The sequence below is a fragment of the Colias philodice genome, chromosome 12 (genome assembly GCF_061535455.1).
Source record: "Colias philodice isolate Cphi_HAF_F1 chromosome 12, ilColPhil1 Martin Lab GWU primary, whole genome shotgun sequence".
Classification (NCBI taxonomy): Eukaryota; Metazoa; Arthropoda; class Insecta; order Lepidoptera; family Pieridae; genus Colias; species Colias philodice.
In genome coordinates this window covers 7,375,498-7,587,853 of record NC_143097.1, presented here as the reverse complement: position 1 = coordinate 7,587,853, position 212,356 = coordinate 7,375,498, and the positions used below count along the sequence as shown (strand labels likewise).

Below are 212,356 nucleotides of genomic sequence, written 5' to 3'. Positions count from 1 at the left end.
GAATCTCCTCCTTTTTTTGAAGTCGGTTAATAAATATCTAATCGTAAAAGAATTATTGCAAACTTAGCTGTACTAGCATATTGAAAACTTACCCTGGGAAATAGTTTTTACATCTTAATATTTATAATCCATGTTTATTTATTTGTATGCAAATAAATATCAAACCACATCAAACGTTGCGTGTGAAAACAATTACCCGGGCTGGTACAATGTTCATATTTGTTCAGACCCTAATAAACCTCTAAACTTTATACATTTACATAAATTTTCCGACTAAAACATTTAAGGGTGATCTATTTGTTTTTGCGAGTGTTTTTGTGGATTGAATTGCGTTTAAAATGTAAAAGAATAAAAGCAATTGGGAGTATGAGCACAGATAATAATTATAATGTACTACATATACGTATGGGTTTTGTTTCAAAAATGATATTGTCGTCTATTCAAATCATGAGCGTACTTCATTATTATATTAATGTACCTCCGCAAATTAGGTACATACATTATGATGAGATACAAGTAGTTACCTACATCAATATTCAATTCAATATCTGATTTAAACATATTTTTTCCTATAGTATCAAACATAACATGTAAATTGTAAAAACACATGCAGAAATTAGAATTAAAATCACATTTACAATCAGTTCACATTTCGTGTTCCTTTTACATTAACTAAGTCTTTTCACACTTACATTAAAGTAATGGAAAGGAGCTTAAATATTTGTAATTAAAGTAAAAGTCGGTCGTAGTGTGATCCTATAGAGTCGTGTCCTTTGGGAAATTAACCACAGTAAAGCGTACACCACGGTACTGTTTGAGTTGAGTTGATATTTTCTCTTGCATTTGTTTATTCTACTATGTATCGTATACATATAAAACAAACAATTTGTGTGGCATATTTTTTATTAAAAATTAAACGCAGTTGTCCCATGTTTTATTTCGTTCAACATTTTATGAATTTCGTCAAAGTTAAGCGATACAACCAAGAGCTTATTTAAACTAGTTATATTGACAGCTAGAGATATTCAAAATACGTTAATTAAATTAACATCATAATTATCAACCCATTTCTAAAGAAAATAGAGCTCCTCTAAGATTTTATATCCATAATCTACCATGTTTGCAGATTTCACATCACTAAACTTTTGTTTAGGATAATATTATAATAGTCTACTAGTCCATTGAAATTTTATATTTTTTAGGCCTGACCTTGCGTTTTTTAGAGGACGCAATTTTATTTTTTTGATGTGTAGGGTGGGTCAGTGTGAAGCTATCACCAAATTTGTGGGGTCGCCACCCTTGTCCCACGGCCGCCATCTTTAAAATAGCGGTTGAAATGGTTTTTACGATATATCTCTTAAACTATTTATCTGATAATAAAACAATGTTAGCATTATTTGTTGCAAATTAAATTCTCTACAACTTAGGTTCAGTAACTTTTTGTCGACTACACATCAAAAAAATAAAATTGCGTCCTCTAAAAAACGCAACCCCAAATGTAACTTTTCAATGAACTAAACGGTTTTTAGGTGATGTTTTTTTACCGATTCGAGCAGTTGTGTTGTGATAATGTTCAGATAAATAGAAAATTTTCATAGTCAGTGGCGTGCATTCCATAAAGACATAAAGACACTGCCTACCCTACCATTTACCAAACTCTGATCAATATTTAATATGCATAAATGAAATTTACAGCGTCATTAAATTTTATTAATTGCGCAATGTAGTTATGAAATAAAAATATATTTCAAATATATTTTAGATCCATCTATCGGTATTTTGGTAGCATTATTATCTAATTTCTATAACACCGGCTCGGCTCAAGTCACTATTCATGCGCTGCACTAGCGCCGCCACAGGACCCAGTACGTCACGGGACGGCAAAGACACAAACTATCCGTGTCTAAGTTTTTATATGTGTGCTCTGCGTGTCTACGCATATTTTATATGTGTGCGTGCCTATAAACATGGCACACTGATGTAATAAAACCACGCACACAAACACACAAGGTAGGCAGTGTCTTTTTACGAAGATATACGAATTATAGTCCGTTCGCGTTAAGAAAATAGTGAGTCATCAGTGCAACTACAGGATGAGGGTCTATTCACAGTGGAGAAAAAGTACAAACATTTTTTTAAACATTAAATTATTATTAATGGAAAAAAAATGTCTTAAAATTACTTAAATCACTATTCAGTATCGCTAGATTCTTCAGTTACATTTATTATGAAATAATTTTGTTCTTTTTCGTTTTTTAGTTGCATTAAAATCACACAATTTAAAGTACTTATAAACATTGTAAATTATGCGTCTCTCTCCGCTATGGATTATTGATCCACTTTTATTCTTTCGAATTGGTGAAGTATTCATTTTCAAAATTTATTGTTGAACGAGTCACGCAAAATACACAACCGTTCTGTTCGAAGGTCAGATTTCAACTGGTCACTGTGAACTCGACTTTCTAATTTGGGGCGTGGCCAGGCCGGCGGACAACGATGACTCACTATTTTCTTAACGCGAACGGACTATAGGTACGAACCGAATTCGTACATCGAAAGTCGAAACTGAAGTTGAATATGCGACCAATTTAAGAAGTGTGATAATGTATACAATTTTGTAGCGGTAAAGACCATCTGCAAATAGTATCATTATTCGTTTGTTTTGTTTTGGAAATAACAAACGTTTACTTTGAGGTTAAATTTGTTTTTTGAGAAAATTAATAATGTTTACTACGACAATTTGCAAGTGAAGTGTTTTGAGAGTAACTAAATAGATTATGTATATCATCAGTGTATTTTGTAAGATAATAAGGCATACCTAATTTAACGAAAAATTCTTATTTTTGTTTTATGAATAAACTTTTATCAAACAGAGAGTGATAGGAAAAAGGCCGATCTATAAATGGATCTATACCGGAATTTGTGATACACAAAGGTAAAGTTAATCATTAATTACATAATAATATAGAATACTAGTTAGGATATCATACCTACTTTGACAATTATTTTATAGATAATACCTATGACCTATGTTCGTGGTATGTTTTCCATTATTTTGCGGAAATACTAGGTATGTATCTCCAATCAAATATCAGTACTGCAATATGAAATATTAGTTTTTATGACTTTATTTCTGCCTACCCTGTCCAAAAACTCTGTGCACGCCCCTGTTCATAGTAGGAGGCTAATTGAATATTATTTTAGTCTACAATAAATAAATTAAATTGAATGAAACTAGGTTCACCAAAAATAGAGAATTGGTTAAAACTTTTCGTTCTAATTTGAAAGTTTATAAAAGAATAGTACCGTGCTCGAAGACCTGACTTCTAATTCAAAAGATTTCAAGTTTCAATTAAGTTGTTCCAAGTTGACCGTAGAGTAAAGATAAAGCGTCGACTTAGTTGGAAAACCTTTGAAACTCACTAATGAATTAGTGAGTGACTTCATTGATGATTATCTGATACTTGGGAAATATATATTTTATAAAGAAAATTGTCTCATGCAATAATTGATACAGTTTGTTTACAATTACAATTGATTGTCGATCGTTATTGAAACTTAATTGTTGATATTCACTGATAACACTTAAGGCCGTTTTCTGAATTGAGAACTGATTTTATTAAGGTTTGAGAGAGTTTATGTCCCAAACAAGAAAATATTTAAACACCATTTAAGCATGGTTTGAGACGTTCTTACCGTTAAATACTCAATTCAGAAACCGGCGGCGGTTAGTACCTATATCTCGCCATTGACAAATCAAACCATTTCCATTTATTTATATGCAAGATAATAACAAAGGGGTAGGTATATTACTTCTATGACTAACATTATGAAATTATTTCATAATGAGTGTTGACTGTTAAACAATATTTTTATATCATAATAACATTATACAGAATGTGATTAAATGAATCATCGCGAACATTCACAGCGTTATCAATTTGATAAAAATAACACTTATTTAATATCAGGACAGAGTATTCCACGTTGTTTTATAGTATTTGCAAGAAACATATTATCACCAAAAAGTAATAGATCGAAAACAGATATAAATGTCTTTGTAGTTGTAGTGTTAATTACGAACGTATGAAATCACTTTCCACTATCTAAAAGATAATCTTTCGATTACGGATTTAACATTGCAATCAAATAAACGCTGATAGCCAAAAGATGTTCAGTCACAAATATCGTTGAACGTTGTAAGTCATATCCTTTCCATATCTAGGGACATCTGTAGTCTTCCATCCAATACGTAATAAAAGTAGATAGGCATCATAAATTCTTAGAGAGATGTCTCTATGCCGCGCGCAGGACCACGTCGACCTCCGATCAAATTGTGATCAGATATTCGTGAGCTGAATGTTTACAACGAATTTCGAAATAAAAGGGAATATTTAAAGGGAATATAAAATCTGTATTGGATATTGTTGTTTTTCTTTGCTTGGTGTTTTAAAGAGGGACGTTAAAATTATGAAATAATTAGATATTTCAAATAACAAACTGATCACAATTTAAGCATAATAACATGGAATATTTCTATAATTTTTCTTATTACTATAATATAATTACATAATCAAATTCAAGCAAATCGTATAATACTAACAAATAATTTACATGTATTAAAATAAGTTTTTCTACATTCTACCTAGTTCGCCCATTTAACAAGAGCATAATGTTGCTACACCAAAAACGAGGCGCAATTTCCAGCGAAGCTCATAATTTGCGGCTGACGTGACTAACCGTTGGGCTCCTTGCACACGACACCCATATATTCACCTGAACATTGATGCTCTGCTGCATTTGACTCTTTTTCCACCGCCATAAGCATTTTCTAACTTGCCGAGTCTCGTATGATGAATTCACCCGGAAAATTAATTTCAGCAATGCAGTTAAAATATTGTATATGGACACGACCTTAGTATGCAATTTCTTTTGTTAATTGTGGATATCTAAATATAGAATCATGCCACTTTTTAATTAATATCAGGTGGATTTTAGGTACGGAAATAATCCGCCACGCCTGAATATCAGGTACTTTTTATATTCGATCATTCATCAGAGATAAGATAAACTTGAAGATAAAGCGAATCCATATCCAACATATGACCAGTGTTCATTGTTAATATCGTAGTGCGTAACGATAATGTTAGTGTAAATAAATCGTTGAATTACGAAATGGAGAGTGATTCAGAAGACAGTAAACATAAAAAAGACAATTCAAATTCAATAACACGGAGACATATCGCTAGACTCCATGAAAGGGTTCAAATGAAGTATGGAGAAATGCAAAGAAAAATGCAGAAATCAAAATCTATTGATATTTTATCATCACTAAATGAAGATGATGTATTCAATAATTACACAAAACATGTTAGTACGAGTGATATTAGTACGCTTAGTGAAGAAAGTGAAAATTATGTTAATTATAATATTAAACGTGAAAGTATGGTGTTTGTTAGTGCTAAAAAAAATGATGCCGTATTCCATGAGGTCAAACATAAAGAACCTGAAACTGCTTCGATTATAAGCAATGATGGATTCAATCAGGAGAGCGAAGAAATGAAGGATAACAATTTATTTATGTTTGACGTTCCATTTAAAGGAAGTTTAGAATCGTAAGTATAATTTAGTCTCAATTTGTCATTTTTTACACTGAACATGAGTTCTGATAATAAAAACCAGCCAAGTGCTAGTCAGACTCACGTACTGAGGGTTCCGTATTTTTAGGAGGTTTTTTTTATACATAATAATATGTTGTAACTGTAAATAAAACTTTTCACAATTTTTCCTTCATCTGACTTATAAATTTTTTTTTCACAACTTCAAGGGACCGTAGACTTGAGTATTCAATATGAATTAAAAAAAATGAACTTACAGACAGACAGACGGATAACAAAGTAATCCTATAAGTAAAACTATCACGAAAATAAATTACAATATGAGTCACTTACCCTATAAATTATAGGAGATTTAGGAAATTTGCAGAATTTTTTATCATGTCTGACAAGATACATAGATAAAGCTTAAATTTCTACAAAATCATATAACTCAAGCAATTCATTGATAAGATATTATTTTTACAGACTAAATGAAGAAGCCAAAGACAGTGATGAGTCATTTGAACCTTCCATTCCCCACACCAAATCATTAAGAAGTCGGATTGGGTCAAAAATACGTGAAGCTGCGAGACGAAGAAAATTAGAAAGGGAAAAAAACGCCAAAATTAAAAAAGACGATCGCATGGAAAGGGTATGTTAAGTTTCTAGTCCAGATAAATTCCAAAATTATCGTCAAAATTGAATCATTGAAAACAAATAATCATTATCTATTATTTACTTAGACTAATGTCACAACTACTCTTATTAATATAATCCACTAATCCACCCAAATCAGACTTAGATAACTATTTTAAAAATAACGTTTTTCCTTCCTCCAGTTTATATTTTCAAATACAACAAGAGAAGATTCCTCAAAAGTGATATACAAGAAATCAAAAATAGCAACCGTAACTGTTGCTCTGATAGAAATTACAGGATTAGAAGAAATCGAAGAAGAGAAGCCACGATCTCTAAGTTGTCGTTTGAGGTAGGAAGATAATCGTAATTTGCCTTTAGTGCGTATTGACGGTTGTGATAAAATCCTAATAGACGTGAATTATGATAAAAACCTTATCTTAGAAACATTTCCATAGAATCTAATGTTTAGGTTTTTGAAATCAATATTCTTATCCAGTTAAAAAAAATAATTTCAATAGCAATTTTACTACGTAAGTTATCGCATTTGAACAATTGTATTAAACGAGCTTTATATTAAGGAAAGAGTTACATTTTACCGTCAAATTCGGCGCTTCGTAATTTAATCTAACATTAAGGATTAACTTAATTTTCCAGGCTTGGATCAGAGAAGCGGAAATCTAAATTAATAAAGAGCCACGCAACCTCGGCTAAATTTCAGGAGCTTCACAATTTTAATTTATACGATGATGATTACACTCTGGAAATTGTTGTATGGGATAAAGATATACATGTTGGAAGGTATTTGTAATTAAAATAAATATAATTAGAACAATTTTTGCAAAATTATGCTGATACATACTAATAATTATTAAAATCACGCCAATGTGACAGTAATAGAACAAAATCTATTTATTTTGAACTAGCTTTCCACCCGCGGCTTCGCCCGCGCTGTCAAAGAAAAACCCTATCCTATGTCCCGGGGCAAAAAGTAGCCTATGTCCTTTCTCGGGTATCAAAATATCTCTATACCAAATTTCATGCAAATTGTTTCAGTAGTTAAGGCGTGATTGAGTAACAGACAGACAGACAGAGTTACTTTCGCATTTATAATATTAGTATGGATTTATAGGTTTGAGATAAATGAATATTCATATTGAATAAATATTCATTCAAAATTAATTATTTTTAAAAGTGCTAATATTATTGCTGCTAACCCTGGGTACGGCGCGGGCGGGAGCAATATGAAAGATTTTAAAATTAATTTGCTATCCTAATCCTAGAAAAATTTCGTTACTCTGCACATTATTGAAATAGCGTCGTTGTTTTAGGAGTGTCCTAGATCTGAGTAAGATGGACAAGGAAAAAACACATAGATTGCAAGTTAGTTTAGAAGATGTTGATCAAGTTAAAGTATTTATTTTGCTTACTATAAGTGGTATTGCACTCACTGAAACCGTATTTAATATCAATGATAGTGAAGCGATACAGGAATCTGAAGACAAGAGAAAACAGTATGTAAGTCAGAATTTATAATAATTGTTATAAGTATAGTAAGTTTATCATTTAATCACATGAAGAAGCTGGTTTGTTTGGACTTTTTTTTTTCGTTGTAACATGTTCAAAGAGGACTGAAAATAGGTGCCAGTTCTGTTGGAATTTATTGTCTTAGGAATCTTTTCTTTCTTTCCCAGGCTTGGTACCGGATTTTCGACCAATTTTCGAACGTTGGATGGATGTCCATTATTGTATATGGTGCAAAGGGCTTAAGTGCACAAGACTGTTATTGTGTCCTCAGTTTAGACAATGAATGGAAACATACAGCAACCGACTATAAAAACAACTCACCTAATTGGATGAAAGTATACACATTGTAAGGTTTTACTTTTACACGCATAGTTCGAAACATTGTGAAAAATGCCACACAATATTCAAGGGGAATGATTAAGCAGTGTGTTTTAAAATCACCTTGGATTTAATGTATTTTTTTTAATTATAACAACGATGTGATGGCATGAAAACATCTGATTAACCATTAAGAATAATTACGAACGATTTCGTTAAAACGTTTAAGAATTTTTACGATTTATGTTTTGAGAACACCGTACAACGGTATTATCATAATATTGTAATGGCTTTAGCTAATTCCTTCCAGCGAAGTCACTGACATAACTTCAATCCTAGAAGTAAAAGTTTGTGACGAAAAAAAAGGGGAGGAAGTGGGGAAAATTTCTATACCATTATTGAGTATTGAGCCCGGGAAAAAGTGGTACGCATTGAAAGATAGCACGCAGCGTGAGAGAGCCAAGGGAAATAACCCTAGAATATTATTGGAGATGAAAGTGTTTTGGAATCTTGTGAGTATAATATTATTTATCCTTCATTATATATTACTTTCTTGAATTGTCCTATATGAACGTATAAATCAAGTTTTTTAAATTGAACCTTTTTCTATCGAAATTTACTTTAAAAACGTATTTCCAAAAATTAATCCATCAGTCGACCCAGTTTCTTGTCCGCTATATTTGTTCCTGCTATAACTTAGTAAAGCAGGAGACAGACGAGTATGTGAGAAGTAAAGAAAATTTTCTAGAAATCACTCTTCTTAGGTACATTAACAACATTATTTTTCATCCGTTAATTACAGGTTAAAGCTTCAGTTAAAGTGATAAATCCAAAAGAAGCGAATTTATTGCACACAGATGACAAATTAGACAGACATGTGCTGGTGAGAAATATATCGCGAGGTAAAGTGGTCACAATGTGGGTGGTTAATGCTTTTCAAGTTATAAAGTAAGTATCTTTGTAATACTACAGATTCTATAAAACTATATAATACTATGATATTATCTCATGAGATATTTAAAACATAATCTTATTTAAATTATACTGTCTGTGAAGTATTAGAATATGGACGAATAAATCGCACATAAAACCCATTGTAGAGTCCTTTTAGAATTTTTATTTTTACATAAATTGCTTTTTTTTTTGTTATTAAAAAGATGATTGTTTCAGAACATGCTTTGAATGGGAGTCAACAAAATGGAACGTAATTTCTCTTATAGGCTGGTTAATTTTGTGTTACATTTTTAAAATCTGGATGTTGCCGTTGGTTCTGATCGTACCATTTTTTATGTACCGACCTAAATCATATTGCTTGATTGATTGTAAGTAATTTGTGTAAATTAATGGTTGTAAAGTACTTAAATATATTATATCATACTATTTAAGTGATACAAAAAATAATTAATTTTACCTAAACTGTTCTAGGGAAGAAAATTATAACAGTTTCACCAAAAACAGAAACCGACACCGAACAAAAGGTAAGTTAATCTATTTATCGTTAATATACAATTCTTGGATTTATATAGATTATAAATAAAAGTATTATTATTTTTAGGAGGATAAATCTCTACGTCAAAAACTACAGGAATATCAAGAAACAATACTAGCTGTACAAAACTTTATAGGAAAGTTAGCCAGTCTCGGTGAAAGTATAAAAAAGTATGTATTTTGAATAAATGTAATTTTATTTTCCTTGAGTTTGACGAATTTTATTGTTAAATATTTATTAATAAATAAATGTTAATTTTATACTTAACTTATAGGAATAAAGTCAATAAATGAACTTCTTTAAAATAAGTTGAAAAAAAAATGTAAAATTTTCGCTTCGAAGTTTGATTAGTTTAATATACAGTGGTGGACGTTTAATTAGAAACTCGTAACACGATGAAGTAGTCATCAAATTCATTTAACATTTACGTATTAACGTATTAAAGATAAAGTATTATTTCGTATGTAATAGAACACCCGTTTATCTAGTTTTATAAGACAATGCTTAATTTTAATCAAACATTAGCTTAAATTAATAAAATTAAACAACTTTAAGTGAAACCTGATTTCCGAGTATTTTCAGTCTGGACAACAAATTAGAAACAGCATGCTTCGCGTGATCCAAAGTAAAAACCTGTTGAAATGCCGCCAATATTCTTTCTTCTACAAATATTTTCACCGTTTTTTAAACATTCTATCTAAAAGTTTCTGAAAATTAATTTGCTTTACAGTATAAATGGTTAAAAGTATAATTTGTGACCAATCAACAAGAAAAATAATTTTAAGTTTACATTTTGACAAAAACTAGAGTTACAGGAAAATTGCAAATCATTTAGAGTGTTCGATAAAAATATATTCAATGCTACAGTTTATTTAAAAGAGCATGGTACTTCCGAAAAAGTGCCTAGAAAAGCTCTATCATGAAAAACCACTGCACGCGAGGATAGGCAAATGATTCTTTTTGCAAAGATGGATCCATTTAAAAGTTCAAATTCTATTATAAAATTAGTTTTTTCCGAAGATGAACCTCGCAATGTGTCGATGAGATCGGTTCGCAGGCGGTAATTTGAGGCAAAATTTTTTGGAGAGACGCCAGGAAAGTACAGCTTCTTACAAGGAAGGGAACAACGTGTTTCATTTACTTAGAAATATTGCTAGTGGACAGTACGCCAGTGAAAAAGTTTTATTTTGGGATGAAACTAAAATTAATTAAATCAATTTTGATGGCAAATGATACACGCGTCGTTAAGTTAACCAGGCCTTAGATAATAAATAAACAGTTAAGCATGGCGGAGGAAACATGGTATGGGCATGTATGGGGTTGTTTTTAGACTGTTATAATCTTTATAGACAACAACGGCTTTACAACGTCGTGCCTTAGATTGTATGAGATTTTAACACGTTTGCAAAAACATATTTTCTAATAGAATTGGAACCTTTAAATGGATCCATCTTTGAGAAAAGAGTTATTTGCCTATGCTCGCGAGCAGTGGTTTTTCATGGTCGAGCTTTTTTAGGCACTTAATCAGAAGTACCATGCTCTTTTAAATAAACTGTAGCATTGAATATCTTTTTATCAAACACTCTACATGATTTTATTTTTTCCTGTAACTCCAGTTTTTGTCAAAATGTAAACTTAAAATTATTTTTCTTGTTGATGGGTCACAATTGTTACTTTTACCCATTTATACTGCAAAGCAAATTAATTTTCAGAAACTTTTATACGGAATGTTTAAAAAACGGTGCAAATATTTGTAGAAGAAAAAAATATTGTCGGCATTTCAACAGGTTTTGACTTTGGAACACTCGAAGCATGCTGTTTCTAATTTGTTGTCCAGACTGAAAATGCTTGGAAATCAGGTTTCACTTAAAGTTGTTTAATTTTATTAATTTAAGCTAACGTTTGATTAAAAATAAGCAATTTATTATAAAACTAGATTAACGGGTGTTCTATTACATATGAAATAATGCTTAATCACTAATACGTTAATACACAAAAGTAAATAAATTTGATGACTACTTCATCCTGTTACGTGTTTCTAATTAAACGTCCACCACTGTATATAGGTAATTAATTAATGAACAATTTCATATCATAATATGTACTTTCTGTAAAATTAAGTATGCACAATGCGTGTATGCATGAGTAAAAATTAATATATTATATTTCTTCTGTTTTAGCCTTTACAACTTTTCAGTGCCTTTTGTAAGTTTCTTGGCAATATTTCTAATTCTTGTTATTGCACTATTTATGTATTTAATACCTCTTCAATATATTTTAATGGTTTGGGGTGAGTGTGATAATTTTTCTTTTATATTATAATATTCATCTTTAAAGAATATATAAATTTAAAAATAATTATTTTCAGGTATTCATAAGTTTACAAGGAAAATATTGAAACCAAATAGAATACCTCATAGTGAAATACTGGATTTGCTCTCTAGGGTTCCTGATGATATTACCTTGGTAAAATTATTTGCGTCTTTTTTAATAGATATTAATTTCAGTGTGCAATTTTAATTATAGAGCAACATAATATACATAAAAAATGTCCGATTGAAAAATAACATTTTCATGCAATTAAAAAAAAAAGGGTTCAACAATATGGCCCGGGGTTGTCCCTTGTCAACATGCATTTATATCATAAATAGGACTATAATTTGAAGAGGAAAATGAGTCAGAAATCGTTTTCTATACGAACTCGTACTGCTCTATTATCACAAATTACATGAGTCAATATATTGTTTCTCTTTTGTTTTTCTTCAAATATTCGAATTGTATTTTATAATATTACTCAATATTATGTATACTTCATGTGTCTGTTTATCTTGATTAATCTTAATCCTTAACTGATCACATGATGAGTATCATTTCAATAATAATCATCGTCGCATTTTTATCAAATTTCATAATAATTTTATATTTTTTTCAGTATAACTATCAAGAAATACCACTGGAACATATATCAGATGATGAAATATAGTGATGGCTGAATGTGGAAGTACCTTTTAGGAAAATCTATTAGGTACGAGAAGAACTAGATGTGTTTGTTTGTAAATAAAATGATCTGATAATTTATAAATATAAAATATTCTTAAAAGCTTAGGTATAATATACAAAAATACAGCTTTATTAAAATGATTGTGTTTTATTTCACAGTAAAAACAAAAATGAAATAACGCTTATAATTGTTTTATTCGGTTCGACGTTATCATTTATTTTATTGCCTATTACAAATCTATCTACAAAACATAATTATTTATAAATTAAAATCACAGGTTACATGCATTGTGCAATATACAAGGTTGCACGTTACACTCGTTTTAGTTTATTATATATTTTAAACAATTAAATCGGCTCCGAGCCTCTCAAACTCATTAGCGAAGTAGACCATATCCTTGTGGTCTAAGGCCGAGTTTTGAAACACGATCCGGAAAAAGTTCACTAATTTACCTTGCGGCTGATACGTGACCATCATGGACCCTTCCTTGATCATTTTCTCCTTTATTTTCGGGGCGACCTTATGCAGTCTTTCGCTGTAATCTGGGTCATTCTCACACCCGCGAAGGCACCTTGGAATGTACCAGAACATAATATTGGTGCATTCCGGCTTTTCAATCACCAGCTGGAACCCGTCGCGATGTTTTATATGTTCCAGGAAATAATTCGCGTTGTCAAACAATTTGTCGATATGTTTCTCGAAGCCTTCGCTGCCTTTCGCCTTCCACATGAACCAAAATTTGAGGACGTCCGCTCTCCTTCCGCACTGTATGTGCTTATCGCCCGTGTCATATGCCGTGTCGTAGAATTTATCTTTCTGGAATAGGTATTGAGCGTTTGAAGAATGTCCCTCCGCTAGAAGGTTCTTTTGCTTTGTCAAAAATGTGGAGCATTGTTGCGGGGCCGCCAATAGTTTGTGAGGATTCCATGTTACCGAATCAGCTCTACAAAAAAATTTAAATAATTTAAGTATTGTGGACTTACCTAACCACAAAGAACGAGAAAGGGTTCCACAAAGGATTGTTTTTTACAACTAATTAATTATTAATGGAGGACTATAAATTCTTGCATTCATAAAATTATAGCAATTTCCTCTTTTATTGCCTACGTTGCGCAACCAAGTGTTAACATAAACCTTCGATTCGCTATAATGTCGCTCAATTATGGCAAATGTTAAAGAATTAATTAATATTGATTAACTCACAATTCGATTCCATTGAGAAGGTGTTTATGTTTCTTTGACATTAAAGCACCGCCTCCCCACGCGGCGTCCACGTGTAACCAAAGTTTGTATTTCTGGCATATTTTAGAAATAGATGGTAAAGGATCAAATGCCCCAAAGACCGTCGTCCCAGCGGTCGCTGTAACCATGAAAGGCGTAGATCCCTTCTCCAGAGCATTAATGATTTTGTCCTCTAAATCTAGCACGTCCATTTTCCCATATTTATCAGCTTTGACCATTATGCAATTATCGCTACCAATGCCCATGAACGAAGTCATTTTTTTAGTCGAATAGTGGGCCAACTCTGAAGTAAATAGGACTAAATTTGGTACGGCATACACTCCTTTCGTCTGAAAATAATATTAACATGGTAATTATGAAAATATGGGAAAAAATATTAATTGTGTCCTTGAAATTCATATTTTGATTTAATCATAATTTTTCTATAATCATCAGAATTGTAATTTCAAATACCTAAGTATTCAAGGACGAAGATATGAAATTTTAAATTTGAACAAGTTAGAGGGTAATACAGAGTGCAATTCAAATAGATCGTGTCGTGTGTGAAAAATATACTGAAAATATTTATTTATTTAATGCAATTTTAAATCATTTCCGATATAATTAGCATATTTATATTGCTAAGGATATTATGAATAAAAACATTTATTGCATAGCAGCAGTAATAAAAATTATTTACTATGGAAACAATCTGCATATTCTACATTAACATTATTACAGTCGGATGAACAATTAGTTTAAGTTATTAAGACTTTATTAAATCCTCTTTAAGTATTTGCAACATATACATACAGAAAATATTATTATTGTACATGTAAACAAAGGATTATTATTATCAAAATTATTTTTCTACGATTTATATTGTAATCATGTGGATATGTAAATAATAATTCTTCTGTATCCTGTCAGAGCGAGACAATGTTATTTAAGGTAGTGTCTACAGGAAATCGAACCTTTAAAGAATCCATAATTTGTCATTAAACTACAAATAATTTGAAATAAATTATTAGACATGGACTAATAAGACACTAGATTAATATATTTAATTACAAACGGAATCATCGAGATTATACTAAAGTAGTAGATATAATATGTATGGTTGAGTCAAATATAGACGACAATATATTTTGAAAAAATACGTAGGTATAATGGACCCATGAGTGGCAATGGTGTTTTAAAATGCTAATATGTATAGCCAATCGAAAAAATATCGAAGGTCCATCTAGGTATCACGGAAAATCATAACAATTGATATTTCCCTAAAAGATGATGAATATTTTTTACGAAGTCTTACGCGAAGTTTTATTTATAAATTCCTTTTTCATTTTATGGAACCCATTACTGACCATGGTTAACGTACTTAGTACTACGGCGCGGCGAGTCAATTAATTTTCATAACATGCGAACTCTCATCTTTATATTATAGCTTACCACCCTCGGCTTCGCGCGCTTTGGCTAAAACCTAATAAATGATATACTTAAACCTTCCTCTTGAATCACTCTATCTATTAAAAAAAACCGCATCAAAATCCGTTGCGTAGTTTTAAAGATTTAAGCATACAAACGGACATAGGCACAGAGAAAGCGACTTTGTTTTATACTATGTAGTGATTTCGATTTCTAAAGGCAATTTTATGATTGTTTGTTTTTAGCTATGTCCTTTATATCTATATCGTATATCTATACGATATTTTTATCTAAAAATCTACCTGTTATATTACCTATACAGTATTATGCATACTTATTGCTACGCTCTAAGGAGGTTAAGCTAAATATAAAATACTTCCTACGTAACCGGCAATTATATTCGGATGTACACGGCCAAGATCTTTGTATTATTTAAGATAATAATTTACCAAGAACAATTTATTTTGCTTGTAATGAAAATATAATTAGGGCCTGATGAATCTACGATTGGCCTTGACTTCAACAATATCCATTAAATCTTATAAATTTTATGCAATCGTCTACAAGATATTTTATATTAGACATTCTGTAGAGATTATTACTGTAAGCTATTGAAAATTGTTAAAAATGAATGAATGATATTTTTATGAGCTTATTTATAATAATAACATATAGCTGTGTATTAGGTAGGTATACGTGAATATATTAGAGGTACTTTTTATGTAGCAATAAAGAAATGTTTTATATATCGACGATGAAGTGTCAATATATGCTAACTACAAAAACTACATTTTTCAGTAGAAGAAAAAAACGTTTTATTTCTTTTTCGTTACTGTTTTTAATTATTATTTTAGCTTACGTTCATTATCAAAGGATATTAGATATCATGGAATCATTTATTAAATATAACTTCACAGCTTTTTAAAAAAACATGGAGATATTAGATATTGCTTGTAATTGTATTTAAACAGGAAGCCGTATTTTTTAGATACAATTTATTGCCAATATACTTAGAACAAATTGTTCTAAAGATTACAACATTTTTTTTATTTTAATATTAGATTTTTGTATCAATACTATAGTAAAATGTTGATTTAAAATCCTGTCACTACACGTGATTATGCTCGAAGATAGTGATTTGAATATGAAACATTATTTCAATTTGTTCAACTTCATATGGACGAGATTTTCTTGCTGCTTTGGTTATAGTGGCATAATCACTTGGAACGTAAATTTCTTTGTTCTTAAGTTGGCGTTCAAGTCAAGAAATATAAGATACGGCTACGTGAACACACGTCAGAGCACAACAGGGTCGAAAATTTACTCATCTTCACGGACGGGTCCAAGACTGAAAATGGCACGGGTGCGGGGGTCTTCTCTGAGTAATACAGTGTCTGACCCCGTAATACAGTCTTTCAGGCTGAATGCAGCTTCTTCTTGCAGCTTCAGCCATAATCAAAAGGAATGTAACAACGTTTCGATTCGGATCCTATCGGATAGCAAAGCAGCACTCATGGAAATCAAAAGCCATGAAATCACTGCAGGCTTAATTCTAGAGTGTCACCTAGCCCTAACTAGGGTATGTGATCTGGGAAATTCCCTAGTACTACAATGAATAAAAGGACACAGTAACTCACGAGGAAACGATGCTGCTGACATATTAGCCAGAAGGACATCTGAAACACCGGTCATGGGACCTTTTCCCATTATACCGCTACCTGCAAGCTGGATCCGGCGGATGATTACCCAGCTCACTAGCACTGCACAAAAAGCAGAATGTTCAAGCAGATCTGACTGCAAGCATGCCAGAGAAGCCCTACCAAACATTGACTCTAGACTTGCACGTCAGATTCTCAACCTACGCAGAGTGCAACTACGTGTAATAACAGGGACCCTCACAGGGCACGGCCCCTTCAACAAACATCTCTTTAATTTAGGGATCACAGACAGTCCGCTATGCAGAGCATGCATGGCGTCCGAGGAAAAGGCAGCCCACGTCATCATGGAATGTAGGGGGGTTGCGGAGTACAGGGCAAGACACCTGAGGTCTCCCGGGTCCCTCCCTGAAGCCTTCGGCAGCCCTTCCAAGCTGCTTGGCTTCATATGCTCGGGTGGTTTCAGTTTTAGCTGGTTTCCCCCACCTCCCTCTCTCACGCAAAATAGGCGCTTGACCTCGAGTTGCGGAGAAATGCCCGTATATTGTTATAAGTTGGCGTTCAATGGTGCTATGAACTGAATCGCATTCCATTTGCGTGTGACCGGGTTCTAAAAACTTTTGAGTTATGGTAATATTATACTTTTAACTAAAATATATGCGTTCGACTTAAGTAACTGCGTTGCGATTTTGGTAAGTGCATCCGTCAGAAAATATAATAATAGGCAGCTGTTGGCTAACACAATGCTTTTCCAGGTAATTAATTACAAACGAAACAAAAGTGCTAGACGTCAGGTCAGCAGCTGTTTCGTCAAACCAGTAACATGTACAATGCTTAGTCATTTAATTGACTCTACGAACAATTTGTTGGTATCTTTACGCGCATAATGCGATGGTAGTTTTGGAAAATCATCAAGAAACTCATCAAGAATGGCAATTTTTCGATGGTTTGTTGATTTTGATGGAGAAGCACGTGTTAGGATACTTTCTTCTTGGTTTGAAAGCATGCCAAACTCACCACTTTTAACCCAGGAATAAACTGTAAATGAGCCCAAGGAAAGCGTGCTTAAAAACATAGAGCGGACGCGTCAGGGTGTAGTTAGAATATATTGCCAGCAAAAATGACGCAACTTTTGTTATAAGGTATTGCTACACTTTAATATTTGCTCAAATTGACTATTTACAGAGAAATGACCTTTATGGGCCTATGTATTACTCTATTTTAAGTACGAAAATGCAATAAAACGAAAATCGCTAAAATGTTAGTTAGGAGGTATTGATACTTCATCGTCGATATATTATTTCCTCGTAACAATAACGGTAGATATCTAGATAATTAAAAATACTATAACGATAATTGTTCTCTATATACAAACAAAGAATGTTAGTGTATCCGACACTTAGCTACGACTTTACTCATAGAAAATAAAACATTTAATTTCGTAGATAACTTTTCCAACTTGCAATAACAACAATAGAAAAAAATCTTACCTTAACTTCAGGAAAGTGGTGGAATCGAGCGCAGCTTATGGCATAACCATTAGAAATAGAACCACCAGGACAAAATATTCCATCGCCATCCCCTTCAGGCCAGCCCACAATCTTTCTCATTTCTCTTAACACCTCTTCTTCCATCAATATGAAGACAGGAGCCACTTCGAAAGTATAAACGCTGGGATTAAGAGCATCGGTCAACCATTGACCAATGAGCCCATAAGGATCCACAGATGAGAAAAGTTGATTTACAAAGTATGGGTGCGCTGTATTCACAGAATATCGGGCAACCTAAAACATAGCCATATTTAGCTAATCACGAAAACTAAAATGAATATTACTTTACACCTATACTAAATTCAATTATGAGATAGAAGTAAAGGTACCCACGTCTGCCATAAACGTCAAAAGCTGCTCATGAGTCTCAGGTCCATCCCGAGGTTTCAAATCAATGATTTTCTTTATTTCTTCCGGAGGTGCCCATTCCACTACTTTCGTGCTTCTACTCGATCTGCCAAAAACGACCCTTTCGACCAAAAAATCCACCGCGCGCCGTAAAAAGTCTTCATGTTTCGACCTCTCTGTGAGGCTTTCAAACAAAATTTCGTTCCCTCTTTTATCCCCCGTCGCGATAATCGTTGAATCGGCCGGCATTTTTATGAATTAATTTAAAGTCTTTAACATTTGACTGAAGAAAAGCTTATGTTAAACTACTATTAAAATAATACAATACTACGAGCGACCACGGCCATTGGCGGTGCGATTTTGGCGCGCCATTCAACGCGTAGCCTTCTTAAATACATTCGAGATCAATTCACTTTATAAGGTTGAAATTGTTGTGCGTTCCATAAAATTACATACAAATTATGATCGACGATTGAAACAAGATATTTTGATATGAATAAACGCTAATTTTATTAAATAGCGCCTTCCTTTTCATATAAACATTGTGTAGCAAAATGCACAGAATTAACCAACATACAGGCAACGCCTGATATTATAAAATTTGAAATATTATAATTTTTCATTAACCTTGATAAGAACTAATCAGAGGCTTTTATGGTTCTATATTGGGGTCGAAATTAAATAACAACTTGTAACCGTACGACTTTGTCGAAGTAAATTAATAAAAAAATATAACATTTTCAATTTTTACCAAAATTAATATCTGACCTTCAAATATTTGCGACCCTAATTAAATTGTAGCATGGACCAAATCTGACCTTTGTTACATGGTTAATCAACTGCAAACGACCATCAGTGAGACCTAGGCAAATTGGTTACAGTTAAAGATACAATTTTAAGAAATCAGCATTTGCAAAATTAAAAATTGGTTTGAAAAGCCTCACATGCTACATTATTATGAACAATATCGTTGATACAAGTATTGTTATCTATGCTTTCAGCCGATTTTTTATACGTTTTATGCTAATGATGCCTATCCATTTATATGCTCGTAAATACAATATATATTATAGAAGCAAATTTTAAGATAAATCATTTTTCCTGAATTTTCCGCTAGGTGTAATGCTGTTATACAATAATTATTGCACTAAGTTTCTGTTATAGAGAGTTACATATTAATTTTTGAAGACTACCCTTAAAAATAAGAATGAACAAAATATGGTAATACAATTAAGGTTATCAAGTATGCACTTAAGAATTAAATATCTAATACATATCAACATAATATTATGTTATTATATAATATGGAAATAGAAAATATTATTTTCTATTTCCCAAACATGGTAACCTAAGATTGTCAAGACGTTATGATGTAGAGCTAAAACATTTATTGTGGGATCTCCCCTTTGAAAATATTTACTTAGAATTCTTATGAATCAGACTATAAGTTTTCCTTTTCGCAATAAATTTATTGTATGATATGGTTCAGAATTTTACAAAAACCAAGCAAATGACGGTTAGAACTTATTAATAATATTATTGATATTATCTTCTCATAACAAATACAAATAAAATGTCGTAGTTATTAGGAGAAATAAATTTTAAAACAGGTATGCTTAAAAAAATTATCAAGCGCGAGTCAGATTCGCGACGCTGAGGGTTCCGTACAAATAAACAGAGCAAGTGCAATAATATTTTTCTCTCATACATTTTTGATAGTGCCAACCTTTGCCACAGAATACATAATAGTAGCTAAACGCTACCTTTGCTTAAACTCGATTTTTATCAATAATTATTTCTTGTTATAGCGGCAACACACACCTACCTTCACCTACAGCATCCCTGTAAATTCTAATTAATTATTTACAATTATTTCATTATCAGCGCATTAGAAGTTTGATTATGTACAGAGGACAATACGGACAGACAAACAGACGGAATTTGAAGTACCTACATAATAACAAAAAATACAACTTTTAAAGAAAACATTGGTGACTAATAAAGACAACATTCCCATGCGAAATTTTAAATCCTTTAAGTCTATAATATCTAATCAGATGAAAAATACGACGTAAAAAAAGGCTAAGCAATTATTACTGTCACGGCGATTTGAACAATTGACATTGAATTGCTTGATTCCTCAATCAAGAACCCCTCCTAATATCCTACATTTATTTAATTAATTAATTTAAGTGCTTTTATCATTGAATTTATCAAGGGCATTTAGAACTTTTTATACCTATCTCAAGCGCTTTTTTTTTAATTCCTTCCGGTTGTTTTCAAAACAAATGTTAGAATAAGAAGATTAACTATGTTTATAATATTTATCTAAGGGTAATAAGGTGAATTCAATACAACTCAGAGTAAAAAATATACACGACTTTATCTTAATCCATACTAATATTATATACATAAATGCTTTCGCAATTACTTTCGTAACTCTGTCTGTCTGTTACTCAATCACGCCTAAACCACTGAACCAATTTTCATGAAATTTGGTTTATAGATATTTTGATAGAAAGGACTTAAGTAAGCTACTTTTTATCCCAGGAAAATGACGCAATCTCGGAAAGCCCACGGGAACGGGAATTAAGCGGGTTTTTCTTTAGCTGCGCGGGCGAAGCCGCGGGCGGAAACCTAGTAGGAAAATAATGACAAGAAATTGATTACAACGTACCTACATGGAAGAATGTACAATAAAAAAATCACTGTTATTTACTAATAGGTAAATACTGATTTAATACAGTATCCAAGGAAAAAAATATTGTGTGCTTTTTATATTAAGATGTGTTTAGGTACTTACTAATAAATAATAAATATAAACTTTATTGACGTAAAAAATAGGTACAGCTTTTAAATATTATGAATCCATAGGCTCCTGAATTAGTAAAATACTGTCTCATGAGCCAGTGGCTTCTCCTATTAATTTCTTATCAATATACGGTCTACTTTAAACAAAATAAAACTTGCAAAAATAACAAATAAAGGTAAGTGGAAAGCGCAACTTATATATACTATATATAAAGCACCTTATTCATTAATGAAACAATAAATGGTATATTTAATATTATTATATACCTGCACGGTACCTGCCTACTTTCAATGTAGCAAAACTGTAAGCATAGGTAGAAATACAGTGAAACTTGGTTAAGTGGGACCTGGATAAGTGAGAAACCTCCATAACTGGAACTCATGCTGAGGTCCCAACACTTTGGCACTGAATTACCTCTGTTAGTGGGACGAGGTAAACCTCTATATCTGGAATTTGTTCTTTCGATTTATCATCATAGTTACCTCTATAACTGAGGCAGCGAGTAAATTTTATATGCATAAACCTCTGTAACTGAGATAACATTGTTTGTTTACTTATTCTTATTCTACCCAAAAATTCCACACGTAATTCCAAGTACGTAAGTACAAATTTTGAGCTTCAATTACCTTCAGTTTTAGTTTCACTTTACTATCATACAGATTTTTATTTGAAAAATGTCAAATTATTATTGGAACCCTCTGTAAATGAGACAGATATTTATTTATACCTGTATATCTGAGACACTGGGTAAGTGGAATACCTCTATAAGTGAAACGAAATTGCAGGTCCCTTGATGTCTCACTTAACCAGGTTTCACTGTAATTTAATTCTCTTTTTAACGTGGAGACATTTTAAAATTTACACATTAGATAAAATGGAATAATTATTCGTTATTAAGTATTCGTATCATGAAGTAATTCTGTGCCTCCAGTGAATAAGGGAGTAAGACGAGTTATTCCCTTTGGTTTTTATTGCACCATTGGATTCAGCTCGTCAAAATACACAACATATCAAAAGGTCATATCTCTAGCTGCGTCCTAACCCATTTTTTCGAATGACCCAAACGGCATAAGTAGGGTGTGATTAACGGTATAAGTTACCTTATCCATCATTTTAGGCAATCGCAAAGGAACTATTCGTCTCGAGTCAAAAGTACCCACGAACACAAAGACGTATGTGTAGTTATACTTTTTGAATAAAGACTTAATTCATTTTGTTCCATCAGTCCTAACACTATTTTAGTATAAACGCATTTGTGTCATTTTTCTAACATGAGCATAAAGGAACAACTCTTTTAGTGCCATTGGTTCAAGTGACGATATGAGACAGTTTGGCATTAATGCCGTGTTGCTATTGGTCTATTTGAATACTGCACGGAAGCAACACACACTATTCCTTATTATTTTTAAATCGTTTTTTCAATAAATCTGCAACAACAAATCTTTATATTTTTTAAAAAAGGTATTTTAGTCCAGGAGGAATCGGCGCATGAGTACCGAAAACTATTCCACCTCAATTTTTTTACGTGATCCTCTTCAAATTGCCCTACTGATGATATAAATGCATGTTGCCATGGGGCAACCCGGTGCCATATTGTTTAAACCGAAATTGTTTAAACAATTGCAAGGAATTGTTATTTTTCAACCGGACAAATTTTTTTTATATTTTTTATCGAAATACCAATAAAAAAGGTCCAATTACTTTTCACGATAAAGTTAATATTTTCAAAGATATGAATTTTTTAAGGTTTGAAAAATCTCAAATTTGGGTACTTTCGACCCATGAAAAATATATTTAAAAAAAAAATAATATATAAGTAATATTTTTTTTTCAATTCTCTATACAATAGTTAATAATATTGTTAATAGAGATTTAAGAAAATTTCATTGTTTATATCTGTTTTTTAATTGTTAACTTCGCGCGCTCACAAGTACGCGCCGCTTACCTTTAAGTATCGCCGTCTCTCTCTTACTCATGCGCTGCATCGGCCTCTGTGTCTTGAATCATTATTTATCATTTATCTTAAAAACTATCAACTTTATCAAGATTTCTAAAGAGAGCAATCTTATTAATAATTAAATTGTCTACAATTTGTTTCTTATATATTTTTTTCTGAAATCAATTTTTTTAAAGTTATTTAAGCATAAATTGAAACATGTAATTAAAATTACTTTTTTGTCAGTTTATATTACTTTTTTGTTATTGAAACAGAAAGTAAGGTAAAAGACCCAGTTATTGACACTGGCCTAGTTGTTTGACACTCGCAATTTGATTTTAATTAAAAGAATGAAATGTTCTCAAAAAACCAAAGATCTTAAAATTTTTAATTCAAAAATTATATTTATTAATTTATTAGAATTGATTTGTTTTTTTTTTAACTAAAATAAAATTTAAAGTGTCAATAACTAGGTCTTTTACCTTATTAATTACATTGAATAACTTCTTCAAACGAAAGTTATAGATGGAGAAGTATGAAATAATAAAACAAGATTTAAAAATAAGTATTTATTTATTATCAATATTATTTTTATATATTATATTCTTACAGTCTTCTGAATCACAACCACATAGAAGTATGCAACTTATATTATTTTTTTTACAATAACAAGCTTTGGTTTTACAGGCTTTCTTACAATTACACGGTTTTTTAAGATTAGTTGGGAATGGGCTTTTATTCATAAATAAAGGTAGCAAAGTACCATTCTCTAATTTGTAGCCGAAATTCGTAAAATCTAATGTTTTATATAGGGGATAATTAAAGTTAAGCGCGCGAAGTTAACAATTAAAAAACAGATATAAACAATGAAATTTTCTTAAATCTCTATTAACAATATTATTAACTATTGTATAGAGAATTGAAAAAAAAATATTACTTATATATTATTTTTTTTTTAAATATATTTTTCATGGGTCGAAAGTACCCAAATTTGAGATTTTTCAAACCTTAAAAAATTCATATCTTTGAAAATATTAACTTTATCGTGAAAAGTAATTGGACCTTTTTTATTGGTATTTCGATAAAAAATATAAAAAAAATTTGTCCGGTTGAAAAATAACAATTCCTTGCAATTGTTTAAACAATTTCGGTTTAAACAATATGGCACCGGGTTGCCCCATGGCAACATGCATTTATATCATCAGTAGGGCAATTTGAAGAGGATCACGTAAAAAAATTGAGGTGGAATAGTTTTCGGTACTCATGCGCCGATTCCTCCTGGACTATTTATCAGTTAACTTGGGATACTAATATATTTCTATGGAAATTAACTATTTTTTGCAATAGATAGGTATTAAAAATACAGTTAACACATAATGATATTAAACTCTTTGTTTATATAAATACAGAACGATAATTGAATCATCTAAAAAAAGCCAACAAAAATGTTAAACTTATATTTTATTCTTATAATTGGGTAAGTTTTTAAAAAATACCTCGTTTTTAATCTTTTTTAAAAAAAATATGTAACTACAATAATCAAGACAATAATACTATAGTCTATAATAGTCGCATAAAAAAAAGTATTTATATAGCGTTTTAGCCACTGTGCTTTGGTAATTTGCCTTTTTTATAGGAAAAAATCCGCAATATCGATACTTCTTTGGTCCTGCATTTTCGTAAACATTTTATGGATAGGTACTCCGGTACCACATATTTTGAAAAAATTGGGCTATTGTCACGTAGAGTCTCTTCAAAGTGTGTGCCACAAGTCGTATTTGCATCCAAGGCACGTTCAAATCTGTGCTTAATTTTTTTCATAAAATCTTTGCGGCTCATTGTATTTTCTTTATTTATCTACATTATTTTGATATTATATGATATAGAAATTGTTAAAATTCTATATCATGCCGTAAAATATCGCAACTGACCAAGTATAACTTTTCCTGTATTAACTGAACATACAGGAATATGGTTTTCGGGCTTCTCTTATCTCTTTATAGTGCTTGTATCCTCAATGTATACCACCATGACATTGTGGCGTTGCCACTTTTATTATCTGTGGCGTTCCGAAACGGAACGCACTTGATCGAATTTTAAATTGATTCGACGATTAATTTTCACTAGGACAATAGTTAATACGCAAAACGCAATACGCAGTTGATACGTATTTAATACCAATACTCAATGATTGTCTCCTGCTAACCTGTACAGACTAGACTCATTGTGGTGACTGGTGAAACATTGTATAGCATTAACAACATAGTACTGTATTATTGAAAGATCGATTAAAGGTTTATTTTACAATCTACGACTTTCATTATACATGGCTTATAACAAAACCCCATAACATATTCGGTTTTACTCCGGACAACATCCCAATCCCCTTGCTTGAAGTCCAAATCCAGCGGAGGACAATAATCGTCATTTACTAAAATTGAAGGCTTTCGTCCTAGTATAAAAGTTGTCTGGATCCCATTTTATACTCAATCTATAGTATAATACTATAGTATAATACTCAATCTACAGTATAATACTAGTACAATCTATAGTACAATCTATAGTATAATACTATAGATATCATGTGAAACGTGACTTTGAAAAAAATTATTCAAATAAATCACAAAATAAAAATTTGAAACAATCTTAAAAGTTTCGAAAAACCCAATTATACGTCAAAATGACGCACAACATCCTCTTTACAACCAAATGGCGGAATTTACCGGGATGAGCCAACTATGTACTGCAAGGTCTCGACGGCTAATAAGTTGGTTCTGGATTTTGCAGCGATTCGATGGTAAATATAGAAGAGTTCATACGTCAAATTTACGTAGATTGGACTTCTAGGGTTAAATGCATAAATACCTAAATGTTGTTTTGTTTTTATTATCTAATAACGATAAAAAAAACCCGTTGATTTTCGTTTTTCAAGCTACGTGCATAGTTTTTCCACTAAAATGCCTCAATTGAGTCATAAAGTACACAAATTTCAAGCATAATAAGTCACATCATTTCTATAAAACCAAAACTGACAATAATATAAGTCGTGTTGTGCGATTATGAACATAGTGCATAAGGCCATAAGTCGTTATATTGCAAAGAGTAAAAAAAAATTATGTGAATACATTGAGTTATTCCATGAAGTACTCGTTCATAAGGCAACAACTACAAAAAAACACGAAAAAAGTATATTTATGGGGTTGTTACAATATGTGTTCATATGTAAAACTATAGTCTAACATCATATCTTACCCATACAAGCTTAAAATTTTGAATTAATAAAGATTTAGTATTGATATATAGTTTTTTGTCTCTCCTGAAAAGTGCTGTTTTTGAGTTATTCCCTTATTCACTGGAGGCACAGAATTATTACAATAAGAAGACGTGTTCTTGAAAATCCAACGCTAAGATCTCGATCGCACTCTTTTAATCTCAGAGCAATATAGGTTTATTCCTCTGAGCTTTTAATATTGCATTCTAGCAATATTAAAGTGATGTCAAATGTCTTATTAGTATGTCAAATGTTAGGCGTCAATTGTCATTTGTCAAATTCAAATGTCAAAAAATATAAATACATGTGGATATTCGATTATCGTGTGGTAAAAGTTTTTAAATATTGTTTTTTTTTTCTTTAATTCTATATCAAAATCTATTATTCTCCGAATAACTAGATAATAATAAGTTATTAGCAATGTCTGACGGCCAATTCAGTGATTACGAAGAAGATATATCTACAAAGGTTAAGTCAGTGCGGGTTAGTATTCAAAACCTTAGTTTTTGAATTATTTATGATTATCAGCGCATTAGAAGTTTGATTATGTATAATAAAAAACTTATTTGTAAATCCTTTCGTGTCTATGCTACCGAGATCCCGAACATTTCTTTTCTACACAGTTTAAACATAACTCAATGTATAGTTTGCAGATACTCCTACATATCGAGAAATAAGCAGTGACGATCTTGATTCAGATGACTACTTCTATGATTCGGACGATCAAACACAAGGCCCAAATAAAAAAAAAGAAAATGTTAATGCCCAAGCTCCTACACACAAAATAACATCATATCAACCTAGTGAAAAACTTTTTAAGAAGTATGTTAATCGAATTAACGTTGATAAGTATGAACCATCAATGAGCGAAAATACTCAGAAATTTATAGAGCGTAATGATCGTAAAATTGACAATGAAAGAATTAGGATTAAAGATAAGCATGACAGGGCTACAGCTGAGCAGGTTATGGATCCTCGAACTAAAATGATTCTATTTAAACTTCTCAATAGAGGAATCATAAATGAGATCAACGGATGCATATCTACGGGCAAGGAAGCTAATGTATACCATGCTACATCAAAAGACGGTAGAGATTTTGCTGTAAAGATATTCAAAACGTCAATATTGATTTTCAAAGACAGAGACAAGTATGTATCAGGAGAATATAGGTTTAGAAATGGCTACTGCAGATCAAACCCCAGGAAAATGGTCAAAACATGGGCTGAGAAAGAGATGAGAAACCTTGTAAGATTGTTCAATGCTAATTTAAATGTTCCTGAACCTATAATACTAAGAAGCCATGTGCTTGTGATGACTTTTATGGGAGAAAAAGGATGGCCGTCTCCAAAACTGAAGGATGTTGAAATATCTCAAACCGCAGCTCGATCACTATACAGAGATTGTATCACTATGATGTGGAAAATGTTCAACATATGTAAACTAGTACATGCCGACTTATCAGAATATAATCTTTTGTACCATAACGGAAACATAGTTATGATAGATGTCTCGCAGTCTGTGGAACACGACCACCCACATGCTTTCGAGTTTTTGAGAAAGGATTGCACTAATATATCTGACTTCTTCAGAAAGAGAGGTGTGGCTACATTAACAGTGAAAGAATTGTTTGATTTCATTACTGATACATCAATAAATGAAAGCAATTTAGAGGAATGTCTTGAGAAATTATCAGAAAAGGCAGCGTCAAGGAACTTTGACGAAATGAGCGCACAGGAACAGGTTGAAGAGGAAGCATTTAAAAATGTTTACATTCCCAAGAGATTGACTGAGGTAAGATTACTGTAGTCTTAAAGTCTTTATAACCACAAAAATTTCAAATACTTGATAGCCTTTGTGCCAAAATTTATTTTTAGTTCCAATACATGATGATATAAAGTAGCTACTGATATTTTTTATAGATCCCATACAATTTTTATTAGCAGTATTATAGAAAATTCAATTATTTGTCTAGTTTTGTAGACTTTCTTCTGTTATTTTCCAGTATCATCATACAGAGTAAACCTAATTGTAATAGTAGTGACTATAATTGTATGCAGCAGTTATTTCATGGTGTATCATTGTGGTTTAAATTGTTTATTTCTATGAGTTAAAATTATTTTACTATTACTTTAGGTTATCAACTATGAGCGAGATATAACAAAAGCTAAGAAAGGCGATACAACAGACCTAATCTACAAGAAAATAGCTGGTTTCAATAAAGATCTCACAGGAACAGTGGATAAACCGGACATTTTGCAAGAAGACGAGATATCGGAGAGCGGTTCAGATAGTGATTCTGAAAATGAGGAGGATGATGAAAGTAAGTTATTTTTAACATATTACAAAAATAATTTGGAAAATCCAAAAGTGCACGCCTCATAATTTTTTTTAATAATTATTTATTAATTATTATTTTTGTTTATTTAATAACAATTAAACCACATCGAATCAGACCCTGAAAAATGAAAGGGTTCTATTCCTGAGCATACTCAAGTGTAAGAGAAAAAAAAAGACTCGATTAGTAAAGTATTTCGGTCGCTATCGTGTTAACAAGAAAATCCTCCGCACATACAGACACACGGACGTCCAAGACAGAACTTTTTTAAACTGTTTTTTAACTAGTTTAAATAACAAAAATGACATCAAAAATATCATGAATGTTAAAAATAGTGTTTTTTCTTAATATGTGTGTGTATGTATTATCTTACAAGTGCAATGTATGATACATAAAGACATTTTAAGTTTGAAAAATCAGATGTTTTGCGCGAAGTGACAGTAGTACCCACCTCAACGCTTCGCTTATGAGGCGTGCAATAATAATATGCATATAGATTTCAGAATATGAAGGAAAGGAAATCTCTTTTATAGATTGTTAGGTATAAATTACATTTTGTTGGAAACTAGGCAAAGAATAGGAAAGGATATAATATGTTATTATTGTTTTACATAAGTTAAACAATGGTAAACTTATAAAAATCTTTTTTATCATTTTCAATACAATATAAATAATCTATGCATTAATTTTCTTTTTGAATTTTGAATATAATTTTAAAAAATTAACAAGAATTAAGAACCTATTAGTTCAGGATCCATCGCCCATTTTTGCACTTGATTACTATCAAGCAAATTTTCCGTGAGTAGCTTTATTTTGATGAGACGCCCAATAATTTCCTGTACGAAATTCTCGATTGTGGTAGCTTACAGAGGTAACAAGGATAAAATGTTTTGATTTGATGGTTCTCTCAATTTTTACTTTTATGGCTTTTCAGAAACAAAATTCAAAAACTCGGCTCGACCCAGAGACGAATCGCCAAACAGCAAGAAGGCAAGAAAGAAAGCTGTTAAAGAAGAAAAAGCGGAAAAACGTAAATCAAAAACAAAGAAACATGTTAAAAAACGCAGAGATAAAGGAACAGGCAAGAAGTAAATCCCTTTTTATGTATGTTGTAACTGTAAGGTAACATGAAATGTTTGTAAATAAGTGGTAAAAAATACACATATTATAAGTTATTTTTTTCCTTTATTAAAAAAGTAAAAAGTTCCTACATACCTGTTATATATTTTATAACTACATGCTTATTATAGTACATTCATTTACATAAAATGCTAAAACGAAATGTATATAATATCACTACCGTTAAATACCTCTTATACTATATATGTACATTTATTATATCTACAAATAAATATCTAAATATAGTTATGCAGTTAACTGGTAATTTGATGAGGACTATTAAATTGACAATGTTTGGAATTTAATCAATTTTCATAACAATATTCTTTGTTACATCGTAAATATCACAATATTAATTTTAAACAAGATACAATTTTTTATATTGAAAACAATGAATTCCGCATTATCATTTTGAACCAGAATAGTATAGAAAATAATACTCATTTATGGAATTTGTACTAAGTAAAAACATTTATTCCTGTCTTTCTTCCACGGAATTAGTCCTAGGTAAATATATTAACTTAGGTAAGTTTAATATTTCAAACTACCTTCACCAGTTAATTTATGACACAAAAAATAGAATACTGCATATTATTCCATTTTATGTTTGTAAAACTCAAAATAATAGAGAAAAAAGTAGACACCATAAATGAACGAGCTATGGCTTTAGTAATGTTTTTATTATATTTACTAATAAATAAAGTAAGTACACAAAACACAGTTTCAACACTGGGCAAGTACGAGCACACAAATATTGTATAAGATACGTTATACATTATTTGAAGGAGTGATAAGAGCCACCTATCAAGGAAACACAACCAATTACAATAAATGGTCGATTTAATTAGAAATATGGCTAAATCAATGTCTAAACTACAAATCAGTCATACGCCTATACATACAGGATTTCTTTGGCTACACAAATTCCTGTTTGAAAAAATGCATCTGATCACGACGTAACTATAAATAATTTGCATATAACGTTATCACATATCGTTGTACTAGCAGTACCGGGGAATATTGAATATCACATTGAATGTTTGTTTTTACATTGAATGTTCACGAATTAATTGACCAATCATGTCGCGAATCGCCATCTCAGTCCCATGAAGCAGAGAAATCTGACGGAGAGCATGATTATGACCATTATGAGGATTTCGAACCAGACTGAATTGTTTTCGATGTCTAGATATTTTAATAGGACATCTGGTTTGGCGAAATGGCAGTAGACATCGCTGCATTCTAGGGGTTGTCTTCCGAAGCCGAAAATAGTTAGGACCATAGCAACAACGCCGCAACGGATGAAGGATGTTTTCATAATGATGTTCATTAGAAGTGGGATGCGGTGTGCAAAGTCGAAGCCATAGATGGCCAGGCCGAGGAAAGGAGCAATGGCGGCTGGGCCGATTGCGCAGCCGTTCTGGAAAATAATATAATTATTGTAACAGGTAAAAATAAATTCTGCCAAATTATTTAATATTTTTAAGCGACTGAAAGCACAACTGGATGGATTTTCAAAAATTATTTTATTTTAAGGAAGTTTCATCTTTACTAGAGGGGGTAACTAAACCTTTTTGTTTTAATATAATGTTACGAGTACGAGAATACAAGCAGCAAGGTTTTTAAAGAGGTTTAATATGAATAATGTTATCTAAGGATTTTTAATTATTATCATGATCGTAAAAAAAATAACTTACTCGCACACTGAACACCGATCCAATAGCCATTCCCACGCCCTCTGACACCAGAGACACAATGTTGCCAGTGAGACAAAACGTCAGATATCTGTCATACGCGAACGGCACGCCGACCATAAAGTACACAATGGTACAGAAGATCACGTTCAGTGACACTTGTACTGGCAACTTCGATACTGTCAACGCTGCGTAGTATGGAACTAGGTTGTACCAGCCGTTGAAATGCTCCTTTTTAACTAGTTTTACTTCTTGCGGATCTGGAATATGAGAATTTTTATTATTAGTGTGAATTTAGGTAAAGTGTAGCTGGGGTATACCCCAGCCCCCCTATGCAAGTGGCTTTCTGTTAGCGTCAATCTCAATCGTTATATTTCAATCTCATACATTCGTAGTCTATTCTATTGAACGCTACGCTAACAGAAAGCCACTTGCATAGGGGGGCTGTATATAAAAGTACCCGCATAACTAATCACTATATATAGTGATTAGTTATGCGGGTACTTTTCACTATATATAGTGATTAGTTATGCGGGTACTTTTATATATGGATTGATATGGATGCATGATAGAGCCGATAACCAAGAACGGAAAAGTTTGGTACGTTGTATGTAGGTGTAACAATCCTAGGTATATGGGTGTAACAATTATTCTTTTAAAAAATACATGCTATAGCCTTGGACATAGATGTAGGACTTATAGTATCTATCTAGTATCTATATAACGTGTTTTTAATATTGTAAAATCTATATTTACATTCGACTACGTCTTTACGATGTTAATAAAGGCGTTTATATTCAATTGAAGTGTTATTACGACCATCAATAATTAATTATTATTGGTAATAAATAGAATTAATGGTGGTCATTAAAACTTAAAAGGTTTATTTTTAATGGTCATCAGGCATCGCATTACGTGTACTTGTAAAGTACCAAGTACTTATCTAATAAAGTAATTATTTTTTTGAAATTTAAATAAAATAAAAACAAAATATGCCATGGTACAATTTGTTACTGTTTTATATATTTTTATGATATATAAGTACATACATGCAAAACATTGTAGGTACATCTTACTTTTTACCTTATAGATATTTTCGAAGAAATTAAAAAAAAAAACAAATTAAGATCAGTTTTTTGCGACACAGTTTTTACTTACTAATTAAATACTTTAAGGTGATGAATTAATTTTTCTAACATTTACGGCCCTTTTTAAACCTTCGTAATTTTTATATTATTAAAGTTGTCGTGATGAAAATTCTTGACAAGAAAGTTCAATAGTAACACAATACGTCTACCGTTTTAGAAACATGATTCCATGATATTTTCTCGATAGAAAAAAAATACAAAGTTCTCATTGTTATTTTTTTTTAATCTCTGGCATCTTCAAAATAACAAACGTAAAGTTACGACTTTTTGGATATTAACTATAAAATATACAACCTATACGTCTACCGTGTTAGAATTTTGAAATATGCGATGGTTTTGAAATAAACAAGAAATGCTTGAAATTAGCGCCTGACCAGCCAATATAGCGAGAGCCGCCTTGTACCTTCCTACCCCGATCGCTGCACGAGTCATTCCCGCTACGGCCGTCACACGGGGAACTTGTGTCGCTTGCGCAATCGTAAAAAAGGGTGACAACACGATAAGACAAAATGAGACAAATGGGGACAATAAAGAAAATAAGAAGAAGAAACATAAAGGTTGGAGGAAAAAGAATGCTTACAATTGGAACAAATTAATGAAGTAAGTTGGTTTTATTTTAAATTTGATGATAATTGTATTATAGACGATGTTTGATATGTACCCCTGTTTTAAGTACATAACGAATGTGTAAGATTTTTTCATTTATAGCATAAATAATCTTTTCAGAAATCCGGAATCCAGAAGGAAAATAAACCCACTGATTGTTCACAATGTGAACCCACTCCTTCGTAAGTACCTTTATTCAGTCAAAAATGTATGTTATCAACGCTCTACTGGTTTTATCGCATGATTCCATTTTTAGCAAAAAGCAACAAAGTGCAAAGAAATAAAAAATCATGGTGAACTTAGTGGAAGTATGGTGGACGTAATATGGAATTATGGAACAGGAGCTCGTTGGAGTAGTATTATATTTAAAAAAAATACGAAAAAATTTCAAGAATTTCTTAGTAGGTGGTAGATAAGTATGTTGTATAAAGAATTTGATGTTGATATTTATTTCATTTATACTTACTACACCTGTGCGGGAAATTGCTTAGTACTAAAACAGGTTTATATTCATATTTACATAGTAATGTGAGTTTTCATTTCGAAAAATTTTGTGTAAGTATATTAAATTGAGTTCCTGGGTGATCTGGAAACACAATTGGGCCCGGAGGATGGCGCTGCAGTCACTCCTCCTAATCACATGAACTGATTTGGATGAATATTTGTGTGCACATTTCATTGTTGTGGGATGATTGGTTGATTCGTTTTCACATTAGCTAATATTATGTATTTTTGTTGTTAGAAAGTAAACTTAATTTAATGTTTATAATACATTATTATTGGTATAAATAAGCCAGTGTTCGTCTCACATTGCTGTACCTGCCTACCTATCCTACCAGGGCCTAACTTTGTTCTGGCTATTTTATTTTGATTATTTGTAATGAATAATTACTATTATAATAGAGTGCAAAAAATAAATACATAAGTCAATATATTTTGTGTTTTTTTTAAACAATTTTTTTATTTAAAAAAATATCATTCCGACCTCGGCTTTGCCCGCGTGGAATTAGGTTATATCGTGAATCCTGTTTTATCCCACAGAAGTGTTCAGTTCGGATAAAAAGTATCCTATGTGTAAATCCAGGCAATTAGCTATATTTTATCAAAATTGGTAATGTAGTCTTGACGTGATTAAGTAACAACTAACAAAAAAATATACAAATTAACATCCAAAGTTTCGCATCAGTTTTACTGTATTAGCGATATCTTCCACTCTTGACTTTGACTGAGAAGAATTAGGGTTTATAACTTCTTTCAGAAATAGTACCTTTCATTTCTGGGCATGATGTAATATCTACGTCAGCATCAAATTCTATCTATATATATCTATATAATTCAGTAGTCCGCGTAATTAGGTACCATTTCATTTTTTCAGAGTAACAATATTTTTTGTTATTTTAAAGATTATTTATAACCTGTATTATTTTGTAATAAAGTAAACATTACGAAATAATAATAATTAATAATTATTAATAATGTCTAAGTAGTTGTTAAAAAGAAGATAATTTTGTGAAATGAAATGAAATGAAATGAAATGAAATGATAATTTATTTGTGTGTTTGTGTTTATAAGCAAGAAAATAAAACCAATAAATCAACAATTAAATATATGTATAACAATATTATAACTGTATGACGACTCCATACATGTTTGTCCCGAGTCGGCCAGCGGCAGCGCGGCGAGTTTGCAAGAATGACTTCGCGCACACCCGCGTTCGCGATAGCGAACTATTAGACTCCGCCCGCCAAGCAGTGGATTTTTTTTTGTGTATCGTCTTAATCTTAAAACACAATACTTACACACTAACACAGGAACCATGATTTGCGTGTACACGAAGAAGATAACCAAACCCACACACATCTTCAAATGGTTGAACATTTGGGTGCCGTCGTTCGCCATGTTGAAGAAGCAGACGCCGACGAGCAAAGCGCATCCGATGTGGTGTATGCTTTGGATCCATAGTGCTGAAAATATATGAATGAATTATTAGTTATATTAGGTAAGTATATAATGAACCTAAGCTTAATCGAAATAACTCACGTGTAATAAGTATGTGTTATAATAAATAAAAAAAGACGTGTGGCACTCGGGGACTGACGCGGTAAAGCTATTGTATGCTATGCCTTCAAGCCACACCTCCACGCTCGTTGGAGTGGGAAGCGTGAGGTTTTTCGTTACTAAATTTCTGGATTCGGTCCCCGCGCTCAAGGCCCGCGATAGAAGCTATGCAATAGCTTAATAAATATTTCAGGACAATTTTTACACTCGGCACGATCTGATTCCATACCTACTTAGATTTTAGCTTGCGTTATGGAAGCCAAATGGTTGCAAAACTTAAATATATAATTTTAAATATATGCTTATATAGATTATTAACACCCAGACACAGAGTAAACATCGATGTTTATCACACAAATATTTACTATGGGTGGGAATCGAACCCACGACCTCTGGCTTCGAACTTCGAAGGCAGGGCCGCTACTAACTAAACCAACCGGTCAGTCTAATTATTACTAATGTAAGTACATATATAGATTTTGATTTTATTTAATTCCGGAAATTATTTAAAAATGTACTACCACATGCTGCATGTGTTTTACAATTAGGTACTCGTGCAGTTAAAAACATATTAATCAGTACAAAAATATCACTTTAATAAGCGTAAGTTAAAGTATTTTTAATTAAAAAGTTAAAAACCTAACACGTGTCTTTCAAACTTAGTTATAATCACCGTTTACGTATATTTTGAACAATGCTTCATGAATACAAATTACAATTCCATTGTTCCACATTAAAATACTTTAAATGTGGCAATAAATAATATAAACCATATTTGAGTTATCAGCGTGAGACTCAGCATTTATAAAGCATTAAATCTTGAGTAATTGGTCTTGTAATATAATTAAACATCCTTATAGGAAACAGCTGTTATGCAAATTCATTTTATAATATCAATATTATAACAATAGTAACCTGACACACAATAGTTAGTATGCTAATAAGTATGTTTTTGTTGATTTGAGTATTGTGTAAAACTCGTGTATGAAAGAACTAATAAGTAATAAGTAGGTTATTAAAAGGACGATCATTGTTACATTGCAAGAAGCGTATTAACTAGGGTACTATTTTTATTCTTAAACCGAAAGTAAAAAAAAAAAACAATCGTTATTAACATATTATTAACTATAAAGTACATAAATAGGTTAGAGAAAATTCTTTTATAACTTCCTATTATACCTTATTGATACTGTAATGGGTAGACTTGCCCATAATTTTGAACGAAACCTTTACAACGCGCGTTTAAACGTGATCTCTATGTTACACTTTGCGGTAACAATTTGAACTAAAATAGTTCCTGTTATAAAGTTCTAGGTACTTTCTAAGAGGAAGTATTGTGGACTTTCACTAATAGGAGAAACGAAAGGAAGGCTTATAGAAAATCTAATTATATCTACCTGTACTTCCTAGTTCCTACATTCGAAAGCAAATCCTCACGCCCCTTCTTGCAAAGGAAAATATTTGACAATAGGTAGGTACCTACTTATTAAGTGTAAAATGTTTTTTTTTATCGTAATTATCATTTCAAAAAAAAGCATTTTCTTCTGGCGAAGTCGGTTAACATCAACATCAATTAGTTACATCATATGCCTGTCATCATCGCCATCATCATAATGTATTTGTCGTGCGTTTATATGTTTATTAACAATAATATGATATTTAAAACAATGATATTTTAAGTATAGATACGTTATATACTCACAATATATCCAAAAAAAATGCTTCATATGCAGTGTCAGGCACACACAAATACAATTTTCATTTTACTTAATTTATTACATTGACAGACTGTATAAGAGAGATGGCTCTAATAAAATGATATAAACAAAAAAGACAAAGATAGTTTGTCACTTCCGCGCAGGTGTAAGCAAAAGTCATAAGAATTCGCCAATTAAATATAAATAAACAAATAGTTGCCATGGTAATTGGCATAGACTAACGACACAGAAGGTTCAATGTTATAGAATATAGATGTTAGGTTTCCTGCACAAGTAAATAAATGTGACAATTTCATTTACTATTATATGATTATTATGATGTCGTATTACAGTGAAACTTGGTTAAGTGGGACCTGGATAAGTGAGAAACCTGCATAACTGGAACTCATGCTGAGGTCCCAACACTTTGGCACTGAATTACCTCTGTTAGTGGGATGAGGTAAACCTCTATATCTGGGATTTGTTCTTTCGATTTAACATCATAGTTACCTCTATAACTGAGACAGCGAGTAAATTTTATATGCATAAACCTCTGTAACTGAGATAACATTGTTTGTTTACTCATTCTTATTCTACCCACAAATTCCATTTACATACATAACACGTTATTTTATTTAATGATCGCACCTGTATAACTGAAATAACCTGTATTCTCACCTCTATTAATGGAACCCTCTGTAAATGAGACAGATATTTATTTATACCTGTATATCTGAGACACTGGGTAAGTGGAATACCTCTATAAGTGAAACGACATTGCAGGTCCCTTGATGTCTCACTTAACCAGGTTTCACTGTACAATGAAAAAAAAAATTTTTTTTGGAGATATAACTGTATTAAGTATTTATTACTAGCTGTGGTGTTTGTTTTCGGTCATCATCATTTCACCCGATAAACACCCACTCCTGAGCATACTGTATAATCCTCCTTATAGAACTCCATAAGGACCGATCTTACGCTATTCGTTTCAAGGCAGTTCCCGAAACCCGTACAAGGTCATCACTCCAACTTGTAGGATAATTATAATAATAGTGGTGCCTAGATGAAAAAAAAGGATGAAATAAAAGAATTGATGAAGTATAAGTCTTTTTTATCTAAAACACAAATAAAATTTATGTTCAATAGCTATTTACAGAAAAGCAAATAGCATTTTTCGTCAGTAGCGATAATCTTTTCTTAAATGTTTACGTATATTCAACATCATTTTATTTTTATTTATCATTTTATTATTGCAAACAAACATTTTTGGCATCACGATTTAATAAATAGCTATATTTGTTAATTATATGCACTGGATGTAAACTGTGGATTTAAATATAAAAATAATCAAGTATTTACCCAAATCGAAATTAATAAAATAACCGTTCTATTTTCAATAATCGTATCTACATGATAATCTTTGAACACAGTGTACGCTAGCTTTGTCACACTAGTGATTGAAGCAATGTTTTATCCCTTTCATTATTTCAATACACGTGTCAAGCAAGTGTCATTCATAAAGAATTGTAAATTGTTATTTTTACTCTTAAACTGTAATAATTTAATATATTTTGCTGTGATATGATATTCCTTTATCTTTTTTTATTTTTTTGCACGAATACGTGCACTTTCTGAACACACAGGAAGGCATTTTCGACAACTATAATGTACCTATCGGCATATACGCTCACTGGGACCGGTGACAATCTGACTGATTGCATTGGTCCCAAATGGGACCAATTCACGGAATCAGTTTTGGTGCGTTGATGACGTATCTACCTCTTGTTTCTATATATAATATCATTGATTTAAAACACGAAGGATTGACACCAATGTGAATGTCATAAAATTACAATAATATAATATGTAACTTAATCAGAAATAAATAAACTCCCATAAGAGCTAGAAACTATTATAACCGCGTAACTATAAATGTCAATGCTGAACATCTTCAATGAATACCAATTTACATATAATTGTTTGTAATTAAAATTGTACTATTCAAGTTCATTCTTAGGTACTGTTGAAAAAAAATTTACTTCGAACAGTGAATTCAAATTTTTCCATAGCTCGGCCAAAGGTTTAAATAACAAATTACGAAGCATGAACAAACACTCTTCAGATCTTTGTTGAACCTCATTATGTTTGAAATATAATCAATTAATACGAAAAACAAGAACAGTGACGTCTAAATAAGGGTAATCAGTAATCAGTATTTTAATTGTTTTGTTGTGTTTTACTTACAATTTTCCACATGCAAATGACTAAAAATCAATATAACTACTGAAATTTATGATAAAACATAATATTTACCTTGTCGATTTCTTGATATTTGCAGCAACATTCTAGTAAGTAGTATCGTGAATTGTTCAAAATACGTAGTAGGGTAGCCTCTTGCCTCTGTTTTCTGCATTTTCATCCACGCTATCGACGAATCTTCCCTTGAAATTTTACTGGCTAAAGTCGTTGATGAAGAACTAACTGCTACTGCTGTGTATTCTTTCATATTAAACGAGCACTTTTCATTGGACACTACTAACTCTGTCTCCATTAAATTGTCGTCAGTCTGATAGCAAATCTTCAATTGCATGTTATTGACTGGTTCGTGGGTGGTACTATCTATTTTGGCTGATTTATACATTGTGCCATTGAGTATTTCTTCTGATAATACTTTAATATATTGCTGATGTTCCGTTATTTCTATTACTGAAAAGGGTTATTCATTTATTAATATCAATGTCAACTTAAATAGATTTTAATGATTTTTTACATACCTAATATACCTACGATTTTTCAAAGAATCTATTAGGTACATTAATTCGATTTAAAAATAGGTTAAATAGAGTTCGATTCATTGTTCCAATTATAATAACAATTTCCTGAAAGCTGATCCAAATACCTGCGTTTACATATTAATTTATTGAAATATAAATTTATGTCGACGGAATACGGAAGTTTCTGACCTATCTACTGCAAATAAGCATTACCTCAGCTTATCGACTTAATATTCCGAAAAAACATAACGATATAAACATAGTGAATTATCTGTGATAAAACTTTAACCGATTTACAATTAATTTATAGTTTAAATTAAAAAAAAAATACTTACTGAAATCTGCTGGATTATGGTGTCGTGGGCATACCAAACCCAGTGTTGAAAGGTGGGGAACCATAGCGTCCGTGTCACCTTGGTAGATGCAGAGACCATCTGCGATTATGTACGCCTGTAAAGAAAATTATACATTTAGTTATAAATAGAAAACCGGCCAAGTGCGAGTCAGACTCACGTATAAAGGGTTCCGTATAATTGAAAATCATTGATTGTATGGGGACGCCCATTCATATTTTTTTATTACTATTTCTTGTTATAGCGGCAACGGAAATACCTACATCATTTGTGAACATTTGCTTTTTAGCTATCTCCGTTTATGAAATACAGCCTGGAGACATATGGCCACAGACAGACAGCGGAGGCTTAGTAATAGGGTCCCGTACCCTTTGGATACGGAACTCTAAAAAGGTACAATATCCATACTATAATATTATAAATGCGAAAGTAAATCTGTCTGTCTGTCTGTTACTCAATCACGCCTAAACTACTGAACCAATTTTCATGAAATTTGGTATGGAGATATTTTGATACCCGAGAAGGGACATAGGCTACTTTTTATCCCGGGAAAATGACGCAATCCCGGAAATCCCACGGGAATGGGAACAATGCGGGTTTTTCTTTGACTGCGCGGGCGAAGCCGCGGGCGGAAACCTAGTATTATATAAATTGAATGCATAAGTCGTTATTTTTAATCCATTGAAATAACTTAATAATAAAAAAAGTTAATTGATAGCGATTTGACGCGGTAATCTCAGGAATTACTGGCCTGACTTGAAAAATTGTACCTACGGGACTTCTCTTCATACTAGGTAATTATTATTAGAAAAAGCAAGACATGTTAATAGGCATGACGACAGTATCCATAAATGATCGTATTAGTGTTTTTAAGGGAAAATGTATAATAAATAAATTAAATATAGCGACTTAGAAATCTTAAAAACATTAAGATTAATGAGATTATCAATAAAATAAAACATTGAAATTCTGAAGTTCGCCATTTTGACTAAAACACGCGTGACGTCACGCATAAGTAAACAACTCACGTCAGATGTATTTTGTTGTTATGAATATGTTGAGAATACGCATTTTTATTTATTTTCTATTGTTTCACGTATGCTTTATCGACTCAGAACAGAAATATAATTGCGAATTCACGAATACATGGTTCGGGATTCTCCGCGCCAACTTTATACAATAATTTCTTATTATTTTGTCGCTTGAAATAATTACTAACACATTTTTGAGCATTATTTTTACGTGGATTCACACTGCAATACTGCACACCACTTAAAAACTTTGTAATTCGTTTCTATAACACATATTAAATAAATACTTTTTTAATTTTCTTCGCAATGCGTACAAATAATTACGTATTTACCAAAGTTTGACGTCACGCCTACGCCATGACACCTGCGAGCTGTTTTGGCACAGATATTAAATATTTTTTGAAAAATGGCTTTAACACGTTCGCGGACAGTACTGGTTTACAGGTTGCAGCTACTGAGACACTACTTTTTTTCATACATTGCCCAGGGGCGTAGTGTTACAACACATGGTTAAAAAACCATATGATATGACAGAACGGATATAGGCGTAAACGTCGTAAGTACTCAGCGTCAGATTCATAGTCACCATCATCAGCAAATGGGTATGGACTCGATTCAGGGGTATGCGCTGCATCAAACAGGTCTTGAAGACGTTTTTGTTCCTTTTCGAACGAGTCTCGAGACGCCATTTGCTAAAATATTCGTAACAAATTTAGTTCAACAAAATCATGTTGACAACAAACAATAGCAACATAAATATGTTGTTTACATAAGCAACTAGACTTGAATTAGTACATCCAGTATGAGTAAAACAATTAAATTACGTTGGAAACAAAATACTCACTTTCTAAACAACAATTCACACGCGCCACGCGGGATCACCGCAGCGGCGCAGTACTCGACTAACCGTATGGCGTATGCAAACATGACGCCCACGGGCGTAGTGTGCGCGGAGAGAGGGGTAAAAAAATATGAATGTATGCGTGGAAGTACCTTCCTTTGACGAATTTTTGTAAATAATGCAGTGACAGTACAAAAGTCGTAATTATACCTGTGATGACAGTACAACATGCCGTTCTTTATGATAGTATGAAAAATCGCTCGTCGTTTGGCGTACTGATTTTATGCAAGTAAAAACTGATACGTCGACAGACGTACTGTCGTATCACTTTTAGCTGTCTAGACGCCTGTGGTCGTTACTGTCCGCGAACGTGTTAATCTTCGTTAAATTTAAGTATATTACCGAAATATAGGGTTTTTCTTGTATAGTAAACGTATACACACATTATGGAAGAGAATTTCAAAATCTTTCGTCATGCCTATTGTAAGCACTAAGCACGTGTAGAATAATTTGCATAGCGGTTGTAAATGTAATTTATTTAATTACAGCTATCTATAAAACAAGTACCTACTTAAAATCTTAGAGCATTAAACCAACTGAATGCTCTAAGAGTAAAATAATAAAATACATAGAATAAGTGAGTTACAGAAAAACTAGGTACCTATATATATCTATAGCATTCATTAGATTAGATACTTATTCTTTATTTCATAAATAACGATATTATAAATATTAGGTGTTTTTGTTAGGCTGTAGTGGTCGCATGAAACCAAAGAATGCTTAAAACGTTAAATATTTCATACCTCATAAATCATAATCAATAGAGTGGGCAAAACTTAAATTCAACAAAAAGACTTGTTCATTTTATGTAGGAGTGACAATTTAAAAAATATCTTTAATTGTATTTTATCACTAACATCGACTATCGTATAGATAGCCAAACTTAAATTTATCCATATAAATGGAGTTTTTTTGCAATGAATTTTAAATTAATTTACTAATTCTAGGATAGATAGGTAGGTAGGTATCCAAAGATCGTAAGAACTGTTTATATTCCAAAGTTTATTCATTTGCAATTGAGAAAATTATCGTCTTTTATTATTTTAACCTTCAGATAAAGCGATTTAATTAATCGGAATACAAGATACCTAATATAATTCGGCACATAGACTTTGAACTTATCATTTGAACTCATTTTAAACTATATAAATTTTAAAAGTTCTTGACATTGTTTTCTTAGTTCAAGTTCGATACAATAAAAAAATATTTTGACTAATTTAAGCAGAATAATTAGATATTAGTAGTTACATGCAGAACTAAAAATTAGTCTATTATTATTATCACTACAGAATTTTTACTAGACACTTTCTCTATGATAAGTGCTCAAACAAAGTGAGACAAACTGACAATATATTACATTTACATAGTAGGTACAGGTAGGTACTGGTAGGTACCTACTCCCGTACCCTACTTTTTAGAATAGTACCTATAAATTAAAAGGTTAGGTTATGAACCTATATTTTCTACTCGCACAGGTACCTACACTTACCATGTAACTGTTACAAATAAACAATTAAGTGTATAAGTGTGTAACTTATATTTATAACTACTTCCTACCCGACAAACAATAGTGGAATTATTGCGATAAATCACACATTAATTAGTAATCAATACTAGTCGCAATTACAGAATATTACGTAAACGTCGCGGGCACGTTACCTTTCGAGTCAATAGCTATTGTTTTTTGAATCTTTAATCGTTTGTTATTTATAACCACAAACCACGAAGTAAAGGGATAATTGATATTATAATAACTTAATTAAAGTCTATACTATACTATAGTCTACTGTCTAGTAACTACTATAATAGTCTACCTGTATATTTATACTTAATACTAGCGGTCCGCCCCGGCTTCGCCCGTGGTACATGTTTATGTTTTCTCTACGTATAAGAACCATCCTCGTACTTCAAGGAATATAGTAAAAAAAGAATTATCGAAATCGGTTCAGCCGTTCTCGAGTTATGCGCTTACCAACACATTTTGCGATTCATTTTTATATATAAGAAGATTATGAAACTGAAGAGATTGTTTGCTTGAACGCGCTAATCTCAGAAATCACGGATTCGACTAAAAAAATTACTGCACTTTTAGATAGTCCATTTATGGAGGAAGGCAGCTATATACCATCACGCTAACACCGATAGGAGCGGAGCAATGCCGGTAAAACCACAAGGCACAAATAGTTTTTTTTTTTTACTCTATATCTAGAGTAAAAATCCCCTCCCCTATCAGGATGCGCTTGACCACAATCTCGCCTGATGGAATGCTAAGATGCGGTCTAAGATGGTACGCGCTTCCCTAGTAGGTACCGGTTCACTCTTCGCTTGAAGACCCCCATATTGTACTCGTCGGGGAACACAGATTCAGGAAGCGCGTTCCAGTCCCTACAAGTCCTTCAGTTCCAGTTTAGAAATACCTACGTCGGGATTTACTGTTAAAATGTATTCATATTCTAACAAATGTGTAACAAAAATCAATACATATAGAACTATATTTATAACAGGACCGGGCAAGAAAATCGATGAGCATAACAATGAAAAACGCATCTGCGCCGTGCCGTGTTTCCTTTAGCTACAATAACATCAGAAGTCGTTTTTACAAAATTTTCCAAGACGTAAAAGGTTTATTAATAAGTTAATAACCATATAAACCTTATTTAGAATTCATGCCGAAAATAGTTATAACCCTGAACTTTATTAATTTAATATCGTTTTGCAGTATTCCCACGCTTTTTACTTAAATAATTTCAAATACCTAGGGTATAGTGCCAACTGCATAATATATATCATATAATAGATAACAGATAATCTACATTTCTATGAACCTGCTTTCAAAGAGATATTAATATACTGATATATTATTTAAAAACAGTATGTTATACGTTATACCATGGATTACCTAATACTAGTAATACTATACAACAAAGCAGTGGTATTATAGAAGTATAATAATTACAATAAATAACAAATCAATGCATAATATTGTTGTGAGGTAATTCAAATGAAATTATTACTTGAAGGCGTTGACGTGATTTCTAATATATTATGCTTAAGCTATAAATGTGAGAATAATTATATATTGTACATATAATTGTGTAATACCTACAATAATAATATGTAATAACAAATGGTATAAACAAAGGATAAAATTATTGCAACAACTTTTTTATTGCATACTAGCGGTCCGCCCCGGCTTCGCCCGTGGTACATATTTCGCAATAAAAGATAGCCTATGTTCTCACTCAGGGTCTAAAGATAATCTGTGCCAAATCGGTCCAGTAGTTGATGCGTGAAAACCATACATACATACATACAAACCTTTCCTCTTTATAATATTAGTATAGATCGGGATGTTCATTTCAAATTATGTTTCGTAGGTATCAAACAATTCTGAATAATCTATTCCAGTCTTAAATACATGCTATTCGAAACCTATTAAGTATTTAGAAATAAAAATAAATATTTTTGAAATATGAAATCGTCCAAGAGTTAAGTAAGCCTACCTACCACGACCTGTAGTAGGTATATCTTATGTAGACAACGATGAAAAGCCTCATTCTCACATAATTATGTTTGATAGGAAACTATGATAGTCATTCAAATTTTAGTGCATTTTCATTATAATGTAAAAGGATGAATGAGTACAAGCAAAACTCTACGTAACAACGTGGGAAACAACTATGTTTTTCATAAATTGCAAAACGGAAAATACTACGAATCATTAAAATGTCATTAGCTTGATACAGTGAAAAATCTGCAATTTTCTTCCACATAATTACAAAATATAACGAGTTCATATGTGATTTATGTATTGAGATAATCTCATGTAGATATCTGTGGCAGTATTAACACGATGTTATATTTAATAGCTTATTACTATGTCTTATATAATATATTGTACTCCGGCTTATGTAATCTACATAAGAAATAAATTATATTATGAAGCCCCATTGCAGTATTTTACACTGCTTCTCGTGACATATTCATAGATTGAAATAATGCGATTGTGTAGGTTTTTAATCACAGTAAAAACCACATCTTCAATGTCATTTAATCAAATAACCAGAAAGAAAGGATTTGATAAAAATTTAAATTTATATTCACCTTGACACACTTTTTTCGACCGATTTCAAACAATATTTATTACCTAGTGACAAAATTTTTATATTTACTAATGATGTTCATTGACTCCAAATGTGAATTATGTAAACAAAGGATATTTTTTGTTAAGATAGTAAAACAAAGGTAAAAACAATATACAAACATAATACAATTGTTTTCAAACTTACTTGATTTTAATTTCTAGAACTATCGAAAGTTTATTATTAAATTTATAATTCCATCACTTTCAAATGTGCGATTAGTAAATTAAGTTCGATCGTACTTGATAAAATTGTATTATTGTATTGTTTAATTGTTTCGTAGTAACTAAACGATTTGTTAATTATTTTTCAACTGATTTATATATTGTAAAAATATTTTATAAAGTTAGGTAGATAATATCAGTATTTTAAAATAAATATTGCGAAAAATCCACATGCAATGTTTTATATTATTTACATTTTTCATATACCACCATTCTACCCAACATTCTATAATGGGTACGTTTTCCTCTTTTTTGTATACCATGTCAAAAAATATATATATATACTAATTTTTTCCACTTTGTCATTGTTATAATTAATGTAAAACTACTGTCACATTAATTGTCTTATTATTGGTATTCATTTTTATTGGCGTATTGTTTTGTTAAAGTTAATTATAAATATTGTAATATGTACAAATAGCTGTAAGGAATATATGTATGTAAAAAATAAATAAAAAAATAAAATAAAAATAACTTTAGAATATTAATTTGGTGCAAAAAATAAACATTTTATTAAGGGTATGTTGTTATTGATTATACCAAATAAATTGGTGAGTATAGAAATAATATGCTGTTACATTTATTAAAATGTTATTGTTGGTGGTTGTAAATTCACTAAATTGACTTCTTTCCTATCTTATTTGTTTAAATATCTTAAGAAACTTTTGCATAATATGGCAAAAAAACTTCTTCAAAATCTCGACTTGGGCAAATCTGTTTGCTTAACGATTAAAATCAATATATCCAATCGGTATAAAAAACACATCGTTTACTAAAAATGCATTAAAATGTAGGCAAAAGTTATTAACATGATTATGTTAATAAACCTATTTATTGATGAACACATAAGATGTTTCAGAACTTGATTATTTTAGTAAAATTATTAAATTGAAGATTTGATAATTAGTATGTTACTTCGCGAGACAAGCGGCTGGTTTAAATATTAAATTAACAATCAAATAATTATGTGGAATTTTTTGGAAAAGGGAAATATATAATTACAATTACAATTTATTACATTATACAATTTATATTCATGTAAAAGTATATAAATATAACAAGGCTACTAAAACAATTTATACAAGCCAATTATTCCCTAGCTAAGTTACTGGGCAACCCGTGTTTAAGAGAAACAGCTTGCTTCTAAAATAAATTCACAAAAAGCCTCTTAACAAGTAGGTACTTAAGATTAACATATAATTCTCTCACTAATTGTGCAAATACCACACCATTACATGCTATAATAAATTACTTTCAGTTTAAAATGGTTTTAATTGATTCGATCTAACGTTCTATCTTGTCGCCAACAATTGATACAAAGTAGATAATTATTATTGAATACTTAGCTTCAGCAAGTGGGTCAAAGACGTTTAACTGCATGTCTTACTTGTTTCAATGAGAAACAATAAAACGAATTAGTTCATTTCACAATTAATCAAAACAGTTGCAAGTTGCGATATGAAATCTCAGAATCGGTATCAATTCTTGTAGTCACATTTTTATCATTGAAAATCCGTTTCCAGTTATTGTTTTATGCAATTTTATTTTATTACAATTTTGACTTTAATATAAATTTAGTTTTAATTAGTCTGGGATACATCGTCCATTTTTGCAAGTGATTACTATCAAGCTAATTTTTCGTGAGTAGCTTTATTTTGATGAGATGCCCAATAATTTCATGTACGAAACTCTCGATTGTGGTAGCTACCAGAGGAAACAAGGATAAAATATTTTGATTTTATGGTTCTCAAATATTAATTACCAACTGAATGTTTTTTTTTGTTCAATCTCAAGATAATTATCTAAATTATTCGAAAAAATATTTGTCCTACAAAATCTATGGTTTGATCAAAGAGTCCCCCTTTCCAATGTGTATCGATAACGAAGTCATCATAAATGATTACTAACCAGCTGATTTTTTTATTTTCACTTATTTAATACTTGTATAATTCAACGGACATATTGTCCTACAAATTGCGTAATAAATATTTGAGAACCGTCAAATCAAAAATTTTTATCCTTGTTACCTCTGTTGGCTACCACAATCGAGAGTTTCGTACATGAAATTATTGGGCATCTCATCAAAATAAAGCTACTAACGAAAAATTAGCTTGATAGTAATCACTTGCAAAAATGGGCGATGTATCCCGGACTAAATGGAATAAAGTTTTGTTTGCATGAGAGGTTTCAAGTTTGGAATAATCATTGTTGACTCAAAAGTCAAGGACCGAAAATAGCACCTTCTTATTTTTGGGCGGCCATTTATCAAACCTTGTTTTTAATACAAAATAGTGCAATAAACCAAACTTTTATGTGTACTTACTTATATGTATGTTAAACTAGTATTTAAAAACAAGGTTTGATCGATGGCCGCTCAAAAAAAATCGCCACTTCCCATACAAAATCTGGCTTAGGGACAAAAAGTACAGTGTCTCCATTCTAACGTAGTTGGCCGCTAGTTATCTCTTCAAGGAAGAACACTGGTGGGTAGTTCACCATTTCGACATCTATGACGTCAAAAATGACTCTGAATCGATCGCATATTATCTTTATATCTTACCTGGTCAAACAACTCAAAGAGAGACGCGGCGGGTTGATGAATAGTGCAGACCACAGTCCTTCCCTGCCTTGCCAGCTGCTTCAATAACTTCACACACTGCATGGTGGTGACATTATCCAAACCACTGGTTGGCTCGTCGAGGAAGAACACTGGTGGGTTGTTCACCAACTCCAGGGCTATTGATAACCTGGGAATATAATATGAATCATGAGAATTCTGTGTAGCAGGAATGTAAAGATGTGATGAAATGAAGATGACTGTTTCCTGGGTGCTTTTTATATGGCAATGCAGTGGAACAGCGGAAATTTTAGTTCTAAACTTCTTATAAGTGTATTATGTGGGATATTACCTATATCTATTCACTTTTGTATACTATATCTATTTTGTATACTACATTCGCGGGTAGATGTGTACACGTCAACACGTAAAAGTTGCGCTCTTATAAATTTTTATTAATTTAAATACATTTTAAACAAGTTAAGTTTGATTTAAATGATTAACTAGTGTGTAGTACATACCAGCAATATAAATACAACATTCACTCCCTACAATAACAGCATATTCAATAAATCACCACAATGGATTCTCTTCAACAGTCATTAGACAGCATGACAACTATGTTCACCACCCGGATGGCTGAATTTGAAAACACTTTGAAAGGAAACAAAGTGTCACCAGCTTGCAATGCAAACCCCAGCTTGGTATCAGAATTTTCCGAATTTCGGAATTTTGTTCTGTCTACCTTGAAACAACTTCATGCTCAAGTCAACCTTCTCTTCAAACTATATGATCATCAGGAAACTAGAAGTAGAAAGAAAATACTCCTAATTCATGGGTTGCCTGAAGACAATCAAGAGGATACATCTGAGTTACTGGTGCAGTTTGTTCGTTCAAATCTTAAAATAACTGACTTCAGCACAAATAACATAAACAGATGCCATCGCATTGGACGCACAAGTTTGGACAAACCAAGGCCTATTCTTGTAAAGCTAAGTGATTTATCTACTAAAAATAAACTCTGGTACGGTAAAACTGCATTAAAATCTACTGGAATTACAATCTCAGAATTCCTCACCAAGCAGCGGCATGAAGCATTCCTTGCTGCTCGTAAACAGTTTGGGATTAATAAATGCTGGACTAGAGATGGCCTTGTGATTGTGTTAGATTCCAAAGGTGTGAAGCGGCAAGTAACTTGTTTATCTGATCTGAATGCCATTCCTCAAACTAACTCGGAGTTGGAGTCTGATCTGACTTCACAAGCTAGTGGTGGTGTCAAAGAAGCCCATGTTTCACAGAATGCCAGGCCAAAGCGATGCACTAAGAAACAATAAGCGGTATATCTTGTATGTATTTATCTTTTTATTAACTATTTGTCCTCCGTCTGTGTTTAGTGTGTAATGAATTCTTGCTTTCTGTTATTACCTATATGTTTGTAACTGTGTTTGTAACAATTCACTGGTTCTTAAAATTAATTCATCTTTCCTACCTATGTGCCTTTTGTCTCCAATGTATGTTTTGTATGTTGTTATGTGATTATAATATTCATATTAAATCACTTTGTGGTTATTGGTTAACATATTTAGTAGTCACCCACGCTTAATATAATAAAAGTTAATGCCACTTGTGAGTACCGTCGTTTTGTAATTATTATGCATTTTTTGTAATATCAAGTTTCAAAAATATTGACAAAACTTTGTAGGTATTAGTTAGTTCTTTAAAGAAACGAATCTTCAATGGCGGCGCTTATCATTCCCTCTCGCTCACACACGGCCGTACGGTATGCAAAAAAAAAAATGGAAAAATAAAATTACTAAAATGTATTTGATTTTCCCTATAATAGTTTTTATCATAAATTTACAATGACAATTATGCATTTGCGAAAGTAAATAATGTTTTATTGGAATTTGACAAAATATGTTCTTTGGGAAAAGTTGTTCAGTTTTATGGGCTTATTACAAGTATTATGGGGATTTTATTACATTCTGTATACGTAAATATGATAATTCATATAAATACACAAATACAATAACAAAAAAGTTTGTTAACAAACAATTTGAAATAATTAATAAAATAATTATCAATTTACGTTATTTTTATTTTCTTTTTTGATGATCCTACCATCTGTCAAAGTCAGCTTTGGCCGCCATTGAAGATTCGTTTCTTTATTGAACTGACTAATAATGTAAACAATTATTATGACAGCTGTCGACACCTGTCATATTTTATGTCATTTTGACATTTGAGGTACATTGTTCGGCCTAGCTCCTTGGCATTCAGGTTTATTATACTTAAAAATTTGTTTAGGAAATTAGTTCTTAGTCCTTGTTACTTAAAAATATTTTGGATGTAATGATTATTTAAATCTATTTCTTTTCTTCTTTTTTTTCTCGTTGGCTTTGTATGTACCTCTAATGTATTTTTTTTTTTTTTTTTTATTCTTTGTTTTTTATTTGTTGTATTTGCTTATATTGCTGGTAGTATTGGTATTGGTATTACTGGTTTAGCTTATTTTGTGCTTATAACTATAAGTAACTGTAACTAGTTACTTTTTTATGTCTAACTGCAGTGCAAATAGTGATATCTTTTATTCGGCATCTTCAAATAGTAGTAGCGATGAAAATAGTTTTTGTAGTACTTCCTTTCCCTCCCTTGAAAAAACCCTTTTTTCCCATTTCCATGATTGTCTTAAAAATTTAAATATTGTGCATATTAATGCTCAAAGTATCCCAGCACATTTTCCTGACCTTCTTTCATCTTTTGATTCAAAAGTTATCAGCGCAATTCTGGTTTCAGAATCGTGGCTAAAACCTTGCCTATCATCATCCTCATATTCCTTGCCTGGGTATAATTTAATCCGCAACGATAGAGTGGGCCGTGGTGGGGGAGGTGTCGCCATTTATCTTTCTGACTGCATTCCCTTCTCTATAGTAAGTATGTCGCCACAACCCCCACCTGCGGACGCCGCTGAGCACCTCATCATAGAGATTAGCGTAAACTCAACTAAATTACTACTCGGAGTATTCTACAGTCCTTCTCTCAATGTAAATTATTTCTCGTCTTTAGAAACTATCCTAGAAAATGCATCTTCTATTTACAAGCACATAATCTGTATGGGAGATTTCAATACTTGCATGTTAAAAAATGATACTCGATCTAAAAAACTACAAACCTTGGTAGATGCTTGCAACCTCCACTTGCTCCCTCTTAATGCTACGCACATTATCCCAAATTGTATACCTTCCTTACTCGACCTCATCCTTACCTCTTCTCCTACATATGTTGTTAAGCATGGTCAGTGTGCTGCGGATGCTTTTTCAAACCATGACCTTCTTTACCTATCCTTTCGACTCCGCCTTCCTAAATTAAAGCATAAAATTCTGATGCAGCGTAATTTTGGTGGAATGGATATAAATTGTCTCCGCAATGATGCTTCAAAAATCGATTGGGATGTTTTACTGAAGGCTGAATCTGTTGAAGATAAAGTCTCAATATTTAACAATTTTATGGTTAATTTATATGATGTTCACGCTCCTATAAGACCAGTCAAAATTAAACACCTTCCTGCTCCCTGGCTCACTGACGATTTAAAAGCTCTTCTGCATAAGAAGAATATGTCCAAGGCTCGTTATAAGATGAAGCCGTCAGATAGCAATCGAGACAAATATAAAATAATCCGTAATAAATGTAACACAGCTTGTAGAGATGCACAAAGACGTCACATACACACCTCTGTTGAAAACGGTGATCCTGCCAGGCTCTGGAAGTTTCTGAAATCATTGGGAGTGGGTAAGGATAGTAATTGTAAGTTATCTAAAGATATTTCTCTAGAATCATTAAACCAGCACTTTACTTCAGTCTGTTCTTTGGATGTAAATATAAAAACTAAAACCTTAAGCTATTTATCTTCTTTGCCCCCTCCTAATTTCCCACCATTTAATTTTCGTTCTTTCTCTGTCACTGAAGTTGAGAAAACTGTATTGTCCATTACCTCAAACTCTGTCGGTGTGGATGGCATTAGTCGTAAAATGATCGTTCCAATCCTAGACATAGTCATTCCTATCATAACCCACATCCTTAATTCCTCTATCTCATCTAGTGTTTTTCCTCATATGTGGAAAAAGGCTAATGTTATCCCTCTTCCTAAAATAAATACTCCTAACTCCTTATCGGACTATCGGCCTATTTCTATCCTACCCTTTCTCTCCAAAATCCTAGAACGCCTTATCCAACAACAGCTCAGTCTCTTTCTTAATAAAAATTCCCTCCTCGATCCCTTTCAATCCGGTTTCCGCCCCGGTCATAGTACGACTACTGCTCTTCTTAAAATCACAGATGACATACGCTGGGGTATGGACAACAGGATGCTCACAGTCCTTATACTTTTAGATTTTAGTAATGCCTTCAATACAGTGGATTTTGATTTATTGTTAGGCATGCTTCGTTCCATAAACCTATCTCCCAATGTTCTTGGATGGTTTCAGAGTTACTTGGCTGGTCGCCAGCAACGTATTCTTGTTGATAATTCTTTTTCAACCTGGCGCAACATATCTGCTGGCGTGCCACAAGGTGGTGTGCTCTCTCCAATTCTGTTTGCTGTATTTATTAATTTTTTAACTCCTCACCTAACTTCCCTTTATCATCTTTATGCAGACGACCTTCAAATATATACACAGTCGCCTTTAGCTGATATTAACACTGCCATTAATGATATAAACAACAATCTAAATAAGGTGTATGATTGGAGTGTATCCCATGGTCTCAAATTAAACCCATTAAAATCACAAGCCATCATTATTGGTAGTCAGAGTCTGGTGGCTAGAATCAACTGGACTACCTTACCACCTATCTATATTGATGGCGTCGTCGTGCCTTACCGAAAATCGGTTAAAAACTTGGGCTTATATATGGACGAAACTCTGTCATGGTCAGTGCAGTTAAAAAACATCAGTAAAAAAATATTTTGGACAGCATCTAGTTTAAGAAGGCTGCGCAATTTTTTGCCTATTCCCACCAAAGTTATGCTTGCTCAGACCTTAATGCTGCCCATTCTGGACTATGCTGATGTGTGTTTTTCCAACCTAACCCAGGAGCAACTCGATAAAATCGAACGTTTGCAGAACCTTGCCCTGCGTTTCGTTTTTGGGTTGAGAAAATTTGACCATGTCTCAACATTTCGGAAGCAGCTTAAATGGCTACCCATCCGCCACCGCCGCAATGCTCATGTCCTCTCGCTCCTATACTGCATACTATTTGATCCTCGTATTCCTTGCTATTTAAAAGATAACTTTGAATTTTTATCTGCCAGGAGTTTGAACCTACGATCTAATGATAACCTAATGCTAAGTGTTCCTGTTCACTCAACTAAATTTTATAACGCTTCTTTTACTGTTAAAGCTGTGCAGCTTTGGAATGATCTACCCACCAGCATTAGGAAAGCTCAATCGCTTGAGTCTTTTAAAAATATGGTAAAGAATCATTATTTGCAAACCTGCTAATTTTCTGTGCTGTTTTTCTTTTTGTGTTTTATTTTTAGTGTTTTTGATATTGTTTGTTTTTTTTTTCTTTCGTTTATTTTGATTTGAATGTTTTTGTATTAATTTATTTGCTTTATGTGTACACTATCTTCCCATATTTGCAACTGTATATTTCATGCTTGGTACTGGTTGCTTGGAAGAAATTGCTGTTTAGCAATAAAGCCGCCAATTGCTTCTGATATCCTTGTATTGTAAAATTAAAAATTTGTGTGCAATAAAGAATATATAACTATAACTATATCTAATGATTGTTATTTCCTGTGTTGCAGTTCATTTAAATGTAAAATAATGTTTATCCTTTTATAGTTACTTCAATTTATACTGATACTTTTATTCATTTCTAGCAACCTTTGTACTAACTTGGTAATAGGTACTCAATAAATTCTTTCTATTCTTTATAAATTTATACAATAAATTCTGTTAATCAAATTAATGCCATCAATTTCTATGATACAGGCGGAGGTTCGTCCAAAAAAATATAAAAATTTGCCGATTACGTGAAGAAATAAGAGGTAAATAAGGTAAACTGACTGAAGTGGTAAATGATAAAACAGAAAACTATGTTTTGACGATTCAAAAGTCGAATTAAATAAATCTTGAAGAAGTACCTATAATTGAATAAATAAATGTTTTAGTTTCAGTTTGAATTCGAATCCATTAAAATTATAAAAGCTATATGTCATTGTATCCATATTCCTTGAAGGACTTACCATATTTTTTATTTCTTTATTTTACAGAGTTTCTTGACCAGTGGTCTACCTTTAAATAGCATTAAGGGTCGGAATTATTACACTTGCAATACAAGAAAAATGGATTTCGTTCAATTTGATATTTCCTTATCTTATTATTAACTCCAGAACTGTTTCTCGAAATAACTCGTATTAACATTACTTTCAGTTTTAATTATAAGTTCTACGTTAAATACTTCTCGAATGCCATTATTAACAGAACATTATTGTTAATTTACATATTTTTTGTTATTTAATATTCAATGAGTATAATCATTGCCATAAATTAGCGAATTAACTAGAAACTCGAATAATAATCGTATTGTTTTTGTTTTTATATGAGACCTCTCACCCTAATCCTAAATTATTTTAATGAACTTGAAATGTTCATATTATATAATAACACTTGTTATGAATACTAATTACGTGTTTGAGAATACTGGGATTTCATTTATTAATTGTATATTTCACAAACACCTAGTACTTCTCTAGAAATATATGATTCATCGAAACCAATTTACTCAGTGCTTATTTTAGACCTATAATCATGGTGTACACTATAATCATTTTGTCATCACCATGCCTCATAGCCGAAGATAAGAAGCCATATAGAAAACGTACTAAGTCTAACTTCTAAGAAATGTTCACTAAGGTACTCAACAATAATTACCTAATTCCATATTGCATGAACATTTTTTTCATCCAAGTGTCTTTAAATTTAAAACGTAGAGAACAGGGAACGCGCTACGGTAAAGCGAAAATCTACAATCAACGTGTATTACATTTGAACCATTTTTTGACGTGACAACGTCTTATAATTCGATGGAGCCGGCTGCACGCACGAAAAAACATGACTCATGCGGCGTTACCTCGCTCTGAGGCGTTCCATGTAAGGCTTGAAGTGCAAGCGAGAGCGCGGAACGAGCGACAAAGAACCACAACGGACGTTGTCACGTTCAACTATCGTCAGTAAACTGACTTTACAGACAACCAATTTTTTTTTTATTACATAAAAATTACCTCTTCTTCTGTCCACCAGACAGCATATCGGTCCTTGTATGCTGATGTTCCAACAGGCCTAGCTCTTGCAGTATCTCTTCTGATGGTGCCTTCGCGCCCTTCGGCAGTTTGAGGCTCGCGGCGACATCCATCGCTTCACGCACTGTTAGCAGCGGCTGCAATAGATCCTCTTGTGTTATGTAACATGAAGCCTTTTGGAACAGCTGCTCGTCTCGTAGTTCCCCATTCACTAGGAGCTCGCCTGTCACACCAGCTGACCTGTTCAGAGAATCGTAATAGATAGTTATAAGTATGTGTGTACCTGAGCGACATAATCATTTTGTGATTAAGCTTTTTAGTTTTTACACAAAGATTTAAAAAAAGTGTACGTAAAACGGGACGGGAAAATGTGTTATTGGGACTTACGAATTCTGTAGCCAATTTTAAGAATGTATGTTGAATTCAGTATGTTTTGCTGTACAGTTTAGTAGATTTTTTAAATATTTAATAAAATTGTTTTTTTGTAAAAATAAAACTAAAATTGAATTTTAGTTTAGTTACAATCAAGTAACTAGTTAATAATATGAAAATATATTTGTTAAATAGTGTAAAACACGAATTGGGAATTTATTATCATAACAGTTAAGAGGCAAAACCAAACTAAATCGATATTTTATTACCCCTAAATGAAAATTATCATTCTTGGGAAAACATTTGTTAATCTGAGAATAAATATTGAACCTTCAACAAGTTAATGGTTTGGTATTTCTCGTTTCTATAACGTTAATCGAAAACATAATAAAAACAATATCATTATGAGTTTGCGGTTGAAATCATTGCAATTACAAAAAGCATGAATTGTAGATGACGTCATAGTTAGGACGCCACCTATTACGATTAATTAAAGCCAGCAATATCGAGCTATAGAATTTGAGTACAGAAATAAACTCGTGCCAAATTCCTGATTTTCAAATAAGAAAATACGAAACAGGTAAAGGTATTTTTAAAACTTGGCTCAAAAACAAAAGCTAAAAAGAGGTTGTTTGCTTTATATTAAGACACTTTATGATAAAAGGAATGACAAAAACGCGTGAACCCAAACAAGGCTGGGGTAGGAATACAGTGAACCTTAAACTTTATAAACTAAGGGCATCGCACCTTAAATAAATAAAAACGTGTAAGGAAACATTTCATCCTAACACCAGTATATTTTGTTAATATCAAGAGTACCTCCCAAAAGTGTCAGTCTCGAAAGCAATGGCAAAAAAATTTCCACTTATCAAACAAATGGGTGAGGTAGGTACTTGCCTTTCCGATTAAAACTATAATATCTTTATAAGCTTCGCATATTATTTTCTTTTACACAGTACCTTTAAACAAAGTTGCATGCAAACTGGAAATCTGTCATACCTAGGTACTAGAAATTCTCCTTTAGGAGAGCCCTTTGTCTAGAGAATAGAACGTGTACCTCACCTAGTCACTAATTGTATTAGTTTATCGTATTTGATACATGTAATTGTGTAATTATTACAGGCATATGTGAATGTGACTGTGTGTGTTTGTGTGTGTCCCTTACCTGTAACCAGATATAGCGTTAAGGAGTGAACTTTTGCCGGCACCAGAGGGTCCCATGATCGCCACTAGCTGCCCAGACATAAATTTGCCATTTACGCCTTTGACAACTTGACGAGATGTGCCTGAAAAAAGTTATATTATAATACACAAAGACAATGTTTCAAAACAATTTCTAAAAATGAGAAGCTTCCGTCAATTTTGGGGAACGTCGAATATCGGTAAAAAATAAGTTAAGTAATCCTTATCCACGTAAACAATACGTGGTTACTAAAATAAAATCTAAAATTAAATACCTACCAAAGTATTCAAGTATTCAAAACAATTAATTATTGGCAAAATTTCAAAAAACATAATCAACAAAAACTGTTAATGTTCCTTGTGAGAAGATTTTACGTGTTACAACTTACAAGTTACATGAACCAAAATGCATTGCATGATAAAATAAAAATATATCTGTATTTGAAACTTTTTGTGTTTATAATCGTTTACATACGGTTCATTGCTTTAACCAATATTATCATTATTCATCATAAGAGACACCTTATTAAGATTTTATTCTTCGTTTATGATATACGAAACGATTATCCATTTATATATATATATATATATATATATATATATATATATAAATCTATCTCTACGAAACGATTATCCATTTATATATATATATATGTATTTTATTCTATTGCTATGAGCATATAAAAATGAGAAGTAATCAAGATAGCAGTAGCAATATGCAATTATTGACGTAGGACTATAATTTTAACTTGATTGCTGCAATCGATCAATTAGTAATGGTCAATTATGTAAAACATATAATATTATAATGTAACCAGTTTCGGCTTTACCCAACTACAAAAAATATTTACCCACGCATATCCGGGTATAAAAAATCACTTGTATTTTTTTTTCTATTTATGTATTTACTACACTTTATTATGCTGGCACATAAATGGATCCTTAAAATTAAAACTTATAATTTGTCCAGCATAGAAGGCCTTATCAAAAAATACATACATTATTAAGCCTTAAATACGTAGTGGGGAAGATAATTTTTTCGAAAAATTCAAATTTATATGTTTCCTTTCGAAGTTCTATATAATATCTATATGTGTAATCTAAACTCGATATTGGTAACTTATCATAAAATATATATATATATATATATATATATATATATATATATATATATATATATATATATATTTAACGATCATTAACCTGCGATCAAAACAAATAAAACGGAATCGCTATGGATGTTTTTAATTAATTTACATTAAAATCTAATTGAATTAACTAATGTGACACTTGTTTACAGAAACATATATTTATTTATTGTCTTAAAAAACGAAGCACGCGACAAAACAATATTTAAATGGTCGCATTTGTATTTTTTATTTATTTACGTGTAATATCATGAATGTCCACTAAATGTTAGTAAATTTGACTCCGTTCATGATTCATACATTTCTCTACAGATATTTTAGCACCTACTAATGTCTAATATTTCTTTCTGTTTCTGTCTAACATTTACTAAGTAAATATAGGCACGTGTAAATTACACCAAACTAGCCACTCACTACTCAGTCCAACATGGGTATGTTAATTATTAAAACTTCGTTTTTTGCGTGAATAGTTAGGTAGGTATATGTTTTTTATAACTTACTAGCCGCTCGTCCCGGCTCCGCCCGGGTTGACCCGGTAAAAAAACATCATCGTTGTCGTTCGTTGCAAACAAAACAATAATTAGTGTCCGACCGAAACTGGTTTCCAGGCCGAAACCGAAACCGAAACCGAATGTTCGGCCGTGGCTTCAGTTTCGGCCGAAACCGAAACCGAAACCGAAACTCACGTGGTCAAGTATGAAATTTCTAAAAATACTGAACTTTGGTGCATTTTACCTATTATTTTGCCTTAATCAGGGCATGAAATGAAAACACAGTATATTAAATTTGTTGTAATCATTTATTTAAAATATAAAATAAAAAAATAATATTGCACGCCTCATAAGCGAAGCGTTGAGGTGGGTACTACTGTCACTTCGCGCAAAACATCTGATTTTTCAAACTTAAAATGTCTTTATGTATCATACATTGCACTTGTAAGATAATACATACACACACATATTAAGAAAAAACACTATTTTTAACGTTCATGATATTTTTGATGTCATTTTTGTTATTTAAACTAGTTAAAAAACAGTTTAAAAAAGTTCTGTCTTGGACGTCCGTGTGTCTGTATGTGCGGATCCTTTTTCTTGTTAACACGATAGCGACCGAAATACTTTACTAATCGAGTCTTTTTTTTTCTCTTACGCTTGAGTATGCTCAGGAATAGAACCCTTTCATTTTTCAGGGTCTGATTCGATGTGGTTTAATTGTTATTAAATAAACAAAAATAATAATTAATAAATATTTATTTAAAAAAAATTATGAGGCGTGCACTTTTGGATTTTCCAAATTATTTAAATTTTTAAAATATTAATAATAACAATTTTAATTTTTATTATTTTTTCGAATTAAGTTCTCAGTAAAATCAGTCATCCAAATCAAATCAGTAATTATTACTGTTACTTTAAATACTAAGTTTTGGTATTTTGAGATCTTTCTCTTTATTAAAGAGTCTTTAATAGGTACTTTGGATTGGTATTTGTACTTAGAAGAATAATCAGTCTCTTTTAGGTACCTTTTATACAGGGTGTCCCACAATTGGTATACTAAGCGCGAAGGGACTTGTAGTTTTGCATACACTGATCACGTAAAAAATACTTAAACAACAAAATTACGTCAAAAATTGTTTGCTAAATTTTTCCTGATAATCCATGTTTTCTTCTCTAGCTTCGCGCAGTCAGCATATACCGCTTCGCTAATGTGAGCATTTTGTCTATGAAAACATAATCTTAAACAATAGCTCACGTGCTGGTGCCAAAGTTGGGCGGGTTGTTTATTACGGGTGTACACATAGAGTTTTTAGAATTCATCTATTTGAAAAAAAAATGTGTCTGGAATTTTATAAGTATTTTTTACGAACTCACCGTATGCAAAACTATAACCTCCTTTGAGCTTAGTATACCAACAGTGGGACACCCTGTATAAAAATAATAATTATTAATTACTATTACACCCAGTTCCAATCTCAACATAGATAATCAAAAATTGTTTCCACCAGCGTGGGTCAACTAACGCTTTGACAGCGTCCGTCACAGCGTTGCCGAGGAAAACGAAGTTAGGCGAGCGTGAACGTGTGTGAACTAAGTTCACTGAACTTGCGAAATAAGTTTCGGTTTCGGCAAAAGTTTCGGCCGATTTTGGCCGAAACCGAAACTGCGGCCGAAACTTGATTTTTGGCCGAAACTCGGCCGAAACCGAAACCGAAACCGAAAGTTCGGTCGGACACTAACAATAATACTTATTTCTCCTGTAAATGAATTTTGTGAAAAACAGAAACTCCTTCTTGTTATACAAACAAACAACTGCCATTCGACCAAAAAACTTATGCAAATAATATTAAAACTTATATTTACTCTGTGGCTTAATGTAGGTACAACTTTGATGAAAAACTATTCAACTGATTTAGGAAATTCTTACTTACACGGGGACAAAGGCAAAGACTATTTAGTACATATATTGTATTATATTATCTTAGACTATTGTATATTTTATTTCAGGATCGATTTAGCCAAGCATTTTCTAACTTCCATAGCATTCTAGAGAATCTATACATATAATAAATCTGTAGAAGGGTCAATTCTGTACATTGAAAATATTGAATAAATAATTAATAGCAGGGGGTGTTATAACTGGATCGATACCAAACCCAAATATTTGAAAAAAAAAATTTTTGTCTGTCTGTCTGTCTGTCTGTCTGTATGTGAAGACATCACGTGAAAACTAACGGTTTGATTTGGATGAAACTTGGTATAATTATACCTTATTATCCTGGGCGTAAAATAGGATACTTTTTATCCTGGAAAAATACGTAGAAAAAAAATAATCTTAATTTTTCAGTTTTATCCATAGACGTTGTTCTGTAGAACCGCGAACACACGTTGGGTATTATTAGCCTAGCCGTATTTGGGTCCAATAGATATTTATAAGATGTTATTGTCAGAGTTACTCAAAATGGAGAAATAAACCATCCACGCGAAGACCTACATCCGCGCGGACGGAGTCGCGGGCGGAAGCTAGTTTAGACTAAACATAAATAAAATAGTTATAATCCTATACCTCTACATGAATCAGTACACAGCTGCACTCTATCAACCCATATTATACAGATAAATAATTACGTTTTCCGTTGGCTCATCCGCACAATAGTCACAATATGATTCATAGAGATAATCAAACTGTAAAAACCATTCTGTGCTTTATATGAACACAATACATTGTATGTGAATCTGTATCTAATTACGATTTACATTTTATAGAATTGAATATGTCCACACATGTATTTAATGCAAACATTTGTATGTAATATTTTATCTTATTTCCTAAAAACCTATAAAATATAAAAGTAAATAGTTATGTTTGCTCTACATGATATAACAGATAATATACGTATGGTTAAAGTGTAATTTACATAAATGAATCAATAAATTCTCTCGAGTCCCTTTAGTACTTTCAATAATAAAAAAAATATCCATCCAGTGCTAACTGCTATAGTTTATTGATAAGCTTCCAAAGAAAAATATAAGTACATTACAAATTGTTCGCAATAACAATATATGTATTTACTTTCCTTATAATAAATAAAAATCATAAAGGCCCTTCTACATAGTTCTACACTGTAGAACACGAGATAAAACAACAGATTACACTAAAGTAAATATTAACTACGTAAAAACGCACGTCGCATGAAATTCAATATGACCTTTGACCCGTATCTAAGAATAATAATAAAAACAATATTTAACTATTGACTAAATCGCGATGTTAAACGTGTGTCGATAAGAAGGGCAAGTTCACTTGATATTTGAACTTGTTGCGCAAAATTTAGGTCACTGCCAGTTTCGTCTAGACGTTATCGATTATTATTAATGTTCGCGTATTAGTTTAACAACAAATTTATTTACACCTTTTAGATCGTCATTTACTTATCAATATTAGCATTCTATTTCAATATTTGAGCAACAAATTTTCATTTCCAAATCGAATTAAAAATTCAGCAACACAAATTAAAAACAAGGTCAATAACCAAATTTAGAAATCGAAAATGTGTTAGTGCTTTTTATATCGTAAGTTGAAATGCATCCAGAAAATTTAGAAGCTGAAAAGAGAGCTTTTATAGATATTTATCCGTAAGAATGTTTTAAAGCACAGATTCAAGTAATATAATGTACTGAATATTGTATTATAAACGACTTCTAGTATCAACTGCAATACTGAACAAATTGTAAGTAATAAAGTTGAGATCGTAATCCATTGCGACAGCCAAATAATGAACCTTTTATTTGCTATCTCGACATATAATTGCAAAACAAATTCCAATGAGTATGTAAATTTATCATTCGCAAACAAACCATTCACAGATTTAGATGTGTCTAGATAAATAACAAATGGACCTTCTATAACTACCTAATCAATAACGTAATTTGAAAACTATGTTTGATCTATTTTAAAACCAGATAGACATAGACAGATTATTAACATAGTTATTAATGGTATTTGGTATCTATTTTCGTCTGAAAAATAGGTTCAATCAGATTTCACAAAATATATAAGGTATTGTTGATTGTGCAAATTTTTTGCTCGTATTACACACATAACCTACCTATGTTAGATAAAAAAAATCGGAGGCTCTATTTCTATTTCTTCTGTACAAAATCAAGAATGATACAGAAAATATAATTTTATCATCAACCATTTTTAAGGACTTTTACAGCAAAAGTTGATTGTACATATTAGGTACGTAAGTATATTACATAAATATACGATCAGTTTGATAATAAATAATAATACAACAATGATACGAACTGATATTATGTACTGATCAACCTGACCCTAAAATTAACTTGTAGGTCGAAGTATTGTTACAATAAACAATGTACCTACGTGATATGTCCGTTATTAAAATGCGTAACATGTTTACCCCTTTTATATATGTTTTTTTTGTGTCTTTATCAATTAATTTCACCGAATTGTGAGCAATGCGGTGTTCCAGAGGACCCGCATGTATTGATGGAATGTTCCCGTAATGCAGCCTACCGATTATCCGAGTGTAGCAACTAAATAAAGATTTAAAAAAAAATGAAACTTTTTATTTGTTTTTGTAAAACTAAACAGTGAAATCAAAAGTGGAAATTATTTTGCTAATTACAAGAGAGAGACATAAATGACACTAAATTTCTTTCTTTCTTTAACGTTAATTTGGAATTTTTAAATACATATTATGAGAAGTAATACTAGTATACGTAGTACGTACTATATACGTAAAAAAATTACATAAAACAATAAATCAAGGTTGAGGATATCTCATATCACAATTAGAATAAAATAATAATAACAGTTGTGATAATTTCTAATTATCATTACCGTGTTTGACGGTCACTTGATAAAATAGTCAATTATTTGTTATTGGCGGATAATTATAGGAAAATTTTAGTTCACACATGTACAAGGAAAAATTTAAAATACCATTTAGTATAATTACTGAATAAATACTAGATTTGATTGATAAAAAGTTTCCTATCAGTAACCTGTAACCATCATTAGATTTTGATAAACGCGATTATCGAATTTATTTTGGATTATCTATAATCCCAACCAAATATTTGTTATCTAATAATTATTCTGTAATAGTATTTTGATTTATAACACTTTTCCAGATTTTTTAGTTTGGTCCCTTAACAAAATCATCTTCCAGTGTAGGCTTAGATCATTAGGTGATGTTCAAAAATTAAATAATATTTGACTAAACTACGAGATGCTTTTACCCTCCGATGAAGAAGATTCATAAGTCATAACTATTAAACTTATAAAAGTATAAATATAATAAGTATAAATATACAAGCTATTTATTTAAAACTCAAATTATCAAGTAAATTCCATAAATAGGCAATCATTGAGTTATATCCGGAGTGCATTTAAACATGCACCTAATGTTTGCTTTGTAAAATGTTTAATTTAATTTCGCTACTAAAACAAGACTTAGTTTATGGGTAATTTAGTAAGAGACAAAATTAAATTAGCACAATATATATAATAATGATTAGAACTAGTTTAAAACTGGTCGATGTACCGTTGTGTTTGATGAAACATTGAAACACCTAATGCATGTGTTTTGGATGCAATATGTTTAGAATAACGGTTAGTTGATTAATTAAAAATCTGTACTTATAATATTATAAAGCTGAAGTTTGTTTGTTTGAACTCGCTAATCTCGAAAACTACTGGTCCGATTTTAAAAATTATTTCGGTGTTAGATAGCACATTTATCGAGGAAGACTACAGGCTACAGCTATAGATCATCACGCTACGACCAACAGGAGTGAAGCCACGGGGGTGAAACCGCGGAGAGCCTGCCGTATTTATTTATTATAGCTAAATAAATAAATACGGCAAAAATAGGTATACCTTACTAATTCAATACATGGCATCTCACGCTTCAGCCATTTTTACCATCAAAATTGTGATAAAAAAAATATTCCCACAGCTAAATATTATGTTCATAAAAACAACCAATTTCAATTTATTATCTTTTATAAATATTATCATACTATGTATGTGGAAATAAGGCACTTTAAGTTATTAATCTACGGAAGTAGGCAATGAAAAAAAATTATACTAGAACAATATTCCCACATAAAGTTTTATTTGTTTCACTGTATAAGGTTGTAAATATTTCATCCGGTTCAAAAACTTACTAATTATAATATAAAGTAGATTATATAAAAATAATACAATTATATGAATTCCTTCATTTAAATGTACATATACTTGAGTAAACATATTTGAATTAAATGTCACAACTAATTGAATTTTATGGCATTTTATAAATACTAAGTACATATAATAAATCTTCAATAAATTATGGATAAATAAAAAGATTCCAGTTTGTTTCAATTATGCGACACAACCTTTGTAAATAAGGAATATTATACAGACTTGTTTATTATTGAATTAATTACAATAAAATACATACCCTATTGTAATTTATATACTTAAGTAACTAGCGGTCCGCCCCGGCTTCGCCTGTGGTACTTACGTTTTCTCTACATAAAAACCATCCTCGTACTTCAAGGAATATAATAAAAAAAGAATTATCGAAATCGGTTCAGCCGTTCTCGAGTTATGCGCTTACCAACACATTTTGCGATTCATTTATATATATACTAGCGGTCCGCCCCGGCTTCGCCCGTGGTACATATGAAAAATAGATGTTGGCCGATTCTCAGACTTACCCGATATGCACAGAAAATTTCATGAGAATCGGTCCACCCGTTTCGGAGGAGTATGCAGACTAACATTGTGACACGAGAATTTTATATATATATATATATAAGATTGTAGGTATCTCGCGAAGCAGATATCGCTTATTTAATAAAATATCTATGGAATATGGAATTCGATGCGAAAAGTAACTGTTTTAACAAATTGTTGTACCTATAAAATATTTGAAAGTATTTATGGGTGAATCCGCGGAGCACAACATAATTGAATTCAGGGTTTTTTTACATAGTTTTTAGGAGAAGTTCCATGTTCCTTCATTTACGAGTACCTAACTGTGATAAAATTTCCTTTGCGTGCTAGGTAGTTACTGATTATCCTATACAAATGAAGTCTTCGCATCTGTATGTCTGTCTTACTTTTTACCATAAGAATAAGGTGCATTAATGTAATTCCGGATGACGGGGTAAATGCATACGTAACTATATTGATTGATTAAACAAATATGAATAATATTGTTATCAAACCCTTTTATTTTGCGATGCCTTCACGATACCAAGTTATTATTTTGTGACGATATCACTACATAGTATAAAACAAAGTCGCTTTCTCTGTCCCTATGTCCCTTTGTATGCTTAAATCTTTAAAACTACGCAACGGATTTGTATGCGGTTTTTTTTAATAGATAAAGTGATTAAAGAGGAAAGTAGTTAGTATATAATTTATTAGGTTTTAGACAAAGCGGGCGAAGCCGCGGGCGGTAAGCTAGTTCACAATAAAACGATGCTCTGAAGTTGTATTCACAATTTTCCGAATTGCCCGACATCCGGAATTCCGCAATTGGAATAGGTATAGTGTAAAACCTTCATCACGAAGCTATTCCAGAAGAAGAAGAAATTTTTCCTTATCATAGCTGTATCTAAGCCTTAACAGCTTTTTAACCCACTTCAAAAAAAGGAGGAGGTTATATTATTACAACTACTAGTACAGTGTTATATTATTATCTGTGGACACAGAACAGTCCTTTGGGATATTATGATATATTATGTATTTAGATATAAGTTACATATTATGTAAAATTAAATTGTAATGTTGACATGATTTTAAAAGAGCAACTATGGAGTTTCTTGTTGGTTCTTGTTGGTCCACAGATACCTACTGCTTTCCGAATCGGTGGCAATTGTTAAAAATATGTAATGACGATTCGAAAGTGCTTCTAAAAGAAGTCTTCTAATTGAATAAATAAATGTTTGAGTTTGAGTATGAGTTTGAATTTTGTGTTACAACTAATAGCAGTTTCTAGTTCTCTAAAGATTAAAATCTCAATTACAATGACCTTCTTTACTGACTACATGATGGATCGGTCAAACAGTTCTGATTCAGCAGATTTTAAAGTCAGTCAATCAATGAAATAGATTCAAATCTATTCATTAATACGATAATAATTCAAATGAATATCTGAATCTATCTATCTATACATAATCCATCTATACAGTATAAAACGTAGTAAATTAAAAAATAATAATTGAGATTCGCACAACATAATAAGTAATAATAGGTACTTAATACAAATTCGTATTCTAATGCATATTAATTTATGTCTTTTACTGATTTAATTTTAACTAAGGCGGTCCCTAGATTTATTTCTAAACTATCTTCTATAAAAACTAATACGAGGATCTCAAATATTGATTAAATACATTGTTAAAAAAAATAACCACTATTTTAAAGAATTTCCTATACGTATGTCTATCGTTTTTCTAACTTGTCGGGGATTTCGTTTCATATACTTGTATCTCATAGAAAATGCAAGACACCAACATCTTAGTCATTTAGTTGTTTTCTAGAATTAATAAATATGCAATGAATGTATATAAAAAGCGTGTCATTCTTGATTTATTGTTAAATAATATCCATATGTATGTTTCCCGCTCACACCGGTCAAAACTGCATTTATATTTTCAATTTTACCATATTAAATCTCCGCGTATTGCACTTGATACAAAAATTAAAGCTGCAGGCCATAAATTAGGTACCTACTTCAAATTATCATAAGCAAAATATAAAAGTAACCTAAATATCTTAATTAGAGCAAAAACCGCTTAATTTACTTACAGATAGATAGAGATTACTTGTATTTTTTATCTTCTGAATAAAATATTATTATCAATTTAAGTATACATACAACATTTTAATTAGTATTATTATAATATTTAGGTATATAGTAAATCGCAACATAATATTAAAAAGTTCTTACCAAATTATGATATGAATTTAGGATCTAAATTAAATTTAAAAAACATGAATGCCTTAAATGTATCAACACATTAAAATTATTGGCCATTAAAGTAATCGTACCACATTTTTAAAAAGTGACATAATAAATTTTAATTCAATTAAAACTGTAAGATCATAGATAACTTCGTTTATAACTACGACTTAAATTTATATTATTCGCACATAATATGGAAATCTCAAAACGTTACAAAACTACATAATAATTTATGATGGAAATAAAAAGCTTAAACCTTTAAACCTGTTAATAAAGCCTAATTAATAATTAAATGATACAGTTACGTCGGTAGAAAAAATGTTGCACCTCATGTAGGTATATATGAATGAACGATTGTATTGTTTTTACAATATGTCTATTATAGTCTATGTATACACTAATAAGTACTTAACAAAAATAAAGCACATTTCAGAACCCTAAGGGTGCTTTTCCACCAATAATATGCGAGAATGTGTAGCGAGGAATGTGTTTGTAAATAACCAATCATAACACTTCAAACTAAATAACTGCGTTTTAAACAACCGACTTCAAACTTGCACTTGCAACATTTACAAATACAGACAAAAATGCTCATAAAATAAAAACTACTGGGCCTATCCGAATAAAATTTTTATGGGACCAATTCGACACCATCCCGCATCGAACAAAAAAAGAATCACGTAAATCGGTCCAGAAACCACGGAGTAATCGGTGTACATACATAAAAAAAAAAACATACCGGCCGAATTGATAACCTCCTCCTTTTTTTTGAAGTCGGTTAATGACGCGATTTGATTGGTTATTTACAAACACATTCCTCGCCACAAATCCTCGCACTTATTTGTGGAATTATTGGTGGAAATGCACCATAAAGCTCTGAACCGAAACGCTCTTGGATCCGTAAACTACGTCATTCATTACACAAAAGCCAAAGCCTTATTGGGCATGCCTTTCACTTTAAATATTTAATAACTCGTCATACTATTGATAAGTATTTGTTAAAGAGAATTAAAACCCGGACATTATTGAATAAGGATACCGATTCGCGGAAGTATCAGCTCATTCCTGAATATGGAGTTTAATATGAAAATTGGCAAAATATATTTAATTAACGCGTGATTAAAGGACCGGTTTACACTAGTAATGACCGTCAACTATTTTTGCATAAATGAATAATGAAATTTATAACTACATTAAAGTAACAACGTCAATAGTTATTAATAGGTATCAACTATCAAGTGAGTAATGTTGGATATCTAAATATGTAGATACGAATTGCCCTTTAGCAGCTGAAAGGTTTTTATCAATTTTCGAGAAGTTAAATTTTCTTTTATTTTCCCAGAAAATTTTTGTTGGGCCACACTACATTCGTAAATAATTTTTTCCTATGTTTTTTAGAATATCAAACAGAGGTTCCATAAAATGTATGTAAATGGTCGGAATTTATTTAAGTCTTTAACTTCAGTTAAATTAAACCTAAACTTTCATAAATCTGTAACAACATTAACTGTAATAACATAATCTGTTTGAACATTAATGGTGTCGAAATACATGTGACTTCATCTCACATTAAAAAGAAACTCATGATAACGGTGTTGCGACTTTTATAAGAACTTTTTTGCTTCACATTCAATTTGAGCAACATTTAATAACAGCTATTATACCTAGTTTGGTGTTCGTCACGACTATTCCATCATCCATCTTAATATAGTTACATAGAATTTTCAAAAACGCAAATTAAATTAACAATGTATATGAATACGCGAAAAACGCGCTATTCTTTTAAATTTATTTATTTTAATTATGGCACTATTTTTTGTCCCGACTTCGATATAATAGTATAATAATAGACATCCTTATATCAGATTTTAACCGTTTATTCGAAACTATGTTTTCCTGTTTCAAAATAGCATCATTTTATCTAAATATAGTATGGTGGGTTTTTAGTAATATTGGCTAAAAATAGATATATTTCTACAAAAAATAGTCTGTTGAACGTTTAATCGAATTTAAATATAAATCGCGAAGATGAATAGTTAAGCGGCTTTTTGTTAGTAATGGATTTATGACTTCTATTTTAAGATCATATAATATTATTTAAATACCTAGTTTCTATATGTAACTAAAAACTGACGTTAAACGACAAAACATTATATTAATAAAAGTATGTATCTAATAATAACCAAAAATTTTACACGAGTGTTATATATAATGTAATAGAAATAATAGTTAAGTAGGTACCACAGATTAGCAAAATAGCTGCAGTACGTTCAATTAAATTTCAAAGACGATTTCAGCGTTTCGTGATGACAATATTTTTTTTATAAATTTATAAATTTATATTTCAAAAAAATATACCCATTTTGGAAACGCTCTTGTTGTGTGAGTTCAAGTCAGTTTCTACAGTTCCTTACATAAAATATTAGAAAAATCAATCACGCTTATCTATCAATTTAAGTAGGTACTTATAGTAAAACGTGTATATTTACCAACGATAAAGAAGAACTTGATTACACACTTAAAAACCGACTTTCATCAAAATCGGCTTTCAGTACTTTATGTGAAAGTAGGTTACCTTGGTTTGTTGCAATTTTTTGCACTTTTTGTCGCCACTTCAAGCGGACTGATCATTGACCCAGCCTCTTTTGGTAAGAACCTTAGAAATCGAATATTTTATACCGACTTTATTTTTAAATCGTATTTTTTCTGTATGTCACAAGAAACCCTACCTACCTGTGTATATTATTAAATTATGGCCTAAAATACATCATAAATATAATACCAATAAAAAGAATTACCACCTTTTTATGTACAATACTTAGAAATAAAAATATTGGATAGAGAGTGGTAAATAAAAATAAAAAGATCGTCACTTGGCTTACGATTAGCAAGCTGCATAAGTTAATTCTCTTACTGTTAAAATTCATGATCATATAACTAAAATACCCACTTATGTGCTGAGAATGTAATTACCCAACGTCCTATTGTAGAAATAAAAATTCCAAGCTCAAACAAGATTATCCGAACCAATACAGTCATCAAGGAAATCCGGAGATGCTCAATATTTCTACGAAATTATATAAGATATATAACATAATAATAATATACTCCGCTTACACAAATTAAAATTTATAAGAAATTGGTCGCTCTAGCCACGAACCACAAACACAAATCTTCAAAACATTTAGCTATTTATAGAAAAGCTTTTTTAGAGTGGATTAAATTAATCGGCTCGTGATTGTGGCTCTATCGCTCGTTTCAAATAATCGCTTATATGGAATTATCGCTTGTTAGCGATCTCTGCCAGGCCACCTTTGGATAGTATTTGTCTTTTGAATATAGAATATAATTTCATAGGTGGCGCTTAAATTATAATAATGTAGTAATAAATTTTTTTTTCTTTTACTTTTTCTATTATGTTCACTGTGAGACGTAGAGGAAACAATTGTTAATGTAATTGATTATGTCATTAATTTATGTATACGCCTTTAATTGTTTCTGTAAGATAAGAGAAGAAGAAGAAATAATAAATAAATATGTAATATTGATTTTATTGAAAATTGGATTGGATGTTCATATTAGCATGCTAATTATTGTGGTTCAAATGACTGGCTCTAATTTGGTATGACAAATTCTGTAGTAGGTAGATATAATAGGTGTGATGCACATCTTATGATCTTTACATTAGCAAATATTGAATTTTATTTTTGATTTATTGTTTATTGCTCTGTAAAATAGAATGTAATGCTATTCCGCACTTGACCAGCTTGGTGGATTATAGACTGACCCCTCATAGGAGGCCCGTGTCCCAGCAGTGGGAACGTACATGGAGTTAATTCGGCTGATGATAATAATGATGATGATGATGAAAATAGAAATAGAAAGCGTTTATATGAATCAAACAAAGTTTATGTAGGTTATAGTAACAAAAAGTATGCCGTGAACAATAACAATAAAAATAACACCAATGTGCAAATTGCGTAAAACAAATAACACTTTTTCCAAAATTGTATTTTACCGTAACAATGACATACTTTTTCTTCTTTGGGTTTAAAATAATTTTGTTTATGTTTTGAATATTACAAATATGGAATTTAACTTAAGTATAACTTACAAGTACCTACACAGAATAAACGATGTAGTTAAATACCTTAGGAATTTCACGTTATCATAGTAGCATGTATTATGTAGGTGTATGTTATTATGTATATAATATGTAACTAGGTTTCCGCCCGCGGCTTCGCCCGCGCATGCACAGAAAAACCCGCATAGTTCCCGTTCCCGTGGGATTTCCGAAAACGTATTTTACCCGACCCCGATGTTCCCCAAAAGACGGAGGTTCTCTAAACATTAACAGTTTTATGGTAATAATAACAAATAATTTTCAATACAAAAAATGTCTTACCCCTCAAAATCCGGCTATGTACTGTGTACGTCAGATTTCTAAACTCCAGATCCATTTTTATCCGGCTGAAACAATGATAGAATAGATATTAATAATTTAATAACAATTTGTATTTCTTATTTTTAAATATTCACACAAGATTGCACCTTATATTTTATTTTATTTATATGACCAATGTAACACAAGTCTTAAATATTTTAAAAGTATGTTTTAAACGTCAGTTTTCAAAAAGTATTACTTTAAAAATAAATTATACTCGCACAAACCAAACGCAAGAAAACATTATTCACATTTTTTTGTAAAATTATTCAAAAAAAAATGAGTAACAAAGAACTTGAACAACCGCATCCTACAGAACAATGGACCGAACTCAAATGAAGAAATTTAAATAAATTATTAAATACAGTACATAATAATAACATAAATTGGTTGTTCTCAGTAAAATATCACATTTAAAAAGTAGTAAAGCCATAAGAGATGTCTTTATCGACAATAATTACACATACATATGTCATTCCGATGAAAAAGACCAATGAATAGCTGTTATTACAAATAAATTATAGCATACAGTTACAATAACCGACAACTTAAAAGGAATTGATTGGTTTTAACAAGAAAAGATGCAAAATATAATAATAGTACTGTGCAAATCTCATGAAATAGCATGAAAAATTCGGTAGATACTTATTCATATTGCAAGCATACTCATTAGATCTTTTATTAAATGATTATATTATTTTACAAACTATACCTACGTATGCGTATTTTAATAAAGATTCAAAATCAAACCAGTTTTCAGTGGACATTTCAAAATCTATTGCATTAAATTAAAAATAAAACAGTTCCGATAAAATAAAATGTGCTAACAAAATTCGATACGGAGATTATTAATAGATTTGAAATTATCGAAGCTTATAAGGAAATATAAAAATGCCACTTCATGCTAAGTATTAATTCTTTGGACTGCATGTTTTTATTATGATTAAAATTATCAAAGATTGAGTGTGGTAATAAAATTTTGCTCCACTGATTTTTTGTTAAGAATACACCTAATGTAAATATTTATATTTTGTTTTTTATTTTTTTTAGTACTTAGATATTTTTATGTTACAATAAGATTAATAGTGTGTACCTACTGTGTAGCCTGAAATACCTAAGAAATTTCTAACTTGTAAGTATTTACAATATTATGATACTGTAAGTAATATAGTTGTAGGATTATATGTGTTTTAAAATAATAATAATACGTATGTAATATGTTCTTACCTATGGTTCTTACTTCTTACTAATATCTGTGCTAAATGCTAATATCATCTTAACTCGCGAACATTCTCGATTGATCATAAATGAATTATTCATCTCTCAATTAAAATATCATTACTCGGATTATATTTTAAGGTAGGTTTTTAATCTCAACTCAAACCTTCATTAATTACCCTAAACTCAACGAACTTGACCGAAGAATATTCTGTGAACATATTTTTGCAGTGATGAATCATCGACGTATATTCATAATAAGTAATTTATTAGAGAAATAAACGCTGTTGTATAATTATAACATTAATTTTACAAATTATGTAATTACATGGTTCGTTGCGTTGTTGTTTCTCGATCTTTTCTTTTACATATATAAATGATAAAAATTAATGCAAATTTAAGACGTGTTAGTGGGCAACTACGATGCACTTTACGAAAAAGTTAACAATATAAAGTTAGTCTGCCCATACTTTCCCAGCATGCAAGTAGATAGCGCCCAAATCTCAACATAAGTCTACATCTCTACATTGAGAAATATACGCTTTAACTGATTTTGATCCAATTTCATGTACAGAAATAATATAATTTCCTATTTCCATATTAGAGAGGCAATTTTAATTTCGTTCAAAAAAACAAAACACGCAATAAATGTCCTTACAACAATCGTACGAACGTTTAATTTAGCGTGAAATAATTTAACAATCTGACCTTATTAATAAAACGCGTATAAACACCGCTTCGCGGTTCAATAGCGAACATTGCACTCATATTACTAAATATTTTATTGCATATTTATTAAATTTTAAACATTTTTGTGCGTAACAGAAAGTCAGAAAGCACGGTCGTTATTTTGCAACCGTATGTATAATATTGCCGACTGATTAATAAAGTAAAACTAGGTGAATGACATTTATATAATAGTAAGATAAGAAACGTCTATGAAAATAAAACAATGGTACAGTTGTTTACATGTTTCAGACAAAAAATGTAAATAATTATGAATACATTATGTACTCTACTTTGTTCTTGAAATATAATTCGATCGTCATAAGCAAGTTTTTATAATTGAATAAGATTGTAATGCTCTGTTTATGTACATTAAAATCTAACTTGGTTATTGAATGTTTAATATTGCAATATCCTAACAACATTGTGTTGAAAACTGTAGGGATGCAACCAAATAAAAGTGAAAATTATTTAACCTTTGAAATGTTGCAGATGGATTGAATAAGTACTTTACTATGTATCCTACCGTCAATTATACAATTTTTAAATTAATATTTTTAATACATATTAATGTAAAGACGGAAATAAGTATTATAATTGATACAAATACCACAGCAAAAGTAAACGAATATAAACATATAAGTACGTATCAAAAATAAATGAATGAATGAATGAATGAAAGCTTTATTGTACACACCAAAATAATGAAATAACAATAAGTAAAATATACATAAATTGCACAATAGGCGACCTTATGGCTAAAAATATCAAGTATGTCTAAACTCTAAACAAAGGAATGGCAGATAATATTTTATAGAGATTAGAAGCTGTACCTTGGTTAGTTTCTCTACCGTTTACTTTCACTTACTACGTACTATATTTACACTTTCCACTTTTACCAGATTTATAAAGAGCACTGAGACTTATCTACTCTCATATAAGAATAAGATATGGAACAACTCAAGAAAGTTACTATTTGTCCTTAATAAAAACAAAATAAAAATTTGGAAAATCCAAAAGTGCACGCCTCATAATTTTTTTTTAATAAATATTTATTAATTATTATTTTTGTTTATTTAATAACAATTAAACCACATCGAATCAGACCCTGAAAAATGAAAGGGTTCTATTCCTGAGCATACTCAAGCGTAAGAGAAAAAAAAAGACTCGATTAGTAAAGTATTTCGGTCGCTATCGTGTTAACAAGAAAAAGGATCCGCACATACAGACACACGGACGTCCAAGACAGAACTTTTTTAAACTGTTTTTTAACTAGTTTAAATAACAAAAATGACATCAAAAATATCATGAACGTTAAAAATAGTGTTTTTTCTTAATATGTGTGTGTATGTATTATCTTACAAGTGCAATGTATGATACATAAAGACATTTTAAGTTTGAAAAATCAGATGTTTTGCGCGAAGTGACAGTAGTACCCACCTCAACGCTTCGCTTATGAGGCGTGCAATATATCTACCTGAGTATAGACAGCATGGTGAACGAATATTTTTTGGGATACAAAATTAAGAAATAATCTATTATAATTAGGACTTCCTATATCTAACGTTTTTAAAGATATTTTGGATGTTTTTCATATAAAACGCATTGATTAAATTTTTTATTTACACTGAAATAACTCACGAGCAACTTATACGGCTAACCTGCGAACAAAACTAAGAGCTAACTCACTAAGTATAGATATAAACACGAATAAACATATTGCGAAAACAAATCGGTTTCAAGATTGCATTTCTAAATCTACAAGGTTACAACTAAGAACTCAAAAATCCACGCATTTTAAAAAAGTGAGTCAATAATTTAAATTTCATAATTTCGAATATTTATTTTTAAATGCGACTTGAGAATGGTAAAATAAACAATTAATCTATACTAATATTATAAAGCTGTAACTGAAGAGTTTGTTTTTTAGTTGAATCAGGCGCGGTCCCAGGAGGGTGGTCACGGGGGACATGACCCCCCCCCCCCCCAAAATCGTACTCGATAAAATAGAAAAAAATTCTTATACTGTACAAAATATAACAAAAACTGGTCAAGTGCGAATGGGAGTCACTCGCACACCGCACACCTATAAAAGTTCTGTTTAAAGCTGTTTTAAATCCCTTGTGATGTAGAAATTGGCATACTTTTACAGCCGCGTGACCCCCCCCAAAATATCAGGCTAGGACCGCGCCTGAGTTGAATGCGCTAATTTCAGGAACTAAGGGTCCGTTTTGAAAAAGCTCTTTCAATGTTCGAATTATAGATTATAGATGGAAGGCTTCTATATATTATAATCAAGCTAACAACAATAGAAGCCAATGCAAGTAAAACCGCGAGGCTCAGCTAGTTCTAATATAGTAACTCTGTACATTTCATTTGGCAATGACCTTGCTTTCTTTTTTTACTTGCTTTCTCTAGCCTCAAATACAATGCTTTTCTTTTGTCAATTTAACACAGACATAAAAACTATATTGCTTCCTAAATTTATATTATGTATAAAAATGAAACCCGTTTTCCTTGGTCACGGCATCACGCGTGAACGGGAGGACTGATATCGATAATTATTTTTTGAGTACGAGGATGGTTCTTATGTAGAGAAAACGTAAATATGTACCATGGGCGAAGCCGGGGCGGGGCTTTTACTTTTTGACAGTCCGACAAGCAGTACCTACATGTAGGATGTAGCCTGATAAAATCTGTCATTTCGGATTTTCCACCCAGTTAAGTTTGTTGGATTTTAGCATAATACATGTTTATACAATGAATATTTAGATTATATATTTCTATTCTTACTGTAGATATATAATAGATCTTATTCAAAATAGTAATAAAAAACCTTGTTCTCGATATAACACTTGTTAGGTTTTTGCACTAATCTCTTGTAGGTATATATTTATAGTCGATTTTAATACTGTATATGAAAAGAAAACTATAAAAATATTATTGGATGTTTTATACAAAATATTTAATGTATTTTTTTAAGATTGAAAAATATGTAAAGTACCTAATATGCAATTTTGAGAAAACTTATAGGCGGTATAGCTATTTAAAATTCACGCTTCGCGTTTCGTTCGCATGAAGACGGAACAATGTCTATCGAATGAGCTTTTAATTTTTAATTATACCAGCGTATAAAAATGTGATTATAATATCAGGAAAGAACACGTGTAGAATTAAGCTTGCGGAAACATTTGCAAAAATATTAATAAGATTTTGCGGTTGCATTATTATAATAAATGTCATCAATCTTGACTTTAATAATGTAATTTAAAACCGCTTGTCTTACAGCTATCTAATCTTAGATCACGATAAAAAACGTACCTATACCTAATTCTTAAACCATTTTTGCGCACCCAATTAATACTATTTAATATTGATTATATCTACCACTATATGATGTAAGAAAATTGTAACCGAATCGGTAAAATAATTCTATCAAATCGGAAAACCGACTTCCAGCGGGTCAGTGTCGACTTTTCTTATTAGAAACAACTTTCTGAACCGGTATGTAATAAAAAAATGCCTTGGGCGGATGTCCTTCGGTAAAATTATACTTACTGAAAGTAGCACTAGCACATAATAATTAATATGTATTGATTCCTATTTGCACCGGAATTTCTACATATCGACGATGGGTTAAAACTTAAAAGTAATAAGTATATATGTTTAAAAAGAAATAAATATTAAATTAGTATTTGTAAGCTAACTCTTCTCTCACTATGTCTATAGTAAATTAGTATTGAAATGCCTACAAAATATCCGAAACTCTTGCTTGCCAAAAATGTAGCACGAATCGCCTAGGGCGATATTGCGAGTTTTCACTCGTTTAAAGGTAGGTACTTTTGGAATTATGCTTTTGTACCTACAACTAGAAACAAAATAATATTTCAAAAATCACAAAAATTGAAGTTTTGAATTCCTTTAGAATTTATTAATAAAAGATACAAAATGAAACATGTTACACAAATGTTACAATAATTGATATAACATTCATACTTCGTGAACTAGACAATTAATTAGTCACGTCTATCAAATTAACAGGAAAAATTACAAATAATAAAATTATATTCATTATTTCTGACTATGGATAATAATTTATAGATTATGCTTCTGTATGGTTACTAAGCTATGATTAAAATAACTAAGTATCTACATATATTTACATGATCTCGTTATACGATAAATAATAATAACAATAAGGTGTTTGTTTTACAAATATAATTATAGCGCTCTTCTTATTTGTAAAGAAAAATATAACATTCGAACAAAGAATTTCCACAGACACGTAAAGAAACGTCTAGAAACTTAGCGCGTGTTTTATGGATATATTAATTACCCATTCTTGAGTAAAAAGCCAAGTATTTCTACAATGTTAAGTGAAACCATAATTGTTTTTACGCAGTCATTGTTTTACGCATTTATTGCATTGTTTCCAACTATTGTTTTAAGTTCAACATTGAAATGCAAATAAATGCATATTAATTAATAATTATTAAGTCTCAATAATAGAATTCGATATTCTGATTGGTTGTGGACAGATAGGTACAAGTGCGTATTGTTTATGATAAAATTAAATACATGGCATAGATGTGAAATACAGATCACAGAAACTATGGTGTGAAATAATGTACACGATAGAAATTGCATATTTTCCTAATAAGAAAAACAAGTTTGTATTATCAATCTGTAGTTTCATTGTTTATTCTGCTAAGTTAACGTGTATGGGTACAATGTAGGTACATACACTCATTATCACCAGAAGAAAATATAAATCAATAGCAATCAAGAACTACTTATAAAGTTATAACTATAACAACAAAATGTTACAAAACCAAATCATTCATTTGTTTTTTTTATAAACATCGCAATGATGCAACGTATTCCTTTAAATCTGTATATTTATATCCATTTTAAGCCATAATTCATTTTTAATTCATCAATCATTCAAAACCCTGAAGTATTTAACTTTTAACGAGTGCAGGCGAATAACGAACGTTCATTTCAACCTACATTTTTTGCGTCTTTTTCAATAAATTATTATGTATTTGGGCATAAAAACTAATAAGGCATTTGCCTTACTCATTTGAGTACGAGATTGGCGTATGATATACGTATTGGCTTGAGTTGGACACGCAGAAACATCGTCGTCAGTTAATTGCCAATAGTACAAACATTACGCTAGTAGGTTAATGTAAGACGAATCCACCTTGCCACACATTGCCCACAGATAATATAATACCAATAGCTTTCCACGCGCGGCAGCGCCCGCTTTGCCTAAATCCTAATAAATAATAATTATATCTAATAAAACCTTTCTCAAAAAACCACTCTATTAAAAAAGCCGCACCAAAATCCTTTGCGTAATTAAAAGATGAGATGTGAGATATTTAACCTTACGTAGGGACAAACAGACAACAAAAGCGACTTATTGTCTTATACTATGTAGTGATACTGTACGATCACGCAGTCTAAGTACATCGGTCACTCCCACAACCATGGATCTTTCTCGAATATAGCACTTTCACAATCTACGGCAACACGGCCACGAATGTTGGCAAAACTTGATTTCAAACTAATGAACGGCCTTGTGAACAATTTATGGATGATCATTATTATGTATTATGTAATAATGTGAATAAGCTTTCAAAGAAATGAGGACACTAAATTAATTCCGATATTAGTCACGAGCAATACATCCGATTTTGAATACAAAAATCTGTTAGTAAAGAAACAAATTGATTAATATTTTAATTAAATTCACCAACTCTAAAAAAGAGCATAAAACGTTTCACGAGAAAATAAAACAAATTCAATTATAATGTGATTATTTTCACATCTAATTGTATTCATTAAAATGGAATTACAAATTTCTGAAAATAGATAAATGATTAAATTGCATTTCCCACTAAAATATTACATTTACGTCGTCATCCCTAGACGAATAAACTTGGCCATCATCCATAATATTACTATCTATAATTATTACTATCACGAATAAATGAGGGAATTAAGGCTATTTATCTCTTCAAGGGTTCCTTTTGGCTTTGAATTACGACTCTTTTATTATTTGTTATCATCAAGTCCTCTTATTAAAGAACTATTTCATGTTCATAATTTATCAAATGTATAAAATTGTTCGCAACTCAAATTTAGTAAACCAATAATTGGTTTAAATACCACGAAGAAATTTATTAAAAAACGGCCTTAACACTTAAAGAGTACACTACACCGGCGTGAAGTTTTATCCTCTTAAAACGTTTCGCATAGGTCAGCGTGATAACCGGGCGCCCATCTCTCCCCCCCCCCCCCGTATAACTATGGCAGCGAAATTAAATAGATATATTATACCCCAGGAGGGTACCAGCACAGATTGTGCAGGAGAATCCCTCCCTGAGCTCTCAGGTTCAGGCTGCCCAGCGTATTCTGGGGTGGGCAAAATTTCGCTCAAATCTTCTTCCCGGGCCAATAAGAAGAAACGTCTTTCCACACCCCTCTCCACACTACAGGTGGACTTCTGTAACGTAAGGGGTCTGCACTCGAACATAAATTCCATTCACTATCACCTGGAATCCACGAAGCCGGCGTTGTTCTTCTTAACGGAAACACAAATCTCCTCCCCACTCGATACCTCGTATCTTCACTACCCCGGCTACAGTCTGGAACACAAGTTCCTGCCGCGTGCCGGTGTATGCGCGTACATCCGTCAGGACTTGTGTTTTCGTCGCCTTGGGAACCTTGAAGTCAAGGACCTTTCAATCTTCTGGCTGCGTATAGATTGCGACGACCACCCGCGCATCTATGCGTGCCTTTATAGGTCCCACAGTGGTAACACGGAGACAAACAAACTTGTGGAGCACATCGAATCCGTGACAGATCGCATACTCCGTGAGATCCCCTCTGCTGAAGTCGTGATACTGGGCGATTTCAATGCCCACCACACAGATTGGCTGAATTCTCGTACAACCGACCATGCAGGGAGATCTTTTTATGAGTTCGCCATTGCCTATGGTTTGACACAATTGGTGCCCTCACCTACAAGAGTGCCCGACGTGGAGAATCATTTGCCTTCCCTGTTAGACCTCATGCTGACTTCCCACCCTGAAGGCTATCAGGTTAGTGTCGATGCACCCATCGGCTCGTCAGACCATTGCCTAGTGCGGTGTGTAGTGCCAATAACGTTCTGTCACCGCCCACCTTGTGCGAGTTCTCGTCACTTATGGCACTTCAAGTCAGCAGACTGGGATGGGATGCGCACATTCTTTTCTTCGTATCCCTGGGGCAGGGTTTGCTTCTCAGACAATGATCCTAGCGCTTGTGCAGAATCTGTCTCTGATGTCTTGCTGCAGGGCATGGAACTCTTTGTTCCTAGCTCTAAGGTGCCCATCGGTGGCAAATCAAAGCCCTGGTTTGGTGGATCCTGTAAAGCGGCTGCTCGCTGGAAACAAGAATGCTACCAGGCCTGGGTTACAGGACTAGCGGCTAGAGATACAAACTCCAGAACCCTCAAAAAGAAGTTGAACTCTGCCTCAAGGTCATTCAAAAGAGCAATTGCAAAAGCGAAGTCGGAGTATATTGCCAAACTAGGCGATAAACTAGCCCACCTTCCTTCCGGAACAAAAGCTTTTTGGGCTCTCGCCAAAGCCGTTCAAGGCAATTTCTGTCGCCCATCTCTTCCATCTTTACACATGGGAAATGACCGGTTGGCACACACTGCAAAAGAGAAAGCCGATCTTCTGGGCTCTCTTTTTGCAGAAAATTCTACATTGGAGGATAAAGGAAAATTACCACCGCACATATCGCACTCTACATGCTCTATGCCGGAAATCCGTTTCACGCAAAAAGCTGTACGTAAAGCCCTTCTTTCTCTAAATGTGAATAAGTCATGTGGTCCCGACGGTATTCCCCCCATTGTGTTAAAGATGTGCGCCCCTGAACTGACTCCAGTGTTAACGCGTCTCTTTCGGTGCTCATACTCTTCAGGAATAGTCCCAAGCTCTTGGAAAACCTCTTTAGTGCATCCCATTCCCAAAAAAGGCGATCGCTCAGACCCGTCCAATTATAGACCTATTGCTATCACCTCTCTGCTCTCAAAGGTAATGGAATCCATTATCAATCGCCAGCTTCTAGAGTTTCTTGAGGAGCGCCAGCTGATTAGCGATTGCCAATACGGTTTCCGTAAGGGTCGCTCAGCTGGCGATCTTTTGGCGCTCTTGACTCACAAATGGGCGACTGCTATTGAGAGCAAGGGTGAAGCTTTAGCAGTTAGTCTGGACATAGCGAAAGCCTTTGACCGGGTCTGGCACAAGGCACTCCTTTCCAAGCTACCATCATACGGGATTCCCGAGAAATTGTGTCAGTGGGTCACCAGTTTCCTCACAGAGCGGAGTATCAAAGTCGTTGTCGACGGTTCGTGCTCCGAAACTAAGCCTGTGAATGCTGGGGTCCCACAAGGCTGCGTTCTTTCTCCAACTTTGTTTCTTCTGCATATCAATGACATGCTACTGCCTAGTGGCATTCATTGTTATGCAGACGACAGCACTGTTGACGCACATTATACCGGCCGATGCAATATTTCTCGGGATACCGTTACTGAGCACCGGAACGAGCTTGTGTCTCAAATCGAGAACTCTCTCGTGGAGATCTCCAATTGGGGAAAACATAACCTTGTTGAGTTCAACCCAAAAAAGACACAAGTTTGCGCGTTTACCACCAAAAAAACTCCCTTCGTCGTGTCTCCAGTTTTTCAGGGCATTCCCACCAGAGTCTCAGCCAGCATTAGTATACTTGGAGTCGAAATATCGAATGATGTCCAGTTTCGTTGTCATCTGGAAGGAAAGGCTAAGCTAGCCTCCCAAAAACTTGGTGTGCTCTGTAGAGCGGGACAGTATTTCACACCCGGCCAACGCCTACAACTTTACAAGGCTCAAGTCAGGCCGCACATGGAATACTGTTCCCATCTCTGGGCCGGGGCACCCAAGTATCAGCTCCTTCCTTTTGACCGAATCCAGCGACGAGCTGCTCGATTAGTGGACGACCCTCGTATTACTGATCGGCTGGACTCTTTGGCTCTCCGTAGAGATGTTGCTTCTCTCTGCGTATTTTACCGCATCTACCACGGCGAATGCTCTGACGAACTGTTCGGAACAATACCGGCTGCTGAATTTCACCATCGAACTGCTCGCCACAAGTTGAAATATCACCCACAACATCTGGATACTTGGCGCTCATCCACCGTGCGATTTAGGAGGAACTTTCTGCCTCGCACCACTCCTTTGTGGAACGACCTTCCGAGCTCAGCATTTCCGGACAGATACGACTTAGGGTACTTCAAAAAGAGAGCGTACTCTTCCCTAAAAGGCCGGCAACACACCTGCAACCGTACAGGTCTTGTGGGTGATTATGGGCGGCGCCAATCATCGTATTAATCCGATGACGCGCCAGCTCGTTTGCCCGCTAATATATAAAAAAAAAAAAAAAAAAAAAAAAAAAGTACACGAGTATGATTTATGGGTTCAATAAAGTTGACAGCCTGATTTACATAATTACACCCGCGGAATTAAAAAAAACAAGTTGAATTTAATATCACATTATCTTACACTTATCGAATAAATTGAAAGATAATCCTCGTAGTTACATATGTCTGAAATAAATCACTATTGGATAACTAAAAAATTATAACGGTGTCAAAATAACACTAAATTTGACGATATAAGTTTTCTGCACGCAGTTTTTTCCTCAGTAACGATTTAAAATAATGGGAGGCAGTTCGGAGAACTGTATAACCAATTTTATACTACGGTAAAACCAATTGCGGAATTTATATTAATTCCTATAAGATAAGAATATCATCAATTTGATTTACATCTGGCGTGAGCTACTCAAAAGTCCATCGTCTAAATTAGTCCGTAAATCCCAGGCGCTAAATGGGAAATCTCTACAAATTATAATGCCATTAGCTTATTAAACGCTTGTACGCCTGCCTTATAAACGTAGCATAAAAGCCTACATTGTATCTACGAGTATATAAACATAGTAATCAGTCGAATTCACTGGCCCAAGTACTTAACAATACATTCCTCGAAGGATCAAGATAATTTGCTCATATGTTTTTGATTACAAGGCAAATACCGTTTAATGCTCTTATCATACTATTAAGATGTCACGGTCGTATCATTATTGACATTTTCACGGTAATGAAACGGAGGTGAAGTGAATGTCGTCACTTGTCAAAATTTACCAAAACTTTACGATTTTTCCTCGGTCGTTTATATCCAATCGATAACGTACAAAATCCGCTAAATTTTTAATAAGGTCGGTCGAATATCGATTCAGGAAGTTATTTAAACTTAAGTTCAACACTTAATTAATTTTCAGTTTGAGTTCAAGTGGACTTTTGTAAATTGATTACTAAAATGTTAATAATTTTTAATTCTTAAGATGTAATACAATATTTGGTTAATTTGTTAACACTTCTATAATAATTTACGATAGTCATAAGTTTTATTACAATTTCATGTAAATAGACTGTTTGTTTATTAAAATCGACAATAAAATTATAACAATATATGTACTTTATACGTAGGAGTATAGAATATATTGTTGGGTATATAATATTGTGACGATTTTATGTGATATTCGTGTTAATAATAATATTATATTAATAGTTTTATTACTAACGTTACAGTCACTAGTGTAGTACAACAACTAATTTTATATGTGCGTGTCAAATAGTAGGGGAGCCCAGGATGCTAAATGTGGATTTACTCGAGCGTCACGGGAACCTATTAGAATTGGTAGATTAGACCATAGCGAGAAAAAAGGTCCTATAATGTTTTCACTTTTAGCGGTGGGGAAGGGTTTTTTGATTTTTTTTAATTTAAAAAAGAAAAAAATTGGCTTGGAAATACTCAAGCGCGTTAGATATTGATATATTGCATGCTCCAGGACGTCACTGAAAAAAAGTATACGTTAATCTGACGATTTAAGTGGCGATTTAATCGCTATGAAGAAAGGGTAAAAAATTAAAGTAATATTATTCGAGCGCGTCAGATTAATATATGGGGGGGGGGGGGGGTTAATTACAATATAAGAAGTCCCCATTTCGCTAATCTGACGATTCGAGCTCAACCTTAGAGAATTGTTTTGACTAACTATTCTCATAAATTTAATATTTCAGTACTTATTTTGGATTTAAACTATGAAGAAGATACATAAATAAAATCACACATGAAATAAGCAATTTACACTGAACACTAATAAAAGCTATCTTGAGTTAAACGAGTAACTGGCTATTGCCGTTATCCCTTCTATTCTATAACTGTACTCTAGTCCTGTATTCTATTTAAAGCGAACAACCAGGCTCAGAGGAATTCCGATTAGATTGTCAATGACAATTTCAGATAGTATTCATACAGTCAATTAAACAAAATCGCCTTATCATTGCTGAATGAGCCTAACCAGATTGGGTTACGTAACAACATTGCTTAAACTTTATTTGGTAATGTTCTAGCAAATAGCAATTGCAAATATCTACTCAGCTATTCGTTAACGGTATGTAAACTTTTTGAGAACCACTACGAATAATTAAGGACCATTATAATGTTTGGTAACTTGATATCTTCGCTTTTATTAGAAGGTCTTGTTTATTTTGAATATATTACGTTTTATCACTGTGTTTATTTATTGGTTAAGTATCTTCGTTATTCATTGAATGGTGGATTTACAATTTATTACTAGAATCCAGTGGTAGGTATCCTTTTTCTTGATAGTTATAGCATAATATAGATACCCAATTCTGATCCCCCAATATCTTTTCGCCTATTTATAGGTTAAATATCTAAAGGTCTATTCAATATTACATGTAAATTGCGATAGATACCCTTGTACCTATCGTAATTTACATGGTGCAAACCATACGTCTTACACCATTCTCCATAACATACTAAGATAACATACACACAAACAGCGGAAAATCGTGAAACGTCAGTATAACAGAATTACATGAAAATGTGAAACTTTCAGCCTTGTTGCTAATAACGAAGTGAATTTCGACACGGCTCATAAATTAATAACTAAAAAGTAGTGTAAGGGTAAAATACATATAAATATAATTATAAACAAGGTTAATTTGTACATAGTCGACAAAAATTCAGATGAATGATTCATTGACAATTTGAAGTGCAAACCGCACTTATGTTATAAAACATTTCATGTAATTTTAACAGAAAGAACATTGTTTTAAGAACCAATAATTTTTAAACAAAATTAATGAAAAGTTACAGCCGTTAGAAGATTCAATCGAAGTTTAAAGATTACCTACGTAAATATGTAGAGTTTTTGAAATAAAATCACGAATGAAATTAATTCGCGGAAGCCACAGTTCGCGGAACCATCTTTAGGAAACCCGAAACACTACTCTAATATGAACTACAGAATACATAATATTATGTATATCTAAATGTAGTAATTATATCGAGATCAATTAGGAAGAAAACCTGTTAAATTATAATTATTCAGCATAAATAAGTAAAGCCTACGAAAAGGAAATAGTTTAATTGCTGACTTATTATTTCCTTAATATACTCAAAGATTGTATCTTTTAATTTATTTCGCGGAATTGAGAAATTCGAATATGTAGTAGAATATCGTATATCTATAACATTTTAGTTCTATATTGTTTTTAATTGAAATATACATTAACATATTATAGGTATAAGAATATTAAATGAATTTAAACATTATATTAAATGAATGATTGGTTTTTATATTTTTATATTGTTAGCTGATGTTTATGAAATACTAGCTGTGCCTCGCGGTTTTACCCGCATTGCTTCGCTCCTGTTGGTCTTAGCGTGATGATTGCCTTCAGCCTTATAATATTACTATAGATTAATTATTTATAGGAAGCAGTGCAGTTTTTTGTTTATAGTTCATAGAGCTCAGAGCTACCGTCTATTTTCATCGACATTATTAAATATTCCTAATAAATAATATTTAAAACAATACTCAAAATTGGCCATTACGTAAAACATAATTTAAAAAATCTATTACATCACCCATACTGTTTCGAAAAGACACACCTGACTAATCTTTTGCAATCATATTAGATTTTTCTGAAATCACTTTAATTTTGCATACAAATTGAAGTTTCTCGAAGATTTTATGATTCAAGCAACCCTTTTCTTTACGGAATTGTGCACATCAACTTTTTTATCGACAATAAAATTATGTACATTTAGTTAGTATGTAAATAAATACCACCGCTTTGTAAAGCATTTTTTACTGAGAAGAGTCAGCAAAACTCTGAACGTAATTGCTCTTTTTAACGAATAAACGACACATTGCCAGATTACCGTAACAAATTAGGTATGTACCTTCAGTTTTTATTTGCAACTTGGTAAAAATTATTATTATTATAGCCAGCTATTTTAAGAACCATTGTTGTTGTTATCTTTAAGCAAAATTTCAATTCTTTATTTATAAACATTAACAAGTAAAACAAAAACGCTACGTTATTCTTATTTCAGGTTTTATACGAGGAAGTTTATCCTGTTCTTATAAAATATTTTAACTTTTGTAATCTAAATTCGCTTTTATATTTACATTTATTAGCATATATAAGTATGAGATCGATAGAACTGAGATGTAAACAATGAAATCTCTGATTTTCCTGATAAATTATAGTAACAAAGGCTATTAGGACACACTTTCGCCTATTATTTTAAAGTAAATGTATATTTTATGGCATAATATCTATAAAGTACCCATAAAGTCCATTAGCTACAGGGACATAATATGCCCATTAAGTCATTGACCTGAAACTTGATAGGCATCGTATATTCTTCAGATATACGTATATTGTGAAAAACTAGAACATATCCTGTCCCACCCATTAAAAGGTAGATTTACACACATTTCTGAACAAACAATTAGTGCTAATGAATCACTGACCATCTTCTTCTTATATATAAAAATGAATCGCAAAATGTGTTGGTAAGCGCATAACTCGAGAACGGCTGAACCGATTTCGATAATTCTTTTTTTATTATATTCCTGGAAGTACGAGGATGGTTCTTATGTAGAGAAAACGTAAACATGTACCACGGGCGAAGCCGGGGCGGACCGCTAGTTATATTATAAAGATAGGTTATCGACTTAAGGGGCCCTTGTTCAAAATGTATGTTTCTAAATCATGGTTTTTGGATATAAATCATCATATTTAAAATCCTAAAAAAATATATAGCACAGATAAACGTTTGATCTAGTGACTTTTTTGGATAAAAACACAATATTAAACATTTAACTCGATCAAAAAAAAATCAGAAGTAACATCGATTTTGAAAGCATAATCAGTTTTATGAGAATTAGGGGAACGCTATGTTTATGAAAATTTTACATTTCATTTACTAATCAGGTTTTACAGGGAAATTTTTGGATAGATTTATAATTTAGCCCTTATTTTTTTCTATATAAAATATAATACGTAAAATGCGACTCGCGCGCACCACGTCAGTGCCGCCAGAGTCCAGCCGGACGTCATCGAAGGAGGACCTGTGCTAGTTTTGCTCCCGACCACGTTGTAGTCGCCGCTCGCGTATTAGAACCGAGCGGCGAGTAAAACGGCGAGCACGTCACGGTATAAATAAATCAGTAGTTTGATTTTGTTTGTTATCCTAGGATTATTGTTGTAAATATAAATTAACTTCTTATTCTATTAAACGAGCAATATTTGCATATTAATATATTTGTTTGTAAATACAGTGTGGAAATTTTCGATGGGCCCTGGGTGAAAGTACTAGAAATACTGGAGATAGCAAATTTCCTTTATTTTTAAAAAGAAATAGAACTGCATTCAAAGATTTTCAAAAATTCATTTTCTTCGACCGGGAATCGAAAGAACTATAAAATCCGTTGCGTAGTTTCAAAGATTTAAGCGTACAAAGGGACATAGAGACATAGGGACAGTGAAACCGACTTTGTTTTATACTATGTAGTGATTTAAAAAAATTACCTTGTAAAATGTTTTAAAAATTACCTTGTTGTAAAATAGTCACACTTTTTTAAGTTGGTTGAATACACTAACATACTTATTACATACTTATATTCAATTACATATTATTTTGCCTTTTTTATTTGTTTTACTTTTAATTATTATTACCAATATTTTCAGAAGAAAATAAATTAATGTATCCAGAACGAGAGTTTAATTTTAAACTTTAAATGTATGTATAAAATAGACCAATAAACCAGAAGCGTTCTTTATGTTGAGATGATGTTGATTCTACAATAAAAATGTTAGATTCCATGATATTTTTATTTCTAAGAGCAAATATTTTTACGAGAAATTAACAATAAATTATCTTTTATATTGTTTCTATCGATTTGAATAATAAAGTAAAATTTGAAAAAGGAATGTTACCTTTCAGAAAAATTTGCTATCCCTGTATTTCAAGTACTTTCCATTCAGGGCACATCGAAAACTTCCACACTGTATATATACAAACAAATATATAAAAATGCAAATATTGCTCGTTTAATGGTATAGGATAAGTAGTAAATTTATTTATCAAATACATTCCTACGATAGCAAATAAAATCGAACTACTGATTTATTTATACTGTGGCGTATTCGCCCGCCTTCATAGGTCACCGGAGTTCATGCCGCGCCGGCTCCTGCGCAACGCGGGCGCGAGCCGTCTCGCAGTGCCTAAAATGCCTAAACTTTCAGTATAATGGGCTCTTAATAGTTTTTCATAAAATGATATACCTAGATAATATTTTGACATTTACAAAATCTTATAATGGAATGAAAACTTTGCGAATTTTCCATTGACTACGCGGGCTAAACCTCGGGCGGAGAGCTAATAATAAAATAATACTTGTATACCCACCTACAATCAGAAAATTACGATTACCATAAAATCTTTAACGAGGGACACGAGGCATAAAAAAATGTTTATAATAATTAAATCACTTTAAGACATACTCAATCATGTAGGTAGTTTAAACTGGTTAAAATAAAGGAACACCTACTTTCAAACCATGTATAAAACTAATTTGCACACTCGCTTGATAAAATTAAAAAAAAATGCTTTAGTTATCTATAATGTCTTGGTTAAGACGCCAAAGAAACCGGACTAAAGGGACCATGTTAATCCATTAGTCGTTATAATATTGTAGACGAAAATATATTGATCTCCATGTGACATTTTACACGCGTATCGTGAAAGTATATTAATTAATTAGCTTACAAAGTAGATATCAACACGTGCTAAATAAACTTTCAAACATTTATATTCCTTGCCAGATAATATCTCTCTTCCACGTGTCGGAAAATGCTTCGAAGCAGCCATTCATTTCTAAATTTTAAATTCATAATTAGTAATTACAAAATTATCAAGGTCGAATATTTTGAATTCGGATGCAAATAATGATGAAATTCATTTGTATAACTAACTAGCGACCCGCCCCGGCTTCGCACGGGTGCAATGCTGAATACTAAATACACTACAGAAAAATTGTGAACGTTGTATAGGTATAAAAATATAGCGGCCCGCTCCGGCCTCCGGCATCGCACGGGTATAAAATACATAGCCGGGCGGCCGCAAACGCTACGTCCTGCAATTTTGCACGCCTCATAAGCGAAGCGTTGAGGTGGGTACTACTGTCACTTCGCGCAAAACATCTGATTTTTCAAACTTAAAATGTCTTTATGTATCATACATTGCACTTGTAAGATAATACATACACACACATATTAAGAAAAAACACTATTTTTAACGTTCATGATATTTTTGATGTCATTTTTGTTATTTAAACTAGTTAAAAAACAGTTTAAAAAAGTTCTGTCTTGGACGTCCGTGTGTCTGTATGTGCGGATCCTTTTTCTTGTTAACACGATAGCGACCGAAATACTTTACTAATCGAGTCTTTTTTTTTCTCTTACGCTTGAGTATGCTCAGGAATAGAACCCTTTCATTTTTCAGGGTCTGATTCGATGTGGTTTAATTGTTATTAAATAAACAAAAATAATAATTAATAAAAAAAGGCTTAATGACTTTTATTAATTATGAGGCGTGCACTTTTGGATTTTCCAAATTTTTTTAAATCTGTAATATCTTCGAAAATATTCACTTAAATCATACGGTGTAAAGGGCCATATAGATCTATATTAAATGAACAATGTATCCATGGTATTTAATTGGTTAAGGATTAATGCTGTATTGGTTAAAATCGCTTCGAAAATTAGCCATTATTTGTCGTAAAAAGTAAATGACAAAAAAAAGTTATTGTGGGTTATCCATAAGAGATAGACATATACCATCGCGGACTTTTCTGTAGACCTTTTCAATGTGTATAATACTTAGTACATTATTTTGATAAAACTCGTAGGGTTCAGCCTGCGTTTGCAATGTAAGCGGAATAAATGTAATTTTTTACGACATCACATTAGAAACCTCAAAAATAACAGTACTTCTCCACTACATAATGGATCTTATTATACATATAAACCTTCCTCTTGAATCACTATATCTATTAAAAAAAACCGCATCAAAATCCGTTGCGTAGTTTCAAAGATTTAAGCGTACAAAGGGACATAGGGACATAGGGACATAGGGACATAGGGACAGGGAAAGCGACTTTGTTTTATACTATGTAGTGATGATATCTCTTAAGTCTTAATATAGCATGATTAAATGTAATATTTTCAGTATTAATCTTAGCTTGTACAATGTACATGTTGTATGAATAACATATTTTTTCTATTCCATCACGCTAGATATATTTTATTATATCGATTTTTAAATACAAAACCTTTAAATTGTTTAGCTCCTACATAAAATAACCTTTTCTTCCATAACAAAAGGCATAGGTACAGTAAACTGTAAAACGTTATACATACGTAATAAGTTGTAAAAATATTGTTTTATTGTTTAGAAACGATTGATAAAGCATTAACTGCAAGATAATCTCAGCAGATGAACGGGGCCTTGACCGCTACGTAAGAGGCAATGAACTTTCTATGCGGCTGCGCATGTACCATTGCCACAGTAAAAAGAGAGAAGTAGGCCAACTCCCGGCGTTTAAGAGAACACGGTACCCACCTAAACTCCCAAGGCTTATTACATTGATATTTTAAATAATTGTATATACAAACACCGACCGCTCACAGCAATGGCGCGGCGCGGCCCGCACGGGACCAGTGTACCTGAGTGGGAACCGAGCGGTGTTGGGTGCGTGCGTACGTACATGAACGGGGCGCGTGGCCAAGAGCTCTGGGTACATACAAACGGCGCGATGTACCTTTGTTCGAAGATAACATACTTCTCTCTTTTTACTATGCCTTCTACATCGCCTAGCGACGCTAAATTTCTGCTCTAATGCACTAGCCGATCGCGCATGCGTCGATCATTCGTTTACAATGCAATTGACACTTGGCCTACGTTGGGTAAATAGCAGATGGTCAAATAAAATCACTTGTTTGACACGTTGTGTTTCAATGAATGTTTTCAGAGATGTGTCATCATTTATAGATCGTTACAATTAGTTGCAGATGTTGTTGTAAATCACTAGGGAAATAAAATGTGTTACAACATAAACAAGTTGTATTATTTTGCGCTATTTATGACATACATAGTTGAAGACCCTTTAGGATAACTTGGTTATTCGCAAACCGCATTGTTCAAGTCCTTCCTGCTAATATTATAAATGCGAAAGTTTGTGTATATGTATGTTTGTTTCTCTTTCACGCAAATAATACAGAACCAATTACAATGAAATTTTGTACACATATAGAGAGTAAATAGGATTAACACATAGGATAGGTTTTATCCCGGGAATCCCGCGGGAACGGGAACTATGCGGGTTTTTCTTTGAAAACGCGGGAGAACCCGCGGGCGGAAAGCTAGTAGTGTTAATTGTTATAAAGATATAAATTCATCTAAACGTTTTTTGCGAACGGTTCCTGTCGATAACCCAATAAAAAGTGTTGAAATTGTATTTAAAGGGTGCAATCGTATCTTTATTAAGCAATAAAATTCAGCTGTCTTCGAAAATTACATCACACGATTAAGGCTAGGATTTTCCGGAGTATTAGGCATTTTTGCTATACCAGAACGCGCGAAATATAACTTTTTTTTTTTTTTTTTTTTTCATATATCTCGCGCGCACGCGTCTAAGATGAACTTGCGTGATACACAAAATTGTTTGTAATAAAATAATAATAACATTCATCAGTATTGTGAATTGTTTTATAAATATCGTTACTAGTCATTTGTTTGTATTATCGATTAATACCAAAGCATTAACTGAGTATAATATATTGAATATATTATATGATATATCTACAATATGTTTACAAAAACATTTTTGGAGACGTAAATGTATGAGGTTAGAGCAATGAAAATTATTTTACTTTCACATTTATTTTCGAAGCGGTGTCTCAATAATTATGACAGCATTTTGAATTGTTTGTTTCATTATATAAACTTCTTTTAATAAAAAACATGAAACGGTCTATATCTAATCATTATAATATTTATTTTACTTACCGTTATTGGAATAAGTCGCAATGTTATACAGTTGTAAATAGGCATATTAAGTACCTAATGTTTTTATCAAAACATTATTTTTGAAAAGCTTACTTATAGAAATATACTTATTATCGTATACCAATTATTTCTGTACTTTATACCAATCTTAGAAATGGTTTATTTACCATAATTTTTATCACTTATTTATTTATCTGGGGGCACGGTAGTGCCCCCGCCAAGACGAGCAAAGTGACTACGCGCACGGGCACTACCTACCTTTTCTCGAAGCGCTTCGACGTTTTTTTGAACCCTCATAACTTGGGTTTGGATTATGCTAGATCAACAAAATTTTCGGGATATATTGTCAATAGCGGACTTATTGAACATATTAAGTTTTAATTACATTAGCTTTTATACTTCAGATTTTATTTATATCTAAAAAACGCTAATTTCGTCACTGACTCACTGATGATCATCAAAATTCTTAAGGTATTTCCTAATGTCCTAGAAAGCTGAAATTGTGTATGTAAGCTAGTATTAGCACACAAACAACAAAAAAATTATAAAACTTGTAACTTTCATCCCCCAACCCCTTAAACTAGGGGATGGGAGTTTGTATGAGACCTGTAATTTTAAATTAAATTTTGATGACGCTAGAGGTCTAATCTAATAATCTAAAACTTGGTTCCCCTAGATATATATATGTATAATTGTATAGGTACTCCTTGTTAAAAAAAAATTAAAAATTTAATCGACATATATTGAGACATATACTTCAGATCAGATCATATAAATATGAATGAATAGAAGTGTTGCGAACGTCTCCTGCCTCTTACGTCCACACAGTAGCTAAAAATAAAAAAAAAATGTTACAAACAACTTACAAAAAGAAATGAAATCCCACCAAAAACATTTTCATGTAAAATGTTGCCAAGACGAGCTCATATGACTCGCACTGTCAAAAAGTTATCAGATCTCATGTAGAGCCAAGCTTCTAACACTACACGCCCTAACTCTACAAGGCCTAACTTCACAAACTCTACACTTTAGTCAAAATATGTGGCTTGGCCGTTCGTTACTACAAGAACTATTGTATAACACAAAAGTAATGAACATCGAATTAATTTTTCACCTTACGCCGATGTGAATGTAGCGAAATGGCCAAGCCACATATTTTGACTAAGGTGTAGAGTTTGTGAAGTTAGGCCTTGTAGAGTTAGGGCGTGTAGTGTTAGAAGCTTGGCTCTACATGAGATCTGATAACTTTTTGACAGTGCGAGTCATATGAGCTCGTCTTGGCAACATTTTACATGAAAATGTTTTTGGTGGGATACATATTACAACTTACATACAGCTGTCACTAATGATAAGACGTAAAACGTGACAATTTTCATAAATATTTTTGTTTGTTTTTATTACACATGTGTATGTTTTATTGATGAGAATGTATTATTGTTTTTATCCTCAATGGTTCGTTTTAATTATGGCACAAAATAAACGTATTGTCAACTATATTTCCGTGAATTGATAACACGAGTCACGTGTTGAGCCTAGGGAATGCAATCCCGATCCCGCGGGATCCCGATCTCGCGAGATCTCGTGTAATTTTTCGGGATCAATCCCGACGCATCATATGACGAGATCCCGTTCGAGATTGACGGGATTGGGCGGCAGTGGTCAGCGACGCAACACACAACCACTCGGGGCGCAAGCTTTTAAATTTTTCCTAATTCCCTTGAAATAAGCTTATTGTTTTGATTACCTAATTTACCTACGTTAATTTCCTTACAACCTGATTATTATTTAGTTGGTAAGATTAAATAATAAAGATTTTTATTTTCTTTCGAGTAACATGTTATTAAAGTGAAACTTTTATTACATCGTCTCAAACTTTTTGGTCTGTGTAGCGCATGTCGCGTGACGGTCGGCTGCCGAGTAGGTATAAAGCAGTGTTCGGAACCGTACAATAATTATCGTACAAATACGATAATTTTGTGCCTAAGTTTAATTTTTTCCGTGGTTTCATAAAACCACACAAAAATTTTTTTATTTAACCTCACTAGGGGCCATCCATAAATTACGTTAACAGGTGGGGAGGGTATCATCTTTATGTGACATAATGTGACAAGGGGCAGGGGGGATCAAAAGCTTTGTGACGTGACATAATAAGACGAAACGAAATTTGTACGTGAGCAAAAAACTTTAAACAGAAAAATTTTAATCTACCTACCTATATGTATTAATTATGAATAATTTCGCACTCTCGCTATAAGATTATCTCTTACGCAGCAACATTTAATTCCTAGAGTCATGTTGTAATGCAAGTGGGACACTTAAATTTACGATTTTTAAAATTTTCGATATGTATTTAAGATTATTTAATAATAACTAATAAGTAAAAAAATGAAAATAACTGTTTTCTTTTGATTATTTTTAGATACATGCATAGGTTTGAAAAATGTGTGACGTCACATTAGGGGGGACGGGGTACTAAAAATGTGACAACCTGTGACAAGGAGGGGGGGAGGGGTTGAAAAGTTCTAAAATTCGCGTGACGTAATTTATGGATGGCCTCCTATCACAAACAAGCAGTTATTAGCTTTTTCAGTCATCTGAATTCAACATTTTTTTTTAATTAGACGGGATCCCGAAAATTCCGGGATCCCGCGGGGTTGATATTTCTAATCCCGCGGGATCCCGAATTTGCAATCTCGAGTCGGGATTGCATTCCCTAGTTGAGCCTCGGTGTTGAGCACTCATACGCAAAATGCAAATATACAGAAAAATATAGGTCAACGAATAACGTTATCTCGGTAACTTGACATTGACTTAAATATTTTGACAAATTATTTGATTGTTATGGAAAATATTCAATGAAAAATTAGTTTTATATTTCGCATTATTTAAGAATAATATATCGTCTACTAGCTGTGCCCAGCGGTTATACCCGCAGGCCGCAGTGCTTCGCTCCTTTTAGTCTTTGCGTGATGATATATAGCCTATATAGCCTTCCTCGAAAATGGACTATCTAACACAGAAAGAATTTTTCAAATCGGACCATTAGTCCCTGAGATTAGCGCGTTCAAACAAACAAACTCTTCAGCTTTATTAGTATATAGAAGATAAAAAGGGTAAACGAATATGTTGTATATGAACAAAGATATTTAATTCACATGTTTTTCCTTTAAAACTAAAAATGTTATTAAAAAGTCCTCATATCATTTGCAGTGGCCTGTGACGTTTACATTTTTACTATTCTCACGATAAAGAAATAAAATACTATTTAATAGGTTATATACTTAAAATTAATATTTTTCCATGCACTTTTGTGTTAAATTTTAAAATTAATGTAATATGTATTTAGAGTGATTTTAATTGTTATTATCTTATGGTTCAGAATATAAGTAAATTAAATTTAAAGTTAGTTAAAAAAGTGACCTTGAATAGCTGTTGCTCTTTTTTATATTTAACTAGATTTCCGCCCGCGGGTTCGCCCGCGTTTTCATAGAAAAACTCGCATAGTTCCCGTTCCCGTGGGATTTCCGGGATAAAACCTATCCTATGTGTTAATCCAAGTTACCCTCTATATGTGTGCTAATTTTCATTGTAATCGGTTCAGTAGTATTTGCGTGAAAGAGTATAAACTTGCGAAGTATTTTAGACAACTGATAATTAAGTTTAGATCCTAGGTTATTTTAATTTTCTCAATGCTGACTATTCCTTTATTTCGTATGAATACTTGCCGTTAGTTTAATCCTCTTTTAATTCAAGATGTTCGTTAAAAAGTATTAAGTACTGTTACAGCAGGTAGAGCATGAAAAATCGACCAATGACCCACATAGAAATTTGTAGAGTGCATTGTGTCTTACAAAATATTTAATTATTGAAATAGTAATGCACAATATATTTATTTATTTATTTTACTAATAAGATCAAGGACATTTTACTGATATTCACATCCGTAATAATTTCTTTTTTTGTCGCAAAATTAAACATTCATAGATAATCGTAAGCAATAGTTACCTACATGATCATAAATTAAAGTTTACATGATAGGAAATCATAGAAATTTTCCGCTGATTTCAAAATGTAATCAGAAGTAGTCAATCAATCAATCAAAAAAAAGTAAAAAAGAATAATACAGCAGCATTACGCACGCATTCTCATTACGCAGCGAAAACAGAATAAATATCTACATTTATTCTGTTAAAAAGTGAGCATCAAAACACATACCCATAATTAATCATTCTTGAATACCTACATTCATTTATTTTTAAGTACATGTTTTAACAAAAAGTAATGGAAAATTAAATGTTTACAAAATCGTTAATCTACATCCGTGTAGGTATTGTATTGCCAATTAAAAATTCGTTTTTACGAAACTTCGATTGCTTTTGAGTTTGCCATTGCAAATATACCTATTGTAATATTGTTGTATGAAAAATAATAAAAATGCTGATTCATATTCCTTAGAGAGATTGAAATTACATTAGGAAACAAATGTCTGATACTTTATCATTACGAAAGTATAAATTAGATACGGACGGATTTAGAAGGAAAACTATTTACAAGAAACATCATCCTGAAGACGCGGTAAAATAAACGATACATAAATAAATTAATACATTACGTGCAATAAAACCTTCTTGCATGCAATAAACCAGTCCTACGCAGGACGGTTACAAACGAAAAAAAAAGAAACTACTTGAAGTAAACTAGTTCAGCGCACCTGGTGCGTTCATGACCTTATATTATAGAAATTGTTTTTGTAAAAATAGTGCACGTGAGTAGGTATGTATTCTTTTAATATATTCAGCACGCATTTAATACGGACAATGCTATGATAATTTATTTGTAGCACTTCGATCCAATTAAAATATAATGACCCTCTAACGTACACGTTAATTATACATCGATAATGAAACATAAGAAATTTAAAAATACTGTCATCGTAGCTACGTACAAATCTTCTTCTTCTTATATATAAAAACTAGCGACCCGCCCCGGCTTCGCACGGGTGCAATGCTGATACTAAATACACTACAGAAAAACTGTGAACGTTGTATATAAAAACATAGCGGCCCGCTCCGGCTTCGCACGGCCACGGGTATAAAATAAGTATATAGCCAGGCGGCCGGCCGGTACCGCAAACGCTACGTCCCGCAATTTTTAAATCTGTAATATCTTCGAAAATATTCACTTAAATCATACGGTGTAAAGGGCCATATAGATCTATATTAAATGAACAATGTATTGAAGGTATTTAATTGGTTAAGGATTAATGCTGTATTGGTTAAAATCGCTTCGAAAATTAGCCATTATTTGTCGTAAAAAGTAAATGACAAAAAAAAGTTATTGTGGGTTATCCATAAGAGATAGACATATACCATCGCGGACTTTTCTGTAGACCTTTTCAATGTGTATAATACTTAGTACATTATTTTGATAAAACTCGTAGGGTTCAGCCTGCGTTTGCAATGTAAGCGTAAAAAATGTAATTTTTTACGACATCACATTAGAAACCTCAAAAATAACAGTACTTCTCCACTATTTAATGGATGTTATTATACATATAAACCTTCCTCTTGAATCACTCTATCTATTAAAAAAACCGCATCAAAATCCGTTGCGTAGTTTGAAAGATTTAAGCGTACAAAGGGACATAAGGACAGAGAAAGCGACTTTGTTTTATACTATGTAGTGATGAATCGCAAAATGTTGGTAAGCGCATAACTCGAGAACGGCTGAACCGATTTCGATAATTCTTTTTTTATTATATTCCTTGAAGTACGAGGATGGTTTTTATGTAGAGAAAACGTAAATATGTACCACGGGCGAAGCTGGGGCGGACCGCTAGTAATAAATATATTTAAAATTTCGGACATTAGGAAACAGAATTTACGTCAATTACATTCACGAAATATGTTCTATACACGAAATATGTTGACCGTGAAGTCATAGAGAATCGATGCTGTTTTTTTACCTTTCAATAGATCATACTTTTCAGAATCACGTAACCCTTCTGTTTATCATTATTTATGACTAACATTATTTATTATTAACTACTTGTAAATATCGCAAAATATAAAAATATATTTCAAAGGATCTTTCATAGAGCAATTATTATTGTAGGAATTCCACATCTGCTAGAGATTAGATTAAATTCACCCTACATTTGTAGAGCTTCCAGTGTTAATTACGTAAAGGTAAAAATAATGCACAAAGGCATTTGCATGCTTTTATAATGTGGTCGCAAGTATTCTATCCATATTAGGTCTAATCCCTACAGTAAAATAAAAGTGCTATCGAGCCCTTAATTATTATTTATTAACCACTTCATAAAGTCTTTTCTTAAATGAAAATCATAAAATAAACGAACTAAGATGTTCGTGAAACTTTTCCTCAAATAATTATTAAAAAGAACATTAATTACAAAAAGAAAGACTTAAAAATATAAATTTATAAAGAATAGAAAAAATTCGATCACGAGGCGGGACTCGAACCCGCATCCTTCGCGCCATTCCGGGGCGGATGCCTCACCAACTCAGCCACTCGTGACCCGCCCGAGTGATCGAATTTATTCTATTCTTTCAGTTTTATGTGTCTGAAGGGACACACCGCGCGCCATCTATTGAGATGATTAACAACCATTTCAACCAATATGAAGCACTTTTCAGTGAATACAATATTGTAACGATGGAACACGACCTTTTTTTGTTGAATTTATATTTTTGGTTTTATGGCATTCAAATGCTTTATAAATATAAATTTATAAAGAATAGAAAAATAACACGAGTCCCGCCTCGTGATCGAATTTTTTCTATTCTTTATAAATTTATATTTATAAAGCATTTGAATGCCATAAAACCAAAAATATAAATTCAACAAGACTTAAAAAGTTTGTCAACTTGTAAGAATTTTCCTTCCTTTTGATATCTGGGACAATAAATAAATAAGGAATATGTAAATTGTAAATAGAATAATTTACTATAACAGTTCGCTTTGAAATAACGCACAAATCATACATTACTCATTGAATAAAAATAAATAAAATAATCAATTTGAAATCACAACAGGCAAGTAAGTACAATCGCATAAAATCAATGTTGCATAATTTCTAGGAAAAATTCCATTGGAACAATGCAATAATTATAAGCTCTTCTAAATGCTAATTAGATGTAATTTTAATTTCTTATGTCTTATAAATCTATGATTAAGTATAAAACCAATAATTCACGTAAACAGTAAACTATAATTCATTTATGTATCTGCAATTGATGAGAACACCTTAATACCTTATAAATAACTAGCTTTCTGCCCTCGGCTTCGCCCGCTTTGTCTAAAACCTAATAAATTATATATACTAAAACCTTCCTCGAGAACCACTCTATCTATTAAAAAAACCGCATCAAAATCCGTTGCGTAGTTTTAAAGATTTAAGCATACATAAGGACATAGAGGGACAGAAAAAGCGACTTTGTTTTATACTATGTAGTGATAAACTGTAATTTAAAGTTGACCTAAAGTCTATTATCATATTACAAACTATAATCAGTACATCGTCGATACAACAACAATAAAAATATATCAAAGTAGGTATGTAGGTACAATGATTTATTTTTCTATTCAAATAATACTTAATTAGTGCAAATTAAGATTAGTCAAATAATCATAAAAATTACTGTAAGAAGTAATTAAGTAGTTTAATTTCCAACAAAAGATATCTGATAGCACTCATGTGCGTTAATATTTTTGATGTGTTTTATAAAAGTAAAATATTTAAAAAATATAAATTGCTATGTACCTATGCAAATTTAAAAAACAATTATTATATTCCAAAGATAGAGCAATTCATAGTCCAAACAGTAACTTTATCCAGTATGCATTGCATTGCTCTATCATATTATATTTATTTAATTTTGCCGATATACTTGCATAAATATAATATACCTAAACCTACCTGATATAGTAGATAAAATAGGTACGTACATATATTTCGTACCTATCGCAACATTGTAGTAAACAAATTATTGAATAAAAAATCTCTTAACCGATAAGAGAGTTTTGAAATTTATAGATAATTTTTCAATTGATCGATTTTACTCGCTGGTAATATAATATTTAAAATTAATTTAGATTTTTTATTTTATATTTTAATTGTAGTTAGTTAGTTACTTTGTAGTTTGTAAGTAAATTTCTTTTAAATTTAAATAAATTATAATATAGTCTGAAGTCACCTTTGGAATAATTATTAATTATGTTAAATATGCATTATTCTGTTACAAACAGAACGTTCAAAAGATCAGCAAATTAATCGATTTAACTGTTCTCCAAACAAATTATTTTTAAATTTTACAAATTAGTTTATTTTTAAACTAAGGGACATTGTAGTTATTAAAATTTAACGAATTCACATAATAATACTTATATGAATTCGCTAAATAATTGCCAATTGCCAAAAGTACCTATTATTACCAATTTTTATAACATATTTTACAAAGTCATCAACTGCGTCTGTCTGTTCACGATAAACTCAAAAACTACTGCAGCGATTTATTCTATTTTCATCAACAGATAGCGCGGTTTTAGAAGAAGGTTTTAGTTTACATTCACATAACGTAATTTATATTTTTTTGAAAACGTGGCTGAATTTAGGTTTATAGTAAAATTATGAAAAAAAAAAAATATTCTTACCTTTATTTTCACTGACAATTTCACAAAAATTCAATAAGTACGCAAAGTACAAAAATGTGTCAACAAATCGTAACGAAAACGTAGCACAATATTGCACTTGTTCAATATTATTTATTACAATATCATATTTTTCAACTGCACGACGAAAAAAGCGATATCATTCGACTATGTTATTAAAATTCGAATGTTTACGCACAGCCAGCGCCGATTCGCGCGCAGTGGCACACTGAAGCGAATTCAGAATGTGCTGGGAGAGCTCGCCCCTGCCAAGAACTGAACCCTGTCAGCTGTCGACTGTCGGCTGTCGGCTGTCAGGCCTACGCAGTACGCACCCGCCGTTCGCGCGTCGCCGCGTCTGTACACGCATGCGCTCTATCGAAATGCATTGTTTGAATTCTTGGTTTGAATATAAACGCATGACGTATACAAGATACAACAACATTGGAATCACTAATGTGAATCCATCACTAATGCACTTTGAACTTAGAATTAATAAAAAAAATATCTAAAAAGTACATACGTTTAGTTATTATTTGCAGCTTACTCAATAATCGATACAAAGATACGTTATCAATTAAACGCAATGTCGACACCGGTAGATAAATGATTATTTATTATCTACTAGATTTCCGCCCGCGGCTTCGCCCGCGTTTGCAAAGGAAAACCCGCATAGTTCCCGTTCCCGTGGGATTTCCGGGATAAAAACTATCCTATGTGTTAATCCAAGTTACCCTCTATATGTGTGCTAAATTTTGTTGTAATCGGTTCAGTAGTTTTTACGTGAAAGAGTAACAAACATCCATACATCCATACATCCATACATCCATACATCCATACATCCTTACAAACTTTCGCCTTTATAATAGTATTAAGATTAAGATATTAAGATAAGATAAATTATTTTTATAATTATACATGTCTCAACACTCTCAACAATATTATGACGATGAAACCAAAAAAATCGGTCCAGTCCTTCTAGTCCATTACAGTACTCCAAAATTAATAATGCGCATGCAGATCTTCGCTAATTATCGTATTTCCAGAAACACCCGAATCACCCCGAATCATTGAATCGTAAGTGCCCTAAACAATGCACTTGCATCTTGCACCTTGTTCGAAATAAATAGGATTCAATTCAGAGTCATACACAATCGAAAACAATTCGGGTGGTAGGTGACGGTAGCCTGTCAGTCAAAAAATTTAAAAATCCGTCAGTCGTCTTTATAAATTGGCGGTGACCGCACGTATTATCTCTGTATGGAATTATATAGAGCTGCTGTTACCATACCCTTCTTAGTTTTGTTTCAAAGTTGAATTTTCCGATAAAATGATTATTTACACAGGTAGCAGATAGCAGTGAGGAAAGTGAAAATTAATAAGAGCATAATGAAAGTTCTGATCATTCTACGATATCAGAAATAGAGATAATCCCTGATTTTGTAAATCCTTTGGACTGAGATTTTAATGATTAGATTTCTACAATTTAAATTTAAACGAGTGTTTGAAAATAATTTTAAACTTTTTTTTTAATTTTTAACCTTCCATACATATCCATCATTACGCCAGCTTCAGTAAGACACTTTAATAGTTCTATGTATAGAATTTTCCAAGTAAATCAATACAACAATTATATATTCGCAATCGTGTGGCTTATCCTCGCTATTAACTTAACTTAAATTATCGAAACAAATTTCGTTACTTATCTCTTTTACCATAAAATCACAATAAAACTCATAATTCAAATAAACTATGCATGAAGAAAATACATTTAACCACTCTATATACATATCGTCTTCGGAGGCTCGGGGAATATGACAATTGCCGAACAGTAACGAATTTTTCTATGCGCATTATCAGTTTGGGAGTAGGTACTGTATTGTACTTTAAAAATATAAATATTATGTTTGGATATATTGTCCATTCTAAAGATTCAATGAAATGATTATCACAAAGATATCTTTTCAAATAATATTTTTTAACAAAAATCTAAATTCTAAACCACCTGCGAATGGTCAGAACTTGAATGAATGAACTTGAACAGAATCATGAAAATCTCCGAGAATTATTCTAAGGTAACAAACCCAAAAATAAAGAAAAAAATACAGTTGAATTGAGAACCGTCTCTTTTTGAAATCGGTTTTTAAATAATTTCAAAATTTCCATCCCTCATGATACTTTTTTTATTTTTCACACACTTTTATGGTATTGTAATATCATTATTGACTTAACAAATTAGTAAGTAGGTACCTCAAATAAATTGATGTTAATGGGACCGGTTTGTAAAAAATAATCATATAAATTATAAATTAAGTAAATATTACCCGTACTATAATCCGTATCAGTTCCGTAAGGAAGTTCAAATTTCAATATACATACAGTACTATTTTATATTGTAGGAAATGAATACCAATATTTAAAAATAAAAATGAAGCATGCGAAAATGTAAAAATATGTCAACATTTAATATATGTATTGAGTGTGCCTACACTTTGCTGAATATTAATTTAAATAGCTGTTTATTTAAATAATTATCGAACACATACTAATTAGGCAATGATTAATGACCTCCTATCATTCTCTTAACGATCGCATCTATAAAATAATAAATCTGTATAAAAAACAAGAATCACACAACCTCTATATCACCTATACTATATGTCATCGAATTTTGGTGACATATTTTAACAATAACAGTTATAGAAACAAAAAATGACAACACATTGTTTCGTTACACGAACATTTTTAAATGACAAGCTCCGTTCATTTTGTCCCAGTGACATTAAAAGGACTTTTTCAATGTCTTTGTTCATAACTTTATCATGTTATCTAATGGAAAACTAATAACGATGATAATAATAGTTTTAAAGTAACGGTCATATTAATCTCAGCGACTATCTTATCTCAATGAAAACCTAATCCAAAATTAATTATCACATGTTTACTCTAACTTTCTAGAACAATCTTCTTCGTGTCTATGATATGGAATAGACGCCTCAAAAATTACCTACTTCATGTTAACATATAAAATTAGAATTTTAAAGACCTGATTAAGTATATAACAAACGTGTTATATAAATATTAATTCTAATAATTAATGATCAATTTTCGAATCAATAAATCATAATAAATTAATGGTATTGTTGGTTTGACGTTATTTTTACATAATGTGTTAAGTGCTATAAAAAACAAACATTAAAAAACAATAGATGTGTCATATCAATCCATTAGTTATAATTGATTATGAAATTAGTATTAATTACCTTGTTCTTTATGGTACTTTTTGTTTAAGAGGTGCATAATTCTTTCTAACAGTTCATTATTAAATTTTACCATTATGTATGTCATGAATTTGAAAAAGAAACATACCGTGTTTTTATTTGTAAGAATTAATAAAATCTAATATGTGCGTATCGATGGCACAAAAATTAAAATAGTTGAACCATTATATTAATGGTGGAGTAGTGGCATTCCCAAAAAGATCTAATCCAGTTTAGAAACAAAGCGGTTTTTATGATCTCCGGTCCGTGTTAACGAGATGATTATTAATAAATGTTTGAACATTTGCATATTATAACACCCGGAACGGCGTAATTAACAGTTTTACTAGTATCAAAAATCAATAGAAACGGATATCAAAATTATTGGGATGTTTGTTTTAACTTTTAAATGTGTTTCAATTAAGTATGTCTATTTGTTTTTCTCTGATTACTAGTTTAAATAGAAAAAAAATACCTAGAGGAAATCATCGCTTGAATTAAAATTATAAATTTACCTACTTTTGAAATGTTTCTATCTTCTCAATTCAATATGGTCAATCATGGAGTCAAAATAATCTAAATTCTAGAAACAAATAAGGATAGTAGATACAAATACTATTCAAATGTAAAATAAATATTAAATACCTATTCTAATTTCTCTGTAAATTTTTCCCTATGATCAAACGCATGAGGAAAATGGGCACAGTCATAAATTCATCTAAAACAAGCTTTTTTCAATATTAATTATGTTTAAGTAATCAATATTTTATTTAATAACTAGCCGGCGCCCGCGACTCCTTCCACCCAAGATGATGTCACCTGTAGGTATTATAGCTCTATAATCTCCCATCAAGAAAGTTAAAATCGATTCAGCCATTCCAAAAATTACCCCAACCTAATAAAAATACGGACGGACAGATGAACAAAAGTTGATGATAACGTCTTGATATTATGTAGGTACATTACTAATAAAATTATAGGAATTTTCAAAAACGTTTGTTTGAATACATAATTAAATATGTAGATTTTACCAACTTATCGGAACTCTATGCGCCCTATTAGTTGAATTCTGACTCATATGATGATCTTTATTCTATTTCCACTGAGTAATGATTTTGTACGTGTTTTAGTTTATAAATATTAGGCTGGATACACGTGAAGCAAATGTGCGATGCGGCATCACTACATAGTATAAAAAAAAGTCGCTTTCTCTGTCCCTATGTCCCTATGCTTAAATCTTTAAAACTACGCAACGGATTTTGATGCGGTTTTTTTTAATAGAAAGAGTGATTCAAGAGGAAAGTTTTAGTATATAATTTATTATGTTTTAGACTAAGCGGGCGAAGCCGCGGGCGGAAAGCTAGTATATTATAAAAGATACTTGGTGTTAATTGTTACGACATTATTGATGGACTTTATAGGTACTTAATTTGGAGTTGTTTGTAAATTATTATCCTGCATAGAAAACAAACTGCGCCCCGTGGTTCCACGCACGTGAAAATGTAATGAGATGATAATAGATAATGATATTCATAGCTAAAGAATTTTTTAAATCCGTTTCATCGATTTGAAATTTTTAAAATAATTAAGTTTTTACAGCCGTCTAAAGTCTAAATTTATGTCAATTGTTATTTTTTAACTCATTCTTGATATACAAAGGGATTTCTGAACAACATAAACATACAAAATACTTGTAGCTTTCTATCTAAATAATAATGTCTGAAACTGCATGGACGTATTGTAAATTGTAATGTATGAACTGCTCCTAACAATACTCCGGAAGTGTCAACATACTTTTCCAATGCTACTACCTATATTATGCCGTGGGATATAAATTTATACTTAGCTTAAAAACAAGTGATTCTTAGCAAAATAATTATAGAAAAATCTCGATGACTTTTACATATTATTATAATGTGATTTATGTTTGTCTCTTTTTCATGTAATAAAAAGGAGACTGTAGGTAGGTACTTTTTTTAAATGTCATAAAAAAGAAGACTGTACTTGTTGTCTTTCTAAAAAGACAAAAAATCAGTGATGTTGGAATATTTATTGGACGAATAAAATCGTTTTGTGAGAATCGGCCGTAACTCTTTTAAAAACTCGTTACTGTTTTGATATTGACAAATTATAACAACTCAGTAGAAATGTAAATTTCATTTCGGTTCCTTATAAAAGAATATTTATTTTTATTTGTAAACATGGCTTTAAAATGCGTGTTCATGTGTACCTGCGTCCAAACTAATTTTACGCCGAAGTGTCTGTAAAGATTTTCGCTTGACAACTCTTGATTAATTTTCTTATAAAAGATATAGGTACGTATATGTTTATTTATAGACATATAAGCCTTTGAGAAAACACCAGGTATGTTTTGTCGCAAAAACAAAACGGAAAGGGGATGAAATATACATATCAGCAGAATTCTGGGGTATTTAATATTTTTAGACTAAAATCAATGACGAATTATAAAGTGTCCCCTGAATATGTTGATGTGTACAGAAGAGCAAAGCTGCTAAACATACACTAATTAGTACATAATATGGCAATGGTAGGTTTGCCTATGGATAAAAAGGCAGACATAGGTACATTGTTAGAGAAGATAACAAAAGATATTCACAGCGAAGGTCCATAAATAATAATAAAGGTATGTATATACTAAAGTGAAGCATTACCATATGTAATCTGGATGTTCATTCTATTGTTTTACATTCATTAACAAACAAATCACATAATATTGGACAAGATATAAACATATAAACCTCAATGTCAATGTATATATAGCCTATAAGTTATTATAAATCATATAAGGCAAATATATGTGATGTTATGATAATTTTTATCCTAACTTTTTCATCATTCATATGTAGGTACATAAATTTGTAGGTATAGGTATTGTGGAACATTAAGCAACTCCGTGATTTGCAAAAATGTTATATAAAAATTTAAATAATATTATAATATACTCGAGTGATCGTTTTATACCTACTATTTTTATCGACTAACTACTTAGATCATTAAGTAAAATGATCTAAGACTAACTATAGGTTCAAGTTCAACCGCCCTTAGTGAAGCCTGGAAATCTATTAATAGAATACTGGTTAATTACCTGTAGGTTGTAACTGAAATTCATATACAAATTACAATTGTTAATTCTTAGTAATAGGGTGATAACTAAAACTCGCAACTCTAATGTTTGAAATTGGCAAAAAGCTTATAGCTTTAAATTTTTATTGTTAATTAATTCTAGAGAATTATATCAGATATTAATTATATATATGAAATGTATTTAAGTGGAACTGTACCAATGTCATGACATAATTTTAAATGAATATGCTTAAAGTTCCGATGACCCGAAACTACAAACATTAGGTGGGTGAAAAGTGTAAGTAGAAAGGGAAACCTCAAACCACATTCAAAATATCGCGTGATACATTAAGTAGTATTTTTACTTTTCTTTCGGTTTCATCGGCAGACGTTGTTCTGCCCTATTAGACCGGGAGATATTGACACAAAATTTCGAGTCATTTGTAACAGGATGGCGGTTCTACAGGGTTCTTAGTACGCAATGACAAAAAGAAAAATGATGGTGTGAACGCTGGTACCGGCGGCTTAGTCGCGTGGGCGTTAGTCGAACTCGTCGGAAAAATAGCGAAAGTCAAACGATTTGTAACAGTATGGCACTTATTTTTCCTGTAAGTTTGAGGATCAACGAATATAAATACAAAATTTCAAAGATCTAAGTGTTGGAAATCTTCACTTATATAAATTAATAATAAATTAATTTTTCAAGTATGACAGCACTTTTTCCCCCTACTAGAAGTATGGCAAATATGTATAATAATGGTCACATTTTATCAAATACTCTCCAAAAATCCAAATGCAATACTGGTACAAAAAGTTTAGCGAAAACAAATTTTTTGCAGATTTTCGGCGGTATGGCGACCATTTGGAATCGTCCGAAAAGTATGGCATGGCGATTTTCGTAAATGGCTGCACGACGATGGTTACCTGTGCAAAAGTTAGCCTGGTACAAATGGTTGAATAATTGTTTTATTTAAATCAACACATTCGCGTCGGTATGGCGGGCTGTAAGTCACACCGGAAAAGTATGGCATGACACTACCGCCTACTTCTTTTTTATGGGCTATCGGTAAATTCTAAAATTTTTGTGTTACAAATCGTTTGACTTTCGCTATTTTTCCGACGAGTTCGACTAACGCCCACGCGACTAAGCCGCCGGTACCAGCGTTCACACCATCATTTTTCTTTTTGTCATTGCGAACTTAGACCCCTGTAGAACCGCCATCCTGTTACAAATGACTCGAAATTTTGTGTCAATATCTCCCGGTCTATATTGTCCTTTTTTCGGGTTTTTTTCTCCATAAGAACTGTCCTTTTTCCTAAAATTAACGTTAAACAAAAATTTGTCGAATTGGTCGAACCGCTCTCGAGTTAAGCAACACATCTGACATCTCGACGCTTAGCAACACATTCTGCGATTCATTTTTATTATACAGAGAGATGTACTAAATGTGCATCTTTGCCTCCATCGAAATACGAACATGAATTTATGGACAGTCATTAAAGTACAAAGCTACATGATTAGGTTCATCAATTATCACTTATAACATCTCTTGACCCTTACAAAGTTTAGCTTGGTAGTGATGCAAAAAATGCAAATCTAAATCGTAAATAATAATAAGTTTTGCATCAGGTGGTTGGACTGTAATAGAGGCCTTCAACCGCAGGGTTCCACGCACGGATCCAACCGGTTAATATTATTGAAAATTATTATTTGAATATGTTATTGGTTGTTGACTTTCGTGACGTTGATAATGCGTAAAACTTATTCTTATGTAATAGGTAAATATGCCTAATCTATCTCTATGCAGTAACTTTACTAAGGGTTGCTATAGTTACTGCACTGTAGTGTGCACATAAGAACTGGTAGAGCCCTAAAAATAGATACTTACTAAATTCTACCTTAGTAATTCTAAATTCTCAAAAAAATATTTATATTAAAAAAGTATTTGGAGACTTTCATTTAGTTGCTAAAGGATCATAATATCTGGGGCCCTGAGGCGTAGGCATGCTTATATGGTTATGGTATGGTATATTTTGTTCTAGAGCGCTAATATTTTGCACGCCTCATAAGCGAAGCGTTGAGGTGGGTACTACTGTCACTTCGCGCAAAACATCTGATTTTTCAAACTTAAAATGTCTTTATGTATCATACATTGCACTTGTAAGATAATACATACACACACATATTAAGAAAAAACACTATTTTTAACGTTCATGATATTTTTGATGTCATTTTTGTTATTTAAACTAGTTAAAAAACAGTTTAAAAAAGTTCTGTCTTGGACGTCCGTGTGTCTGTATGTGCGGATCCTTTTTCTTGTTAACACGATAGCGACCGAAATACTTTACTAATCGAGTCTTTTTTTTTCTCTTACGCTTGAGTATGCTCAGGAATAGAACCCTTTCATTTTTCAGGGTCTGATTCGATGTGGTTTAATTGTTATTAAATAAACAAAAATAATAATTAATAAATATTTATTAAAAAAAAATTATGAGTCGTGCACTTTTGGATTTTCCAAATTATTTTTTATTACTGTGAAATAATTTTCTCTTTACCTCCCAAAAATACAGCTAAACATCGGAATATTTATATACAACAATATTTAAATGTGTACAGTATTTATCCTATTCAATCAATCGGTATGCAATAGTGCGATACAGGAAAAAGTGTAAATTCTCCCGCGTTCAGGTTTTTTGAGCTATTTTCCTGTTATGAAAACTTCCTTATTAACAGAACCTATTTTATAAAACGACAAAATCAAATTAGTTAGTAATAATTATATATAAATATTAATTATTAATATTTTTTAAGCTTTTGTTTTTAATATTAGCATTTAACTGTAGATTGTAGGCATGATAAAGTATTCACAATTATTTTAAGTACCTACCTATACTTACTTACGCATGCAGCATGAACAAGTTTCCAAGTATCAAATAAAAATATTGAGAACGCAAAACCACAATTGCATATATTTAATATCAATAAGTATGTATTCAAACAAGTATGTATTATATATTTTCTTACTTTTGTTTACAAACATTTATCTCCATCGATAAATGTATTCTTCCAGCTTTTTCCAATATCACAGGTTGTCTGGTAGAAATCACTTGTAAGCTTACTTGTAAGTGATAAGACCGCCTTTTGTACATTGTTCCTATGTGCTGTTTTCTTCTCTGTAATTTTATTTGGTGTGCAATAAAGAATTTATTATTATTATGTTTCTCATCTCCATAATACTCGGGTGCCACCAGAAGGATGGTACCCGGTCTTTTGGAAGGCTTACGTAGGGACACGGATCCAACACGCAGATGCCCTTTTGAGAGTTTTAATGTGTTATGGGACACCAGCCGCAGCCTGCCCATGACTGCACTATATAGAGATGGGCTGTCCGCGGCCGATGTAGGACTATTACAGAAAATGTAAATAAAAAACTGGACTATGGAAAGGGGTGCTATGTGGACAGGTAACTGGGTCTATAGGAACTATGGCGTCTGCCTTTCTACAACAAAGTTTGTAAAAATAATATATTGGCAGACGGTGACTCGCCCTCTCACAGATGGGCTCTGTAAAAAGTCACTGTAACTTAGCAACAAGAGGGCAACATGTCGTGAGCAGCTAAGGGTGGAGAGGCGACCCTGGACTTTAAACGACGATCACGCGCTCCCTGAGGGTCCAGCATCACGTGCCCACTCGCCACTTACGATTCTACTACGGACTAATGTAAAAAATCAAGGTACACACAGCAAAAATTAAAACATTACTATGAAAGTTATCATATTAACAGACATGACATTAGGAACATTGTACAGATAATATTATACTATAGTATCATCATCACAATAATATCAGTATCACACATTTGCTAAAATTCTGGTATATACCAGTTGTGTTCTGTTAATATTGGTGGAATATTCCACCAATATTAACAGAACCAGGTATAAACATAACGCATATTGCGCGCGTGCTGTTTTTACGCCAAAAAGTTTTATGCCTCGATGATAAAAAAAACTAACCTGAGCCAACATACACTTCGTTGTCTACATTTTTATTCCACGCACAATATTCCAAGAGCCCTTACAGTTTGATATCTTATCACGATATTAACTGCGTAAGATTTACGTGTATGATAATAACGCTTCCTTGTCCCAAATATTTATATATATTTTAGCCATTATATATGTACTTGCAAATATTTATTGAATTTATTTTAAATGTGCATAAAAATTTGTATACACGCGATGAATATACAATTTTTGTTATAAGTATAATAAAATCAATCGCGATTGATTGATTTTCCTTAATACTCCTTCTCATTTTTTTGCAGGATATGCCTACAGCCAACAGAAAAAAGATTTGAAAGTATTTTTTCTACTTTGTCCTTCCGTGAAGCGGAGCATTGACACCGATTGAATGAATGATTGTATAATATGAACCAATTAGTCACATAGGTAGTTTAATATGAAAAAAAAATCTCACAAATACTTTTTTATTCAGGCATTACGCATTAGAATAGCCACGGCCTAAATCTAGTCCTATGGTATAAAATAGATCGTATATAAAACATCAATTAAAAATGGAAACAAATGAATATTGTTTTAATATGTTTATTTATTTGAAAGGAAGTGATTAAATGTCCAATTAATATTAAATTAAAATAAATGTCTACGTCATTTGAGTATTTTATTTTTCCACGGTAGAGTTTTTAATATCAAAAGCAAGTTTCGTGACACGGAAATATCACAAAGAGCTTGTATGTTTTTTTTTAGTTGTAAAATGCAATATGAGTACAATAGTAGGCGTATTAACTATAATTAAAATTAATGTTATGTAAAAATAACGTTCCCATGACACGATCTGATACATAATTATCATATTATGGTGAATTTATCGTTATTAATTTATTATTAACGTCCTCTTGACCGATATACTATATTTATCGGTCACCTTTTGTTAAACGTGGCGTTATTCAGGAAGACCGTACTAATTTAGATGCAACAGTAAAATTATCAATAAAAATGCTGTTAAAAATTAATTTTAAGATAATTTAATTAAACCAGCTGCCTCGATGGATGTTGTTCTCAGGCTCTATGTTTTATTAAATTAAAGGAAACAATCATTTTTATACATCTCATTTATTAAACGATAAAAAAATAAATCGCTGTTTCCCTTGATTTCTTTTTATACAATTTCAAAATCTTAAAAATCAATCGTTATTAGGTTATAAGGTTCAATTCGTAACTTTTTGAGTTCTTTATTTTTCTTTTGCAACCAGCCGTTAATTTGTGTCATTATTGATAAGCTTTTCATTAAAAAAATGACGTGATAGAGTTTCGTACTTTAATTAAATTTAGGGAAGTGACTGTTGAGTTATACTGTGGTTTTTGTTGAGTTATACCAAAGAACTGTAATTATTGTTATATATATGTTTTCAATAATTTTTAAACCTGTATTTTGAAAGCTAATATTCAAGTTTATTATAAAAAAAAAGTGTTAAAAATCTCATGGTATACAAATTAATGTTTTTTATCATGAATATTTAAGCTTAATTTCACTCTCGGTAGGTATTTGCTTAAGGACGTTCCCAATATTCAAACAAACGTTTACGTTTATAGGAACGGCCATTACTGGCTGACAGCTGTCAAAAAGTTATTGGGACGCTCAAATAGACAAATTCAAAGAGAAAAATATACCTCTAGCACAGAATAAATAATAGTAGTAATGGTGCATGTGGTGTTTACCTACCTTATATTGTACACTTAGTTTTAAGATTAATTTCATATATTATATACTTGTTTATTTTGTGTAACAATTACTGGTAAACCTAATAAATAAATAAATAAATAAATAAATAAGTAGCTAAACGCTACAGAACGGACACTCTCCGCCTCCCGCCAAAATTAAACTTACCTCACCCCGCGCGATCGTGATTAAAATGGGCCACATTTTTCTGCAAGGACGATACGCAACGAAGATTGACAACATTAATCAAATTGTCTTAAATTAATTTCATTATTTTGGATTTGTGATTATCGTTTTTCGTAGAAAATGGTTAGATATTGTGCTGTTTACGGATGTATTTCATCAGAAAAACGCAAATTTTTTTTTACGCTAGTCACAAATGTGCCAAGCATAAAGCGTTAACACACACATTTGCAGTCTCTACAGTGTGACTGTCAAAACGATAATTTTGTATGGAGTGTCCGGGGTGTGCCTCTAGTAAGCAGTTAGTCCTCCAGACGATAGATAGCGATCAGAGATAGGTTAGCTTATCGCTAGTAAGCTTATTGGAACGCCAAAACAAAAGATAGATAGCATTTTCTATCTTTAGTAGGGTCAAACCAAAGATAGATACGATATTGGGAACGGCCATTAGAAACTGATCCACGAACCTCAACCTAGATTCCAAGCATTATTTGTTTTTGGTACTGTAATGTAAATCAGGTACCTAAGTAGCCACTTTTTATTTTAATAAGTAAACGTGACTCAAAAGAAACGTGTCATTTCACGTGTTGTTAATTTATTAAACTAATTTTAAATTCTAATTAGGTAAACCGTACGTCACGATTGAGAAGTATGATATTTATCATTTTAAAATCTAATTATATTCGAGCAAATTTTTTGGAAACTATTTTGCTATGTTAAATGATGAAAAAATCTTGATTAAAGCAAACAATGCTCGATCTGTTACCGTTAATTTAGAAGGTTAATTAACCAGTAGTAAATTTAATTAATGAATAACTATGTTATACTTAGACGGGACATTTCCGATTCTTGTTTTGTGCAGATTTTTTATATACCTACTGTGTCAGCTTATCACTCAGGATATGGCTATCTAAAACTTATATAGCCTTCTAAAAGTTAAAGCTGAAATCAGTATTGTAGATTTGCTAAGTTCAAAAATGGCCAGCGTGGTGGATTATGGCCTGTACCCTCATAGTAGGCCCGTGTCCCAGCAGTGGGAACGTATATGGACTGATGATGATGATCATGAAGTAAACATTGAGTAATGATTGTTTATTTGAAGAATTTCATTTAATTATCCAGTATCTAAAATCCTACCCCTGAGCAAATTAATTAGGTACGTTAATTTCTATAAAATAAAAAGGATCTCAGGTTGCCGCCCGAAAATTGACGCCCTAGGCTACAACCTACTCAGTCTGCTGGTAAATCCGCCCCTGGATAAAATCTATTAAAAAATGTAGCCTACATGACTCTGTTATAATAATTGTATACAAATATAATGTATCTAGTATTTTACACCAAAAAAAATTTTCAAAACCGGTTTAGTACTTAGTTTTAAGTTTATTCAAAACACATAAAAACATGTCAAAAATGAAATCTTTCCTTTTTATAATTAACTAGGTTTCCGCCCGCGGCTTCGCCCGCGCAGTCAAAGAAAAACCCGCATAGTTCCCGTTCCCGTGGGATTTCCGGGATTGCGTCATTTTCCCGGGATAAAAAGTATCCTTTCTCGGGTATCAAAATATCTCCATACCAAATTTCATGAAAATTGGTTCAGTAGTTTAGGCGTGATTGAGTAACAGACAGACAGACAGAGTTACTTTCGCATTTATAATATTAGTATGGATTAGTGCAGATGACATCATAGGTACGACGATTCTTGAACGTATCACTATCAGCATGTGGTATCAGTTTACAATATCACCAAAACATGCAGTGATCAATTAATCATATTTCCTGTGATATATTATTATTTACATTTTTTATAATATTAATCAATAAATCTAATTAGTATTAGGTATCAAAAATTGTCTTGTATGAATATGAGTTACCTTTACCTAACAAGTAACTAAAAACGCTTTACTTATTTATATTTTTAAAACGCAAATTTGCATTATAATATTATCTTCCGTATTTTGTAACTAATCTATACAATAATAACCGCCTCAGAAGTCAGAAAAATATTATAAAACGGTAATCTTCAAATTGTATTATGATTACAAGATTAATGAAGGTCTCGAAACAGCCTACAGCACCATTATTTCTGTTCATTAATACGAAAAAGTCAATTCCGCTGCTTCTTTAACAATGTTAATGTCAGGAAATGCGGAAAACAAGAATTCAAAAAATAATTAATGGCGATTTTTTTCAATCAAATACACTGTATTTCTCTGACAATTGCACATATGAATTTTAATGCTTAAAGGTTATGACCATCTTTGGCACCGCCGAAACTTTTGTTATTGACACTAATTATGCGAAAAAATTTAGGGTCATTTTCAAAATATTTGTACGTCACGAAATTGTCAGTAAACTGTTTCGTTAGGAAATGTCAGGATGTTGTAAAAGTAAGGCTGTATTCAGAATAAGGTAATATTACATATAAAAAAGTAAGAAGTCACTAGTTAAAAAAAATATATAGGTATTTTTAGTTACAAAATAGTCAACAAACAATCAATTTTTATAATTCTCTGTTTGCTTTTCCTTTTCTTTTCTTCTATCATTAGCTTCTTTCCATTTTTGTCTTCGAGCTTCTTTTTCACTGTCATTAAGATCTGATATTTTTCTTTGTCTTTGTTTCACTTTCTCGAGGTGTTTTTTCCTTTTCTTTTCATATTTTTCAGGGTTTTGCTTTTTTAGTTTTTCAATGTATTTTTTTGCCGTTCGGCACCGGTTAGCGGCATTCTGAAACTAAAAAAAGCTGTTGGATATATGTATTTTGAATAAAAATAAAAACAAAAGTAAGCATCACTCGTGTGGGTGGAGAAGCGATCAACACTAAATGCAATAAGGCAAGCGTTATCCCATCAGAAACCACTTGTAAAATTGGAGGCCAAGACTCACTGATCCGCTTTCACTATAAAAAAAGTTATCAGATCCCAGGAAAAGTCAAGTCCCTAAGCCCGACTTTACTAACCCTACATCATGGTTTAAAAAAGTATGGCCTGTAGTTACAAAAAAATAATCTTGAGAGATTCATTGTTTTTCTCCTTTATTTTTATTCGTTACATTAATTTAACACACATTTTAATATCTTATTTTCATACTTTACACATGAGACCACAGCTTTACCGTCTACAATTTACTGACGTCAGTAAATGTCAAGAAATTGTTCGTCAGTAACATGTAAAAAATAACCTAAGAAATACTTTTACACAAAACATAATCACATTTACCATTAGATTGAAAGTGTAATCTATTACTCTAGTCATAATTTAAGTATATTACAATTGCGGTAGGTGAATTCTTCAAAATGTACTTACTTTTGTTGAGAATACGTCGTTAGGAAATTGTAACTAAATTTTTTGCACAGCACACTACTGGACTTCTTCCATGTCTGGACGACGAACAAAATGGCGGCGCGTTAATGTGACCTTACTTTTCGTGACATGACCAGTGTTGCCAATGATTAGAGTTAGATTCCTCTTCTTTGTGATACAAGAAGTTGGTTAATTATGTCAATAAATCAGTGTCACGAAATTGTAACGATTGATAGGGACATTTTTATAATATGTAATTCTTCGTTTATTTAAGGAATTTAAATAGTTTAATCTATCAGATATAACACTTTAAACATTGCTTTTTAATTATGATACAAAAAAAATAGGAACTTTCATACAAAAATTCTGATAAAAATATTGGTTTTCATTGTCGTCCACATAGGGGACAATAAAAAAATGTATGGAGCTTTTTTTGTTACTTTATTTTCACATTAAATTTATGTAAGAATTTGAATCGCAATTCATTGCTTTTTATCAGAAATGATATGCAGTATGCTTAAGTTTAGTCTGTAAAACGTTAACAATGATTTATTTCAGTCGTAACCATATTTTTTTCGAAGATTTTTTAGGGGGACAAACATTTTGTAGTAATGTACAATTATTTTGAAAACGACTCTTTACACTGATTTTCCTCTTCGGATGTGATTTAAAATGCGTGTCGCGTAAAGCTCATTTTTTAACAAAGGCCAGGGTTTTGGAAAGTATTCGTTATAGACCTATGACCTAACACTATTTGGCAGTGAGTGCTGACTCGTAACTCTTTGTACTTCACCTTTATTGTAAGCGACATTGATTTGGCACGTACAAAATAATAATTAAAATTGTACAAATTTTTACACGAACAATGAATTTTTCAGCAGAACCCAAATGCTTTAGTTTTATCATATTAAATTCATTGACACATATAAATCAAGTAATAGAATAAGTACACATAAAGCGCCTTTATTACAATATGAAATTCTATTTTACAAATACTAAAAAGTTAATAGGTAGGTACCTACAGAAGGACAAAAGCTTGAAGAAAAGTTTTAAATACAATACATAATTACTATATGACATAGCTACATCCTATTATGCATGAGTCGTGGCCCAGTTTGCACTAATGCATGTTAAAATGTTACGATTTAACGTCAATAATTATATTAGCACATATTAATTATCGATTTAATTATAGCAATTATAATTAGTGAGAATCAATATTGGTAATCTTCCCATGCCTTCGATATGGGCATAATAAAATGAACGGTTATACTTATGCAAATTTTAATGGTATGTACATAGTAGTAATTCGATTATTAGTTAATTATTAATTGATTTAGTTTTTACATCTGACACTGAAAGCATCCGGAGAAAATAATAAATTAAGCAAAAAAAAAATAGTAGAGCCTTGGCTTCAATTTACAATACCTAAACAATTTAAACAACAACTTGTTAAAATACGTAACTGCGTACCAATTACATTAGAATACTTATTACAAATTATGTTTTGAATATTAAATAATACATGATATTGTGTAGAAGTGTTTACAAATATTGAATAAAAAAGTAATTTGTAGTCGTAACAGCTGTACAGGAACAATCTTATAACATTTTTTATGAGAATATGTCATCGTAGTAATCACAGGTAGTAATGTGACTAAGTAGGTATTATGTTTTGATTATGTTTACTAGCATGGTAATAAATGACTTTAAAAATAAGTAGATACTTACTGTGTTCTAGTATACTAAACAAATTTATAAATACAAATTGAATGCATCAAATTGAATTTAAAACAGATTGTCAAATATGTGCAACTGTTGCGAGAATATTATCTTCAAATGTTTCATATAAAGGAGATTTAAAAGAAGCATACCTACCTACAGAGACAGAAGTAGTATAATAAAATAATCAGGTACGGTACTTTATGATTACGTATGAAATCTGCAAAGCAGAATTTAGATCCAATCACGATGTAATCGTTCTATAAGTTGCTTCTACGAATTCTATAGGCGTTATTATTTCATTAGTAAAGAGAAAATAATTCGTCGAACATCGTTTGATACATTCCTATCTTGATCACGGAAATTCATAAGCATAAGCATAAGTTCAGACCTCAGACACGGCAAATAACAGGTTTTAATTAACTACTGTTTTTCAGTAAATAGGTGTATGTATATAATGCACGGAAATAATAATTATAGATATAAAATAGCCAATAGGTACCTATACAATTTCGAGATACATTTTCTATGTTTTAGCGATAATTATATAACTTAAAATTAGGGCATTTTGTATACACGTTGTTACAACAAGAAGATTGAAAAACGACGTATAGGTAAATAAAACACAAAATGGCTGAAAGTACTTTATTATTACATAATATTAATAATTAATTAATACATCTATAGTCACCCCACCCAATTTACAAACTGATGTTTTTTTTTTTTTGCAAACTGCGGCAGCGCTCCAGAAAAATGGTATGTTAAAGTTCCTAGGCAGTGTAATAAAAGACACAATGACTAAAACCGCTTTATTATTATATACAATATAACTATAACAATCCTTCCATTTCTTTCATAAACTGCATATACGCGTCGTCTTTGCTGGGCGCTTGTTTCGGCACTTCGGGTCTATGGAGAGTTGTCTTAAGTTCCGGTTTGTTCTTCTTGTCTTCACGTTTAACTCGAAGAGCTGAAGGAACGAATCTCGTGACGTCAGCTGATAAGTTTCTTATCTGTGGCTTCGCGCTTATGGTCGCACCTGAAAAACAAACATAAATATCGACTCTGGTATTTTCTTAGCATGAAGAAAACTAATCACATCAATCTAACAATATTAGTCAGTTGTTTCGATTACTAATGGTATTAAGTATTAACATTCATTTGCTTTTCTAGAATAAAAATAATTTTAACTACATGCGAATAGCACTCAAAACATGATATAATACGGAGATACATTCAATCTTTATAACAAATAAACTATCAAAACATTGAAATGTCTTATTTAATAATTACATTAAATTATCCTTTACAAGTAGTAAGAAGAATTAGCTACACAAAAACATCTTAATATGTATATAATACACTAGCTGTGCCGCGCGGTTTCACCCGCATTACTCCGCTCCTGTTGGTCTTAGCATCATAATATATAGCCTATATTACTCGTGGATAATGTAGCTTTCGAATGGTGATAGAATTTTTAATATCGGTCCAGTAGTTTATGAGCCTATTCATTACAATCAAACAAACAAAGTTTTCCTCTTTATAATATTAGTGTAGATAACACTATATTTTTTCTTTCAAATTAAACAGTAACACGACTTACTTTGCGGCGCGTCCTTCTTCTGTATAAGCTGTGGAGCGGCGGTCAGCACCGACACGTGCGGTGGGGGCGGGGGCACCAGGGGCCTCAGCAGCCTCGGCGGGGCCCCGGGCGGGGGGCCCGGCGGCCGCAGGGGCCCTCTACCCGGCAGCCCGGGCGGGGGCCCCGGCGGCATCGTGCCCAGCGGCAGTGTCGGCACCCCCGGCGGGGCTCCCGGCGGGGCCCCCGGCGGACGCATCATCGGCGGCCGCAGACCTGCACCAAAGTCTCCATTAGCTACATGTAACATGTATACGCGTCCAATACGTATGCGATTATGCGAAGCGAGCAAAGCAAATTTTGAAGCCGGCGTGGAAGCTTCAAAATTTTTTCTCATGACAATTTTCCAAACTTGAACTGCAAAAGTTCCAAAAATTACCAGATTTTTTTTTTGTTGTTTTTGTTGTTGTAATTTTTCATAATTACCGTATCCAAAAAATAATCTAAAAAGCCGTGCACAGAATGCAAACTCTTTAAAACAGGGTGGTCTGGAACAAAAACCACCAGGTTGGCCACATGTTGAAGAAAAAAATATGGACATCATGCATTGAATGTGTGCGACTGAAATACTGAAGATCCTTCTGCTGCGCGTGCGTGAATACTTTCTGATGGTAATGGTTGTTAATGTGGAAAAATAAACTTGTTAAACTTACTGTTATTATTAGTTTATATATTAAAAGTTAGTTTCAAATCAACGGTATAATAGCGAAAAAAAATATAATGGCAATACAGCATATAAAAAAATATATTCTATGCAACATGTATCTCAGCCGACACATTTTACACGTTTCAACCAAACTTTATTAGATGTAATATGCACAAATGTTCCAGTGAGTAATTTGGCGGTAGACCACATAGAGGAACTCAGCAGCCATGCTTTTGTTTCCTGCACACTTAATATATATAAGAAAAAAGCTAAACCAAAATTTATCACTTTCAGGCCTATAGCGAACATTAACATAGATAATTTTAATCAGTCTCTGTATAATATCGATTGGTCATCTCTGTTCTCTCTTCATAACGTGGATGAAATGGTTAACATGCTGACTTCATATATCATATCTCTTTATGATATATTCGCTCCTAAGAAAAGGATTTTCGTCAAGACGAAACGGCCTCCCTGGATTACACAGAACATCAAAATAATGTTCCAATTACGCGATGAGGCTAGAAGTAGAGCGCGTCTTACTAAGGAGGATGCACACAAACATTATTACAAGGATTTAAAAAAATTCACCAGCTTAGCTTTAAATCGTGAAAAACAGGCTTACTTTAATTCATACATTAATTCTAATTCAAACAAACCTAAGATCATGTGGAAACATATAAAAGACAATGTTACCATCAATCCTAAAAAGGATTCATTGTTACCTTCTCATCTCAGTAATCCCAATGTGTTAAATAGCCACTTTCTAAATGTCCCTGGTAAAGACCAATTACATCTTTCCATATTAACATATTATGAATTTAATCGACACAGTGATGCTATTTTTAATTTTACGAACGTAAATGAGTCATTGGTGTTTAGCACTTTAAAGGAACTGAAGTCACAAGCCATTGGAATTGATGACATATCTTTGGACATGTTTAAATCCACATTACCATCTACCTTGCCAATACTGACGTATATTATTAATGAATCTCTGAACACTGGCATTTTCCCTGGTTTATGGAAAAGCGCTCTCGTTCATCCTGCACCGAAAATTAATAATCCACAAGACCTGAAGGACCTTCGGCCAATAAGTATACTGCCTTGCCTTTCCAAGGTCATTGAAAAAATAGTGTATAAGCAGTTAATGAAGTTCTTAGAGACCAATAATATACTTCCAGATCGTCAGTCTGGTTTTAGAAAAAACAAAAGTACTGCAACAGCCATAACGGACGTAGTAGACGATATATTATCGGCTCAAGATGAGGGCAAAGGTACGTTCCTGGTATTACTGGACTACACGCGAGCATTTGAAACCATAAACGTGCCTTTGCTACTATCTAAACTCACATATTACGGTCTAAGCTCATTGACCGTAAAGTGGTTCAATAGCTACCTATCGTCACGAACTCAGACTGTTTCAGTTGCAGAGGAGGATGGTAGAATTATGCTCTCTGAATGTAAAGTGGTAACACGAGGAGTTCCTCAAGGATCTATTTTGGGGCCTCTGTTATATATACTGTACAGTGCAGACATAGTGACGCGAATAAAATCGTGTCGGTACCACATCTATGCGGACGATGTGCAGTTATATATTTCATTCTGCCCACATGAGACGCAAATAGCAGAAGAAAAGCTAAATTCAGACTTGGATTCAATTCGAATGTGGTCGGAAAATAACTCTCTTGTTCTCAACCCCAATAAGACCAAATATATGATACTCGGGACCCCTTCTACTGTCAAAATAATAAAAAATAAGCTGCCATCCGTACTTTTACACATAGACGGGGTACCTATACAGCGTGTTGAGGAGGTTAGAAATCTTGGCATCGTTTTTGATGAGAATCTGAGATTTGAGAAGTACATTAGCACTACAGCAGCTAATTGTTTCTATAGACTTAAGGTTTTATATCGCATTAGACAATATATTGAACCCAGCCTCAGACTCAAATTATGTGATAGTCTAGTTCTATCAAAGTTCAATTATATGGATGTGATTTATGGACACCGGTTATTAGGTCGTACAAAACGGGTAATCCAGCGAGTGCAGAATGCATGTGCACGGTTCTGCTGGAATGTCCCTCCGAGGGAACACATCACGCCATATCTTAATAATGCGCGATGTCTAAACATGGAGCACCGCAGGCAACTGCACTTTGCGTCCCTTCTCTTTGGCGTTGTCAAGACAGAATCGCCTCGCTATCTGTTTGAAAAACTTAATTGGAGGAGTGAACAAAACACTCAATACAACACCAGGGACGCACACAAACTCCTCGTACCCAAACACCATTCCGCTTGTTTTAAGGGTAGTTTTAAATATAACGCCACTAAATGCTGGAACAATTTGCCACCACCGCTACGGAACTTACGAACACTATATACTTTTAAATCTAAATTTAAAAGTATATTATTAGCTCAACAAATCCAGGTTTAGTGGTAAATTAAACATACCTGAAAATTGTCCTAAAAATACTTATTATTTATGTATTTATTAATTATTATTTATATGTATTTAATATTTACCTTGGCCGTTAGTCGCGTTATATCGTCGTATGATCTATAAGTTTATTATAACTCCTTTATTTATTTATTTTTATATATTTATGTATATAATATGTAGTCATAAGTAACTCCTTTCGTCCCAACTCGAAGCCTTTATTATAAAGGGGGCACTGAAAAACAGCGCTGCCAATGTTCCTGGACGTTGCAGCATATGCTGAGCTGCCTCCTTTTTGTCAGGGTCGTAGGACACACCTTAATAAATGTAGTTATCATTCTATTCTTTTTTTTATACGTGTTTTTCATGTTAGTAATTTAAGTATTTGCTTCTTTTATTGTAACTATTTCTTATTGCGATGTTTTCTTATTTTACTTGTACGGTTTTATGTTTTATGTCTATGTATGTGTGTGTTGTGCTGTCTCTGATAAATAAATGTTTCTTTCTTTCTTTCTTTCTTTCTTTCTATGTTATGTCATGCAGAATGTTATTTATTTACATGCTAATTCTTACTGTCGAGATAAAACGTGCTGCCTAAAATGGAGATGCACGGTGGAGTGTTCTGTGGTAATACTAATGAATATAATCCAATCCAACCATCCTATAATTAACATACCTTACATGGAAGACTACGCAGTCAACCTATCGACAATTACTGCATGCATGCATGGCAGCTTTCACTTCACATCTCAGTTTATTAATCCATCAAAACCTACCTACCATACCTGAAAATTGACTCGAGCATCAAAATCGCAATTTATACCTCCTTTTATAAAGCATCATCTATCACGCGTGGTGCGCGTTTTCGTCTGTATCACTGTCAGAGTCAATATCGCTCAACTTTTGTTTATCATGTTATACATTACATACCCGGGGGTAACATAGCGTCGGGCGGTGCCCTTATCTCATTACTATCATAGATGCATGTTATAAGTTCTCACCATTCTCACCGAAGCGTCACCCATCTAAAACTTGCTTCAGAAATGTTCATCGTGTTATACAGGATGTCTCACTGTTAGTATACTAAGCTCAAAGGAGGTTATAGTTTTGCATACGCTGAGTTCGTAAAAAATACTTATAAAATTCCAGACGCATTTTTTTTTCAAATAGATGAATTTTTAAAACTCTATGTGTACACCCATAACAAGCAACCCGCCCAACTTTGCCACCAGCACGTGAGCTATCGTTTAAGATTATGTTTTCATAGACAAAATGCTCACATTAGCAAAGCGGTATATGCCGGCTGCGCGAAGCTAGAGAAGAAAACATGGATTTTCAGGAAAAATTAAGCAAAAAATTTTTGACGTAATTTTGTTGTTTAAGTATTTTCTACGTGATCAGTGTATGTAAAACTACAAGTCCCTTCGCGCTTAGTATACCAATAGTGGGACACCCTGTATATAACATACCCGGGGGTAACATAGGCGGCGGTACGTTCCGCTCGGCGCCGGGCGGCTCGAGCACCTCGTGCGCGTGGTGCGCGTGCGCGTGCGCGTCCGTGTCGCTGTCCGAGTCACTGTCGCGCCCGTGGCTCAGGTGCGGTGGCCGTTTTAGTGCCGATAACCTGGAAATATCAATTAATTATAATATATGTAATATCCTTACCAATCAGGGTTGCCTGGAAGAGATTGCTTTTATGTAATAAGGCCGCCTTTTAGTACGTATGTGCCGTGTGTTTTCATTGTATCTTAATTGTAATTATATTGTATTGTATATAGCTTATTTATGTTTGGTATATTATGTACAATAAAGAATAAATAAATAAATAAATATGTATGTATAGATTGTCTAATCTAAAAATGAACGCCCCTCCACTGTGTTTACGCTCACATTCAAAGTACGTGTATAGACGCAATACACACAAATTGGTCTGCCTCATTGGTCGTTCAGTCCTCCAGTCCTGTCCATGCCCGAACGACAGGACCAGTTGGCCAACTAGTGCATAAATGACGCGATGCACGACAGAACGGACGTGTCATTCCGTACATAGCGCACTCTCCCCGCCATACAATGCTAGGCACCTGAACTGATCGCCCGATTAGTTGACAAATCAGTGCGCGAAAGTCAAAGTTTGCAGTAGAATCGCCGCGCGCACACATATAAAAGTGGTTCAATAATTATTTGTCCTCACACATTGAAACAATTAAGTTTAGTGGAAGGGCGTTCATTTTTAGATTAGACAATCTATACATATTTGGTTTGTATTGGTAATACTATATTCAAATTATAGAAAAAATCCTGATTCAGAATAGATCAATCCTAGATATTCCCTCATCTGGTGGTAAATCAGCATTGATTGATGTAGGTCTCAGACCAAATTCTGTCTGTGGCCTGTGTATCAAGCTTTTAATTAATTTCTGTCAAATCAAATCAATTTAATTTCTGGTTGACTGTAATTCATATATATCGATGCAAACCCATAAAACGTCTGCAAGCTTAATACTGTGAATTCATTACTGATTCGATTTAATTAGAGGCAATAAATGTATATACAATACAGCAGTAAACAAAATCTTATTATTAAATGTTTCACATAGTGTGTTCTTTCATGACGCAACTGAGCGATTTTATGACATAACATTTGTGTATAGCAATAGTTAGATAGGTACGTATAGAAGCCGCAGAATCCATTAAAAAAATTAATTGTCTGTAAAGTCGGTTTAGTGACGATAGTTGAACGTGACAACGTCCGATTGTGCTTCTTTGTCGCTCGTTCCGCGCTCTCGCTTGCACTTCAAGCCTTACATGGAACGCCTCAGAGCGAGGTAACGCCGCATGAGTCATGTTTTTTCGTGCGTGCAGCCGGCTTTATCGAATTACTAGCTGTGCCCTGCGGTTTTACCCGCAGTGTTCCACTCCTGTTAGTCTTAGCGTGTTGATATAATATAGCCTATAGCCTTCCTCGATAAATGGGCTATCCAACACCGAAAAAATTTTTCAAATCAGACCAGTAGTTCTTGAGATTAGCGCGTTCAAACAAACAAACTTTAGCTTTATAATATTAGTATAGATAAGACGTTGTCACGTCAAAAACAAAACACAAACCGCGCATTCAAATCCGCCGCTCTATCCCGCTCCCGTTTCCTGTGCACCTCCTCCATTTCCTTCATGAAGTCGTCTATATTCTGTCCCGAGAGAGCCAACATCCTCTGCTGCAGGGAGGTCGGTTTGGGAGCCGGAGTCGCAGGTGTGGGGCTGGACGCTGCTTCAGTATCGTCTATCGCTTCTCCGTCTAGATCTTCTGCTCTTTGTGCGGTTGGTATCTGGAAGTTTTCGTTATTAGTATAATATTATTAACTAGGTTTCCGCCCGCGGCTTCGCCCGCGTTTTCAAAGAAACACCCGTTCCCGTGGGATTTCCGGGATAAAACCTATCCTATGTGTTAATCCAAGATACCCTCTATATGTGTGCTAAATTTCATTGTAATCGGTTCAGTAGTATTTGCGTGAAAGAGTAACAAACATCCATACATACAAACTTTCGCCTTTATAATAGTATTAGGATATTAGGATTAGGATTAATTGGTAAAATTTGAATTTAATCCTAATCACAAACTGAATTAATCATTTTTCTGTTCTGGCTCATTTCTGGACGAATTTGACATTTTTATACTTAATCAAAGATACACCATGATATAATATATAGATAGATATAGATAACGACAAACAACAAATTAAACTAATAAAATTATGTATGTTATTACTTATTAGTAACTGGATAAGTGGATTCATTTTTATATGTTCTGGTTAATGTCTGGATTGATATGCAAAGTTCAAATTAAATTCAGGATTCCTGAGAACCTAGGCAGCTCTCAATCTCAAAATCTCAATCTCAATTATTGCTAACTTTTATTAATAAAAACAGTTACTCTTCTTATAAATCAAATGACACAAGATTATAAATATATAATACTAGCTTTCCACCCGCGGCTTCGCCCGCGCAGTCAAAGAAAAACCCGCATAGTTCCCGTTCCCGTGGGATTTCCGGGATAAAACCTATCTTATGTCCCAGGGTAAAAAGGAGCCTATGTCCTTTCTCGGGTATCAAAATATCTCCATACCAAATTTCACGAACATTGGTTCAGTAGTTTAGACGTGATTGAGTAACAGACAGACAGACAGAGTTACTTTCGCATTTATAATATTAGTATGGATTTAAAAATACCCACATTCATTCCTGGAGGTCCTTCATCGGTGATATCTGAAAACCGCAGGGTCTTTTTCTCCACAATCTTCATATTAATGACTTCAGCTATAAGTGCACTGTAATCTGGAGGATGTCCAGGTGGCACTCCCGGGGGTTCTAAACCAGTAGGCCTTTCCTATGAAAATAACTCAATGATAAAATTGTTAGACGTAACTTTTGATTTAATATTTTTGTGGATGAATAGTTGTCAATATAGCTGTCACTGTCACCTGTCAGAACATGTTTAGCTGTCGAATACTATAAATTGCCGCTTTCCTTTGACTCGTGGCGCAATCGTACGGATCGTGCCTAGGGGCTCGGACGTTGTTTATACGACGTTCGACCCAACTACCTTCACTTTGCTAATAGTCGTTGACTAGCTGCGATTTGTTAATCAATTAGGTAGCTGTGTAGAATCGCAGTACATTCTAATTACATTTCAAACTAATATTTAACCCAGTCTCTCGTGTAATTTCTATTATCAGAATTGGGATAGAATTCAAGCCCACTATTTTTAAATGTGTTTAAGTTTAAGTACGTAGTTTTGTAACTGGCATTTGTGTTTTTTTTTTTTTTTTTTTCGTGCGTTGTGTAAAGTAAAAGTTTGTTACGTGGATTATTGTAACGGGAATGTAGTCCATCGAAGAAATTGTGTGTGCTATCTGGGCTGCGGTCCAGTGTTTGTAATAAAAACCTCTCAGTTCACAGGTAAATTAGATTCAGGGATGCGAGGGCCCTACGAAGTAGTGACCATCCTTTCTAGTGGTCGATACGAGTTGAAACTCGTTGTGGTGACTACGGAAAGAAGACTCAAGCCGCGGCACAGCATAATATGGTGCCCTGGCGTGGCGAGTGGTGTCGCGAAGCATCTGCCGAGTTTTTTTGACGATGAGTGTTATTGGCTCGTAGTGATTCAAATCGCTAGTCGAACCCTGGCGTTGAGGTATTGTCTAGTCGCTGACGTATCGTAGTGATGTATTTCACTAGTCGTACGAGCGTAGATATACCGTCAAGTCGCCGTCTGTATGTCCGTAGTGAGTTGTCTCGCTAGTCGGATTTGAGCGTTGAGGTATTGTCTAGTCGCTGACGTATCGTAGTGATGTATTTCACTAGTCGTACGAGCGTAGATATACCGTCAAGTCGCCGTCTGTATGTCCGTAGTGAGTTGTCTCGCTAGTCGGATTTGAGCGTTGAGGTATTGTCTAGTCGCTGACGTATCGTAGTGATGTATTTCACTAGTCGTACGAGCGTAGATATACCGTCAAGTCGCCGTCTGTATGTCCGTAGTGAGTTGACTCGCTAGTCGGAGTTGAGCGTTGAGGTATTGTCTAGTCGCTGTTTTACTAACGAGTGCGTAGAAAAGTATGGTCAGTGTGGCCGAGGCAGTGTGTTTTTGAAATCCCGAGATGAACTACCGTTGTATTGTAATACGAGAAAAGGCGTACGAGGACGTACGTTTGTCAGTATGGCCGTGTTAGACGTAACTTTTGATTTAATATTTTTGTGGATGAATAGTTGTCAATATAGCTGTCACTGTCACCTGTCAGAACATGTTTAGCTGTCGAATACTATAAATTGCCGCTTTCCTTTGACTCGTGGCGCAATCGTACGGATCGTGCCTAGGGGCTCGGACGTTGTTTATACGACGTTCGACCCAACTACCTTCACTTTGCTAATAGTCGTTGACTAGCTGCGATTTGTTAATCAATTAGGTAGCTGTGTAGAATCGCAGTACATTCTAATTACATTTCAAACTAATATTTAACCCAGTCTCTCGTGTAATTTCTATTATCAGAATTGGGATAGAATTCAAGCCCACTATTTTTAAATGTGTTTAAGTTTAAGTACGTAGTTTTGTAACTGGCATTTGTGTTTTTTTTTTTTTTTTTTTCGTGCGTTGTGTAAAGTAAAAGTTTGTTACGTGGATTATTGTAACGGGAATGTAGTCCATCGAAGAAATTGTGTGTGCTATCTGGGCTGCGGTCCAGTGTTTGTAATAAAAACCTCTCAGTTCACAGGTAAATTAGATTCAGGGATGCGAGGGCCCTACGAAGTAGTGACCATCCTTTCTAGTGGTCGATACGAGTTGAAACTCGTTGTGGTGACTACGGAAAGAAGACTCAAGCCGCGGCACAGCATAATATGGTGCCCTGGCGTGGCGAGTGGTGTCGCGAAGCATCTGCCGAGTTTTTTTGACGATGAGTGTTATTGGCTCGTAGTGATTCAAATCGCTAGTCGAACCCTGGCGTTGAGGTATTGTCTAGTCGCTGACGTATCGTAGTGATGTATTTCACTAGTCGTACGAGCGTAGATATACCGTCAAGTCGCCGTCTGTATGTCCGTAGTGAGTTGTCTCGCTAGTCGGATTTGAGCGTTGAGGTATTGTCTAGTCGCTGACGTATCGTAGTGATGTATTTCACTAGTCGTACGAGCGTAGATATACCGTCAAGTCGCCGTCTGTATGTCCGTAGTGAGTTGTCTCGCTAGTCGGATTTGAGCGTTGAGGTATTGTCTAGTCGCTGACGTATCGTAGTGATGTATTTCACTAGTCGTACGAGCGTAGATATACCGTCAAGTCGCCGTCTGTATGTCCGTAGTGAGTTGACTCGCTAGTCGGAGTTGAGCGTTGAGGTATTGTCTAGTCGCTGTTTTACTAACGAGTGCGTAGAAAAGTATGGTCAGTGTGGCCGAGGCAGTGTGTTTTTGAAATCCCGAGATGAACTACCGTTGTATTGTAATACGAGAAAAGGCGTACGAGGACGTACGTTTGTCAGTATGGCCGTGTTAGACGTAACTTTTGATTTAATATTTTTGTGGATGAATAGTTGTCAATATAGCTGTCACTGTCACCTGTCAGAACATGTTTAGCTGTCGAATACTATAAATTGCCGCTTTCCTTTGACTCGTGGCGCAATCGTACGGATCGTGCCTAGGGGCTCGGACGTTGTTTATACGACGTTCGACCCAACTACCTTCACTTTGCTAATAGTCGTTGACTAGCTGCGATTTGTTAATCAATTAGGTAGCTGTGTAGAATCGCAGTACATTCTAATTACATTTCAAACTAATTGTAACGGACAGTAATATGTATTATGTGTTCTGTGGTAACGGACGTGACGTCGCCTGTCACCCCCGTCAAGCCAAGCCGCCATGTTGACATCCCCTCCTGCCAGCCGCCATGCCACCGCCATGCCTACCAGCCAGCCACGCGGAGGGGATAAGCCTATATATTAGCTGGCCATTGTTAAACGTGAATCATTCTTGTTAGAACTTTCAAAATAAAGAAGTGTGTCGTTACGCTGCAATTTTATTTTCTCCATTGCTTCACAAATCAGAAGCGGGATGAAACGACGTCGACCACAAGTTTATCGACCTCCTGACGAATCAATGTCGGAGGAAGATGAGGGTACTTCTTCACCGCCTGCACGGAAGCTGCTCAAGAATAAGTAGTAAAAAGAAGTAGTAAAGGCTTTACGCAACCTGGAAGATGACCCCCAAACTCCAAATAAGTCAAAAGTCCATCGTGCTGCATCTTTAATCCCGGAATTTGACCCTGATAGTGAGGAATGCACGGTACAAGCATGGATTCGTAAAATTGACCAAATTGGGGAAATAAATGGATGGGACGATACAACTAAATCATTTTACCTACAAGATAAGCTGCGAGGTCAAGCAAAGAAGTGGTATAATCGGCTAGAGAACTACGATTACACGTGGGAACAATGGAAGGATATGCTATTGCGAGCATTTCCTCGATATCGCGATTATGGAAATATGCTTGAAGAATTACTACAAAGGAAGAAGCAACCTACAGAGACGATGACAAAATACTATCAAGATAAAATCGCCATGTGCTTCCGGTGCAAGTTATCCGATAGCGCCAGCGTTTCTTGTATCATTCGTGGTCTGCCACTATCGCTACAACCTAACGCTCGAGCCTTCCAATGCCACACGCCAGGAGAGCTTTACGAAGGATTTTTATGTGCACTTGACGACTACCGTACTTTACCTATCGACACAAGGTTTCATAAAAATTTGGTGAGTAGGCCATCTCACCTGGATAAAAAGTCAAAGCCACCCAATGTCGAAACAGACCCGTGTCCGAGATGCAATAAAACTGGTCATTTACTGCGTGATTGCTCCCTACCTGACACACGTACATGTTATAAATGTGGAAATAAGGGACACATTGCTTCACGTTGTTCTACAATTGCCACGGAAAATAGAAGATCTATCTCAACCGACAACATAAAAGAAGTAAATGTACTACGCCCTTATAATGAAATATACAAAAAGGTCGTTAAAGTCGATGGCATCCACGTGAAAGCATACATTGATACCGGCAGTCAAGTTAACGTTTTAAACGAACAAGTATCGAACGCATTGTCATTGGATGTCAAACCGACGAGTGTCATTTTAAAAGGATTCTCCGGTGGACTCTCAACGAGTCGTGGAGAAGTCGAATTTCAATTAGAAATTGACGGTATAACCATGAAATGCCACGCCTACTTGTCTAGCATCAAAATGGCCGATGTTAATCTTATAATCGGCCAGCCTGTCATCAACAGCGAAGGTATGACATTGACAGTTAACAAAGGCCTTGTCGAATTTAATCGTACTCAAGATCCCATGTGCGATATTGAGGCTATCGAAGACCATGATCGCTTTAAAGTCGTCACAGTCGACGAAGAGAGACTTCCACCTGGCTCTTCCATCATTCAAGTGCGGGTTCTCGGAAATAAGGTCGGCAACGATGTGGTTACACCGCCTCGGCATCATGAGCTGCAGGGAGTGGCCTACTCTCTTCCATCCACCCTGCTCACTGGTGAAGACGGGTACATCAAAGTCATCAACATGGGCTGCGAGGTTATCGTGTGGCCGCCGGGAGAGGTCCTAACCAGGGCTGAAAGCTGCCAGGAGTCTCCACTACAGCCAAATAGCCAGGTACTTACCCTTGCTTGCCATAGATTTGCCAATTATAATGCTAATAATAAAGCTTACTAGTGATCAGCCTATTTACCGCCAGCCTTATCGATTATCGCATAGCGAACTAGCAGTAGTTCAGTCTAAAGTGATTTATTAGATGCCGAGATTATCAAAGAGTCTGAATCTAGTTATGCATCTCCGGTCATTTTAGTCAAAAAGAAAAACGGGGACAGTAGGATGTGTGTTGATAACCGTGCCTTAAATGCTATTACCGTAAAAGATAGATTTCCATTGCCAAACATAGACGATCAGGTTTCGAAATTAGCGGGCCACAAATATTTTACGAGTTTAGATATGGTTCAAGGCCATCATCAATAATTACGTGTTAGTAATGAAGATACACACAACTGCATTCATAACACCTCAGGCCAGGGTCATTTCGAGTACACTCGTATTCCATTCGGTTTAGCGAAACGCGCCATCCGTTTTTATGCGGTTGATAAATAAAATAGTTGAATCTGTAGGTAGAACTGAAAATAATAATGTTATAGTCGAGCCAATTTAATAGGCAACATTTGACGTCTATCAATTTTATCTTCAAAGAGAGGTAACCTGCTTTAAAACATCGATTAAAGTGAATTAATCGATACGGATTTGAAACATTTGTCAATCGAATTTATTAATTTATGATGATTTTTATTCACAAGTAATCAATGCATTCGATTCTAGATGTCAGATTTCGATTTTTAGAGTAACGTCTCTGGTATTTAAAAAGAAAGAAGGTTTATTGACACAAAATTATAGCGACGTCAGTTCTTCAATTCAGAAATTGTTTATTATGTTTAGAATGGTTTATCAGTAAAATGGCTCTACTATAAAAACAAACATGGTAAACGTGAAATTTTGGCATTTCTGGACGATTTACTCTTACCCTCGAATGACGTTATGTCAGGCTTAGACATTTTGCAAGCGGTACTTGTCAAACTTGTAGTAGAAAATTTAAAATTAAACATGAGTAAGTTTTCGTTCTTGCAAAATGAAATAACGTATTTAGGTCATAAAATATCGGCTAAGGGTATTCAACCGGGCGATTCAAAGTTATTAGCGGTGTCTCGTTTTCCAACACCGACCAATGTTCATAGTGTGCGTCAATAATTATCGGGTTGTGTAGTTATTTTCGTAAGTTTATTTACAATTTTGCTATCATTGCCCGCCCTTTTACCGATTTAACTAAAAAGAAAGCTTCGTGGATATGGAGTAGTGATCAAAACAATAGTTTCGAACAATTAAAAAAAAGTGTTTGTGTTCCGAGCCTGTGTTAGCTTTGTACGATCCTGTGCTTTCTACGGAAATACATACTGACGCGTGTAAATTAGGAATAGCCGGTATACTTCTACAAAAACAGATTGATGGTACGTTGCGACCCGTTTTATATTTTAGTAGGGTGACAAGTAAAGAGGAAAGCATGTATCATAGTTATGAACTTGAAACTCTTGCCGTTGTAGAATCCTTGCGTCGTTTTCGCGTATATGTGTAGTAGAAAAAAAGGTTAAGATTGTTACTGATTGTACAGCAGTCCGCGCTACGCTTACTAAACGTGACATTATACCACGTATCGCAAGGTGGTGGCTTTCTATACAAGATTACGATATAAGCGTAGAGTATAGGCCGGGGGAACGAATGAAACATGTAGATGCGTTAAGTAGACATCCAGTAGACACTATGAACGTGAATCGTCTCGAAGTAGCGGATTGGTTTTATATGGTGCAATGTCAGGATACTAAAAGCGAGCGCTAGAATGAAACGTAACTTCGATAGGAAACGAAAATCCGCTCACATATATAAGAAGGGTGATTTATTGCTAACGCGTCAAGCACCTACTTGTTCAGCATCCAAAGTTAACACTAAACTTGACGACTTGCATTCCGGTCCTTATGTCGTAACGAAAGTATTGGGCAATGATAGGTACCAAATTAGAAGTATATAGGGTTTACGTGGGTATAAGAGTTTTAGTAGGTTAGTAGCTGCAGATTCGTTGAGACCCTATAAAAGTATTGTTACAGTTTCTGATAGTGCTAGCAGTTCGGATGAGCAAATGGAAACCGAAGATCTTATTGATTTATTAGAGAGCTAATTATTTTTGTTGTTCCTGTGGGAACAACTGTTTCAGGATGGCCGAGTGTAACGGACAGTAATATGTATTATGTGTTCTGTGGTAACGGACGTGACGTCGCCTGTCACCCCCGTCAAGCCAAGCCGCCATGTTGACATCCCCTCCTGCCAGCCGCCATGCCACCGCCATGCCTACCAGCCAGCCACGCGGAGGGGATAAGCCTATATATTAGCTGGCCATTGTTAAACGTGAATCATTCTTGTTAGAACTTTCAAAATAAAGAAGTGTGTCGTTACGCTGCAATTTTATTTTCTCCATTGCTTCACATAATATTTAACCCAGTCTCTCGTGTAATTTCTATTAAAATTTATAAATTAAAATTAGTATGATGTATATAAAAATACATAAAATATTTTACATTTAAGCTTGTATGTTTTTTTATATTTCACACCATAACCACTTGGATACTTGGCAGTAATGTAGCAAATGTACTAGAGTAAGGGCCGATTTTTCAACGCTTGGATAAAACTTATCCGTCCAATAAAGTATTACACGATAATATTAAAATGTCACGTAAACTGTCAAATATGGGCAATTAGAATATGTTTTTAAAATGGTAGTTTTATACATTATTCGACGAATAAGTTTTAACCAAGGATTGTAAAATCAGCCCTTAAACAAAGATATACTTATTTTGGCCCTGGTTGAAACATAGTAAAGCTATTATTTTAATTTGAGGAATGAAATTTATAACAGTGGTAATTATTAAAAATATGTATTGACGATTCAAAAGTGCTTCTAAAAGAAGTCTAATTGAATAAATAAATGTTTGAGTTTGAGTTTAACAAAAACATGTCTTTCATTATCACAATAACAATCTATACTGATATGCTAGAAATAACTTACTTTATAAGCAGAATCCTTCTTTAATATTGGTTTGACAGGTGCGTTTGGATGCAATGAATCTGCTGGCAGGGGAATTTGCAGAGGAAGATTTCCAAACAATATATTATCAGGAATCTGAAAAATTATTTATATTACACATCACCAAATAAAGCAAAATTATATTTTTATTTTTGACTCATACTTTAACTCTAATTTTAAACATTTTTAGATGGTTAGACACCAAATCTAAATACATTTATTGAAGTGAAATTTCTTTAGGCCCGTTGAGAGTAAAATTTCAAGGTTGCGTCATGCAACACTTCATGGAAGAAGTCGTTGATTTTTGTATCTTTGATTCCTACCGAAGAAGTATCACTTCTGACACATGTGCTCGACACACACACTTTTTTTATTAGTTATAGGGTATATTTGTAATGTTGTTACCTGTAAAGTTGGTAGAGGAATATCGTCCACTTGCACAGATTGTGCATGCTTCACAGATTCATAATATGATATTAAATGTGCTCTTCTTTTTTCATAATCCGTTTCTTGCCTTTTTAATTCAATCCATTTTTCTGGGTCGTCTTTATCCTAGAAAATGAAAGGTCACTTCAAAGCACATTTTGACTTATAAAGTATAATGTATTAATCCATCAGTCCTCGGAATCACAGACACAATAGAAAATCTATTGTGTCGCGCCCCGATCGGGGCTTACGGTGGTCAATGGGTTAATGGTAATGTTGTTGTATCTATAAGCCTGTATAACACTTTTATTTAAAGAAAGGTTATTGTTATGATTATATGGAAGAGAAATATAGTGAACATACCAGGAACAAATACTTACATACATCTTGAGCACTCTATCAAATGTTTCTTTTAACTTTTTTCGCTTTTCCTTTAACACCTTCTCGTTTAGTGGTGATGGTTGTAACACATTATATTCTGTAAAAATGCATTTAATATAGGTACCTAAGGTTATATTTAAAACTAAACTACATTTTTAATATATTATTCAATAATCAATATACCCATTTCATCTATCTTTTGCAATTCTTCCAAAATTTGTGTGGGGTCTTTCATCTTCAAAACTGCAGCTCTTACCATTTGACGTTGCCTCTTATTTTTCTTTAGTTCTTTCTTTCTGGCTTCCTTACCTATAAATTAAAGTGATTTAAGCATTTAATAAAGTTATATTAATTGAATAGCTTGAAGTAATGAAACAAATTATAGACTTACGTGCTTGATCCGTAGGATTCATGTATTTACCACTCTTGGTGGTATTTATTGAACGTCGCCCCATCTTCAGTACTTATTTAACATAAACTTTCCTGAAAATGTCTAGAAGGTGTTAATAATAACAGATTTAGATTTTCTTCCGCTATCTATCAACAAGACAAAACTGAAAAGTGCAAACGCCAAACACCATTGAACATATTTTTATTGATGACAGCTTGCTTTAATGTTGCCAGTGTCATGAAAGCAAGTTAATATCGTTTTCAAAATGTATATAAGTATATCTTTACAAAATATTTCAAAGATTTTTTTTCGAGTTCAAAACACAAATATTTTTTACATTTTTCAAGCAAACTTACCAAAAAATGCGACACAATTGAAGAAGTTTTCATTCAAAAAATTAAGTTAATTTCTAGAATGGATCATGAAATTAATTTAATGATCATTGTCAAATTAGATGTAGGTACATATTAAAAAAAAATGTTGTATGGTTTTATGAAACCACGGTAAAAGTGAAACTGTTCGAACGGTTCCGAACACTGCTTTGTGTAGCGCATGTCGCGTGACGGTCGGCTGCCGAGTAGGTATACGGTCTACTCGGCAGCCGCGATACACGCGACATGCGCTACACAGACCAAAAAGTTTGAGACGATGTAATAAAAGTTTCACTTTAAAAATAGAGAATACATATTATGTTACGAAATAAATATGGGTTATAAAAAAATCTGGCAATACTGGGCAATACATTTATTATTCCTCTGAGATTTATCCACTAACAGTTCTTGATACTCTGTGCTTGTCAACTTATTTTTCTTTTTTCAAATACATATTAATAGACATGATTCAGGGATTTTGGTTTAGATTTTTATCTAAATTTTATTATTATATTTTAAAAGTAGAGAACTAACACGACTGTCTTTTATTTATGTAGTTATAAAAATACAAGGTGGCACGTAACACTTGAAAAGTCGAATATATTTGTCTAAATCACAATTTTTCTAAGTACAAAATATAATTGTAGAAAACGAATTTTATGTTATATTGGTAATTTGGTAGACCAATAAAATTTAATAACTAATTACGAAGGAGACATTTATTTACATCCTATTTTTTTTTCCTTCACGAGCAATTTATCAATATTTTATAGCAATATTATAATAAAATTTACTTAACTAGTTAATTCAAGGTGACTGACATGAACGATCCATCATCGGCGAGCGGGTGGCGTGAGGTCGTGTACAGCTTGCGCCGCGGCCGCCCCGGGGTGGGCATTTGGTGGAGGGCCTGGAAACGTGCAACTGCTGGGCGGGACATGCGGAAGATTGCGAATGTGTACCCGCATCCCGTCTAAAGCAGCGCGTTGGTACACGGTGGGGTTTTGGTCGGTAGGAATCCGACATAACCCACGGCTCCTTCCCCGGGAGCCGTGGGTATCTTAGGCAAGATTTCCCCACTTGAAAAAAAAAAAAGGTGACTGACATAATGATCTATCAACGCACAGCCCATATCATTGGAATCGAGCTGAAATTTGGCATCCAGGTAGATGGATGTAGGCATGCATCCACTAAAAAGGATTTTGATCAATTCTACCCCCAAATGGATAAAATAGGGGATGAAAGTTTGTACCATGAAAATTTATCTTTTCCGCACAGGAGAAGCTGAGGGCAACAGCTATTTGGGTGATAAATGATAATATTGTAAATAATAAAGAAATAAATTCCAAAACAAGACATACCTAACATAATTACCAGAGGCTTATTTACTTATTATTATGTACATTTTCAATGATTTATGTTTTATTTTTAAAAACAAGTTTTTAATTGTCTTTTAGAACTTTTATGCAACTTATTGCATACTATATCTACTATACTATACTTATATAGTAATCTATACTTATATTATAAAGCTGGAGAGTCCGATTTGAAAAATTCTTTCGGTGTTAGATAGCCCATTTATCGAGGAAGGCCAAAGGCTATATATCATCACGCTAAGACCAACAGGAGCGGAACACTGCGGGTAAAATCGCAGAGCACAGCTATTTATGCAATAAGTATGGTAATTAAGACTTAAATAAAATGAGATAAAATATTGTGAATACCTTCCTATTTTTAATCGACTTCAAAAAAAGGAGGAGGTCAATTCGGCCGGTATATATATATTTTTTTTATGTATGTACATACATTGTACACCGATAACGCTGGGTTTCGAATTGGTCCCATAAAAATTTCATTCGGGTAGGCTCAGTAGTTTTTATTTTATGAGAATTTTTTTCTGATCTCAATGACTTAATTGAAAATCTAGCAAGTAACTGATTCCCGGTTACCGATTGAGCTGAAATTTTGTATACGTATATAAATTGGATAGCAATGAAAAATTATCATGACATGCAGTGATACAGCTGATTTGATGATGGAATCGGAAGGTGACCATAGGAACTCAGTAATTAATTGACTCAACTTTATCGAGTTTGGGCTCGTTTGATTCGTGTTGAAAAGTATACTAAAAAGTATTAAATAAAAAATAACTAGTTACGTTAAAAACAACCGACTTCAAAAACGGAAAAGTAAAAATTAAAAAAGATTTGATATTATTAATTACTACAATTTATTTAGATGTGCTATTAATTATTAAATATATTTGAAGTCTTTTTTTTTTTTTTTATGGTATAGGATAGCAAACGAGCAGACGCGTCGCATGGTGTTAAGTGATACACGCCGCCCATAAGCATCCACTCCACTGGGAAGTGGATGTGTTGCTGTCCTCAAAGGGATTTGGAAGGAGTTAGGTAGAAGGGGCGAGGATGGGAGGGAATGAGGATAGGGAAGGAGAGGATGGGTAGGGGATGGGAAGGGATGTGGGCCTCCGGACCCCTCACTCACCGTACGGAACGCGACAGTAAACTGTCACTATGGCGCCGATATTCTGTGAGGGTGTGGTACCTTCCCCGGTGCGAGCGTGGCCCAATTCGTGCCGAAGCATGCTCGACTTCCACTCTCAAAGTCGGTGACAAGCACTTTAATAATTAATAATATCAAATCTTTTTTATTTTTTACTTTTCCTTTTTTGAAGTCGGTTGTTTTTAACGTAGTTATTTTTATTAACAGTTCTATTCTACCATCGTTACCTATACCTACCATCGTACCTATACCCTACTCCGACGACTGTCCTGCTCAAAGAAATGTAGAGCGCCACTATTTTGAGATATTTCCTAAATATATAGTGGGTAAAATATTATATAAAATTCTACTATTTCAATGAACTAGTTACTTGCATATTATAAAAAATAACACTACGCCCAAAGTTTTTAAAGTATCATAATAATTTATAATATAGAGCACATACTTAGTTACCTATTATATTTGTCTATGCTATTACCAGAGGTCAACACAGTTTGTGTTATTGCTCAATAGTTTCGATGATATTCCATTATAATAACATATTATTGGATAATTCGTAAAATATGATAATTTATTGTCAATAAATAAATCCGTTAACACCAGCTATTAATTTCATTACATTTTTATGGTAATTGTAAACATAATCATCATATCTTCGTCTTATTATAGTACCTACCTATTTGATTTCCTTTGAAGCCTATTGAAGCATGTAGGATTTACAATTATAGGTTATTAGGTTAGTTTTCGATCTACAAATTATATTGTTATAGATATGGTTATACACTTATAAAAATCAAAGTAACAGTAAGATATTTGTTTTAATTATTATATTAAGTAATCGTCGCTGATGCTAATTGACATATAGTTATTATCTTTTAAATATATTTTGGCTCTATTTTAGTAGTTCTAAATCAGCCTAGCGCCAGACTGAACATATAGATGCTTAGATAGTGTTTAGTATTTACGCGAGACGGCAGCGACGCTTGTATTACGTTGTATCACGTACTACGCCAAACTCACACAAACAAACTTTTACGAGACATCCACTACAACTTCTGCACAAATAGCTACGTTCATATACCTACCCAACTACTCACTGATTTCATTCATATATCGAAACTAGACCTCTGTCTCTATCTCACTCGCACCGACGCATTGTGGGACAGAGTGAATGAAAGGGCGATACTTTCTCTGACGGAATAGCGTTTGTTGAACCAATTCGTCGCGTCGTTCGGTTCGGTCGAAGTCTCGCTCGCTCCCTCGCGCAGTGGCAGTGAACGCGTTCAAAGCGTGCGTTCGACTTTCTGGTGGCGACGTACGCTACTAGCGTGTCTTTAATTATTGATGCAAAAGTTCCACGATGGTTGATCATAACGAGAAAATATTACTGGAATTGCTAAAGAAACCCGGGAATAATGTGTGTGCCGATTGTGGAGCAGAGGGTATGTTACAGTGTTTTATTAGTGATTTACTTTACCTTGTAAAGCGTGGTATTTCCATGGGGTGGTGAATAGGCGGGGGGGCGTAAGTGCGTCCATGCTCTGGAGTTCAGTGACCCCGACGTAAAATGCATTCAATGAAAACAAATCATCGAAATTAAGTGGTACCTATATGAAATAAGTACTGAGTATATGAAGACAATTTGTAAGTAGTTTATGAATACGTATGACATTAAAGTTTTCCGGTTGCAAGTCCATAGAAGGGACACATTAATTGAAATTGATTTTATATAGCCATATTAATCGCAACCCTTAATGTTTACAGTTAGAGCTATACTTACTCATTGAATTTTAAAGACTCTACTTTGAATTTCCCACTCAAATATGATTCATATGAGTCGAAATGTTTACGATTCGTGCCTATTAGGTATTATAGTTAAAAGTTATTGAAAAAAATGATTCGTATAGATTGACTGTTCATCCAACACATTTATCGCAGACCGTTAAGATTTTCGATTGAACGTTTTGTAGAGCGTTTATAAATGAAATGCACGAAAAAATTCGCGAATGTTTTTGCTCGGTGATTGTAAAATTCAAAGAATTAAATTCAAAAGTGAAAGCTGGTATTGAATTCGTGTGAAAACCATTCCTTTTATTGCTCATATTATGTTTCTTCTATTCATTTGACACAAAATATTTGAATTATTTTTTTATTATCTAAGTACCTACATCATTAAGAGAATTCCCAGAATTAATATAATGGTGGTTGACAAATATATACAATTAATAATATATAACATAAAATGTCAAATTATATTATTCTATAATCAGATTTTAATTATTAACGTCTCTACAGTTAAATATGACTCATGTCCAGTCGCTCCTTGAGAATTGAGTCACATGTTATCGGATTCGGATAATTTTGAAGATATATGTACATATTTTGATCTCTACATAATGCATTTATATGCTAGCCCAGCTGGGCGAGATATAGCAACTAAATTAAGTAATAAAATAAGCATATCAGTAATTATTTTGATTCAATATATAGTTTTGTATAGAAGTCTGGGTTTGCGTCTACAGTCGTTATCTAGGTAGGTATATCTTGATCGAGAGTTAGATGGTGGTCGTTTTATTAGGTAACAATAAAATAACTATTTCATTTTATGTGTCTTATTAGGTACTTATATATCGTTTATCACAATTTATTTATTAATACATTTATTAAACAAAGTTCAAGTTTTTAATATTATTGTTTTTTGTTTACAAGAAACAGCCTATAAAAAAATGTATGCGTGTACTAGAGTACACACGTAAGAAGTGAAACTTCTTTATGACAAATGTCACGAGTATGGCGTAACGCAAAAATGTCACGCGTACGGCGTAACGCAAAAAAGTCACGCGTACGGCGTAACGCAAAAATGTTACACTAAATTTTTGTCCAACCCCGATAAAGAAGTTTCACTTCAATTAGTTTTAATTTAAAACATGTAGGTAGATTTATTTACCAACCAAGTGACAAATATCACACAAGAAAAAAATAAAATATATCTTCTAGAATCTAGTTTTATTATTAGGTCTGTAGGTCAGGTACGTCAAGTACCTACGCTCCTACGCTACATTAAATAAGATACCAAAATAATAATATTACACCTACCAAAAAAATTTAATTTCATGGTACATTATATTATTTGAATTACGCTCAAATTAAAAATGAATTTCTTATTAAATTCATTTTGAGGTTGAAAAACTTATTGAAGGCCGGAAAATTTTTAAATAGCGTAGGTAATAAGTTCAGTGGAAAATTAGGTTTGCTTATGCGTGTTAAAATAATAATTGATTTTATCGATAATTAATTAATTCAATTTGATTAATATAATTAATACAAGCATTTTAATTTTCATGTTGTGTTACAATAATGACAATAAATTTTTAATAAGTATACATACATATACCTAATTGAAATTGACCGTTTATTTGTTTTATTTTAATCCTAGGTTAGGTTTATTCTGGTAAGTAACTAGGTATGTTTATTTCAAATACTGTAGTTTAAATTGTATTTATTTTATTTCAATCTATTATAATTTTCATTAGGTGTAGTTATTAGATATATGTACTATAGTAGGTATACATAGGGTACATAAGTAATATTAATTATAATAAATATTGTTAAATATTACTTAAATACTAACGCATACCTACTTGATGAAAATATTGAAGAGTCATTCTTTAAATAACATTACTATTGATTAGTTACTCTAGAAATATAATATAATCTTATTATGATAGATCTGATGCAAATATAAATGTGTAACTGTAAACATGCGTTTTACAGACTATAGGTACAATATAATATATTATATTATCTGTAAAATCTGGCTCTATGTAAATATATAAGAGCACAAAGGTCATGTCTTTTTATCGTATTATCTTTCTATTCAGTGCAAATCCTTTCAATTGAAACTCGTTCAACGGACAAAATGAACAGGTTGGTTATGATAAGAATAAGTATCAGATTTAAGTACAGTGATTTTTATTGTTACCGGTTAAAAGACGTCACTGTATGACGAATTGCATACATTCCACGTACGGCAATCGATAATAATCCGTCATACTTTACGTGTATACGTCATTAACATTTACGACAATGTAGTTACTTATACATTAGGTTTCGTTTAAAAATAACGTAAGATTAAATGTAAATGAAAAAATTGTGAATAGATTTTTCTAAATGTGAATGTCAAGATTTTAACAGACATAACTGGTTATTGGCACAAATCGATCGCAATTTTTTGCTACACATCATTAATTTCTCTTTCTTGGCCTATTAATATTCATAATATTTTTACTGCTAAGGTTTTCTGTATAAAATAAATAAATAATTAATATATATATATATATTATTGTTATATAGTATGAATAAGTATAGTTAATTATTGTGCTTTCTATTCTATTTTTTTTACTAGCTGCGTCTCGCGGTTTTATCCGCATAGCTCTGCTCCTGCCTCCTATTGATCGTAAGGTGATGATATATCGCCTATAAGCCTTCCTTGTTAAATAGACTTTATAACAGTAATTTTTCAAATCGTACACGTGGTTCCTGAGATTAGCGCGTTCAAGCAAACAAACTCTTCAGCTTTATATTATTAGTAGAGTTGGTAGGTATTCCAAGTTAGCGATAACTCTACCAAATTTTAATTGTTCATTGATGAAAATGATTTTAGCAATAACAAAAGATACCTGAGACGTTTCACGTTCGTCATCTGTCACCAAAGTCGTCAATCACAAATTCTCAATTTTAAAAGTGTTTGAAACGAATTTATTTAAAGCAGTGTTCGTACGTACATTTTTTTAGTGTTAGTGACATTCATAATTTTAGCGTTCATCAAGGAAATTTGGGATACAATAAATCTTTTCTACAATCCAACAATCTTCTAAATAACATACATTATATAATATTCATTTCCATTTATTAGCACTTACCATCGTGTACGGTGTATGCCTTGATCATGAACCTGCCACAACGTACATAATCTATACTAATATTATAAAGCTGAAGAGTTTGTTTGTTTGTTTTTTTGAACGCGCTAATCTCAGGAACTACTGGTCCGATTTGAAAAATTCTTTCGGTGTTAGATAGCCCATTTATCGAGGAAGGTTATAGACTATATATCATCATCCTAAGACCAACAGGAGCGGAGCAATGCGGGTGAAACCGCGCGGCTCAGCTAGTCTGAGATAATCATGCTTGTTTTTAATGTACTAGGTATAGCTTCTATCTATTAATATATTGATCTAAGATTATTGATCTTTGATGCTCTGTTTATCTAAACATTTTCAATGTAATAATACCTATTATGGTCTATTTACCTACATCAGTAATATGGCACTGATTGCCATTTGCCATGCAATTAAGCATTATTAGGTAGATACTTACTTAAACATATAATTATAGTTATTTGTATTGATACCTACAGAATAAGGATTATTCCTTGATTCCATTAACAAATTTAAAAATACCGCGTGAAGAATACCACAAAAAGGAGTTTTTACTTATTTCATTAGAAGTAATAAGCAGATATTGAATTCGATTACCTAGACTCTAGAGATTTATTTTTGTGCGATTGTAATGCGTTTATTCCGTCATTTAATAATTAATTACCTGATTTGGTATTTGTTTTAAATACTTTAATTAACTGATTTATGAGTCCCATATTTTAGATTACCTATATCCTTCTTTTCATTTTTTACCCATTTTTAATCACTACATAGCAACACTATACATATGGTAACAGGTACCTTTATTTCATATACAAACCAATAGTTATATAACCGTGGATTGATAAGACTAGCGTTGCTTTTAATTAAAATTTAAAGTTTTATCAATGAATGTATTCGCACACTGCGTTCATTGACACTTCGTTATACCTGTGGCTTTATCCACCGTGAAGATAACATTGCCTTTAATAAAAAAAGACTAAATTAATTTAAATTACTTACCTACTTAGTGAATGAACCAATTTTTTTTCAAAACCCTCAATTTGATAGAAAAAAAACCTCAGTTTAATAGAAATAAATGTTGATTGCATTTTGTTACAAGTAATGTTTCATGTGTTGTATCATGAACTAGCCGGGTTTAACCAGATTTAATGTAAAAAAAACGTATAGTTTAAACTTTAAACCTCAGAATTTCCGTATTTTATCGCTGAAAGAATTTTAATAATCGGTTAAGCACTTTTTGAGAGCAAACAAACAAACATACAAATGCATCGCAGTCTCTTTATAACTTAAAGATAACTTAACAATTATAACAGGAAAATATTCATTGCATAATAGGTAAGGTAATTAAATTTTTATGTTGTTAGTAAACATATCCATTAACGGAACTTCACGAGTTGCTGAGTCAGTATTATTTATACCGTTTATTGCTATTTATAATAAACACTAGCTGTGCTCCGCGGTTTCATCCATGATGTTATACCTATAGTAGTCTTAGATACTATTTAGTATTCTGTGCCTATCATCATCATCATCAGCCCATATATGTTCCCACTGCTGGGACACGGGCCTCCTATGAGGGCACAGGCATAATCCACCACGCTGGCCAAGTGCGGGTTGGCGGATGATACGTCATGTCGTCGAACATTTGATTCTTCGACATGTCGGTTTCCTCACAATGTTTTACTTCACCGTTTTGAGCAGTGATGTTATCAACATTCTCAAATAAATTGAAAAATCAATTTATTTCCTTTGCCTGGTATTGAACCCGCGAATTGTCGATTTGAAGATTGAGGTCCGCACCACTAAGCCACTACTGCTGAAAATGGACTATGCAACACAAATATTTATAGTTTATCCTATCCAGTATTCTGTTTTAAAAAATAATGTAGGTACCCACCTACATTATTGCACGCCTCATAAGCGAAGCGTTGAGGTGGGTACTGGGTACTACTGTCACTTCGCGCAAAACATCTGATTTTTCAAACTTAAAATGTCTTTATGTATCATACATTGCACTTGTAAGATAATACATACACACACATATTAAGAAAAAACACTACTTTTAACGTTCATGATATTTTTGATGTCATTTTTGTTATTTAAACTAGTTAAAAAACAGTTTAAAAAAGTTCTGTCTTGGACGTCCGTGTGTCTGTATGTGCGGATCCTTTTTCTTGTTAACACGATAGCGACCGAAATACTTTACTAATCGATTCTTTTTTTTTCTCTTACGCTTGAGTATGCTCAGGAATAGAACCCTTTCATTTTTCAGGGTCTGATTCGATGTGGTTTAATTGTTATTAAATAAACAAAAATAATAATTAATAAATATTTATTAAAAAAAATTATGAGGCGTGCACTTTTGGATTTTCCAAATTATTTTTAAAAATAGCGCAGCTTTTTAATGCAGTCGTATGATAAAATGTCGTAAGATACTAAATCAATAAGATTTTACATGATATTAAAGGCCTTCTAAGTATATATATAAATACAATTGTGTTTAATGTTATTAATTACAATGACGGCTTGGATATAAATACATAAATGATGTAATTTGTAAATACTTTGTATTGTAACCTTTTGCCCTTTTCATGTAAACTCTCCGATATCTGTTATTTTGTTCTACTTTTGAATAAAATTTAAATTTCAATATTCTTTAATAAAACTACATTATATACCTAATTAATCTTATATATAAAATTCTCGTGTCACAATGTTAGTCCGCATACTCCTCCGAAACGGGTGGACCGATTCTCATGAAATTTTCTGTGCATATCGGGTAAGTCTGAGAATCGGCCAACATCTATTTTTCATATGTACCACGGGCGAAGCCGGGGCGGACCGCTAGTATAATATATAAACAATTGAATATGATGTATAAATAAGTGAAGGTTAAAATCACTAATACCTAAGTGAAAAATAACAATAGCGTAAATTGAAAGCACATAGTACCTAATACAATCCAACAAATTACTTCAAACAGTAATGATGTTAAATCAACAAGTTATATTTGGAACATTTAATTATAAACATTATTTAATATTTCTCTAAAAATAAAGATAAAATGTAATGGAATGTATCAATTAATCCTTATCAATAATAACACTACAGTTGTTGGGGCAACTCATTTTATGCACTACTTGTCTTACGTCATTATTTTAAAAATATATTTGTTTTGATATTATCAAAAGATTCTCAGAATTTAGACAGGTAATCTATCTGATAGATACCACAGTAGGTACTGAGGCAAAAGAGAAAACTGCATTACATATTCCAAATACTAATATTAAACATATTCCATAATTATAATTGTCTGCAGTTGTCACATCTAAAAGAAAAATATAAGGAAAAATAATATTTTAAATTGACTTTTTATAAAAGCAAGTCGAAGCCATTATATTCTCATTATTTTTGGCACTGATCAAATGCTACAAATAAGACCAATTAAGATAAAAAACAAGTTACGTAAACATCCACAGGTATATTTAATATTTAAAACTAAATAACTTTACAAAAACAAAGAGATGCATTACATCTACACTAATATTATAAAGAGGAAAACTTTGTTTGTTTGTTTGTTTGTTTGATTGTAATGAATAGGCTCATAAACTACTGGACTGATTTTAAAAATTCTTTCACCATTCGAAAGCTACATTATCCACGAGTAACATAGGCTAGGTTTTATCCCGGAAATCCCACGGGAACGGGAACTATGCGGGTTTTTCTTTGAAAACGCGGGCGAAGCCGCAGGCGGAAAGCTAGTAATAAATATTTTACTAGCTTCGCCCCTTGTTTTCACCCGCGTGGCTCTACTCCAGTTGGTCTTAGCGAGATGATATATAGTTAATAGTCTTCCTTGATAAATAGGCTATGAAACACCGAAATAATTTTTCAAATCGCACCAGTAGTTCCTGAGATTAGCGCGTTCAAACAAATAAACTTGTCAGCTTTATAATATTAGTATAGATAAAATTTATAAAATATGAATATTTGAAATTACATTATTACTAGGTAATTATACGAAACAATAAATATTACCTTGATACATAATCGAATTATTTTATATCTTAATTATTAAAATGTTATGTTGCTAGGTATTATAGTAACAAAACATACATTTCAAAGACGAAACAATTAGGTAACAGATAAAAACAAAATATAATTAATTATGGGCATATCTTCAATTTACTTTATTAAGTTATTTATATTTAGTGAACTCTACATTTATTATGTTCTAGCTTATCGCCCGCGGCTTCGCCCGCTTTGTCTAAAACATAATAAATTATATACTAAAACCTTCCTCTTGAATCACTCTATCTATTAAAAAAAGGGCATCAAAATCCGTTCCGTAGTTTTAAAGTTTTTAGCATACATAGGGACAGAGAAATCTACTTTGTTTTATACCATGTAGTGATTGATGTATGTGGATTACCATAGAGTTCCATGGTTCCACTTTATTTATACCTGGGTATTGGATGTAGGTTTTTTTAATAATTAAAATATAAAAAAATACAAGTAATTATTATTTGTATAATCCACAATCATAAAAACTAAAAAACTTCTACTGTAAAGATGTCATATAAAATTCATGACGCTCAGATTGATCAGTGTTTTTTGCTTTCAATACATTTCATTTGAGTTTCCGTACATAAATCTATTCCATGAAAATTATGAAAATTAAAACACTTTACCAAGAGAGACCAAGAGCTAAAAACTGTCATATTTTCAACGTCGTAAACAAATTAACATCAAATCAAATGTCAACACAATACGGCAATATATTTTGTACTGTGTCAATTGAAATATTCTCATCAAACCAGTTTTCGAACGGACGAGAAGATCACCCACAGCTGTTATGACCAAAACATAGCTTGTTATTTACGATTACTTGGACTGAGTTACAAATGGGAAGAGGCCACCTGTGTTTGTGTGCGTGTCGCGTGACGTCGTGTCGGTGTGCTCCAATACATACATAATATTATGCTTGTAAACACGGACAGTATTGCAAACGGCTATTTTCTTCACCGCTCAATATTGCAACCTCTAGTTAAGATTTTTCACACGGTACCTATTACTCAGTGAAACTCGGCGGGAGCATCTATTTTCGGTGGAACAAGTCAAAATTCACTTGAGGCGCACAATCGTTTCATCACTTCTATATTGTACAAAGTTAATACGTAAAAGTATTTGGGAAAATCTGTTCAAATAATTTTCTCGTCACACATTGCCATTTACGATCGATATACGTTATTGCGTCATATTTCAAAACTGGGTTTATTCTCTACGTATATATGCGTGTCAAAGGTGGTGATGTAACGAATTTTGAATTCCTGAATTACAAGGATGAGACACACCAATTTGTGAATAGTCACAAATTGGTGTGTCTCATCATTAGATACACTTAGCCAAAATGTTTGTACATGCTACTTTATGAACTACTACGATTGTGGAGCCATGCTTGTTGGTATGAAATCGTCTCGATGACCATCGCTTTCCTTCAAAAGCTTCTGAAATATAATATATTATTACCTGAAAAAATACAGTAAAAAATTGGTTGTCTGTAAAGTCGGTTTACTGAAGATAGTTGAACGTGACAACGGCCGATTGTGCTTCTTTGTCGCTCGTTCCGCGCTCTCGCTTGCACTTCAAGCCTTACGGAACGCCTCAGAGCGCGAGGTAACGCCGCATGAGTCATGTTTTGCATTTTATGCAGCCGGCTATCGAATTATAAGACGTCGTCACGTCAAAAAACGTTTGAATCTATCACCACAGAATGCTCCCAGTATACTTTCAAAAGAAATTACAAACGGATTGATATTTATACACACAATTATCAATATTAAAAACATATAACATTATTTCTTGCCTCAACCTACTTTACGTTGTAAGCTTCAACGAACGGCCTCGATAACTAATGACGTATAAATGTATGCGAAGAATTCCAAGCAATTTGAGGTTAGTTTCTGACGTCGGAACGGATTGCGTTGTGCCGTTCTTATTTCTTATCAATGTGTCCAGCGGAGATAAGGAACGATAAACAAACTAAGTAATAGATCTAGTGATATCGGGTTTCTGCGAGTTAAAACCACTGCAGTTCTGGATTTCGATGCGCTAAAAATGTTATTTAAGCTCGAAAACTCTTTCTTTCCTTTAAATCAGCTGATAAAACTACAATACTAAATGCATATCAAAAATTTAGACGAACATGGAAAATTCTTGAAAATGGGATAGCGTTTTGATAGAGTAAATAATTTGTATGTACTTGTCACGTAAGCTTTTACATATCGGTACCAACTACCAACGTTGATAAAGTTGACATGAAAAAGTCTTATGAAAATTCAATCCTTAGAAAACGTATGAATAATTTTTATCGTTAAACGTGTGAAAAAAACAAAAACAAAAACCTCATAACTGGAACTATCCCTCAATCTTTCGTAAATAATTTATTGATAAATTTCGATAATAGGTACTTCTCAGGTTTGTTTTTACTGAAAAATGTATTGCCTGACGCGCGCAATTTCGCACAATTTATATTTTATGATTATTGATTATGAATCAAAGGATTTATTGAACTAAAAATATAGTATTTATAATAATAGAAGTAGTAGGTAAGTACCGTTTCGTAGATCAGCCAGACCAGACTGACTTGAGAGACAAAAACATTTTAAAATTGATTTTCCGGTATAACAACCATGGGGACATTATAGTTTATAGTATACATTAAGTTTGACTTACACAAAATTCCAGTTAGTGATTGTTTTGTAGTAGATAGGTACATATCATACATGAAGTAGATTCGCATTCTTATACTCGTTTATAAAAACACATTTCAAAAACCCACATTATTTGTCCTGTCACCACAATTTATGGCAAAGCTATATATTATTTTATATCTCTAATGTGTGTAATATATTAGGCTATTAGTAGTAGCAAATAGCAATGTAAAAATGAGATTTTGTTGTTTGTGTTTATTTTTTTGGCTCGTTTAAAGTTTAATTATGGAGCATTTGATTTATCCTTGTTATGATTCACGTTTTGGAAGTTTAAAATAATTGATCAATTCTGATATGCTTTTATATTTTGTTGTTATTCATTCTCGAAATTATTAGACTCAAAAAGTTATGTTATCTCTACTCCTGTTGGAAATACGTAAAAATAGCCTATATTTACTAACTATATTGTATAGATAGTCCACATAGGGATATTTGAAAAATTAAAACTCATTAGGATAATTTCATTCATTCGTATTTGCATTTTATTTAATGATAATTTTTAAAGATACAAAATGTAGAGCAAATGAATAAGGAATATTTTGAGATTGGATAATTAATTCATAAATTGTTTTGATAACTGTATGTATCTACCTGTATCATCAACAAAAGATCATATTTCAGTTAATTTACACACAACCTCAACGAATTATGCCACCATTTAATGAAAGACAATTTAAAAAAAATTCGTAGATATGAATTATGAGCATCCCTTTTTATAACCAGAAAAGGGACTGTTATAACCGCCTTATAACAGAACTCACACATCAAAAAGTACACCACCAAGGAGTTTAATCACCTTTTTCGCATATTCCAGATCCCGACTGGGCATCCTACAACCTCGGCATCTTCATATGCATGCGATGCGCGAGCATACACCGCGGCATGGGTGCACACATCAGCAAAGTGAAACATCTAGAACTCGATAGATGGGAGGATTCGCAAGTACAGAGGATGAAGGAAGTTGGCAATATAGCCGCGAGACACAAGTACGAAGAAAGGGTCCCCCCGTGTTATAGACGACCGACCAAGAATGATCCACAGTGAGTTAATGAATGCAGGCAATACATATACAATAGACGATATAATATATTACTATGTATTAAGTATTTGATAGGCTTTGAAATATGTACGTGTATAAGACTGGATTTATGTTTGCCTTGTAATTTTTTATACTGCATCGAGTTTTATTTACTCTACCTAATAGAAAATGAACTCTACAATAAAAATTGATCCAAATTTTCAACAGTTGATGCTATGGTATGACTAGTCCATATACTGACAGGCTATGCTTTGCACAATTTAAAATTAAATATTTAGTAAGTCCGTAAAAGGTAGGTAGTAGGTACTAGTACTAGATATTAGAATAAATATACAATTAGTAAATTATGAAAATGCTCATATAATTTATGAATATTAGGTATAATTCACAAGTACTATTGTTTAATTGCTTCCTGTAACATTTATCAAATCGAATTAATTATTATTTATTGTAATCTACCTACTTGATGCTATTTCTAATTTAAAATTATATTAAGCCGCAATACGGTTTCGCTCGTGTATTTTTAAGTCTGTATTAATCACGATTAATTTAACTTTTTATTAATAGCCGTTAGTTCATTACCCTTGATTGGAGATTATTATAATTGGTATTGATGATGATATATTATCTTAATTTATCCTCATGTTTATATCTTACAGAGTGCTTATAGAACAATGGATTCGCGCTAAGTACGAACGAGAAGAATTTTCGCACCCAGAGCGACAGAGCTATCTCTCTGGGGTCATGGAAGGGTTCTTAATGAAAAGAGGAAAAGAGGATAGCCGTTATCAACTAAGAAAATTTGTTTTAAATGAAAACGAGGACACCTTGAAGTTAGTAAAGTCACATTCATTACACACGCCATTCTATATTTACAACTGTATGTCGCTAGCTTTTATTTTCTTTTACTGTTTACATCACCTATGCCTCTTATTCATTTAACTTTTACATTTCATCAGCATGATTAGAGCTAATAAAATAACAAGCATGTTTCAATGTCACTTCCATTCGAATTGTGTTACTGTGCTTCTACATTTAGTGTTTCACTCTATCACTAAGTCAATTATAAATATCATTGTGAAATATTAATTCAATTTAGTTTTCCGTTACCTGCACATCAAAGGTCTTATTTACGGTAACTGTGACGTCATCCGTCATGTTTTCTTCGACACAAATCTTCGATAGAGTTATGTTTCATCATTTTATAACGACATAAAATAACAACGAAACAAATACGTACCTATCTACGTGGTTGTTATTTTATCTGTACTCAGTCAAAGTCAACAAACAGTAAACATTGTTTACCGAATTGCCCGAACGATAAGAAAGATTAAGATATTTTATACATTCATTTCATACACGGTAATTATTGCTAAACCTACGCGTCGCTATAAAAACATATCAGATTAAATAGTTGTTTATTTGCAAAGAGGCCCACCGTACACATTTTGCTATGAGCTAGTGACGTGCTGTGTGCAAAACTTCCACACCTCATAAGTACGTTAAAACTACGTTAAATAAAAATGTGCTAATATTGACTCTCTACGTAATACTGAAATCGTCACGATTGTCGCGACTAGCACCTTAATTTTTTTCGCCTCTCATAATTGATTAGGTATGCAAATATACGTTTAACAATAGTTTAGCGAACTTTCGTGGAATTCTCTTCAATCGTTTATTCGACGAGTGCTTGTGTTAGACATACATACAGAAGTACATAGATTCGTCCAGACGCTATTTGTGTTATGTAACTAGGAAGAGACTTCAGAGTAAAGATCTTTGGAGACCATTGGGCATTTGTTATAATTGAGAAAATAAATAGCACGTATGACGTAAGCAATGGAACGGACCATAGATAGTACAATGAATTAGTATAATTATATGGACGCGGTTTCCGAGCCACGAAGTAATACGTCACTGATTTGGGACATAAATTACGATGACGCGTTCCGTGTCGTAATTCTATCTTTACGATCATAGGAATAGTTTGCTTTTCTCAGATGACGGCATTTCTTGTAAGAAAAAATCTATTCACGTCACAATACGTGTACACAGTATAAACTAAATCCTACGCTTTATATTATGATGTATCGAATAGAAAAAAGTCGAACCATTAAATTTATTTTAAGAAAAAGCCAATAATAATTTATTAAGAAAATACCTAACTTCAATTTCGAATGGAATATTTTATAAAACTAACATTTTATTTGCATATTATACCGATTAATTATGTAAACGCAGGTTTACGACCTATTCCAAGAATAACGAATTTTGTTACAATAATCTCATTTCTTTAATTATAGTTATTTTATAAATAATTTCGCCCAATTCGGTCAAATTGTAACTATTGTTAAGGAAATAAGTTAATAACCAAAACTATATTTTAAACTTTTAAAGTGAACTGTCACAATATTGAGTGAATAAAACGTTCGTCTAGTCTATAAAATAAGAAGGATAACTTTTCAATTTTATCACCAACTAAGTTATAATTATTATATTGTCAAGTAAATGAATTATATCTTGCTCTATTGCCAAAAAGTTATCATATTTTCCAATTTTATTATATTCGGTTAAGAAAACAGTTTTCAAATAAACAACTTTATGACGTTAGTGAGTAGGGGATTCTTAAAAAAGTACCGGTGACGATAATTATTTATAGCACACGATATAAATTATCTTGACTAAATTGACGTCCGTTAGATTTTTTGTTCTGATAAACTCGAAATTTTCCCGAGTTCCCGGAGTTTGCTACTAAGTCGCATGGTGTTGAACGTTACCAAAATGAATATATTTCTCTCAAACATAATTCGGAATGGTCCTTAGGTACCAGCACCCTTCGGACGGTTGTAGCGGTCCTACGGGTTGTCTCGGTCGTATATTCGATCGGCTTCGACTCAAAAACTTTGGTCGTTTGAGGTAAGAAGAGCACTGACGATTCCAAATTCACTTTTACAACTGCAACATATAGATTACGGTAATGATGAGAATCGGTTACTATTGGACTTTCAATCTTATGTGACGGGATAAGGGTTGATTTTAAGGTATCAGTCATTGCATGTTGTGGCAAATGAACGTCAGATCATCAAGACATTTAATACCAATTAATAATAACTCGCCATGGATCTTGTAAAACATCGAATGCAAATATCATCCCCGATATACATGTTGTATGCTTATGTTTTCTTTTAGGGTCTGGTAAGGTGAGGATTTTAGGCGATAGCTTATTAATGTTTGTTTTTATAGAAAATATATCTAAGTATAGAATTCATCTATTGTTACAATGTATGTAATCTTTTATACTTATTATTATTTATATATAAGTTTAAACAATAGCTTTTTAGTTCTTCCTCCTTATAATTTACAAGGTATTTTAATTTATATAATGTAATTTAAAATAAAAAATTATTACTAGCATCATTAAAAAAAAACAACCAATACAACCCAATATTCCTACTACATCCAATATACCTTAACCTATACCAAATACAAAACGAATACAAAACCAGATATTTTAAAAGGTCTATGTAATAACACAAGGAAAAGAATAATAACTAAATGTCTATTTTAATTATTTCAGGTATCACGTGAAAGAAAATAAAGAGCCAAAAGGGATCCTTAAATTGTCAGAATTAAATGTTTCTTTTGCTCCCGCCAAAATTGGTCACATGAATTCCATGCAGCTCACATTCATGAAAGATGGATCTACACGCCATATCTACGTGTACCATGAAGACCCTGAAGTTATTAATTGCTGGTAAATGTTTGTATACATAATTAGTTACAAATTTCATAGAGCCAAAATTGGCGTTATAATTTACGATTAGTGATATAACTTTTTGTAGACAATAAATTGAGATCTTGCTCTACAACGTTCAAATGATGAGGTTTTCTTTCCCCTACTGTTGAATGTATTCCCGAATTGATATTTCTATAGTAGCCTTAAATGCTATGATAATGCCCATACTTCACTTGCTTCGCTTTAGTGTTTTCTAGTGTTTGCTTCGATTTTCTTTAGTACATATAAGTATTTAACGTTTGATAACATGAATTACATGATCTCAATAGTAAATCTGCCACTGTTAAATATAACAGTTTCACTTATGTACAAAAGACTTTACGAAACATGACATCACAATTAAAAAAAAAATATCTTTCAGGTACACCGCAATACGATGTGCCAAGCTCCACCTTCTCCAAGTGGCGTTCCCCTCCACTCCCCAATCAGACTTACTCCTCCGTCTCCCAAAGGACTTCGCACGAGAGGGCTGGTTGTGGAAGACTGGTCCCAGGTCCTCAGACGTGCATAGACGACGATGGTTCACGTTGGACAATCGGAAACTTATGTACCATGATGAGCCACTCGATGCGTACCCGAAAGGAGAGATTTTTATTGGTGAGTCTTAATAAAGAAACAAGGGGTGAAATCATAGTTTAGAGACAAAAAAAATTGTAAAAAAAAAATTGACATTATTTTTTTTGTATTTTTTACGTAATCAGTGAATACAAAACGAATAGTCCCTTTGATCTTAGTATACCGACGGTGGGACGCTCTGTATAATTATATATCTATTACTTACAGGTCACGAATCAACGGGCTACCACATCAAAGTGACGAACACGGGCAACGGGTGCAAAGAGGCGCGCTTCCCCTTCCACCTGGTGACGCCGGAGCGCACGTTCTGCCTCGCCGCCACCACGCACGAGGACCGCGCGGGCTGGCTCGCCGTCATACAGCACACGCTCAAGCGCCCGCTCACCCCGCAGGACTCCACCAGTGAGTATACGTAACATTCCCAACGGGTGCAAAGGGCAAGCTTCCCCTTCCACCTGGTGACGCCGGAGCGCACGTTCTGCCTCCTCTGAATCGCGCAAGCGAAATTTTTTCCCTACAGAGCGTATATACAACTTTTCGACATCATTAATCGGGATAGCCCGTCCGACTAGGGCCCTTCCAGCCTCCTCCACTCAAGCGACATCCCAAGCCGAGGTTCGAGATCCCCGTGGCGGGGGGACGCCCTTGCGCATGTCGCTACCAGGGTGAACCTTCAGTTCACCCCCGCGTCCGCTTTAAAATGTAGAAGCCCTTCTGGCATTGAGAAACACCACACAAAAAAAAAACATTAATCGGGGGCCTGGGCCTTTCCGGCTAGCCAGTCTAGTATACTGGTTGACCTGCCTTTGGTGATGGAAAAAGTCCACCTTCTTTCCTCCACACAATTATACAACACATTGACAACAAGAGCTCAATAGACAGCTAAACTGATAATCACGCTCAAAATTGTCCGAAACAAAACTCTGCTTTGTATATGGAGCGATACAATAGACTGAACAATACTGTCACGAAATAAGGTGCTAAATTGGATGATACACATTTTTTTATTAGAACATAGAGAAGCGCTCTACCAAAATTGTATAATTTCGCTGTTTACGTTGCGTTACGTTACGTACGCCGACTTTAATTTTCTCAGTTTTCTTGCACGTTTCAAGTCCTGTTAATTCTGAGTTATATCAATTTATTACTTAAATTTCCCTGTCGTATACAAAAATAAAACTATAATAAAATTTTTCTTTTACAGTTGAAGCCACCCTCGTCCGCAAGCGAACAACATCAAACTCTATAAGTATATTTTCTGGCAGGTAGTTTAGTTTGTTTAGGCGTCGATTTAAGATTAAATAAGTTAGCAATTATTCGTTGCTTTAAAAGTTCAATTTAGAAGCTAGAATAACTTTTTTATTCGCTAATTATAAATAGTAATCAAATTTAAAATTTTCTATGTAATCTCGTCGAACATAATATTTATACTGAGATTTTTGAAACCAAAAAATCGATGTACGAAGAATCAGAATGTAGGTTATTTGGTCGATACGATCGAAAATCGAAATCTTTTAGTTCATTTTGTAAATAATTTTTATAATCACAGTATCATTGATTTAAAATTTTAGTTACTTTATGTATTCAAATCATGTTGTAAATAGTTTTATTTTTAGGCAAAAATAATTTTACTAACACAAAAGCGAAGGACTGAATCTATATTTATATTAACAATTTATTGTGTATTTTTTATTGTGAACTGTATAATGGTTTTATTTTTTATAAAATACAGATTATACGCACAAAAAGTAATTGCAATAATAATGTAGAGTTATGAAGTAAATGATGTTTAAGTTTGAAACAAGCAATAATATATCTACCTACAAAGAGTGAAATAGGAATTTCATTTTATAGTGGTAAATATTTCCAAGGAATACAAAATACATTATATACTGTTATGAATGAAAAATAATGTTAAATTTGTGTTAGAAATTCAATACAACTGCTCTCTTTCTAAAAAGACATTTTACAGGGAATTCATGAAGTAATATCATTATGAAATCAGTGTTTACAAAATCCATGCACCGTTTTTCATACCTGTTATAATACTTTGATTTTTTATCCTTTTGAACAATATAGCTTTTTTAAACTTCAATTTTCGTATCAACATTAAGGGCCAGTTTCGCGGCTTATGATGAAATCCTGATGGACAGCCTACATTTTAAGTTATGACGTTTATTTTTATACGTTATTCCTAGATATTATATAGAACATAATATCGAGAAATTAAAATTGGAAACCGTTCATTAATCTCCACTTTTTAATAATTTCAATTACATATTATAAACAGTGTATGGAATTTGTAACGCATTAGTGTTTTAAGCAATAATATTTAAGGCGACTTAGAATACTAAGGTAATGTAAATAATACTAGCGAATTGTATTCCCTGTCACAATTATGTAATATTTATTTATTGTGTGCGTTATTTTGCGTGTTTGAAGTGATATGGGAGAAATGACACAAACTTTGATTTAAAACAACACGATAAACCTTTCTTGTTTTATTACTTTTGAGAATTCTGAAAAATCAATTTTGTTGAAAACGTGTGGCGTTTTTATTGTACATAAAATATACCTACTAGCTTAAAGCGTGTGTATCATTAATGATATTGGGATGAATAGTATAATCATCATTAAGGTATAATTAAGAGTATGATAAAAGCTAGGAGACTGCCAAAAACGTGGTAGGAATAATATTTTACTAATTTATGTGAGTATACTATCGGATTTGATGATACAGGATATTAGTGTTTGGGAACTTAGAATACTTACATAAACTGACGTAGAAGCGGTCTATGCGAACAATTATTATAGTCCGGGATCCATCGCCCATTTTTGCAAGTGATTACTATCAAGCTAATTTTTCGTGAGTAGCTTTATTAATAATTTCATGTACGAAACTCTCGATTGTGGTAGCTACCAGAGGAAACAAGGATAAAATATTTTGATTTGATGGTAAATGGAAATATTTTGATTTCACTCACGAAAAATTAGCTTGATAGTAATCACTTGCAAAAATGGGCGATGGATCCCGGACTATTTTTAACAGTTATAGCCGTTCCGCCTTCCGCGTTATCTATATAAACATTCTACACACACACAAACATAGTCACGTACACATTCACGTACTCCGTAGACAAAGATAGAATATACATGTAAACCATTAGCCGAAAAGAGTTAGCAACATCCGACTAAACGCAACCCGGCTAATTAGCTAACTACAGACGGAATGTGTTTTTACGCGTATGCCGCTTCTACCTCGGTTTATATGAGTATTCTAAGTTTGGGCTAGACTGAATGAAATTCGTCTACCCTTGTGTGCTTGGATGGAAGCAGTAAAACTTAGTGAAATTAGTAGTTTTGCAAACTGACATAAACTTTTTGCAGGTTTTATAAAAATTCAATTTAATTGGTGAAAAATTATCTGACATTGATAATGAATTTTTTTTAAACTTAACCAAGTTTACAACTAAAATTTAATCAAGATAAAAATTCGTCTAAACTTGATGTAAAGTCGAAGTAATATTTGACTTAACAAATTGAAAATCAAACGAACTTACCAAGTGAAGTTCGATGACAATTATGTGAGCAGCTTCATTCGAAGCGATTTATATTGACATGGTGTAGTAGCGTTCCTAGCCTGAGCCTTGCACGGGTTTTTTAAAGTTATAGTATTAATTTAAATTTATATTTTTATAATTTTTAAATTATACTTTTTTTTTTTTTGTGGCAACACTTTTTACCCCTACCATTTACCCCCATCATTTCTCAAACGGTTCGTTACGATGTGTAGGTCATTTGTTGAGAGATATTTCACATTTTGTTTTTATATAGGGCAGGGAATATATTAAAATGTTATGTAATACGTTTGTTGTCGAATTAACTGTAATCTTAGGGTGGGTATCTATAAATCGCTTCGAATGAAGCTGCTCACATAATTGTCATCGAACTTCACTTGGTAAGTTCGTTTGATTTTCAATTATGTTTCGCAGCTTCATTCTTTGCGATTTATATTGACATGGTGTAGATGTTTAGAGTAAATAAAATGTGAAATGGTGATAAAAATTGAAAAACTTTCGGTAAGTTTCATATTTTTATTTGCAATAATCAATATAAATATTATTAATCACACATTATTTTCATAATTTAACCATTAATTATTTTTCTTGCAGGTTACAATCAATATTAGATAACAATGTTTTAGCAAAGCTGGTAGGATCAGTAATTACATGTCTATTGTAAAACTTAGCAAATACTACAGAAGAATCGAATAGACATTTGGCTGGACAGATTTCCGAGCGACTATTGAAGTAAGGAATACTTAAAAGAGGCTGTAACGAGTACGGCTTAGAAGTTTTAATTAAATCTGAAATCATTATTATTATTTCACTTGTGCCTCTTATATCAAGGTCCTTTAATTTAATAAGAGCAAGTGTTTGTACTCGATGCGCTGTTACCAAAGCCAATAGAGTTGCAGTCTTTTTGGAAAGAGTTTCCAAACTGAGTTCATTATTTGGCCACTGTTGGGCTAAATATTCGAGAAGTATGCTCGGATCCCAGGTTATATGATATTTAGGATTTGTTTTACTCTATCATCTTCTAAATTAGATAAAATTAATGATAAGGCAGACTTATAGGAGTTAATGGTACCGTATTTAGCACCTTTATTAAATAAATCGGTAAGAAAATGTAAAACTAGAGGGACAGATGCCGAGATGTATCTATAGTTGTGAGTACTGAAGTAGTTTATCCATGTCTTTATGCAGCCATCGTATTGTTTGTAGGTAGAATCAGATAACGATGATAACATTATTTGTACCGTACTTGGTGATAAGCCTTTCCTTAGTAAAGCTTGCCTGAAAGCTTCGCGGCAACCAACTTCAGAGTTCTGTGTAGGTTGTGGTTGATCCTATATCTATATTACGGATCCACCAAAACATATCCGATTTTAAATTATCTGGAATTTTAATTATCTGTTCGAAGTGTTTTGCACGCCTGTGAGACGTATGTTTAGGCTTTGTGTAACTTTTAACTAAGATTAAGTGATTTTACTTTTGATTGTTATTCGTGTATTTTATATCTTTTTTAGGAATTGTTTCAGGTATAAATATGTCACGGTCCAATATATTAAATGAAGACGACATTATCGCGATTATGAACGGAGAAGACGTCCTTCTCACGAGGATTCAAATTCCGAAGTTGTGGATGACCAGATTATCGACGACGTTCAAAGCGAGGACGAAAATAATGAGGTGTTTGAGTTCGTTGCGTCATTACAAGAATCTGGGCCCTCTGAAGAAACTAATCCAACCATGCATGTCAAAATTAGTATGCAATAAATGTAAAAAATCTGTGTGTGGCGAGCACAAGGTTGATTTATGTGTAGACTGTTCCTAAAGTTAATCTACTCCTTTACAAGTCTGGTTAGTTGTAATGTTTGATCTAAGAATATATAATTAGCGTTAAAAAAAAAATGATACTCTATAAAAATAATTTATGTTTTAGTTTATTTTGAAGAAGTTTTTTTGTTCCAATTTATGCATATTGTTTTTTATGTTGTAATAAACAACTGTGATTATAGTTATAATTGATAACAGTGTGGTTTTATTTTTAATTTATTTCCCAAATTCAAATTTCCGCTTTATTAAAATAATAATAATTAAACAATATACCTAAAATAAGGGCTTTTATATGTGTACGGCTCTGAGACGTATATTAAGGCTTTGTGTACGTTCTATATAGATTAGGCTTCTAGGGTTTAGCAAACACATATTTATACTGTTCGAAAATTTTAGTATATAACCAAGCATATTGAATTGCGGAACAAGCTGAAATTAATAAACCGATAAATTGAGCAAATTCTCGTAATTTGCATTTTTTACTTTTTAAGACGGTGGAAACTTTTTCTTTAATTTTTAACTTCTTATCGTCGGGTAGTTTTAAAAACATATTATTGGAGCCGAATACTTGCATTGCATCTTTGGTACTAGAACGAAGTTTTTTCAAAAAGTGTTTTGGACAAAGTTATGTTTTCTTGGCATTCAAATAGTGTTCTACCAATACAAAAGACATCAAGATAAACGACTGATATCACACGATGAGTTTTTCTTAAAAATTCAAATATAGGTTTTAGAAGTTTTGTAAACACGAACGGTGCGGTGCATAAACCAAATGGCAAACAATTAAATTCGTAAAGGACTCCATCATACTCAAACCGAAAGTACTTTCTGTGCATTTTATTAACTGGCACTAAAAATAAGCATCCTTTAAATCGATAGTTGCCATAAAACAGTTTGGAGTTATCAACTTTGACGCAGTACGATAATCCTCCATAAAAATGTTTAGTTTCAATGAACTTGTTAAGGCATTTTAAATATTATATATAAAAATGAATCGCAAAATGTGTTGGTAAGCGTATAACTCGAGAACGGCTGAACCGATTTCGATAATTCTTTTTTTTTTTTTTTTTTTTTTAATTATATTCCTTGAAGTACGAGGATGGTTCTTATGCAGAGAGAACGTAAACATGTACCACGGGCGAAGCCGGGGCGGACCGCTAGTTAAGAATAAATCTCTTGTCACCATTTGGTTTAGACACTAGGAAAATAGAGGATAAAAACTCGCCCGGTTCATGGTTACAATGCGATATCGCATTTATAGATAATAAGTTCGACAAACACGCATCAAAATCTTGTCGTTCTTGTTCCGTTTTAGGATACACACTAGGCTTATCGGTTCTAAACGGATAAGACTTAAAAGGTATAGAATAACCTTTAACCCACGATAAAAATATGATCTTATCATTAGTGATATTACGCCAGTTATTAAAATAATGCTGAAGTCTTCCAGCATATCGCACCTGGTCGATTATTGCCTCCGCTGCGGTGCTGGTGTCTTCGAAGGCGGATACGTCCGGCCGGGGGGTCGTCGTGCACTGTTGCTCGGAGGTGGACGCGACGCCATGTTGGGCACACGAGAGAAACGGTTGTCGTGGCGTTTGTTGTCCGCCTGACGCTGCTGAGGAACATAGTTCAAACGGCCCTTGTTGACTTCATTAGTCGACACAGATACACTAGGTCTATTTTTAGGTTTTTGTATATTCTTTAAAGATTCACCTGACTGTTGGATAGACTTGGCTGCTTTAAGTTTTTCTGAGATATTCTCACCGAACAGTAACGCATCTCGTTTGGTTTCTATTAGGACGTCTTTTAATTTGGTGTTAATCACATCAATCAATCAATTAGGATATTACAAATTTTCTTCGTGTCCTCGTTTCAGCATGATGGCTGTCACACAGTATACGACACGCATCACTTAAAGGCTTTAAAATTTTTTGTTTTGACGTTTCATTCGCTATGACCATTTGGGTGACTGTTGCAAGAGCAGACAGTGCAACCCCAAGTTGTTTTTGCCTGTAGCAGAGCGACGTGTCTCTTTTAATTAAAGCTTCAGGCAGTGCAGCCTTTACCTCCGGGTTGAGAGCAGGCGCCAGCAACAAATCGCAATTATTGGGAACTAGATATTCTTTGTAAAGGATATCTTTTATTTCCTTAGGAAATCCTTTGGAAAGGATGTCCTGCCACCTGCTAGCGACATCCTTATGGATCGCAGGGCCCAGCGAAGTGTCGGTTTTTGGAGAGTCTCCTAACAATTGAAGGACATCTTCACCCAGCTCCAGCTCTTCATTTCGTTTATCACTGTCCACCGACGTTCCCGGTTGCGGTTCAACAAACTCATCAGGTCGTGGCGAGTCGGGACGTGGCGCGATTTCTTGAGGTGACAAAGGACATGGTGATAACGGTCGAGGTGCCTCATCAGTTTGGTGGTCCCTCAGTGGCGAAAACATTTGCAAAAACATTTCTATATAGCAAATGTTTTTTAAAAACAGCGACAGTATCAGCCCAAGTATAGCAGTACGCGTCGCTTTATTTGTGATAGAAGAAACCCAGGTATGGTATCCTCGCATCACTAAGCATTGATTAATGTTGATGATAGTAACAGCCCAATTTTAGCAGTACGCATCACTAATTAATCAAAACAAAAAACCGTTGTATTTTTTAAAAATTACCAACTTACTTATCATATTTTCTTCCGACGAATCGCTTGTAGATTGATTTGCTCTTTTGGTAAGCCGATTTTCTAGTTTTTTAATCTTTTGTCTAATTTCTTCGTCCGTCTTTTCATGTTTCCTTTTCTTCCCCATATTGAGCACTAATTATTTTAATTTTTTAAGATTCAAAAATGATTTTATCGGAGACGTGCGAAGGCTTGAGCACGGAAACGCAGAATGACCTACACATCGTAACGAACCGTTTGAGAAATGATGGGGGTAAATGGTAGGGGTAAAAAGTGTTGCCACAAAAAAAAAAAAAGTATAATTTAAAAATTATAAAAATATAAATTTAAATTAATACTATAACTTTAAAAAACCCGTGCAAGGCTCAGGCTAGGAACGCTACTACACCATGTCAATATAAATCGCAAAGAATGAAGCTGCGAAACATAATTGATAAATATGGTTGTTTATAATCAATTATATGATGTATTTTGACGTAATCAAAGAACAAGACACTTTAATTGACCATAGAATAACTCAAAACAGTTACATAATAGCACATCACAGCGAAATAAAAGTATTAGCTGCCTTTGTTATATCACTACCGCATTTAGACCCATTTAGAGATCATATACTTACTTATATCAAATGTAGTAAAACTGTAAAATTTAGTGAATATTAGCAATTTATTTTGTATATAATACCACCTATGTACACAACAGCTAAATACTAGATACATTATAATTAGAAATATGCTATACAAATATGTGCGTAGACTAGTTTTTTTACAAAACTTATAATATTCTGAATACTGTATTAGAACGATAATGTAATCAGCTAATAATTATTATGGATTAGTGAATCTTATAGCTACAGAAGCAATACAATTAATATTTAATCCATTGTTTACATTGTATTTAAATTCATAAATGTTTTGTATTTAATATTATAAACAGACACGTTATACAGATTAATAATGCCACATATTACTTAATTATCAATAATTTCATAACCAGTTTTCTTTTGACTTCATAATTTTTTTCCATATTGATTATGCACTGAAATATAGGTATTGTAGAGCTTTCAATTATTTCGAAAGTACATATGTATTTTGGCTTTAAGCAAGCATTATGTTTCTTTTATCTACATGAAAAGTCTACACGAAATGTTGAAAGTAAAAGAGACATAACAGTTATCAAGATAATATTTTAATAATTTTCGCAAAAATTTCATAACTAACGTGTCTGTTAACATTTAAATATTTGAACGCCATTATATCAATGCTAGTGAGTCTATGTAAGCGTGAAACGAGTGAATTTAATATCACCTTCGCTTTAGTTAATAATAATTAAGGCCTGTTCAAACTACATCGCAGCGGTATCTGCTACAGCCCTGGGGAGCGGTATCCCGATGGGCACGCGATTACATCACTTACGTAGTATATTATAGAGACTCTAATTGGGTACCTATCTGAGAACGGTAGCGAACAGCCGATCGGTACGCGATTAGAGTCTCTATAATATATTAGGTCAGAGATTTAATCGCGTGCCCATCGGGATACAGCTACCCATGGCGGTAGCGGATACCGCTGTAGTTTGAACAGGCCTTTAGTGTAATTATTTAAACAAATTTACCAAAATGTTGCCTCGCTTTAGTTACATCATTTTTTGTAAATAGTTTAAACTCATTTGTGTGCTCTGACATATATTATGTTTAAATATTTATACGGATAATAAAAATTTCACTGGCTACATTGTATTTTTATTCATTACTTCTTTTAATCTAACCTATAAAAATAAAACTCAACCCTTTCCTTTTGTCAATAAATCCCAAAAATCCTAATGTTTTCCTAAACCCTATCCTTGCTCAAGAATTACTTTCTCTAGAAACATTAGTGATAAGCATTAGACCCACATGCAATAAGAATTTCAAGTCTGATTGAGATCTCTCCCTTTCTTGGAAAGTCAGTTAAAAGTAGAATGAAATCCAATCCAACAATTGATTTTCAGCTTGGAACACAGAGCTGCGGAGAAAAAAAAATTGGTTGTCTGTAAAGTCGGTTAACTGACGATATTTGAACGTGACAACGTCCGATTGTACTTCTTTGTCGCTCGTTCCGCGCTCTCGCTTGCACTTCAAGCCTTACATGGAACGCCTCAGAGCGAGGTAACGCCGCATGAGTCATGTTTTTCGTGCGTGCAGCCGGCTCTATCGAATTAAGACGTTGTCACGTCAAAAACATAAATTAAATTGATAATTCTTTGCATATCTTACAGGTAGATAACTCAATAAACATTAGATATAGCATGCGTATATTTTGCTATTATTTATTTATTTAATCAAATTTGAAGACATTTTTATTTTAAAACAACATTCATTGAAATTGTATAACTTATTTAGATATATCTTAATAAAAAATTTCACCCGCGGCCATCACAGTCACAAAAGAGTAAACGAAAAACAAAAGTGAGTACCTAGTGAGTTCCGACGTGTGATATTTTTTGCGGACTATTTCAGTTTGTTTTGTCAGATTCTAAGAGCGGAAAACTATCGGGTTACCACTTTGACGCCACTTCACTTCAGCCGTGGTTCACGAAAACGTTTGGACAAGTTTTAATTTAATATCGAATATACGAAAAATATTTTATATTTGAATAAGATGTTTCATGCTTTAGTAGATATAACTTTTTGAAATGAGGGATCTTCAAAAATAAATGATTTAATATAATTATTTGATATTATTTTATTTGATATACCTAATTTGACTACAAAATATTTATTTTTCGAATATTTATTCCAGAGGATAGATTAGACCGCGCGCCGCGGCCTGCCGTCAGATCATCAGTAACGATAAAAAAGATTAAAAATTCAATACTTAGTTCTCTGAAATGACAACACAGTATACTTATTTCACATATTTATTGCATGAATATATTTTTATTTAATAATAATCTTTGGTACAGAAGGTCATACAAACAATAATTTATAAAACCTTTATATTTTACATTTCTTATTCATGTATTCGTAAACTATACACTTTATTAATACTCTTTCCCAAATACATTACCTCTATACATTTTACACATTATTCATAACATCAGAATAAGAATTTCTCATTTCATAATAGTTCTCCTTATAACCATAGTTGCAGAACTGCGAATTTGAATAAGCCACTTCGTTGGTAGATTCTTCATAGTTTCTATCGTCGTAATCGTTTTCAGAATAATCCTGTGGATAACTCTCATTACAAGTATTTGTCTGAACATTATCTCTTTGCGTGGCAACATTCCGATTTGCATCTGTTTGCGGACTTAAATTCCATCGCTGGGAAATTGCACAACTAAGAGAGCCTCCGTGTTGGAAGGTGAACGGCCATGCCTGAAAAATGGTGTTATTTATTTTTAACATACAAAATTAAATAGACATTCCTACAATTGGAACATAACCTATATTTATAAAATAATTGAAAAAAAAGTTGGCATAACCTGAAATTTTCCTACATAAAATAATGCAATTATACAAATGTAGAGTTACAATAGAGTGCTGATATATATTTTAAAAATACGTACATGTACGTACTACGCAACCGATTCCCATTTCCCATACAATAATATTGTGATCCCTACCGCTGACTACCAAGTCAAATGTGTCTAGAATTTATAATCTCGTGTTTTATGAAAGAATAGGTTACAAATCGATTACACATTACTGAAAAGTGAAAACCAAACAATCAATGAATTCAATTACTTCTGCAACATACGTTAAAATCTTGTTTTGTTTATAATGAAAAAGGATATTTATTAAAATCTAAGTTCTTAAAATCGGACCTCACACAGCGTTTTTAGATATTGAAGTGTTAAATTGTATCATCGACCCTTTTGTGCACAAACAAACAGAGAAACATATGTCGACCTATTTTATGAATTTATTATGACCAAAACCATAAAGTAGTTTGTAAATTTTTTATTGATGGTTGATCGCACTTGAATTATTATTTATTAGTAACACATTAAAAGTAATCTAGAGTAGGTATGAATTGTCTTTATTCTTAGATAGGTAAAGATTTGGCCGCTGTTTCACGATCAGTGACAACGCGTCCTCGGTTAGAGCATAGGTATTATGAGAGTAGAGAGTTCCGAGAATAAGTACGAAATTTTTAGTTAATTAATTTATGATATTGTGATGCTTAGCCAAATAGGATAAAATAAAGCAAAATCTGTGAGATTGTTGCTACCCCCTCGTATATTTTATAAAATTTTCCTTCTCTTATTAACATATTTAAAATGATGCATAATTAAGAAACATTGTTATTTGTTTATTTTCTCGAAGTATCTCTACATACCTATTTCAGAGGCAACATAAATTGATCGTGTTACGAGGTTAAACTCTTATTTCGATTAAAAGGAGCAAAATCGACATAATGGTTGACCGTTTGACGAGATAAATATTGATAATGTAGAAGAAAAGCCCGTAAAGGTAGAGGTAGAGCGCGTCATTTAAGGTAAATTTTGTTAAAAAATTATAAAAACTTAGGTATCTGTTCATGAATCTGTTCATACAATTTTGAATAGGATTCAAAATTGTATGGTCCATTTTGTTTGTGGTCAGATTTCAGGGGACAGTGTTGATAATTCATGTGAAAGATGACTCAGAAAGAAATCTTAAAATGTGGATTTGACTTTGAATGTGATTTTTTTTTGTTTAATTACAAGTTTAAGTACAGTTCAACATACGATCAAGGGAAACAATAAAAGTGGAGTATCTCTTTAACGTCCGGAATAAAATTTTATTTATACCAGAAACAGCTGCAAACTTTTGGTCAGCGCGCCGCGTAAAACGCGTGTTTATTGTTCTTACATTTTTTTGTTTCTATCTTTGTCGAATAACACTTTTTGAAATGTTTATTTGTGTTACGGGATGACCCTTGATTTTTTGTCTATTTTTATTTTTTAATATCTATTATATGTATTATATCTACATCCCTAATGTGTTGTAACTTGTATTGTATCTCCTTTATTCTGTTTTAATTGTTATATCATTGCTCCTCTACTTTATAGGACATGAAGACAAAGCTTAGTATAGACTATCAAAAGATTTGAACAATTTCACGATTACATATAATATTATCCTTTAGGCTTTTGTATATAGGTATGTATAATCATATCTTCTTCTTATATATAAAAATGAATCGCAAAATGTGTTGGTAAGCGCATAACTCGAGAACGGCTGAACCGATTTCGATAATTCTTTTTTTATTATATTCCTTGAAGGACGAGGATGGTTTTTATGTAGAGAAAACGTAAATATGTACCACGGGCGAAGCCGGGGCGGACCGCTAGTTACTTAATAATATATTCCATATCAAACCACACTTATACCTAACATAGATTATTGTTCCACCCATAAATTAATCAACCTATAAGCCAGTTAACCAAAATTGGTGTTTGTATAAAAACTAATCCCTCCATTGATCACGCTGTCCCTTCGCGGAACGTGTCAGCTAATCTTCCGATGACAGAATTTAGTCGTGCTGGCGTTTGGCAAAGCCCCTTGATTTGTTACGGTCTAAGGTGTGTTAAATGATGCGCCGACAGCAGATAAATCGTGAACAATTACTGTTTTAGCTTTTTTTCCAATGTGGTAACGAGAAGTTGCGTCTTTTGCTATTGTAGGATAAAGATTGGGGTTTCAATGTATTATGAACAATAAATATTAAATAGTTTCATGCTAAAGGTCTAGAAATACATTTTTTTAAAAAAGCTCTGATGGAGAGTGCCGATCCCAACGTTGTATCTTCATAATTTATATTTAATAGAATAATCTTATTTGGCATCGCAATAAGGTAGCCTAAAGAACCATGAACCTTCAGTTATTAACAAACTAAAATATTTACAAAACATCCAAAATGAATAAATGAAAATATATTTTGATCTATCGCTCTATTTATATCTGATATCTAATATCTAATATCTAATATCTAATATCTAATATTATTATATTATTATATTATTTATATTATTTATATTATTTATATTATATATTATATATATTATATATTATATGTTATAAAGGCGAAAGTTTGTAAGGATGTATGGATGTATGGATGTATGGATGTTTGTTACTCTTTCACGTAAAAACTACTGAACCGATTACAATGAAATTTAGCACACATATAGAGGGTAACTTGGATTAACACATAGGATAGTTTTTATCCCGGAAATCCCACGGGAACGGGAACTATGCGGGTTTTCCTTTGCAAACGCGGGCGAAGCCGCGGGCGGAAATCTAGTGAAAATATATTTTGATCTATCGCTCTATTTATACCTACTATAAAATATATCTTCTAATCTACTCGTTCTGGAACTTTTTTTAAAGCTTTGTGTGCCGGCGAGTTGGATGATCGACGCGACGTTGAATAAACTAAAAAGCACTCTAATTAGTTACAGAGGAGCTAATGCTACGAATGAGAAGAATCCTATCAATGATATGGGATACAGACAATATTAAAGAAAATCTTTAAATAGGTAAACACATGTTATACATACCAGGCTCAAAGGATGCGGAGGAGTGTGCGCGGACCGCGGCTCATGAAGCAGAGCCCTTAAATGGGCGATGTAAGATGCAGCGAGCCGCAATGTATCTAGCTTCGATAGCTTAGTGTCTGCAGGTACCCAGGGTAACGTGGTTTTTAATCTGCAATAATATACTCAATCAACATTTATACAATAGTAAGTAGATTTCTTTATCTAATAGGTGACACACCGGTGAACGTACCTAAACGTGTAAGTTTTAATTTAAAAATTCAATAAAAACTGTTAATTACGAATCACGATGTAGGTTATCTGAATCGAAGGTTTTTTTTATTATAAGTTGCTGTTATCTTTTAACTTGTTTGCAATTATTATCCTTCATATTCATGTAGAAAATGTGTATTTAAAAACAAAAACCATATGTACTCATACCGGCAAAACGCCTTGGAAAGCACTCTCATACGAGCCCGTTCTCTTGCATTGGCTGCGTTTCTGTGTTGCGGCTCATGACCACTTCTTCCTGTGGAATATGTTAAAGTAGGAAAAAATAGTTTCATAATTTGCGTGACGTACTTCCACGTCAACGGGTTTCTAAAATAATGTAGCCTACTTGAAGAATCAATATGCGACAAATAAAATAAAATTATACGATGAAAACTTTAATTTCATAAAAAAGGCCGTAGGAAAAACTTTACACCATTAGATACCACAGACTTATTAATATAAGCTTTATTATCCATATTAACTGATAGACAAAATTTAACTAAATTCGACTGCAGGTCTTTTTTATGTGCTTCTCCGAAAACTTCATTTTTGATGATTGGAATATATATAATTATAGACTTTTATTATGATGTAGCGTACGTATTTTCTTTGTAGTTAATAAAGTGGATAGAAAATTTAGATTTTAAAAATATATCTAACAATAGACTGCTCTTATTTATCAACTTATACTACTTATATACAATGTGCAAATTAATTCAGCTTATCTTATATATAAAATTCTCGTGTCACAATGTTAGTCTGCATACTCCTCCGAAACGGGTGGACCGATTCTCATGAAATTTTCTGTGCATATCGGGTAAGTCTGAGAATCGGCCAACATCTATTTTTCATATGTACCACGGGCGAAGCCGGGGCGGACCGCTAGTATTTAAATAAAATTTCCAATTATGTGAATTTTCGCATTTTATTTGCTATTAGATAGACACATAAATTAAATTTATATAGATAAATACCTGAACTAGACTGCGTATCGTCGAATAAAAAATCATCATCATCAATGCAATCGTCCTTCTTGTCAAACGACGGTGATTTGTTAACCCGTTTACGTGGCATATCGCACAAAGAACACTCCACTAGAACCTTTAATCACTGTGTTGAGCCTGCACTCATTAAGCTTACTCAATAATGTGAGTTTCAGCGCTCGCGCAAGGCGGGCGGCGACTGGGCGTCGCTAAAGTTCGCCCCTCCTGCGCTTTCAGGATTATGCCTCTCGACAAATGAAAAGCTCTCGAGTGTTCAAGGAATATAAGGATTATTTGCGGATTGTAATTTATCGTCTTGAAGTGGGTCATTTGATTATTGAACGATTCTCTAAAGCTCTATTTCATAGTAGCGTTGGATAAAATATTTTCAGTCTTTTATTTAAGGACGGTAGGTACATCTTTAGTAAGTATATGTTATCTTTCTTATATCCTACAGTGTAAAAAAATATTTTTTTAATTGTAATAAGACTATTATACTTGGCTCGTCTTGGCGGGGGCACTGCCGTGCCCCCAGATAATAGACCAGAAACAAAATCTAGATGATTTCTCGTAGTGATAAAAGAACCAATTAATACCCTTTAAAATTATTTGACAGTTTCTTTCGTAGGTCACACTTCCGTGACACATAATACTTTGTGACACCACGTGCTGCTCTCCCCGAAATACAGTAACATAATACTATTTTATACTTTGTGATTATCTCAGTAGGTAGTGTCAAGTGTAGATACTAATGCATATCTATACATTTCTCTATGACATTCTTCGTTTACCTATTAGTAGGTACCTGACTAGAATTATCATTAAAAGTAGCCTTTCGCCCGCTTAATATATTACCAAGGAAAAAGTACTCTATAGGTACCTTCACTAAAATCGGTTAGTGACTAATGACATAAAAAGAAAAAAAAGGAATTTTATTTAAATCAGTCTATATTTTTTTTCCTAACATTCTAATTTGCATTTGATATATTAGGTATCTATGTAACTAGTATAGCATTGAAATTTTTTATAAAATACAAAAATTCAGAACGGACTTAAGAAACATTCACATATTATAATATGTATTTCCTTTTATAATAGAAGTTTATAATACTTTTATAAATTTGATGATTCGTTCCTTTTCTTCCCGGGCAACTAGCACCATATAATTACTGGTTTTCTTCCTCCTTTTATTATTAACAATTTTCAGTTGACATAGGCTCTTTTTGTGCTCTGACGTCAGTCATTCCTAATTGTGGAAGTGATCAAGTACGAGTCAACTTCCAGCCGAGGTGTAAGACAGATTGCTGCAAATAGGATGTCACTAGGGATGCTACATAACGAAAACCAGATATTATTTTTAAAGAGATACCTACCTAGTTTAAGAAATTTAGTAACAACTTAGTAGCAACAATAATATTACTATTTACTGCTACTGATCCTTTTTCTTACCCTTCCCAGTTGTTTCCTTTATTTCCCTCGTTAATCAGCGTCATCAAGGAAGCGTAAGGTCTTCAAATGCCCGTAGTACCTACGCCTCTGCAAATGTTCATGGATTCTTACCATGTAAGGCGATCCACCAGCTTCTTTGCCGACTACGATATAAAATACGTGCAGAAATTACGTTAATTCACTTAATTCAACTTCAAATTTGGTTTGGTTTAAGTTTTAAAGCTCAAAACAACATACAACTAAATTTATTTTCACAGTTAGACATTTAGGTACCTACATTAACTTTGTGATTCAGTTTATTTTAAGCTTGGTACTATACTTTTAAGATTGACAATAATTAATACATAGTTAATTATAAATCTATACGAAATTATCCAATAAATATAGCTTAATACAACATTAAAAGTGGTAGCCCTACATATCCAGGTGCAAGATATCAAGGCATTGAGTTTACCCGCTCCGTTCATTTTAAGCGCCATCCACTTTGACTTACGGCCGCGCTGTGTTTTCTTAATAAATATTATTCTTTGCAGCACTTACATGAATTAAAATAATAGGTGATATATCTATTAATATGCATGAACGTTGTTATGTGGCAAAATATGATAGAAAAAAGAATAGAAATGAGTAGGTTCTTAAATATCATTACGTGTTACCGGTGTTACGTATTCCAATAGTAATAATATTATAAATGCGAAAGTTTGTTCGGATGGATGGCTGTTTGTTATTCTTTCTTGTTTGTTATAAAGAAGACGAGGTGGTTTTTGTTCCATCATCCATGGTACCTACGCGCTAACTTATATCAGGAAATACCTACAATTTCTAAGACTGTTGAAAATTGTGTATATAGGCTAGGCAATATAATATTATAATAATTATTATAATTTGTAATAATAATAAAAAATCTGATATTAAGATCAGAGTGCCTCGGTGGGCTTTTTGCAACATCTTAGTTTTAAACTCTGTTATAGGACTGATGGTATCAAAAGTCAAAAGGTATCAAAATGGTATCAAAGCGACATGAAAGCGACTCACACAAGAAAGATGTCGCTACAGAGATGTCGCATGCACATTTTGCTGCTGTTTGCTGCTAATAAAATAGGTCATCACAAATTCACGAGATGATGCTTCGTTCATATATTCGCAAGTTCTATCGCTTATAGGTATGTGGAGTGAATCATGCGCGCAACCGTGCGCGGTGCGACATGCTGCATCATGCATGCATTTATTAGAAAATATATTATACTAGCGACCCGCCCCGGCTTCGCACGGGTGCAATGCTGATACTAAATACACTACAGAAAAATTGTGAACGTTGTATAGGTATAAAAATATAGCGGCCCGCTCCGGCCTCCGGCATCGCACGGGTATAAAATACATAGCCGGGCGGCCGCAAACGCTACGTCCTGCAATTTTTAAATCTGTAATATCTTCGAAAATATTCACTTAAATCATACGGTGTAAAGGGCCATATAGATCTATATTAAATGAACAATGTATCCATGGTATTTAATTGGTTAAGGATTAATGCTGTATTGGTTAAAATCGCTTCGAAAATTAGCCATTATTTGTCGTAAAAAGTAAATGACAAAAAAAAGTTATTGTGGGTTATCCATAAGAGATAGACATATACCATCGCGGACTTTTCTGTAGACCTTTTCAATGTGTATAATACTTAGTACATTATTTTGATAAAACTCGTAGGGTTCAGCCTGCGTTTGCAATGTAAGCGGAATAAATGTAATTTTTTACGACATCACATTAGAAACCTCAAAAATAACAGTACTTCTCCACTACTTAATGGATCTTATTATACATATAAACCTTCCTCTTGAATCACTCTATCTATTAAAAAAAACCGCATCAAAATCCGTTGCGTAGTTTCAAAGATTTAAGCGTACAAAGGGACATAGGGACATAGGGACATAGGGACAGGGAAAGCGACTTTGTTTTATACTATGTAGTGATAAATCAAACAAAAAAATAAACTCGTGTTTTACTAAAAACTTCTTTGAGAACATATTATAGTACATAATATAAAGTTTAAGTACATAAAATTTAATTGTAATTGTTTTCAGATTATTATCTATGTAAAATGTAGTGTAAAAACAAATAAATAATTTCGTCTGTTGCTTTGAGATAATCTGTTTGACATGAATATGATTCATGTCAAAGCCATCTTTGACGTTTTGCCGAATGTTATACTGTCAAACGTCAGTGTCATTGTTTACTGTTTGGCCGTGCACTAATATTTACAATTTTTATGTAATTATTCGTATTTGAATAAATTGCATATGCATGATAATATTATGTACAAAGTTGTTTATTATAGTTATACATAGATTATAACAATGCTGCCAGGTATAGGTGTTTTTGGAACTGGCGCTGTAGCCAAGGTGTTAGTGCCATTCCTTCGAGAAAAGGGGTTCCCAGTTGAAGCTATTTGGGGTGTGACGCTTCCAGAAGCTGAAAACACTGCGAAAGAGCTAAAAATACCTTTCTTCACAAATAAAATTGACGATGTTTTATTGAAAAAAAATGTTAGTCTAGTTTTTATAGTATGTGCACCGAATTTGCACGCGCAAATATCTGTAAAGGCACTAGGAATAGGAAAACATGTTGTTTGCGACAAACCTGCCGGCCTATGCCAAGCTGAAGCATTGAAGATGGTGCGGGCTGCACAGTATTATCCAACACTTATATCTATAATAAATCACTCATTGAGATTTTTGCCTGCCTTTAGTCACATGCGCAAATGTATTCTTGAGGGTTATCTTGGCAATCCAGGAGAATTAACTTTAATAGATGTGAGAGTACAAATGGGCTCACTGCTTGGAGACACGTATAATTGGTTGTGCGATGATACTATGGGTGGAGGCACTCTAACATTAGTTGGTAGTCATGTCATAGATTTAGTTTCATATTTAAGTGGGCAAAAGGTTGTCAAGGTCCATGGTGTCTTAAGAACATTTGTAGAGGAGACACCCAAAATTAATGGAATTAGAAAAGTGACTGCACCTGATTTTTGTACATTCCAATTGCAAATGGACAAAGGACTGTTGGTAACCGCAACTTTAAATAATCATTTACCAGGATTATGTTTCAATCAGGAAATATATGTGTATAGCAAAAAGGGATACTTAGTGGTCCGTGGAGGAGACTTGCATGGAAAATTACATAAATCTAATTCTAAGAATATAGAGGATGGGAAAAGACAACAAGACAAAGAAGAAGTTATTTACGTAGATATTGAAGACTTGAGTTGTGCATCAAGTGTTATTCCAAAACCATATATAAAAGGGTTATGTAAGATGATAAGTGCATTAAAAGAGGCATTTTTGCCTGTTAAAGAGCAAATGGATTGGGTAAAAGAGCCTGTAAGAGCCGCAGCTACGTTTGAAGATGGGCAAAGAGTGCAAGCAACAATGGAAGCATTACGTCAATCCAATGAAGATGGCCGATGGATTTCAGTTCAACTGCTCACAGAAACTCCTGATCCTAACCCTGCATTATCTGCTGCTGTTAGACGCACAGCTATTTCCCTACAGTAGTTAGGATTATGCCATTGAATGTACCTTTTCTATTTATAGATAAGTTTTGCATTGTTAAGTTGTATGCCAGTATTATGTATGTATATTGATTATATGCCATATTGTACTATCATATTAAATTTGTACTTGCCTGTACAAAACATAAATTGTGAATCTTCTAGACACTGTGATAGTCATTAAATTTTTTTATAATACTATAAGCTAATTATGCATTTTTTGTGTAAATATTGTAATAAATTATGAACATAAAAAATGTTTATTTATTTCAATTAATGGTTTTATTTTATTTTTTTGTATTTAACAAGAATGAACCCTTTCTTATCTTATAATTATTGGAGTTTGCCTTGACCTTGCAAGCTTAATGCAGCTAAAAATAAAAAGAAATACAATAGAAATTAAGTATGTATTATATTATGGTGGTTATTATTTCATATTGCAATTAAGTTAAAACTTAATAGGGTTGGTGTACTTAACCTCATAGCAATCATAACCTCAAAATTCAGTACAGAAAATGTTATTCAAAGTAATGGCTTGTTCATTATATAACATAGGTACAAGAAAAAAGAGGGAAGTAAAATAATACAACAAACGTCTATAACAATATTATAATAAATGCAAAGATAACATTTCCACAGAATTGAACATATTACACAACCGCAGCACACATACACTACAATGTTTTTTGTCTAACCAAATATAATTCGAACCGCCTAAAACTACTAACTAAAATCAATTTTCAATTTTGGCCAAAATATCAGATTCTCTAAATAGGTGGTATTCCTTCTCGTCGTTTTCGAGCGATACTTTGGTACCGCCGTACTCCGGCAACAAGACTTTGTCACCAACTTTGACTAGCACTGGCACGAATTCACCATTATCTTTCCTAGCTCCGGGTCCAACAGCGACGACTTCACCGTGAAGAACTTTAGATTGCGCCTTCTCCGGAATGACAATACCACCAGCGGTTTTCGTAACTGCCTCAGCCCTTTTAATAAGAACTCGGTCCAAAAGAGGAATTAGTCGCTTTGCTACACCAGCCATCTTCTCAGAACAAATTTTTGTCTTCGAATAGACGAAATCACGCAATTAATGTTGAATTATAAATCAAACAAAGATCTAGAATATTCGAACAGAGATGCCGGCGAACTCTAGCGAAAATTCAAGATGAGAAAATTGGCTTTGGCTCGGGAAAAGTCCATGTGTTTCCAGGGTTGCTATTTTAAATTAGGATTTCTTTATGAAATTAAACAGAAATTATAAAATTTATTTAAAATATTAAATTATTACACTTCTGACATAAATATCATATGCAAATATAATAATATAATAAATAAATATTTTTTCTCAATGCTACTAGTGCCATCTTGTATCGAATAGGTAAATTTTATTAAATAAAAAATAAAAATGTGTCCTATAGATGGCGCTGTAAGGGAACTACTTTAAATATTTTAACTATTCGCTTATAGATGGCTCCACAGGTTGTAGAACTAAAGAAGACACCGTTCAATTTTTTTACTATGTATGTACATATTAAAATTAATATTATGGTATATATTATTTCAATCCAAGCCAAAACCTTGATCAAATTTTAACAATTAATTACGTGTTTTCAGGAAATTTTCTTATTATTTTTTAGACTTAAATATTTCACATGATTTCACAAAACTGTATCGAATTTTTCTATAATTATAAAATTTACATTGTACACTTTATTTTATCTAAAATATCACTAATAATTGTACCCATAATTGTCAAGTACGCTCTCGGCGCCGCGCTGTGACCGTCGATGGAATGCGCGCCGGCGCCGGCCAGTCTCGGACACACCTGCGCGCGCAGCTTTCACTCACACATACAAAACCTATCGACTCACGCTATGTCCGAGCATTTAAGAGCTGTACACATATTATTTAATTGTTTCGATGTATCAGCATTTAGCACTTCCTTGTTCGATAATATTCGGTCGGTATTTGCCAATTTATTTCTTTATACATATTTCTCAAGGTATCTTTATTCTAAGAGTAGGTAGGTAATAAGTTAAGTTGATTTAATCTAAAATAAATAAAATAAACAATAATCCTCATATACAGTTCTTACTTTCTTAGCCAACAACTGCATGTACTGCCTGCAGTCTGCTGAAGAATTCAGCATAATCTACAAAGGTAACATTTTTAATTTACCTTGTACCATGAAATACCATGAGGTACCTAGGAACTTGTTTATACACATAACAACTTTTTAGAATAAATCGATACTTAAATGCACAACACTAGTCTTAGTCACAAAAGCGCGCGCATCCCGATTTATGTTCGCTTCTTTGCGGTCACAAAAGCTTGACTTGACCAATGTCCAATACTATTGTTATAGCACATGCTTGGACAACGCTTTCGAAAATTTTTAATTCTCTCGGAATACTCAATTGACGCCGCTATCTCATTGGACCTATCTATTAAATATTTCGGAGTGGCTAAGCAGATTTTTATTTTCTTCCATTAGGTATTTGATTTTGGAACAGGAAATATTAAACATTTATATATTTTAAATTTCTTTAAAAAAAAAGACGGGTTGCACTCCGGGAGTGCCGGCAGAAGTGAAAACTTGATTATTAACGTTCAGCATGTTTGATATATTTTACGCATGGAATATAAGGGCTAAAAAAAATCCGTCTTACGCTTTTTCGATCAGCAGGCCACGTGTCCTGACGCGAGTTTTATACCCAACGCCGCTACAGAAGTTTTCACTTCAAAATAGAAATATCCAATGTATATAATATATAATATTATCTACTAACTTTTAACGAATGTGTGTGAAAATTATAACTAAGAAAAAACCTCATTTATTGCCGAGCGGGTTAAAAAATAGTTTCGTTGCTCTATAGCGCTCTCATTATCTTGTTTTCATAAATATCTCCATTCATATTTTTTTATAATTTACAAAGATAGCGACATGTTTGGAGCAAAATTGAAAAGGCTTCTAAAAAGGTCTTTTCATAAGTACGAAAAAGGTAAAAGAATCGTACTGTGGCTGGATTCACACGACTAACTGTAGAGCCGAATTTTGCAAACATGTCATGTATAGGGTGACCATAAGTACCTCTATTTTATAGATATTGTTTTTTAACACTTTTTACAAAGATAATGTACCTACATAAATATATTTTTGAAGTGAAAACTTCTTTTTTTCCATCTTTTTTTTTAAATAAAATATTACTTATCTATCTCATAAAAAATTATTACATGCGGTTTTGGGTACAGTATCAAGTACATATTAACAATAGAGTTAGTACTTACCTCCAAAAATATTGAGTGTACCGAATTTTATACATATAATATTCATTTTTGATTACGAATAATACGACTATATTTACACTGTTTTTTTGTATATAACAAATTTTATTTATTTATATACTAACTACAACTATATCCAAGTCAATGAATGCCAATTTCAGTAATCTTGAAATCTTCAAATCATGAACTAATTGTCACCATTTGCGATAAAAAGTTGCGGTAATAGCCTTACGCGGATGTTCAAAGCGTACAAAATAACACGACAAACACGGCACACCACTTTGTACAGCCTTCACACGGGCCAGCATTTGTGCAGCTGTGTAAATATAATTACGCTCTTACTGCTCTTATGCCCTAGCTATAAGAACCATATTTGTATGTGGATGTGTGCATAGATGTGGCATAATGTTGTGTTGTACGTGGATGAAATCAGGCAGTTCTCACGACGACGGCACACAGGTGTGCATCCGGCTATCTCAGTCCCAGTGAATGCTGGGATTCGTTTTGTTTAATAATTATCGTCTAGATAAGCAGGATTGAAATAAGACTAATGAAGTATTTCAATATTTGTTGATAAATTAAATTTAATTTAAAAAAAATATTTGTAAAAAAGGAGAGCTAGAGAAGAAAAGAGCCTTTAAGATAGCTTATTCAATTTATCTATGTATGTACTACATCCCCGCATTTTATATCCAGAAACTAAAATATTTTTTGTTGACAAAAGAGCTGGTGGTTGTATTAAACGGTAGTCGGTAAGCTGCTGTAAATTATAAGCTGGTAGCAAATATCTTCTATAGATCTATATATCAACCTGCAATAGGTCTTAAATTAAAGAATTCTGTTCAAAACAAGACTGGGTCCCTGAGGGTTATCGTAAAAAATTAATAATGATCCGTAGAAACTGTTACCTGATACTGATTTGCCGATTGCAAAATTCAAAGCAATCATGTCGTTAAAAAAATTTAATACGAATAGTTTATTTAAACTAAGTAAAATCCCAAAGATGAACACATAGACTACAGGCCCGTGTTGAAAAAATTATGGGTCATTTGACCCACCAGGTGACCTATCTAGAACGATATCTATACTAATATTATAAAGAGGAAAAGTTTGTAAGTATGTATGTATGTATGTATGTATGTATGTATGGTTTTCACGCAAAAACTACTGGACCGATTTCAAAAATTCTTTCACCATTAGAAAGCTACATCTTTACTGAGCAACATAGGCTATATTGCATTTTCAAAAAAATTAGAGATCCTTACCAAAAATGCAATAATGTAACCCAAGGTGTAAAAAAATCCTCAATAAAAAATCTGTCATCGCGTGCGCTGCGGAATCTATTGAAGATAGAACAAAAAAATGTTCTACGGTATTATAGACTGGATCAATATCTACAAGAAAGTCCGCGATACCATATGTCCATCTTCAGTAGTTATGTTACTACAACAACTTTTTTACGTTTTCAAAGTAAATAGAAGTGCCGACAGTAATCAAACCATGTTATCGATACACATATATTAATCCTTATCCCATTAAATGATGTTTTATTATAGACTGTTTCAATACCAGCAAAATACTTTTTAAATGAAAAGAATTGGATATTCCATTCAAAAGATATAACGAATTTTTAAAAGTGTCAATCTACAGAAAATAGTAGGTATACTGTTCGAGCAAGCCGTAGTGCGGGGGTCATGAAGGAATTCTACCAATATGCGTCTTGACGGAACACAGTGGGGTTTTGGTCGGTAGGAATCCGACATAACCCACGGCCCCTCCCCCGGAGGCCGTGGGTATCTATGAAAGATTTCCCCACTAAAACAAAAAAAAAAAAAGGCCGTAGTGCGGGACGGGGTAAAGGTGATTATCATGTGATTAAAAATTAAACCTATAGTCCGACCTATAGTAGAATTTTCACTGTAACGATATCGCTATCTATGCGGATGAAACCGCAGGGCATTGCTAGTAAGAGCATAAAATAATAAGATTCAGCACTATGACGTCACTTGTAAGCTGTCCACCTGAGTGCGAGTGACGTCATAGTGCTGAATCTTATTATTTTATGCTCTTATATCATTCTAGATAGGTCAGGTGGTGGGTCAAATGACCCATAATTTTTTCAACACGGGCCTGTAGTCTAACACATATTTTTTTTATTTTGTAACTGGGTAAGCTACCCATATATTTTACGAATGAAAAGCGATTCTTTTTCATATTTTACTGACTATATAAAATCTTTCCACTACACTTCGATATAGCTTTAATTTCTTTGTAGTTATTAAACCATTTTTATAGATATTTCGTTATCACTTTTTTATTAGGTTTTTTAAACTTATAAATTAACAGAACATCTTATCACTTTTTTCGAGCGATTCTCGCGTAAAATGAATCTTATCAAAACGTAGATGTCAAATTTAGGTTATTCAATTTTGAGTCTTAACTTATTAACAATAAAGGTTATTATTATACGTGCTATTTTGACAAGTTTAGAATAATTATTGTGGCACAAAGTTTATCAAGGTTACTTCTATCAAGTGGAGTTGGATTTGATTTGAATGTTCGATTCGAAATTCGAATACTTGTGTTTTTTGTCCACTATTTATAACATTTCGTTTAGTAGTAGAATTGTCGAGTTCAATTTGCATGTAGCGATAGACAAACGAAACATTTTCCTTAAAAGTATTGTATCTTAAATAACGGAAAATGTCTCAGCCGGTCGTCGAAGTTTCCGAAGGGAAACTTCAAGGAAAGATACGTGAAAGTGATAGTGGCTCTAAGTTCTTTGCCTTCAAAAGCATTCCATTTGCCAAACCCCCAATCAACGAGCTTAGATTTGCGGTAGATTTGTCATTTATTTGTATTAAATTTAAAATAAAACCTCTGATTCATATTTTAAATTAAGTATGATTAAAGAAGACTAACAAATGCAATGCAAACCAATAATAAACAACCAGTAATACTCCTGAAACATTATTCAAATACATATAAGATATTATATACCTGTGTTCAACAATCAAAATAATTTAAATATACTTTTAAATTTTAGCCTCCCTCACCACCAGAGCCATGGGAAGGAGTTCGCGATGCTACGAAAGAATGCAACATCTGTCCCCAGCTTGATAAAGATACTTTAAAAGTAGTGGGTGATGAAGACTGTCTGTATATGAACATTTATACACCAACCCTCCCATCGTCTAATTCGGTACCACTGCCTGTTATGGTTTTCTTACATGGAGGTGGCTTTATATTTGGTAGTGGGACTGATGATTCTGTTCATGGACCAGATTATTTAGTAGAGAAAGATGTAGTTGTTGTAAGCTTAAATTACCGCTTAGGAATTCTAGGTTTTCTGTGCTTGGATACCAAGGACGCCCCAGGGAATATGGGTCTTAAAGATCAAGTTCAAGCATTAAAATGGATACAGCAAAATATAAAGAGTTTTAATGGTGACCCAAACAATGTTACTATTTTTGGTTTTAGTGCAGGAGGTGCATCTGTCGAATATCTACTTTTATCTCCTATGGCTAAAGGATTGTTCCACAAAGCAATTGCTCATTCTGGGTCCTCCCTACTGCACTGGGCTCAAACATCAAGAGTAAAGAAATTGGCTGCTTTAATTCCTGTTATGAAGAAAACTGTTGTGGCCAACGACAATGCCTTACTTAAATACTTGAAAGATTTATCAACACAAGAGTTAATATCAGCATCTATGATGGTTTTGGCTGTTGATAAATTTAGGGGAGGTATTAATTTTGGTTTTGTGCCAACAATTGAGAAGCCAGGTGACTGGGAACCTTTTATAAGCAAGTCAACTTATGATATGTTGGCTCAGGGAGAGTTCAATAAGGTTCCATATATTTCTGGTTTTTGTGACCGAGAGGGATTATTAATGGTTTCACATGGTGCTCCAATATTGGAGAAATTAGCAAAGGAAAAAGACTTTGTGTCCTATCTTCCATTCTCGTTGGATCCAACTGAAAAAGTAGAGATGGAGACAAGACTTAAAGCTATATATTTGGAGGGAGAAAAGAAGTATGATGATGTGGATTCCTTTGCAATTGATTTCTTCACGGATGCAGATTTCTTAGGTGGCTTGTATGTATCAACAATGTTGATAGCTAAGCATAATTCTCCAGTATACTTCTATGAGTTTGCATATGATGGAAATCTAAATTATGTTAAGAAAAAATTTAAGACAGATAGAGCAGGAGCATGTCATGGGGATGATGGAGGATATGTTATTAGGAGTGAAATACTTAAAGATAAATTATCTGAAACTGATATACTTGTCAAAGAAAGAATATGTACTATGTGGAGCAACTTTGCTAAGTTTGGGTAAGTCAAATTACAATAAAACTATATCATAACTATTTTAAGTACAATTAATAATATTTTCATTCAAAAACTGAAAATTTTACATCAATGTTTAAGACTTAAACAATTAATTTACTTAATTGTATTTGCTATAGAAATGTAAGTACCTTTTACTCACTCAACAGATTTTTTTTTGTGGTATTTTAATAAATTGTCTTACTATTTTTCAGAAATCCCACACCAAAAACAGATGAGATTATCTCTACTATATGGGAGCCCATTGCTGAAACGGGGCTTACATATCTATATATTGGAAAAGATCTCACAAATAAGCAGGAATTGTATCCAAAGCGAACGAGGCTGTACAAAGAACTTTATGAAAAGAAGTATAAACCATAAGGCATAAAAAATTTATCAGACAAGTATTGTATTGATTTTTTTTTTAATTTTTATATCTCAAATATATATCTTGCAATTTTAAGGTGCTAGAATGAAATGTCAAGTAATAGTGTAGTGTAGTTTGTAGTCTTTTCAAGAATTTAACTACTAAAAGTAGTGATTTTGTGTTTTTTTCCTTACCTTTATATTCTTGAAATGATATAGCTTTTTCACATTTTTATAACATGATTTATATTTATCTAAGATATACTTTTTTGTTTATTAATTTCTTTTGCGAATATGTATTTATAGTAATTTGCTAACTGGGGATAACATTGTCACTTATGTGATACTTATTGTATACTTAATAAATAAATATAATATCAAAAATGCATTAAATTGATAAATTGTATATGCCCATTGGACTGCCAGGACAAGGCAATATTTTTAAAAGCCAAATTTTTAATTTGGATGTTGTTATTAATTTTTAAAATTAAATTTATATTGTGGATATTGGGGTGTTTTCAGTTTTTTCTTAATATAATACTTATAAATTTACTCAGCAGAGGTTTACAATTATTAATTACTAAAAAAGGCATATCACCATGTATACTAATTGCTTAAATTATATCAATTCTTAATGTTTTGATAGCAGTATTCTATCAAAACATTATGGTCCTCAGTTTTTGTTGTTACTATAGGTATTTATTACTATATATTAGGATTAATAATAATTTTAATTTCTTCTTGCTGAACTGGAGGTCAATAGTAAAAGATACGTAGTATATTATTATTAGTCTGTGGTAAAAGCATGGTGATAGAATTTGTAGTCTGAACCAGACGATAATGACATTGTATACAAAATTTTAGCTAAATTGGGTCAGTGTTCCTATGCACATTTTTTTAACTTTATCTAGAAATCCCCCATAAATAAAACAACATACTCAATTATAAAATAGATAGTAAACATTTCAATATTATAATATAATCACTAGGTATAAGTACCTACAATTTCATTGCTTGTACTTTTCATATATTTTTTTGAAAACAGCCATTCTCTTTGGTTCATAGTTTGATTTTATACAGAGATTAGAATTAATGTTTAGGTATACTTGTGAATCGGGGGTAAATTTCGGCCATTGAATGGAGAGATCGTTGTCAGGTGTAGGATTCCTGAAAAAAATATATTTATATTTATAACGATTATATGCATGTTGTGATAATAACATGAATGAATGATAAGATAATACCTAAATTAAGATTTAGTTTCTTAAATAACGATGATACCATATGTAAGTGTTCTTATCGTTTATATGATAAACTGGCAAAATTCAGTCCACGGAATAATTCAATAAGAAGTCTTTAACTCCTCGTTAATCTCATTAATATTGCACGCCTCATAAGCGAAGCGTTGAGGTGGGTACTACTGTCACTTCGCGCAAAACATCTGATTTTTCAAACTTAAAATGTCTTTATGTATCATACATTGCACTTGTAAGATAATACATACACACACATATTAAGAAAAAACACTATTTTTAACGTTCATGATATTTTTGATGTCATTTTTGTTATTTAAACTAGTTAAAAAACAGTTTAAAAAAGTTCTGTCTTGGACGTCCGTGTGTCTGTATGTGCGGATCCTTTTTCTTGTTAACACGATAGCGACCGAAATACTTTACTAATCGAGTCTTTTTTTTTCTCTTACGCTTGAGTATGCTCAGGAATAGAACCCTTTCATTTTTCAGGGTCTGATTCGATGTGGTTTAATTGTTATTAAATAAACAAAAATAATAATTAATAAATATTTATTAAAAAAAAATTATGAGGCGTGCACTTTTGGATTTTCCAAATTATTTATATTTATTAGAATTATATTTACCCAGTTTTTGCGAAATTTGTCCAAAGAGTAGTCAAAGTATTTCTCATTTGGATGTCTTCTTGAGTCGGTTCTCGCGTACAAGGAAATTTAAACATATATCCCATGTCATCCGCATGAGCTGCTCCCTCCTTTTCGATCTTATGTAAATACTTTACAAAGTTTAAATTGCCATCATAGGAAAATTCATACATGTATAAGGGAACATTGTGATTTGCCAAGATATTCCCTTGCAACCAGACTCCTGATACAATATCAAAATCGCTGAAAAACTCGACAGCGTATTTATCATCGCCCTCAGTCTTCACAGTTTCTAAGTACATGTCACGTAATTCTGCACTATGTTTCATTATGTCTTTGTCCAGAAGTTTATAAGGCCATAGGTCAAAAAATGTTTTGGGCTCTAAAATATTTATTGTATTTTCTTTGCAACCTAAAGTCAAATATCCTTCCCTATCACAAAATCCTTTTATAACAGGTATTTTGTGATATCTGCCTTCTTTAAGTAATTTGTATGGTTTTTTAGTAATTATTGATTGTCCATCACCAAAATCTTTTTCAACTGTCGGTACGAAACCAAAATAGAGCCTCGTTGTATTAAAACCTCTGACTATTTTTTTCGTTTTCTTCGTCAATATATCAAATGGTACATTTCGTAAGTACTTATAAATAGCATATTTATCTTTAAATGTCCCAGAATAGTTTAAATCGTGCAGAATTTCTTTCACGAGATCTTTCATATTGTGGTTAAAAGTCCAGTGATTTAGGCTACTTCCCGATTGAAGAATAGCTTTATGAAATAGACCTTGTGCTGTTGGAGCTAATAATAAATAATCAATTAATGCTGCTCCAGCACTTACTCCAAAAAGGGTTACATTGTTTTTGTTTCCGCCAAAATATTCTATATTCTCTTGTATCCATTTCAGAGCTAGAATTTGGTCTTTTAATCCCATATTACCAGGAACTTCTGGAATATCTAAACAGAGAAAACCTAGTATGCCTAGTCTATAATTAATTGATACAACTACAACATTTTTTTCTATGAAGAAGTCTTGTCCTAAGTCGTATTTATTGGTACCACTACCATCAAGAAAGCCTCCTCCATGTATGTGCACCATGACAGGCAATAATGTATCTTGTCTTCGAGGTAGTTTTGGTACGTATACGTTAAGGTAAAGGCAGTCTTCAGAACCTTGTACAATTTTATTAAAATATTGACACGATATGTGATTCAAATCTATTTTGGTTGCATCCCTTACGCCATCCCAAGGTTGTGGTGGCTCTGGATTCTGAAACAATTTATATAGGTTATTGGGGTTTATACTATTTTTTTAAATATTGCACGCCTCATAAGCGAAGCGTTGAGGTGGGTACTACTGTCACTTCGCGCAAAACATCTGATTTTTCAAACTTAAAATGTCTTTATGTATCATACATTGCACTTGTAAGATAATACATACACACACATATTAAGAAAAAACACTATTTTTAACATTCATGATATTTTTGATGTCATTTTTGTTATTTAAACTAGTTAAAAAACAGTTTAAAAAAGTTCTGTCTTGGACGTCCGTGTGTCTGTATGTGCGGAGGATTTTCTTGTAACACGATAGCGACCGAAATACTTTACTAATCGAGTCTTTTTTTTCTCTTACGCTTGAGTATGCTCAGGAATAGAACCCTTTCATTTTTCAGGGTCTGATTCGATGTGGTTTAATTGTTATTAAATAAACAAAAATAATAATTAATAAATAATTATTAAAAAAAAATTGTGAGGCGTGCACTTTTGGATTTTCCGAATTATTTTTTTATCATATTATCAATTACCTTAAATCTCAATTCTCCGATAGGTGGTTTAGCGTACGGTATATCAAGAAATTCCAAGTATTCTACACCATTATCTGTTCTTGCTATTCCGCCTTGTAGTGTGCCTTGTAAAATATTTACTACAGTCGTTTGTTCATTGATGAAGGTCATGTTGTTTTCTTCGATATGTACCTAGGTCCTAGTTATAAGATAAGTAATATAATGCCTCTGATTTTTTTATATTCCTGAAAAGAAAAACATCGTTTTAATAATTTATTTATTCAGAAATGTTCTTCTGACTGTATACTACTATTTCCTTCGTATCATGATTCATGAATCATGATGCATGCCAATTACCTAATTCAGTAAAGGCGATTGTTCATTCCGACTTAAGATAAGAAAGATAAATGAAGATATTCTATTGATGGATGGATTTGGATATAATATTTTATAATATAGGTAATGTATTAAAACGAATACCGTTATCATCATACTATTTTTACCTTTGAAAAATATTGCTCAATAATTCTGAAAAAAGGTAATATGCGAGAATTTTTAGCTATATAAACATTTTAAATTCAAAGCAAAACAGTGAAGTAAGTATGTCTATATATTTTTTTTGGTAAAACTCCAAGAGCAAGTACATATTTGTACTTTGTCGCTTTCGAGTGAAAACTGGTCAGGCGCCGCCCCGTCGCGGCTCCGTGAAATACTCAGGTGCGTCCTCTGCCCACGGGATTTTTTACGGTCAGTGTGACTAATGTATTGTTCTTTTTTTTATTTTAAATTGTTAACTATAGGAGGTAAGAATTGAGAAAGCAGTCAACACGTCACTAGTTATAAATATAATAAAGAGATGGTAATTATTAATTAGGTAATAAATTGGTATTCATGGTTATCCTAAATAGGTAAGTAGGTAAGTACTAAGTACCTAACTAGTTCATAGTTTTAAGTTTTGACCTTAAAGTAAGTATACCTACTTAGAAACCGTCTGTAATAACAATCGTTTCTAACTCTTTAATTGATCATTAATAAAAGGCTTAATTGAAAGTATGTACTTATTTTTCTTTCTTAATTGTGTCTTACGTAATTTTTGTCATTTTAAAATGTCATTAAAAATTGCCTTTTAAACTTTTTTTTCTATTTCATACACCTTTAGGGCAGTCAACATTTCATTTCCTTACGAGGTGTTAATTAGTAAAAGTTCTACGCTTTAACATTTATTGGCAGCCCTGTACGTAGGCGAGGTACGGAGGCAAGGCGTCGACGGAATGCGGGCTTGAATCACCATTGTTGAGCTTTGCAGGTGCGCGCCGTGGGAACACGATATTTTGGTTAGCCAGATTGGGTTATCAGATGTAGGTAGAATTGAGAAACTAATTAATATAACAGATTGTTCTTATGTCAATTATCTTCTGAATGGATTTTGAACCTAGGTCTCTATTAATTAGAATGATATTTAGATAATTATTAAGATTAAAAATAGTTGTTGTACTAATATTATAAAGCTCAAGAGTTTGTTTGTTTTAAACCGCTAATCTCAGGAACTACTGATCCGATTTGAAAAATTATTTCATTGTTAGATAGCCGATTTATCGAGGGAGGCCATAGGCTATATTTTATCATCACGCTAAGACCAACAGGAGCCGAGCCACGCGGGTAAAACCGCGAGGCACAGCTAGTTTCATATAGGCCGATCTAATTAATAAATGTGTAATTTAGATAGTCACCTTGTACTATGTATAAGTGATAAAACATTAATTAGAATAATTATTGATGATAATAGTGGTTTTCATTGAAAAACTCACTACTTTTTTCGGTGAATTAAATCGAACGTAATAATCTTGTACAATAAATCTGCAGCCTATTATCATACAGGTGTTTCATTAGAATTTTAAAGTTCTATATTGACGTGGAATTTTAATGTGAATAGTAAAACTCCATTCATGAGAATGTTTTTGAATGAATCTTGCAGTCTTATGTAATTGATTTTATCGATTCCGGTTTCATTAATTCATAGTTAAAAATTCTCTGTCTATACTTATTAACATTATCAGTTACTAACAAGTTTAAGGTGTGATACGATTGAATGAGGCTAAAAAGTAACACCTGTTTAGTGAATAGCCAAAGTACATACAAGTATTGAGTGCCCGTTTGTGTATTGAAGGATTAAACAGTAAACTTGTGTGTTTAGTTAAATTCAGAGTTTTTACAAAACTGGGTCAATATTATTCGATGTTTAATGTATTATTGATTTAATTAAGATACCTATTTGATTTCACAAGTACAAAAATATTTGCCTTTTTTATTTCGTAAATTATTTGGATCATTTACCTATTTATGTCGAAAATAGGTGACGTAAATAAAAACTAGTCAAATTAAATTTTGTTGCATACTTTGTTACTGTCGAGGCCAACATATTTCATCATTTGAATTTTCAATCAATATCTAATTATTAATTTTTCTCTTGTCAATATCCACAACTGCTCTATACATATAAATTGACCTACACATTCTGTGCAATAGTAATACCAATTACTAAATAGCCGACATTTGGTTCATTCACGTTCGCCTTCATAATACAATAACGTAGCATTGTGCGCAATTGTGCGTTTATTTGTTAACAATAGTCCTGTGTTGTGCTGACATCTGGTGGGCACAAAGGACATCGGTCCACTACCGAATCTAAATCTATACAACCTTTACTGCCTAAGCAATAGAGTCTATATTCATCCGTCTTTTTATAATTACAACTTTTATAAATTCTATTTTATACTACTAGTTTTAAGATCGAGTTTGGATCGTTCAAGTGCTATTTAAATTGCTTTATTAAATATCACGGAATTGCCACTTGTTACAGTAATAGCTCGGTGACGGAGGGGTGACAGCTATTTGCACTTTTTGTGTGTTTTGCCAGTTGGCACAAACATGATACGTAATTTGTTGACATGTGTACTGACTGTGCTCGTAATCTGATTTGAGGATAGTTCAGTGCTTTAATGGTTTTTTTACGCTCATAAAAGAGGAATATTAATGTGGGATTAGTAAACATACTCATATTAATATTGTATCTGTGTCTCCTTGTGGGATAAGAGGCAATTAGTATAATCGACTATGTACTGGAATTATTGTAACATGTATATAAGTATACATGTTACAATAATTCCAGTACATAGTCGATTTTATGTGCTCGAAGCTTTTATCTTATTCTGTCAACAGAAATAGAACCCAACAGGGCTTAATCCTCGCGCTACCCACTGTACCTAGGAGGCGTTTGAATCGCGTAGACCGTAGAGGCTTTTTTACCTCACTGTTTTAAAGGGCGGCAATTAGTCATTTTATCGGTCACAGCTGTTATAAAGCGAGCAAGTGATCTGTAAAAACTTTCATCGCTTTTTAATGATGATTGTTCTCCTTCAAAAAATATATCAAATAGAAGTTAGAGTTGGTAAGACTCAGTATTCAAGCATAGGTAGGACAAAATACAAAATTCTAAATAGCCCTAACTATCAGGTATGTATATACCTATGTAGGTACTTGCCTGTATGATGTCTATTTAAAAATATGTAGGTAGATAATATTTTGTTAATAAATGAAACTAATTAAGGACAATGATATAAAACTTGTACCTGAACGACTTGGAATCAAATCGTTATCAAGCAGATTTTTGTGTCCTACTTCCCACTAATAGATATTATAAATGCGGAAGATTGTAAGAATTTATGTTTGTTATCTTTTCACGGAATAACAAATTATCTTTTCACAGATAATCGGATCTGTATGAAGCTTGGTAGTGAGATAGATTAAGCTCTGGATCCAAGCGAGTGATATTCATACGTTTTAAATTTCAGCATTATTCATAAGTTTAATATTGTATTTTTTATGTTTGATTTTACGAGAGTATTATACCTACTTAAGTACCTACATTTTACAAGCGTAATATTTTTGCCACTTTGGTTAGCAGTTAGCATTAGCTACTATTAAGTATTCTGTGCTTTGGTGACACGAGCCTAAAATTGTTTGCCAAACGTGCAATAAGATTAAACAATGCGTTCTTATAATACAATGCCAAAATGCTAATTAATTAAATTAATCTCTTATGCACGTGTTAAATACGCATAGATAATCAATCATCGCTTTGTGACGATGTTCTATAAATTATAGATTCAATGTTTGGATAAGAAACTGCCTTCCGATCATCAAAGTAGACACGAAGAAATAAAATGATGTAACAATGCTTAAAATTACACCTGATATGGAATTCAATGGAACATAACGATAACGTAATGTTATCTAAAATTGGTACTCTAATGTATGATTATCATATTAGATGCTTAGTAGTATTATAATTAGGATGCCTATACGATTTATTAAATAGTGTACATTTGCAAAGCCTTTATTAGTTATGGAAGTCCAAAGTCTACGTTGTATAGGTAATTAGGTAGGTACTATTAATGTGACCAAATATACCTTTGGCCTCACACTTAAAAATTTTAAATAAGTAGGTACCTACATATTTTAATTTATTTTTTATAGATTTTCGAACAAAATTATAATAGATGGTTTATTCTTCCGCAAAATTAGTCTCAAACTTCCAGTGATTTCTACACAGAATAGTTCCATGCGAACCTACATAAAACTCGTGTTATAGGTAGGTACCTACCTAGTTTTGTAAAAAAAGGTGAAGTTTATCGTTTTGCAAGCCCTTGAAAATGAAGGAAATTTTCAATTTGTGGCGTATCGTACCTAATAGCTAGCGTAAAAGTGAGACGATATGCTCAACGTTATATTAAGGCTGCAGTCTAGCAAAATTGCGTTTTCAACAAGTTATTTGACAATTTTTTCCCGGCTAATGAAATGATAAACTGAATTTTTTTTTCTTGTTTATCAATTAGTGTTATATACGCAATGCGCGTGAATTTTTTCACATTTGTAAAGTTACTTTATGTTACCTTAATCAGGCTTTCAAGATAAGTCTCTTTCCCCCAAAGACATTTCGAGCTAAGTTTGTGCACTCACTACGTTGCAACCGATTACAATTTACACAATCTGATCAGCACATTATTATCCTTATATAGTCGTTATTAAAAACTGCTGAATACAATTGCCGAAAAACTTATGATTTTCTTAATTAGAACGTTATAAATTCATTAAATTTCCCATTTTTTGCCTTACAAAATCTATTGATAAATACTGCTAAAAGTTATTTTTTCCATTAATTTATTCGAGTTGGTTGAAGACCAATGAGTATTAATCCTTTAAAAAATTTTTTTTTTGAATTTTGATAATTCTTTAAATATTAAAAAAATATTTAAAATAATTAGGAAAAATCCTAGCGAATTTCTTTAGTCGCGCTCCTTGGGCCGGAGCGTTCTGACGTGTGCTCTACGCTCGATTTTCCTTCATACCGAAGTGAAAGTTGCTCTACTTCATTAAATTTAATATTTTTGTTAATTGATTATTTTTATCTTAGTTTTGTGCAAATATTCGTATTTTTAAACATTTGATTTCGATATGGAAAATAAACGAAAAAAATACGCGTGTAACTACTAGAAAAAAAATTATCTTCGAACATAAAGTTAATGAAACCAAATAGATTGCAAAGGTGATTGGCAACAATTTCTTTATTTTACGGGGTGTCAGTAAAGGGATGTATATTTCTTTAAATCTAAAGTGAGCTCATAAATTTTCATAATGCTCATAAGTTCCAAAAATGTTTATTTTTCGTTTGAGAAATACGAAATATAATATAAACTTGTATTGAGAACTTGAACTTCCCAAGTTCATCCGGGGAAATCCCCATACGGGGAAAATGATTTGTTTACTCCAAAATTGATCCGAGGTGTTTTAATTTTTTCTTCTAGTCATTTTCAACGTAGCGGCATGTTGTTTGATTATTAATTTTGTAACTTAAATACAGGATGTTGGTTTTATATTCTGATCTTACAGACGCGCTGACAAATTTAGTCCGCCATTTCTAGTTTAGTCTACCAACTCTAAGTACCAATATTAAAACGAATGGATTATCATCACATCATCAAAACTCAGATGTAATGGAAGATCACAATAACATAGAAAATTCAGTGGGTGTTGAGAACTAAACAAACAGAAGTAACAGAGACGCGAAGAATAAAAAAAGAGGACGAAAACGATAATTCGTTGATGCTTTCCCTTTTCGACGTATTGTTAGGGTACATCACCAATCTGCAAAAAACAAAACTGATGATTCCCAATTGCTGATTAAAAATTAAAAACAAATAATCGACAACAGTGGTGAAAATTTGCTGATCACAATGAAACATCCTTCAGTGGTAGCAGATTTACTCATTTAAAATGTATGGGTGAACAGCGTAAAGGAGAGGAGGACAGGAAAACATTATGAATGTGGATGGTGGATTGTATACAGGGTGTAATCGATAAGTATGTGCAGGCGATTATGACGTTATTATTGCAGGTATCAAAAAACTTAAAACTGATATCGAAATTACTTTACCTAATGAGCAAAATGACAATAATAACTTTTTAAAAGTATAACGAGAAATATCTAAAAAATTTACTTTATACACTCCCATATCAAAAAGGGAAAATGGCACTAGTAGAAGTTAAATGTCTAATTCCGGCAAAAGACATGAATGCGGAAGATGCGGTTAAAAAAAAATTTAATATTTGAAATACAATGCAAAAAATAACACTTTTGTCATAGATAAGAATCATGACTATTTTTTCTAAATTCAGGGACAACTAAACGTTTCAGAAGCAGAAGTCTGCTTATTTGCTGTTTGGACTGGAGTGAATAATTCGTTAAAAATAGAATATATGTATGTATAAAAAAGTATGTAACGTTTAGGCAAAATAAAATGATGGACCATTATCAAGATTTTACATAAATTACCTACTGTCAGAATTGATTGATTCAAGACTTCAGCATTCGATGCCCATCAAGGACCCATCCTATATCATTCAAGCGATTGAAAAAAAAAAGAGATAAATCCAGTGCAACCGATAAAGCATCAGAATGCTAGCAAAAGATTTATTAGGTTTATCAATATAAATCTATATATTACACATAATATAATAAATCTGTAGAAGACGCGAAGACTGACATCCGCGCGGACGGAGTCGCGGGCGGAAGCTAGTCAGAAATAAATATCTTTTGTTTTCATTTGCGTATTTTTCTATTTTATAATTTTTTAACACAAACATTACATTTTTTTTATTATATACAAAATTTGTTTATCCGTTTTATTAGTTAAACTGAACAACTTTCACTAAGAAACTCAGGTCGAAAAAAATGTATAGAGTTATGCATTTTGTATGGAAAGCTTATTTTTTTTTATATTTCGTCCAAATTTCTTTGTAAAAGTTGATCAGTTATATAAACATGAAGTTGAAGATATCAATAGAAAGTATTCGCAAATTTTGTGTACTGATAAAAAAAAATCACCCGGTGTAATTTTCACGAAAATTGTTTCAAATTGTCATTTTTGGTACTTATTACGAATATTAAATTATACATACGAATGATTTAATTTTTAAAAATTAAGTGGAGCAACTTTCCCTTAGTACATTTGTATTATTTACATATAGGATGACAGGATGCATTTGTTTGCACTACTAGACCAAGCCCTTAATAGGTATCAGAGTTTCTTAACAATCAAAGAATATAGCCCACACAATGTTCTGTATTTTTCCAACGCTATATTGAAAGATGGTGAATAATAATAATATAATTAGTCACTATTTATTCAAGTTATGTGTTAATATTTTGCATTAGGGCAGTCAAGATTGACACTGTAGGTCGCACGAGTTGTATGCAACGCATATTGAATAACTAATAGTAAGATTTGCCTATTTAGTACGCAATTAGGCGTAGGTACTTTGTGTTACGAGGTTCGAGAATATTCCCTAAGGAATTATGATATAGGGCCTGTATGTAGGGCGTTTCCTAATGCGCTTTCGCTTGACGAAATTACAAGAAAACCTGTTTCAAGTTTTCGTTTTTGTCCATAAAAATATCTGTCTGCCTAATACCATGTCCCCTAGTGGGGTAAGGGGCAGATGCATTATTCATACATCTGTTTCACTGATCGATTTTGGTGATCAGCCTTCTGTGATAAGGTGGTTGTACCATGGAAGGCCACTTTAACAATTAAACAGTTATTATTCGTTTATTTACTGGATAAATGAAATTAACAAATATTTAAGTAATACTTTGTTTTATTAGTTACGTAACATATAAGTAAACCACTTTTTTAAATTTCAGATTTGATCAATATTGATTGAACTTAAGTTTCATAGAACTCTTCCAAATGGCCTTGCTAGAAACAAGGCTCCTTAGAAGGCCATTATAATAAATCAGTCATTTAAAACTAAAAGTTAATAAATAGCGATTAAATCTACAATAAAAAGAAGTGGTTTATATGTTACGTAATAAAACAAAGTTTTACTTAAATATTTGTTAGTTTCATTTGTCCAGTAAATAAACGAATAATAAATATTTATTTGTAAGCGAGGGACCGTACTGCCAAAATAGTGGCGCGAGCGATTCGCCGCCGCGTCTGTGATTTCTAGTTCGATGGGTGTTTGTGTAAATAGAAGGAATTTGTCATCATATGGCAATAACTACGAAATTTTAATAATTGGCCTTCGAAGGAGCATGGCCTTCCATGGTCCACCCACCTTAATACAATTCAATACAGGCTGTTAAGAAATTAAAGACAGAAACGTCGGGAAAATAATATATGTAATGAATAAATCGGGTTTAAAATCCTTTAAAAAGTCTTTAGTAAGAGTTAAGGATGGATTGTTATCCATCCTTATAAACGTTCATACATTTGGAAAGACAAGCAACTAATTTCAAGGTTTTAATTATGGACATGAAGAACAAATAAATATCAAGGTGATAAAAAATGATGTTGCAAGTTAAATATAGGTATTATGATATAATTTGTGAGATAATTGCACTCTAGTTGAGATAACTGAATGCACTATTTGTTTCGCTGAGGTCTTCTTTGGCATTAAATGGTCAATATCCCAGTTATTGTAAATTGATAAAATTTCTTAAAACAATATACATTCATGATAAACCGGTCACATAAAGCAATAATTGTTATCAGTATTTACTCAATCATATCTTTGTATTTCAGATGATTATCGGTAGTTAGTTACCATTTACGTTTTCTTGTCATCTGTATATATTTGAATCCAATCTATGGCAAGTCTATATTCGGGTCGCATTTAGCATTGAACCGTTTAAAGCGGCGTACACTCGCCACTTTGCTTCAGTATCAATTGTGGTATAACTCAATCAACACATTAGCAATACGCCCTAGACATGGCAAAGGTGAACGGAATTCAGAACGAAATAAAAGAGTCGGCCTTAGACCTTATTGGGAATACGCCGATAGTCGCGCTCGATCGCTTACACCCAGGGCCAGGCAGAATATTAGCGAAATGTGAATTCATGAATCCTGGAGCATCGATTAAATGCAGATCTTCGTTGCATATGATAAACAAGGCAATAGAAAAGGGACTGCTGAAACCTGGTCAATCCGTTCTGGAAGTTACATCTGGCAACCAAGGATGTGGTCTAGCAGTCGTCTGTTCTGTAATGGGGTACCCCTTAACTGTAACAATGTCGATAGGGAATAGTGCTCAACGAGCTATCCACATGGAAGCCCTTGGTGCTAAATGTGTGCGAGTACCTCAAGTTGAAGGAACATACGGCAATGTCACCCTCGCCGACGTTAAAGAAGCTGAGAAAGAAGGTTTACGCATAGCTGAAGAAACTGGCGCTTATTATGTGAATCAGTTTAATAATGATGATAATGCAAATTCTCATTATTGTACGACGGGACCTGAAATTTGGAGACAAACCGGCCACCGCGTCGACGCGTTTGTAGCTACGGTCGGCACGGCAGGCACGTTTACTGGTTCATCGAGATTTTTGAAGGAGAAAAACCCAAATATTCAATGCTACGTCGTTGAACCTGAGGGCTCGCAGCCCATTCGGGGCTGCGCTATTACGAAACCGTTGCATTTATTGCAAGGTTCCGGTTATGGGTGCGTTCCTAATTTGTTCAATTTTGAAACAATGGATGGCACCCTCAGTGTGACAGATGAAGAAGCATCGAAATATATGAAACTTATAGGAGAGAAAGAAGGTCTCTACGTGGGTTATACGAGCGGTGCCAATGTTGCTGCTGCTGTTAAGTTGTTAAACTCGGGTACATTGCCGGAAGACGCGTGGGTGGTAACGCTTCTTAATGACAGTGGCTTAAAATATACGCCAGTACCAGAGTCTCTAAGTGGTAAGAGTAATAATGCTAATTCAGATTGAATTTAATTTTATTACTACTCATTAGTAAATAATAATTAATATAAAGTCTTTCAAAGCGAGTACGTTTAAGATAACTAGAAAGTTATTAACCAAATATATCACAAATAGCATTTAATTAGTGACATCGAGATAAGCGTGATGTTTGTTGTTATTCATTTTTTTCACTTATTTAACTGATATTACGTAATATAGTTTTATGCACAAAATGTTTAATTTATTTATTTTAGATTTAAATAAACACAAATTATTGTATCTATATTTATTAATCTTAACATATTTATGTACATACAATACTCAAAGCATTATATTTATACTTTTATTTTATAACGTTAATTAATTATTAAATACTCATTATTAGTAAATATGTTTTTTTCTTGTATTCCGTCGACACCAGAGTAGCTAAAACAAATTATTTGTTTTCGTTTATTGCGTTTTCAATTTATTTGGCATGCTATTCCAATATTGGCATAGTCTAGAAAAGTAGAAATATTGTAATATAGGTATTGTTAATTATTATTAGTCTGTGGTATTAGTAATTTATCAAATATATAAATATGTTATAGGCGATTAATAATTAATTAGTCTACAAATTTTTAAATCGGCATTTTAAGGACTGAAGGAAAAATACTAATTACCTAGTGTTAAATAAAATATGTACCTATAACGAATACAGTGAACAGTTTTGACGTAAACAAGAATAGATAAAAGTGAAAGGAAGATTTATTTGCTAAATATAACAATAATAATTATTGCTTCATCATGTTTACTTCTTGAAATCTTATTCTTGTGATATTTGTGACATACAAATACTTTTAATTAGAGCTGTTGTCTGTGAGAGTAAATATTTGTATTATACCTACCTACAGCTACTATCTATTATCATAATATGTTTATGTAGCGATATAAATATATTATACCTATAACAGGCAAACCTCCTCCACAAATATATTATACCTCAGGTATTTATTTTTTATAAGAATTACATCATTACATGAATTTTTCAGCCTGGCTCTTGAGACACAGAGTTCCTCTAGTTCAAGAGTCAGCGTACATATTTTTGGAATAAAGATTTTTTTTTATTTTGTTTAAAGAATACCTAGTTTTTAAATTTGGAACATAAAACATATTTATTACGCCTGCTACCTACTATCAGAAAGTTGCAAAGTTTAAATAAGGATTTTTTTTATTCAATATACTTAACATTACTTATTTAAGTTCAGAACTGAAGTATGCTTTAATTTTTTGCATTTGAATATATTTGTTTTTTATATCTTAATGATTGGTCATTTTTATCGCATTTTTTAAATAGATAAACTCTTTATCAAGTACTATTTTTCCGGCATAACTAAATAAACAGTTTTATGTTACCTATGCGATAAAGATTATTTTTAAGTACCTACACTAATATAATATTTCGTATTACTTAAAATAATGATCATTATATCAACGAATTCAAAGGTGTTGGTTTTATCTTTTAATATTCTATTAAAAATGGCCCCGGATGGACTTCTAACGCCCCAAATTATAGCTGTCGGCAAATTTGAAGACAGCGGTGATTGGTGAATAACAAACAAATTATATCTTCGGTATTATAATTTGGAGTCGCTGTTTTCATAACTACCTATTTCAAAAGATCCGAGAGATTAGTAAAAACCTTCTCGCAGGTGTGCGCAATTAAATACGTCTCCGCTTGTTATATGGCCATTTTCGACCCATTTAGTGAATTCCGTTTGGTGATTCGGCAATCTAATTTTGCTATGTTTTTTAAGGCTCTAGGCATGTCTGGTGCAAAAACGGCAATTTGTAAGGTCCATTCTGCTAATTAAAGGGAACACATTTGATTTGCAACGGACGTTTCAAGGAATATTGGATGTAAATCAAACAATTATATCTTCATCTTCCTATGTAATTTGAATGGTTTTGACTCTATCATAATTCACGAAGGAAATGAAGAGTCTTTTCACACTTAAAAAATAATATTATGATGCTTCTTGGTCGTATTGCACGCCTCATAAGCGAAGCGTTGAGGTGGGTACTACTGTCACTTCGCGCAAAACATCTGATTTTTCAAACTTAAAATGTCTTTATGTATCATACATTGCACTTGTAAGATAATACATACACACACATATTAAGAAAAAACACTATTTTTAACGTTCATGATATTTTTGATGTCATTTTTGTTATTTAAACTAGTTAAAAACAGTTTAAAAAAGTTCTGTCTTGGACGTCCGTGTGTCTGTATGTGCGGATCCTTTTTCTTGTTAACACGATAGCGACCGAAATACTTTACTAATCGAGTCTTTTTTTTTCTCTTACGCTTGAGTATGCTCAGGAATAGAACCCTTTCATTTTTCAGGGTCTGATTCGATGTGGTTTAATTGTTATTAAATAAACAAAAATAATAATTAATAAATATTTATTAAAAAAAAATTATGAGGCGTGCACTTTTGGATTTTCCAAATTATTTAGAGGTTATGATTCGCATTTCATACCTCTATATTCATATTTTGATCGTATTTTCTATAAAACTACGTTCTTTGGAAAAAAAATATGCCTAGTTTAGATCGAATTGCCGAAAACTCGTAATGTCTGACAAAAAATGGTTTTTAGCATTTTTATCACTGAATTAGCATAACTACATTTTTTGTTTGGTTTTTTACTTGTTATTGTGTTTTTTGTTTTGCGTCATGAGGATGTATTAGATGCGACAAATCCATACTAATATTATAAATGCGAAAGAAACTCTGTCTGTCTGTTACTCAATCACGCCTAAACTACTGAACCAATTTGCATGAAATTTGGTATAGAGATATTTTGATACCCGAGAAAGGACATAGGATAGGTTTTATCCCGGAAATTCCACGGGAACGGGAACTATGCGGGTTTTTCTTTGACTGCGCGGGCGATGCCGCGGGTGGAAAGCTAGTAAAAAATAAATGTTTGATTCGAATGACTTGTATTTTTTAGTGTTTAGCTCCAAGTATGTAGTTAGGTACGTACAATTATGACCTACTAAAACGTCTTATTCAGTTATTCTCACTTGGAATATGAACTCAAAGCATACCGAGTTGCTTTTTATAAATGCATTTAATGTTTTTGATACAAGGCGTAGACAAATTTCAGGCAAATACATAATTGCAGCTTTCGGTTCAGTATCGATTAAGATTTTCCAATGAAAAAGATACAAACTACAAAGTATTATTTACTATTCAAGACATAATTATTTATAGATTTTATTCAATTTTAAAGCAAAATGTAGGTACCCAAATGTAATGGATCATCACCATAAAATATGTAATCCTTATGGTTTTGCGAGTTGTCTGGCAGAAATCGCTTACAGCGATAAGACCGCCCTCTGTACATATTTTAACTTGTATCGCTCTTATTTTGTAATCCTGTATTTTTGTGTGCAATAAAGAATTTTTCATTCTTTCATTCATTCAAATTAAACAGAAACCAATATCATCAAGAATTTGACAAATTATTTTGTAATGAGAGTAAAAAAATAAAGGATGGAAAGGATCCATATGGAATAGAATTTGTATGGCCGTAATGGAATGAAGCCGCGGGAAAAGTTAGTTTGCAATTATCACACAACCCACGTACGGAAATAGAGTGTAATGTAGTGAAAATCCGATTCTACCGAACATATGGTGAAATCTTAAAAGCAAGGAAGTAAAAAATTATGTCCGAAACACAGCTGATAATATAATATTATGTCTGTGTATTATGTTATGTAGCATCCGAGATTGAACAGGTGGGCGGAACGTCGACGCGAAAAGAGGATGCGTCTGTTATTTGTAGTTATGTATACTAAGTAATTATGAATCTGTGGTATGGTAAGACTTCTTATTGTTATTTTTTATCTATATTCTATTTGAATTGGTCGAATATTTGGATGTTGGATATTCACACTAAAACTATTGATTTATTTATTACACTTTACTATGCTAGTAAGTAGATATACTTGCATAGGTATTTCTATTATTACTTAAAACTAAAACTTATAGCTAGACTAGCACAGAGGGCCGGCGGCCTTATCACTAAAGAGTGATGACTGATGATCCCTTGTACACAAAGCTATATGTACTTACTGAACTCATTTTCATGCATTTTTTCAGTTTTGAATTTTTATATGGATATTCTTCTTATGCTATACTATAACTACCTGCTAGTTATAATAAACTTTACCAATAGTTTCAAAATTTGATCACAGATAAAACCACGGGCACATATTAATATGTACCTAATTTACTATGCGTACATATTTATATAGATATTTGAAGTAAACATTTTATTCTAAGAAAGGGAATTAAATGTTTTTAATTAGGGATGTAACGATACATGATTTTGCCGATACGATACAGATACCGATATTTGTAGTAATGTATCGGCGATACCGATACCGATACCGATATCGATGGCTTGGTAGAAAAATAAATAGTGAATTATGCATAAAAAGTTACCAACATTTAACAGAGACTCAACTGTTAATCGTATTCTTTTAAATAAAAATGCCAAATCAAAAAACAACAAAACCATTTATTTTAGTATTATTATTTTACAAAGTCAGTTAAATATTAAGTAATACACATACAATGAGTACCTAATAAAAGTTTACTATTGGTAGAGTTTTTTCAGAAAACAAAGTGCGCACGCGCGGGCGGCCTCCCGCATCGTTCATTGGGCGCGATTTTTTGAATTGTTTGATATCGGTATCGGTTGTTTTACTATCGGCGATACCGATATATCGGCTTGCCGATTATATCGGCCGATATATCGGTATCGGTATCGGTATCGTTACATCCCTATTTTTAATCAAACATTACACGTGTTATATGTAGATATTATGTAGGTATGTTTTTTCTTTTCTAATTTAATCCTTGATAACAAAATTAGGCGACTTTTTATCTGAAAAGTAATAAAAAGTACCTATAATTTATTTATTATTTTAGGTCATAGGCAATAGTCGCTATATTTTAAATATTATAGGTATATTTTTCTAAACGCGCAATAAAATGTGTACAATCAGAAAGATAAATCCATATCTTTTTATACCTATTTCATAAACATATTGTTCTTTTTTAAATGTTCTCTCATCAATGAACTATAAAAATAAAGATTATAAAAGATAAAAATTTGTAACGAATAATTAGTGATATACCTACTTAGTATACGAACATTATTGTACACGCATTGAGATTGAAGACTTTTGGTTTTCTTTCGCGTATATATCTAAAATGTATGATACAATATCATAATATATTCTATAACTTCTAATACACTGGACAGAATTATAAAACTAAGATATCATTAAATTCGTCTCGATAACTCAAGTGTGTTAGGAGACATTAATTACCATACCTATATAGTTATACCACAGACTAATAATAATATACTACGTATACAAGTTATACCTTATGCTAAAAATAAATACTGCGATATGTACATTGTACCCATATCAAATCTCGTGAAATCATGAGGATATAAAAATAGTGTATCACGACCACAATAATAAAATAAACACTTATATAAGTATTATAGTAATTTGCTAATCTTTACAAAATACGTGGAATTACGAAGCCGGGTCTTTATATTAACACGCTTTTTTAATTTAATTATTTAAATGATTGCAGGAGTTGCAAAGATTTTACGCTTACAGCAACCTTGACGCATGCAGATATATAAATATAAATCTCGTGTCACAACGTTTGTCCTCAATGGACTCCTAAACCACTTGGTTAAGTGGTTTAGGAGTCCATTGAGGTCCATTAATCGTTTCATTATAATAAAATTCGCACACCATGTGCATTTCGATCAAACTTGAGAGATAGGATAGTTTAAACATGTAGGTACCACGGGCGAAGCCGGGGCGGAATACTTTCGGACAGCAGTCAATTTGGTAAATGGGACATTAAACAATACTTGAAACAAACAAAAAATGAATGCTTCGAAACTTAATAATGTCCCAGTAAACTATGAGAAAAATAATCTTCATGTACCTACATAGTTAATACTTAATACGTAGGCACTTATTTAAAAAAATAAGGATAATATAATTAATTATTTAAAAGAAGATATCATGTTAAAATAACATATCTATCTAATCTTATCAATAATCAATAATCATATGCCCTATTTTGGTGGTAAAATAATTGATGAGTGCATAGCAAAGTAATAATAAAAGAACTAAGTAAATATATCTACTAGTCACTCACAGTCAAAAATATACTTCAAAAATACTTCAGTATGTTTCCGCACCCACTACATGATACATCATGAATAAAACTATCACTTGCGACATTCCTTTATTTATAGGTTTTTCACACATACCAATTTTCCTTAATTGTATACCTATCCGAAAAAATTTTGAAGCCGTTGTTCAAATAAATAGGTAGTGTACATAGAACATTAGAAAACATTTCATGTCATTATAATATGAATACAATTTAATAATAACGGAATATACCAATGATAATCATAATGGTGATTTGCGTAATTGTTATGAAAGCAAATAACTAGGTACATACATACTTGTTATGAGTAAATACACTTTAATTATATGCGTTATAAACTTTCTATTTTAATTTATCATGTTTTTGCATTTTTTTTCGATCGGAAATGCAACCGCCGTTATATTTAAATAATAAAATATATTATAGATAGATAGGTAAGCAGCGTTTGTAAGAATGATGATAAGTAATATAATGCTTGATGCTGCTGTTGTAAATCCACAAGTACAAATCACATGTACATAATATATTAGAACCAATATTATATGGGTAATGTTATCACTTTCATTATAGATACTACTATCTGCATAAATCCAAATGAAAGGATTTAAGGATTGTCTTAATTAATTCTAACATTTATAATGGAGAATGTTCACTAATTTTGATTATTAGCACTCCATATTCTCTGTCAAAAATAAATAATACTAGTGAAAAAATTACTTCGATACGTCAATTAGTTTCCGATTTAGAAGTAAAACAAGTTGTAAACGCCCGGTGATGGTGTGACGTCACACCACAACACGCTCAATCTGGCTCACTCAGTCCGCTAGCGATCGCGCGCCCGTGCCGTCGAAATTATAATTAAATACTTTTAAAGATGTCCAATCCAAATACCAGAAAATCATGTGTTGTTCCTAATTAATGTAAAAATACAACTACCAATTCGCCGGATAAGTTGTTTTTTATAGTTGCAAAGGACGTAAGCTACATATTATAATATTTTGAGAACATTGCAGCTGTTTTGCGTTATTCTTTGTTTTCTATACAAGTTTTAATCTATACTAGACTGTGCTTCTGCTCTGCTCGTATGGGCTAAGTATAGGTAGATGGCTAGTAAGATTTTTTCTTGTTTTAAGTTGAGAATGATATGGAGAACTATACATAACATATAAGTTGGTCGGGGGAAGAATTAAACAAAAACAGGGTATAGTTCCACACAAATTCAAATGTCAACAGGAAAATGAAGATAAACCTCAGAGATCAGCAGTGCAAAAACGCAATCGTATAGAATATTTTGAGAAACTATTAAATAAAGATGAAACTTTGGCATGACTGTTATTTTATTAAACGAATAATAATTACTATTATTGGACTATTAACGAAATTCGCGGACGAAAACCCATCAAAATACTGCGCAAGCTATAACACCTACTACAGCGCTGCCGACTTGATACTAGGGTGCGTATAAAGCAAAATTACCAATCTTCTATTAGATGATACGTGTAATATTCAAGACCAAATCTAAAAAATAAAATATATATCAAACTAGATGATATGTTCAACGATTCTGTTCAATCAAAAACATAAAATATTAAAATTGACTCGATAAAAAAAAATCACCAAGTTAGCTCTAATTTTCACACTTTTACGTTTTCTACTTGACATGGTAATACTTATTATGATTTTTTTTTCAATTATATTAAACAATTATATAAAAACATTTGCAAGATATTTGTCAGAGCATTTTGAGTAATTACTTTTAGTTTTGGTTTTATCTGCGACTAGATTTCCGCCCGCGGCTTCGCCCGCGTTTTCAAAGGAAAACCCGCATAGTTCCCGTTCCCGTGGGATTTCCGGGATAAAACCTATCCTATGTGTTAATCCAAGTTACCCTCTATATGTGTGCCAAATTTCATTTTTACGTGTTTTATTTTTACGGGGTACAGTAGTTTTTACGTGAAAGAGTAACAAACATCCATACATCCATACATCCATACATCCATACATCCATACATCCATACATCCATACATCCATACATCCATACATCCATACATCCATACATCCTTACAAACTTTCGCCTTTATAATAGTACTAGCATTCCGCCTGCGGCTTCGCCCGCGTTTTCAAAAAAAAACCCGCATAGTTCCCGTTCCCGTGGGATTTCCGGGATAAAACCTAGCCTATGTCACTCAGAAATGATGTAGCTTTCCAACAGTGAAAGAATTTTTCAAATCTGCCAAGTAGTTTCGGAGCCTATTCAATTCATACAAACAAACAAACAAACAAAAAATCAAACCTTTCCTCTTTATAATATTTGTATAGATGTATAGATAAACCACTTTTATCGTGACAAAACCAAACGTTTATCTCGAGAAAAAAAGAGCGCCAAAAGTGGTTTATCGCAGATAAAACCAAAACTAAAAGTAATTACACAAATATCTTGCAAATGTTTTAATATAATTGTTTATGAAAAAAAAATCATAATAAGTATTACCATGTCAAGTAGAAAACGTAAAAGTGTGAAAATTAGAGCTAACTTGGTGATTTTTTTTTATCGAGTAAATTTTAATATTTTATGTTTTTGATTAAACAGAATCGTTGAACATATCATCTAGTTTGATATATATTTTATTTTTTAGATTTGGTCTTAAATATTACACGTATCATCCAATAGAAGATTGGTAATTTTGCTTTATACACACCGCGCGGGGACGCGGCCGCGCGGTGCGTTGTGACGTGACGTCACAAGCGGTCACGTGACTATTAGCGGGACTCGATATTTTTCGAAACTTTGAATGCGTATAAAATCAAAACTACTTGGTATTTTTGACTACGACAAAAACTAGTGTATTTGTATACATACAGGCTTTACTGAGACACAATTTCAAGGGATTTGGCATACCTAGTAACATTCTTCATTGTACTAATCATTTTGATATCACTACATAGTATAAAACAAAGTCGCTTTCTCTGTCCTTAAGCCCCTTTGTATGCTTAAATGTTTAATTAAAACTACGGAACGGATTTTGATGCGGTTTTTTTTTAATAGATAGAGTGATTCAAGAGGAAGGTTTTAGTATATAATTTATTATGTTTTAGACAAAGCAGGCGAAGCCGCGGGCGCAAAGCTAGTAGATAATTAATTATGTACACCCTTTTAATTGTTCTGAATTACCTATTTAATCTTGGTCTGAACTCTGAGTATAGACTATGTACTTGCAAAGAAATTATTTATTGTGTACACACATTACAGATTAAATGAGTGTATTATGGATGTTTATTTTCCGGGAAAAATAGTATTTGATCATCTATTTGTGTTCGTGCTTGAACGCCTAAGCCGAAGTTTAGCGAGTTTGAGAGCAATTATAGATAACAACTCCACATTCTCTACTTATACAAAAGATAATATTACAAATTGGGGATATAAATGAAAGAATAGAGTAAAAAATATTTAGGCTAAGAGGTTGTGGAAAATATTGTTAGTAAGTACTAAGTACTTACTTATATTTCAATTATTTTCTATTTATTAGCAATCTTGTAAAAGTTATTAATTATACAAATATTTATTTGAATCAATTAATTTATTTTGTAACATATAAAATCTATGATTTATTTATTCATATTTATTTAGGTACATATCAGTAGGTATATATACTGAATATACCTATAGTATACGTATGATCGATGACGTATATATGTATAAATAAGCTGTACCTAGTAGCTTGAAATAATGACGAATCAATGAAAGTGTTTAGGAATGATGGAATATTCGAAGTAGCGCCTGCGCTATGATATTAATTATTTATTTTGCACACTACATTAAGATTATAATAAACAGGTTTTTAATAGTGTATTAGGTAAATACTAAATAGTATTGTTATTTGTTTCATTCATTGAAAGTAATTTGTATTTATCAATCACATAAAAGCGATATAGATAATTTAAATGAACCGAATTTTTATGCGATACACAGTAAATTTAATATGTACATTAAGTATACGATATAAAGGCTATAATTTCGATCGTTTGAAATAATTTCAGATTAGTGATTGCACAAAGTTCAACGAACAAAAAATTCAATAATTCACTTGATACTGAAAATTAATTAATAATAATTAATTGAAAAGAATTGAAAAACGCGTCTCTACAAAATTGCATTATATTAAAGATAATATTAAGTGGTTTTAAATTTGAAAATTCATTCATTTAACTCTAACTATAGTACAGTTTAGACGTGGAATAAAATGATTGAAAGCGGAAAGCCGAAGGTAAACTTGTGTATTTTTTAATATGTATCGACATTTTTTATGATAG

General features: G+C 32.6%; 13 protein-coding genes, 1 long non-coding RNA gene and 1 pseudogene across 15 annotated transcripts; 9 read left to right on the top strand and 6 right to left on the bottom strand.

Moving 5' to 3' along the window:
• The first annotated feature begins 5,130 nt into the window (after positions 1-5,130).
• LOC149484166 (multiple C2 and transmembrane domain-containing protein-like) lies at positions 5,131-12,659 on the top strand. The gene is made up of 14 exons (XM_089701243.1): positions 5,131-5,615; positions 6,084-6,249; positions 6,437-6,585; positions 6,891-7,034; positions 7,565-7,751; positions 7,928-8,106; positions 8,389-8,590; positions 8,881-9,026; positions 9,249-9,400; positions 9,504-9,556; positions 9,634-9,737; positions 11,748-11,857; positions 11,936-12,033; positions 12,500-12,659. Exons 1-14 carry the CDS (start codon positions 5,176-5,178, stop codon positions 12,548-12,550), a joined length of 2,181 nt encoding a protein of 726 aa, XP_089557369.1. The 5' UTR covers positions 5,131-5,175; the 3' UTR covers positions 12,551-12,659.
• Positions 12,660-12,718: 59 nt separating this feature from the next.
• Positions 12,719-19,127, bottom strand: b (glutamate decarboxylase-like protein black). Its single transcript, XM_089701706.1, has 4 exons — positions 18,756-19,127; positions 18,363-18,656; positions 13,772-14,139; positions 12,719-13,511 (listed from the first exon to the last, which is right to left on the bottom strand). The coding sequence occupies exons 1-4, from the start codon at positions 19,017-19,019 to the stop codon at positions 12,908-12,910; spliced, it is 1,530 nt and encodes a 509-aa protein (XP_089557832.1). The 5' UTR covers positions 19,020-19,127; the 3' UTR covers positions 12,719-12,907.
• A 7,957-nt stretch (positions 19,128-27,084) lies between these two features.
• LOC149484164 (serine/threonine-protein kinase RIO1-like) lies at positions 27,085-30,300 on the top strand. Its single transcript, XM_089701818.1, has 4 exons — positions 27,085-27,272; positions 27,436-28,581; positions 28,924-29,110; positions 30,060-30,300. The coding sequence occupies exons 1-4, from the start codon at positions 27,210-27,212 to the stop codon at positions 30,215-30,217; spliced, it is 1,554 nt and encodes a 517-aa protein (XP_089557944.1). The 5' UTR covers positions 27,085-27,209; the 3' UTR covers positions 30,218-30,300.
• Positions 30,301-30,448: 148 nt separating this feature from the next.
• On the bottom strand, positions 30,449-103,836 carry LOC149484161 (ATP-binding cassette sub-family G member 1). Its single transcript, XM_089701801.1, has 10 exons — positions 103,539-103,836; positions 73,330-73,394; positions 58,270-58,390; positions 56,715-56,972; positions 49,433-49,619; positions 40,557-40,671; positions 39,761-40,153; positions 35,492-35,656; positions 31,942-32,198; positions 30,449-31,664 (listed from the first exon to the last, which is right to left on the bottom strand). Exons 2-10 carry the CDS (start codon positions 73,382-73,384, stop codon positions 31,323-31,325), a joined length of 1,893 nt encoding a protein of 630 aa, XP_089557927.1. The 5' UTR covers positions 73,385-73,394; positions 103,539-103,836; the 3' UTR covers positions 30,449-31,322.
• On the top strand, positions 33,332-34,603 carry LOC149484163 (uncharacterized). Its single transcript, XR_016316414.1, has 3 exons — positions 33,332-33,686; positions 33,813-33,874; positions 33,949-34,603. It is a non-coding gene; the product is annotated as an uncharacterized LOC149484163 (long non-coding RNA).
• LOC149484162 (uncharacterized) lies at positions 49,990-51,107 on the top strand. Its single transcript, XM_089701856.1, has one exon. It carries the CDS (start codon positions 50,011-50,013, stop codon positions 50,761-50,763), a length of 753 nt encoding a protein of 250 aa, XP_089557982.1. The 5' UTR covers positions 49,990-50,010; the 3' UTR covers positions 50,764-51,107.
• A 17,782-nt stretch (positions 103,837-121,618) lies between the features above and the next one.
• LOC149484159 (uncharacterized) lies at positions 121,619-139,160 on the bottom strand. The gene is made up of 10 exons (XM_089701699.1): positions 138,955-139,160; positions 138,747-138,872; positions 138,563-138,660; positions 138,162-138,308; positions 137,739-137,852; positions 129,777-129,929; positions 128,654-128,871; positions 127,018-127,172; positions 122,427-122,678; positions 121,619-121,862 (listed from the first exon to the last, which is right to left on the bottom strand). The coding sequence occupies exons 1-10, from the start codon at positions 139,016-139,018 to the stop codon at positions 121,654-121,656; spliced, it is 1,536 nt and encodes a 511-aa protein (XP_089557825.1). The 5' UTR covers positions 139,019-139,160; the 3' UTR covers positions 121,619-121,653.
• Positions 133,136-137,127, top strand: LOC149484160 (uncharacterized). The gene is made up of 3 exons (XM_089701899.1): positions 133,136-133,199; positions 133,281-134,737; positions 136,890-137,127. Exons 1-3 carry the CDS (start codon positions 133,136-133,138, stop codon positions 136,902-136,904), a joined length of 1,536 nt encoding a protein of 511 aa, XP_089558025.1. The 3' UTR covers positions 136,905-137,127.
• A 3,936-nt stretch (positions 139,161-143,096) lies between the features above and the next one.
• On the top strand, positions 143,097-162,515 carry LOC149484158 (arf-GAP with dual PH domain-containing protein 1-like). 2 transcript variants are annotated; one of them, XM_089701697.1, is made up of 8 exons: positions 143,097-143,290; positions 154,376-154,601; positions 155,260-155,433; positions 157,424-157,516; positions 158,178-158,354; positions 158,758-158,993; positions 159,180-159,374; positions 160,177-162,515. In XM_089701697.1, exons 1-8 carry the CDS (start codon positions 143,209-143,211, stop codon positions 160,239-160,241), a joined length of 1,248 nt encoding a protein of 415 aa, XP_089557823.1. In that variant the 5' UTR covers positions 143,097-143,208; the 3' UTR covers positions 160,242-162,515. The 2 variants fall into 2 exon arrangements, with proteins under 2 accessions (XP_089557823.1, XP_089557824.1); XM_089701698.1 differs by lacking the exon at positions 157,424-157,516.
• A 7,439-nt stretch (positions 162,516-169,954) lies between these two features.
• Positions 169,955-175,106, bottom strand: HLH54F (basic helix-loop-helix domain-containing transcription factor HLH54F). Its single transcript, XM_089701242.1, has 4 exons — positions 174,797-175,106; positions 173,991-174,078; positions 173,574-173,721; positions 169,955-170,406 (listed from the first exon to the last, which is right to left on the bottom strand). The coding sequence occupies exons 1-4, from the start codon at positions 174,894-174,896 to the stop codon at positions 170,107-170,109; spliced, it is 636 nt and encodes a 211-aa protein (XP_089557368.1). The 5' UTR covers positions 174,897-175,106; the 3' UTR covers positions 169,955-170,106.
• Positions 175,107-178,472: 3,366 nt separating this feature from the next.
• LOC149484156 (glucose-fructose oxidoreductase domain-containing protein 1) lies at positions 178,473-180,058 on the top strand. Its single transcript, XM_089701696.1, has one exon. It carries the CDS (start codon positions 178,606-178,608, stop codon positions 179,803-179,805), a length of 1,200 nt encoding a protein of 399 aa, XP_089557822.1. The 5' UTR covers positions 178,473-178,605; the 3' UTR covers positions 179,806-180,058.
• Positions 180,059-180,396: 338 nt separating this feature from the next.
• On the bottom strand, positions 180,397-181,007 carry LOC149484155 (10 kDa heat shock protein, mitochondrial). The gene has a single exon (XM_089701241.1). It carries the CDS (start codon positions 180,844-180,846, stop codon positions 180,535-180,537), a length of 312 nt encoding a protein of 103 aa, XP_089557367.1. The 5' UTR covers positions 180,847-181,007; the 3' UTR covers positions 180,397-180,534.
• A 4,592-nt stretch (positions 181,008-185,599) lies between these two features.
• On the top strand, positions 185,600-188,292 carry LOC149484154 (juvenile hormone esterase-like). Its single transcript, XM_089701695.1, has 3 exons — positions 185,600-185,927; positions 186,136-187,424; positions 187,634-188,292. Exons 1-3 carry the CDS (start codon positions 185,793-185,795, stop codon positions 187,800-187,802), a joined length of 1,593 nt encoding a protein of 530 aa, XP_089557821.1. The 5' UTR covers positions 185,600-185,792; the 3' UTR covers positions 187,803-188,292.
• A 35-nt stretch (positions 188,293-188,327) lies between these two features.
• Positions 188,328-192,206, bottom strand: LOC149484153 (juvenile hormone esterase-like). The gene is made up of 3 exons (XM_089701694.1): positions 191,488-192,206; positions 189,664-190,949; positions 188,328-188,954 (listed from the first exon to the last, which is right to left on the bottom strand). Exons 1-3 carry the CDS (start codon positions 191,635-191,637, stop codon positions 188,795-188,797), a joined length of 1,596 nt encoding a protein of 531 aa, XP_089557820.1. The 5' UTR covers positions 191,638-192,206; the 3' UTR covers positions 188,328-188,794.
• Positions 192,207-200,495: 8,289 nt separating this feature from the next.
• On the top strand, positions 200,496-202,127 carry LOC149484152 (uncharacterized; annotated as a pseudogene).
• The last annotated feature ends 10,229 nt before the right edge of the window (positions 202,128-212,356 follow it).

Coding starts and splice junctions, on each gene's coding strand:
- b (XM_089701706.1), bottom strand. CDS start 19,019: ATGCCGGCCGATTCAACGATTATCGCGACGGGGGATAAAAGAGGGAAC. Junction 18,657..18,755: donor TTTTGACGTTTATGGCAGAC/GTGGGTACCTTT, acceptor GCTATGTTTTAG/GTTGCCCGATATTCTGTGAA. Junction 13,512..13,771: donor CTTCTCAATGGAATCGAATT/GTGAGTTAATCA, acceptor ATTTTTTTGTAG/AGCTGATTCGGTAACATGGA.
- LOC149484156 (XM_089701696.1), top strand. CDS start 178,606: ATGCTGCCAGGTATAGGTGTTTTTGGAACTGGCGCTGTAGCCAAGGTG.
- LOC149484160 (XM_089701899.1), top strand. CDS start 133,136: ATGAAACGACGTCGACCACAAGTTTATCGACCTCCTGACGAATCAATG. Junction 133,200..133,280: donor AATGTCGGAGGAAGATGAGG/GTACTTCTTCAC, acceptor GCAACCTGGAAG/ATGACCCCCAAACTCCAAAT.
- LOC149484164 (XM_089701818.1), top strand. CDS start 27,210: ATGTCTGACGGCCAATTCAGTGATTACGAAGAAGATATATCTACAAAG. Junction 27,273..27,435: donor CAAAGGTTAAGTCAGTGCGG/GTTAGTATTCAA, acceptor CTCAATGTATAG/TTTGCAGATACTCCTACATA. Junction 29,111..30,059: donor AAATGAGGAGGATGATGAAA/GTAAGTTATTTT, acceptor ATGGCTTTTCAG/AAACAAAATTCAAAAACTCG.
- LOC149484159 (XM_089701699.1), bottom strand. CDS start 139,018: ATGGGGCGACGTTCAATAAATACCACCAAGAGTGGTAAATACATGAAT. Junction 138,873..138,954: donor GAATCCTACGGATCAAGCAC/GTAAGTCTATAA, acceptor TTTAATTTATAG/GTAAGGAAGCCAGAAAGAAA. Junction 121,863..122,426: donor GAAGAAGGACGCGCCGCAAA/GTAAGTCGTGTT, acceptor TTTGTTTTTCAG/GTGCGACCATAAGCGCGAAG.
- LOC149484154 (XM_089701695.1), top strand. CDS start 185,793: ATGTCTCAGCCGGTCGTCGAAGTTTCCGAAGGGAAACTTCAAGGAAAG. Junction 185,928..186,135: donor TCAACGAGCTTAGATTTGCG/GTAGATTTGTCA, acceptor TTTAAATTTTAG/CCTCCCTCACCACCAGAGCC. Junction 187,425..187,633: donor AGCAACTTTGCTAAGTTTGG/GTAAGTCAAATT, acceptor ACTATTTTTCAG/AAATCCCACACCAAAAACAG.
- LOC149484158 (XM_089701697.1), top strand. CDS start 143,209: ATGGTTGATCATAACGAGAAAATATTACTGGAATTGCTAAAGAAACCC. Junction 157,517..158,177: donor AAAAACTTTGGTCGTTTGAG/GTAAGAAGAGCA, acceptor TAATTATTTCAG/GTATCACGTGAAAGAAAATA. Junction 158,355..158,757: donor CCTGAAGTTATTAATTGCTG/GTAAATGTTTGT, acceptor AATATCTTTCAG/GTACACCGCAATACGATGTG.
- HLH54F (XM_089701242.1), bottom strand. CDS start 174,896: ATGCCACGTAAACGGGTTAACAAATCACCGTCGTTTGACAAGAAGGAC. Junction 174,079..174,796: donor CGATACGCAGTCTAGTTCAG/GTATTTATCTAT, acceptor CATATTCCACAG/GAAGAAGTGGTCATGAGCCG. Junction 170,407..173,573: donor CTCCGCATCCTTTGAGCCTG/GTATGTATAACA, acceptor ACCATTTTTCAG/GCATGGCCGTTCACCTTCCA.
- LOC149484153 (XM_089701694.1), bottom strand. CDS start 191,637: ATGACCTTCATCAATGAACAAACGACTGTAGTAAATATTTTACAAGGC. Junction 190,950..191,487: donor TCGGAGAATTGAGATTTAAG/GTAATTGATAAT, acceptor AAATTGTTTCAG/AATCCAGAGCCACCACAACC. Junction 188,955..189,663: donor ACAAATTTCGCAAAAACTGG/GTAAATATAATT, acceptor TATTTTTTTCAG/GAATCCTACACCTGACAACG.
- LOC149484161 (XM_089701801.1), bottom strand. CDS start 73,384: ATGGATCTGGAGTTTAGAAATCTGACGTACACAGTACATAGCCGGATT. Junction 58,391..73,329: donor ACATAGCCGGATTTTGAGGG/GTAAGACATTTT, acceptor AACTTTTTTCAG/GCACATCTCGTCAAGTTGTC. Junction 31,665..31,941: donor GATCGGTGTTCAGTGTGCGA/GTAAGTTATTTT, acceptor ATTATTTTCCAG/AACGGCTGCGCAATCGGCCC.
- LOC149484162 (XM_089701856.1), top strand. CDS start 50,011: ATGGATTCTCTTCAACAGTCATTAGACAGCATGACAACTATGTTCACC.
- LOC149484166 (XM_089701243.1), top strand. CDS start 5,176: ATGGAGAGTGATTCAGAAGACAGTAAACATAAAAAAGACAATTCAAAT. Junction 9,738..11,747: donor CTCGGTGAAAGTATAAAAAA/GTATGTATTTTG, acceptor CTTCTGTTTTAG/CCTTTACAACTTTTCAGTGC. Junction 12,034..12,499: donor TTCCTGATGATATTACCTTG/GTAAAATTATTT, acceptor TATTTTTTTCAG/TATAACTATCAAGAAATACC.
- LOC149484155 (XM_089701241.1), bottom strand. CDS start 180,846: ATGGCTGGTGTAGCAAAGCGACTAATTCCTCTTTTGGACCGAGTTCTT.